At 44.0% G+C, this 235,697-nt stretch overlaps 2 protein-coding genes across 10 annotated transcripts; one reads left to right on the top strand and one right to left on the bottom strand.

Moving 5' to 3' along the window:
• Positions 1-12,718: 12,718 nt before the first annotated feature.
• Positions 12,719-184,919, top strand: LOC117762735 (serine/threonine-protein kinase BRSK2). Of its 9 annotated transcripts, XM_034587300.1 has the most exons (21): positions 12,719-12,869; positions 12,942-13,154; positions 111,861-111,955; positions 130,402-130,487; positions 133,990-134,130; positions 146,552-146,668; positions 151,313-151,346; positions 151,474-151,542; positions 154,119-154,265; positions 159,742-159,773; positions 162,177-162,341; positions 163,489-163,586; positions 164,063-164,213; positions 164,912-164,977; positions 171,441-171,501; positions 173,540-174,308; positions 174,419-174,467; positions 175,520-175,643; positions 176,749-176,929; positions 178,099-178,188; positions 183,380-184,919. In XM_034587300.1, exons 2-21 carry the CDS (start codon positions 13,061-13,063, stop codon positions 183,598-183,600), a joined length of 2,790 nt encoding a protein of 929 aa, XP_034443191.1. In that variant the 5' UTR covers positions 12,719-12,869; positions 12,942-13,060; the 3' UTR covers positions 183,601-184,919. The 9 variants fall into 9 exon arrangements, with proteins under 9 accessions (XP_034443191.1, XP_034443195.1, XP_034443193.1 ...); XM_034587304.1 differs by having other exon boundaries at positions 12,720-13,154; positions 174,101-174,308; positions 183,428-184,919; XM_034587302.1 differs by having other exon boundaries at positions 12,720-13,154; positions 174,101-174,308.
• A 1,617-nt stretch (positions 184,920-186,536) lies between these two features.
• abtb2b (ankyrin repeat and BTB (POZ) domain containing 2b) lies at positions 186,537-230,676 on the bottom strand. The gene is made up of 17 exons (XM_034587298.1): positions 229,282-230,676; positions 202,534-202,683; positions 199,462-199,672; positions 192,956-193,108; positions 192,329-192,494; positions 192,083-192,172; positions 191,843-191,944; positions 191,487-191,583; positions 190,754-190,889; positions 189,983-190,275; positions 189,710-189,891; positions 189,513-189,618; positions 189,037-189,139; positions 188,863-188,950; positions 188,643-188,711; positions 187,986-188,099; positions 186,537-187,784 (listed from the first exon to the last, which is right to left on the bottom strand). The coding sequence occupies exons 1-17, from the start codon at positions 230,171-230,173 to the stop codon at positions 187,551-187,553; spliced, it is 3,186 nt and encodes a 1,061-aa protein (XP_034443189.1). The 5' UTR covers positions 230,174-230,676; the 3' UTR covers positions 186,537-187,550.
• Between the last annotated feature and the right edge of the window lie 5,021 nt (positions 230,677-235,697).

The raw sequence follows: 235,697 nt of genomic DNA, 5'->3' as shown, positions 1-235,697 counted from the left end.
AATTGCAGCCACAGAAAACAATCCTTATAGTGTTATCATGTTTGCTCAAGGACCCTTCAGACCCTGCAGGCCAGATGTTGACTGACACAGAGGTTTGAATCCAGGTCGTCCAGTCGATGTACATTCGTCAACGAATATTGTCGCAGAGCAGAGGCAGAAGTGTGAATTGTGATGTCAGTCTGATGAGTGTGATTATTGTTTGAGACTTCACGGCAGAATAAAGACTAAATCCAAATGATGAGATTCACGTACATCCACAGAAATATGGGTCCATGCAAGTTAAACAAAAGAATATCATTATTAACTGATCAAACTATATGTATATGTATATGTATATGTTGTACATATGTATATGTATATCGATGTTCTCCTCCTCTAACCCGGTTGGTTTTGTTTATATAAATTTCTGTTTGCATGTCCATTTATTTACCACACTGGTGTAATAAATTAAACTCACCAGCAGGCGGTGCTATTATAAAGCCAGTAGAACAAGCATCAGGCAAACTCTCTTCTTCACTTGCAACATTGTCACATGGACCAAAATCCTAATTTACAGACTGTTGAGTAACATTAAATATACTACTGCTACTAATAATAATAATAGTATATAATAATATTGAATAATAAAACTGCTTTCCAAGATTAACACAAAACATGCCACAAAGATTACAAGAGGTGTAAATAATACAATATGTACATTAAAAAGATATACACATACATAAACAAACAATACAGGTTTGCATACATACATTCACATCAACACACATACAGTAAAACAGACAAAAACCACCAGCTCACACAACATAAGTAAAATATATCAGTCATTTCAGATGAGTAAAGCTGAAGAAGAATCGGTTTCTCTACAACATGTTTCACAGTTTGAGGTAGCGAGCTGCAAAATCCATCCTTTCTCCACATCACAACACTGCAGTGAATCAAAGCTACAGCAAAATGATCCACTCAGGCCACTTCTCCTCTCATGTCAGTCCCAACACTCCAGTTTAAACAACATCTAACACACGGGCTGTGGCTTGAAAAGTAATGAAAACATCAGTAAAATGTGTTAATGTGCCTCTGTGTGTGTGTGTGTGTGTGTGTGTGTGTGTGTGTGTGTGTGTGTGTGTGTGTGTGTGTGTGTGTGTGTGTGTGTGTGTGTGTGTGTGTGTGTGTGTGTGTGTGTGAGACTATATGACAGTATAAAACACTGCTGGAGACAGATGAAGCTGCATTAGATGTGTGTGACATCAAACTCCATCTCCTGTCGCTAAATGTCCTCAGTTTGCCTTCAGCGAAAACTTCTCCTCTCTTTGCAACTTCTGCTTGTCCTTGCTGCCGAATTAGTCGTCGTCCTCATCCTCTCTGTACCACTGCTTTCAACGGTCTCTGGAGTGTCTGCCAATTCAATCAGTGCAAGCCCCCCCCCCCCCTCCAGTGGAATAAAAAGAAGAAACACAAGCTTTTTGCTGTGATAGCTTCCCCCTCTCACACCACAGGGTCAGTTGCCAACATGCTGTTATTGCACAGGGCATTGGGACCGAGCTGCGGCTGCTGCAGGTGATATCCCACCTGTCTCTGTCTGCAGCATAATGGAGAGGAATCTAATCACCTCTCCTCCTCCTCCTCCTCCTCCTCCTCCTCCTCCTCCTCCTCCTCCTCTTCCTCCTCTTCCTCCTCCAGCCTCTTGTTTAGAAACACAACCGAGGAACAGGGCTACACATCAATCATAAATCGGATCCTCCAGGGAACGAGATCACTCCCACAACTGTTGTCAGAACAGCATCCAGCTCACTTTAACTCGGACACAGCCTGAACCCCCAAACCCACGGATCGTATCTCATTTCTGGTGTTTCCTCCCTAATTCGTCCTTCCTCTGTCCCTCAACATGAATCAGAAATCTTATTCCTCTTCCTCTTTCATCCCACAGTCACTTCCTTCACATCTTTCTCCCCCTTCCTCACTACCTGCTTCTTCTCTTTCCTTCCCCACCAGTTTCACTCCGTGCACACACCTTCTGCCTACAATTGATAACATCCCTGATGGAGCTCCTGTATTAGCCACCCACAGGCAGATTAACCAGAGCAATGATACAACAATCAGCAGCAATTATGCACTGATAAACCCAGGGAGAGCTCTGCTGGATATGGGGAAAAGGGTGGTGGTGGCGGTTGTTGAGTGATTGGATGTGTTTTGGTGCATGATTAAAGGTTGTGTGTCTGTGCATGCATTTGCTTGTGATTATACTTTGTTCTTTTTGCGCCTGCAGTCTTAATTCCTTCACAGGTCATATTATTATAATCAGATGAGAAATCAGTCCTTGTCTCCGGGTTCTTATCGGGCGCTAATTGAAGCTATGATCAGACAAGCTGTAGCCTCATCAGTTATTATTGAAAATACAAGCCCGAGTGCAGAAAACAACATCTGAATCAACAGAGGTTTGGAATCCATATGGCGCGTCCTCACTGTCCCCGTGTATCTGCCATGATTGAAGATTATTATCTCATCATTACAGTATATTAAAGCGCCTCGGTTACAATGTTGGCACTTGTTGGCTTTTGGACGTGGCTGCTCAAACAGCAGCCTGGCGTTGTTATGGAGCCGCTAAGCGATGATGAAAATGAGTAAAAAGGCCAGAGTTTCCAGCCTGCGGGCGCTCACACACCGGCCAAGTCTGATTTCAAGAGCAGCTGTGTGGGTTTAAACCACACACACACACACATGCTGCTTTTGCACACGCTAACATGTTTGCATGAACACAGAGAACACACAAGCAGGAGCTTCTTTTTAACGGCAGAGCAAAGACCCTGAAAGCTGTTTACTGCTGTGCGGCCTGGAAACCCACCAAACCTTCCATTCCAGATCTGCTTTGTACCAGAAAACTTGCCAAACAGTGTGTGTGTGTGTGTGTGTGTGTGTGTGTGTGTGTGTGTGTGTGTGTGTGTGTGTGTGTGTGTGTGTGTGGCTTCATCAGATTAGCCCCCCACACACCCCTCAGCTGGCTTTAGAAACAGTGATCCTACCCTATCAAATCAAAGTAGACCAATATACTTTGCGTATTTCATTTGGCTCTCTCAAGTTTCCTGCGCAGCGCAGCAGAATTTGATTAATTCTTGCAATTTCAGCATCAAAAAGCTGTGGTGTAATTTTGAAAACTGGCTCAGAGAAACTGTGTGGTTGTGTGTGTGTTTGTGTGTTTGTGTGAGTGTGTGTGTGTGTGTGAGTGTGTGTATGCCTCCTTCCTCTTTTCGAGTCCTCTTTTCACCTTAGTTTCACTGAACATATATACGTCCTCACCAACCTTGACGTATCTCATGCAAAGTTAATCCTGGGGCACAAAATGAAACAGCCATTTGCCATTTCTTGGAGCATGAAATTAAATACCTTTCCTTTGGCTGTCTCAGCTCTAATTATTTCACCGGATTTATGACAGTGCCACTATTATTTGCTTCGGGATAGTGTGTACACATGCATTGTGGCTGGTAGCCTCGCATTCTTTCACATGTCACCAGAGAAGCTCTGCGGAGCCTCCGTCTCTCAGTCCAGTGACCTTAACAGCGGTGACTGATATGGGAGGGGGAGATGTGCATGTGCATGTGCAGACATGGTCTTCTCAGAGCATGTGTGTGTGTGTGTGTGTGTGTGTGTGTGTGTGTGTGTGTGTGTGTGTGTGTGTGTGTGTGTGTGTGTGTGTGTGTGTGTGTGTGTGTGTGCATGGCGGCATGTGTTGGTGTGAATGAAGGGGTAAGGTTAATTGAAGTTGTTAGAGTGAAAATGATTCCCTCAGGGGGGACAGAGCAGGTGGAGGCGATGGGTGGGTTCAGCAGTGGGTGACAGAGAAGAGAGAGGGATGAGACGGAGGAGTAAAAGGGAAGAAGGGTGGGGGTCAAAGGGATTGCTCCTCAGCCCAATGCTCAGAGGCAGTGAAACATGAGGGCAGAGGAATCGAGTGATTCATCTGAAGGTCAGGTGTGTCCGTCCTTCTCGTCGTGCGACCCCTCACCCATTGCTGCCTCTCGTCGCTGATCCCTTTTGTCTTCCTCTGCTTTTTTCCCTCCTCTGCTAAATATGAACAAATTGACTCTTTAATTTACGCAATAACCTTTTCTAAACCAATCTGCGTGACCCTCTCCTCTCCCTTCCTCGCACATCGCTCTCTATCTCTCTATCTCTGGTTCAGTCTGGCTGTCCGTCCCCTCCTGTGGCCCCACTCCTCCCATACTATAGCCTTCATTTCACAGATGACAGGTTGGCTGACTGTGATCCAACAGATGCTGGGGCGGGAAGACCTCACCAACTGTTTTAACTCCATTCAGCTTCTATTGCTCTCCGGAGGAACCCCTGTGCCAGCTTGACATTTCAGAAAGGAGGAGAGTGGAGGAAAAAAAGTACGAGGGAATATAGGAGATGTATATATATATTCATTTATATATACATATATATATATATATATAAGTGTGTGTGTGCGTGTGTGACTGTGCGTGTTGGTTGAGGCAGGGGGCTGATGGGGAAAAAGGGTGACAGTCATTTCCCCCTGTGCCTGGCGTGAGGCCGAACCACTGGCTTCAATCAACTTAGACACGTGTGTGTGTGTGTGAGTGTACATGTGTGTGGTGTGTGTGTGTGAGAGAGAGAGTGTCCGGCATCAGCAGGGATGGTGATGTCGCTGGTAATGCATCTGCCACTGTCGCTTGCTCCTGCCACCCCTGCATCGCCCACGTCTGTCGCCTCCCTCTTATTCTCCATCTCTCTCTCTCTCTCTCTCTCTCTCTCTCTCTCTCTCTCTCTTTCTCTCTCTCTCTCTCTATCAGCACCCCACCTCCATCCTCCATCCTCAGTCTCCCTGACTCCGTCCCTCTGAGACAAAGACAAAAGCCACTGCAAGTTACAGTGTGACTTTGAAGCTACTCTGTTCTAACAAGGTGATGCTATGAAGTTGAATTACTGTTTGTGTCATCTGAGAAGTGTCCACAGCTCTCACCTGTTGTACATCTATAATCTCCCTAAATGTAACTGTACAAATACTTTCTTATAGAATATTAAAGAGTTTAACCTTGTTTCCTTGACATTATGCAGACAATCTATAATCATATTACTGTGACAACTACAATGCAGTCATTATATTTTATTGGCAATAGCAAAGATATACACTGACATTTTTTATGTTTAATTTAATGGATCATTTGAGTGCACAAAATAAATGCATAACATAAATGTATCTTAATTGTTCAGCAATCAGCAAGTCTCTATTTTGTTCTTCAAATAATCTTTAGGGAGTGATTATTATATTATTATATGACTCTTGACCTTGTTTACTACACAATGTACTGCTGAGTATGGATTGTTCTCACACTAGCTTGCACTGACTGATAAATCAAGAATTTTATATGACGTCTAATGAAAAAGGTTAAGTGTGTACGTATCAGGTGAAAGGAAAGCTACCACAGTTTCTCTATCACGTTTGGAAATCGGAGGTTGAGATGAGGAGGTATTCAGCTGCAACATGCAACTCCACCACTAGATGTCACTGAATTCTACACACTGACCCTTTAAAACAGGTTAAATGATAGGAGCAGCTCTCCAAAACAACATTTGAACTTTCTGACCAATAACTGGAATTCACATTGTGTGACTTGTATTTTTCTTGTATGTTTTGCTGTGGGATCCAGTGGCTGTGTGTTGCACTGCCAGGCTGAGTCATATACTGTAAACTCAAGGCTGTCCTTGCCTGTCAACAACATCCAGTTGCAGGGAAACACTTCTTATGGCAGAAATGTGTAGGCATCTGTTTACTAGACATATTTGTGACTTGTTGCAACCTTTTAATATACAGTCTATGGTTGCAACAGAAGACGAGAGGTTTACAGCTCTGGTTTGTGCTGCTGGTTCTTTTCTCCACCCTGACACAGACACTTTAGGTTTGACGAGTTCATCTCGTTGTTGGATTCATTGCATCTTTCGGTGTTATTATATTTCCGCTGCAGTCTCTACGCTGACTCGGTTTTTTGGAGAAAGTATGAAGCTGCGTTTAATTCACAACAGCATCTTTTAGCAAATTTCTTTGAGGACTGATGTGGCGGATACAATCGAGTAATGAGCAGCACTGGAAGACCTCACTGCAGGATGGAGCTGTGCTCAACTTTCATCTTCTTGATTTCTCTGTGGAGAATACTTTGCCTCTCAGCAATTATAAGACTGTTTCAATACCACCAAGAACATTTCCTTGTATGTTACATATCTTCTGATGTAACTCCTTCACCAAATGGATATATTCTTGAAAGTAAAAATAGAGTGAGCGACCAGATATTCCCCACAAGCTGGACACAGATATGAACATAGTGAACATAAGGAGTATGATTAAGATGATGGTAAAATGTTAGTCAGTGTGGCTTGGGAAATGGATCGTGCACTACAATGTGTGTGATACATGATGTGCCATATGTTTTTTTCTTTCAGCTTAACCCTTAAGATTGTGTAGCTACAGTACACATAGAGATTGTTCTAAAGGCTTGAGCGGGTGACATTGCCAGAAGCAGATTTTGAAATTGGCTAGAGAGGAAAGCTTGCTTTGTGTGTGTGTGTGTGTGTGTGTGTGTGTGTGTGTGTGTGTGTGTGTGTGTGTGTGTGTGTGTGTGTGTGTGTGTGTCTGTGTGTGTGTGTGTGTGTGTGTGTGTGTGTGTGTGTGTGTGTGTGTGTGTGTGTGTGAGTCATTTTCAAGGGCACTCAGGCAGTGTACAACAGGGAAAGGTCACCTGTGTAGTCAGCCCCACAAGCAACTGCTCTTAATAGTGAGTAAATGGGTATTGGCAAATACTTCAAGCTTTTTAAATTGCTGTTCTCTTGTCTGGTCGGGAATCTAAAGGATGCATGTGAGGTCTATAGGAACAAGGCTGCAGGTTAAATGGTGAGAGTGTGAATTAATGATTATATTTAGTTGCTGAAGTTGCATGGGTAGGATAAGAACTTCTGCAGAATAAGCCTGGGAAAAAAAAGCCATGTTGAAAATACATAGTACATATTGCAAAAGATGCTGAATGAAGTTATAACCATGGAGGAAGAGCAGTTATATTCTCATAAGTGTGTTTTATATCTCTAAACTCAAAGTGATGGTGAACGAACGACCGATGAATTTATCACAGCCAAATGTAGTAGTTTCAGTCCATCACCCCACGCTGCCATTAAACGTCCCTGTGATTAGTGAGGCGCGCGCAGTCAAACCAATTATCCGACGCTGTTGTCAACCCTCCACTTGATTACCAACAGTTTGCTTCTTATACTGCAATTATGTTCTTTGCGATGGCAAAAAAGCCATGATTAAAGAGGAAATGCTTTGCTTCGTGTGCACTTGTTTGTAAGTGTTTAGGCATCTGCGTAAATGAATGTTTGGATGGAAATGAACAATTATGTTATTGGTTGTGTTCTTATCCTCACCACATTAGTCGCAGCTCCACTGTCCACCTCTCTCTCTCTCTCTCTCTCTCTCTCTCTCTCTCTCTCTCTCTCTCTGTGTTAAGAGGTTAAATGTAAATGTCATTTTCAGGGCTTGTTGAAAAGATTTTTTTTCTGTGAAGAACAGGGAAACTATTTACCATCCCAAGACTAACAACAGGAGAAATCCACCTTAACTCTACAGCATATTTATCTGCTAATAGAGACGTTCAGGACTCGGAGGCTGCAGCTCCACAGAGAAGAAATACAAGCAAACTGGGTCAGATGACTGTGGTTGTGATTCCATGATGTCAGTGGAAACACATGTCTCTCTTGCTCTGCTGAGATCTTATCTAATGGAATTTAGATAAGATGTATTGTTGTGATTCCAGTGTATCCACATCCTTTTACTGGGGCATTAGGAAGGTCCCCTGTGATGAGGTAAAGGTTGTGGGAGTGACAGAATGTGGGTTTTTTTAACCAGCAGGGGGCAGTGGAGCTGCAGCTGTCTATCTATCTATCTGTGTGTGTGTGTGTGTGTGTGTGTGTGTGTGTGTGTGTGTGTGTGTGTGTGTGTGTGTGTGTGTGTGTGTGTGTGTGTGTGTGTGTGTGTGTGTGTGTGTGTGTGTGAGTGTGTGTGTGTGTGTGTGTGTGCTTGCATGTGTGTGTGTGTGTGTGTGTGTGTGTGTGTGTGTGTGTGAGTGTATTCCCTCTGGTGAGAATTCCCTCCACAGCCTCACTCACGGGCATGTTAGTGTACCACCAGCACACTGTAGTGACATTTTTGAAATGAACACCAGCTGACTGCTGATCACGGTGCATGAACAAGCTGTATGGTGGAACATATGTGTATGTGTGTTTGAGTGGGTCTGTGATCCCACTAATTTGCATACAGAAGTGGCGAGGGCTCGAGTGTTCCACGCTCCAAAGTCCTCGTGCAGACTCGGAGACGTGCACAAGTGTCCTCCAGTGTCCGGATAATTATGAGGCTTCATCTCCATGTACATGTGACTTTAAGTCCCATCCCTGCTCTGTGCATATAAAAACCCGTCTCGTGTTACACCCACAGTTACGTCTCTGTTAAGAGTACGGATTTAATTACCTTTTCAGTTTGGGATGCAGCTTTTATTTCTTTGGGAATTGCTCAGCACACAAATACTTGCATTCACTCACTGTTGCAAGCACAAAAACCTATATGTGAAGGACGGAAATGGGAGCCACGATATGTGTTACATGTTGACAGAAGCCTGTCACCTGAATCCTCTTGTTTCCCTTGGGTGTGCCTCTCTTGACACCCCACGTCTCTTGTGTGCGTTATGGGAGTGTGAGCTATCTATGTTGTGAGAAACAGCATCTCCTGAACATTATATGAGCAGATTCTTTCTCTGTTTCATCACTGATGCCTTTCTCTTCTCTTTTAAGTTTTGCTGCTCATTAGTTTGCATGTTGCACTCAAGTCAAAAACGCCAAAAATCACTCTCATATTGGCCAGAGGTCTGATCGCGCCGAAATCCACCTTCACTGCCCTTGCGTTCACTCCCCTGCTCTCTAGTTCTCTAAATGTTTGCAGATGAACACTAATAGTCTCCTCTGTATGTGGATGACACACTAATTAATCAAGCACACCATGCTGGCCAAACCAGAAACAGGCCAACAGCCTCCAGTCCGCAGCTAGCTGGCAGTAATCAGTTTGTACAACCCTGAAGGGCTGTGAGTTCACATGTACGCGTTTTTGTGTGTGTTGCTGTTGTTCCTGGGTGGAAACACTGTCCTACTACAAGAGTGTGAATTTGTGTGAGTGCCAGTGTGCGGTTGGGTGTGTGTGTGTGTGTGCACATATTTAGTGTAAGGTAGTGTGTTAACAGCCCCCCAGTTGAATGGGTCGGACTGTGCTACAAAGCTATTCATTATATGGTGCTATGGTGGAGATATTATGCAGTCCGGGCTCCCTTTAATGTCCAGAGGTTATTGGACTCCAGCCACACATTAAATACATTTCACTTTCTGATGCACTGCTCCCTCTATCTCTCCCTACCTCTGTTTCTCTCCCCTCTGCCTCACCTCATCTCTCATCACATCTCTCTCAAAGCAAACAGATCTGATGAAAGATAAACTTTCCATTAAAGACATCTGGGTTGTGTACACCCTATTCCAATGACATGATTGAATTTCAAACATTACAGGATTGTTTGGTTTGATCAGTTGTTTGGGGAAGAGAGTATTAATATGCAAATCCTGTGGAGTGTTACAGCCTGCGATTGCGGCGGATTGCTGTTTAGCCTGTGGTAAATTTGTGTTATCTACAGTAACACAACACTTTGATGAAAGTGAGACGCCGTTTTGAATTTTGCTCGTCCTGTTGCAGCTCGGTGGCTCCGTGGGGTTGAATTCGCACATTCACATGTTCACACAGGCTCAAGCACAAACTGAGACCACTCCTCATTAATTTCTTTGCAGGCAGCAGGGAGAGAGGGATGCAGACGGTGAGGAAGCAGGGGAAGGATTGATGGGACGCAGGGTGGCACGGGCAAGGTGATTAAAAACCGGAGCTACAGATGTTTCTGGAACACTTCAAAGTGACGCGCCTGCCACTGCCAGAGCTGGGCATGATGCATTATTGAGATGGTGCCCACCTGGCACGGCGCTGACATCACATGCCCGGTCCACCTGGCACCACGCGGTCACGTGGGCGACACTTGGGGTCACGCCTCCCTCCTGCTCACACCCAGCTCCCAGCGTGATGAAGGGCAGCAGGGGAAACAACACACATGCTCAACACAGACCTCAAAGACACCAAACTGGGGCATGTGCCGGTTTGTAAACTTCATGAATGGAAAGTGAGCAGGGAGGAAATGTTCTCATGAAGGATCGCAATGCATTTCCTTTATTACTTTGCTATACCGAGCTGCTAGGTGTAAATATTTCTCTCCTACGTAAAGGATCTATGCCTTAAATAGAATTTCACTTCCCCACTTGGCTTGTAAGTGCCTGTTTAAATTTACAACACGGCACATTTGTGTAATGTTTAAGCAATATTGTGTTTTGTCTTGCGCACCGAGGGAAGATGAATGTAAACTAGATGATGCACTAAAGCAAATTAATTTCTTATGAAATAAATTATTGAAATGCAATGACGATAATTGTGTGGTGTGCGTATTATTGGACAGATTACCATAAAAGCTGAATGTTTTTGGTTTTAGTGCAGCTTAGGGTGTGATGCAATTCTTTCTGCTTAATATCTCAGCATCCCCCCCCCCCCCCCCCCCCGCCCTTTAAACTTGCAAGGAATATTTAGAGGTCACAAAGTGTGTTTGTAAGTGTGCACGAATAAGTGTGTGTGTTTCTCCTGCATGTGTCCCCTGACACCTGTACTTTTTCAGGGTGCGAGGGAACAGACAGAGGCCAGAGCCACAGTCACAGGTCTCAGACCAGTGGGGTGTGAAATGAATCAGAAGGCCAAACACACTCTCCCCCTGCTACACACACGCCATACAGTGTGTGTGTGTGTGTGTGTGTGTGTGTGTGTGTGTGTGTGTGTGTGTGTGTGTGTGTGTGTGTGTGTGTGTGTGTGTGTGTGTGTGTGTGTGTGTGTGTGTGTGTGTGTGTGTGTGTGTGTGTGTGTGTGTGTGTGTGTCGGAGAAGGGTAAGACAGGAGAGTACCGAGAAAGGACGAAGTGAAAAAGAAATAAGAGCGGGCAGAGACAATAATCGCCTACACTGTGGTTCCTGACCGCAGTAACAGCACCTCAGTAAATAAAGTCTGTATAAATATTTATGAACGCTGTAACACTTTCTGGTGAGAGATGGTGTTTGGAGTAATGGTGTTTTAGCTTCAATGGTTCAGTTTATGTATGGAGTTTTACACTGGAAGGCTGTTTTCACATGGAGAAAGTTTCTCTGTGCTCACTTTAAATCTGAGTTTAAGGCACAAGAGGAGCTGCTGATATCACAAGTTTGGAAGCCGATCACGGTCCAGTATGCAGCTGGATTGGGCAATGGAGTGGTGGGCCAGCTGGCCGAGCAGAGCAGACCAGGGGTGCGTTCAGAAAGTCCAAATAATCTCCTTTCCTAACCACTATTCCCTGACCCTGATGGAATATCTCACAAGATCAAGGAAAGATGTGAAGGAGAAGCTGGAAGGAGTTAGGAAAGGAAAACCACAGTGCAGAATAATTTTTTGTGTGCATTCCATAATCGGGGGAATGAGACAACTCAGAAGAAATCAGGAGCTCAGATAAATGTAAATGTTTACATCAGGGTTAACCCTGTGTATCGTGTCAGGAGAATAAAACAGCTGTTCATTTTATTTTATATTTAGGTGGCTGTGTCCAGGTGCAACTACGATGTTGGGTCATTTTAAACGTTGCTGCCACCATGAATTGTGGGATGATTCTCATTTCCTTTCGTAAAGGGTGGTGATGTTTTCAAATGCGAAAGGAAATGAAGTAAGAAAGCATTGACGCTCCTTTCCTTAACCTCTAGAGAATTCAAACAGCTCTTATTATGAAGTCCGCTGAAATACTCTTGGGTCATTTTACTTGGTTAAGGAGCAAAAACTGAGGTTTTCAGACAGAGGCTGAAAAGAGGAGCTGCAGCAGTGGACACTATGGGGAAACGTTAGCACATGTCACATCAAATCAAATTGTATTTGTACAGCCCATATTCACATATTACAATTTATCTCATATAGTACTTAACAAGGTGTGACATCCTCTGTCCTTAAGCCTCAACAAGAGTAAAGAAAAACTACCAAAAAATACACTATTAACGGGGAAAAAACGAAGACACCTCAGAGAGCCACGTGTGAGGATCCCTCTCCCAGGACGGACAGAAGTGCGATAGATGCCTCATGTAACCGAACACATCAGCAAAATAACAGTATTTACAACATTGATCAGAATAAACAGTTTGTAACATAATGGAAAAATGTGTCAAAGTATTTTTGGACATAAGAAAATGTCTGATAGAGTTGAAGGGAGCAGCCATGACAAATGAATTGGGCAGTTATTGTCAGTAATGTCATGTAAAACTTTTAGAGTAATGACCCAAATAAAAATGACAAACCCGAATATGAGCATAATATGTCTCCTTTAATTGCAATGACACACTGTTTATATTTGTCCTACAAGCTAAACTCTCTCTTGGGAATAATAAAGATAACAAAGACGTAAACTGTTAAACCCCCCCACCTGCAACAAGGCTGCACGAGGGGCTGTCCGGCCCTCTGATTGGCTGTTCTCCTCTGTCCATCACCCCCCCCCCCCCACCTCCACCTCCCCTGACGGCTCGGCAGCACCTCCCACAGACGCACAGCGGCGGCGCAGCTTCCACCGACGATGATATTCCAGGCACTTGCGGCTCGTCTGCAGCGGTAGGAGCGAAAGGAGGCGAGAAACGAGAGAGGAGCTCACCTCCTCAAGCTGCGAGTGAGGCAGGGACGAAAAGAAAAAAGAGAGAGAGACAGAGAGAGGAGAAAGAGAAGAAGGCTGTGGAGTAACAACCAAAGAAAGACAAGAAAGAGAGAGAGAGAGAGAGAGAGACAGAGACAGAGAGAGAGAGAGAGAGAGAAGACGGCAGCGGCTCGGAGGAGGAGTGTTTAATTGTCTGCGCTAAAGTGTTTTTTACGCACAGATTCGACATGTCATCGTCCGGCAAAGACAACAGCGGTGCCCAACACGCCAATTACGTGGGACCTTACCGTTTGGAGAAGACGCTGGGGAAGGGACAGACAGGTGAGTTGGGACAGATCCCCGCATGCACCTTTTTTATTTTTTATTTTAAAATTTTGAATTGCGTGATTTATCTTTTGTGGGAGCCAGTTGTGGCTTGTTGGGGTGTCTGCAGGTGGAAGAGAACTCACTGCCATGACACCTGCACCTGTCCACGGATAGGGTTTTGGGGGGGGGATTTAGGTGATGTTGGCTGTGCGTCGGCGTTGGATTGTGTGTCTTTTTGTGTGTGTGTGTGTGTGTGTGTGTGTGTGTGTGTTTGTGTTTGCTCCAGCGTGGAGAACGTCCGGCAACACAAACGATGACAGTGTGATGTCCTGTAAAAATGAACTTTTTTTTTTTTGGTGCCCCGGCTGCCTGGTTCTGTGCGTGTGCTCGTGCGTAAATCTGTGCGTCCTGTGATTGGAGCACAACGCCGTTAATCCCGATTTGCCTGATACATTGATCTATTCTTAGTCCGCAGGCAGGCAGGCAGGGAAAGGGAGCAGGGAGGCAGGCGTTTTCTCCTACAGGCTCCGACTGCAATACGTGGGTTTCCTCCAGTATAGAGTAGAGGGTCCCACCTTGACAGATTACACCAGGAGCAGGGGAGTGGGAGCCTCACTGCTCTATATTCATGCACCCGAGGGGATGCAATTGCCGGGCTTCGTTGAACAAGGAGCACATGCTTCATCTCAGCACAAGCAGCGGTGACACTGCAGTTTGTTAAAGTTGCACATGAGCCATTCATGATACATAAGGTGGTGTTTCATTCCATTGGCTGGTTTGTGCAGGAGCAGCCCATGCACTGTTGTCAGCGTTGCACAGTGAGAATCCTCTGTGGTCAAGTACATGCAGCCAGTGGAGCCATGTGAGAGAGGCAGGCACAGCCCAGTGTGTAGGCAGAGATGGCAGGAGAGATGCTTTGGAAGCTCACCGCCCTTACAGAGAGAGAGAGAAAGAGACTTTTCCTCTCCTCTTCCTGCACGGTCTGTTGAGATTGTCCTCCCATCTGCTGTCGAAAAAAAAACGGCTACAAAAGGTGTAACTTCCCCATAATATACCTGGTCCAGCTGGTCATGCCGAGCAGCCGTGTGTTCCTGTAAATGTTTGTGCACATGCTTTCTTGAAATAGCCTCCCTGGTCACTTCATTCACCCGGCCAGTCCCCACTGGTCATTAACTAGAGTCTTGTTCTCTTTGCTCATTCTCTACAGATGTTAAAGCGCGTTTCCCACCAGAAATTGAATGCCAGTGCATGTTCCATCCATGGGCATTGAGTTCAGTGTCCCATGTCTGCAGTGTGATGACTGTAGGATGATCTAACATTAAGAATTCATGCTGAAAGCTTTGTTCCCTTTTGGTTTTTGGAGCAGATTAACAAAAAAAATGTAGTATTTATTTAGCCAGACTCCCTTTCTCCTACAGCTCGCATTTAATCGTTTGTGTTTACAGGAGGATCCTTCGCTCACAGGCAGACGTTCAGATGGCTCTCAGGAGTGTCTAATGGTTGTTTATGGTGGTGTAGAGCTGGCAGTATGGTCTGCTGGGTACAGGCGTTTAATGACGTGGTGTCGCTGAGATCATCCGTGGCTCAGGATGTATTTATCTCAGTGTTGAGGCATTTTTCTTGCTACCCTGAGATGTCAGACACACGGACGGAAGCTACGGGTCCACATGGCTCATAACTTGTGTCCTTGGCCCTCATATGCCAGGTAATTTAATCAGGAGAAGTTTAACTGAGTTACAGGTGGACGGAAGAGCATATTATCATAATAGCACATTCATTTCGGCCTGGTTTTCATGTTTTAAATGTGCAGTGACAGCGGTGCCCTGAATTACGAGTGTATGCGTGTTGAGTAGAAAAGAAATCCCCTGGTTACTGGCGTCTGTGTAGCTGAGTCATGCCAAACCTATTCAGATTAATGACAGTGCATAATATCCCATTTGCCCATTAACCATTCGTTAATCTGTCAGATCTCAGTCCCAGGAAAGGGGTTGGTTTGGCAACTCCCATCCCAGTCGTGAGTGGCAGCCGGGCTCGTCCAGTGGGCTAAGTCCCTCGTGTACTTTCCCAGGCTGTGGTTGGCTGGTATTATTAGATGGGAGAAAGCGGAAGGCCTCTGGTTGATCTGGCTGTCCTGTTCAGTAGAGTGGTGCTGTTCCATGTTCATTAAGTGATTAGGCCGTGTCCTGACACACACACACACACACACACACGCACACACGCGGCCACCACAGTGGTTCTGGTTTGGCTTCCTGATTTAATCCCCTACACAGCCAAAGTCCCCTCGGCTCTCACTCACGCACTCACGTGGCCCAAAGGTAGAATGGGCTGGCCCACACCAGCTTAGCAACTTAGCACCTCCAAGCTACGGTTCAAGTAGAGTTGCACAGGCTGCATGGCACAGGCCACAGTTTTCCTACAACCACCACACGTGCATAGTTTAAACAGAAGGATGTAGCACATTATCACCTCCTCCAATAAGGAGGTTATGTTGTCATGTGCCTTAGTTTGTCTGTTAGATAGCAGCTAGCAAAAATGACTCAACCGATTTCCATGAAATTTCATGGGGATGTGGGGGACCACCCATGGGAGAACCCATTAAATGTTGGTGCAGATCTGGATCAAGGGGCAGATCCAGGAAATATTTTCCCCCTTTCTTTAACATGAGGTGATAAGGGTGTTTGTCAAAAATGATTTCTCAGACAAGAATTCATGGTTTATGGGCCTGATATGTTCAATACTGAGCTAGTTCATTTAAATGTGGTTTCATAAGAGAACTCTTGGGGCTTGGCGGAGATCTGCACTCTGAGTGCTATCCTAGTTAAATGTAACACTCTTACTCAGAATACAAGTGTATGGTTTATTCTATGTACAGTATATTCTGGACTTGCCTGTCAGTCTTCGACACCCCCATATTTCTCTCCACTTGCTTTCCTTCAGCTTTATTGCTTTCTCGCCGGTTTCCTCGGACTGTGTGAGCAATCCCGTCTTTGTCAGCTGTGCATTGGGGCTTGATGGGGTCTATAGATACGGAGTGTCGGCATGGCTGGCTACTGATTGCGGCTGAAGCCACAGAAGCATGGCAGCCAGTTATGGTGCATGGCAGAACCTGGCCGGGGCATTGTGCTCATGAGATGCTTCATGGAGGTCCCTTGTGTCTATACCTGAGTTTTAGCATTTCCGTCACCTTGTACTGTCATTTTGAAAATTGTCAATCAGCACCTTTTCCTATCAGACACTGAGTTGCGCTGCCTGTTGGGCTGTATAATGTTCTGTATTTGCCTCTAATCAATGTCACGGTGCTACAGTAAGTGAGGTAACATTTGTCTTTATCAGCAGCAGGGCTCCGAGTATCAGACTCTTTTGAGTTTCAGAATCTCGAAGCTTTGTTTGACAAAGCTGAAGATTGTGGATTTGTGTTTTCACCAGTGCACCGACTTAAGACTGAATCGCTACTCTGTTCCACTAATGCTTCGGAAAACACTGCCATGCTTCGCCTTTACTTTGTTCCTGTAGGCTGTTTATTAGCGGAATAGAGGCCTATTGTCTGGAAGAGATTGGCTGTTAATCCAGTGTAAGTCCCTGTTTTCTGCGAGACTTGGATATTGACAGGCGAACAGTTGGAGGTTGATATGTTGGCTCCTTGATTCTTTGATTGATGTTTAGAGTGAAATCATCTGTGCTTCGGGGCCTTTATATTGACTGTTCATCTGACAAAAAGCTGCCTGTGATTTCACGTCTTTGCTCGCTCTTTCTCTATTTAGTTCTCCCTGTTTCTGGAGAGTTCTTGTTCTCGTGCTCCCCAGGCTTACAAGGCATTTCAGCCAGAATCCTGCTATTCTCTGTGTTTCCATGTCAGCGAAGGGCCGGCCAGATTGTACCTCTCAGCGTGTGTTCCTCTGATGCAACATGAGGTTGTGTTTGTTTCCGTGTTTTAGGGCTTTAAAGAAAATCTCCCGTTTTGTCTTTCTTTTCATTTACACATGCGCAAATTAACTTCACCATTCCGCGAGTCTGGTAAATTGCACGTTAACGTAAAACCGTTAATTTGATGTTGATTGATAGCCGGTGAGCTGGGGACGGTTGATTCGGATCAATGGTCACTCCCAAAGATTTCCTGTCTGGTGGAGGAGATCCATACTGTTTCACAGCACATGATATTCCTGATGATGACAAGTGAAGAGGGAATGCTCAGTCGATGCTGTCAATGAAAAACCACTTGGCAAATCCACAGAAACTAAATGATTGTGTGCGTGTGGCTTGTGAATGGACCAGGTGCTCAAACTCTGGGTCACCCCTAGTCTGTGTGCTATTAAAATAATCCTCAAACTACTGTCGAGCTCAAACGCAGGTGTCCATCTCCCATGTTGCCATCTTCGACCTAAAATTGGTGTTATGGGTTACGGTGATTGACCCCCGGGTTAAATGGGCCCATTCTGACATTCAGGTCAGAGGAGCCCAGACCCAATGGCTGTGCAGTGTTGCTCCCAGCTGTGTAGCAGCCCGTGTTAGCAGGCTGGATGAGAGCTGGAGAGCAGGAAGCCAAGGCCTGCATGGTCTCAGCTGTTGGACTGTGGCAAACGCCCAAGCCCCTCTCCCTCAGCCCTGACATGTATCCTGAATTGTGGGAGGCTGGTGTGCAAGTGTGTCTGTGTGTCAGCTGATAAGTAATGTCTATTTGTGTGCTTGTGTGGATATATACCATCTCAAATGTGTGTCTAGGCTCAGGCTACATCCATACTACTACTTTGAGAATGAAAAAAATCATTGTCCACATGAGTGTTTTGGCTGTGTATCATTTTTATTTCCCGTCCTTATTAACGCACTTGAAAATGCATATCAAGTGAATGCTCACGCACAGGAAGACATGGGCGTGCTGGTGTACACAGGAAACATGTGGCTGTTAGTTACACAATTGTCGTAGATTGCTCGATTATTAGCTTGTCTCTTACGCATGAAGCAGTTGTAGCTGTAAAATGCAGAATTTAACTACACAACAGCTTTTAGCAACAGACAACAGACTCTGCAATGCTTGTAATTGATTATCTATTTTGCGTTCTACGTTGGTAGCTATGGCTTATGCCGGTTGTTTACTTTTCCGGAAGGGGGTCATGTGATAGGAGCTTGACGAATCAGCGAAGGCTATGTTGTGACTGAAAAGACCCTATCGGCAAACATTTGTCTACGTCATCATTTCTGGACATCACCGTTTCTGCCCATCCAGAGTCAAATGCTGCACCAGAGTTTTCAAACAGGGTCAGCAGCGTTTCCCAACTTCTCGATTTTAGCGTCTCTCCAGAGTAGTGTGTAGCAGAGGTAATGCATTTTCAAATGCAAACCTTATAGTGTGGATGTAGCCTCTGTTGCATCAGTGGTAATTTCTTGGCCTGAAACCATCTCTTGAGCAAACTGAGCCGAGACTTGGCCTGCAGTCTTTCCACCTGTCTGTGACTTTGGCTGAGGTTATATAATAATGATGATGGTCTCTGTCATTTACTGAACTTCTCCCCTCATCCACCTCGCTCCATCTCCCACCTTCCTCCGTCCCCCTTCCGTCCCCCTTCCCCTGGCGAAGTCAAGATTCACACAGGGACTCAGCCATGTGGTAAATCAGACAAGACCTCTGTGGAATTGCATCGATTGGGAGGAATGTATGTAGCCAATGATTTTCAGAGATTAACGATGAGGAGAGAGGTGAAGAACTGGAGAGGGGGAGGAGAGAGACGGATGAAGTCAAGGAGAACAAGGAGGAGCGGAGGAAGAAGGGAAAAAACAACCCTTGAACCAAGACGGCATGAAGTGGTCGTGAATGTTCGGACTGCGGCGGAGGTTATTAATTAAGGAAAAGTATTGATCACTCTCTTCATTATACACCTCCTCCTCCTCCCTGGTTTTTATCTCCATTGCTGACCTCGAGAAGAGGAGAGGGTTCAATCCTTAGATGGAAGGTCGGTGAATATGCAAACGGCTGCTGGAACAGTCTCCGTGGGCAATCACGAGTGAGTGTGTCTATTTATGTGCGTGTTGTTTGGGACAGGCCCCATTACATCCTATTTGGGTTTTATCCGAACTCGGCGCATCCACCGTCACCGTGTCTCTGCCATGTTATACAGCGTGGAGAATCAGGTTAGAGCAACATGGTTTTATGGTCCATTTTCCCCCAGTTATACCAAGACACAGTACACACACATCCATGCACACACAAACACGGTCTCTCTCTCTCTCTCTCCCCCCCCCCCCCCAGCTCAGTCTGTCCGTGTCTTCCTGTGTTTCTCTGAGGTCGCCGGCCCCGCTCGGCTGCCGGGTTTCACGTAATGTGTTATCGCCTCGTGCCATTTAGAATTTCACGGCGCTGGTTTCCCCGCGGAGAGAGAAACTCCGAAACACACCATTTCTCTTTTCACCGGTGCATCAAATTGTTACATTTATATACGACTTCACACTGTTTTCTTCAATAAAAAAAATAAATGTGGCGGGGTTTTTTTTTCGCCTCTAGACATCTCTGTAACCACCAGCCCGAGTCCCTGTGCACTTCTGATGCTGCTGCTCAGTCGTTTAAGTCAGTCGCAAAAGTCTCTTTCTCAACATGGCGAATTTAGGACGTACAGTGTATCTAACATCTTCGCACATGTCTGTGATGGAGGGAGCATATTTCTCTCTCTCCTCTCTCACCCAGCTCAGATTAACTCTTGCTGAGACGCCTGTCTGGCTCTGACTGTGAGAACGCCCGTTTGGTTGCCAAGGTTGGTTGTCTGGTTGTCATGGTTTCCTTGCTTCTTGCTGGTTCCCAGTCTGCTCTTATGAAGAAAGAAAGGGGGATACTCTCTCTCATGGTCATCTTACTTACTCTCTCTTGCTCGCTCACTCACTCTCTCTCTGCTGCTCTCATTGCTCTGCCCCTCTCGCTCTCTCTCAAGCCTTTAAGTGGCTGCAATCTGAAGTTAGCATCACAACAGGCAGCAGAATCCTCTGTTGCCTCTCCATGCGTGCCTCCAAGTTTGTCCCTATCCGACTTATTTCTCTCCGTCTGCATTGTCTCTAGATGTGACCGTGGAAATGAGTATGTGAATGACTGTGTGTTTTCACAGGTATGCCGCATGTGTGCATGCTTGTGCTCGGACATACGGCCGTGGATCAGACAGGCTCGCCTTGCTCTGTGCTCTTGTGCTGTGTTCCCATTTAAATCTGGGAGATTAGCACATGTGGGGAGCCTCGGCTTTAGTTGCTGTCAGCTCAGTTTGCCTTGGCAGGCTGTCCTCAGATCAGGGGGTGAAGCTCTGCACTCATCCCGCCATTGCTGTGTGTCCTGCTGAACCTTATCCATTAGCAAATAGGTGGGTGGGCCAGTGACCTTGAATTTGGTACAGTTCTCTAACTGCTGCGGCAAACTTCTACAATTCACACGTCTGTCATAGCTCTGCTTTATATAATGTTATCTTTCCGTTTTTCTCATTACAAAATCATCTACAGGCCCCAAAGAAGTATTACATCTTATTAATATGGTACATACCCTGTTGTGTTGGCTAAACCTTCCGATATAATATGCCTGCTTGACCCATAGGAATGTTCTTGTTTCAGCTTGTAATATATATGGATTTGCTGACCTTAACTGAAATTGATTATTCATAAATAGTTCCTCTGAATATAATCAGAAAAAAGTTCACTGAATCAGTTTTAACTAAGTAAGTCAAGTTTAAATATAATTAATTTATATAAAATATGAAAGCTAAAACTTGTATCAAAGTAAAGAACTTGCTTATATTTACATATTAATCCAAACTTGTGATGTGTTGCTATTGAGGAAATATCAGTTTGCTTGAAAAGTTAAACCCATTGAAGTCGTGTTTCCAGTGTGAACACAGGGACTGAATGAATATTAAATGACACGATCCCAGACCTGCTGGCATCTCCCCTCTGACTGTTTTCCAAGGAAAAGTACATGAATGAAAACGTGCGCTCATTTACTGCGTGCAGCCCGTCCCAGGGGGCAGCGACGGGGTAATTGGGATGCATTCAGAGTTTTTGCTGCCACTCTGTTGTCAGCTCTTTAGGCTATGAAGCATGATGTCGCCCATGCCTGAAACACCTGAGATGTGGCCTGGCATGTGAAGCGAAGCAGACGGGCCTCACTGAGATTAGGTTAGATGAGCATGACTGGTCACAAACCAACAACCTGCGCTGGCCGCTCGTCTCCGTGGCTCTGACTTCTGACACTTGGCCGGACTAAAGAGAACTAGCATCAAGGAGTGTGTTATTCATGGAGAAGGTGCGGAGGGCAGGCTCGGTTTGCTGTTCTGATAACGTTGTTGCCAGTTTATGATAACCTCCACCCCCCCCCTCCACCCGGATCGCTGGTATTACTGCATCAGTGGTCCGGCCAAGACGAACTGTTTCTTCTTTTCTTTTTTCCTGTGTTGCCACTGCATCAGAGAATGGTTTGGTGCTTTGAGTCGGCTGCCAGGTCAAATCCACTGTCGTGACTATGTTTCGGGGATGAAATCAGATCACATGCAGGCAGATGTCAAACTCGATGCGGCAAGTCCAGTTTGAGTCTTTGTGTTTTTGCCTTTCCTCCGAATCTCGAGCCTTGTAGCGCTGTTTTGTTTTATCAAAGTTTTCCAGCATAAAACTTTTCATACGGCTATCACCCTCTCTTATTGGGATTTTGCCATTATAGACGGATGGTGAACCAATCAGCATTCAGCTCTGTATCATGGCGTAACCTCTCGTAAAATAGTGTCAGGCGATACGCTCTGAATAACTTTAAACATCAGAAGATCGAGTGCTATATTCATAATGTATTCTGCATCACCAATAAATTTCCATTTTACTGCTTTTTGCTGTCCGTACATCCTCGTGAACCAATTAGGAAATTGGTGAGAAGTTTAATAAAACTTACAATGTAAGACTCATTATTTGTTTTGGAGTGATACATAGATACTTTGCTTCTTCCTTTATTGGTCTAAAAATCCTACAGCTCTAAGGTCAGAAGCTTTAGTGAAGTTCTAACGAAAGAGTTATCAGTCAAATTACTTTTATGTGCAGAGATTGTCAAATAGTACATTTGACCACTTCCTTTCTAACGGCGTTTTGTTATTGGGTCGTCTGTGAGTCCATCGCACTTTCACAAACACGATTTGTGAGAAATGCTGTGAGGGATTTTAGAAATCTGAGAAAATATGCTCAATAACTTTTATTGAATTAAGTCTTCACCACCTGTAGTAGAGTCTGGAAAGACATGGATTAAAACTCCAGGTGACCAGTGCAGGTAGATGACCTTTAATTCTAGTTTCTATCTCTGTCTCTCTCGTTATGGCTTCCTCTTTTTTTACACTCTCTTCTGTCTAATGGAACAGTTGATGGAGTGATTAAGGGAAAGAGCAATGCAGTAGAGGCGGGTTTCATCTCTTTATCCCGGAATGTCGTTTTTTGTATTTTTATTCATAACTAAAAGCTGCTTATTCCTGAGGCGGATGTTGCTGATGTTGCGGCTGCTTTTTGTAGTTTTGCTGTGTGTGTGTGTGTGTGTGTGTGTGTGTGTGTGTGTGTGTGTGTGTGTGTGTGTGTGTGTGTGTGTGTGTGTGTGTGTGTGTGTGTGTGTGTGTGTGTGTGTGTGTGTGTGTGTGTGTGTGTGTGTGTGTGTGTGTGTGTGTGTGTGTGTGCGTGTGTGTGTGTGTGTGTGTGTGCGTGTGTGTGTGTGTGTGTGTGTGTGTGCACGCGTGTGTTTGTCTGAGTGCAAGTGTTTTAGTGTGCGCTGCATGCTCCAGCGTCTGAGAGCTGTAACTCTTTGGACCACAGATGAACATGAGAGAGACGGAGAGGAGGGAGGCCGGGCTCACAAAAGGAGACAGTTTCTGAGTGAGAAACGGAGTCACAGCAGTAAAGCATCTCTCAGGGTCAGTGCCTCCATTGTCATTCAAATCAGGCAACCACACACAAACAGGAATGTGCTGTGTGCGGCACAGGAGTGGACGACTTCTGGTTTCTACAGGAATCCCAGCTCTCGCTCCGACTGGAGCAGATTTCTGACGTCACCACAGGAGGAGATGCAGCCACAGCAGGACAGATTGCTCTCAGTGCGAAGCCTGAGGACTCACAAACACAAACACACACACACACATACACACACACTTCCCAGTGCCTTTAGGACATTTTGGAAGCTTGTTCCCCTGCTCTTCGATCTTGTCCTCTGTTTAACCTCACAAAAGTTTACCTGCCAGTGCCGACACTTTTTGCAAAGTATTTCATACGCTCTGCATATAGAGAACTGTATTCATGTGGTTGATGACTTGCAGTGGCCTCGGTGCTTTGATGTGAGGAGTCAGTAGCCATAGCAACACAGGGACACAGCTTTAAGTGCCAGATCACATGTTGAGGGTACCAGAGTGCGGCTGTGCTTCAGTACCTTGTTATTTTGGTTGATCAGCTGTGTTTGCTGTCCTCGTCCTAGTTTTTGATTTATTATGGTTTGTGTAATGAGAGCATGAATGGGAGCCAGCAGTGTCCACGTCCATTTATCTGCGTCTCTGCACACATGCGCCACTGTGGCTTTCATTGCTACGTGTGGCACCGCATGACTCAAGTGAGTGTGTTATTAGGATCATTATGGGGCTAGCGTTTCTCTTTGTGTAATGTTCTCTCTACCTGTTTGCTTTGGCGGACACGTCGCAGCTTCCTCTGGGTTTACATCAAGTTAGGACTATCACTGTTTGCTTTAAGTGCGCTAAGAAGATGTTACAATGATTCCTCTCTCTGGTACATTTAGACGACATCGCTCGAGCAAACAGTTATGAGTCTTTGATTGGCTGATAAACGAGGTTGTGCCGCACTTCACTTTGACCCAGTTCAGACCTGGTATTTACATCCATCCCGGGTGGAAAAAATTGGACGGCTCTAAGTACAGGTGTGAACGCACCCAAGCTGCATCACTCTGACCACATTGAGAGGTTTGCTAGGATGCATGGTCCCACATTCTTTTTACTGTGGGAACTCGAATGTGTCCTGGGCCACGTTCAGGGGCCGATATCCTCTGATGTCAGATTTTTACCCTTTTCATTGTTTCTCATACACTTATTTATTTACCACCACAAAGAGACGTCTGCAAAGTGTCTACAAACAACATAATTGGCCCTTTGCAAATGACGTACGTGTATATTGTCATATAGGGGAAATCAGATCCGATCACAAAGGGTCACAGGTCACATTTTAACGCCAGGTGTGAACTGAGGTGTATGTAGAGCTGTTCACATGTGATCCAATCTCTCGAGGGAGGACAGATGTTAATACAAGATGTGAGCAGGGCCTCATTTATGTAACAAAAAAACCCCAACAGCAGCTTGACTACATTGCTTAACACACACCTAATCTCAGAAAGAGTTTATTATGGTTGACTTATTAGACTCACTGCAACCTGCTCCCTCTTTTCTATTTCTGTATCCATTATCCCTCTTTTCCTGCGTGTCTTGCCGCCGCCTTCTTTCTTGACCCTTCCTCCTCCTGCTCCCTCGTTTCCCCGCCTGGCGCCTAATGGAGGTATTCCCCCCCGCAGCCTCCAGACCCCGCACCGCCATTCTGCTCAGGTGGGGCTCATTTCATGCAGGATGATTAGATCCCACTGGCAGCAATTCAGGGTTGGATAAGCCCGAGTGTTGCGGGCCGACACAATAGCAGCCGGAATTCAATTAAATCTTTACATATAATCACCCTTGCAGTATATACCTGCCAGTCGGACATGCCACACACAGTATGCATGCACACACTCTCATTTTCATATACACACATATACATTTGTATAGATACATAATTAGGTATTTATTTACTTACAATGCAGCAGATATAATGAGCACGTATAGCTCATGAATTTTAATATTATGAGTTTCCCCCTTCCCCCTTTACTCTTCTTATTCACCACATTTCTCATCTTTCCGACTGTTATGGGAAAAAATGACCAAATACTTGCAGCATAAAAAAATAAAATTGCACATTACACACACAACCATTTGTGTGTGTAATGTGTATAAGTGGGCTAATTCAATGTGAAAGCAGCCCATCATAGTATATCTAATGGAAGAGGCATATCCTGTGTTGATTTTAATGGGCCAGCGCTGGTAATTGCTTGTGAAGACTGATCTGAGCAGAATGTATCATCGTACCTCGAGTTACAAACTGCAGGGGAAGATGGCAATAGTAATTGGACATTGAAATAAGACGAGTGCGTGTGTGTAATTCTCGATTTGCTCCTCACATTTAAAATTAGTGTTTGAAGTATCACAACACTGTGGTTGCCAAGATTGGAGGATGTGGGGCATTTGTCATCATCAAGCAGTGACAAGGAACTCCGTAATGAGAAGTTTTGTATAAAATGCTTTGAATGAAATAATTTGTTTCCAAAAGCTGCACATGACATAAGAAACTCTAGTACAGGCAAAGACTTGTGGTTCTTTGTGTATATATGATGTTTTAGTTATTTGCCGGTTGGAATCCGGCGACCTAAACATCACTGCACGTGCCTAGTTAACATTGCACTGAACTCTGAGGGCAACACACTCTCTTACATGGCTCCGACAGCAGGTGACGTAAAGTAGCTACCTGAAACTCAACAAAATGTCGATCAAAAGGTTCCGACACTTGGTCATAGAGCAAATATTTGCTTCTGTTTAAAGGGATCGACACGACAAACTTAATGAACCATGTGCTGACACACGGATACATTTGAAAGTAAAGGAATGTTACGTGTTTGATTCCTTGCGTGACCCCCACATTGAGCACATCGGCCGGCAGTGAGGCCATCGCTGGCCAACGGTGCTGGGGAGACAATTGGAGTTAGACTACTTTATTACTGTATTAAGCACTGAAACTGTTATTTATAGTAAAATTATTGGAGTCAGGTTAGATTTTCAAATGCATTTTTTTGTGCATTTGTTTAAAGTAAAACGTTTCGGTTCTGGCACCGTTTAAGCATCTGTAGCGCTTTAAAAGAATTGATTTAGCACCGGTATTGGGGTAAAAAATACGAAACCCAACCCTGTACTCCATTGCTCGTTTCGTACAAGTAAAAATAAAATAAAGACCTTAAAAAGTTTAGTCAAATCAAAGCGATGCACCATTCTCCGAGCTGGACATGGGGGAAAATGTGGTGTTTTTCTCTCGTGTTTCCGACGCCCCTAAGCTTGTGATTGTGTCTGAACGACTCGGGCTGATTAGGCTTGCATGGGATCTGAATTTATTACTCTTGTCTTCGCCGGTGTCATTATACCTCAACCTCTTATATTCACTTCTTAATGAGCCTTTATTAAATATTCAAACCATTACCTGGAGGACTCCTCTTCGTGTGCACGCACGGTTTTATATCCTCGCGTTCCTCGGGGTGTGTATCAGCACTTTTTGAGGTCTCGTAGCGCTGACAGCCAGACAAAAGACAGACAGCCACAGGAATACATTTACACGCACCTGGAGACAGACATAATTTGAGTCGGCGTAATGATTTGTTATTCCAGAATTTACCGTCCCGGCTGATGAAGAGTCCGGGCTAGATCAGGCTCATTAGGCCCCAGAGAGATGTGCTTGTTTGCTGCATGTGTTAGCCTCACTCTGGGCCTCGTCTCCTTATTTCATCCCCGCTCTCACTCTTTCTTTCGCAGTCTCTCTCCCTGAGTGCAGCACTAAATCACCCGGACCCTTTAATTAAAAGACACATTCTCTCTCCTCTAAACACACTATAAACAGGCAGAGCCGCGCATTGGACACAAATGCACTAAACTCCTCCTCCCTCGCAAACACTTGCAGTGAACTCTATATCAAACGAGTGCAACAAAAGGAGGGTTGAACTTTTGGGCACGTCACCTGGCTCCTCATGCCCTTAATTCTCCCACTTGTTCAGAAGAGGCTGTTAATATCCCCGCTGTCTTGTTTGACTTTAGCAAAAGACCCTCCGTCCCGCCCTTGTCCCGTTCTGAAGTTCCTTTTTTAATGAAGTGCTCCAGTTCCCTGTGAATTACACCGAAGCGGTTTCTATGTCACGTATGAGGAGTCCCATGTACGAGGGCACGGAGGTGAGAGATGAGGCCCTCTCCTGGGGCCCCGGGATGTGTGTTCAGACTACGGAGGGATTCATTAAGCAAGTCCCAGGACTCGCATCAGGCCTGTTCCGGTTCACGCGGAGGCTCTCAGCCTGACGCCGCCCCCTTGCCTTTACATGCGCCTCGCACATGTGCCGATCTCTAACTACCTCACGGAGAGGCTAAGCGTGATTGGTGGAGAGGGGGAGAAGGGTCCTCTGTCTTTCCGGTCGTATACAAGCCGTCCTGCATAAAGCGATTACTGGGCTCCCTTTGGGCACTTTCCCGGTTTAATGGCTGAAGTAAAGGAATGGTGCTCATTTCAGAAACTGCTCGTAGGCAGCGTGTGTTTTTAATGTAATTTCAATGTGTCTAAAAAGTATTTTAACATTTGAAAAGAAGGGATGGTTATAATTTTGTCTGTGTGTGTGTGCAGACACGCGGCCATACGGTCGCCATTCGCTCAAACACAGACGTTGAATTGCACCTTCGGCTACTTTGCAGCCCTCTGAAAAATTCACATTTAATTTACAGCGCAAGCACATGCATGCAGATTCTTACTGTGTGTGTTCATTAGTGGCAGATTATTCAGAGTTGGGGATGTGATAAACTGGATGGAGCTGCTTTGGCTCTGATGCTGTTTAATAATCACCCTCCGATGAGCCAAACACAGGCTGCTCACTTATGACTCCAACGTTGCAGTGGGAGAACATTACACATGAATATGTACATACCACTTATTTTCCACATCTCTGTGAGAGCGCACGTGTGCACGGGGGTATCAGTGTTGGTCTGTGTGAGTGATTAATCTCTGAGGCCAGAGGTCGAGGGGGTCAGAGTGGAGATGCCTGTGGAGCTAATGACACTGATAGGGGTTGGTTGGGCTCAACCTTCATCATATTCTCCTCCTCAACACGTTGTCCCCCTCAGGAAATCAGTAACCTTATCACTGATGGGGGGCAGATGGGTAGAAACCAGAGGACCTGCTCCATGTGATATGGATCCTATAGTAAGCAGCTCTTCTTCATCTATTCTCTGTCTCCAGGTTAATGGCCTTCTCTGAGGAACGTAATACTGTGACTGCATGAATTTCTTCATTATTTGTTTTCTTATGCTATTAAATCATGATGATGTCTCTAAAAACAAGTTCCTTTGCAGCTTTGCAGTGGATCTGTTCAGTGTATTTTATTATGCAGCTGCACTGTGCCCCTTTTTAACTAGGAACTGGCACTGTTGGTTATTAAAACAGTCAAACGTGTTGCTATACGAAAACGCATCAAGTAATGGATCTCCTAATTTAGCTGTGCAGTATGTTTAAATGCGCCTTGAAGCCTCTAATGCCTATTCACCATAATATCTGCATTAACCATGCTTTCATAGCGAATTCATTATATCATATTTTTGTCCTTTTGCATTGCTTTTATCAACCCCCCTGAATAAAAAAAATAGCCTCTAGTTGTATGTGACAACACCCGACAATAGGAAAGGGTGAAGTGTTGCGTTTGCATTATGTGACAAACGCAGTCTGTTAAAGTTCTTCCAATGTGCGAGTGATTATTCCAATTATGATAACACAAATAGTGGCCTGTGTTTATCTCAGTTCAGCCTGTGAAAACAAGTTAATTAAGTCAAACCACATCGGCGTAAAAGATGTTATTTTATTCTGACATGTAATAGCTTTTAAATTGTTTGACTCCTCACATTTTTCCAATCAAAAATTTGCAAATCTTATTAAAATCACTGGGTGCCTTGCTCTATAGGGGTTCCCCCCCGAATTCCCAGGTCCTGCAGTAAAATCAAATCCTCAGAGAGAGAGAGAGAGAGAGAGAGAGAGAGAGAGAGAGAGAGAGAGAGAGAGAGAGAGAGAGAGAGAGAGAGAGAGAGAGAGAGAGAGAGAGAGAGAGAGAGAGAGAGAGAGACAGAGAGAGAGAGAGAGAGAGAGAGAGAGAGAGAGAGAGAGAGAGAGAGAGAGAGAGAGAGAGAGAGAGAGAGAGAGAGAGAGAGAGAGCTAACTAAGAGCTGAGGTCTTTTTAATCGTTTTTCACCAAACCCAATCTTTTTCAAAGCTTTTTTTTTTCCTCTCCCCATCAGCTTCTTCCTCTCCCCTCACTGCTCTCCTTCCTTTTTCCTTCTGCCTGTACATCTCTCTCTCTCTCTCTCTCTCTCTCTCTCTCTCTCTCTCTCTCTCCGTGCCTTTCAGCCTCCCCCTTGTATTTTGCTCTTCCTCCATCACTCTGTATTACCCCCTTTTCAGTCTAATGGGATCCCCGGTGAGCATGTCTCTCTCTTGCTCTCGCTCTCGCTCTCGACTGTATCCTCACTTATCGTGGTGAAGTTAATGAAATGGAGTACAAGAATGACCCCTTCCTTTCATTGCTCCCTCCTCACCTAAGTATCTTCATCCTGCCGAGCCCAACCCTGTCTCGTTTTAAATAGCCTATAGCTTCACTCCTTGTGTCCTTGTTGTTCCTTGCGTCTTTGAATTTCTACCTTTTTCTTGTGGTTTATGCCTCAAAATGCTGCTTCGACAGATTATTGTAACTCCCCTCTCTCGTGTCTCTGCATGCAATCAACACGGCTATAAAAGCATTTCTTCCCCATCATTGTTATTGTTATCTCCCACAATCCGTTTGAAATTCCTGTTCTGCAGTCTTACCTCACACCGAAATGAAAAGGCCTGGACACAAATAATGTTATGTGCTCAGTAAGCAGAATCACCACCTGCCTGCATGCACTCCCCCGGCTTTCTCTAATGATTTATTTTCTCTCTCAGGCATTATTAGACTTTTATCAGTGACCCCACGAGTCTTTTTTGTGTAGGTTTTAATGTGCGGTGGGAGAAGTCTGTATATATGTTTGTGTGTTTGTGTTGCTGTGTATATGGTGTGTGTGTATGCACCAGCGCTCGTATCTCAACCCTCTACATGTCAGAAATGTCACAAATGGTGTTTCCCACGCAAATTGCTTTGTTGGTATGATGCTGTCACCGTGTATATGTGTGTGTTTGTTAGTTTGCAGCATGTGGCTGGTCTGTCACCATAATGCACTAAGCTGCCTGCAGCTTGGCTCATGGGTTAGTCAATAAGGAAAATACATTTGTGCTGGTGAGAAATGATCCATCACAAAGCCACTTTACTGATGCTGGATATTGTCACACACACACACACACACACACACACACACACACACACACACACACACACACACACACACACACACACACACACACACACACACACACACACACACACACACACACACACACACACACACACACACACACACACACACACACCCCATGCGCTGAGCGTGTGAGTTCAGACAGCAAGTCAGCATCTCACAGCGAGTGGTTCCAATCAAGACAGTGATGCTGAAGTCAGACCCCCCTCTGCGTTTACCCAGCCACCCTCCTATAACCTCACCACACATGGAAACACACACCCGTACACACATGAGCAACACTTTATATCCATTCACAACATTCTGCACCCGAACACACGGCAAAGCTGTTTTTGAGTTGCTTTCTGCAGGAGCACATGCTGGTGGGAGAGTGGGAGTGCCAGTTATTTTTAAACCCTTTGTGTCCGTGTTACTGCACCTGTTTGCTTCAACACCTGTTTGCCCTCATTGAGGGACACCATCACACTCGCACATATAGTCACCATGGTAACCAACATGCCAAACATCTGTATGGGTAATTGCAGAAGCTTGCTAACAATGTATTTTTTTTCCGCTACAACACTTTCAATGTCCTTCTTTCGTCTCTTTATACTTTTCCTTGATTTTCCCATCATGCACTTCTCATCTCATTCCAGTAATGGCATCCCCCCCCCCCAACAGCTGTGATCAGAGAGAGAGAGAGAGAGAGAGAGGCAGAGATAAGTAGAGCTCTAGAAGAGAGATAGGTGAGGCTGCCGTTCCTGACTTTGATGGTGCACCTCATCCACTGCAGCATTTCCCCAGGCCTTTCCAAACTCCAGGTCACATTAGACGCGAGGGATTGCTTCTACTTACGGGAAATATTATGTCATCAAAGAGCCGTGAGGGAATGGTGCCGATTTCATAGAAATTCAGAGAAGATCAAAGTCTGTGGCTGCAACTAATGATTATTTTTATTATCAGTTATTTAGTCGGTTGTTTCAAATTAGTGATAAATCATTTGTATGACAGGAAACTGTGAAAAATGGCCACCCACAGTTTTCCAGAGCCCAAGGGGGACGTCTTCAAATAGCTTGTTTTTCCAGGGCCAACAATCCATAATCCAGAGGATATTATTGAGAAAAGCAGCAAATTTTCACATGAGTTTGTGGAAATGGCCCAAAAATGATCTTGGTAAATGAGTTGAAGTATTAAATCAACCTATCATCAAATGGCAATTAATCATTCTTCTGTTAATGGAGCAGTTGTTTCAGCACCATTAGACTCCATCGTGTCATCACAGGGGTCAGGTGGGATGAAAGTGCAGATTATTCTGTGACAACATGGGGATGAAAATATGGGTTATTTCTTTAGATTTGACGATTTTAGGAAAAAAGTAAAAAGAAAGGTCTGGAAAATGAGTAAGGTCACGATTGAGGAAATGCCAGCATGGATAGATAGATGGATGGATAGATAACCCATGAGAGTAAAAGAGATGGAGGCTAGCTACAAGGATTAAATCTCACTGTGGCCCGGCCCTGTGAGATTACCAACTTGCCCACTCGAGTGCTATGAAAACGCAGGCAGATTAAGAACGCACGCGCGCACGCACACCCATGCGCACGCACACCCATGCGCACGCACACCCATGCGCATGCACATAAACACAAACAATGTAGTGGATTAGGCCTCGCTGCTATAACCAAGGGCCAGAGCGAAGCAGATGGCTGCCCTTGTTACGCAACGCTACTGAGAATCATTCCAGTTTCAACGCACACTTAAAGGTCCACTGTGTGAGAATCTGCACGATTGTTAAATAATATTCATAATTATGTTTTTATCAGTGTCGAAATCAGAAGAAACTAAGAATCGTTGGTCATCTAGAGAGGTTTATGTCACCAGAAGTCCAGCATCCTATACATGCAACTGTGCAGCTAGATGCCACTAAATCCTAAACACTGAACCTTTACACACATACTGAAGTTCACATTATCTATTACTGGATGTAGCGATTCTGCCGTTCAGTTCTGAGTCATGTGCAAGGGAAAAGAGGATGAGCAGAGAGAGAGAGAGATGAAATGGAAATGGAGAAAGTAGTCCGTCAGACGGAGTGTCAGGTAGTGGGTGGGCAGTGGCTCAGTGCCGGGAGGTTTGGAGAAGTGCCAGATAAGCATGCTCAAACGCACACGCAAAAAAAAAAAGCCCTCTCCCAGCAGGGGGCCGGGGCGAGCCAAGGTGACCCGACGAGGTGACGGGAGGTCACCGTGCCAACAGGGCTGACTGATGACGCCATGGCAATCTATGTCAGATGGCGAGAGGGGAGAGACCAAGGGTTTGTGTGTGTGTGATGGGAGGGTGGCAGGACCTGAGTGTGCCGAGGAGTCAGATGGAGTCAGGCCCTCAGAGTCCACACTGACAAGCTGACATTGAGAAAGTCTGTGTGGTACAATATGGGGCGGTTGTAGGGCAAGAAACCCATTAACTGTGGTTGGTCGTTGTGCTGCTCTGAGACAGACGCACACGCATACACCAGGTTTTCTATTGTAAAGGAATACACCTGGGATATTTACTTATACATAAAATCTATTCTATAATAATAATAATAATATGATGCCAGGTTTATTGTAGTACATTTGCATATTATCTAAACAATTGTGTGCATATGAAATAAATGGCTTATAAACTGTAACTAATGCATTTTAGCAAGCTTTTTATCAAGGGGTCAAAATGCAATATTTAAAAAAATATTAACTAGTTTAAAAAAAACAAATGCAACAAATCAAATGTCATGTTGGAGGAAGAGGATATTTCTTTTCTTTTTAAATGGTTTAAAAATCTATAATTTTCTGTCCTTGACATTTCAGAGACATAACAATATCAAAGCTCTCCTCCACTTTAAAACACATATTCTCTCTTTAATAACTCACTAATGACTCTGAGCTCTGCGCCGACTCGTCATTGCAGATGGCCGCGGTGGGAGACATCAGAGGAAACCATTTGTCAACCTCGGCCTCCGTGGTCATTTGCCATGAATCATCTGTATCTTTTTCTCTGCCCACTTTAGCCTGTCTATATTTGAAACAATGATTCATTCAGTCAGGTCTCTGTCCGTCTCACTGAGATTCTTTATCTCAGTCTCTCCCCTCGCTCTCCCGTGTTTGTTTCTTTATTAGTGGCCATAGCGTTGTGGCAAGGGGGCTCATAAACTCGTCCCCGCCTCAGTCCCCATGTCCCTGGGTCCCTCAAGGATGAGACTGCAGACGACACAGGAAACTAATTACCCAAAATGATTCACTGGTTTCCATTACACATTACAAACGCGGGCAGATTGACAGCCGGGTGATCTAACCAACTCCTCTGGGCCTGCATGACACCACACTCATTTGTATATTCACACAAACACAAAGGAGATCAAGCGTCTATGAGCTCAGATTCACGTCAGGTTCGCTGCTATTGCCAAAATCTGTCATTTTCCCACACAAAGTAGTCACTTGCTTGTCATTCTGCTCCATCACGGGGATATAGACGATGTTTGTGCTGCATTTGAACGATAATACAAACTTATTATGCCCCTTTTAAAATCTACTTTACGTTTGTTGCACTTAGGCTAGGATTTCACTCTCAGGGAGGGGGGGGTGGTTTACTTGTAAGTGCAGCGTTTTAATCTGCAGAGCAGCGTCAAGAGGTGTGAGTGGAAATTCAACCATGCCGAGACACAGTGAAGGATCCCAAGTAAAAAAAAAACAAGATATGGGGGGGATAAAGAAGGCTTAGAAAGAATTAATGTCAAAAGAAACCAGGAAGTTGTGTTTGAATGTGACCCAGAAAGTTAGAGGCATATGGATTTTTTTTTTTTAACTCTGTGCTAGCGAACTATTAAAAGCTCATTCGAGAGTGTAGCGTTTATGGTGAGTGTTGGCATGAACAAATTCTTTATACATATGATATTATTATTATTACAGTCTGTTCCCCGATATTTTGTATCTACATCTATATTTCCAATTCTCAGAAATCTCTATCTGTATGTGGAACGCATATCTCGAAAATCTTCCATCTTATCGGCTTCACACTGGACATTTTGAGGGCCAAAGGAAATGCAGTGTCAAATTTGGTGCGATTTTGGAGTCCCACAACGGGGCTCTATTTCCCGAGGCTCAATTACTGCAGGTCACTTTCATAGTTTGAGAAAGAAAAGCTGCAACCAGCATTAAAACAGGCCAAGCAAACAGCACATTCACAGACGGACGGGTTTAGAATGGGCGCTGCACTCCTGATAGCTAATACGGTTTAGGTGATAAGAATCCTGTAAACAAGTAGGCCGTATGGAGAAATTTGCCATCAGAAGTGTTTCATGGAACAAAGAAGTGACTGATGTTTCACTATGTGACCATTAAAGCAACAAAGGTTACTCCTCGGTCGGCTCACATTCTCTGGCTCGTCTCAGCGTGACGTTTCTCCCGGGAAACAAGCATTCAGCAGCCACTGTTTCTTGCACTCTGGCTGACTCTCGGTCTGCTATTAGATTTAGCTTTTTATTTCATCTCTTATTTATACGTACATATTTGCAAACGCATACATATTCAAGCTGTAGCTGGGGAGGATCCAGACTCTCTTCACTCACTGTGGAGAGAGAAGAGGGGGGTGGCGGCGTGGAACCTCAGGCAGTGAGGTGAGAGTGGACAACCTGCAATATGGATGACACACCTATGGACACATGCAATGCGCACACACACACACACACTGTACGTGCACACTTGTAGAGTGTAGCATCCATTCAGTTTACTGTCATCACTCTCCAGATCACGTACTGCCAGAGCATGTTCACGCACATAAAGACACACGCTCTCTGGATGTTACCTACCCTTTCAACCTCTTGCTGCTTCCGTGTTTCTATTTCCTCTTCCACCTCCCATGATACTGGTGAATCCCTGACATGACAGAGCCCCCCTCGCATTCGGCCCCCCCATGGCTGCCTGTCAGCAGGGAGACAATGGGGGCCGGGGCACATTTGCCTTTCTAAAGAGGCACTGCCGCCTCAGCCTTCCTCCCTCGTCTTCCTCTTCGCTCCATCTTTCCCCCCTTGCTTTCTGTCAGCTGTGATAACTCATTAATGTCACAGACGTGTGTGTGTGTGTGTGTGTGTGTGTGTGTGTGTGTGTGTGTGTGTGTGTGTGTGTGTGTGTGTGTGTGTGTGTGTGTGTGTGTGTGTGTGTGTGTGTGTGTGTGTGTGTGTGTGTGTGTGTGTGTGTTCCTGGGCGTGTTACAGTGTAAGAGAACCATTGCACTTTGTGAACGGGTTAAACAAAGGGACTGAAGTGAGGTAAAAGCCAACGCTGCTCCTTCATGTGACCAAACTCATCAATGTGCACGTGTGCCAGATAACATAGTAAAAGGTCAGACATGGCAACAAGCAAGTACCCGCAGATATTTTTTTCATATTAACAGCATGTGTGACACTGAGGAAGGTAGAACAAAAAAAAAACGTGTGTAAGTGGACTTTTACTATTGATTTAAAAAAAAATATATGAAAGAAATGTGGAAATCAGCTCATTCGCTGTGTGGCCAATAATTAGATTAGATAATTGATACCACTGTTATGCATGTAAGCTAAGTATGCAGCTAAGGAGGCCAGTAGCCAGGCTCGCTGTTTCCACCTGTTTCCACCTGTTTCCACCTGTTTCCTCCTGTTTCCTCCTGTTTCCTCCTGTTTCCACCTGTTTCCTCCTGTTTCCACCTGTTTTCTCCTGTTTTCTCCTGTTCCCACCTGTTTTCTCCTGTTCCCATCTGTTCCCACCTGTTTCAAGTATCTGTGCTAAACTAATCTAACCAGCTTCTGGCAGCACTGTCATATTTACCCAGTGATATTGATCTCCTCATCTGAGTCTTAGCAAAGACATTAAGAAAGTGGAGTTCCCTGAATGACGGACTATTCCTTTAACATGAGAACTTTACTACAAACAAGTGGAGGCTGGTTACTTGGAAAAATTGGAAGTTTTTCTTCATGAATCACAAATGAGTCTGTTACTATATATACCAACAGTATATATTTGTGTGTGTGTGTGAATTGGAAAATTAACGAGAGAAGGCAAGAGAGAAAACTAAAAGTTAAAAAAGATTAAAACAAATTATTCAAAGCATCACTCTGACTGTTAAATCTGTTCTATCTGACCTTTTGTGTGTTAACAACAGTTTCTTAAGGATGGATGCTGCTCCTCATAGGGACTCATGCAAACTGACTTCGGCTCCACTAGTGTTTTACCTTCCACATCTTCAAGTACACGAGGGTCTGTTGGGGTTGACGCAAATTTAGCCTTTAGAGTGTGTGCGTACGTCTTCGTGTGGACGTCTTTGTACCATCTCATTTGTTCTATGCTATGGGGGAACCAACTGTGAATGCACACAGTGGAAAGTATTATAATGAGAACAATTACGTGTCCATGGTGTCTGCAGAGGTCCTCATGCATGTCCACAAGGGAGTATCAGACCTTAGGCTGGGTTTAGTGTGTGTGCCCCAGGCACTTCTTCCTGTGTGCTCCCCGGGTGCAACTCAAACTCAACTAACATGTCACACACACACACACACACACACACACACACACACACACACACACACACACACACACACACACACACACACACACACACACAGTTCTACAAGTACACCAAGGAATTGACATACACATGCATACGGAATACATGCGTATGAACACACATCCATAATGCAAAGACAATACACACACACACACACACGCAGGCAGGCAGGCACATACACAGACAGACAGGCAGGCACAGTATGGCCTCAGGCTCTGAGGATCAGTGAGGTGCTTAGGAAGGCTGAGGTAAGGGTGAAGAGAGGGTGAATACAACACAGTGCTGCAGTGTATCATCTCAGGTCATGGCTCCAAACACTAAACTCACCACAGTAGATTAGTGATCTAACCTTAGCATCAGCTGAGCTGAAAATGATTTAGTATATCGAGTCTAAAATGTTCCTGCAAATGATCCAACATATCAAATACGTCTTTGTAATTCTGTCTCACGGCTACTAATTGCTGCAGCATCCTTTTAATGCACATGAACTGATGATGTTTTTCCATCATTAGATTTCAGTTTCATGGAGGTGAATCCTCCTGTTGCAGATTTGTTTTCATGGCCTAGATAAGGGACGGCCAGAAGGTTGGGGGAGCGTTGTGTGTGTGTGTGTGTGTGTGTGTGTGTGTGTGTGTGTGTGTGTGTGTGTGTGTGTGTGTGTGTGTGTGTGTGTGTGTGTGTGTGTGTGTGTGTGTGTGTGTGTGTGTGTGTGTGTGTGTGTGTGTGTGTGTGTGTGTGTGGCCAAACTGAGTCCCAGTGAAGTTGAGTCCTGTCAAGCCCGTAGCACCACATTCAGACAGGGCTTGACCGAGCGTTTAAACGCTGCTCTAGGATTTCCCGCTAGTAAGGGCTGAGTGGAAGTGTCAGTCAGTCAGATGTGTGTGTGCTCACAGTGTGTGTGCAGAATTGGCAGAATCGAGGGGTGTTGGCAGTTCAAAAAGGCTGGAAGGAAAAGCTGTTGGCATCGGAGAGCAAGAGAGAGTTTGGGATTGATTGAAATCTCGAGGTCAAATGTAGGACAGTTGAATGCAGGGAAAAGGTAGCAACAAATACTGAAGGAGAAAACTTTTGAAGGATTATTTAGGCCGAAAAGAGAGACGTCCGTTTCGACGTCCTTTACGATGGCAAAGTTGTTAAGCAATGCATCCACTAGAGGGCAGTGCAGAGGCAATAGTTTCTGACAACGGGTTGTAAATAGCAGTGGTCTGTGAGAAATATATTGCGACATGTTGAAATTTCTTCCTTGTGCCCCATGGTCATCTCTCTCGAATTATTGGCTACACTGCCCCCTTATGATTTCCGATGGCACTGCTCTATTTTCGCCAAAGTACGGATAGAAAGCTCTGTCCGTTATTCTGCATACGTATTTAACGTTGAGGATAAATTTGCCTTTATTTGTTTATTAGAGATATGTTTATCTGTCAGAGCCACCATAACTTTCACAAGCTCCGTTTATTCATACCAACAATGAGCATTTGTGCGACTGCCAGACTGACAACAAGCCCGCCGGCGGTGTAGATGATAATGACAATGAGCAGCACATTAGTTTGTTCTGATTTGAACTGAGCATGGACTTGCCCCCTCTCAATCTCTAAACCTGAGGAGTAATTTAAACCTGGCATTTCAGTGGCAGCATTTGTCAGCGACAGCCTGGTCTTTTTCTCACCAAAAAGTCAATTGGATTTGTGTACAATTTTTTTTTTTCCTGTATTAAAAACCTGAAACAAACTCCAGGGAAAGCCCAGCATCAATTGCAGGCGGGATTCCTGTTGATAATTCACCAAATCGTTGTTCTCGTTAAGCATCTGTCGGCTAAAAACAGATTTATCGCAGATTTGTGTTATTATACTTAGATTGACGTTATTTCTAGTACATTAAATTCCTCATATTGGGAGGAAAGCCCTCGAACCCACTCCGGGACCCCTGGGAGGTTTTGGCCCCATTTTGCAAAACCACTGCTTGAAATGTGAAACCACACACACAGAGCATACATACATGCACACAGACACACTTGTGCAGTCGGAATCAGGTGATGCTTGGTGTCCACTGCAAAGCAATAGACCTGAGAGAATGGTATTAAAAATCTCAAGAGAGGATGCCAGTGAGCTGACAGAGGGATGATGGGATGAGAGGACACGGAGTGATTGGGAGGGGTGATGTTGCTATGCATGTGGTGGTGCGCAGGGCAGGTGGTTGGTGACTGGCAACATGACCTGTGTGTGTGTGTGTGTGTGTGTGTGTGTGTGTGTGTGTGTGTGTGTGTGTGTGTGTGTGTGTGTGTGTGTGTGTGTGTGTGTGTGTGTGTGTGTGTGTGTGTGTGTGTGTGTGTGTGTGTGTGTGTGTGTGTGTGTGTGTGAGATGTGAGATGTGAGATCAGCTCGATCTCTCTGGACAATCCGCTCGTGTGTGTGTGTGGGGCTTTGTGATTTCGAGGAAACGCGTGCTATGTTTGTGCCGAGTGCCGTGTGCCTCCCTGTTCTTGAAGTCCCATTAAAGCAGGAGACGGGTGGGGGAGGTGGGTGGACTTGTCACTTCAGAGGGGTGGCTGTGGAGATTGAGGGGCGGGGGGGGGGAGTTGACTGTGTGAGTCGGCCCTGAGCGAGCTGAGGCCTTGGGAACATCAGCTGTCCACCGCCACAAAGGAACTGTTTGGTGCGTTTGTGTGAGCGGTGACCATTTTAATGAGTTCAAGCATAGAAATATTTATTTGTTGTCGTTTGTGTGTGTGTGTGTTTTTTAAGTGACTTTTTCTTTTTAAATTAGATTAGGCTGCCACTGCAAGATTTAAATGATAATGGATCCATTGACCCTGAGAAATGCTGCAGTGTGTGGATTTGCAAGTGTGCGGTTTTGTGACCGTGTTGGGAGGGAAACAGCCAGAGAACTCACTGTGTGTATGTATGTATGTATGTGTGTGTTTGTTTGTGTGTGTGTGTGTGTGTGTGTGTGCGCTTTGTCCTCCTCCCCCTGTTGAACTGGACCGAGTGAGGCGATGGGAGTTTAGCTTTGTATAGATCTGTTTATTTTGGTGAAATTTGTTTTCCTGTTTTGAATGTGTGCAGATTTAAGAATAGACACACACACACACACTTGGCTTTTATTGGATCAGACAAAGCGCACAGTCAACCAGCTGGCTGCACGACAGCCGTATTATTAATGAAACACTTATCTATCCAAACATATAAAGAGGCGTTTGGAAACAGCATATTTGACTTTATCCCTGTGTGTGTGTTTCTGCCGCTGCTGGTGTGTGTCTGTGTGGAGTCACACAGTCCTACAGTCCAAGGTCAAAGTGTTTTTCTTCTCTCTTCTTCTTCAGTCTTTCTGTCAATCTACCCATTTCTCTGGTTCACCTCCTCTCTCCTTCTCATCCCTCATTTGGCCTTTTTTCCTTCCTCTGTTTCCCTGTGTATGTTTCTCTCTGTACCGTTTCCCATATGCTTCTGGCCACCTCTCTTTGGACGTTCCCTCTCTTTCCCTCTCGCTCTTTGTTTTTCGTCCCCCACTCTCTAGCTCTCTCTTTTTCTGCCAACCAACCCCCCCCCCCCCCCCCTCCTCTATTGTCCTTGTTAATCTGGCCTTTTCTCCGGCTGTGCCCTCACGTCCAAATGATGCATTAATCCAGGTTATCCCAACCCTATTGTATATGCTGTATACACCCTGTTCAATACACACACACACACACACACATGCGCACAAACTGTACGCACATGCTCACAAAGGCCCCCCCCCGCCCCCCCCCCATGTTGTCACCTCACGCAGGCTCTGACAGACAAACAATAGCCCGCTGATGCTCCCGACGTTATTGAATGTAATCTCAGATCCTTAAACACCAGACGTCACTGACAATAAATGAAGCCATCATTTCAGTTCTCAGTGGCATGTAACCACCGGGATGAATTCATAGACTGTTCCTCACGTGATTTATTGCTCTGGACGTGAGTCTCACTGACCCGCGACCTGTGTTTTACTCAATGCATATATCTGGCTGTTATCACGCTGACACACTCATTGTCTACAGGCTGCTTTGAGCCTGTTTATTACGTTTGCGTCCTGTGATCAGCTTCCAAAGGAACCTGTGTCCTACTCGGTGCAGCCTCCTCCACTTGGATTATAAATGTCTGCTGTGATAAACCTTGATAAAGGTCATAAACATCAGAGAATCCAGGCTCTCTGTGTTTTTTAGTTTTTTTTTTGATCAATCATAAATTCCACTCTCTCTAATATTTCCTTTTAGTCTCCGGGGTATTAAGAAATGTATTTAACTTATACAATTTGCAGCAGTGATTAATTTCCCGAGGTAGATCTGAGACGGTGGGTGTTAGAGAGAGAGTGTGTGTGTGTGTGCGTACAAGACAGAGTGTCCTTGAACAGGCTTATTGCTGCAGCTGGAACATCATACGCTCTCCAACCGTTCTCTCTCTCTTCTACACACTCACACACCTCTACTCACTCACTCACACACACACCACCCCTTCATTACAGCCCAGCCTTTTCCCAACCCCATTCTCCCTCTTTTCTCCCATTTTTTTTTTACCCAGTTTAGCCAATGATGGGGAGGGCGTGAGACGGAGAGCGGCGGTGAAAGAGGGCCACTAAAGAGGCTGGCATTTTTACAGGAAGACATAAATAAGAGTCGCATGCATACCACAAGTTTATCCTCATCCCCTTCTCTCTCTCTCTCTCTCTCTCTCTCACTCACTCACTCACTCACTCACTCACACACACACACACACAGCAGAAATGGAGGAATAAAGAACCAGACAGGGCACGAGCTCAAGTTGTGGTGACGTTAAGACGCTAAGCGTTGTTTCATCTGGGGAAAGACAAATATTTTGATTGTTATATTTCCCACCATAAAAAACGAGAGGGAAATAATTTTCTCATTAACTTGGTTACGACCCAAAAAAATGTATTTTTAATTTAGCTCCATCTTGCTCTTACTCCAAATCTCAACTATTAGATATTACTTTTCAAACAGTTTTCAACACTAATGCTGTAATTAACACCTGCATATAGGGCCCATTTTATTCTGGATGCCCTCACACAGGCTCAGTCTCGGTAATAAGCATGAAATAGAATGAGCAGATTTGTTATTTTACGATGTTTCTTCATTGTTACATTCAGGTTTTATTTGCTCTTTGCCTCCAATTTCTTCCTGTTTTCTCTCTTTTTCCTGACTCTTCATCCCTTTAAGAGCCCGAGGCTGCATAACCACTGTTCTCATCCTCTCTCACTGATTCTCTTTATCACATACTCACACACACACACACTTCCTCCAGGCCGTTTTGAATTGCAGCCGCCGGTCAGTCCTTATGAAACTGTGTGAAATAATTTCTCAACTTTATCCCCTTTTACGATCGGTGCATAGATTTATTATTCGGCCCAGTCTGACCTGAGAGCTTAAGCAAGTCTTCGTAAATCTTTTTATATCCTTCATTTCTGCAGTCGGCTCAGGGTTCCTCCCTCTATCTCTCTACCTTCTTTTTTTTTTAATTTCTCGACGTCAAGATTTTATTAAGCGATATTATTATTGTTAAGTAATTATGAAGTGACTTTCAACACAAGCTGTTCCACCTGTCTCGGCAGGACGGCCGCCGCTCCTCCAGTGTGCGTGTCTAACTGCCACGATTTCGCCGTGCTCCAGTGTTGCGTGCACGCCGCGGTGAATTTCTCTATTCCTCTCGAGATATTCCTGTGATTCCATTTTGCGAGCGAATCATTTCATGGGTGTCACTACAAGTTGTGTTTTCTGCTTGAGCAAAGATATTGAAAAATCATCCACTACATCCATTTGTGGATTATTGTCCAATCTGTTTGATGTCAGTCTCCATTTCAGTTTCTCTCCGGTGCCGGCTCCTTCCTCTCTCTCCCTTCTCTCCCTCTCATGCGACACACTCTCCACTTTTTGCTGTTATTATCTCGACCCTGCATACCTTAACACCTCCCTCACTTCATTAGCTGTTCACATGGAGGAGAACATCCCTTTTTATTCACGCCTCAACGGAGGGATAAACCAAAGTGATAAAAGGAACGAGGAGGGGTCACGGCCCATGCATCCTACGCTGAAGGAAACTTGAAGGCTAATAACTGTATATTCTCAGAGGCTCTGCAGAGGCACAGTTTTAGATGAGGGCTGGCCCCCGCCTGGTTGAACGGAGGGTATGAGGGTGAACAGGAAGGGGAAAGCCCTCTCAGAGCTCGGGTTGGCTTTGAGGAGCGGGCGGCTTTACTCGGAGTCTCTCAGCCTGGTGGGTTTCCCCGTCTCTCCTTCCAACCTTTTTGTTCTCTATCTCTTTGCGAGGGCCACATAGCAAGTGGAAATATTTTAGAGTAAGACACAGCTATTTCTGCTTTGGCTATGCCTAAAAATCAATAAGAATATTCCTGAAAAAGCTGCGCCTGTGTCCCCGAGCAGCTCCTTAACCCTCTGTACCCAGAATCGGTCTTATCAGCTTCTCCCAGCTGGGCCTATGAGCATCAGAGTGGAGTGTATAGTGTAAAGCTTTAAAAAAAAAAAAGCTTGAGACTCTGAGTGAGTGTGGGTGCACAGGTTTTTATTTTTACGCAGCATATGTGTTTTTATATGTGCAGTATATCTACGTGTTTTTTACTGTATGCGCCCGGTCGTAAACATGTCAGCGGTGCTCAGTAATCGAAGGCGATGATCTTCTCCAGCTGCTGCAGCTGTCAGAGTCCCACATACCTTGTTTCCTGACCATGATGCATTGGGTCCGAAGCGTGCGTTCTCCTGACTGCTCAGAGCGAAGGTTGGGGAAGGTCAATTTGTCACAGATGAACACTGGATGTTCAGTGGAGCCCCACTCGAGAGGCTTGGTTAAAGGTTTTAACCTCAATGCTTCTCTCTCGCTTCCCCCCTAAATGAAATGCTTTGTTTCTGTCTTTTATGTCGTTCCCTGCAAAATGGATTTTAAATGTCTCTCAAAGAGAAATTACAGAAATAGACAAAAATCCAGCGGGACATCTTATACCCGTGGCGGCATATACATTACAGGCACAATTATGAAAAAGAAGGGGAAAAAAAAGAGCGAGAGTTTTGCTCAGTGTTCCACTAAACAGGCCTTCAAGTGGGAAATGACTGTGATTTCAACAGAGGTTCCAGAAACACAGCACAGCCAATCCCGATGAGGATGAAGTGCTCCTTTGATCATTACTTAAGAGGCAAAAAGACCTTCTCTCCGTTTTAATTTCTGCCCGTCTTACCTGGGACCGCAGGCTAAAGCGCAGCCAGGGAGGCAGCAGAAGAAAAGGCTGCGCACTTTGAAGTTATTAAAATGAGCGGAGGAACAGACGGAAAATACCAGAGAGAGCTAAGTAAAGAACTTGTTGAGCTGCTGGAGAGGTTCACCCAAACTGTCAGCGTCAGCTCTCTGTCTCCGAGGTACTTTTTTCAGATTTGAAAGAGAGAATATTAGGTGGATGTTGGCTTTGTGACGCTCAGTAAATACATTTTAAATGTATTTTCCCCCTCCGGGTGTGTCAGGTGCTTATCCGTAAACAGTTGTGCCCAATGTCAGAGCAGCGTATCTGCGGCGGCCATACATTGCCTCTAATGGGACATGTCTGCTTGTGTTAACCTGTTTGCTAACTCAATATGTATGGTTTATTCAACAGTGAAGTGAGAGGCTGTCAGAATGCATTGATTCTTTGCATGAGAAGTCCCGCAGCAGCCATCCCCCTGGAAGGCGTGTTGTGCGGCTCCTAGCCCTTTAGAGAGCGGCTGATTTCCTGACAGGGTCAGACTGGTGTCATCTGCGAGCGGTGAGGGCCTGACACCAGTAATAAGTGTAGAGAAGGCCCCTGAATGGAGCCATGGGCATTGACAACGCTCAGGCTGTCAGGCTGTGGCGGAGTTCTGGAAGCTTCTAGAGCGGCGTCCTCAGAGGAAAAAGAAGGGGAGTGTCTTCGCGAGAGGACGACGCCAGGGTCAGCGCGAGTCAGACGCAAGCGAGGCCTGAGAGTACATGAAGAACATGAGAGGAGGGAGACGCGGAGAAGACGGGACGGACTGACCTCCATCTGTCCAACAGAGCAGAATATTCTTTATAGTCAAAATAACAGCGTTGGGTTTGTTCATTAAGTCGGTGGCATTTCTGTGAATATAGATTGGACTTAAGATGAGCTTATATCGTGGCGGGCAAAGATGTGAGCGCTGTGCACAGGTGGCACACAGAGAGGTGTCTTATTCTTTTATGTGCAGATGGACCTCATGCAATTTTGAGCAGGGGACATGAATGATACAATTACCATATCCCTGGGTGCAGGCCAAAACCTATTTCCCACCTTAATCCAGGAAATGCCATTTTCTTTTTTACGAGCACTGGCAGACTTTCTCTCTTTCACCAGGAATGAAAGCAAAGTGGACGACAAAGGTATTCAAAACTAAAAATTGAATAAAATATGTCTTTTCTTTATGTATGTAATAAAAATAAAAAAAACGTGAAAAATAAAATCTCTCTTTTAGACCACCGTTAGGAACAGAGAAATAGTTTGTTTACTCAAACGCAACAGCTTTCACACGTGCACAGTGTTTAGTGCTCGCTGGAAGACTTCACTGGCTGATTCCCTGTGAAGCGTGGCTTATTGTGAGAACTAGATCTGTGAGAAGTGTCCTCACATTATTCTACTCCCTGCTTAATATTTGGTTTGTGTATGAAAGGGCAGTTATAGTGTCCTATTAGGAGTTGGACTCGTGCACAAATGTGTGTTTACAAAGATGTAGACATCACACAGACACACACAGTTTTTTAATAACCGTCTTGCAGCAGAATAGCCACTTTTCTACGTGCAGCTCTTCCAACAGTTTATTGTGATTTAGCGATTCCATTACAAATGTTGACTGGCCGACATAATGAAATGGTGACACATTTCTGTTTAACCATATCGCCGTTTATTTCTAAGCTGCGCTGACAGGAGCACAACACACAGCTTATAATATGGGGGCATCAGCAAAATGTTCTTGGCTCATGTGCAATTTACATGGTTAATATGCCGAAATGCAAAAAATCTGCACACGGAATCTGTGATGGTGTGTGCACACATGTGGTTGTGTGTGGTTACACAAATGCAAGCAGTATTGCTGTGGAACATTAATTAGCCCTGATCGTTTCCCATTTCATCCACAGATAAATGTTCCCTGGTCAAAAACCGTGATCAGAGTTCACTCATTTAAACTTATAACAAAACTTATAAACTCCTCTGTCTCTCTCTCTCACTCTTCTCTGTCTCTGTCTCTCTTTCTCAGCTTGTAGATGTTTTAGCCATTATCCCCGCGCTAATTTACACAGAAGGAAGAAGTGAGCAGAGAGAGTTAAGGAGGAGAACGCGGAGCGCCGGTGCTCCCTCTCCTCGAGTCTGTTCCCCCCCCCCTAATACCTAAACGTTTACTGCGGCTTGTTCATGCAACGCCAGCTTGGGAAGCCGAGGAGGTTTTAGGATGAAATATAGCAAATTAAGTACGCTCATAATCTCCCTTCCCGAGTAAAATGATGGAACATTAAATGATGGCTCGTGGAGGTTTTTTGCGACGTCAACATTTGTCGTGGTTAAGTGGCGCAGGTGTGCCCTGATTGGGACGTGTTCCAACAGGCAGACGATCGCTTGTTTCAAGTGTCTCTAATCAGAGACACAATTTATTGCCATTCACACACACAATCATACAGTACATCTATGGGCAATACCTTTTTTTCTATTGGGGGCAGTTCAGGGTTCGGTATCTTGCCCAAGGACACTTCGGCATGCAGATGGTCAAGACTGGGATCGAATCGCCGACCTTCTGGTCACCCCCAGCCACCCATTATTGATATCCTATAATGGCTAATATACGTCAGAATTATAATTTATTTCCCAGTTTTCTATTTTTAATCTTTAACAGGTACATTTATAATGGTGATAAAATGTAGCTATTTTGGGATGTTGGACGTCAACAGCCTGTTATCATTTGTTCCCCCTAATGATGGACAGAAAGTAGGCCACTGTGCTCCTATAGGCTGGATGTCGTTGTCACATTGAGCAATACACACACACACACACACACACACACACACACACACACACACACACACACACACACACACACACACACACACACACACACACACATACTGCTGTCCCAGTCATTCTTAAGGTCACGGTCATCCCATCCTCCTCTGTTTGTCCCCATTTATCCCGTGTATAATGGGAAGTGCTGACTGGTTTAGGACATACATACATTTTACCCGCCCACCCCCCCACCCCCACCCCCAACCCAATGCCCATACAGGCTTTTGCAAACGTGGCTACATGCAGGCTTTTGTGCTCAAAGGTGTGTTTGTATGTATTAACTATACTATTCAAATTTTTTTCCACATAGCTTATGTCAACACCAAGCATTGTTCACAAGGTTATTTCATTCCTTCTGTTTTTTTTTTTTTATACCAACCATTGTCCCATGAAAGCAGGTCTGAGGGAGAGGTCAGTGTAGACGGTAGATGCTCTTGAGTTCTGCCTCCTCCTTCCTCCTTTCTTTATTAGCTCTGTGTAGCTGTTTTAAGACGCCCCCCCCCCCCCCCCCCCCCCACCCCCCCGGGAGCACAGAAATAAATTAAAAATAGGTAGGGGCAAAGTCGGTCAGACACACTCATATTTATTGTTCTTTCTTGGAGTGATTGTGTCTCGCCCTCTCTCGTGTGTGTGTGTGTGTGTGTGTGTGTGTGTGTGTGTGTGTGTGTGTGTGTGTGTGTGTGGCAAATACAGGGTTAACGACTCCCAAAGCCTGGGGTCTATAGCTGCCGTAACCCTGTCAGTTAGTGAGGCCAGGTAATTACCTTAGAATGACAGGTCTGGAGGGCAGAGTGCGTGTGTGTGTGTGTGTGTGTGTCTGTGCACGTGTGTGTGGGGGTTATTTGTGGGGCTGGGGAGAGATAGAAGATGTATGGAGAGCGGCAGCATTTCTTATCCCATTCAATTAGACGGGATATATTGACATGTGCAGAGGACCACCTGCTTGCGTATGCAAAGCACACAGCGAGGGGCTTCGCTTGACAGCTACACCCAAATGCACCCCTCCCCTAAGATCAGCACATATTGTTAGTGGGTAGACATTATTTTCCACTAAACAGCCTCCCCTCTCCTCTCCTCTTCTTCTTGTCTCCTCGACCTCCCCTCTCCTCTCCTCTATTTTTCGTCTCCTTGTCCTCTCCTCATTCCTCCCCTCTTTTCTTCTCTTCTCCTCGACCTCTTCTCATTCCTCCCCTTTCCTCTCCTTCTTTATTTTTCGTCTCCTAGTCCTCTCCTCATTCCTCCCCTTTCCTCTCCTCTTCTCTATTTTTCGTCTCCTAGTCCTCTCCTCATTCCTCCCCTCTCCACTCCTCTTCTTCTCTTCTCCTCAACCTCTCCTCATTCCTCCCCTCTCCTCTCGTCTCCTCATCTTCTCCTCTTCTTCTCTTCTCTTCTCCTCGACCTCTCCTCATTTCCTCCCCTCTCGTCTCCTCGTCCTCTCATCCTCTCCTCTCCTCTGTTATTTCTAAATGGAGTCTCAACACTCCACTGATTTATTGAATCATGTCCGTAGTTACATACTGTTCACCTCCCCCCTGTATTGTACATTTCTCGCACTCTCAGGTATTTATCGCTGCACTACTGTTTGTCAATTGACAATCGTTTCGTACGTTGGGTTACTTTTTCTTTTTGTGTGTTTCTGTTTTTCAGCGTGTTTGCATTTATCTCAGGCTCTTGCAAGATAAACACAGGCTTTCATAATAGCATTTATTGTAACAGAGAGTCAACGGGACAGAAGACAAAGAGTTTTGTTGCCATGCTTGTGCTAATGATCGCAGACATTCCTTTACAACATCTCCACTTATTCCTCCCCATTTGTTTCTCCTCCTCGCAACACTTATCCATTTTCTTCCCCTTTCCTGGCGTCTTCTGTCCATTTCTTGTGTGTGTGTGTGTGTGTGTGTGTGTGTGTGTGTGTGTGTGTGTGTGTGTGTGTGTGTGTGTGTGTGTGTGTGTGTGTGTGTGTGTGTGTGTGTGTGTGTGTGTGTGTGTGTGTGTGTGTGTGTGTTTATTGGGTGGGTGTACACCCCAGCATGTTCCTTGTATTGCGTTTGTGTCCCTGGAGATTTAAGCTACTCAGCTGCCGTCATGGTTTCAGCACTGAGGAAGGATTTATCCAAGTATGTGTTCAAAACGACGCCTCCAGCACAGCACATTACAACACCTTAATCCACAGTGGGTTATACAGAGGTTATACAGAGGAGGAGAGGGAGATGAGAGAGAGATTGAGGAGAGAAAGGAGGAATAAAGGTGCTGGAACAGAAGCAAGAAGCAGGAGGGAAAAGTAGGAGAAAAGGTTCGAAGATTAGAAAAGAAAACGAGAAGAATGAGTACAAAAGTTAAAAGTGGATTACAGGTTGTGTATGGATGTAGTTATCAGAGGCTCTATAAATGGATTTTAGTAGCATTACTGCAGTTGAGCCACTCCAGAGGAAAAGTGGAGGGTTTAGTGTGTTATTGTTGCAGAACTCGATGCAGTTTGGCAGAAAGAATCTTGCATGAATATTTGTCTGGTTTAGTATCATTAGAGCAGATTTCCACAACGATGACTCCAATAATTCGCCACATTTCATCATCATATTCAGCACAGGTTTAAAAGGGTCGGGGCTCAATCATCTGACCCGTTTCGCAGCAGAGTGCTTGTCTCTGCACACGCATGTTCTCGTGTGTAGTTCATTTTGACAAACTGCGGGCTGCGAACACCATGTTGTAGCCACGGATGTCGAGCCACATGACATCATGTTGGAAGCGAAAATTAATCCTTTGACCTTTATTCACAAAATAAAAGCAGCAGATAACATTGTCGAGCATCTTACGCCTGCTGCACACGATGAGGATTTTCACATCGTTTAAAAAGGTGGCAGATTTAACCGGTTTTTAACCTTTTAATAGTGAGAACGCACACATTGGACGATCCAGCGGAGACGCAGGACCACACACTTGGTTTTTAAAGGAACGTTTGCGGAGCTGTGATTCCAGAGACCTGGAAACTCACAGAAACCTGGGGATCAAAGGTGACTTCAGAATAATAGTCGTAGTCACCTGGTTGCGCTTACTACCTCCGTAGAGTACGTCATATTTCATCTGTGTTTGTTTGATCGTGAGCAGGATTACGCTAAAACTACTGAACGGTTTAGCCACGAAAGTTGGTGGAAGGATGTGGTATGGGTCATTAAAAATCAAATATTAGGCTAAACACGGCTAAACAAATGTCTTTGGAATGCTTTTGTACAACAGTTGCCCCAAATGCAGCTCTTTCTGAAAACATATCGTACCACATATATTTTTTATAGTGGATATTAGGGGAGAGGCTTCCAGCAAAGTGGAAGCTGAGAAACAAAAGCAGAATATTTATAGGGGGAGAGTGGATTTAGAGGAGAGGTCAGGTCAGATCAATGTGTAGTGATAAGGAGAAGCAGAGCTTTGAAAACTTCTGCGTCTGCCCTCTACCAACCCTCAGGCCCGATCCTATTCTGTCTTTGCTCTCAGTCCTGTGTTTAGTCCTGTCTTAGTCCAAATGTTGACTTTGGGAGATCTTGCAAAAACGTCAGATTATATTCAATCAGGTCAAGGATACAAAATTGTATATTGCAAAATTGTCTTAAATGAGGGTTGAGAGCGAGCTGGTATTCCACCTCAACCTTGCTTTCCCTTCCTGCTGCCCCATCCCCCAGCCCTCTCTCCTCTCCCCTCTCTCCTCTCCCCTCTCACCTCTCCCCTCTCTCCTCTCCCCCTCTTCATCCTATCTTCTTTTCTGCCTGTTGACTTCCTAAGAAAGATATCGCTCCTGACCACACATCAGGCTTTAATCTCATTCAGGCGCCCCTTTCTTCACAGCGCCCTCGGAGTCGGCCCTCACTGGTCTGGAGCAGTTGCTGTAACTTTTGAAATTCCCCCACTATGGGCTTGAACTTTTTTTGAGCTCGGATTGTGTGTTGGTGCAATACCTTTGGTCCCATGTTCACAATAAGGGAAACTAATTTAAAGGGCTTCCAAGTGTAATCTTTTAAGCTACACCTCTACTACATAATACCTCTGCAGTGATTGCCTGTGAGGGGCCATTTAAGACGTTTGTTTCTGGGACTTAGACATTTCATAATCACTCCATGATCTCATTTCATGGGCTTAGGCTGCTTTCATTCAGTGGGGCTCCGGCAGGGAGGGGCAGCGGATTTAATATTAATGTTTAGCATGGACCACACGACGGGTCTTAAATATATTGGAATGGAAATCCTCCAAATTGATTTCATTGTAAGTAATAGGTCACTACTGCACGTAGCACTGGCTGGAATCAATATCACAAGGATAATGTTTAGTATATGTATGTGCAGCCAATACCAATATTGGGGAGAACACATTTTCCTTATACTATTAGTTAAACCATTAACTTTATTATAATTAAATATGAATAAAAAAGAAAACACAAACACAACCTAATATAACAAATTAATATGTATTAAATCAGACAAAATGCACATATAAAACTGTCAGTTTTCACTTTCACTGTTTGCTTAGAATGATTAATGTTGACTGGTATGAACATGGTATGGTAGCATAATGTTTTCTTTAAATGTTTGTAGTGGCTTTATCAAAATTGAATTGGAACAGTTGCTTTGATATTTAAATTGTTGTGTCTCTTAAGGTCTTTGAAGCAGCCATTTTGGATCATTAAACCAATTGTTGAGCATTTTGGGAAAATAACCTTGTTTGCTTTTTCTGCTGAGCCCTATAGACGCAAATATGATTCTCGAGACTGTACAGGAAACATGGGCAGCTGATGGGCAGTTTAAGTTGATTTAAGACTATGGCTGGGCAGTAAAGCAATATCTAATTATTGTGATATGCATTTCATTTATAGCAATATAACAAAAGTCCAATATATACAAATATAATGCATATTATGTATTGTGCAAACACATTGAGGAGTCATAACACAAAATGAGTTTCTGTTCAACAAGTGTTTGCTCACTCTGGAGCAAAAATCTGTCTTTATACTTTACCGAATATTTATTATGTTACTATCTGTTTACCCTCACTTCCAATATTTAAGCTAAGCATAGCTAACCCGTTTCAGGCTGTTGCCATAAATTTACTGGATAGAGAGTGAGACTGTTCTCACTAAGTGGAATCCCCCAAAATCAAAAAACTATTCCTTCAAGTTTCTTCCCTAAAAGTTACAGAAAATCTCTTCCTGTCGTCTGCAGAGCTGTGATACGTTTGTCATCATCTGCCGTCAACGACTCTAAATGTAAAGATTTCGACTCCCACGCGATTCACTGAGGGGGATGTTTAAACTAACGGCTGTCAGTGGGGGGGGGGGGGAGGAGGTTTAACATAGCTCGGCGGCAAAATGAGTCACACAGCATCCTGAGGTAGAAATGTGGGACCGGAGCTGAGGCAGAGGGAGAAAATGAAAAGGGGGTTTTATTTTAGGAAAGAAAAAGAGAGTGAGAGAGAGAGGGGGGGATCTAATTCAGAGCTATTCTCCTCCTTCTCACTCACTGCAGCTTCCCCAGACAGATTACTGGGTTTTGAAGGCGCCCTCTGCAGAGGCAGATTTTTAAAATGGGGGCCATTGGATGGGATTGAGAGAGGGGGGTTGGGGTGGAGAGGATATAACTCAGAGAGGGAGATTAGTATTGCCACGGTGTGTGTGTGCGTGTGCGTGTGTGTATGAGAGAGAGATAGTGACAGAATGAGTAGTTTGGAGTCTTTATCGCTGTATGTTTGTGTACTGTATGTGCAGGTATTTATTCACGGTGATAAACGTTTGAAAGGTGTGACAGCGCAGTCTCAGCCCCGCACCTCCGTCTTCCTCTCCTCCTGCCTCCCTCTTCACTTCCCCTGCCGTGACATGGAAAAGTTATAATCCACTCAGACGTGTTCTGATGTTTTTTGCTCTCTGTTGAGTGTTGGCACTCACCCACGCACTCCCTCTCTCTCTCTCTCCCTCTCTCTCTCTAAATCCCTCACTCTCGTCTATTTCCACCGTCCCCCGAGATGGAAACAGAAAGAGAGAGAGAGAGAGAGAGCTGCTGTATGGTATATGCCGTCTGTGTGGCAGCCATTATGTGGATCTGCTGTTTGTTTACTTGTTTGTTTGTGTATCTAGTGAAGACAGCATGACAATGTGCGTCTGTGTGTTGATTTGTTGCTGGTATACACATCCATCTGATTACATGTACTTTGTCAGATGGTGAGTAATTATTGTATCTCTAGCGTGTTTTATGATCGTGTGTGTGTGTGTGTGTGTGTGTGTGTGTGTGTGTGTGTGTGTGTGTGTGTGTGTGTGTGTGTGTGTGTGTGTGTGTGTGTGTGTGTGTGTGTGTGTGTGTGTGTGTGTGTGTGTGTGTGTGTGTGTGTGTGTGTGTGTGTGTGTGGCGGTCCACAGTGGGGGGCTCCTTGTTCTCTGCAGGCCAGGTGTCTCTCCTCTCCTCTCTGGGCCCTGCAGGCTGTTTGATCTCAGGTCGGACTGTGGAAGAGTTTGTCATGTGTTTGGTGATTCCTGCTCAGTTAAATCCAAAAAGTATGAAAAGACCAACAATACACTCACTGGTTTCACTTTGGAATCGAGAGATGCCGCACCATCAGCATACGTTGTTCAATTAATTAACAGTTGTATCATAAGGTTGGTTGAATGTAGAGTTTGGTATCACACCTCAATCCGTTTTCTTTTTATATCAACCACACTCTGTCTGTAGCTCACTGAACTGTTGAGTGCAGACACTGAATTGTAAAGTCAGTTTTGTTCGATTTGTTATCTCTTACAAATGAATATTTCAAGGGTAATGATGGGCAATATTCCCTTTCACATATTTCAATCATTTAAACACCAAAATCACAATCTACAATTTGAATGTTGATCTTTCTTTCTAAATTCTGAAATGTATTTTCCAGAATATCCAAACTCAAACTAGCCTGCAGACTTTTTTCTTTATTCTTTGTTGCATATCGTCTTTAATCTCCTGTGTCTCCAACTATTGATTATTTTAAGGTCTTGTGTGGCAACAACTTGTTTTAATGATTTTGAGAACTGAACCTTTTTCTTTAGGAATTTGTTTTTTTCTCTTAAAGGAAGGTATTGTTATTATTATTAACATTAGTGTTTACAAATTTCAAATGATTCCCAGCCTTAGTTTAATGATATGCACTACAGTGATGATGTTCATGTCTTTAGCGAATAGACGATGAACATGTGGGGGATTCTGGAGGTTTTTGTGAAGCACATCATCAGTAAAAATCTAAAATATTGAGGCGACCACGAGCTTGGTTGTGTCGCTGCTCCGCATACGGAGGCTTGAGTCTGCAACAGCCATCGATTCCAACCTGCGGTTTGCTGCTGCCTTTTGCCATTTCATACTTTCACTGACCTGACGATAAAGCTGAATTTCAAAAATATGTTTTAATGAGCATTGACTGTGTGCTTGTGTACCACCATGACTAAGTTTACATTAATGTATGCACGTATAGTTCATATAGTCTCAATAGGAGGCTCTCTCACTGTGAGGTGTTTGTCCCAGATGAGTTTATTTCAGATGTGTTTTCATGTTTTCATGTTGTTGTGTCTCTTGTGTCCTTGTATCTTCTTCACCACAAAGTTAGATTCAACACCGAGTCACACAGGAAGTCAGACGTGTGGTGTTGCTGCTGACGTCACATATCTGTGTCACGTCTCAAATGTTTTCCTTTCATGGCAGCGAGATGTACGACTACCAATGAGTGGATTAGCAGATTCAGGTCACACTTTACATTGCCGTCATGTTCTGCTCTGCTCTGTTCTTGTTGGCTATCCATTCATTGCTGCAGAATAAAATCAAAACACCAACGTCTGTTTCACTGAGCCATACCTCCCAGGCGTGAGAGTACCCACAATGCAACACCCAGCATTGCTAATCCTATTGGCTGGTGACGAATCACCGACATTCTGCAGTGTATGCGTCACAGCCGAGCAGAGTTCCAGAACGAGGCGAGGCTAAATGCTTAACTACACCGTAAGCTTGTCAGATATGAATGAGCTGGAGGACACGGAATGGAGCCGGTCTTAGATTAGTGGCTTTTGTTAGTGTGTGCGGTTATGTGTGTGTATATCTGCAGTACGTTAGCATCAGGAGCCGTGTGGGCGTCGTCTGAGGGGAGAACCTCCTCGCTCCTGCACTGACGTTGAATTAGCAGAGCTTATGAAACGATTTCATGTTAATACAGCCAAGTACAGTTCCTTAATCTACTGTGATTCCCTCTGTAGCATGGCCTTAATGCTTAAGAGTACCCTGATTACTCCTCTGTGCTATACATTTACTTTTACTCCCCTCTGAGGGAAGAGCAGGAGACACAAAGCTGGACTGACCCATGGAGAAGCAAAGTTAGAGAGACACTGGACAACAACACAGGAGAGCGGATGTTTTACATACAGAAAGGCAAACTTAAATTGACCCCAAAATCATTTGTACTCATGATTTGACTTTTGGTTCACAAATCATCGAGGCATTTTGATTCCCATTCAAGAACAAACACAGAAACTATGCCACTACACACACGCTCACAAAGCATAAATTAGCTCCATTGACTTGGTAACATGGGCAAGGTGGAGGTGTGGGGGGGGTATAGAACAAGAAAACAAGGGGCATAGGGGAAGGAGGGGGGTTCAGGGCCCAGGATTTAATTTCCGCTTTGCACTGCGAGATAAGTCAAGCTTAATGAGCTGACAGAGAGCGATGGAGGGAGCAGGGCCGCTATGAGAGCTGGGGCGCAGAGAACAGGGAGGCAAAGAGGAGGAGAGACGAAGGGCAAGGAGAGAGGAGGAGGAGGAGGTGAAGAAGGGAGGGGATTGTGGAAAGAAGGGTTATCCTGCAGATCCTGTCAGGTCAGACGCATGAAGAGCAACAGAGGGAGTGTGTGCCCTGGGATACTTTAGTGTGGAGGTGTGCGTTTGCAGAGAACTTTCCTTGCATCAAAAATGTATAGATGCCCAGAGTCACAAAATGATTTCAGCATTGTGTGTGTGTGTGTGTGTGTGTGTGTGTGTGTGTGTGTGTGTGTGTGTGTGTGTGTGTGTGTGTGTGTGTGTGTGTGTGTGTGTGTGTGTGTGTGTGTGTGTGTGTGTGTGTGTGTGGAGACTATGAGCCCTTCTGATTCCTGCAGTGCTGACAGTAGATTTAGTCCTTTTGCTTGCAACCATATTTACGGTGTGTCTGTGTGTGTGTTGTCTGTACTTATAAAGTTCAATTTTTCACTTCATAGAGTTCTGCTTATTCGATTAATTGAAATCATATACAAGTATAATATTGAAGTTAAGGTTTTATGGTGTGGATGTGTTTTGTGTGAATGAAGTGAAATGAAGCAACTGTCCGTGGTTCTCCAGTTTTAGTTTTTACTCGGCTGGCTGATCCAACAATTCTGGCCTGGGCTAGTTTTTCCTCTTCTGAGATTATAACTTACCTGTATTAAAAAAATAAAGAAATATATAACAGCAGTGGTTTTGGAGGGTGGAAGTTTAACAGATATGACACAGCCAGGTAGAGATTGGAGAGGTCGACTGCAGCAGGGAGTGAGGGAATAGTTTCAGCTTGAAAGCGGGTGAAAGGTGACTCATGGAGACTTAGAGGAGCTGTCCCGGTGCTGTTTGCATAAGCCGACGCTGGGAGCTCTCCGCAGTGCTGAAGGAAGCATGACGCCTCCCCTCGCCTCCACTTCACAGCTCTTCCCTTTCTTTTTAAGACAATCCCAGAGCCGTATTGACGTCGCCTCACATTATTGCAAGGTGCCAATAAATCCTCCCTTTATTAGACCTCGTGTATTGATCCCTTTTTCTCCTTCTCCTCAGATCTCTAACTCTCTCTCTGCCCATTGCTGCTTAATCCCTGCTATGTTTTTTTTTTTTCCCCCTCATTCTTCATTCGGAGGGAAATGTCAAGCTCTATCTCTGTCGCGATTCTGTGAACTCTGTAGCGTGAGGGGGGGGGGGGAGAGGCTGAGGGAGCAAGGAAGGGGGTACCATGACCCCTCCCTCTCAGGGGCTTAAAATGAGAGATTTGCCTAAATGCCAGCGAGGCCTTGATGGTGGCACAGATAAAATTGAGGCAAAGGGAATGATATTTACATTTTCACTATGGCCTCATCACTGTCAGACAGGAGATGCAGCTAATTGTCGGGCCAGCAAGGTCCAGAGTTTGCTTTTTATTGCTGTGTTTCTGTACGACTGTATACATTTGTGAATAAACGTTTTCCTTTGTGTTACTTGACACTGATAGGATGTTGCATGCACACAGGCGCGTATCTGAAAATGCTAAACAGGTGGGAGATAAGCTTGAGTGATTTGTTGTATATTGGTGTCTGCATACACGTGTGAGTGTGTGTGCGCACCTGTGTTCCCCTGAGATTCGAGAAGGTGTGGTTGTGATGTTAATCTGGCTGTCACGCTAAGAAAGAGTCCTGCAGGGAAAAGCCTGTTGTGTCTGGAGTTCTCCACAGGACACCCCTTCACAAACATACAAAACACACACACACACACACACACACACACACACACACACACACACACACACACACACACACACACAGACACACACACACACACACACACACACACAAGCACTTTAAATCCAGTCATTTAGTAGTTTTCTTTGTTTTCCCATTTTCTCAGTGAGCCTGTGAGCTGAGCTGATGGATGAGATTGATGCCTTGGTATTGAACGTTAAACTGAGTTTCAGGGGTTAGGGTTAGTCTGTGTCTGTCTGGTCTATGTGCACCTTGGATTTCACCTGCCCATATACAGTGATTTAGTTATTTAGGACTTGTTGATTGGTTAGATGATAGAGTATCTGACGTCTACGTGTTGTGAATTCAGGTGTTGTATTTGGTAAGCCTTTTGAAGTTTATAGAAAAAAGCAGTCTTTCCATTTGAATGGGGAATATGAATGAATCAATGTATTTATTCAATAAATGTTTTAAATTCTCAGCTGTCCCAAAAATCAACCCAAAATAATGAGCCATGCAGTACGTTCATATATGAAATGATTGTGTTGAATAACATATATGAATAAGAAGAAAAGGAAAGTGATAAAAAGAGGAGGAGCAGAAAAAGTGGGGAAGCACCACATCATGTTATGAAGTGCAGGGGGAGTAACAGCTTCTTTCACCACCTATTCTAACACGTCCCACGGCTATACTGTATGTGATTTCACACTGTGCACATCTGTACACACACACACACGGAACCCAGAAGGACTTTTGTCAAATCTTCACCTCTGTTTACACTTACACATCAATAGATTCTTCTTCATGATCCGGCATGCACAGTCTGCACGCGCACACACACACACACACACACACACACACACACACACACACACACACACACTGGGCCTCGGGGGTGTAATCTGTCTTCTGTTATCCATTAGTGCAGGTGGACGGAGCAAAGTGGAGACACAGGAAACGGCAAATGAGAGAGAGAGGAAGTCAGAGAGAGATACAGTTTGTTGTCGGTAGCTGCAGGACAGAGACGTGTGACACAGAAAGACGATATCAGTGCGTCTGAGATAAATTTGTCCCCTCAGGTGACCTGGTCTCAGACTTTCGGACCACTGTATGCATGTATGCAGCATGTGCAGTATCTTAAGCATGTTTGTCTTTTTGTATTTATTTTTCCTGCCAGGCGAGTGGTAACGGGCAGAGCGGCCTCGGGCTGCACAGGCCAGTGAACCCTCGGCATTTGCATTACTAGACGTCCACTTGTATCTCCTCTACAGCTGTCAGGGTTACGCTGTAGAGGGTAGACATTGGCATTTCTGACTGTCTAGTTAGCCTTTACCTCGTGTGCATCCCCCCCCCCCCCCCCCCCACACACACACACACACACACACACACACACACACACACATGGTAGGTACATGGTTTTCAAGAGAAGACTTCCTGCTTTGTTTTAGCTGGGGATGTGGGAGATATGCATCTTTCAGTTTGGACAGAGAAATACCAGGAGAACGTTTACATTTGCTTTTAAAGAGTCAAAATAACAACATAAGCTATGACGGGGCTGACGTCATCATTTTTACAGTTTTGACTGACTGCTTGAGTGTCGGGACCGATTTGGGCTCAAAACCATCTTTGTGAGGACATATTTGCCGGCACAGGCTTTTTGAGAGTTAAGAGTTATAGGCATTAGTTGTGATGGTTAAGGTTGTGGGTCAGTTTCACAAATGATGATTAATTCCAAATATACATGGGTAAAAATTATTATCCTTTAAGATTCTAATGATGGTATTTTTCCATTGTTTTCAGCTTTCATCTTTTTTATGAATTTATATATATATAGAGAGAGATTTAGGGGAAATCCAAGTGTATTCAGCCCATTGTTTTTACACCTACTTTAAAACCTGTCTTGTTGTGTTATTGTCCCACACGGATTCTCCTTGAGTGACAAACAAGCTCCCCGAGCAGAGTGAAAGTCACTTTAAATGAAAATATAATACAATCTACATCAAAAGTAGTCAGAGTATACAAACTCCACAGAAGGAAGTCTAAAATAATCCAACTGTGAAATGTAATCCGCAACAGAAGCTGCAAAAAAAATGTAAAAATCAAAGTCTCTCGTCGATGAAAAAATATCTCTACAACAGGATCAATCTCACCGGTTGGTTGGACTCATCCTCCGATGATTTCCCTGTGTGCTTAGTCCTGTATCTCCAGTAAACAAAGGAGGACAGGCAGACACTTACACCACTATAGGGATAAACACATACAGGAGAGAATGTTCTGTTAGATTGATGGTAGTTACCGTCTGTTTTCGACAGTGCTACGAGGTGAATCTGAAGCTCCCTTACCATCAAATCTTAAATGTTGTATAGTTGTATTGATGGTGCATTTGGAATATTACTTAAAATCAAATCTGGTTTGGTTCTTTATTTGTGGATAATATAAATGCGATCTGAAGGCATCACTGTGCGATTTAGGGACTTCTGGGTGTTTTCTTTCTAACATTTTACAAATCAAATGATTAGTCCAGACAGTTTAAGAAGGACTCATTTCCAGGATTGTCTTTCCTTGTCTCTTTTCCTCCACAGACGAGCTCATGCACCGACAAATACCACCTCGCACTCAGTTCACGCTGAAGGTGCTGCTCTACGTGTCATGAGGGAATCCTGGGTGTTAACTCGAGGCTCATAGAGCAGCTGGGTCTCCTCTGTATGGCACGGACACACAGAAACAGATATGTTGTTATATGTTACTTGTTGTAATGGTTGTAGCCACAGCAAGTCTCACGGGATTCAGCAGCAGCACCAAGTAAACCTGATATAATGTGATGGCTGACCTTCTCAACAGTTAGAGCAGTTTACGTACATGTTCGTCCACATGCAGTGAAAATGACCCCAGTCCCCAAATAGCTGCACGGCCACGTTTAATTTCTCTCACGCACTGGTTTGTAAAAACGAGTCGAACGTGCTATTGATGTCACGTAAAGGTCACTGTAGCGTCTTAAAAGGAGTTTTCAGACACTATTAAAAAATTAAATAAAAAAGAAGTTGTCTGTATTACTGCAGGTTCCAACTCCGCACTTTCTGTGAACTTCACCGTTCTCCCCCTCCTCCTCCTCCTCCTCCTCCTCCTCCTCCAGCAGCCGCGGCCCCCAGCCCCTGCTCTGTGCCAGATGGTGCAGCCCATCACTGTTAACAGGCAGAGATGGGGAGAAGGAGAGAATAGTGAGACAGGGGATAGCCAGGCGGCCAGTCCATGTATTATTAATTGTGAGTAATAGAGGCTTGTATGGTTGTATACATTATTGAGGCCAGGTCCTTCCGAGGGCAGTTTAGCTGAAGTGGCGCTTGGCTTAATGGATTGGGACAGCGTCAGGCAGCGAGCACATTTTACCAAGTGCTGAGGGTAAAGTTAACAACACGCTGAGTGTAAATCTGAAACTTTTAAGTGAATTCACCCCAGTGTTGTGCGAGTGTGTGGGGAAACAGAAACAAAGTTTGAAGATACATCCCTGACTACGGTTAGAAATGAGAAATGTTATATATTTAGATAACTTCAAAGATATCAATGAATGGGATGACTAATAAAAATAGATTACACCTTAGGATTGTTGCCTTATTGCTGTCTGATTTTAGAATATCCACATAAAAGAAATTGACATTTTATGAATTATTGTGCCAATTTGATTAGGATACCAATATATCAGCCAATATATCAAATAAAACTAGATGATTCCAAAGATGACATTAGCAAACCCTTATGACAGAGAAAAAAGTAATTGTATTTTAACATAGACTTTATTGTAGATAACCATGAATACAAGAAAAACCCAAATACAACCTATGAATTAAGAAAATCTTTTTTTTTTTACATCAAATTCAAAGCCAGTTGCACATCTTCTCTGCATGATTGACTCTGTTAAATAAAAGTGTTCATATCATCGTGAAACATAAACGCAGATACCGAAATGTCTGTGAAAGTCTCATATTGGCTAAATCTATTGAAACAGTCTATATCATCCTATAATGATATTTATGCCCCTGGGTATAATTAGTAATTCATTAAATCTAGTGCAGATTAGAACTGATGCCATTATTCCTGTATTATGCAACATGCATTGGAAAAAGGTAAACAAAGATAAGGAATCTGACCCGGCGCTAAATGCCAACAAGTGTCGTTTGATCAACATTCAAAAGGCGCCGTTTGATTCCCGACACTCTCTGAACCTCAGTCCAAGCACATTTGTGTCATCTCTCTCTCGGCCTTATTCATATTCTCCACCACTGTGTGTGTTTGTGTGCGCTCTCAGAATAACATATGAAGTATCTGGAGGCTGGACGCACTCTTTGCATGGGACTTAGTGCACCGTAAAGATAAGTCACATTTACAGTCCGGCGTGATCCGTCTTCCATTAATAGCGAGTGGTGGTTATATTACTGAAGATATCTGCCTACCTTTCACCGCACAGATCTAATCTGATATTGGTATTGTTTTGTGGCCTGCATTAGCATGCGGTGTCCGCTTTCCCCCTGCCTCACGTGCAGGTGTATGAAAACATGACACTGATAGAGAATCTGATACGAGGGCTGTTGAGAATTTGTTTTCTTGTACTTTGCCTGTATTGACTGACTACTCAAGCTCACGTGCGCGCACACACACACACACACACACACACACACACACACACACACACACACACACACACACACACACACACACACACACACACACACACACACACACACACACACACTGGCTGTGCATGCCAGAGACGTGCGCTCGGAGGAGGAGGAGGAGTGTCGGGTGATCCTCTCAGCTCGGTGGCAGGTCTTGTCATTGGAAAGAACAGTATCACTCTGCATTTACATTGATCCTTATTAGGCCTGGAGATTAAACACTCTGGAGGCTCGAGCTAGCTACTGTAATGCTGCAGCGCTTTCTAGTATGTACCACTCAATACACAGGCCGAACCACACACACACACACACACACACACACACACACACACACACACACACACACACACACACACACACACACACCCTCGGTCACTCAACACTCTCGCAGTCATGCTTCAGCGTTAATCTAGGACAGCCACCAGGAGACATTTCTCTGCCTGAACCCTTTTTTTTCCTGCGGATTTTTCTAATTCGCACTTTCACAGCAAGTTTTTCTTCTGATATATTTGAGAATGTGCAGAAATTGCTGCACACACAATTCAGTTTTTAATAATAATTCTTTCTTTTTTTTTATCCGCACAAGTTGCCGGTAGAATTTAATGTTTTTAATCAAAGCATCAGGTGCTTTTTCTTATCTAATTTTAAAACAGAAGATAGTTTTAATTCCTTAACTTTCTTTTATTCCTATAAGCACCTGCGCGACCAATCACGAGCCTCCTTCGTTTCACTGAGTGGAGCGAGGTGAGTGCAGCTGGGTGTGTGATGGGATGGATGGAGGTCTCCAGGGTAACAGGACAGGTCACGCGGCTTTGTCATGTTGTACAGTTTCCAATTATATTATGGGCTGTTTGTTTCCTAACCCTGTGATGCGCTGTCACCCTGGCAACTAGCCAGCAACGGCAACATCCAGAGCACCTTTTTGTGTGTGTGTGTTTGTTGGTACTTGTGCTCGAGTGTGAGTCGCACAGAAGGACCAACACGAGCGCAAAGAAAAGTGAAGGTGGAGAAAGGAAACAAATACGCAGCCTCAAGCGCAAACATTTTTTTTAACCTCACAATTTCCACATCCTTTAAAATTCCTATGCACTCTGCAACGTAAGTGGCTTTTAAGCGAGATGTCTTGCAATTGACAATTTTCTTTTTTTAACGACAGCCATCCAAACCTGCCTTTGAGCATATATATACCCACATCAGCCCAAATCATATTGTCTGTAATATCCTACTGATTATGGATGGAGTTGCCTGTGCTGTTTCAGCAGGGGAGACATTTACACTCTGCAGATATAATGTGCATTTAAATCTGGATGGGACTAACGTTAAGTGTTATCACCCTCTGCACAACTTTTCTCCAAGGGTTTACATTGTCTTCTGCATAGGAAACCACTTACACTTTCATCACAGGGTCATGGACTGAACGAAGGAGGGAGGCTGACAGAGAAAGAGAGCGAGCGAATATCATTTGCTTTGTGTCTGAACGCTTTGTATCCTGCAGAGAGCGCAGAGATGGGGATCAGGGTGTGTTTCTGGTCTGACATGAGCCGCAGAGCACCAGATAGGTGGAGGGAGAGTGCGAGTCACGGACAGGGGAGCAAGGCCGGGGGGAGAGCGTACGGGAGATACAGATCAGGACCTGGAAGCTGCAGTGCTCTCGTGTCCTGTCATAGATGAGAGGCGAGGTGATAAGGACGAAGAGGAAAGGAGAGGGAGAGGATGCATGGAAGTGGAGGGGCCGAGGAAAGGGCATTTGGCTACTTGTTCTCGAGTGGAGCGGCGGGTGAAGGGATCAGTGTGGGAGAAAAAAATGTCAGTCACTACAGTTTATAATGGAAAAGGAGAGAAAGTTCAGCAGGAACACATTCGGTTCAAATGCTCAAATGTTTTTCTGCATCAAGCAACTCCCAAATGTTCCTCTGTAGCTATTTCAGAGCAATGTAAATGTGAAAGCAGCGTGAAAACACCAACACATGCACGCCTCGTTGGCTACTAGTCTGTGCGGAAACTGAAATGACTTATTCTATATATCTAGCACATATACAGAATGTATTAAATGTAATTTCCCTGTTTTTCATTACGTGTATGTATGTTTAAAAGTATAGATGTTCCGTACAGAGTCCTAGTGCATCACTTGATGTGTGTATCTGAAGTGTGCGTGACATCTGACATCATTACACCTCTCCATAGTGGGAAATCAGTCGTGCTGTCACCCAGTATTGCAAGACGCCTGCTCGGTGTTTGATTTGACAATGATGTTGCTTCCATCCGTCCATTGATCCATCCGTCCGTCCATCCTGTAGATACAGCAGATAGGGTTTTGATGCATAAAGAAAATATAACAATGAATAATGGGATGAATATCAAACTTAATCAGAAAGAACTCCTTTTTTTATTGTATCATAACTATTTCATATTCGTAATTCAAGCACATCAATCAGAAAATTAATAAATACACCAAATGGTGGGATTGTTAGAAAACCTAAAGTATATAGATAATAAAACAAAATATAACGTGTATTTCCCATTGCATCTATAAGTACATGAATGTTCTGTAGGGGGAGAGAAATATGGAAGAGAGGGAGACAGAGAGGGAGAGAAAATGTGAAAGAGAGAGAGGCTCTCGTTCTCCGAAGTAAAGGCCCAGAACTGGGACCAGGTTGTGTAAAAACTTTCAGGTTTTTCCACCAGAGCTGAATTTCAGTTTCTCCAGCCTCAGGCAGCCCAATAAGTCTCTGACCCGATGAGTGTAGGTGGACAAAAAAGGAGGTTTCCAATTGGGCAGGTTGATCGGTCCAGCCAGGAAAGTGGAAAAATTAGACAATACATTTGAATATCATCATGTTGCTGTAAAATGCTAAACCAATTACTTCCTTGTAATAAAAGGACTCCAGTATGTTCACTGCCACATGTTTTACCTCTAATACACACGGAAACCACCAGGTTATAAAACTGATTAAAGTGCAGCCTCTTTACTTTGTTTCTATAAAACCCTTTTTACTTCCTTCAAGAATAAATCAAGCTGCCTTAATAGCCTGCTGTCCATTATTTGGACATTTGGCTATTAAGGTTATGGGGTTGGTGATACAGTTCGGCTGTACTGTATAATAGAACACATCTCTTGCTGCGTTCATGAAATAGACCTCACACTTAATTTCTTATACAGGGGCAAATGGAATTGGGTAAATAAGCTTCTTAAGAAACGAATGAGACCATTTTAAAGAGCAGGAGAGACGTTTATTCTGTTTATACGAGTAACTCTTCCAAATTAGTCCATCACTTATCCCACAAAACCGTAAAAAACACAATTTGATTTTACAGTTTAAACTGGACAAGGGGTTGTTAAGTATTGTGCTGGAGAAGGGGAAGATGGGTGCGTCGGGCTATAGCTGCATTCCTTCTGTCTCCAGTCTTTATGCTAAGCTAAGCTAACCAGCGGCTGGGTGCAGATGTGAGATTGGTATTGAGATGACAAAATATTTCCCAAAATGGTCAACTATGACTTTAAACCATCAACACCCCCTGATGGATCACATTGATGAACTGTAGCTCTGCAGGTACATGTCTAAAACGAGAGGGGAGCGAGGAATGACAAATGCCAGAAACAACAACAACGGCTCTCTCTGATTGGTTAACATTGCTAGTCTGCACCACATCACCAGCATTTACAGACACTGGTTTACCTAATATAACTTGACCACAGCGTTCTTCTGTGGTATTTGACGGATCGTTGCCTTTATTTCCCCGGCCTGCTCGCGTTTGTAGTCGATTTTGTGTTCTCGTCTGGATGGAGATTCACACAAAGGTCATGAGGATGGAGATTTAGGGGGGAAAAATAACAGTCCAAAAAATCCCCAGTTTAGTGTAGACGAGGGCTTTATATTACAACCTCACCGACCATATATATATCTCTAAATCTGTGACTCTAATGTGTTTTAGTTCTTTTAATCCATATTTACAAAATTCAAGTATTACCATGCATGACCAAATTTAAAAAACAAACATTTTAGCGCACGAGCTGTGAACAATGCTGTTTTTTGCTTGCACACAGACACTCACATGAATAATCAGCATCGCCGGGTATCGCCCTGACTCCTCAGTGCTGTTATTCTCAGCCTGTTGCCCAGGAGACCGGCGGCATGTTGCTGCAGGTAGCTGCAGAGGTGGGAGTTGATGCCTTCCTGCCTCCCGTCGGAGCTTCAGTTCTGAAGATCACATGCCGACATCAAACAAAGGGATTTGTCCACAGGCACAGTCACAGACTCACACAAAAAAAATACATACCACACTGTACAGTAGGTCATCCTCTCTCTCTCTCTCTCTGCTGGTCGTCCCTCGCTGCTACTCGAGTCCGACTCATCTTCTCCATTGTTTTGTTCTGGAGTACATCCTTTTTTTTTCTCTACCTGTTGGCATCCCTCATCTTTTTTTATTTCATCTCCTCCTCGCTCTCCGTCTCTCCTCTCTGTGATTATGTTACTAAGCAGAAGTCTCCTCTCACAATGTTCATTGGTGGAGCTCCCGTTTGGCTGCTGTTACATAACGGCTCCCCTTCTCATCGCATCGCTGACTTACTCGGATCGTGAGATAAACACCAGTTAAGTGGAAGCAAAGAAAACAAAAAAAACTAACCCTCACCCGTCTTATCCCCTCACATCTCCTCTGCTAAAGAGTCAACCTGTTGCTGGGAGAGGGGCAGCAGATCAAAAAGAAGGAAAAAAGAGATGCAAATACACTCGCTCGGAGTTGAGACTCATCAAAAGAATTTGCTGAGCACTGAGTGGATGTCGGAGTTCATTTGAGCGTGCCCCCCCCCCCCCTTCTTTATTCCTCAGTTGCATAAATATGTATTTGATGTGGACGACTGGAGAGAGTAAGTTCACAGAGAGGGAGGAAACACAATTTTCTCTTCTTTGACCGGCACTGGACTGTCACAAGGACCGCTGGAGCATCACAAGGCTGTTCTGTGGAGGGGATGGCTGCTAAGAACAGGGGGCTGTGATCCGGACGGTTTCGTAGGTTTTCGGTTTCGAAGATGTTCAAAAGATGTGAATCGTCCGTCAGGTTGTGATCTGGTTCTGGTGCTCAGACAGAGGGGGAGCGAGAGAAGCGAGGGAAGGAATGAGATTGTTTGGGTGCAGTTTGTATGTTTATGTCTACAACTTTAACTATAAAGTCAGACATGAGCTCCTGAACATGGGCGACTTGGGGTTAGCACTGTCTGGTTCGAATCCTGGTTCCACCGAGTCCCATGTGGGTTTGGATGTTCTCCCCGTGTCAGCGCAGGTTTTCTCTGGGTACTCCAGCTTCCTCCCACAGTCCAAAAACATGCAGAGCGGAGTTAGGATAATTTGAGCCTCTGCATTGATCATAGGAAGCCGCCCCCCCCCCCCCCCCCCCCCCCGCCCAGTTGGCCTTTCACGTATGATTGGAGATTGTTTGGGTCAGTTCACAACAACAAGAAAATGTCCTTTGAGGGTTGGTGCATGCAGGAAGCAGGACATCTTCATCAGCATCCTGTATGTTTACCTCTTTACATTTCTGATGTGCGTGTTTTCGTGTTAGAAATGTCATCTACACGTCCTATCGCTCGCTGTGAATTTTTCCGAAGATTTTTTTATTACTGTGCTCTCAAATGTGCTCACTCTGACATTTTGCCATCAGGGGGCCTGACAAGTGACAGGCGCTCACATACAGCCCCTCTGGAAAATGTCCAGAGTTCATTGCGTGTGTCTGAAAAGCAGCGTATCTCTCTTTGTGTTGACGTGTGTGTGCATCAGGTGTGTCTTCTGAAAAGAGAAGGGCAATAACGTTGAAAGCTTCTGGCTCTGAACAAAGAAGCCTGGAGACTGGATGTATAAGTCACATCAAACAGGCCGCGGCTTCAAAGCAGACATATAGGTTCAAACAACCTAAAAAGCAGGACAACCAAAACATTAATACAACTATGCTGTTTGAACACCGCTGTTATGGCGATACCTGGCTTTAGATGAATGCATTTGTTATGTACTGGCATTTAAGATCAGAGATTTGGATTTATTTACACATCGGCACGATTTCATCCTAAATGTTTCACCCAGCGTCTTTACTTTATCCATATTGTTTGATCTCCTGCGCGAATGGAGCTTTTGCCTCAATCACAGCCTCCTCTCACCCGCGACCCTGCTCTTACCAATCCGCCGTGTGTCCTCCCCTGTGCCGCGGAAGACGCCGTACATCCTCCTCCCGCCTCCTGCATTTCCTCCCTTTTTCCCGTCTTTGCAGGAGCCTTTGAAAAATAATAGGTGTGCACTGGGAGCACTATTGATTTGGTCTTGTCGTGCTCGGGGAAAAAGTGAGCTTTATTTGGTCCAAAATAAAGACCAAAGAAGAGGATAAAAATGGGCCATGTTTTTAAAAGGCCTTTCACATCCAATTTATGTCTGTTTCTTTTCCCTTTCTACTTTTTTGTCTACTTGTCCATTTATGCCTGTTTTTCTCCCACTTTGTTCTGTCCATCCTCCCGTCTTGCTTCTTTTTGTTTCTGTAGTTTCTGCATCTCTCTCTGTACCCGCTGACCAGTTTTATATGTTCGTTTACTCTTCGTGCCTCTCTATCAGAGCCGCAGCTGTCTTTCTACTGTTTTTCTTTATATGTCAGGCAGCAGGTAATGCCCAGCTTTGACCACACGCGCCCACACATACTCCTGTGCCTTCGTGACCTGAACCTTCGTGTCCTCGCTGATTCTCCTCCCGGGTGTTCGCAAATCTTGGCCATCATTCTTGCTTCATGATGTGCTCCAGGCAGAGTAGCGCAGCCTCCCAGAAATACGCTTGCGTGCCGCACCTACGGTATAAACACACACGTATGCACAGACTGAGGAGAACAGACGTGCACGCTCGCTGCGCACAAACACTGCTGCGGTGTCGGTGAATGAGAAGTAGCTGTGTGTTGTGCGCCCGAGGCACTCCTCCTAGCTACTGATGTAAGTTCGAGCCAAGTGGCTGCTCTTTCATGTTGCTGAGACTGTGTGACCACCGATGCTAAATGTTTGCATGAGGGATGAATGCATGCTCAGGGGGGAAGACAAATGGATAAATAAATTGATATGTAGCCTGATGAATAAATGAAGATGTGGCACCTACACATAAAGTGCGTCAGGGAAACCAAACGGAAGGTCTCTGCATCAAGATACATCCATCTACTAATTCCAGAAATCTTTGTCTGTTTGTGGCTCCGACATCTCAAGAACTGTTCATCTCATCGACTTCACACCTGTGCAAAGTCCAACTTGGTGGAATTTAAACATGTGATACGTTCAATTTGAACAAACTTTGAATAAACGGGTGACCAGTGGTCTATAGCAGCAGCGGCTAGGAGTGTCGGTCACAACAGCATGTTTACGTCAATGTGTGCTTTCATGACAATGGCAACGACAACTGATTGTCCAGTTCAGGGTTCTGTGTACGGAGTTGAGCTTGAACTTTGAACAGCCGTGTGTGCAGCAGCTGTGGTGCAGCTTCATGGTTCTGTGGACTGAGTCCTGCAGACTTTCTTTATTTGCTGTGGCTCAATCACTGCAGGTCACTTTTACAGTTTCAGAGAGAAAATTGCAGCCAGCATCACTTCAAGCAATTAGTTCATCCCGAACAGGCAGGTTTAGAACAGGCTCTGCTCTAATTGAATTGAAGTGAGTGAACCTGAAGTTTGGGACAGATCCCCAACTCACATTACTGACTGTGGTTACAACATATTGACCCGTGTTCAGTCTGTAAATAGGCTACATATCAAAGTAGTCTACGGCTGAAACAATTCTTTTATCAGTTTTTTTAACAGATCATTAATCCAAAGTTGAACAGTTTCACCGGTTCTAGGTTGTTAAACACATGTTACAATTCTTCCTTAAAATGTGTAAAAACAACTTGACCCTTGTTATATATTTTGTTGACTAGTGTTCTTACATTATCCCAAAAATGTTCTCACTATGTTAAAACCCAGAGAACTCCACAATTTTATTCAAGGTAATGGGCTATTCATTTAGGTTTGGCTTTTTTTGTGCCACATCCACTTTACAGTGGGATTTTTCCATCTCTGCTCTAATCTCCAGGGCAAACGCTGCTTTACAAAGTCATCAAACTAGGTCTTTTGTTTTGATTGAGAGAAGGGTCCATATTGTATGTTTATTTAAATGTGGGCAATATTCATTATTTGCATTTAATTAAAAAAACTGATGAATCTGTATCGAGATGTGTATATAAGGTCATGACCTCCACTAGAATTTATACGATAAACTATTCTGCTCACATGAAAGTAGAGGTCACCAAACAGCCTTCTTTCATCCTTGAATATTAATAAAACAATTTGTCTGTTCTGTAGTGCGATGTGTCAGTGCTGCATTGTTGCGGAGTTGTGTTGTTGGTGTTGGGACAAGCTTCACTCAGTAGCTGTGGGGAAAGACGGCAGATGTGTGAGCGGGAGATTCTTTTGTCTTGTGATCTATAATGTGAGGCTACAATAAAGTGCCTGCGTGCCAGACAGTCGATAATGTGCTGGATGTGCTCTGCTTGTAGATTTGACTTCATTCTTATTCACATTTGCATGCACGTTCCCAGGCCCGCTCCAACACGACAGCACGAAAACATATTGTTTGGCGGAATGAATGAGAATATGAAAGAGGACGCGTTGTTCAAGAGGCTGCTCTTTGTGAAGAATTTCCTCCTGCTCTATAAGCAGCCACCAGCGTCATCGCTCTGATTAAGTTGCATAAGAGAAAAGAGAAAATTTGGCCTCATTTACTTCCCCTGGGAGGGAAAGAAGTGTGGAGCTGGGGAGCGGGTGAGGGAGGGGGGGGGACACAAAACAAGGTGTCCTTGTGATCACATTGCAGCACTTTGAAAGTGTTTGTCATTTGATTGCTCAGAGGTAGACAAGCTCTTAGAGCACATGGGAAGAAATGGTTAGGACGATGGAGGAAAAGGGAGGGGGCTGGAAACAGAGCTCTATAAATAGTGTGTGTGTGACTGTGTGTGTGTGTGTGTGTGTGTGGGACTATGTGACTGTGTGTGTGTGTGTGTGTGTGTGTGTGTGGTCGGTCCCTGCAGCTTCATTCAGGCAACTTTGACTGTAGACTTCCGATTATGCAGAAGGGAATTAACCTGTAGCGTCACCCCAGGCTGCAGCAGCTTATACCTTTATGCATATATTTGTCTTTGTGTGTGTGTGTGTTTGTTGGTAAAACAGTCATGTTCAACCTCTACATGCCAACACTAAGTTTGTGACCAAAACAAGATTATTTCTATTCCCTCTCCCACCTAGTTCCATCGCACAGAACTGAAAAATAACCTATTCCAAATCTACCTTAAATGTGTTTTTGTCCCATGGGGACAGTGCGCACGGTGCAACTTGTCTGCGTCTCTGCTGGTGCTGTTTTCTCCCGCCTGTGCAGCTACGTGGGGGGGGGGGGGGAGAAGCCCGGGCCTGTCATCGTTTCCCAGAAGACACCAGCAGGTTGGCTGTCATGGAGGCTGCTTACATCTACATGATGATGTGCACTCAGCAGAGATTTGACAAAGGGGGGGTCGACCTGAGGAGGGTGATTCCTGAGCTGCACCAAACAGAGTTGGATGAGTACGAGAGCGGTTGTGGCACGTGCACTGTTTTAAACAACACGATTCCTTCAGGTTGGATTGGTTCAATCTAATCAGGGAGCACAGAAGATGGTGAATGAATGGAGGTGTGTGAATCTTAATCTTATGTGTCATCTGTTGTTGTTTGAAGATGAGGTGTCTGTCTTCAGAGCACATTTCTTGGTGTTTTAACTTTCTTTTGTAGTCATCACTGTTTTTTCTGGCTCTTCTTCTGCCCGTCTGTCATCGCCTCAGGAAAAATAAAAAGCATGACTCACCTTACGGGGGTTTTAAAAGGCTAATGCACCAGTTTTACACATAAAGTTCAGTTATAGTTCTGTCTTTAAAACATTTCTCATGCGGCTGGACTGGACAAATTAACTTAGTTCCTCCTCTGATGTAAAGTGAGGTGTGGAGGTTGAAATACAATCTAAGGGAAAGGGTTGAGCTGTTTTTTTAAAATTCAGCTTGTTTCTGTCTCAGGATTCTGTTGAATCACTGCATTTTCTTGCATTGATTTTCTATCTCTGCACAGTTTTAATTTTTTCAATAGTTGCAACAACTCCTATTGTTTTTAATGTGCTATATAAATAAATACATAGTCTGACTTAATGACGATTGAATCCCATTTCATTAACTTCAATTTATTGTACTTTTTTATTGTTATTACAGTTTTTAAATTTTTATTAGCTTTGTCTTGACTATTGGCTCATTTGTGAAGTACTGTGAACTGCACTAACTGTATGAAAGGTGCTACACAAATAAAGTTTAATTGTTTTATTGACTAGAGAAGTTAGACCCAAGCTCTGAGCTAAAAGTCGGGAAATCCTGGCCTCTCCTGTATTGATATTGTGCTACTCTAATGGGCCTCTGTTCTATATTATATTGCTGGAATAGTCCTTTAAGTTTAGATATGTTGCTTTATTCACATTGCTTGTATTGTATTCAGAATATAAGAGGCAGGTTGTTGCTTTTACCAATCAGGCTGCAAAGGTATATAAGTTAGTGGTGGAGATGGTGTAAGAACCTGGTGAAGCAGAGAAGGCCGGCTGCCTTCAGTTACTCATATCCATAGGATTTCAAACTACCCATATCTGCAAATTAAACTCTGCAATCTATGTGCACTGAATGTCCAGAATTGAGCTGAAAACATTTTGTCTGAGTAAAAAAGTGCAATCCTCGTCCTTCACTGGTTAAAAGGCTCCGAGGGGTGGTTTCTCTCCTTCCAAGGAGTCTGGCTGGAATCCAGGCGCACCAGAGGTAGACATGAGCGAGGCATTTAAAGACTTATACACACATGAGCACACTATGTATAGACACCAGGGGGGGTTTTATACTGAAAGAGAGACAGTGTACAGTGTGTGAGGAGCCAGTTCTCTCTTTGAAAACTTTGACATTTATGGACATCAATCCCCAGAGGACTTGGCTCATCCACTGCTTAAATACCACCACGGAGAAGCCGAGATGGAGAGTCAGCTCGTTGTCTTAATGAGGTGATGATGGAGGCCGGCATGATGAGAGGAATTCCAAGTTGAATATGGAGTCGCAAATGAGAGAGCCGGCGCGTTGCGTGCTTTTGCCGGATTGCGATGCAGTACCACAGAATTTTTACGCCGTTGCTTTGATCAAGAAACGAATGACTATGCGTTGCTTTTCTCTCCCTCCGTCCTTCTATCCTTCCTTCATATTTAATTCCCGTCTCTCTCTCTCTCTCCTTCGCTCTACTCTCGTTCTCCCCCGTTTCCGAGGGAAGCCAGTGCAGAGACGTTGGAGGAGGAAAGACGGGAACGGGGGAAAGACAGAAGATGGGGAGTGAAAGAGAAGAAGTGGGATGACCGAGGAGTAACGGATGAGTGACAGGAGAGATGGTGGGGGGAGGAACAGATGGAGAGATCGATGAATGAAGGGAGAGAAAGGGTCTTGCTTATATAAATGTTTGAATTTTAAAGGTGCTGCTGAGGATGTGCTGCACCACACTCTCTCCCCCCACACCCCCACCCCCACCCCTGCTCCATCTCTTAGCCAATCATCACACCACACTGCTGTATTTGGGTCATAGCATCGTGTTGCTGCTGTCTCCACTGGCAGATGCATTGTGCTGTAATCTCCGAAAAATAGGCTGGGAGGAGGAGAAGAGTGAGAGAAAGTGGGAGAAGAGAAGGGGTAGTGACAGAGGAGAGGAGCTTTCTCGCTGAAAAAAAAAAAAAGGAAAACCCTCAACCAATTCGTTTTGTGATTTTCTTCCATCTTTGCCTCCCTTCCTCTCTTTCTGTCACCTCTACCTCTGTCCTTATTTTCCGTTTATGCATCCTGCAGCAGCCGCATGCACGAAGGTCATTCCCACGTCAGCGCTCCTCTCGCTGCTTTTATCCAGCAGCCGAAATCACACTGTGCCCAAGTCATCAATGAAATTGTCTCCAAAACTCTCGCGCTTAAAGTGGATCTGAAAATCGCTTGTGTTTAAGGAGAATGTCTGAGGCAACGATTTTCCTCCTGCTCAAAAGCCCCGCTGATTTTTAATGGATGGTCCGTGGGGGGACAGAATAAAGGGGGAGAGAGAAAGAGTAAGTGTGGGCGAGAGAGCGAGATGGGTTGATGAGAGAGAAACAAACAAATAGTTCACTTCTGCAGTACAGTGCTTAAAACACCTGAGGAGCACAGAGGGAATCATTTGCTGGAGGGATGACACCGGTTGAGATTGAGTCATTTTAACATTGATTTCTATTCTTTCTACTCAATTTAAAGTGTTGGACTCCCATCTCACCGTCACTCTGCCTCTCCACAGGCTCCTTCACCTCCACGTGCTGTTTTGTCAAAGGGAAGACTAATGGATTTCCACCTCATGCACATCTGTTGTCCCTGAACTCTTTCGTGTTATAATCAATCTCTTATGACAAAGAAATGTAATTGAGGCTTGATATTTTACAGTTACACCATAAACTTAATTATAATGATAGAAAAAAAGAATACAAACAAATATATAGAGCCTGAATTTAGGAAATATAAATCAGTTTAAAATATCGCAGCGAGTGTAGGAACAAGACGGAGCAGCAGCAGTGAGCTGTTAGATAAAGTGCTGCAGGCGACAGGCTGCACACCTCTGACTTCTCAGCCATGTAACCAACTCCTCTCACTGCTGTGTGCAGCATTAAATCAGATCCCGGTTGCTCAAGGAATGATGGAAAAGGCCAATTACTGTCTGACTTCTTTATTAAAATGGTAATATTTAGTTTGGCTGCCTCCAGAAACCTGTGACCTGTCGTAATAAACCATGTTGCTGTTACAACCGGTTACTGCAGGTGTTACCAAATCGACTGAACTCCTCTAGATTGCCTCTTTAAGCATGTACCTAAATATGTCAGTGGCGTTTGAGGACTGATGTGCAGGGAAATTACGAAAGCACAGTTTTCTGGAGTGCAAAGTAAATCTGTCTTCAAGGCACAACCTCCTCATTTCGTGTCGACTGGTCGAGGTCGTTCTGAGTTACAATGTTCTGCGTCACGTTCAATCTCCTCCCTGTTGGTTTGTGTTGCCTTCATGCAGTTCCCAGGATGCATCTGTGCCATCACTGCCATGTGGAAGAACATGAGAGAGCAACAAGACATGATCAACATAATATGAAAGGGTTGACATATTTCTATCATCACATAATACTCTGTATATCATCATATTGCAGATTGAAACTAACTTCCTTTGGAAAAGAGTTAGTTAGTTAGTTAGTTAATTAGTTCTTCATCCAACCAATGTGTTGAGGCACAAGTCCTTCAAGGTGTTTTAGAGATTATGAGATTAATAATTGAATAGTTCAACATTTTGGATAATATGCTTGAATTAAACAAAAGGATTGTTAATGATAGTGTAAACAAACAAGGTAAAAATATGCTAATTAGCTTCATATTTACCACAGTAGTGAAGGTGATATCAATGTTCTCATCTAACTCTGAGCATGAAAGAGAAAAAGCTGTTTCCCATTTCCCCAAATGTTGCTATAAAGGCTGTTAATGAGGTGCAAAATGGCCTTTTATTAATTAACTATAAAAAATCCTCCATAACTTCTTTTAAGTACGGATTCCTTCTTTCCATTTCCTAAGAAAGTTTGAGTGTCGCTCTTTACTCGTCCTTGATCCCAGCTTGGCCTCATCAGCACATCCACCATTGAGTCAGTGAATCATTCAGTGTTCGACCTCCAGAGAAGTCTCAGTATTTTGTGTCTGATATTCTGATGGCGTGAAGGCAGAGCTGCTGGAGGAGCCTTTTACAGGTGGCAATAGATTATTGTAGCGAAGCCCATTACATCCTTGAGTCCCCACTGCTAAATATTTCAAATTAACAAAAGGACGGGAAGTTAGACGGCAGATATTAGATTTTGCATCTGCTCAGTTTACACCAGATAACCGTCTTGATTAACAACACCAGACACATGCCACTGAAAACCCAGAATGCATTGCTCTGCGTCACCTGCTGCTGCAGCCTAACCGTCTGCGACCCAGACGACGTTAATCAACCGCTCGGACACAAGCGAAGACTTCCCCAAAGTTTTGTTTATCAGGACAGTCTGCTGGTGTTTGAATTCTCATGAATATGAATGAGGTTATGAGTCACACAGAGTTCACAGTGTGTCTTTTTGTGTGTGTGTGCGTCACGTCGAATGCGAGTGTCTGTCTTCTTGAAGGTGACGTGTGTTGAGCTAAAAAACAACGTTTCCCTGAAGGCTCCTTCATGCAGTTTATTACACGTCAGTACCGCAACAACTGCCGTCTCTGCCTCTTCCTTCCATTTATTCCTCTTTTTCTCCCCCTCCGTCTCCCTCTTTTCACCTGTTTGTGCTGTTCCCTCACTCGCAGCCCTCGACACTCTCTCTCTCTCTCTCTCTCTCTCTCTCTCTCTCTCTCTCTCTCTCTCTCTCTCTGTCTGTGGTGATTTCCTCTTCTCCACGTCCTCCCTCGCTGTCGGCTTTGCTCTCTCTCTCTCACTCTCTGGCAGTAGGTGTGGGATGTGGGGACCACTCGGCGGCTTTCCCCGCATCATTGCTATCTGGTGGCAACGATAATGATGGCAGGAACGAGGGATGGAGGAACAGAGGGGCGGAGAGATGGAGTGCTCCGCCACAGCAGCTACCAGTGACTGCATTAAGCAGTCCTCATGCGCCGCGAAGGGTCTGACGAGGGACATTGTCATCTGCCCTCTGTTGCTCTGCGCTCGCTCCTACACACGTCCACAGAGATGAATGAGAGTTTTTTCGATGTGATTTTGTTCACTTGTGGGATAAATTACCTGTAGCATGCTGCACACATGATGATGATGATGATGATGATGATGTGTGTGGGTGTAGGCTTGTGCACATCGAAATGGCCGTGCATCGCCACATGTGAAAACTCACCATGGTTGTTTGTCTCCTCATGGAGACCCAGTGCACACAAATGCCTCCTCTGACTCTCTTGCTGCTACTTTACCTTCGATTCTGAGGTGAAAGGACTTTTTCAGACTTCAAACCGCTTATTAGTAAGAAAGCTCATGGAGCACTGATCAGTTTTATTGCAGGTTTGTCCATGAAATAGATGCCAATTCATTCCAGCTTCGAGATATAGGCTACTAGTGCAGTGCCCGTTCATACGCATTCGTACGCACAAGTGTGAAGCCGATAAGATGAACGGTTCTCGAGGATTTTGAGCCGACAGACGACGAACAGGCAGAGATTTCTGCGATTATTCGATTATTACCTCCACTAAGGAGGTTTTGTTGTCAGCCTTGTCCTGTTTGTCAGCAGTATAACTCAAAAACTACATAATGGATTTCCATGAAATATAATGGCAGGATGGGACACGGGCCAAGACAGAACCCGTTAAACTTTGGGTCGGAGATATTCGTCACTTTCTTTAGCTTTGTGAGGCGTTTTTTGACATTTCCACCGACTTCCCAGAGAATAAATCATGGCTCTTGATGAAAACAAATCTGCCATTTTTAGGGGGACTGATATTTATGAGTGTGTGCATGTTGGTGCCGGTTGATTGAATTTAAGGTTCGCCCTCTACTGAGTGCTTTTTGACTTTGCCATTATTTTCACAACCTTTTCCTCTTGTGATTGTTCTCGGTGCAGATGCGGCTTCTCTCACTAAATGTTACAGAGATACTGTGAGAGAAGATGCTTGACCCCATTTCCCCCACTTGACTGGCACATGTTGCACCCCCCCGTGGGTGATGGAGGAGAAGAGTTAGACGGGTTAGTTATTTCTCTCCCTGTGCAGAAATAGGTGTCGTATTTTTAGCAGAGGCTTTAAAGGTTGCTGAAAACCTTCTCCTCTTGCGGGGATCTCATTTGTAACTGTGATCTTTAATTTATTTATTTTTTAAATTAGAATTCTCTATTTTCTTACAAGCTCGTTCCCAATCTCCTTTCCGCCCCCTCTCTCCTTTGTCGTCTTGGCAGTCATGACTTTGGCGCTGCAGGATCAAATTATACACCCCGATGGTCTGTGTGGATGTGATTGTGTGTCCTTTCCCATTTAGTTTTGCCTCGCTGACAGGGGAAAGCAGGGGAAGCAACAGAAGAAAACAGTGTCACACAAAGTTGGCCGACAATGTCCTGGGTGTTATGTTTGTTGTCACCACAGCGCCGGAAATACATTTGAATTAGTCAGCTTTTATTTAGTCACATTTGTCTGTGTTGCTCTGCGGCTGTTTGTTGTTTTCCTTCAGACCGTGAAGAGGTTGTTTTTTTTGGGGGGGGGATGTTGAAGCAGTAACATTACACGACTGAAGAAGAGAAAAACAAGATCAGAATCGTTAATTAAGTCCACTTCGGTCGAGGATGAGCAGCTCGCGTCTGCATTCCTCATTGTGTGAAATTTACTTCCATTATTTAATAATTGATGGGAGGAGGTTTTCTCCCGTCCTCCCTCTTCCTCCGTCTGAGTCTCTCGATGCCCCATTAGCTGAGCTCTTGCCTCCTCCTCTCTTTCTCCACTTTGGCCCATAGCATACGTACATGCACACATCCCGAATATGTGCAACAGGTTTAACTGGCCTCTAAATACCCTGCCGTCTCCACATTTTTCCGATTCTCTTTGAAGGGATATGTTTTATATGTTATGGCAGTCTGTGCTCAAGTCTGCTGTGGCGTAAATATCTGATGTTTTTTCCCCTCTCGTCTCGTTGCATCTCCTCCTCCCGCCTCTCCTCCATCTCCTCGTCATGTTCAACACTCTGCAGATCCTCGCCTCATCTCTCTAACCTCCTGCCAGGTAAACCCATTGACCCCAGCATCCATTGTCTCCATCCTACTTGGAAAACCGGTCCTCTTACTGGCTGACCTGGCTTTTGCGCCGACCGTGTGGATGCATTTATTGAGCTGAGAGGTTGCTGCGGAGCTCTGGTCTGTCGCTTGACCTAGCTTTATTTTAGGACAGCCTCACATTTGTGTGTGTGTGTGTGTGTGTGTGTGTGTGTGTGTGTGTGTGTGTGTGTGTGTGTGTGTGTGTGTGTGTGTGTGTGTGTGTGTGTGTGTGTGTGTGTGTGTGTGTGTGTGTGTGTGTGTGTGTGTGTGTGTAGTCATGCATGTCTTCTTCCTCTTTGAGTATTCCTGTGTACGAGTGTGACAGTGCTGTTTTCCAATATATTCTCTTTTTCCTGTTGCCTTTACATTTGACTCAGGCTTCCACTCACCGATGTTCAGTGTTTTAATCGTGGGCAGGAGGACTCGATGGAGGTCCACACTGTGGTCAGAGCTTCCAAAGAGCCTTTTAAAGTCTGTACAGCAGCCGAACGGGGGAATCAACCCTCATTTTCCAAACTAAATTGGGCTGCAAACCCAACAGTGCTCTCTCATACCCTCTCATTCTCTTTACATCCCCACTCTTTACTTTCTATCTCTCTCTCTCCTCTAATATGCTGACCCTTCCAGCCTCTCGTCCTCACATCCCCTGGCTATGTTGAATGGGGCTCATTATTGAGGCCTTTAGACCGAGTCTGTTGAAAACTCTGTGAAGCAGCTAGCTGGCTTGTTGTGGCTTGGCTTTTCTGTGTTGCCGACTTGGAAGCCGGGGGAACAGTCCTCTCTCTCTCTCTCTCTCTCTCTCTCTCTCTCTCTCTCTCTCTCTCTCTCTCTCTCTCGTCCTGGGAGGGTAAAGCTCAGACACAGCTGCTTTGCAGTCGGGCACAATAAGCACAGTTCACGGAATGATGGTCGTTGAAAAGAGAGGAGAAACAAAGGGAGTGCATGAGAGAACGATGGGGAGGGATGGCAAATAAATATGACTGTAGAAGTGTAAGATTTTTGAAAGAGGGATTCTGCAGCATTCTGCAGTCTAACACACACACACACACACTGCACAGATCATTAGTGTCACCAGCTGTTGCTGTATCAGTCGTCACTTTTCAATGTAACTTTAACAAGAAACAAAAAAAAAGGGGAAACGCAAAAAAACAAGAAAAGGAATGAATCTGTAATTTGTCACTGTGGTGTCAGTGTTGTCACTTATGATCACACAGTGAGTAATGAGGGTGATTGTTGGGCTGTTTGCTCAATGACAACAGGGCCTGTATGGATAACATCTGCCTGATGGCGCCGTGTTCTCAAAGTACAAAAATAAACAGAAGCGAAAATTAGTTAAGATAAATGAAGGTAACATAGTGTACATGCTTAACAACACACACACACACACACACACACACACACACACACACACACACACACACACACACACACACTCTCACGTCAGCTGTTTGTATGGTATAGAACTGTAGGTGTTATGTTTCCTCTAGAGGCATACATGTGTTTCCTCGAGCTCAACATTAGAGCCGTGTGAAAAACACGAGGTGTGTTACCTCGCTGCTCTCTGCGTCACGTCAGTAACTCTGTAGCCTCTGTGTTACTGTATTGTTTGATGGCACAGTGGATAGAAAAATCCATAACTATATTTTCACTCTTATTTTTGTGTCAGCAGGGGGTAAGGAGGGTGGGCTGGAAGAGAGAAACATGTCTGATTGTGTGGGGAAGTTTTCATCCTGGGAGTGAATTGAAAAGGCTCCATACAGCAGCAACTGATTCCTGTCAAGTGTTGAGTTTTCTTTAACAGTAAAAGCTCAATTTGTAAACTTTTTAAGGTTAAGTATTAACATTTGATTTTTAACCAGTGTTGTTGACTCCTACAGGAAAATACAACACATTCAAAGCTGCCACTGCAGGGTGCCACTGTGTTGGTCTCAGTTTTCTCATGAATCGTGTTTTCTCTGAACTTGCAGCATTTCAACTCTGAAGAGGAAAAGTGTTACCACTACTCGTGCCATTTGTATTTGTCATTTAAAACCTGTGTGGGGAACATGCTGCTTTGTAACTGTAAACTCACACAAAACATTATAAATATCGCTTATCCTTGAAAAGGTTGGAGGGGGGAGCTGGTATTTGGCGGGGGGGGGGAGTACACCCTGGACAGTGCGTCACTGATCCACTGTCTTTAGACTGTGGGAGGAAGCCAGAGAACCTAGAGAGAACCCATGCAGAGAACATGCAGACTCCATATGAGAAGGCACAGGTCGAACCCAGGATTCAAATCAAGAACCCTCTCTCTCTCTCTCTCTCTCTCTCTCTCTCTCTCTCTCTCTCTCTCTCTCTCTCTTTCTCTCTCTCTCTCTCTCTCTCTCTCTCTCTCTCTCTCTCCATGTCCTATCAATAAACGTCCAAAAGTATCCAAAGGAATTCAGTTAAAAGCTCTTTAAGTTTTAGACCTCTTGAGACGCTATGCAGCTGTTTTTCTGTCATGCACACACATGAGGACTCACGTGCACAGTTCACAGTCCTATTAATAGTTAAAGCAAATACATGAATGTGAGAGCTCAGCCAAAAAATGTGTGTGTGTGTGTGTGGGTGTGTGTGCTCTGAGAGCAATCCTCCAAGCTGAGGGTTAATGCCAGCAAAGAGAGGTCTATTTCTCTATTAGCAAGGGGCAGGACTGCCTTTGGAGACAGCAGTTACCCTTTGTATGTGTATTTGTGTGTGTGTGTGTAGGGGGCATTAATGCTGTTATGAGGGCAGGGGGCAATCTAAAGAATGATGTGCTGATTAGTCCCTCCTCTAGAGATGGAGCTGGAATCACACTGGGTCCTCACTAATCTAATTTCCTTCTCTCGCTCTCTCTCTCTCTACACACACACACACGCTCCACTACATTGTCTGCAGAAAGTACACAAACTTTTTTTTTCCACCATTGTGAGTGGGTTTTTTGCACCAGTTTGTTTTTCTGCCTCCAGCACTTTGTGGAGTTTCACACATTTCCTGGTTGTGTGTTGGTTTGTGTGAAAGCGTGGAGGTCTGACAATCCCTCTGTCTGCTCCAGTGAACTCCTGCGGGTGGTTTTCGTCCTGAACCACAACATCAGCACCAGCTCATCAGACTGGTGGCTGACCAGTTGCCACATGGACACTGTTTGTTTACCACATCTTCACAGATATGGAGGAAGTCAAGGAGACAGCTCTGTGGGAATAATGCAGTTTTAATAGTTTTATATCTTTTTACTACCCTCTCTGTTGTCCTTATTGTCACTTAGTTTGAATTCTATATCCTCTTCATTATATTAGATTTATTAGTTAAATCATGAGTAACTACAAACTAGAGCTTTATTTATTCTAATGGAAAACTGCAGTTTTTGTAACCTTTTCCATGGTTCAGTGCAATATCTACTGAAGTATCAAGAAAGTAGGGATGATACTGCATCTTTCTTCTTGATGTATCAACTGGATTTCATACCACATTTCACACTTTGACTGGGGAGGATGATTTTACTTAATCTTCGAGCCACTGGGTGACATGCGTGGGGTGCAGATCATGATGGTCACACTTTGATACTGGTTCCTTTGACACATAGCACACAACAAAAATCACTACTTTTATTTATTTTTTTGCAGTTTCGACATTGAAAGATTAAACCTATTTACCTCAACGTTGGTTAAACTTCATTTCTGTGTTTCAGCACCTTTGGCATTGTTGTGGAATCAAACCTTAACGTTACCAGACAACAGCTGTATCACAAATTCAGTAAACAACCATGTACAAACGGGCTGATGTTTCTGCTTGTTAAACATTATGTACTCCAGGCCCAGTTAAAGTGTCTTTCTCGGTAATCTGGGACGAGGACACTCTGGTGGTGGAGTCTCTGTAAAGTATGAAGGACTTGAACACTGAGAGGAAGATGACTGAGGTCCTTTCTTGTTGAACGGTGCTCTAACGTTTATTCCATACACACTCAAGTGTTTCCTGAAATCCATTGTGTTGCCAGTCTGTGGCTTTTTTGCAAATATTGATCTCTCAGACATTTTAAAACCTGCCATTTGACGCACACTAAAGTCAATGCTCTCAAAGTTTAACGACGCATGAGCCCCGTCTCTGACCATAATGTAGCTGCCAATCGTTGGCATTATTAGATGTTGGTACAAGAATGCAGCGTGCTTATTGGCTCACTGACATTTGTACACCTTATCACCTATAAATAAGCCTAAATGTGGCTCCTACAGGAATTACAAGGCATTTTTCAGTACTCCATGTCTCAAATTTGGTCGGCCATTTTTAAGGTTTAGCCCTTCAGCAATGAATCCTGGGATAGGCTGGCCCAGGAAGGATCCACCCGGTGGAGCCTCCGTCGCTCGGGGTTGGAAGAACACATTTGTCGGACGCATTTTGAGGCGCCTTGGAATTGGGACGGTCTTGTGGCGCCGCTGTGACGCAATCGGTCTCCGAATGCAGGCGATGAAGGATGTGACCCGTGAATGGAGACACAGCTCGTGTGTCCACCAGCAACACACACTCATTAATGACACAAGTAGAAATGTAATTAAAGTCTTGGCTTTGTGTCACTTCTGTTTCAGTTGCACTGCAGGTTGTGAAGCCGGGTGACGCTGTACTGGATTATACATTACATCAATAATGTATATAGGGATATGATTGTCCTCTTGTGTTATTAGATTGTCCTCACACAAAGCACACATGATTAAACAGAGGATTTGTTGAGATACTGATTTGGGTTTGCGTTGTGTTTGCATGGCTTAGAGAGAGTCTGCCTTCGTGCCTCGTCAGTGTATACAGTCATTTGCATCCCCCCCCCCAGCCCCCCCTCCCTGTGTATACATAATTCCGCTCATTGATTTCTGGCTGGACTATTTGTCACCCACTTACTCAAGTCAAATTAGAAAGCACTGTTCGTCGTAGCCTCAATTCAATCGATTAGAAGGCAGGGGGGGCACTCCCAAACTAAACGTAATGAATATAATGCTTAGTGGGGGAAAAAGCCTTCATGGATTGTGTGCGTTTGTGTGGAATTAATGGGAAATTTCCAGCTTGACAAAGCATGAGTTATCCGGTCTGCATGTGGATGGAAGGGAGCCGCGGCGCAGGGCTGGTAGGTGTAATTTACATTAGTGCGAGTCACTGCTCCCGAACCCCCCCACCCCACCCCCCCATCACACACACAAGCCAGAAACACACACCAAGCCCCTCGAGATTTACTTATTTATTTTAAAATGGCAAACAATTTAACTGAAATAATGCTTAAATATACACTATAGCTTTCTATCATTGATTAAAAAGACAAGAAATTCCATTTCTCGCTTACCTGCTCATTTGTCTAAAATGCTGGATACTTCGCCTGAAAAACAAATGAAAGCCTTCTTCAATTAGAGAGATTAGAGAGATTGACTGAGAACTGTGCTGGCTCAGTGACTCTGGTTGTGTGTGTGTGTTTGTTTGTGTGTGTGTGTGTGTGTGTTTGTGAAAAGGTGAAATGAGCTCCATGAGCTCCTGTGTTGTCACTCGTCTCCCTCATGCTGCACGGTTTCCTTATTCACCCTGCGATCTTTCACAAGGAGCAGGAAAGCTGACATAGCGGGAGAAGTGCAAACAAATTACTTTTCAGCTGTGCATGCTTATAGTTAATATGCAGCCGCCACACACACACACACACTGCTCTTTCTAAAGGACAGTGAAAAGCAGTGTTAATGAGAACCTTCCGTGGAGTCGCTCTCCAGAGAAGTTGCCAAACACAAGTCCCGTAGCCCCCTTCACCAGCCCCTCCCTCCCCAAAACACGCACACAAACCCATTACTGCCAATTAGTCCAGCTCTCAGAGTCCTAATGGAACCTGTCAGACACACACACACACACACTCACATGCAGTCATTCACACACTGCTACTGTATGACTGAGAAACTAGAGGCCTAATTTTAGATGAGGGCTCTAACTGAAGAGCAGGCGTTGTGGCACTGTGATGAAAATCCAGATTATAATGTAGATATAGTTTTGGGGTATAGCGATGAGGCAGCTGGGTATCGACAGAAAAAAGTGCTTGTGTTGTGCAAATCTCCTGCTTTTAAATGTTATTTTACAGACGGAAAACTGCAGCCAGTGCATATGCATTGAGTTTATTTTGTGAGGCTCTCTCCGTTTTCTGCCTAGGTCGATAGATTTTGCACCGGATAAGTCAAGAAATCTTCACCCCCCTGTGCAGTGTGAGCATGAAGCCGCCCGATGGTGAAACACTGAAATGCCTATTGCATTCGCTATAGTTGAGTTTCCGTGGAGACGTGTCATTTTCTGCTCATCTCAAATACAAGACTTACTTCCAAAGATTTGTCTCCGTGAGGTTACATGGATGTCAGCTCCTCTAATCGAGTTTGCGAACAACTTGTCTCAGCCCGAAAAAAAAAGGACAGAAACTCGTTTTGCAGAAGAACGCATCGAGCGTGAAGCCAGAGAATAAACAGTGAAGATAATGTTGCCTGTACAAATCAATTCTGCATTATGGCCATCAAGCGTTAAGCCTGACTCTAAGCAGGGAGCATCACACATCCACTGAGTTCGGGGGAATAATTCTGTGTTTAGAGATGTTGCTATCGCGTTATCCATAAAAACTAATCATGCACACTTTCTCTCCTCTGAGGGAAAACATAAACGAGGGATTGACGGAATAGGAGAAGGTGGAGGAGAAAGCGAATTAGATGCAGAGGAGGGTGGAGAGGGAGCGAGAAAAAAACCTGTATGTTTGAGCTCAAAGAAATGAGCTCAAATAAGAAGAAGAAAGGGTTGAAGATGGAAGAGTATTGTGCCTCAGCAGAGAAGGTGCGTGAGGTCATAGAAAAATGATTAGTGAGAAGGGATTGTCGTGGTTTTTATATCGCGTGTGTGTGTGTTCGCGTGTGGTCCAGACACAAATCTCTGCATTGTCTTCATGTGACCTCGACTCCTTTTATATGCAAGTGTCACCTGATAACAGCTTTGATAAATGCAGCGAGGAAGTGATGAGAGAGGCCGAACTGAACTGATGCAGAGCAAGTCTCAGTCATAATTTTCTGTGCTAACTTGTAGGTAAATGCACAAAATTCAAGTGGTACGGATCATGCTGTAAAAAATATAAAGAGAAAGAGAAGAATCAAATTAAATGAAATAGTTTTAAAGCTGCAATTGATGTCAGTATTCATCAATATAAAACATATAATTGTTTTAAATCAAATCAAAAGGACAAATCCTCATTTGAGAAGCTTGAACCCACATTTTCAAAATTGGTCCTTGATAAATAACGACAAATAATCACGTTTCAATTTGTCATTAATTCAATCAATTTAGAGATTATTCAACTATGTTTCAGTACTAGTATTGTTTTTTGACATGAGACAAAGGAAAGGTAGGAGGAAGATGCACATACTACCTGGTGGGTACAGATGGAGAGGGGACACAAGAAGTGGGAGGGAGTTGCTTTTTTGTGTCTGGGATTGATTCATACACCGCTCCTATATAAGACCGCTCCTACCTTTAAAGTCCCTGCATGTATGTGTGAGAGTGAGTGTATGTGTGAGAGTGTGTGTGTGTGTGTGTGTGTGTGTGTGTGTGTGTGTGTGTGTTGTGTTCGGCTGGCCAGGGAATCCCGAGTCCCTGCGGTGTTCTTCTCAGTTCGGTGGGATGCACCTGAGCCCCACTCTCAGCAAATCAGACGCTTGTGATTCAGATCAGGTGGCTCATCTCAGGTGGAACAGCAGTAGAGCTGGACACACACACACACACACACACACACATACGCACACTCACAGCTATTATTGGACTTCGTGTACCAGCACACATCTGGCCCTCACTTTTCACACATTTACTGTGATAGTTGTTGTCTAGAAACAAATGAATTTGGAGTTTTTAATGATCCACATGTTTTTTCTCCTCTCTGCAGTGGTTGTGTATGTAATGTATGTACATCTAAAAGCCTGCAGCATATGGGTTTCGGTTGTGTTTTCCCTTTTTTCCCTGTTTTGCATGCGAGGGGGTCTGGTCAGGTCAGAGCGAACAGCCTGTCTGATTGTATGGACTGGACAAGTGCCAGCCTCTGACCTCCCCTGTGACAGCACACTGTAGCACGCGATGCACAGCACATGGCTCAGAGGAAGCCGGGACCATCAGGTTGGTCCGAGAGAGGGGAGGGGATGAGGTGATCGAAGGTGATTGGTGGGGACAAGGAGAAAAGCAAGACAGAAAGGAGAAAGAGGAGAAAACAGGCACATGGAAACAAGGACGGAGGAAGTGAAGGGCAGGATGAGAAAGGAGGCTTTCAGAAATCAAAGCACGCAACAGTTTCTGTTTCAAGGAACCGAAGGAGCTTCATTACAGTGTCAAGGGTGGCCGCATGTTGTTTCAATGGAGAGAGACAAACAAAGAGAAATTGATGGGGAATAAGAACCGTTTTCCACTCCGGTGCTTTCATTATTCTCTGCTCGGCTTCCTGATTCACTCCTCTTAGTGTTCTGCTGCTGTTGTTATATGTAAGACTGGTAATCAAAGGTAACATGAGATACTTGTCTCAAGTGCATACACCTGCTCAGATTCAAACTGGACATGCCGCAGCTCTGTGACCTCCCTCCATGAAACTGTGTTTGTGGAGAATTCAGTGTTTCTATACCTCTGCGCTGGAGACAAGAGAGTTACAGTATATTTCCAAAACAAGCACAGAACCGGCCTGCTTAAAGGTTCAGTGTGTAGAATTTAGAGACATCTAGTGGTGAAGTTGCATGTTGCAGCTGAAGACCCCTCACCTCATGCTTCCCTTCCAAACATGAAAGAGAACCTGTGGTAGCTTCAGTTGTCATAAAAACTCAAAAGGTGTTTAGTTTGTCCAGTTTGGGCTACAGTAAAAAACATGGTGGCCTCTGCAGAGAGAACCCACTCCTGATGTAAATATAAAGTATTTAAATATAAAGGGCCCATTCGAGGGTAAAGAAAACAACTATTGGTACAATTTAGATGAAACACTCTAGTGAAAACATCACCAGGATTTGACCTTTAACTGTAATTCATGACTGCTTATGACGTACGTCCCATAATGTCGCCACACATGAGCTGACTTTATGCACTGTATCATCAGTGGTCAGGAACCAGCTGCAGAGCGATGCTTGTTTTACGCAGATGGATTAGAGTATGACGTCCGAGGCCAGGGTCGGATTAATCTCTAAAGATACAAGACTCATTTAGATTATAGTCTAACATGAACACATATACACACACACATCAAAACGCACGCTCTGCTATTACAAGCTCACACGCATGCATTTCATAGACACTTTAACATTCCGGCCGTGGCTCCGCTGTGCGTCTGTGCGTCTTTTCAGTCCGATCCTCCCACCCTCAGCATGTGGCTCCTTTGGTTTTCTCCTCTGTTCTGTCCCTCTCTTCTTTCTTTCTCCTTCCCCACTGTTCTATCAGTGAATGCCTCTCTTCTCTTAATTAGTAGTGGTGTTATTTTCCTCTTCTTCCCCTGGCCAGCGCCCCTAATATTGCAATTAGCTCCTGCAGGAAGCTTTCAACCAGCGCCTTTGTTCTTCTGTGTGCGCCGTACAGCGGCCCACGTTCCTGCACCGCTCCGCTGAATATTATATGTATGTGATGCAGAGATCCATTTTAACAGAGGAGAGAGGCGTAATCAAAGCTGGCCTCATTTTACTCAGCCAGAATCATAACACACATCATTCTTGTCGAGGAGGATGAATGATTCTCTTTTCTCTCTGCTGGGAAGGTTTTTTTTGGGTATTTTCTGCCTCTCTTTTTCTGTTTTGCCTCTGCCACTCATCCTCTCAGTCATCTTCCTTCCACAGTTCTCCCACTCACCTTCCCTCCGCCACTCGTTCAATCCCTCGCTCATCTCCCCTCTGCTTCACCATGGTGTCTGTCAGAGCCCCCTCTCCAGCCTGCCCTTGGGGACAGATAGGAAAGGTCGTAAAAAACCAATTGAATTTAACGGTGTGACACTACACGGTTAACCTACGAGTGGACCGGTGTTGTACTATGGTCCTGAGCGTGACAGCTCAAGAGGCTGCTGGTTGTTTGGGTCGTAAACCCTCTGACAGGATCGCTCTCGCTGCCTGGCTTTCAAGACAAGCCCCCTCAACGGCAAAAGGTTTTATAGGAAAGGTAATTGTATATTACTTAAAACAGCTTTTAAGGGGGACTTGGCTGACCTTCGTATTAGAGGATATCAGTCAAGTGTGGCTTTGTGTCACATTTAAAATATCAGTACTTCAAAGGTACTACACGTGTTTTATCTGTGGCCTTGAAAAAGTTGATTGTGATAAAAGTTATTCTGTAGTTTGAACTATTGTTTTTTTGGTGAATACACTGATCTACCAATCAAGGCCTCTCATGTCTTCAGAATGAGTTAAATTAACGGTGACTGAGTTTCCTGACGTGGCTCCAGGTCATGGAACGATTTCTTTCTGGTACTTGTTTTTATTTTATTCAAATACATATATTGAAATGCATTTTGTAACCCTAGTTTTGAAAGGGTTCATTAATCGTTTCTGTCGGCTGTAAAACAATGGGACTCAGTAAGTGGAGTCAGATCTGGCAGTGTTACAACATGACTCAAATTACATGATGTTGACGTCACAGCCATCAAGCGATCGTACAGACTTTGATGTAATTGATTGTAATGTTAGCCAAACTATGATGTGAATTCTGTATGCATTCATGTTGGTTTTCTAGACTGGATGTGTCATATTGTGTATGCACGCAGTTTCAACAGCAATGAGAGGCTCTGCGCTGACTGTGGCTGTTGTCTGACTGTGAATGATGTTGATGAGCACAGAATCAAGATCTTTACTGTCATCACAGTCAGGTACAATGAAAGTCACTTCTTCGACGCCCCAAAACAGCTGTTGTAACTGTCCTGTTTTTAGAGCGGTGAAGAATAAGTGATTTCTGGTAGTCTAGCATTGGCCAGAGCTCGCTAACCTGTCAGCAATGTGGAAATATTTCACCCTGGAAAGTGTCACAAGTAAAACGACAACATGACCCGTTTGTAGGACTTCAGTTTCGAGGGGTGGCAGACGTGTATTCAATTGCAACATTGGAAATAGGCCATAGAACAATGATAACAATCGTCTCTTAGTTAGTCGTATACAGCTTTTACAATGTGTTATAGGTATAAGTTGTTGGTTGTTTTTTTAAATGCACAAAGTCCAGGTATTGGAATCGGGAAGGGAACAGTGGTTTCGGAACATCTGTAGACAAAACAACAAAAGTAAGACTGAAGTTCTCAGGATGCAGTGATGTTCCATCGTACTGTAAAGTTATTGTAAAGCCCAGGGATGCGAAGCGGTTCTGGTCTCCACCGTGTGTATGTTTGCAAACATGCGTACAAGCATGATAACTTAACATCTGCCTTTCAGTATCAACATCTGATTCCCCTTCTCTCTCCCCACTGCTGAGACAACTTTTCAAAAGATGCTTCTCTGCCGGATAAAACTTTCTCCCTGTGATCATGGGGACAGAGATGGAGGGATAGGGGAATGTTTGGCGGGGGGGAGGGTGGAGTGAAAGAGTGTCACACTGTGCAGAGCGAGGTGGGGGGAAAGAGCAAGGGGGAAAATCTCTTACATGAAATAAAAATTAATAAAAAAAGAAAAAGACAGCAACATCTGTGCGGGAACTTCAAACGCCCTTTGAAAGGCAAAATGTGATTCCGTTCGGGATTTTCTGGCTTGGTAAACAGCCGGGTCTTTATTTTGGGAGAGAGAGAGAGAGAGAGAGAGAGAGAGAGAGAGAGAGAGAGAGCGAGTATGAGGCCTCAAACTGCTGAGAGTGAAGTCCAATGATTGGCAGAGATGTAATACAGTGTAATTCCACACTAAAGCCAGATGACTCACTTTCGTGAGGCTGGTGTGTGTGTGTTGTTTTAATCACTTCGTCAACATTTGTGACTTGATGGGATCTAGTCGGCCATGAATTGGAGGATAAAGAAATGACTTGACACTATTCTCTTCTGTCGATTGTGCCTCGTCACTAACCTTGGTTCTTTTTTCTCTCTTTCCTGCCTCTCCCTGGGTGAATGGAACCACGACACCTCATCTCAATGTTACTTGTCTCACAGGTAAGACACGCCAACTTTAAATGAGTCACCTCCTACTGAAAAATCCCCTCCAAACAGAACACAGACTGACTTTGTCCCCATGTGTAGTTAAACCTCAGTCAATTCGGGTGCTTTGACTACAGCTTTTGTAAACAGCAGCAGCATAGTATAGAGCAGTGGTCACCAACCTTTTCGAGCCCAAGAGCACTTTTTAATTCCAAACGTAAGCCGAGAGCTACCACCCTGATATCTTCCAAAAACCCCACTTAGGAGGGTCATATTTATTATTTTTTGCAATTTCTGTCAAAGGCTGAATGTACAAGAAATAAATATAAACAAAGAAAGGCAGTTGTGCAACTTTTTCTATTCAATGACAATATTCAAATTAATATCAATTCATATTTACAATGCAAAATATGTAGCTTCTCAGTTCCACATCATGTTCTGCAGAGGAGCTGCTACTGCAGCACAATGTTGTTACATATAGGCTTTGATTTGAATATGGCCACAAATATGATTATTGCCCTGTATGAAAGAAGTCCCTTGTACTCAAATAAATACCAGTACTACACAGTATGAAGCCGTGCATCTTTCTGCTCCCGCAAATATTTCACAATAAAAAAACCTTTTTAAACAAGGGAATGGATATCATTAACAAACTCTGGAGTGCTTTTATTTTGAAAAGGCTTACAGAAAGTGTTGCAACCATTTGTTTGTGACATAAATTCATCAGATAAACATAAAAACTCAGGTGAAAGATCATCTTCTCTGTTTATTCTGCTGTGAACCAAAATCTGTCTTTATCTGTCTATGACACAAATGTATTTACAACACTTTCCGAACACGTTTCAAAGTAAAAGCACTCCAGCGTTTCACTTTCTGAATCCACTCATTTGTTCCAACGGGGCTTTGATTATTATCGACAGACCGAAAGATGCGCATCTTCAGACCGTAGAGTCCTGACATCTAGTCTCGTACATAATCTGACTTGTATTGAAGGAAATGCAGGAGATAAACCAGCAGCTCAGACGCCAGTAGCGGACACACAGCCAGTGAGTCCAGAGAGTTGGGGGATCGACAGTGAAGACTGGCAGATCGACGGGTTGGCGACCACTGCTCCACATTGTGCCACTTTGCCGTCGCAACAGTTGCCCCGCAAATGAGACACACACATTTTTCTTTCACTGTCGTAAAAAATAACTCTTCCTCCCAATCATTATGAAAATAGTATGTTTTCTTTCGCTTTTCTGCCATGTTTTCTTTAGTTTGGGGGGTAAAACCCACATCTAGCTCGCCATCGTTGCTGCTCCCGCTAGCTTGTCTCTGCATAGAGTGAGATGGCGATTTGACTTTTTTTTTATTTCAAATTTCAGTTTTTCTTTTTTTTCTTCATTTAAATTTTTCTTTTTCTTTTTTTAATTTAGAGCATGCCTTGCGGGCGACTTGCGGGGTCCCTGCGGGCGACCAGGTGCCCACGGGCACCGTGTTGGCTACCTCTGGTATAGAGTGTGGGTTACAGAGTTAAGGTGGCTCCTGTGTGTTTTTCTACACAAGGACAGAGGCAGTGAGAGACTCGTGGAGAAGCCCCGTGTGATTCAGCCTGTACGACTTGCAGTAATTGAAAGCGAACGGATATATTTAAAAGACTTTTTCCATTTATAAAGGGAAGTAATGAGATGTCAGTGCTGATGGTGCAAAGTGTGGTCAGATCATTTTATTTCTCCTGAATTGTTTCTTTATGTAAGCGCTTTATGGCGAGATATACACATCGGATCGTTGAAGGGTATTTTCACACCCGAAAGTCTGAACCAAGGTTCATGTCTTTGTTACATTTGATCAGGTTGGTTTTGGTTTAACATTGTAAATGAAGGAGTGGACTAAAGGCCTTTGTATGACGTATTTACATCCTGTTATCATCGCCTACGTAGACAGCGTCTACCAGTACTTGACTTGGTTTGTAGACGGGCGTGTGTCCGATGTCGGCGTGTCAGAGGTGTAGTCTCTCCACCTCCTGCAATTGGTCCGAAAGTCCAAACTATCCCCCAGAAAATGTTTTCACTCTGTAAATGAAGCAAACCATGGTTCAGTTTGATCCAGATCTCCATCTCTTTTGGGCGAACTTAGTTTTTTTTGGTCCGTTGGTCTGAACCTTGAGTTTGAGTTTCACACCCGCCGGACTAAACTTAAAAGTCTGAAGGTCCGGACCGAAAAAGGGTAGCTGTGAAATCGCCCTTTAGATGTAGGAAGCTGCTGGTTTACCTGGTGTCACAGTCTTCTCTGCCTCACAGGAGTGGTGTGAAATAGTAACACGTTGCATTAATAATTCATTGTAGAAACGTTCTTCACTCTAATCAAGTAACACTCTATCTCAAAGATTCCGGGTTGTGTAACATTTCCTGAACTTGGCTTTTGAGCTGTGAAGTTTTTATGCAGTAGCTTCTATCATGATCATGATGAGGTGCATTTCTCTCTTTATGTCTCATGACTCCTGTTAGCTTCTTTATTATTTCTCTCATTTCTTCTCTACATATGTTTCCTCTCTTAGTTGTGTCACCCCTCTCCCTTCTGTGTCATTCTTCCCTGGGTGTTTCTCCGTTCTCTTCATTGGCTAAGCTATAGCTGTTGGAGTGTGCGTGTGTGTGATGGAGTGGAGCGGGGGGGCTCTGCAGTGAGGTGATGGTATGTGAAATCACTGACATTACTGACGGAGGGGTGGGGGAGCTGGTGGTGCCGTCCCCCCCGCTACACCGCTGTCCTCTAATCAACAGGGCCACCATCCGTGTTCCACATTCCTCCTCACCTCCATCTCCCTTGCTCGCTCTGTCCAACTGTCTCCCCATCAGCCCTTCGTTTCTGCCCCCCCTCCTCCTCCTCTTCATCATCACCCTCTTTTCTCCCCTCCTCCCACCTTTGCTCCTCTCCTAGCAACAACAGCGCTGTCCTCTCAAGAGTGTCAGCATCCCTGTGCGTGTACGGATCATTTGCTCTCTGTAGCTTATGTGTCTGTTGTGTATTTGATGTCTATGTTTATTATTTTTCAGCCTCTACAATCAGGAACACGTATTGTGTATTTTCTCTCTCAATTCTTTTATTGTTGTTGCTTATTTCTGCACCTCCAATCTCCTTATATACCTTTTCTTTCTGACTGTCTAATTCTGATGGCCGTTTGTCTTTTTCTGTGCGTCTCTGCAGTAAAACCACACAGTGACTAGACAGGGTTGCAGTGCCTGCAAAAAGAGAGAAAGACAGAATGGGGTTGAGATTGAAAGGAATGGGAAAGAAGGGCAGAGAGAGAGAGAGAGAGAGAAACAACCAGATAGAGAGAGCAGTTGAAAGGCATCAAATACAAACAAAGTTACACGGCAAATGTAAAGGAGGCCTCTGGCAGAGATGCAGGAGAGTTGGGAGGAGTGAAAACGAGGGAGAGAAAATAGAAGGGTTGGGGGGTGAGGCAAAAGGGAGCCCCCAACTGGCTGGAGCTGGTAACACCCCATCTCCTCCAAATATTGATTTGCACTTCTCCTTCACCTTCTCTTTCTCATTCTTTTACTCAATGTGACCTCTCTCTCCCCAGACTAGGAGAGTCATGAGGCTATAGGTTAACGGATGATATGATCATGCAGATTAGTGGTTGGATTAATTTCCCTGATGGCTCAGGCTGCCTGAGTAAATGTATATGCTTTTGGGACAGATTGTATTCCACTCATAGAACTCCTCAGACAATAATCTCCTCTCTCTGTCCTCTTCCTCCTCCTCCTCTTTCTCCTCCTCCTCTCTCTCTGTTCTCCATCTCTCTTTTCTTCCTGTCCCTCCCTATCTGCACTTGTGCGCTGCACCAAGCCAGAGTTGTAAGGCTATTTGCGTCATCAGCTCTGGGCAGGTTGGTTTGTGTGTGTGTGTGTGTGGGTCTATGGCCTATGCACTGCTGCAGTAATGGGAAATCCACACACCAGTCAGAGCATGACTGTATATTGGCAAAGTTCAACACACACACACACACACGTAGGATGGAATTGACAACGTGTATGCAAATCCAAGAGCACATCCTTAAGTAAACACAAGTGCGCACACACCCACGCACATATCTCGCCTTTTCCTTTAACCTCGGGTGTGGACCACCCATTAGCGTCCGACATAAACCACTTCTACGTCCGCCTTGTCTCCATAGCAATGCCATAGCAACCCCCGCTGACCCAGCCAGCCACTCGCAGAGCCTTTGATGTGAACTCAACCCGCCCCTCTCAAACCTTCTCCATCAGTCATCAGTGGCGGAGGGGATTGTCCGTCAACGCCCCTGACAACTTGATTGGCATTTGTTGCTCAGACATGCACGGCGAGCACATCTCTTCCAAATGAGATGGGCCTGTGACGGACGAGCGACGGAATGCAGAGATTGGTTTTACTCGTACTCGAGTCTTTCCCCATCACGAGCGTGAAACTGAGGAGGGCTCTTGCCATTGAAGGATAAGTGAAGAGGTGTTTGAGAGGTCCTCAGTCAAATCTGTGATTCTGTCTCGAAGTGATGTGGCACGTTCCAAACCGCCTCGCATGTGTCCATCAGGCTGCAACATGCATCATTGCATTGCGGCAGCTTCATTCAGAGCCGTTAAGTCAGGACACACATCCCTGTCCAGTGATGTACAACATGTAATAAGCATGTCAGGGATACCGCCCATGTCTGCAAGGCTCCTTTGACAGCTTCATGAGCATTAACATGATATATAAAAGCCAGCATCAGCTCCTGCAAACATGACTAATGCTTCAGCACTCTCTGCACTGACATTAGGCATTGATGACTGTGTGTGTGTGTGTGTGTGTGTGTGTGTGTGTGTGTGTGTGTGTGTGTGTGTGTGTGTGTGTGTGTGTGTGTGTGTGTGTGTGTGTGTGTGTGTGTGTGTGTGTGTGTGAGAGATCACTTACTGGTACAAATTGACTCTGTGACTGCGCTCTGAGCGATTACTGTCCTTATGTCCAGCAGTAAAGAGCTCTTGTATTATTGACAATACACGCGTAACACACTTCATTCATACAAACACACACACACGCATCTGATGGCTGTGTGAAGCGCCACAGATGGGGGGGGGGGTGCTGCGTTGATCAATATGTCGTCAGTTGCTCCGTCTGTATCATTATCATTTTAATGACTGCAGTATTTTCACTGCCGCTGGCCTCAGAGATGAACAAGACGGCGAACAGAGGTCTGGAAAAGTTCACCGCCCGCTGCTGTCGGCAAGGGGGGGGGGGGGGGGCGCAGTCAGGTGTCACGTCGTGGCCGGTGACATTTTGAAAACGCCAAACAGCTAATGAAGACAATTACAGAGTTTATAGATTAATTCTATAGTTGAACAAAAGGGCTCATTTTTAAATAGTTTATTGAATCTTTCCTCTCTCGGCTCTTCTCACGTTTAATCTGTTCTTAGGTTATCAATGACGAAGTGATACCAGTACTAATGGAATTAATGGGTGACTGTTAGTGGGAAGTGTCAGGCAAGTAACTGAAAATTAGCAATTAGTTACAGGTACTGGTTACTTATTTCAACTGTTTCATGCTAATTACAACATAAAAAACAAGTAGTAACTAGAAAAAGTAACTTTTGAGTTACTTTTAAATGTCTACTTAAATTCTTCATCATACACCTGTCTATGTCAGTTTAGTGTTGTAAGAGCTAAAGCTGATTGATTGAATGATTGATAGATTGATTCACTCATTTGCAGCACTGTTATGTTGGGAGAATTAGTTACACTACTTTTAACTGCCAGAAGCAGTTAGTTACACATTACTATGGGCCAAAAATGACTTATGATGATCTGTTATTAATCAGTATTGCTAAATGGTTTTCTATTTGTAGCACATGTTCAGCATTATACTGGAAATCTGTTTATTCATCAATGGATTAATAGTGTTGTTTTAAAATAAAGTCACATAACAAATCACATAAAGTCTAAATGGTAGATGAAAAGCTCAATGGATGAAGCCACATAGTCTTGTTTCCTGTTTCTTATAACGGTTCTGTTTAGCTGTAGGTTTGTCATGATGGAGAGAGGGAGACAGGCGAAAGGAAGAGGGACAGTGCATGCTATAGAGAGTGTGTGTCTCTCTGTGTGTGTGTGTGTGTGTGTGTGTGTGTGTGTGTGTGTGTGTACTCAGGCTCTCTGCATGTATCTTCTCCTGCGGTCCTGCATGTGGTGACAGGCTGACATCAGAGTAAAAGCCCCCTGAAGTCGTGTTGAACAGATGTCTCTCTGCTCTCTGTTTCCCATGGTGGAAAACACAGACCTGACACTTTGTCGTCTCTCTCTCTCTCTCGCTCGCTCCTCTTTGTCTTCCTCTCCCGCTGACTGTTGACTCTACTCTTCTATTAACATTAGCTGTTCTTTCTTCAGTCACTATACGTTCCCTTTATCTCTTATTGCTTTTCGCTGTAAAGGCACAATTTACCCTTTGCTTCGTCAGACATCTCGCTCTCAGATCAGTCTTGTGCAGTAAAAAGGCCAGGTGAAATGGACTCCCAGAGAGTAGTGCCCTTGGTGTTCTGCTTTGTGTACTTCCCTTTTAGTGCTTCCCTGCACGTCTGTGTGTGAATGTGTGTCCAGTTTGTGTGTGTCTGCGCTTTTTTGTACAAGGCAATGTTCCAAGCCCTGTGACGTGAGCCTTGTCTCTGAGAAAGCAGGCAATCTGGGCCTTGGCTTTTCTCCAGAGCCGCTTTCATTTCCATTCAGCGGTGGGATGTTACTCACTGGAACTCACATGTGCACTGCGCAAGCACGGGCACACACGCACCCACACCCACACACTTGCAGGAACACAGAATCACTGATAAATACAGACAAGCTGAAGAGCAGGGTCAGAGCTCAGCTTTCTTTAGAATGGGAATTTGGGATCTTGTTTTCTGGAATTAGATATTTTCCCACAAACTTTTGAAGCCTATATCTATATAAATGTAGTCATGCAAACACACACACGCACATTCTTTTACACATGCATGAACACACACACACACAAGCGTGCACTCAAACCGCAGCAGCTATGGTAGGAGTGCATGATGCAACAGCAGAGCCATCGCTCCTTATGTCTCCGGGGAACAATCGGTTTGGGGGTGGGTTGGAAGAAAAAGAGAGAAATGTATCAGGCAATAGCAAAAACAAGGGGAGACTGAGCGAGGAGGAAGAGTGACTGATTGACTGTGGATAGGGAATAGGGGACAAAGTGAAAATGATAGAGGGACTCAAGCTCGAGGGGGGGGGGGAATATAGAGAGAGAGGGAGAGATCGAGCTCCGAGTGGCTAATAGAAATTCCCTTGTTGCCTCATTGAGATGCAACGGTGGCTTGGGTAATGAGCAAGCTGCCACTGACGCATTGATTTAGCCAGAAGACTCTCTCAAATTATCCCCACTCCACGAGAGAGAGAGAGAGAGATGTCAACAGCTCCACCAATGGCCACCGGGGTAATTACCGACGCATCCACCCACCGCGACACCTCCCTCAACTCGCCTGGCTTTTCATTCTCACACACGGCACGCTGTCTCCACCCCCTTCCCGCCTTCCTGCGCAGCCCCTCCCTCTGGGACGTCGCATGCACGGCCCAATATATTAGGTTGCATAAGCAAGGATCGCTTGAGGAGGCAAATATCGAGTGGCTTCAGCTGGAGTTCTTTGTGAATCCATGCTTTTACTGGAAGGAAAACTGGAGATGGTAGAAGTGCAGGTATATTAGCAATGAAAAAAAACAGATACGTTTCCTTGCACATCTCTCAAGTATGAAAGTATGAAAACAAGAGTGTGACTGGAGGATTAATTCTATCTACAAATTATTTTATCAATGTATGGCCTGCAGAATGTGCGTTTAACATGGATTATGCATAGATGTAAAAATAGAGAAAACAGGAAACTGTTCCAAATGACTCATCGCAACACATGCACTGGTTATGACTCTGAAAAACAGCATCGGTAAGATCATACATTATTGTATCTTAGTTTTTCTCGAGGCGCGATGGCGCAGTGATTCAGCGCCCCAGGTTTCACCCACTCTCCCTGATGTCGAGCATTAATCAGAGAAGTGTCTTTGCAAATATTATTTTAAAATGCTTATATTGTCCCGCAGGTCCTCTAATGATTTGATCTATTGATGTCCCTTAAATCTTGGAATAAATCAAAATGCTTTTAATCTCACTTGTGGGTTTTCAGTGGTGTTAATGGTAAAGTGGGCAAATCTAGGGCTAAATTAATGCAACAGCTCAAATCATGTCCTAGGCATTTTTATCACCCAGGAGAATGAAGTGAATTACAGTGACGCGCTGGACAGCAGCTGCCTGTGCTCCACCATCTGCATGAGATAATAGTTTTCACTCCTCTTGTGCAGGTCTGCCTCCCAACATGGATGTTTTGGTGGGATAGTTCTTGTGCATCACATCAACAGGAGATGGGGGGGAAAAACATCCCATGCTGCACTGCAAGTCAGTTGTCTGACACACACAAAGGCGTCTGTCTTGTCTTCATCGTGTCTGCGCCTGGAGGTGTTTCCGTTCGCACCAAACACTAATGGTGAAGCGTTGACACTTTGACCTTTCTCCCGCGCGGTGTATGTTTTACACACGTACAGAAGAAAGACTCAACAAAGACATCGCACAGAGGAGGAAAAGCCCGGAGAGGAAACCACTAGCGAGCATTTTTGAACCTTTTGACTTTTGATCAGGAAAAGTGTGCGTGTGTGTGTGTGTATCACTGTCACACACCAGGAGGTGGCCCCCTGCCTTGAACACACACTCACACACACTCTCACTCAATAGGAGATTGTTCTGTCCCAGATCCACACACTGTAGGTTTAAATTGGAACAACCTTGTGCATATTGACCGTAATTGTGGGGCTTGTGCTCACCTTGCACAATCCTTCCTGCTGTTATTCAATGATTTATAAAACAACACAGCAGGACAAGCAATTGTATGAATCCAATTTTGGATTACCATCTCTAGAAACTGTTGCAGTATCAGATCTAAACAAGACTGTCTGGAATGGGCTGTTTGCTGTGGCCTGTGGTTATGGTTGTAGACAGAGATTAAATTATTAGCCAGATAAAGAATAAAAGGACACAGTAGTTTGTCTTTTGGCCATTTTTGGGTTTGATGCATTTTCCTTCAGCCGTGTGAAGCAAAGTTTCCACCGCTGAGTGGGTGTTTCCAGTTTTTCTTGCGAAACCGCAGGACTCATTTTCAGTCTACGTGCTCAAGCCCTCATCTCCCCTGCCTGCCCCAAAGTGGGAACACAGCACCCTCATTGCCAATTAAACTCCAATCAGCAGACGAAGATGGAGTGAGACATCGAATTACATCCAATATCCTCTCCCATACTCAAGCCTGTCTTTGCCAGCCACAAATTAGCTTACAAATTAAGGCTCTGAAGATGGGCGAAGTGGAGTTGCCAGATAAGAACCCAACAACATCCTGCCGGCGTTTTGATGCGTTGCTCCCGTCTTGGATCCAACCTCCTGCCTCGTCTTGATGTGCGGAGGGAGTTGATTTGAGTTATTTGTGGTTGAGCTTCTGTTTCAATCTCCATTCGGGAGAGCGCGGGTTATTAAGACGAGCTGATGAGAACTTGTCACGCCAAAGTTGGTTCCAGCTTCATGTTTGTTAATGAAAGCGTTGTATGGAAAACCCAAACACTCTTAATTAATGAAATAACTCAAGCTGAATTATAGATGAGGAACCTTTTGATTAATTGCTTCTTCATCTCCTGTCTCCTCTGCAGCCCACACAATTGGCTGAGTGCTCCGTGTGCCAGTGATTGTGTGTTTCTGGCATGTTCGAGGGCACGCATTTGAGTGCACATGTGTGTAAGAAATACAGAGGGAAGGCACTGCCGCCGCCGCCGCCAGAATGTCTCTCGGTGGTTACAGTGAGGTTTTGTAATATTATCCAGTCAGATGTTTAATTATTCATACTTTTATATGGGGGTTATCTAACACATGACATGCAGACAGAGTGCAGCGCTTTGAATGGTGTCGAGGGGCTCCGCTCGCTGTGAAGCCTTATCACAGAGTCATCACCGAGGCACCAATACTTAGCTCATCATTTCGCCTCTTCATTTGACTCCTTGTCTCCCCAGAGGAGTGTGTCAGTACATGTGTGTGTACAAGTATGTATATTTATACTGTAGTTGACTGTGTACACGTGCACACACTCGTGCATGTGTTTGTCCCGTCTGCTGCAGTTGCTGCATTGGCCCTGGTGTGGCTAATTAAAAGAAGCCTGCTTGCATTATTCATGAGGCTGTAATTATACATTCCTTTTGCCGATCCCCAGTCAAGGGCATTAAAAATAGATCTGAGTATCCATGCTCCGCCCTCCTAGGCCCCACTTTCTCTCTGTGTTTTGACTTTCCCAGAATCTATCTCTCTCTGTATATATGTATTGGCATTTTTATCCTTATCCCACTGTCACTGGCCTAATTGTCATGGCCTTCTTCTTTTATTTGCTTTTTTTTTTTTCTCATCTCCCCCCGTATCTCTCTGCCTCGTCTTCACTCATGTTTGCTCTGATGTTCCCATTCGGGATTGGGGCAGAACATTCCTCTGACAGTGTCACACTCATTCGGCTCTGGGGCCTGACCTCCAGTCACATCGGGCCAGAATTCGGAGAGGGATATTTAGAATCTGTGGTGACATCTCAGCAGAAAGATTCAGGGGAGAAATCACAGCCTCTGATCAACTTAATGGAGAGAGCGACTCCCCAACAAGAGCTAAAAGTTTCTACCCCAAAAAAGTTCTCCCGACTTTTGCTTTCATTCGGACGTGTTTAATCACAGAATCTTGAGCAAACTGAATACAGCATTTTGTCAGGAAGTGTGATGGTTTCAGTAAACATAAACTCCAGTGTGGATATCTGGCAAACAAGAGAATATTTAGTATACCTGCCATATGTTTCCAGCTCAAAGTCATCAACATCCAAGAACTTTTTGCACAGTCAAACAAATGACAGCCTGAACTCTTTGAGCTAGTTTCTGCTGCGTTAGTTACTCCTGGCAATGAGACTTGTTTGCCTTGCTGGCAGAAAAGAGTGTGTGAAGCCGGTGTCTTCCACCGTGCAGGTGATGGGCTTCTGAGGACATATCCGTGCATACATCTCCATACTGATTCAGCAAGGGGTGGGAAGTTTGTAAGATCTGCCAATCAGAGAGCTTGTTAGGTAACTAAGTGGATCACTCAGTCATCGCTGCCTCTGGGCGATCGGTGCAGTCGCTCTCAAACTAGTTTCAGAATTTGACAAAATAGATTGCTGCCTGGAAACTGCCGAGAACTTCATCGCCTTGCACTCCATTTCCCTCTGTTGGTGTTTGTGTATGATTCAAAGATGCATTCTGGGAAATATCCTCAGTGATGGTCCGGAGGTCATCGGTTGTTTCTGGTCTTTCAAGATCGCACACCCCCTCATTCAGGCCACCCAGTCTGGGTTGATCAGACCACAGCTTGTGTCCCAGCAGCACTGGCCCATGGAGCATCCTAAACCAGTCATCTGGAGGTTCTTTCTGCAGCCTCCATCGTGAACTTGATGACCTGGTTAAAATAACAAACATGTTGCTGGTACGTTGTAACAACTGTAACCCATTAACTTGATGGCAGGTCTAAATTAAACTTGTCAGTTTGTGTGCTCTCATTAAACTCCTGCCCTGTCAGTGATAGCCTGAGAGGGAAGAACCAGCGCTCTGTAACACCACTGTACAACCAGTACTGTACTGAGTGTTTCTGCAGCTCTCACAGAAAGAGGCTTCTCACTGTTTGGATTCATGTCACTGTCAGGGATGGCATTTTCCAAACTGAATATTTATTCACATCATGTTAATAAATGAAGCTCTCAGACTTAATATTTTTGAACCATGACCTTCGGCATTTGAGAGAAGATGGTGAGGTTAACTTGTCTACAGCTGTTTTATTTCAATCTCTCAGATATATACGATTAGAAGTGATGTGAATGAAGTGGAGTCAGACTCTGCATTGGCAAACACACAATGTTAAAAGACTTGGATTTGTCTTTATAAATCTTTATCAGGACATTACTCTTAATCAATAAGAAAAAAGTAATGAATTCACACTGTCAGCCTGCAGCCTCATTGCATTGGTATCCAAAAAATTAGCAAAACTTGTCCACCACCCCCCTCTTCAACACCATGATCCTGGATTTGGCAGGTGTGAGGCTCAGTCTACAACTCAATCTTACAACAAGGCAGCTTCATTTTACTATAGTTGTCGAAATTTACTTGACTTTCCAAATCCATGTACCCACTCACCATATACCAAACACCCCAAATCAAACATGCACACTCAAAACACATAAGAAAACACATAAGAAAAACTGATGGCACACATTTCTCCTGGATGGACTGTACAGCGTTGTGTATGTCTGTGTTCCCACTGAATTATCAGTTACAGAGGTAATCAAAAATAAACTGAGTTCCCACACATTTAATCTTCAACTGAGCAGTGTCGGATATTATGGAAATCCACTGTTTAAAAACGCTGATAGTGTATCTGTATCTGAGAATGCTAGGACCTGTGCACCGGGTCAAGCATCTGCGCTAAGTAAATTGGCTCCCGGCTGTTTTCATGCATAGATTGAGCTTTCAGATGGAGAGACATTGATCATATCTGAACCGGAGCTAATGGTGTAAATCTATATTATTCAAGAATAATAATGGAGAGCACACTCCCTCACTCCATTAAGTCAAAGCACTCGCAATCACGGTGAGAATAAAAGACTGTTTTAATGAACTTAGAAATGCCCTTTAGCTGCAACTCCTGAATCGTTGACATCTCCAGGGTGCTCTGGAAAGGGGGGGGGGGGCACACAGAAAACACAACTTCCATTTCTGTATTCAGTAAAGATGCCTGTTTAGTGCAGGGAGTTGGCTTTATAACGCAGGTTTCTGTATGCATGCGTCAGTGTGCCTCCCTCCTCGCTCCAGCACTCCAGGGCTAAACTGCTCTTCCTGCTTTTGAAGCTGTTCTGTTGGTCTGGGCCTCTGTTGTTACTGATGTTGTTGCCGCTGCTTTTGGCTGGTAGGGTTTAGAGGGTTGCAGGGGAATTCAGGCTGGGTAGACGAACGTCATGCATGGCTGAGCGGAAATGCAAAAAAACAGGAGGAGAAAGAGAGAGCGATTCCGTGAATGAAAAGGGCAGAAAGAAGCTGCAGGAGGAGAGAAACAGACAGAGAGAGTGCATTCATGGAGTAACGAGTGAGCATTGTCTGATTTTCGACATGTTGTCTCCCTCCTGCACAGTATGACTCAACAGCTTTCTGCTGGCATTTTCCATCTCTCTCTTTTTTTTTTAAGATGGATGAGAGGATGAATAGAGAGGAGGGGAAATAGCTCCGACTGACTGGGTGGAGAAGGAATGAAGGCAAAACTTGGCAGAAAGTGAGAAACGAGGGAGAAACAAGCACACAGAGAAACTGGAGAACTAAATAGAACGGAGGGAAAGTAGAAACTGATTGGAAATTTAATATTTTGTGGCAGGGATTCAGAGTCTCACAAGCTTCATATACAGTGGTGGGATGTAACAAAGTACATTTACCTTGTGTACATACGTATTTCTTGTATCTGTACTTTACTTATACATACTTTTTTAGTACTTTTATATGTTATATGTTTAGCTTGATTTTTAGTTTTTATCAAAATGAGTCATAATGATGTAGTAGATGGTTGTATTAGGGATTATGTTACACTCTGCAAATACTTTTACCTGTAATACTAAATAATAAAAGTATAAATGAAAGGACAAAACTGTGCTGAAGTAAAAGTAAAAATACCATGTTAACTTCTCTACCTTATTAAGTAAGTACTTGCTTTTGGATATACTTGGTTTGACAATTTGGTCAAACCAATTACAACTAAACAAAATCAAATCCACACATTTGTTATTAACTACATATGAATCTTCTCATTTATTTTGTTTTCCTTTTCCTATAATACATTTATACTGAGTTTCTGTCTCTGCCATCCTGCTTTGGTAAATACATAGTTCACATATTAACAGTACAAATACTATTTGATACAACAACAATAGATGTGCCAGAGGGATTCACTATATTATTTTTCTACAAATGCAAATGTACCTCAGTGTACGAGGGTATTAATTAGTGCACTTTACTACCACTGCAAAGTGTAATATAGATTATAAAGTAGAGCTTCAAGGAAAACATGGGTTTCTGTTCCAGTCACCACCCACAGATATGTTTGATGACACATTACTGTTTGATGAGATTACAGGAAATCTGTGTTTGTCGTATGCACAGCAAACAAAACCGAAAGGCAGCCTAATTTCTTTTGATTGTTTTACATTTGTCATTATTAAATCTGTCTGTATGTGCTTGTTTGTACTTAATGAGTAACAGGCAGAGACAGCACACAGCTCCGTGGTGGTTGATGGTAGGTCTTCGGCTCTGCCCTCTCACCCTGCTGGAGAGGATTCCCACGCCCTGCTGCAGGGGCCCTCCATGTGGCCACAGGAAGTTGTTGGAGTTAGCACTGGTAGCACATTGTGTTTCCTCTCGGAGGCTGATCTCAGAACAGAGCTGCAGCTCCCACGTAGAGCATCCAGGGTTAGAGAGCATAAGCGGAAAGCAGCTCACAGATCTGTGCCTAAGGGCAAAGAGCTTCTCGAAGCCAGCGCCTCAGGGGGAGAAAGCTAAGCCAACGTAAGCTACTACCATCTGCTGGCATTGGCTTAGGGCTTCTGAGAGATCAAGTTTGAAAGTGAGAGAGGTGGAGCAAGTGGAGGCATCTCCTTCTCATCCTTTGCTCTCCTCTCCGAGTAGTCGCTTCCACATGGAAATTACGTAAAGATCTTTACCGCATTGATGCCAGTGCTGCAAGGAGGATAAAGCTTGAAAACATGGAACATGTGTGTGGCTATAGCATGGTGGAGATGGTTAAGTGCCTCTGCTATAGGCTTGAACACAAGCAGGGGCTTCCTGTCTTCTCTCCTCTTTGCTCTCCTTCGTTCCCCCCCGTGTCTCAGATCGATGGCAGGGGAAATCAGCCGCACATTCAGGGTCAATCTCTTCTCCTACCTGCTCCTGCCTGGATGTCCCAGCTCTGCCCGATGATACAACCAAGACTGATCAGCTTGTTTCGTTAGCTGGAACAGAAAGGCCTCTCACAGGTTAACACTGGAGGAGGAAAGGGTTGTCTCGTGGTTTCCTGGCTGCTATGCAAGGCTTAACCAACCCCAAGGGAAAGACAGGTCATAAACATACAAACCAAGGCCCAGTGGCAACTCTCATTATGCGTCAAAGGGTCAAAATATACTTTTGTACACACGGCTCTCACTCTCATTCAGACAGCCCTGCTGAAAATCATGTCTTTTCCCAAACTTATGGTTATGACACATGTTCAGAAAGTTCACCTAGATGCTGCCATGATGAATGAACCCTCTGACAAATGTTAGAGATGTTTTCATAACAGATGTCAGCAAGTTCAGTTGTGATATGATGAAACACAATCACTTGAAGAGACAGTGAAGTGAGACAAAAAGCTCATTACCGAATCAGCGCTGGCACATGGATCAGTGATGCAGAGCAAGAGACGCACTGCCACAATGTTCTTTAGTTTCTAGGAATTTCACATTTTCAGTGAAATAACTTATTCCAGAAATCTGTCTGTCTGTATGTGGAATGCATATCTCAAGAAATCGCTCATCTTATCGCCTACACATTTGGCATTGGGTACTTTTAAGGGCCTAAGAAAGTGCAGTGTTGGATTTAGTGCGATTAGGACATACTATACGTTCAGTATTAATAAACTTTGACATGAATTAAACTGAACAGGCAACATTTGCTGCATTTATTTAGTCTCCAGATTCGCCCACACATATGGCCCATATATGGCATTTCTGCTCTGCTTGCAGAAGCACAGGGCTGAGACAAGTGTAAACCCGCCCCTCCTTACGTGCTCGGAACTGGTCATAACCGTCCGACAGTTGCTTGCTCATCAAGTTGAGCTTTGAGACTTTGGAGACGGAGACAGTGGCTGATGTTCCCTTTCTTCGATTGGTCACTTTTAACACTCTAGTCCCTCAGCCTTAACTTGCCATGGCTTAATTATTGCTTGCCAAGCAAACAGCCCATTCCCAATAGGCAGGCTTAGAACGGGCTGTGCGCTATTGTTTTTAATTAATGATGAGTTAGTCGTTATTTCTTTTCCTTCTTTTTTCTTTTTCTTACACTGACTCTTGATTCCTCACCCTTAGTTCTCTTGTGTTCGTCTCATAAATGGCAGACTCCATCGACACGCAATCAGTTCGGCTTTTATTCACATTTCCATTCATCCCTGACTTGTAGAAGCCAGCGGGGTGATGATTGAAAACCATGACTCGCAGCAATCCAGCAGATTCCAGCACTGTGCAGAGAAACACTCTGACGCTCGCTGAGCCGTTGACCCAAGTCCTCATCCCGTGTCTTTCTCCAGCAATCCCTCCACATTACATCATTAATCACAGGCGCATGAGAAGCGAGGTCTGCAGCGCTCGGGGTCAGTTCATGGTGGCCCCTCCACTCCATAAGTCCACAGCCAGTGACATTATTCTGAGATTGTTGTGAAGGCGAGAGCTTTTGACGCTATTGATTGGGGAGGAGGGCGAAGTAGAGGAGAGATCAATGCACTTGCTCATTCACTGGTGTGGCAAACTCAGGTCAGCTGCACAGCCTGTTTTTGTCCATGTGTGTGTGTGTAAAACCTCAATGCAACTGCAAGTAATCAAGTTAAAATGAAATGCACTCACACACACACGACCGTGCACACACACTGGGAAACCCTGGCCGTGATCCTCTCTGTATTCCCCGCTTGAGACTCTGACCCTTTGTGCTCTCAGTCAAAGCCTTATGTTTGAAGCTATGTTCAAAGACGGCCTATCTTACTCGGCCCAGTCAGATCCAGATGAATCCCCGGGCATCTCCTGTACACCCTTCCCTCCAGCCTCACCGCTCCGGGTTTAGCTCGGTGTATTCACACAGAGCTGGAAGTGTTTCCTCCAGGGTATCGTCGCAGACAGGTAGAAGGGGCACAAGGAGTTTAGGGCACTCGCCCTCATTACAGGACATTAGTGAGTAGGAGGTTGAGTGGTTAATTTTAGGTCATAGAGGAGCTGATGTTAATTAGATGTTACAACCTACTTGAGACAAGCAAAGTCATAACTACTGTGAGAAAATCTTATGTCGTTAATTGCATGAATTTCTTGTTGGAATATAATGTTGGGGAGTATATAACCATGAGGATATTTGTGGGTTGAGTTTATTTGTAGTGAATTCGATTTAAACCAAAAGCCAAAAAACACATATTCCCTCATAGTCTGATTTGTTTTATTTACTTCGTCTTTCCTCTGTCCTCCGTTGAAAATAGTTTGAGTGTGTATTTTTTGGTCTTTTTGCAGTACATTCTGGTTTGGTAAATATGACTCTATAGTCCCTAGTGCACACTTAGATTATGTGCAAATAGTGTGTTGACAAAGAGCTTTATGGATTTCTGTACACTAACACCCAAACACTGTAAAGTGAGCAAGCTTGTTTTAGGCTCTATTAGTTGGAAATATCTCTGTTCCTGATTTGGACATAAAACACAACCATTTTGGAGAGTTATATAAATCTGTAGACTAGATATTAATCTACAGACTTTGGTGACTGACTTTACTTACTTTAGCACCATGGTGATGTTTTTCACCTCAAGTGAAACGCAGTGTTCAAGATTCAGTTTTTATCATATCATGCCAGCAAAGTTTTATTTGTCCAAATATTATGTATGGCCTCACAATATACAATATATAAAGATGGACAACATAATGAGACTCCAAAAGTGAAGCCAAACTGCATTGATCGCCCCCTAGTGGCTGGCTGCAGTATAGCCCTTAAACCCTGCCTCCTCCATGTTATGGATGGGACATGGACCAAAACAAAAAAGTAAAAATACACGTCAGATAAATCGTTTTCTTTAATTTTTAGTAGTTCTTTCACGAGTTCACATCTCTCGTATGTTTTCATTACTCATTTGATGCTATAAAACTCAACTGAAACTGACTCAGGATTGGACGAGTGTGCGTTTGTATCTGTGATATTTTGGCTTGATTTCTAGATAGTAAAGGGAAGTGGAGATGGGTCGTCCATCTTTATATATCCGTCCATCTGTGGGCTTTACGCTGTGTTTAATACTAATGGGAAAATGTTAGCATGCTGAATTGAGATGGTGAGGTACCTTAAGCCCCATAGAGCTGCTGGCATGGCTGTACTCTCCTAATTGTGTTACCATTTATTGCTCACAAAGTATATATTTCGGGTTTGAGTTATTAAATATGTGTATTTTTTAAAAGTTTGCACCAGGTAGCCTCACATGTAAGTCCTTCTGACACCATGGCAATTTGAAGGACATGATATTCCTCGCGTTGGCATGAAATTGGTGAGGAAAATTAATTCAGTGTTGATTTTGGATTCCTAATTTGGGAAATAACATTTGCCTCCATCTGTTTCCCCACCCGTGACAGAATTCGACACCTAAATGATGACAATATGCTCCAAAAAGGGCAAAAATATACAGTACATTAATCTGGACCAATGAGCCAGTGTTATCTGCCACATATTGTGATTCAAGCTTTTAAGCTGTATGCTGCTCCATGACCATTTGTTCTGCTTTATTAGTTCCCATGTTGTTTGAAGTCATGAAAGACGCTGGTGTGCCATGTATGGAACTCACTTGTATAAGTGGTTGTAACAACATAATGTTCCGTGTTTGGCTCCGGCTAATGTGCCCTCTGCTCACACAAACACAGGCTTTGGCAGAAGATGGATAGTTAGGCAAATAATCCAGTTAACTTTTCATGTGTTTGCAGGCAGATAGTTTCTCTTTAATGTGTTTATCATGACTTATGAGCTTCTCTATAGCAGCCATTAACATATGATTACCATCACAGGGCTAATGGGTTTGTCTGTTGTTCCCCCTCCTGCTCAACTGCCTCGACTCCTCTTCCGAATCTCTTTAAATCTTTTTTTCTTTCTCCTATTTTAGCATTCGCTTTCTTTCAATCTCCCTCTCCCAGCTCCTCTCCTCCGTGTGTCTCCACTCTCGGCCCCCGCGGCCCCTCCACTCCCAAGCTAGAGCCTCCCTCCCACACAATGCTCTCCATTATTGCTTAATTATCTGTGGCCTGTCGTTTGACTAATGCGCTATCCCTGACTTTCAATCTCTTTCCCGTTATCCCTTCATCTTTCACACGCTCGTCCCTACGTACTCCGTCTCCATCTCCCTCCTACGTCTCCCCCTCACCTTCTTGACACCCTGAACACTTGGTTCTCCCTTCCACCGCCTCCCTGAAGCCAATTGACGCTCCGCTGCTGCTTCATAAAGAAATCAAACTCTGATGGAGATGGTGGGAGAGCGAGTTTCGAAGCCCACACATGTCTGGTTCGTGTCAGCCGGCCAGTTTGCTGCAAGACATCACTTCTCTCCATTGACGTGTTTCTTATCGTAACTGCACTATTTTTGTCACGGGCACATCATAGTGACACTTAACTTAATTCCACCATCTTCATCTCTGCCACCGCGAGAGTGGCAAGCATCCACATGATTCCACATCAGTGTTTCTATAAATTCTCCGTCACGGCCGTTAGAGAGTTCCACTGCTGCAGTTTGGTTTAAAAATCCTGAAATCACCTTCCACGTCTCCACATCCCTGCTGCACCGCCGGGCAGTTGGGGAAATCAGTAATGGCACGGCAGCGTTTGATTGTGCAGAGGTGTGTGTTTGTTTGAGTTTGTATAGTCCATGTGATGCAAACATATTTCCAACGTGTCTGCCCGCCTGTGGTCCCCGGCGGAAAATGGATTGGCGCTGTCATCATGGCTCCCCTGTATTAAATATGTACAAGCACTCCACTTTGTTCCACTGTAGCTGCACACTCATCGAGGCGTCCCCGCCTGTTTGTGGCCGAACTAAAGATACCTGGGGATGTTTGCTGAGGCAAATCAGCGGAGATGTTGTTTTGTGGGTTTGTGGCAAATCGAGTACGAGTTTTGATTGAAGGTGTGTTTTGGAATCCCAAAAGAACCAACAGGCATAGTGTATCAAACGCTTTAAATCGGGTGTCAGTGTGTTTGCGAGTGAAGAGTAATACTTTCTGCTGTGCTGTTGAAATGTGACAACCTAATATATTCTTGGTGCGACGCTGCATCACTCCTGTTGTTTTTTTGAGCCGTGGTCAGTAACAAGCTCCATCCGGGGGGGGGGGGGGGGCTGACCTCTGGCTCTGCGGTGCCTCCGTTTGTCACGGCTACCTTTTTATTGTCTGTTTTAGCTCGCTCAACACGACTGCATTACAGCAGTTTAATGCATTATAGGAGTCAATAGCACAAATGGCCCACTCACTTACTGCCTTTATGACTGAAACAAACCCCAGAGGGCAGTTTATTTAAGGAGGTGTCTCGACTTCAGAAGTCATTATCAGCATTCTGTACATGAGGTCACAAAGCGTCTTACATCATTCTGGTCAATGCACATTAGCGCTTAGCCCAAAAGCACAAGACTTAAATTTTCTTTACACATCACTTTAATGCGACAGTTGCTTTTAAAATGTCCCGACATAATGTACTCCCATTCTGTGCGGTGCATAAATATCATCTGCTTCCTGTGTGTCATATAAACACATATCATCTTGCTGTTAGTCCCACAGAAGTGCCGACATCTAAACAATGTTCGACCTGTTTAACCTAATAAAGTGCGTGTTTCCTGTTTGTTTTGCAGGCTTGGTCAAGCTCGGAATCCACTGTGTAACATGCCAGAAAGTCGCCATAAAGATTGTTAACCGGGAGAAACTCAGCGAGTCAGTACTAATGAAGGTAAGTTCACCGCTCTCAGTTCTTTCAATAGTAGTTGCTGAAGATTTTGATTTTCACCCGGGAAGTTATGTTTTTGTTTTTTTGTCGATGGGATTAGGCAAAAACTACTAAATAGATTCCCACAAAAATAGGTGGAAGGATGGAAAATGGGCCAAGAAAGAACCTACTAAATTTTTGCTAAAATCTGGACAAAGGGGCAGATCCAGGAATTTGTTATTACTTTCTTTAAAATTGCGTTTTAATCTTTGACATTTTCACTGATTTCCCAGGTAATAATTCATGAATTTTGATGAAGTTAATCAGGTACGTTTAGGGAATTGATATCTGGGAGTGTGAGCTTGATTGAACATAAGGGGGCTGTTTGGCCTTAGCAGAGGTATGTGCTCTACTGAGTGCCATTATAGTTTTTTAACCAAAATGTAGCAGTGTGTGCTGTTGGTGCAGTGGTACACACACACACACACACACACACACACACACACACACACACACACTGACCCTTTTGAAGTCTGGCTGGGGACCTTCATTCCTCTTCCTCTCCCCAGAATCCTAATAAGCAGTAACCCAGCTGAATGAAGCCACACTAAAAATCTGCCTAATATGGCTGAGCAGCGATGTCCCTGAAAGAGCCACCTCTGTGACACATGAAATATGAGCTGCTACCATGGAGCATTTCAAATATCAAAATTAGAAGCAGTGGACCTCTAGAGAGTCTAAATTTCAATACAAATCAATGGTTGATCTTGCAGAAAAATTATGAATTATCCGTATGAAGAGTGAAATCACTGGCTGAGGTAGTTAACAGTGGGTTTTTGAAGCAACTGATTTCATCCTCTTTCAAACTGAAGGAGTCAGCTGTTTGGCTCCCCCGCCAGGAGTCAGAGCCTCTGAGAAATCCTGGGGTAAGACAACAATAAAGCAGGTTTCAGCAGCTGCAATTACCAAAGCCTCTCTCCAAAACGCTTCAAAATCTTCTGGGAGGAAAGAAAAAAATCCTCTTTGTAATTTATCCAGTTACCCACATAGCTTCTTTTTGAAGGATCCAACGATTTCTTCGCATTACACCCCAGGACACCTGCTGGGCACCCCCCCTCAGTGCCCACTCAAAATATTCACGCTGCAAAAATTGGCCCTTGTGTTGATGGAATAGTTGCAAAGAAAACCAAAATGAGGACAAGAACCTGAAAATTGTCTTTCGCAGGACGCATGCAGAGAGGAGCGCCCGCTGTAATTGTTTGCTTATGAGCAGGAGAGCAGGAAGCTGGTGGGTTTGCTCGGAGCGCAGGTTATCAGCAAATGGAAGAATCATCCGCTTTGCATCACTTTTGCGGCAACGTCATTAGACTCGGGATGAAAAGCGCTCCGTGCTCCGGTATTGCTGTTTGATAAACAGTCAGTAGTAATCAGCTTCTTGCCGTGTCAGTGCCGCCGACTCTTTTTCACTCATTGCCGTCTTGCTCCAGAAGTCTTCCACTTTCTATCTCTTGCTCACTCCAACATGCCTGTGTAATAGTTTCATGAGGGACAGGGAGGTCATCACCGTTGCCTCTGCGCTGACAGAAGTATTATTAGCTGTAGCGGGAGAAGTTGCTGGAGTGTTAGCAGAGAGGAATGTAGCAGGATAATGTCCCGGCCCAGGTGTCTCTGTCCTGCTGAGGAAAATGACGGCAACTGATGCCGAACACTGACAGGTCCAAGGCTTTTGCTGAAGCGGCAGTTCAGAGCCAATTACTGAACTCAGCCGTTGTCACTCTTCTCTCAACTGCTCGGCTCTGGTGTGTGTTAGTGCGCGTGTCCGTAACTTCAGGTGTGTGTTCACGTTTGTGCCGGCAAGGAATGAATTATGCAGGAGCCAGGGGGCGACTGGGCTTCCTCTGACGGAGACAGTTTTAAATATGTGTCTCGTAGGTTTGAGACTGAAATCTAAAAGCAGTCACCATTATTTCACATTTAATTAAATCTTTGATGGCAACAGCCCAGTTTCTCCCTCTGTCGTGGATGAGATCATTTTAGTAATCAATCAAATGCACAAATTAGTGCGTTTGTTTGTCTGTCTGTTGTGGTGTCTGTGATCATATGTGTGTTTGTGTTGTTTGTTATTTATTCTTGGAACCCGTTGGCTATCGTGTAATGATGAATTAGCCTCTTAGCGGCAACGGCCAATATTTTGGGTCCTCCAGTGTAGACAGCAGTTATGCGGTCAAAAACTCTTCCTATAGCTGTACACTGTTTACTGCCTGACGAGTCAACACAAGTCGACACAAAAACTCAACACAAAATCTAAACAGCGATACTTTTGTTGGTGTTTTAGGTCCAGACGACATTTTGGCTCATAAAAACTATATGTACATTTTTGCAGATAAATTAATAAGACGTTAGCCGATGCATTGTGGTCAATATGTTCTCCCTCTGTTGCTCAGAAGGCTTCCAGCCCCAAAATCCCTCTTCTACAGATCCTGCAAATTCACATTGAGAATCTGTCTATAATGATTATTTGCCCCCCTTATATTAACAATAGGAAAATTCAGATTCAGGCGTTGGGGATCTAATTAATACAGTACAGTGTAAACATGCAGTGTTGTCTTTGCATCAGCATTTCTGTGTGTATGTGTGTGTGTATTGATTTGTTCACTGCCCTCTGACACAAAGCAGTCTGCTGTTTCCATTGTAACTCAAAGCTTCTACCTACTGGATAAACAGTGAACTGTTGGTGAGGTCACTTGTAAAGTTCCCTCTGGTTCTGGGACACACCGGTACCGGTGTCACGCATCAGATTACAAATCCACTCCCCTATTCGCAGGACTCCTACTTCGGCTGGACAGGGTTTTTTTGTCAGTCTCAAATCCAGCAGTCACTTTTCCGTATTCCCTCTGTGTTGCACGGCACAGTCTTGCGTGTCTGGTCTCGGAGCTGCCTGTGTGGCTGTCAGACTGTCAGGGTGATCGGGCTGCTCTCTGCTGCAGAGTGCAGGCTCACACTGTGAAATGTCACCTTTTAATATGCTAATGTCTGGGGTCCCAATGGTGCCATTAGGGGAGAATCTGACTCCCCTGGACAGGTGAGTGAGTGTGTGTGTGTGCGGCACCGCTGACGACACACATTTATGCATACGTGCACACATATGCGCGCGCTCACAAAAGTTGAAAAGAATGCATCTACATGTGTCACACAGACACATTTTCATATGCATGTGCACAAAGTCATCCTCCATGACACACGTCATCCCTCAACGTCTGTCCTTCCCCTGCCCGGCCTTGGGAGTCACAGGGTCTGCGGAGATGAGGAGACAGGTTGAATTAATTGTCTCCACTCACTGTGTGTTGAACTTTATAAAGCTAATGTTGAACTCTTCAGTCCACAGGCCCACCGGCTATGACACTGTAGAACCAGAAAGACATTGAATTGTCTCGGATAATGAATTTGTCTGTGAACTTCGTGTCAGTTTGGAACCAGGGTAAAAAGTCCCGACTACTTTAAAGAGCAGCTGCAGCCCAGTGTGTTTTTTTTCCCCTTCACATCTAAGCAGAAAATCTAACAGCGGAGTTAACTGAATAGTAATAAGAGGCTCCATCAGTGGGAAGTGGCTGCCTGTCATGTATTCAGACAATGAGAGAGAAGCAGACAGCGAGAGAATACACAATATGTGCACATGTGACAGTATTTCAGCAGAGTGAAGTGTTGTGATCCGATACAAAGTAAAGCTCAGACCCGTGTCTGTGAGCGTGTGTGTGTCCCGAGGGAGTCGTTAATGTCTCTGAAACTCGGCCAGACCCTTCTCGCTCTCCCGCTGCCATGTCCCCATGGCGTCCGGGCCGTAGAGTTGAGAGAGACAGAGGCTACATGGTGGCAGAGCACCTGACCACTGTGACCGATAGAAAACTAAACTAAAATGTTGACGCTGCACAGACTAAGTGGACACAGCCTGGCAACAGAAATCCCCGTAACAGGCTGAACAGGCTATACCAAGGGAGGCCAGGCTGTGTTCATGTAGTCTGTGCAATGTCAACATCATAAAGAGACAGAATCATAGTTTCTACTATACTGTGAGTTATATGGATTTGAGAGAGATTTTCTTTGGGGAAAAAATAAACAATATATATCCTGAGTTTATCCAGCTCCACGAAACTGCCTTATCCATGTGGGGATAACAGTCAGCGTGTTGTTGACTCAAAGAAACATGCTTTGTGTTTGATGTTTCTGAGTCATTACACATGTCAACATTTTCTTTTTATTATATTATATTTGATGTTATGGTTGACATTTGAACATTATTGTATCGTTGTTGCCAATAATCTGTCATGGTAAATACATTTTTTGTACAGCTTTCCAAATATAGACCGAAACTGAAACATATTTCGAAACCTGATGCCAGTGAAGCTCTTTTGAATTTGGGCTTGTGAGGGTAGAAGGGTGAAGCGGAGCACAGCTCGGGAGAGAGAGAGGTGGTCATGCTGTTAGACGCCCTGCTGAGATGAGATAAAACAGATGCCGTCGCAGGAACAACACGTCCCCACAAACATTTCTTATCAGCAGAGGTTGTTTTTTTTAGCTATTAATATGGCATCCACACCATATGGTATTGCCAAATAGTAGTCGTGTTAGGAACTGTGAAATTTATATGATGATTGATGATTTGGAGGTTTGATGAAAGGTCAGAGTGGCCACAGAACATCTGTCTGGCAGAGATTATGGGTCTTCTACAATGTCACAACGACGTGACGACTCTGTATTTGTTGGTCTGATGAACAATTCTGAGAAATAAAACTTGCTCTACAAGCCAGAAATGATTGAGAAACTCTAATCTGGTGGAGAAAGTGATTTGAAAGATAACTGGAAGGACATTTGGATAACTTGGGCATGGATAGTGCCTTATCTCACCATGTTAAAGAAACTGACGATCCCCAATCTGCCAGTTTATCTGTTTCTGATTCAATATGTAATTGGTTCTCCTTTGGGTCATGTCCCATCCCCATCCATCCATCCCCTCCACACAACTTCATGAAAATCACTTCAGTATAGGTTTTAAGTATTCCCGCTGACAGACGGATATAATGAAAATACTTATCTTAGCTGGAGGTAACAATGTTTCAGATTCAGTCGTGATCATAAAAACTAAATTAGTTCTGTTCGGGAATTTAAATATGTTTTGTCAACAATACCTTAAATTTCTCATATTTTAATGTCGCATTAACGACTGTGAAGGTTTAATTGAAAGCTAATTTAGATTTAAATCAAGAACTGTTTAGTTAAAGAAAACAGCAGGTTCAATCAGATTCTCTCTGTTAGTTTTCCTAATTGGGAAACATTTGTTTTAATTTTATCACTTAATTCAAAGTGCGATTGTAATACTTGAGGAAAGGTACGTGAAATAACAGATGTTTCTCTGCAAAACTTCCATGAATGTATTGTTTTTGACAGTTTCAGTCAGTAGCTGAGGTTCAATTCATCGACAGCAGGATGAGATGTTTTGCTTTTTCCATCACAAACTACAGGGTCTCATCCTTTGACATTTAGTCACTTTGTTGATTTGATTTGTTGATCTAGCGACTTCGTGTGATGTTGATTTGACTGCCCGGGTTAAACAAACACTATATTTCCACTGTGAGGAGAGAGAGCTCTGTACAATCCCACTATGCATTAAAAAAGCATGAGTCTATTATTGCAAGCCCTCCGAGCATTGTGTGACACGCGTGCTCATATGGCAGCAACGTGGTGGAGAAAATAGACGTCGAGCAGAACCTTGCTTTTGCAGGATGGTCTGACGAGCTTCCCCCGAGAGCAGACGATGCACTGTACCAAATTTCATACCACATTACCTATCATTATGCTGAGTGGAGCAACTTTTCTAATCCGCAGTTTAGTCTCGGGGTGAGTTGAATTGTTGCCGGCCGCCAGCGCTCACCACTAGCAGAAGGAGAGGGGTATCTTTAGCATGCAGCAGTTGGTAGTTGCTGGAGATGCCTGCTCTGCTTCTCCCTCTGAGCCAGTGAGCTGGTGGTGGCTGCTGCTGTTGGGATAAGGACGACTAATTAGCCAGAGCGACTCGCTCACCTCCTGAAGCAGCACAACTTCAAAGCCACTCTACTGTCCCCAAGCCCGGAGAGAGAGAGGAAGAGAGGAAGAGAGGGAGAGAGGGAGAGGGAGAGAGGGAGAGGAAGGGGAAGGATGGTTAACATGAAGTGAGGATACTCTGAGCGGACGTCTTATAAAGTACGTCGCTGTGCTGGATTTTTATGGGTGTTTCAGTGCAGTGAGGTTAATTGTGGTTTACCGACTCTGTCCTTGATGTCAGTCATAAGATTTTAGATGAGAAATTGAAACACTGCGCTAAGGACACGGCATCACGAGAGCTGAGAACAGCAAGGTGGCGCCACAGTTGCATTATACCCAAGATGGCCGTAAAATTTGAGCGCAAGGATAATGATCAAAACTGTTCTCTCGTGCGAAATAACAAGATCATTAGTATTTGAATTTGTGATTTTCTGTCTGGAAATGGGGATATTATGCCTTCTCTATGGATCAATGCGACTGTGTAACGTGTGTAATCTGGACGGTCTTTAACATGCGGCAAATCCTTGTTTTGCATGACACAGTTGCATCCAAACTTTGAATGCAGAGCATCTAAAATAATGATTTAGGACTAAAGAGGCAGAGAAATGCAAGCAATAAAGATTGAGTACACACCAACTGACAGACATTGTGGGGGCGGGCGGGTGAGGAGCAGAATGCCATGGCCACAGATGAATCACACAAGGTCTAATCTTGTTATCCCGACACCTCGGCGGCAGCACTGTAGCTTTCTTTCCCCGCCATCTCTACTCTTCCCTCCTAATGATTATAGATTGGCCATTCTCACCTATTTCGGCTGTGTCGCGAGTGGGTTGGATATAGAAATGCCTCCAACACACACAAGTCCTCTTTAACTTTCTGCTGTGTGTGTGTGTGTGGTTGTATGTGTTTCTTACTCTTCGTGTGCACGTGTATGTGCTGTGAGTGCAGACAACCCTTTAAAATAAATGGGTTTCATATGTTGTGCCCCCTGCGCGTTGATCCATCAGCTTTGTTTGCTGCCGAGCCTGAAGCCAGGGGTTACGACACAGTTATATCTTAACAGGCTGACTGAACAGAAAGACCAAAACCACCAACTCTGTTTCCCTGCTGCACGGCTTCTTCTTCTTTCACTTATTTCTGCCTGTTGATGTATGTCTGTCTTCAAATGCTGCGTCAATCTAGATTTTTGACATCGAACAAGAACTCAGGAAGTGAATTCCTTCGTTTGGGTTTCGATCAAATATAGTAAACTCTCTGCATATGAAGAGAATAGTCACGTTACAGAACAAAACTGCTAAGCTACACATACACGTTTGTACTTCCTATCTTAGTGAGGACACTCATTCCCTAGCCCCTTACCTTAATCTTAACCATCCAAACTACAAGTAAATGGCTAACCCTAACCGTAAAACCAAGTCTTAACCCTCAAACAGCCCATTGGAAAAAGTGAGGACCGGTCAAAATGTCCTCACTTTCCAAAAATGTCCTCACTAGGGTCTATGCTTATAATGGTCCTCACAAATATATAAATACAGGAACACACACACATTAGATAGATAGATAGATTCCTTTATCTTTACTGCAGTATTATGAAATTAGTAGCAACCCACAGGTGCATTCCCACATAACAGCTTTAATAATTAAAAGAGTACAAACTGTATAAATTAAACTATATAAATAAAAATGAATGCAAATATAGTATTTAGTGCAAGTACATAATTGAAAAACTGTGTGACAAACACATAAGACAATTAAATACGAGCATGAACATTTCACTTTAGGAAACAACATTATAGGGACATGATCGACAGCTTATTTAGACTAACCAGTCATTCATCATGTGTTTATAAATGATGTCATGAAACAAAATGGCATTATTACAATATAGAAGTAGCAGTGCTTGATTGGGGTGTATACAGCTCGCACAGTGTATGTGTTTCATGGTTGCATCATTTCTTGGTCCCTTCTTCCCTCTCTGAGAATTCTGTAGGAACCTAAATAATAGTATGGATTTCTCTGAACCTGTGAGGCCTCACAGAGCTTTCTCTCTGTTATCACTCAATATGACGGTCACTCAGCTTTCCACATCCTAATTTGGTTTCCAATCGCCACTCTCAGATCAATGTATGTCCGCTGTTTTTCTCCACTCTTTATTGAGTGGCAACGGGGCTCAGGTGAAATGGAAATGGAGGAATAGATTTAACCTACAGGATGTATTTTTTTTATTTTTTAAGAAACCTCCAGTCACGTTGAGTTTTACTCTGCAGGCACCGAGCGTTGAGTTTTACACAGTGTCTGAGTGGTAGTTTGTAGATCTAACACATCCTGGAGAGACGCGTAAAACCCTTCTCATCTGCTCGCTGTGGTGACAAAGCTCAAAAGAACCACACACACCGGGTGCCGCCTGACTGATTACACCTCTCACATGTCTTCTCGAGATAAAACAGAGATGGTGTGCAGACAAAATAATGAAATGGAGGATAGCAGAAGGCAGGGATCCCCCATTGAGCGCGACAGGAGACAGACAGACGTCTAAACCGATGGCGTTTGTTTCTCCTCTTCAAAGACACCAGTCGCTGGGTTGTCAGAGAGATGAGGACTCTTTGTTTGCTTTTTTTTATATTTGTTGCTGCTTTGGTGTTTATTTTTTATTTTTTGCTTTGTCTTTGTGAGCAAAGGACACATTTAATCCAATTCTGCTCCCATTAAGTGGAGTGATGCTTTCCTGGGGAGATCAGCAGAATTTCCCTTCAAAGTTCAGTTTTCCTTTTTTTTATGCCAGTATTTTTTTCTTTTGTTTTGCTCTGGGATTTCTTACCTCTTTATATATTACGAGTGAACCCCACTGAAGTGTATTTTGTGTGTTTCCTCCCAGCCACCGGGTATTGAGATCCTCTTTTATCCATCTTGCCTGAGATGGGACCGATAATTGAATAGTTATGTCACGTTCCCTTGAGAAGGAAAATGCATGAACGCCTCAATTTTTACCTCCAGATTTGTCTGTCATCTTATATCACGCTGCTTCTACTTAAAAACGCAAACTTCCAGTGCCCTGCGTCTCAGCATCCTGCCTGTCAGAACGTTTAATACATTATGTCTTTGAGAGTGATTTTGTTGTACATTGGCCTGCAGCAATAAACATGCAAGTTAGCATTGGATAAATAAAGAAAGTAAACACTAAAAGTTGTCCTGTTCAGTCTTAAGTCTGTTCTGTACTGTGTGTGTGTGGCTCTATAGCTTTTTTGAACTATAGTAGATGGACGATGAAGTATATCACAGTTTGTGACAACTGTCATCTCACCGGCCACAGTGATGCTGTGATATGTGTGTTCATACGACCCTGTTATTGTAACTGACGTGTGTGTGTGTGTCTGCGTGTATGTGTGTGCGCATTTTCTTGCTGTAGGTCGGTGTGCAAGTCACGCATATAAATGACAGCATGAAAGACAGCTTCATGACCATTGTTTCAGAGTCAAAAAAAGTGCACATGCATGCACACACACATACACGCACGCGCACACACACTCTCAAGGTTCTGTCTGACCTCTCGCTGCAGGATTTAGTCTGTAATAGTCTCACATCGGACAGGCAGGGTTGTTGGGTGAATCACAGCTTGTGGACAAGCGTGTCACAGAGAGCACTGCCACCCACACACACACACACACACACACACAGATTTTACTCCTCAGACACCTGATAATAAAACAGAAAAATGTCCATCATTTATCAGCTGTAGTGTACACGCCCACGCGTCATGCACTGATCCCACAGTTCAAAATGTTTTTACCGTAACAAGAAAAACAATCTTGTGAAAAACATTTTGTATGCGTCTGATCATTCTGTTGCTGTGAATACAAACGACAGCATTTCACAGTAATTAGCAACTTTTTCCTGAGAACTTAATGTATTAACAAAAGTAATAATTACAAAGTCACTTCCCTGCGAGTAGTGACAGTGAATATGATTAATACTGTTCTGCCTCAAGGAAAGACAGTTCTACCCTGTAATTGGTAGAGCATGTACTCATAGAACCATAGTTACATCCATGTCACTCCTCTGTGTTCGACATATTTATTTATGTCTTCATTACTCGCCTCCAAGATGCTCAAACATTATGCACAGGCTACATTCACAATTGGGGATAAATTGAGTAAATACTCAGGGGAACGAGCTCGGTCTCTGTAAAGCTCATGATTTCAGACAGATCCTGTTGTATGTATTTTTGGCTTTTGCAGTGGATGTGCAGAGGCAAGACACTTAACTTCATCAGGTTTTTCATCTGCATGCCTGCGAGGGCTGTTTCCTAATGACTCTGTTGTGCTTCCACAATCATCTAGATCATGCTCTCTCCCTGCTCCTACCCTCACTCACTTTATGTATGTGCATGCATGTGGTTTTTTGCCCACAAAGCACAAACATGCATGTACATACATTCAGGCGCTCTAAATTTTTGCATGTGCATTTTCCATTCTTAGGCTCAGTAAATATTTATATGCAGCACCAACCAACAGAGCACAAGCCTGAGCCTTTGTGTGTGTCAAGACTCGGTGTAAAGACCTAATTAACAAGTGCGGAAGCCAAAACAACTCCCTGATTACACGATTAGAGCGATTCTGAACTTATTAACAAAGTTTGAGGCTGATTTGAGTTGTTTTTAAATCGACCGGTCGTACCTGCTGACACGTTGTCTTTCCAGTATTGACTCCTCTGCCGGGCCGACTCTGGTCCGGACTCACGTGTCAATGAATAAGTCATGTATTTATACGTGGAGATAATTAGCGGAGGAAGTGAATCACAATTAGCTCAGTGTTGGAGTTCGCCTGAATAACTGCACTAAGTAGTTTTCATTATTCACTCATTACTTTGTTTAAGTAGTTTTCACTTTACTTCTGTTGTATTTCACTGTCAGGTCACGTTTCATTTCTCTTTATAAATAATCTTGTTATCTAACTTCTCTACTAATGTATGTGCACTTCACATAATGAATCATGTTTTAGTGTTTTTCAATGTACATTACATTTTTTTGTAACTATTTAGTTAATATCTGAGTTTAGAAGGAGTAAAATGCCCACCTCAGTTTTTTCACTGATTGCTAACTAGACTGAGACATTTTATTAAGCCAAATTTAAATCACAAGATTGGCTGCAGGTATATTTTTTGCAAGATGGGTATCAAATGTCATTTAATACAGTTTTCCTCTGATTCCTGCGAGGATCCAATTTTATCCTCCTGTTCTGCACAAATTCCATCTATCAGACATGCAAATATAGGCTACTGTAGGTTATTCAATTTACACTTTGTTTTAGCAGATACAGATGACCTTCAGATCTAATCATCAAACTCCGTTCTGTGCGCGCTCTCTCTCTATCAGAGAAACAGTTCATTAATCCACTTTTCATACAAACCAAGGTCACCTTTCCAACCCTCTCGTATGAAATGTCCCTCACGTATCGGAGTGGACGAGCTGACAAAAAGACACTTTGGACGAGAGACACAAAAACATGGCGATCAAAGGGATCCTGCAAGTCGCTGATAAATCGCTCATCCCGCAGATTCTCCCGCAGCCCGTCCCACTCCATCCCACCTATCAGTCCGTGCAGGAGGTTTGAGGAGGTGCATGATTATACCCTTTGACCTCCGGGTGCGGAGGGCGTCTGCCATTAGACTCTATTACGACCAAGGTCATGCAGGGACATGTCAGTTAGTGTGAAATGATGTGACCTGCCTCTGATCTAAGTGGCATCCTGATGGATATGTCAGCAGCACCGGCACACATCGTAGACACGATTAAAGAGATAAAATGCAGGAAACGGAGAATAAATGAGGGATAGGAGGAGGAGGAGGAGGAGAATCGGTCTTAGGTAGAAAGGGGGTAATGAGGAAGATTTGGAATGGTGGGAGATGGATAAAGGATAAGAACTAGCGAGCTATCAGAGACTGTGTCCTGATCGATTTACATGTCTCTGGCATTGATCAGACTCCCCCGCGTATAGGGAAATTACCTCCTCTTCACAAAAGACAGTGATACAGTGATTATCAGAGACACATGCTGCGCTGACCGTCTCCATGTGTTTTCGCACGCAGGCACATGCATTTGTGTGTTTTGTAAGTAACACAACCACATAATGTGCATTCGCTCCTCTCACAAAATACTGTTAAATCCATGGCCTCAAGTCTGCCCCCGTCAATTTCTAAACCAATTCGGGATAAGCAGGTTTTTCAAAGCCCACATGTTATCTTGACTGATGTCCTCCTAGAGTGTAACAAGCAGGCTGCATGTGTGTGTTTGCCCTTGAAACTAATGTCCTACCCTTATGGCTGCAAAGACTGACATGTACAGCCAAGAAAGGGCCTTATCATTAACATGCATGTACAAACACACACACACAGATGCATACACACATGCATGGGGTACACACCAGCTTGGCTTCCCCTCTGCTCCTGGCAGGAAAGCGATTGTGCCCTACTGGCTCTCTGACCGACATATGGATGAATGGAGGCGGTTCATGGCTTGCCGTGATCAGTGCCGCGTGTGTGTACAGTGTGTGTGCATCATGCATTAATGTGTCCACATGTCACAAGTATGAATGGATGACGAGCTGACTGGTTTTGTCCGTGAGCCAGTGGCCAAGCTGTGCCGTCTCCTCCCCGTCTGCTCACTGACAGTTGGACCCGCATTCTCTGCAGCCATTACCCCATCCGTACTCGTCTTCTCCCTCGCACATATGTTATCTTATCTATTTATCTAGCACGTCTCGCTCCATGCATTTCAATGAGAAGCTTTTCTGAAATAGTTTTATTCTTTTGCAGAAGTTAGAATTAATTAAATGAGATACAATTGAAAGTAACATTCGGAGAAGATGAAGTTTCTGTCGCAGAAAAAGCTAAATTAATCATCTTCTGTTGCACTGTTGCACTAAATGAGAAAAGAGTGAATCTCAATGAAAGTTCAGCCAGTCAGATATTGATTATTGAAGAATAAGATTAGAGCGTCTGGTTGAAATCATTTGTGAAATATTTTGACTGTACCTCCGCCAAGGCCCAACGGTCCCTTTATGAAACCACATTTAATTTCACTAGATCCAGATTTATTTGGATCTGCATCAAATTGCACACATTTATAAATATCAGTAACCTGAACAGGTATGATTTCAACATTTTCATTGATTTCTCAGAGAATAATTCTTGGATCTTGATAGAAAAAACAACCCAATCCCACAATGTTTAAGAAAGTGATTTAAAAAAAAATCCTCGATCTGCAAATTTATTCGTATCCAGTCCAAAATTGAATGGGTTCTTTTTTTCGTGAAAATCTGTCTGTAGTTTTCGTGTAATCCTGCTAACTATCAAACCCTGATGAAAACATAACATCCTTGGCAGATTTAAAAAGAAATGACCTGGAGGATATCTCTCTATGATCTGATAAATAAACAAGTTATTAAGCCAGTGTTTTTACACAAAATATTCATTATATAACCCAACAAATTAAATTCTTATATTTCTGGAAATAACTCAATAAAATTGTGTGAATCATTGTAAAATTTTGCAAGCAAACCCACTGAGGTTAGTTTCTTATTGTGTTGTCGCCCCGCACACAGAGGCTGGAGTCCTCCTGCAGTGGCTGCAAGTTTGGGTCCAAGTCTGGCCCTTTGCTGCATCTTCCCCCATTCCGACACTGTCTTATCATTAAAGGCAAAATATCCCAAAATATTTATAAATGAGAAATGTTTAGTGTTTCCTTGATTGTCACATGTTTCTGCTCATCTCATTACTTCCCCGTTGACATACATCTTATAATTTCCCCCCGTGTTGTTTTAATTAAGAACAAAAGAGGTTGCGAGACTCAGGGGGCCGAGCTGGCACCGCCACAGTGTGCTCTCTCTCTCTGTCGCCCGTTTCTCTTTTACTCTTCTCCATTGCAGGGAATTACATGGCTTATGCTTCATCCCTCTTGCATCCCTCCCTCTTCAGTCACCCTTCATCGGCCCCTCTTTTGTTTTTCTATCCATCCAGCAGCTCGTGCATGCACTGTAGCTCCCATGTTAGCATAGTCACCCGCGTTTCGTTTTTTTTTTCTTTTTGCGCTGACACACATGACTGCCCTGTTGACTTTGATCCTCAGATCTCGGTATCAAGAGACCATTCACTCACTCGCCTCAGGGAGGTGACAGCAATGTCTGTGATTTCCTTCTGTGTGCAAGAGAGAGAAAGCGCAAGATGCAATAAGTGGAGAGTGAGAGATGACAGACCCCGTGATCCAATATTTTCCCCTCTGAGATTTTAGGCTGGTTTCTCTGTTCAGTCGCTGTGTGACATGTGTGACATGAATCTAACCTTGTTGTGTCTTTGTTGTTGCCTCGGCTGTCTCTGATCCCCTGTTCTCTATCACTGGATTTTGCAGCCACGCTGATGAAACTATTGATGTTGCCACTCTTTTGTTTGCTCGTCCATTCAGCCATTCAGATCCAGAGGTGTAATTTAAAGAATCAATAGCAGGCTGATGGAACTATGCTAAAGCCGTTCTCATCCTCTGAATCTGGGACAACACATATGTGAGCACCGTCGAGCGCTTTCCCCTCATTTGTCCACAAGGCAGGCCTCCTCTCTTGCATCGCTTTCTATTACAACGCACCATCTGCACCTGCAAATTACAACATAATTACAAGTAATAAATCACATGGCATGTTTTTCAAACACAGCAACATGAAAATTAAAGTCCAGGGTGAACAAAATTGTGCTTGTGTTTTTAATTTTAGTAAAGGGAACCACTTCAGTTCCCTGGTGCCTGATTTAAAAAATATATATATTTTGCTTACAACCATCTTAGTCAAAACTTTAACAGGAATCCCGGAGTTCCGACGTATTGATGTATCCAGCGTGGCAGGATATGACACTGAAAGGAAACCCTGTGGGTCGAAGCTTTGCCAATCAGCCCGTCTAGTAACCGGCATCTGACATCTTCTGCTAATGATGTCCACTCCACAGTGATAACCACCATACATTACAAGACAAATTATCTCCCAGTCAAATAGCCAATTTGGATTAGTGTCATCCTCGAGCTCGTGTTCGACCTCTGGTTTTCTGATTAGGTGTCTTTTTTCCCCACTATTCCTGTCGCAGGCTTCCCCTGTTTAGTTATCGAGAAATCGAGCAAATTGGCTGTAAATTGAACAACAGAACACGAGACGAACACCAGTAACAAGAAGGACAAAAGGGTGGACGTGTGTGTGCTCATCTGACCACCCGTCCATCTGTCCATGTGAGTGTGTGAGTGTCTCCGTGAACGGTGCCCAGGCGCCTGCTAATGTAGGCCTAATGAAGTGCCACGGAGAGATGGCGACCGGACAGAACTGTCCACACTCACAGATGTGAAACTTAATGAGAGAGTGAGGAGCGATGTCCAGGAGCCAGGCCAAGAGAGACCATGGCCACCTGGTATTTATACGAGCATGAAGGTGTTAGCGGTGTGAGTGTGTTTGAGGCTTTGATAAGAGGTGAAACAGGTAGTCAGTGTTGCCATTGATGAGGTGTACCAATATTTTTCCAGACCATTTCTTTGGGACTTATGATTGTCAGGTAATTAATGCAACTGTGGATCAGTATATAATGCTGGAAAGAGCAAGGGTTGCCGCACAGATTTACATCAGCGTGTTAATCAACAGCTAATCTTGCAATAAGCAGGCGGTTGTACGGTTAAGTCTTCACTTAAAGCCTCATTTCTCTTATTTCAATTAAGCAAAAGGAGGCGCTTGAAGGGAGCTTAGGAAGCCAGCTGCTGCCTCTGTAGCGTTTCCGACAGCTCATCTCCTCCTGAGTCTTTGGGAGCATTAGTCTCTCTGCAGGGAGCCGGGCTGCCGGCTAGCTAGCTACAACCACCAAGGGCTCATTCTTAACAACACACCTTAGCCTCAGGTGAGAAAGTGGCCCGGTGTAGCGCAGCTGATAGCGCTCATTAGTCTCCAGATTAGCCCTGATTAGCCTAGCCCTTACTCCCACTGATACGCCATGCTAATGCTAATTATGCATCTACCACTTTACCCTTTTCAGACAAGCTGTGGGGCCGAGGTCCATTAGCTTTTTTATTCTCCCATGAGTTTTTCTTGGCTGCTGCTTCAACACGAGTTGCACTGCATAGAGTTTTTCTCTTGGAAGTGACTTTCAAGAGGTTTTAATGATGCACATTGTGTTTGTTAAAGTGTAGACGTGTTGCTGTTTAGACAGAATATAATGATAAAGTTTACCGGACAACAATACTGTGCAGACAGAGATCACCAATGCAAGCTGCTGTGAAATGAAAAACAATGTGTTGAACATAATTACGGAAGGCTGCTCGGGTGGTTAGTTCAAAACATGAGCCAGGTCTCAATTTGGAGGCTGCGTCCTTCGTCGGCTGCATTCGTCGACCGATTGTGTCACAGCAGCGCGACGAGACTGTCCCAATTCGAAGGCTCCTCCAAATGCATCCTTTCACCCTCAAGCAACGGAGGCTCCCATGATTCATTGCGCTTCAGTGACAAACTGTTTTTCAAAGAGGTAAAAAGCAAGGTGAAAATGTCAGGAGGGTTTATTTTTAAATATAAGTACTAAACTGAACAGTTAATGGCACACATGTTTTCAACATTTTTAATCAAACGAAGAAAGTTTTCGTCCATAGCTTTGTTGCTCAGTGACGGCTGTTACGACAGGACAAGCTGGTGATGCAATAGGAAAACCAGACCCATCCGACGTTAGCTGCGTAGCCTGGGACTGGCTCCAGCTCCTCCTGTGACTGTCAAAGAATAGACAGTATAGAAAATGGGTGAATGGATAATTAAGGAGGAGAAACCTGATTTCACACTCAGTGAAGCAAATAGTTCTGAGGGAGTTTAAGAAAAGTCATAGTTTGCTCTGCCTTCATTCCACATGAGTGTCCATAGTTGTGATGAGTGTGACATTAAAGCAATGCGAAGGCTGTCACAGACAAGTGACACAGCGAAATTGACTTTGATGGGATTGAGATGAGGCAGAGGAGCCTTTAACTCACACTGTCCTCTCATCTCCATCATTGTCAGTGGATGTGAGACAGACAGAGGGTGGGGGAGAAGGTCGGACGGTAAATCTGGAGGAGACGGATGAGCAGATAACCGCAAATAGCACATGAGCCGAGCACAGGGGGAGCTGGAGATAAGTTGTGGCTTCTATTGGAGTTAGGTGCCATGCTGATTTCCAGTGGCAGCTGTGCATGCTGACTACATGTTCCTGAGATGCTGACACAAATCCAAACTGATCAGCTCAATTTTGGTGAAATTCAGCTCTCACCTGTCTCGCAGTACGCTGTGCTTGTCTCTCAGCAGCTCTGTAAGCAGAATAAAAGACCTTGTGTGTCTGGACAGGGTGTTGTCTTTATTTGTACACACAACTGCAGAAAAACGGACAAGGTATAGGAAAAAACCCCTCCTTTTGGAGACATTGATGTACCCGAGTGGACATTTTGACCCTGATTCCCCCACAGCCTGTAATCTAACTGGACAGTAATGTTCAAATGTGGCATGTCTGACTCTGACAGATTATTCTGCTTTTTGTTTGTTATCTAACCGAGCTGATTAACGCTCACCCCGAGCAAACCTTGGGATTATGAAATGCTATTGCTTAGTAATAGCAGGGTTTGTTTTTTTGTGAGTGAGGAGAGCACAGTTTTTGAAAGGTGAGAAAAAAACACAACCTGTTTTCCTTCAGTTTGTGAAGCAAACTACATTTTCCACTCGAGATAGCAGTGCTTGCCAGCTGTCAAGGCTTATCTCCGTCCTCTCTGCCAGTAGAAAGTGCCAGTCAGCTCCTTTGCATTGGTTAACTTCCTCCTTTTGAGCTCGCGCTGGGTGTGGAAAGGGTTATTACAGATTGCTGCATCTCCGATTTGTTTCTTGAACTGTGATTTTCCCAAGTAACCTCAGAAAAAACGTTTGGCAAAAACTCATCTCTGGCTGTTTCTGGGTTTATCACACTGGTGTTTCACTTCTTGCAACATCGAGAGGAAGGTTGTAGTTTAAATTCTCATTTATTTCGCCTTTACGAAACGTGTGAAAAGGAGATACGTCCGTTTCAAACCATGTAACCATCACTGCCCACAGTGAAGTAACACATATATGCTTCTCAAAAATGTCCACCATTGTTGAAATTTCTTCCCCGTGTTTTATTTTCGTCTCAGTTGAACTATTGGTTACACTGCCCCCCATGATTTCTGGTGCTACTGCGATTTTTCCGTATATCTGTAAGCTGAATGCAGGAAACGGACAAAAGGCTCCATCTGTTTCCTCACACGTGTCGAACCTTGAGCATAAATGATTATCAGAACCTAACTGTTCATGTCATGCTAATCAAATCTCTGTTTTTTGTCTTTCTTTTCTTTCCCTTTACAGGTCGAGCGAGAAATAGCTATTCTGAAGCTCATAGAACACCCACACGTTTTAAAGCTACACGACGTCTACGAAAATAAAAAGTACTTGTAAGTATCACCAGTGGATTGTGAAAATACTGCACACACTGATGTTTGTATATAAACAAGTGCTCCTCTGGATGTCAGAAAATCCCACAGATCATTCTGTTGGACCAAGAAGCAGTTTTGATTGGTGGATAATGATTGCAGGGCTACAGTGATAGCCTTAGAGGGGCGGATGCTTCATTAGTACGGGCATGAAGCATTTAATTTGGTCATGCACGCTAGGGGACTGCTAATAGGGAGAGGAACTCTCCGCAATGTAAACACCATGACACGCTTATCAGAGGCAACACCATTGCATTCAGAAACATTAGCCCTGGAGAGTGGCAGCCACATTAGTCTGCTGCAGCTGCTGAACACACAAACACAAACAAACACACACACACACGCTCACATAAATCTATTAGCCAACTTTCACAGTGGTGACTGACAACCCCATCAGTAGTTTATTGTAGCCCTCTTGAGCTGCAGAACACAGTTTGTCAACTAAATTCAATTAGTTGTCATGTTGAGTTTACAGCCCGAATGCGATTGAGCATGCAGCGCCGCACATCTCATCCTTTAAGATGATAGGAAAAGCAGAATATTCTGATTCACTGTATGATTGGATTATCAAAATCACATTTTGTGCCCATTGCTTCCTCACTTTTGACAGCTGGTCACCAGCAGCGTCACAGAAGACACATTGCTCTGCATTAACATGCGACTCGGGGTTCGCACTTCGCGTCGCTGATGTAATTTTTCCCTTACTATTGTTTAGATTCCTACTCGCATCTCTTTTAGTTGAAAGCCGATAATTGATAGGCAAGCAGCACGTTTGGTGCCGGCTGTCCCGGAGCTTTTAAGATTTATTATGCTGTCGGCAAAGATCCCACCACAAGCTGTTTAAACTGAAGTGGTGTGTGTGTGTGCACAAGAGGTGAGGGAGGGAAGTGGAAAGAGTTTGATACATAACCCGGCAATATTTTATTTATGGATATTTCATTGCTTGAAATTAATGAATGGTCGTATCATGTTGATATAGCCTGTGCTGAGAGTGATGAATGATCGCTGGCAAAAAAAAAAAACACACCTCAACAGTCTTATAGTGCATAATGCATGTGAACACAATACACATGTGCTGTTTGATTTCAAATTTGTGCTGCAGTAGCAAAATAATAAATAGTAAATCATGCAACATGAGTTATTTTAAAGACCTGTTCTTATAGCAAAGCTGCCATTAAGACACATTAAGGCCAACTGCAGCATCCATTGCATTATTGTATGTATGGACGTTTGCCATTATGGAGCTAATAGAAAATAATACAGGTCAAAATGTACATACTCTGATCCACATTTTGGTCCAGTTCTTAAATGTGACTTTTTATTGCAAACAGACACCAAGCTTAGATACAGCTTTTAGAAAGCTCCCCTTCAGAGAAATATCATGCAATAATATCCTGTAATAACTGTTGTAACGTGCTGATTATTACTCTCCATGACAAGTATATTGCTAGTAATCGTTCAAGTAATCTCCATAGGTACATTATCAGTTAATTTAAAATGTTAACATCACATTAAATCACAGAAGAAACTTAAAACTTAGTTGAATTGTTTTCAAAATTTTCATATTGTGGTCATGTTATATAAAATAGTTTTATTTCTAAATGCATTCAGGTAGGGTGATGGTTTTATAAAAGCATTAAGTGGAATTCATTTCCTTGCGTATGTTGTTTTTATACCTGACAAAGCCACTGAGGTTCTTTGGTTTTAAGGGTTTAGAGTTGTTTAGTGAACACATGCTCTTTGGTCATGTACAGTTTGCAACACTATAGTATAATCAATAAAATCAAAGAGGTGGGTGCACACACACGAATACCCACAGCAGGGAGAGGGAGCGAGAGAGAGGAAAGAGTATTTCACCGCCTGTCCGAGATTCAATTTGTCCTAGTGAAGATAGAGGGAGTTTTCAGCGTACGATATACGAGCAAGCCGGGCGCGGAGCAGGGGCCGGGCACCGCTGGCTGTCAGCCCACAGACGCAGCTTCAGGCCTGGGTCAGCAGGGATTCATCTCCTTCCTGTCCCTTTGGAGCCCCAGAGCATCATGGCTGTTCAGTCAGGTTGACAAACTGCGCCCGCTACGAGCCCAGACACACAGCCTGATGAGTGGCCGTATGAAATGTGATGGCAAGGAGGATGTGTTGGTGTGTATTCATGTTTTTAAAGGTTAAAATAGAAAAAAACACAGAACTACTGTATAGACCAATCATCCACAACATTAAATTCAGTTACCGGAGACATATTATGCTTTTTCAGTTTTTCCCTTTTCCCTTTCGTGTGTGCTAGTGTGTTAAAGCTCCTTTCCACAATGGAAAACAAAGCTCCTGAAGCTCCTCAGACTTCTCGTCAGTAATCCGACCGATTCTCCTGCACCTTTGTGACGTCACATGACATCACTATGTCCCCACATTTGTTTAATGCATGCATAGCATAGCCTGGCCTACCCTCTCTGCTCGCACTTTAAATGCTAAATGCACTTTACAGTACAGTTTTTTGCCGTACAACCAGTCACACACACACACGGTGCATCTATGGACAGCACTTTTTTCTATGAGGGGCAATTTGGGGTTCAGTATCTTGCCCAAGGACACCTCGGCATGCAGATGGGGAATCGAACCGCCGACCTTCTGGTTAGAGGATGACCGCTCTACCCCCCTCAGCTGCAACGCGCAAGCAGAGAACGAAGGGGGTCTTTAATCTGCAGCAATGGACAGTATGAGGAAAGTGATGTGTTTTCTGAACATTAGAGAACTTAAAACATTTAAATTAATAACACAAAATAACATTATAAACCTGAATATGAGCAGAATATGTCTCCTTGAATGTTGTGGCTGATCGGTATATAAGGAACTGGATTTTTCAATATCTTTCCTTCTGCCTCTCTTTTATTCTTTCCCCTTCACTTCACACTTGTCTGAGAGCAGTGTGCGCCATCTTTTTTTGTAGTGTAATACAACTTTATCATCGCTCTGATGCCTCCCATAGGAGGTCAGGGTGTTCAATATCACAGCCCTCCACACACAGAGTGTATTGTAATACACTGTCGGCAGGCTTCACTCTCTGACTGTGGGGACAGCTTACAGATGACAAAATAAAAAAATAGTCAACATGATACGACTTTGGAGAGATCAGATCATTGATCCCGGGTGCTTTGACTGCGTGTAATGGCTACGAGGGAACAATTTTTCCCTCGTTGCTCCAGCTCTTACAGACGTCTGAGGTCGGAGCCTCTTTTTCTTCTTTTCTGCGGGAGGCTTCAGACGGCTCTGTGGAGAGCACGAGTTGTTTGTTCTTGTCTCCACGAGAAGAATCTTTCTTTTTCTATGCGTGCATGGGAGTTTATTGTCTACTGCAATTCCACTTGTTTCATCTTTCATTCCTCCACTTGCTCCCTCGCCCCCCCCCCCCCCCCCCCCCCCCTGTCTCCCCGTCCCTCCGTCCCCCCCTCTCCCCCTCTCTGTCTCTCAGGTACCTTGTGCTAGAACATGTGTCTGGCGGGGAGCTGTTTGACTACTTGGTGAAGAAAGGCAGGTTAACGCCGAAAGAGGCCAGGAAATTCTTCAGACAGATCATGTCTGCGCTGGATTTCTGCCACAGTCATTCCATATGGTAAGTCATGTGACACACGTGTTGAAATGTTTGCCCCAGCTGCCACGACTCTGGATGTCAAGGGTTGGGGTGGGCTGATGAAAGTGCGCTGATCCCTGGGAAATCCCAAGTATCTTTGACTGATGAGATTTGTCACTTAAAATAAATAGAAATTTGACAAAGATACATTCATATATAGGTTTCACCATACATTAATAAAAGTGCTTATAAGTATATAAAGTATATAAAACGACCAAATATTAATCTATCTACATGCAGTAATACACTGTACACGGTATAAGAAGTGTACTGTGTCTCCATTTGCACATTTATCAATATAGTACAGTACACAGACGTTCAGGTAATAATAGTAATAATACACTTCATTTATATAGCACATTTCTTAACAATGTTACAAAGTACTTCACAAGAAGAACAAATGTCACCCGACACGTTGATAAAATGGGAATTAAACATGTGAACAGACAAAGTAGAACCCTAACGTACCCTAACACTGGTTCATTGTACAGTTATAGAGAACAGTAAACACCGTAGTTTATATAATATTGTGAGTAGTTAGAGGTACAAGCATAAAAGCCACATTCATTATGTGCGATCCATAAAAACATTACGTACAGTTCAAAGGGGCCAATAAACAACCGTACCCAGGAGGTGTAACAAACTCAATTTGGTCGTCATACAACATTGAACAAATAATGAGTTTCCAAATAATGAATTCTGAAATGATAGAGGTTCTTCCTGAAGTGAATCAACAATCTAAATTTCAATCAGTTTATTCATAGCCTCAGAATGCTGTTTGGGTTTCAAACCAATGAGTCAAAATAGGAATTACAAAACTTAGGGTTTGCTTGTTACAAAACTGTTTGTTTGTTTTCTTTCTTCTTAAGGTTTGATGTATCAGATATGTTGCTCAGGTATCTCTGAGCAGAAGTTAGTACAGTTGTGCTCTACTCTTTGTTGAGTCCCTGTATTTGTTGAGCTCAGCATTCATGTTTCTAATGTGACACATTTTGTTTGTCTTCAGGGATCATTTACCCATTTACCAGCTCATAGACTAGAGGCAATCATATATAGAAGTCAAACATGTCAGTGGGGAGTGATTTTTAGCACTCATCTGTGTGTTGCTTGGCTATATACAGGACTGTCTCAGAAAATTAGAATATTGTGATAAAGTTCTTTATTTTCTGTAATGTAATTAAAAAAACAAAAATGTCATGCATTCTGGATTCATTACAAATCAACTGAAATATTGCAAGCCTTTTATTCTTTTAATATTGCTGATTATGGCTTACAGCTTAAGAAAACTCAAAAATCCTATCTCAAAAAATTAGAATATTTCCTCAGACCAAGTAAAAAAAAGATTTATAACAGCAAAACAAAATCAAACATTTGAAAATGTCCATTAATGCACTCAGTACTTGGTTGGGAATCCTTTTGCACGGATTACTGCATCAATGCGGCGTGGCATGGAGGCAATCAGCCTGTGGCATTGCTTAGGGTTTATGGATGCCCAGGATGCTTCAATAGCGGCCTTTAGCTCATTTGCATTGTTGGGTCTGGTGTCTTTCAGCTTCTTCTTCATAATACCCCACAAATTCTCTATGGGGTTCAGGTCAGGGGAATTGGCAGGCCAATCGAGGACAGTAATGCCATGGTCAGTACACCAGTTACTGGTGGTTTTGGCACTGTGGGCAGGTGCCAGATCATGCTGGAAAATGAAATCCTCATCTCCATAGAGCTTTTCAGCAGACGGAAGCATGTAGTGCTCTAAAATCTCTTGGTACACAGCTGCATTTACTCTGGACTTGATGAAACACAGTGGACCAACACCAGCAGCTGACATGGCTCCCCAAACCATCACTGACTGTGGGAACTTCACACTGGATTTCAAGCAACTTGGATTTTGCTCCTCTCCAGCCTTTCTCCAGACTCTGGCGCCTTGACTTCCAAATGAAATACAACACTTGCTTTCGTCTGAAAAGAGGACTTTGGACCACTCTGCAACTGTCCAGTGCTTCTTTTCCATAGCCCAAGTCAGACGCTTCTTCCGTTGTCTTGAGTTCAGAAGTGGCTTGACCATGGGAATACGGCTATTGTAGCCCATTTCCCGGACACGTCTGTGAACAGTGGCTTTTGATACCTGGACTCCAGCTTCAGTCCACTGTCTTTGAAGCTCCCCCAAATTCTGGAAGCGACCCTTCTTCACAATGCTGTTAAGGCTGCGGTCATCTCTCTTGGTTGTGCAGCGTTTCCTGCCACATTTCCCCCTTCCAACAGACTTTTTGTGGATGTGCTTTGAAACTGCACTCTGTGAACAGCTTGCTCTTTAAGAAATTTCTTTTTGTGTCTTACCCTCCTGATGGAGGGTGTCAATGATGGTCCTCTGGACAGCAGTCAGATCAGCAGTCTTCCCCATACTTGTGATTTAGTTTACTGAACCAAGCTGAGTGTTTTTCAAGGCTCAGGAAACCCTTGCAGGTGTTTCGAGTTAATTAGACGATTCAAGTGATTAGTTGAATACCCTACTAGTATACTTTTTCATGATATTCTAATATTTAGAGATAGGATATTTGAGTTTTCTTAAGCTGTAAGCCATAATCAGCAATATTAAAAGAATAAAAGGCTTGCAATATTTCAGTTGATTTGTAATGAATCCAGAATGCATGACATTTTTGTTTTTTTAATTGCATTACAGAAAATAAAGAACTTTATCACAATATTCTAATTTTCTGAGACAGTCCTGTATATATGTTTGTGTGTGTGTGTGTGTGTGTGAATGTTTAGTGTATTTACTGTGCATCCATTTGTATATAGCAGAGAGTGAGATTTCTCTCCTCTTCTTCAGAGCGTCCCTTTGCCGTACAGCAGAATGAGTTCTTCATCACAAAATTATTCTCCTGCAACTTTGCAGAAAAGTGGAGGAAAAAAGACCTGTCAGCTTTGACCCTCAGTGGATAAGTGGTATAGGTAATGGAAGGATGCATTTAGCTAATCAGTAATACATGACAGGAAGAAATAACAATACTATGTAAAAGGAGAAGCAGCACCCACAATAATATGTAGAGTACATAGGAATCATATGAAAACCTCTTAACATGCTGCAGCAAATGAGACACTCTCAGTACTATTCAAATGGCAAGAGAGATTTTTCTATATCTTCACAAGGCAAAATTACTGTTCACACTCTACTCGTGTTATTAAATGTAACACACATAGTTTTTTTGTATTTCTAGGTTTCTTTTTTCCTCTGATGGTTACACAGTACTGGCTACATTTGATGCAGTCTTTTACTCTGGATGTGATTTCTAACTCTATTTTCATATTCAGTCGCTTGCTGTTATGTTTGCTGTACCCTCCTGTAACCTGCCTTCACCTGAAACGTGATATGCCAATCCCCATTGTAACAATAACCTAAGTCGTTCAGAGTGTAGATATGTTTATTACATTATAATTCTAATGACATTTTTTTTCATTAGAGGTTTTCAGGCATTTACAATTTTCCTATCAGATGAAACTCCAAAGTGCAGCAACAGTAGAGACTGCCGAGAGTGAAGAGCGGATCAAGGGTGCAGCACATTATTAGTTTGTTTGCTTGCTGCTCACTCTGCTATAACATTCACAGGCAGGGGCATCAAATTACAGACATTAACATATCATCATAAAACTCATCATAAAAGCCATGGTCAGGCCATGGTCGTTGTCTTCTCATCGACACAATGACTTGTAGCCAGCCAGTCGACTCATGATGGGAATTTATGTGCTCCCATCATAACTTCTTTGCCAAGGCTAATGTGGCAGAAAACGCTGGAGAGGGAGAGAGGATTTTTATTTTTACTCTCCAGTGCACAGTCGAGTATACTTGAAAGTTTTCGGAAACCTTTTCCCGCTGTCGACGGAGGGGAAAGCAATCCTGTGAAAAAGCAGTCATGGTGTAATACTCCTCACGCTAAATGCCTGGCAGATAGATTTGCATAATTCTGCACGGGCAATTAAAAGGAACAAATTAAACTGATTCGTCATGGGAAGATTAGGTACGGTTGAGTTTCTGCGATTTGATCAGTTTTGTATTCTTGTACAGTATAGTTTCTGCTTTTAATAATACAGCCGTGTGGGAGCTCTTATGCACAGTATGAGCTACCAACTCCTCGTGTCCAAATTACTTTGCATTTCACTGATTATCGGAGGATGATGATTTGCTTGCGCTCAATTGATTGTTTGAACCGTTAAGTGGGTAGTTGATGAACTCAGGGAGAATTAAAAGCACTGTAGATCATTCTTGTATCACTGGAAATAGAAAGAAACGCCCCTCTATGGGAATGGAAGTTAGGAGTCTTTTATCAATCTGAGTAAATAAGTGAGAACAGATTAGACCAATTAGGAGAAAGCATCTGGGACTGACATTAAGTGTATGCACATGCACTACATTGACTATCGCAGCTCTTTTTGTCGTCAGATTCACAAGCAGATTTATCAAACCCCCTCATGTTTTATTTTGTTGCCATCTCTCTGTCTTCGCGGATAAAATCCTCTCAGTAACACGCTTAGAAAATGATGCCCTGTAAATTTATGGTGAGGAGGATTATTTAGGAGTGTTGCCGCATCCTCTCGCCCTCCTCCCGACGTTAATTAGGGGCAAACAGACAGCCGCAGCGCTGCTCACGTCCCCTTCATTCTCCATTAATGAGATCTCAGCATCCCCTCAATAAAAAGTGTTTCTGCAATCATTTCTTCCATTTCTTCTTGTCTGCGCGGGGGGACCTGCACAGGCCATTAGAGGTGCCCCCTTTTCTCTGTGACTCATCGTTCAGAGGAACACGTGCTCCTCAGCTCTGCTTTTCTGCACAACGCCCGCTTTCGGGTTTTACCACAAGCTTCCCTCCTCAGCCCCCTGTCCCCAAATATCTTGTTCTGAGCCGTGTGGATGAATGAAAGAATGTAGAGGAAAAGGGCTGTTTATCACTCACAAGTTCTTGCTGCCTGATTCGCAACACCTTCAAATTTTGGGTTTTTATGGACGTGGAGGGAGAGAAAGGGATGATGTGACGCACACAAGGAAGATGAGAGAAAAGTAGGTGGGGTATCGAGCAGGGAACGGAATAATCAGTTTATTTAAACTTAGATCCCGACAACAGCTTAGTGAACACTCTCCAGAGAAGTCAATGTCGTCTGCGGCAGAGACACTTGATTAAGCGAGAAGAGTAAAGTGTGTTTTCCTTGAACTCTTATTCCTTTTACCCAGGCACGCTTGTGCATCAACTTGCTGATAAGAGTTTAAGATTGCACAAGAAAAGATAAACAGGATATCATTTGATTTGATGTCATCTTTTTTAACCTGTGTTTCTGACAGGATTCAATTTGAGGGGGACACAAACTTCAATAGATAATATTGTTTATAAGATGCTTCACCGCAAATCTTTTAATTGTGAAGTACTCTGCAAGCACAGCTTGAATGAAATATGATTTTACACACTTTAAATAGTGGGAAAATAAGAATATTTATATGTGGAAGTCAGTTTTGATATTGTGATGGGAGGCCTCATAAATCATTTTTGCTGCATTTTTACTCCAGTTAAACTAATATAGAAAGCACCTACAGGGCTTTATTCCCCGTGATAAACCAAGTGTACCATGTTATCCTCATGCGAGCGATGAAGATGCGTCCTATTGATTTTTTTTCAGTGTTTCCAAATCCACGGTGAGATTATATCCATGATTCAACCTGAGGTGAACGAGAAGGGTTGACACCGAACACACCCCCTGTGTCATTTTGTCCACCCACTCCGCATCACACCACTTTGTCTACGTGGAGATCTGCCTGTCTTAAACTACACCGTATACCTTTCTCATGTGCATGAACAATCCCACAGCCATTCACACACACACACACACACACACACACACGCCCTCAGAACACACACAGAAGCATAATTATCTATGAGGGATGTCACCTCCACTCCAACGCGCTCTGTCCGCTTTCTCACCCCTTGTATGTTTGTTTAGTAATGACTTAGGTCTTTCTCCTCGTAACCATCTATACGTGTGTGTGTGTTTAAGACAATGTGACTGTGTGGGTGTGAGATAAAGATTGTCAGGTAAAGTAACTCCATCCATTCCACTAAGTTCAGGCATACATTGCTTGTGTACTTTGGAGGAGAACGCTGCCACTAGACCTTCATCGTACGTGCTCCCACACACATTCACACAGTCACACATCGTCCCATCGCTGACACTGATGTGCGCAAAACTGCACGTGCACAAACAAACACCTGGTCCAGACGTCACATTAAACCCACACAGTGGCATAATAATGGGCATCATCCATATCCACCTTTCTCTCTGTCTCCCACACTCACTCTGTCATCACCTGCTTTAGTCTCTTCCTGGGGCTCAGAGAGTCACATGCATCCGTCTGTGCCATCGCTGCTTTATAGCTCCACAGAGGGAAATAAAGAAAGCCACAGGTCCTTTTAATTAAACAGAATTTATCTCTCTTGTAAGATGTCATCAATATGCTTGAATGTTCAATCATGGCATATATACAGTAATGTTTTTATTGACATTGACATTTTATTTGCAATATGTTTTGGGGTTTTGCTTCCTTCCATCTCGTTTTTGTGAGCATGATATTTCAAGAAAGCCTTGAGGGAATTTATTTAAATTTGCTACAAATGTTAAATTGGATCTGAAAATGAACTGATTTGATTTTAATGGTCAAAGCTCAGGGTGGCATCACAAAATGTGTTTTTTGGCTTTTTGAACAAGATGTCTCAAGTCTGCCTCAAGGGAATTTCTTCAAATGTGGAGGTCAAAGGTCACAGTGACCTCATGAGTATAGAATCATTGTATTTAGACTTAATATATATATATATATATATATATATTTAGTTTTTACGTATTCTTCGAGTTTCTTCAAATAAAATGTCCTATATAGATAAGATTGCCATTGCTAATATATAAACCAACATCTTACTCTGCTTATGCTCATTTACGATTTGTGAATTAACGGAGTAAAGAAGCCAGATATTTGAAATACTATGTAAGAATCACAGAAACGTTCTTGTGCTTGGCAAAGGTGGGAAAGTTGGTGTTTTCATTTAAAATATGAGACGAAGGTCGGTTGAAACAGACGGCAATGAATCCCTCACTGGGCATGAAGCATGGGCCTAATTTGTCACCTAAGCTCTTATGAGGAGATGAGAAACAGCGGCAGATATGTGTGAAATGACATAACTTTCCTTAAATGAATACATGAAACAAACAAAGGGCATATTTCCTTCACATTCTCTACTTGACTTTCCACCGTTTGAGGCCTGGCTAGCTCTCCGGTAACCACGTCATTTTATTTCCTCTACTGCCACAGTTGTAATGGCAACAGACGGAGAATTGGCATCACTGGCTGTTTATCTTTGTGCATCCAACTCCCAATGTTAGCATAATGTTATTAGATGCGATTCCAGTGACAATTTGCATCGCATTTGAATGAGAATCTACTGTTTCTGTTTAACTTCCGCACCCGATTCTAATCATGTAGTCCATGTTGGCTTATTTGTCACCTACCATGTATGCCTGTCCCTCTTATCACCAGCAGCTCGTGCCCTTGTGGCTCGTTGTGGCTGCGTGTTTGTTGACATCCTAAGGAGAGTTTTACTAGATGATATTCTGTCTGCCTCCCTGTAGAAAGCCTGTACTTATAGCCTATCATCATTACGGCTGATGGTCGCTAACAACACCGAATGGCAAAATCATTTTTTTCTCTGTCTCCTCGTCGTCATGTTTTTTCTCTTGATAGTTTTCTCCTCCAGTTAAAGCAGTGAAGTGTAAGCATGTGAGAGGAGGAGGTGAGAGAGGCTGTTGGGAGGAGAATGGAGGAGTGGAAATGGGAAGGGGTAAAATGGGTATGGAAATGGAGGAGGAGGATGGAGTAGGCTGTTTGCTGTGAGGGGAAGTGTATTGAAAGAAAGTTGGGAAAAGGGAAGCAAATAGGGAAGTAAAATGGTGAAGAGAAGATTAAGAGGGGAACTAAGCCAACAGTATGACCTCACATACAGTCATATGTGGAAAAATAAGAAGTAAAATGACCAGAGATGAGATGCTATTAAGACTATTGGTCTCTCTTATCCTGAAAAGGGCACAGACAAATTTTGCACAACCTTGCACAACCACGGCACCATGTGTAGACGCCTGACGTGCTTTGGGTTTTTAATATCTACGCCGCCCCTTCACTCCGATGGTTCTCTGACAGCTTATCTGTTTATGCCGTCTTGTGGCTCTGCTGCTCGTCCTATCGTCACCCAGTCGAACTCCTCTGGATTAGGAGCAAACGCTGGGTTGCACACACAGATTTGTCACAACAAAGCAAATAGTTTGTTTATTGCAGATCGAGCCATCATTGTAATCCCACTTTTTTTTAGTCACTGCATTACATGCGACAACGCGTTGCTGTGTTGCTCAAAACCCCAGAGGAAGAGATAGAAAGGCCCCAGGTGACACAGGGACTGATCTTGAATGAGCCGCCACTAGAGAGGAAAATCTTTAAAAATCATCAGGAAAAATTGTTTCTTCACAATTTCAATCCAGTTACAATGTGTTATTATTGCTGCAAGGGGGCACTTGTTGTACTCGAGTTATCCAAGTGAACTTTTCAAAATCATGACAAGAATGTAAGAACATATCAGACCAACAGTTACATCGTGTCTCCAAGAAAACAGCACGTAAGCGTGCCCTGTGGGATGTTCTTATAAAAAGTTAAAAAAGTATCGTACATATTTTATCATATATTACTCACCAAAAGTTACTGTGTGTATCTTTGAAGTCCAAAAACATATTGTGGATTTCCATTTCCATTAAACATTTAAAAAAGATGCTTGCTGTCTCCTCTTCACTTTATTCTTCACTCAAGATTACGAACTGTGACTAATACAATTAGGACAGTATGGACTTGTGTTCTACAATTACCAGTTATCATTTTCTTGTTATCAACAAAATAAAATAATCTGAGTGAAGTTTACTGACAAGTAGGTTTTAAACATACAAGAAACTTACTTTGATGTTACGTAGAAAAGTAGAGTGAAAGATAAAGCAAATTAAGAAGCAGGTACGGTACTTCACGGAGACAGATAGAGACAGAAACCTCTAAAGTACAAGAGCAATAAATGAAAAGTTACACAATAAGATACAAATAAAAAATGAAAATGAATCTTTCTCCCTTGCAAAGGGGATGAAAAGAATTCTTTAAATCACGTTTAAAGACTTTTATCTTGACGTCAAACGAATGACAATTCACATGTTGTACGTTGCTACTTTAAAGATAAAGAGACAGAAACTCAACAGAATAATATTACAGCAAAATTATGATCTCTTATTCACCAATAACTTGCTTTGTACAAAAAAAAGTACTTAAACAGACCAATTTCATTACACAGCAAAATAAAGTGAAAAAAGACAACTTTATCTTTCTTGTCCCTAATTGCTATTAAAACTAAATGAACCCTGTTGGCTAATAAACGATTGTGCCTAACACATTCGAAGTCAGCAGTCAGAATGTTGCGCTCTTTTGCTAACGTGATAGAATATTAGCCTAAAGCATTTTTAGTGGATGTGCTTGGTCTTTCTCTAATTGGGTCAACAGAAGCCTGAAAAGTTAAAAAGGAAAGATAGGAGGAGGAGGATGACACAGAGGTGCGCCGCTGGCTAAATGGCTGATTTTCAACTGGCAGTGACGGTTAAAAACTCCACTTACAGTAATGGTAACGGAATGGTTTCAGTACTTCATGAAAATGGAAAAAAAACAGGCGCTGTTTTCAGTCCATGTTAATATTCCAAAAATACATTCGAGCCATTAGTATTAGTTTCAAGTGCTCTGGCCAATTAGAGCCGCATGACATAAGCATGTTGTTAAACACGGTGTAAGTCACTATGTGTCACCAGTTTATTTTCCTCGGGCTGGGGAATTTAGTTCCAAACCCGCTCATCACCATAAACATGTCTGGGATATTATAGGGATGCGAGCCCCAAGAGGACGGACCCAGTGCAACCTTCGATAAAACACAACATATCCGCGTGCTACGTGCAAATGATCACAGGCAATTAAGAGCTCGGTGTGAGATTGCAAGAATCATGTTTAACAGCCCCACTGGGGTGTAAACCTCACTCAGACAGCACACAGACACACACACACATGTGCCCTGTAAATTAAACTGAGCAGCGTCGTAAGAGCTTAGCGAGCCCTGTGCCACACATCAGCGTAGATGCGTAATAAATATCAATATCTGCTTCCGTTTATTGGTATGTGGATGACTATAATAATCATTATAGTGGCCCTCCATTGGTATTTGTTGTTTTTATTTTTCTACTTTATTACTCCTTTTTCCCCCTGTCTACATTTAACTACACTTTCCTGTGTTCCATATGGACCGACATGTACAGTGTGCTGCTTCCTGTCCTGCAGAAACAAACTTTGCAAGCACTATATTTTGGAAAAGGCATATCCTCCGAGATCTGCATGCAGCCAAGTTGTGACACACAGCTCCCCCCCAATTCTAGGAAGAGAAAAACTGCGGCTATTCAACCTCAACGCAGCCGTTGACTTCGCTTAACAGCTTCCGCTCCCGCATGACATATTAGATATCCCCACCGCAAGGCCTGCTGCGTGTGCAAGATTACAGTGGCAAAGTGCAGCCTAATGTGTCAGAGAGGCAGTTTAATGTCCCATTATAGATACCAGGGTCCTGACAAACTGTAAAGCATCCAGATGCAATTTGTCCCCTTGATGCTGTTGGTAGATAAATATCCTGCTGCCCTCTCTCTCTCTCTTTTTGTGCATGGGTCTCTTGAGATTGGGCTCCCTGTGTTTTACATGTGATTGGCCTGTGATAACACAATGTGTGTGCCATGTCTTTTTGATAGTGATTTATTGTGCATTTTTTGCATCTGAGGCTACAGTTTGAGGCGTGTACTTAGATATTTATGATTCTGTTGAGAGTGTTGCTCTCTGATTGGGATCTGGGAAGATCAGGGTGTTACCTCTGTAATGGTTTTAATAGCTAATCATGTTTGAACGCTGCCTGAAACACCGGCTGCAGTCTTGGCTGATGTCACACCAAATTATTGAATGTTCTCCAGGCTCTGCTTTCTGCTTCCTGTGTTGAAATAAAAGTTGCAAGTTGACCTTCTGTCCCATTTAAACTCCAGCCACAAGTGATTTTTGACTTTCAGCAGTGTTGCCGGGAGACACATTATTTTTTAAAACCTCTATCAGGCGTTTTGACAAAGAACTCTAAACGGAACAGAGGCAGGATTATACGCACACGCACTTTGGAGATGCCCAGAAGAAGAGTCTCACACCGGTGGCCCATGAGCGGATCAGTGAATGTTTGTTCCTTCCTCATGTGCTTTGACAGTATTATTCAAAAGACTCGGGCGTCCAGCGTCTCAGCCAAATGATGGTTGTGTGAACTGATAAAGGCTTTAGCCCGGGGAGAACTGTTTTAGATGCTATCTGTGTTTTGTTTCAATTATAGCTGGGATCACAGACACTGCCAGTGACCAGCTGACAGCTAATCCCTCAGGACAGGAAACGAGTTGCACAGCAGCTGATGTCGGAGGAGGTTAAACGTCCCTTCTTCTTCACAGGCAGACACATCCAGCTGTTGTTCCTCCGTCCTTTTGTTTCGTTCGTCTACGTGTACGGTTATAGAAAAGACAGATATAGTAGAAGTCAGCGTATGTGTGTGATGTCCGTGTTGCCTCCCTCAGCCTTGATAGGCACAGCAAGAGCCGCCCCCCCCGCCCCGGGAAGAGATGTTTAATATGCGATAAAGTGCGAAAACAACTTCGCTTTTGAACAGTCACTCGTCAAAATTGAGATTTTAACCTCCGACACAGCAACAGCATGTGGGATATGAGAAGTGGTGCACGTTAAGGAGGGAGATGGCGTCCGCTGGATGTTTTACCCCTCGCTGTGTTTCGTGGTAATGAATGGCAGCTAATGACCCCCACCTCTGCTGCTGGCTCCCCTTGACGCCCCGTGCTCCGCCGCTGTGCTGGTGGCTGTCTGGGAGATGAGAGGAGAGGGATGAGGGGGTGAAGAGGTAGGGAGAGGGGAAGGGAGAAGGAAGGAAGGACACACCAGGGGGCTGTCACACCTCGTACAAGCCCCAGCGCTGAGGTGGGAGTTTCAGCATGGACGGATCAAACGGAGAGGTGTTGCAGAGAGGAAGGGGGGGGCGTCAGTAACACGTTAAGATGCTGTGTTGTTCACAGTTGCGTTGCACGGATGTGGGTACGATCCAGAGCCACAGGTGCTTGGTAGACCTTGAAGCCCGCCTTTCACTTCTCCTCATTTCCAACCAGTTGCCATAACTATGATGTGTTATTTCATGCTTCATTAACTGCTTTATGTTTCTGTCTCATGATCTTTCAGCCACAGGGATCTGAAGCCAGAGAACCTGTTGCTAGATGAAAAGAACAACATCAGGATAGCAGACTTTGGCATGGCCTCCCTTCAGGTCGGAGACAGTCTGCTGGAAACCAGCTGTGGGTAAGTAATATGCAAAGCACTGTAACGCAAACCTTGTCTAGTGCAACGTCTGCCTCACATCCTCATACACAAAAAGATGTCAGCCCTAAACATGCCTGAGTGAATTATTCAATGAGCAATCAACGAAAAAGGCCTCATATTGTTAAAGAAAGTGAAAAGAAAATCCTGGATTTGCCCCCTAATCATCAATAAATCGATAAATTTATTATTTCCCGACCCATACCGCGTCCTTCCAGCAGGTTTTGTGCGTAATCCTACTCACTAACAAACAATCAAATGCAGATGAAAACCTGACCTCTATTGGCGGAGGAAATGAGCAGGTGGGGTTTCTGGTAGATGCAGCAGAGACGGACAGAGAGGAAAAGAAGAAGAAGAAGAAGAAGAAGAAGAGGAGGAGTGGATCTATCGAGCCCTCCGCAAGGTGCTGTGTTCTCGAAGCCTCTGTTATCGTGCAGTGTTGATCTCCTGAGGAGAGGCAGTCTCACAGATTGTGCTGTCTGGCTGTGAGCAGGGGCCAGGGCCATGGCCGCACATTACGGCTCTCCATCTCCTCATATCAGGCTCTGGGTTTTATGATCTGGCAGTCACGACTACGCCAGGCCCATCAATCCCACAACGACTGCAATGAATTCCGCTCGCAGGAAAAGTCACTTTCAAAGTCTTTCGTATATGGTCATTCATGTTGTGGGAGTGTTTTCTTTTATTTATTTAACCCTGAAGTGTAGTGAGCGGCGTACAGTGTCGCGTTCGTCAATAAAAGCAGCTCATTTGATCATAGTTTACTTTTGGTACTTTTAGTACTGGGTTCATAAAGTTTGTGACGACATGGATTAACAAGAGGTTTTTACTGCAGCACAGAAATTTCAAACTTCAGTGTGAATTCAATATGAAGGCATGTAATAATAATAATAATAATAGGTATACATCAAGCAAATTGACATAGTTTTTATTATTGATTATTACCTTCTGCCAAGGAGGCATTGTGACATTTTTGCATAATTTCTAAGGGAATAATTCATGGATCTTGATTTTAAAAAGCAAATTTAGGGGACTGATATTAATGAGCTCCAAATAAAAATCTGGAACTAGCAGATTTACAGTAAAAGTGGTGTCATATGGGGACAAACAGGGCTTCAAACCTGTAATGATGGCACTAAGTCAAACCAAAGTGTGAGGGCCCTTTGCATATTGTATTCTCTTGCAGGTTGGTGGTGCTCTGGGAGAATCTTTGCTCTGTGGTTATACATGACACTGTTCACAGGGCCGAGGGTTATATTGGGCCCCGTGACATCTGTCCCCAGCTCAGACCTGATTCTGTCCAGATTATACCTCCAAATCAGCTCCAGCTGAAATTACACACACTCGCATACACGCAATTCACCCAACACGCATGCGCACATGGAGCTGGCGAGGCTTAGCTCATCCCTGACCCCCCCGAGACCCTTTGTCCCCTGCCTGTTGGGTCGTCTCTGTGGCTGTCGCTGTCTGTCTCGGACACCCTCACTCATGCGTTCAATTCAATTCAGTTTTATTTCACCAAATGACAGCATATCTTCAGGCGTTTTACATGCACGACTGCTCATTTAACCATTCAAACACATAAGCAAACAGTTGAAACTGCATCATTTTTTCCGAACAGTCGCACAGAGCCTTGACTCATGACTCATCTGTGGAGATCAGGCCGAACTGAGAGCAGCTTGCAAAGCTATTTGCAAGTAAAATGTGCACAACTGAGTCATTCTGCAGCCGGGATGACCACACTGAAGTGTTTCCTGTTTCCTAGAAAGGCCACATAATGCGGCAGCTCTCACTTCGCTTTTTGCATCTGTACCTATATCTGATAGCATTCTGCTTCTGAGTGTTTGTGCTAAAGGATCCCGGGGCAGTGCATTTGCTCAGTCCCCTGCGTCCATTTACAAAGTGCTAAAGGCACTTGTTGCAGGTGGGAACACAGCGTTGTCTTTCACAGATGCAAGCACTGACACACACCACACACACACACACACACACACACACACCACACATGCTATGCACACACACTCCCACACACAACCAAGTAGTTCTGTTTTCTTTCCACTCAGCTCCATATCCACTTCTGCTTGCGTCAGAGTCTCACAGGAATGTGGAAGCTCTGTGTGCATTTGTGTGTCATGACCTAATACATGTAGACGTGCCATACACTGCGTGTGTGTGTGTGTGTGTGGCTATTGATTATTCATGCTCTTCTGACTGTCCCATCTCTAAGTGTAGATATGACACTTTTTAATTAAATGCATTTATCTGGCCCCCTCTCACTATGCAGCAGTCTGACAGAAATGTATTCCATTTGCCACGGGTAATGGAGCTGAGTGAAGCTGAGACTCGCCTCAGGTGGAGTAGGGGGAGCCCCGGAGCACATACATAAATACATGCAGACACACAGATCTATAGATGAGCAGAGGCATTGACAGGCACATACAAATGTGGATGCAGTGACGCAGGCACACAACCGACTTCTCCGTCTCCTTCTGGCCGCACGAGCCCATCAGCGGCGAGTTCATCATCGCTCGCTGTTTAGTTCCGTTACACTGATTGATGGAAGGAAATTATCTTGTGTGCAGAGAGTAGCTACACAAATCTGGCTCAACAAGATGGATTTTCATGAAGATGAGCAGCAGGAGCTCGTATCTATTGACTCCACGATACGCTTCTTGCAAACTCTTTGCTTTGGAGGGCCTGTTTGAACTGGTAGTCCAGAGATTTCTTGGATATAGCGCTGACACTAACACTGATAAGGTCTTCCAGTATAAAGACAGCCTTTTTGTGCGTCTGTATCATTTTTGTCTCTATGCTTTCTTTTTAGTTTTTTCTTCACTCTCAATAGAGAAAGTTTATATCTCATTGGTGTTGGGGTGAGAGAGAGTAACTGAGCTTATAGCAATCAGCAAGAAAAGACTATTATGGTCAGAGAGAAGGGGCTCTTTTTATATCATAGTCTATCATTTTAAATCATGGTGTGAGCAGCAAGGGATTTTGTGTCATTGCATGGGCTTACATATGAGACCAGTATTTTAATGGTATCACCTAAGAAACATTTAAATGAGCTTTATTTGCAAGTTTAAAGTCTGAAACTGTAAAAGTGACCTGCAGTTGTTGAGCAGCGGAGTAATGACCGGCTGCAGGACGGCCGTCTGATCGACAATGTCCCTTACGTTGATTAGTCCCAGCCGCCGATGATACAGAGCACAAGTTTATTCCAATTTTATTAATAGTGAACGTACAGCATGTCCAAATTGCACCAAACTCAACATCGTACTTCCTCTGGCCTTTAACAATACACATGCCAAGTGTGACGGCCATCAGATGAATGGTTCCCAAGATATGCGAGCCACATACAGACAAACAGATATCTGGAATTATTAAATGGACAGATGTTTTCCTATTTAAAATTTTCTGTATATTGCATGTGACTGTCATTTTGAAATAGGAATTTGACAAATTAGAATTCAGCTCAAAGCAGAAAGGTGCGATGCTCGTGCTCCAGTCTTCACTCTCACCCTGTGTTTGCCACCCGAAGCTTCTGCAAATAATGAGTCTATATTCACGCTGGCTCCAGCTCTGGCTCGTGGCTCTCATGAGGCATAACTAGTGCAAATCACAGGCTTGTTGTTTTTATTTATTTATTTTTCAGTCCTGCTCATCTGCATAATGCGCTATGACACTTGCAATCAGGAAGGACGTATTTGCATAGGCTCGCATTTGAACTTCCCCCTGTTGACACGGTGGCAGCGATTGTTATCGGCCAGTATTTTGACAGCCTCGGGAAGCCAAGCCGTCAGAGTTGGTATTCATGAATGCCCAGGACAGCAGCCGGGCTAATGGGCGCCATGTTTACAGAGTTCAGATAGTCTCTCATTACTGTATAACCAAATACTCTGCTGTTAAATAAGACGAAGCAGGAGAAGGGAGGTGGAAGACACATCACCGGGGGTAAGAGGTTTGGGGAGACAGGTGCATGGTTTTGTTTTCTCTCTGCTGTCACATGAGAGGCAAAGAGACGTACAGAAAGAAAATGCAGTCTAATTTATTTGATTATAAATTGATGCAAAGCTCTTATCGCCCTATCTGATGATGAGAGATACTGAATTTGGAAAATGCGACAACATCAGAGCAAAAGGGAAAGTTCCACCGCGCACATTAAAGAATAACACTCCGCACTCATCCAAAGCCATTGGCTTACGGAGCAGCCATTGTGAGGGAGCTCCATAAATCTTCATACGATATTGATGTGTCAATCTAGTCATTGGGTTTACTGTCAGCCCATCCAGGTGCTGTAAAGATTAGTGGGTCTGTTCGCTGTCTGCTGTGAGAGGATGCCCTTGAGTGAGCAAGCAGGAGGACATCCAAACACCCTCAGGATATCTAAACTCCCCAAGCACATCTTGATCTATGTTTGCCGGAGACATTTATTATCCGCCTATATTGTTCTTCTCACATTAACATACAGCGTGGGACTGTTTAATGTTTGCTGTGTCAGGATTGTATAACCCTGTTTCACTTTGCAGTACATGGATAAGACCTCAGATAACCCAGATATGTTTCTTTCTTTGAGTTTTTTTTCCTTAAATCATTCACTGTTTGCTCTTTCCTGTGTTTTCCCCACAGATCTCCACACTACGCCTGCCCAGAGGTCATCAGGGTAAATCATTTTTTACACATTTTTTAGATTGTTTCTGCTCCACTTGCTACTTTTTTCATATCCCTCCATGTTATTTTATTTAACTCTAACACTCTGTCCGAACCCGCCAACACTCTCTTGTCCTCAGGGAGAGAAGTATGACGGGAGGAAAGCAGACGTCTGGAGCTGTGGGGTCATTCTATTTGCCCTGTTGGTGGTGAGTGTCCGCTTGTTCCTCACTAACTGAAAGTGATTATGCCGGCGTTCGGTTTAAAGGTCTACAGTGGAATGTGGCATAGTCAGATTTTTACCATGAAGTGTTCCCAGCCCTTTGTAAATGTGTGTTTAGCCTTTATAATGTGGCTCAGAAGGTCGGCGGTTCGATCCCAGTCTCCTCCATTCAGTGTGCTGAAGTGTCCTCGGGTGTCAGCTCCTGCCGACTGTGCCACTAGTGTGTGATTGATATGTGATAGAGAAAGTGCTGCACATACATGCACTGTAAGAATGGTAATGAACTGTAAAGCTCTTTGAGCTTATCTAGTCATCAAGACTAGAAAAGCTCTATATAATTACAGACAATTTAATATTAACACCAGCTGTACTGAATCAATGGAGGAAAGTAGGTGCACTTAAAAAGCAAAAGTTAGAAAAACTCATAAATTCAAGGCAACTTACTCCAATCAATTATTTTATTTTTTAACTAAAACTCTTTTCATAATTTTTTCTTAAAGGATTACAAAAACTTCTAATTTTGAGTTCAACATACTAAGAACTTTGTACCAACTTTTAGCATTTGTCCTATACTGCCATCCAGTTTCTGGGTTTCCTCATTAGCTGTCTACTCGTAATTCATAAAGCATGTGAATTGATGGAGCCGGGGATCAAACTACAGACTACCGTTATCTGATAGTCGTCATCACATATATGGAATTACCCAATAAAGTTGTTACCATACAAAATGTTGTGCCAAGGTCGCCTCAACAAGACAAAACAAAACTCAGGAGGTTGTGTCAACAAACTGCATGCCCCATCAACTAATTGGTTAATTGATCATAACTTAATTCAAGCAATTGGATCAACCAACAGTATGCTTCATCATTAAATCAAATTTACTTGGTGTTTACATAACTTAACCTTGTCAAAGCAACAAGATGACTCATTGAAGTTAAGTTGAGTCAACAAATTGTTTATAGTGTACTTCACTGTAAAGATTTAACATGTAGTCATACAAAAACTGTTCTGTAGACACTCTGGCAAAACACCCCTTGAAAACTGGTGGTAGACTAAACTCAACTTTAAGGGAGCTCCAGACTTTCCAAACCAACTTTACACAAGAAACCTAATAAAGTCAGTGGAAGCTAATACTTTAAGTTTATGATGCCATTACACACTTTTTTCAACCTTTTTAATGATTTTATTTAAGTGAACAATTTCAAGTTTCTACAGTCTGACAGGACAGTCGTGGTTTTGTACACTGTCTGTTGACTCGAGGTTGACCTCAGTTCAATAAGAAGAAGGTGGGTGTGTTCTTGAAGCCACCACAGACCCTCAAGCGTAAACTGAGGGCTCAGGGATTTCAGTCCAACATCTTGAACATTTAGAGGGTCTTACCTGAAAGATGTTGCAGAGGCGCCCTCGAGCTGTATAATAATACGCAACAGAAGATCAGAGAATGGAATCATCTCTTTATTCATTATCCTGTATCCACACACAGCGACGTATCCGTAATCAGGTCTATTCTCCAGCTACATTATGGCTGTGGTTTTCCAGCCGTGCAGCCCCGGAGCTTTGTCTCATCAACAGCAGCTGTACTGTAGTTCCAACACACTCCGGCCCCATGAATAATTCATCCAGCCAAACTGAAACAAGAGAGCACAAAATGAATACCAACGCTGACAGGGCAGCTCTCGGCCACAGGCCTTGTGTATTTGTATTTGTTTTTGCCTCTTTCTCCCTCTCTCCATCTCTTTCCATCCTATATGTGTTTACTTTAGTTAAGGACAGTTCTCCCGTGTTGCATGAACCTGATATTTTTTCCCGTCGTCTCCTGCCGTGGCCGCACTTCTCTCGCTCCAAACAAAAAGTTTTTCCGCCGTCAGTGTTTGACTGCTGATGAATATTGTCTTACTCCTGTTTTGTCCCGCTGTTTGGCTGCTAGACAACCATTTGTCTGATTGTGGGAGGCACGAATACTCCCCATCAGTTAGACTGCGCTCAGATCATCCGTTACACAAGCCGACCGTCTTTTTTCTCCTCTCTCTGCCTCTCTTCATTTCTCAGATTATCTTTCCGTCTTTCCTCTGTCTCTCCCCCCTCCATCTTGTCTTCTGGTGGGGGCTTTATCATTCATCAAACAGCCACATCTGTGAGGTGTCAGCTCGCTCTGATGAATGACTCAGATGAGAGAATGCTAAATGAACGAGGTAAATGAGAAAGCTGGGTAATTATTAGAAAAAGCCCCACTTTCAGTTTACCGCTGTTTATTATTTATTTTGCCGGCTGAGGGCAGAACGCTCTAATTGGAGAGTTGAACAAGTCGAGAATTCCTCTTCTTTAACTCGTGCAGGATTAAGACTCAAAATGTGGTTTTGTTTCTTCCAGAGAGCCTTGTTAGTAATTCATATTCTTTTCTTTTCTCCCCTCAAACGAGTGAAGTCTTATTTTCTGCTGTGATGCCGTACACTCTTACCTTTATACTTTGTTGGGTTTTTTTTGTTCCTACACCTGCAGTACATCTTCACCGTTTCCAATTTCTTTTCCCTTTTCTCTCTGTTCTTGCCCTCGTCTCTCCAGGGTGCCCTGCCGTTTGATGATGACAACCTGAGGAATCTTCTGGAGAAGGTGAAGTTGGGAGTGTTTCACATGCCACACTTCATTCCGCCAGACTGTCAGAACCTGCTCCGCGGCATGATTGAAGTGGATGCTACCAAAAGACTAACGGTCAGTGCAAGAGACTGGACCATTACCACTATGTTCATGTACGGACGTGTGCTTTTGGTTTCGGGCTGATTTTCGATGTTTTAAAATGATAAAAACAGTTTTCAGGCAAGGCCCTGTGTGTGTGTGTGTGTGTGTGTGTGTGTGTGTGTGTGTGTGTGTGTGTGTGTGTGTGTGTGTGTGTGTGTGTGTGTGTGTGTGTGTGTGTGTGTGTGTGTGTGTGTACTCTTGTACAGCTATCTTTGTGAGGACCAGTTTTAGTCTATGACCAATAGAGTGAGGACATTTTGGGAAAGTGAGGACCTTTTGGCCGGTCCTCACTTTGTTTTGGGGGTTAAGACTTGGTTTTAGGGTTAGAATTAGGTTAAGGGTTAGGGTTAGGCATTTAGTTTTGATGGTTAGGGGCTAGGGAAGGCATTATGCCAGTGTCCTCACTAAGACAACTGTACAAACGTGTGTGTGTATATATGTGTGTGTGTACTCGCTTTTGTTTCCTCTTTCGGAGATTTTTCTGTACAAACACTGACCTTGTGAGGACGAGTAGACCTCATGGGGACTAAAACTCAGTCCTAATGGGTGAAAACATAATTTCTGAGGTCCTGGTTAAGGTCAGGGCTAAGATGTGGATTGTGGTTAGGTAAAGGTTTTGGCATGAATTGGTTAATGTTAGAGATACAGTTTTGGTTTGGCTGTCCACACGTATGGAAGTAAATGCAAGCTCCTAATAAGGATAGCTTCGCAAACCTGTGTGTGTGTGTGTGTGTGTGTGTGTGTGTGTGTGTGTGTGTGTGTGTGTGTGTGTGTGTGTGTGTGTGTGTGTGTGTGTGTGTGTGTGTGTGTGTGTGTGTGTGTGTGTGTGTGTGTGTGTACATGTAATGAGGCCTGAATTCTATCTGTACTCCATATTTTGTATTCATAGTCCAGAACCAGCCGGCTTTATTAAAAATGTTGTAGAAGCAGCAAAACACATTTAGATGTTATTTCAGACAATATTCAGAACCCAGACATGTCAGGTTTAGGTTAACAGAGGAAAATCATTATTTTGAAAATTCACAGCAAGCTGGGGAAACTTGCAATGCTTGAAGCTGAGAGCAAGATGCCATAGATACACTTTCAAACTAAAGTGGCTAATACCAAGTCGACACCGGGGGAAAGCCAACCACTGTCGTTTTGTCTGTTTCTCTCTCCCCTCCCTTGTTTTCCTCATCCTCAATTCCGTTCGGGTTCCTCCTCAAGTACGGGGTGTGAATTCAGCAGAGGACTGTTGTTTGTGTACTCTCCCTCTGCACTCATCACAATGCCAGGCCCCTTCTGCACAGCAACTGATCACCTTGGCAAGGTGGCTGCAGAACTCAGAGATGTGAAGGGCAGAGAGTCAGGATAGGGAGAGAGAGAGATGGAAATGTAAATAATGAAAGTGCAGCCATAGAGCTCAGAAGTACAGACTTCACAGTAAGAGGGAGCTGCCCTTTGTTCTTGTCCTGCTTTTCACATTCAAACAATGCACATGGATACAGACACGCTTGTAAGTTAGTGTAGCTGCACACACAAAAACTAGATAAAAGATATTGCAGGCATACTGTGTGCACACACCTCTCCAGGTATCTTTGTAGATCAATGCATTTAACAAATTTATGGTCATGGACTGACAAATGTCTTTCCACTTCCTGTAAGTGGAAGCTGCTGCTCCATTCCTTACAGCTTAGCTTATCTTTCACAGACTCTGCTCAGACTTGGTATTAACATCCGTCCTGAGAGATCCGATCACAAGTGTACCACGTTTAGTTTGTCTGTTCACACCCGGGAATAAAATGTGACCAGTTGTGATCGGATTCCTCAGGATGGATGTTAATACCAGATCTGGACAGGGTCACGGTGTGAATGATTTAAACTTATATGAATTTGAAAGACCCAACTGCAAGCTTGTTAGAAAGCTACAAAGGAAGAGATGCAGCGGCACTAACAACCTAAAGGTAAAGCCTGTGTTGAAACATCAGCCAAAGACCCCACCTCTTTGGTATGCTGTATGTACACTATATGCCTTCTTTTTTTTCTGTGCTCTCTGCCTGACGAGGACAGGTCACCCTGAGATCCCCTAGATATGTCCACCAGCCTCCAGCGCTGTCCTCCACAAAGCGCTACACACAGTCAGAGCTGCTGGGAGAGAATATGCTACCTGTCTGCCCCTCTCTCTCAGGCACGAGCGCCGCAAACAGAGCTGTGGGGATGTGCTCTAACCTTAAAGAAAGTCAAATAGCCCCGTTACATTGAGCATTGTTGGAGTTTAGCGGTGATCGCCCAGTCCTGGATGAAGTACATTAAAGGGCGTCGTAGAAGAACATGTTCTTTTGCTCTGGATTATTTATAATGATGTTGACAGTAGCTCACTGAATAAAATCAATAGGGTAATCAAACCATAACTACTCGCTGTATTTCAGTATGTCTATTGTCACCGTCTGTCAATTAGATTTTGTTTGTAGATGCACACACACACAAAGCCGAGGCCCCCGCAGAGTCAGAGTGGGAGGGCATGTACCCGGGTTTAAGGGGCTTAGCTGCGTAAAAGCCTTTCTCCTCATTTCCTGTCTGTGTAGTCGGGGCCCCGGAGGCGCCCGGAACAACCACCTCAACAGTCATCTCATCTCCGCCATTGAAATCAACACAGACACCCTGGAAAGATCTTCTTCCTCGTGATCCCAGGCTAATGAAGAGGATTGGCCAGCTTATTATATTAAAGAGCGGCTCATCACAGACAGATGATACCCCCACAGGCACGGCACAGATAAATTACCAAGGTTGCTGGAATGAAAATATAGGAAGTGTGTGTGTGTGTGTGTGTGTGTGTGTTTTGTGTGTGTGTCAAATAAAATTGACCTCATTCACACGTAACTGCGGTTAATTTGGACAAATGGAATGAAACTCTTAGTTTCCATCATCGTGACCCTCCAGACTTCCATTTAATAATCTTGTTGCGTAGCGTCTCTGGATCGCTTTACTTTTTTCCCCCTGATGTGCAGGCACTTCAGTGATCCCTCTGCCACAGCTCGCTCACTGTCGCTGCCTCACAACCATGACCACGAAGGTAGAGAGCGGTAGTTACAGAAAGTGAGGTTTCAAATTATTTAAAGGCTCGAAGCTCTTTAGACAATTTTAGGTTTGCATGAAAAACAAACAATTAATTCTTCTTTTAAGCCAAGTTATGCAGAGAGTCAGAGGTTGCAGAAACTCCAGTTACTGTTCGGCTACTTTTCTTTAGCAGGACTTCCTCTGGTGTTACCTTTTTCATTTCTATGATTGGGTTTAGTTACTGTCTTTTTTATGTGATATAACTATTGACATTAGGCTATATCCATGTTATTATTTTTGGATTTCGCATTAATATAACCAATTCAAGTACTTAGATGTTGGAACATTTCCCCCGTTGTCCCACCCACTCTCATGTGTCTCCCTTTACCTAAACAAACAGCAGCACAGTATGAATGAGACACAAACACAGAATTAGATTTATGCCTCACCCAGATAAATACATACATGTACAGACACTCGTACGCACTCCTCGCCGATCTCCTGCCGCAGCAACTTTCCCGTCTGCCTGAGTGAAAGCAGCCAGAATTGCTACTGTCACATTTAGAGACTGATTGATGTGATACTGCATTTCAAACCACATCACTTTCAAGCCTGCCTGTGATATCGGTCTCTTGCCTCCAGGCCTTCAATAAAAGTCAGAGAGAGTAGGTCACCCACCGGCCTGTATCTGACAGTCAGGGTGTCTCTGTCAATACCGTGACCTCTGTGGAAGCAGACAGGATTCACCTACACTCAGTAGCCCGCCCGTCTCTCGCAACTGTACCAACTTCACACGGAGGCATTTATCAGCGCTAAAGCGTAGAGGTCGATCCTCCGGGACGGCGAACGCGCCGAGGCGTTGCCGTCGACACACACTCAAGAACTGTGCCCTCTAAATAAGTGACGATAATTAGAGCTGCTATGTGCATCTCGTGTGGTTCCACAGCAACAGCAGGAGCAAATTAAAAAGTCCCAGCAGTGACATTGATCCTGTTTTCCTCTGTGGGCAGTTAAAGCACTGCGGAGTCATTCTAATAGACATCTTCCCTCGTTGCTTGCTGTTTCTGTCTCTTTCTGTTTTTCCCTTCTTGGGGGAAAAGGACCATGTCGACAGGGTTGGTGACTATTATAGATAGGTCGTGAAATTCTGCACCAATCAGGCACCGGTTCCTACACGGCTGGTTCCTGGTGAACCGAAACACGACGCAGATTTCAGTGCCTCATTTATACCTGAGCTTTGAGCTGAAATAGATGCCCTGCTTACAGGCGACATAAACATCACCGCATGTGCCTATTTAACGTTACATTTAACTCTGGTGCAACACACTCTGGCAGCAGAAACTGAAACTGTTATTTAGTGTTAAATTCTTGTAGTTGCTTTAAGTTTTATAAATAATGTGATTTTGTCGCGTAAAATTGTAATTTTGCAAGTTTTGCACTTGTATATTTAAATGTAAGTATACTTCAAACTGTTAACATATATGTGTAACAGTTATGTTCAATTTTTAACCTCAAATTTTTGCCTTAGCAAAAAAAAAAAAAGGCATTCCTATCATTGCCAGTATCTGTCCTGGCACCTGTACCATTTCAAAAGTATTGATTTAGCCTTGGAATCAGAAAAAAATCCACATGATGCCTACAGTAACCCTATGGTGACAAAGTGTGGTGATAAGAGGAGTCGGTGTGTTTGTGAGAGTAATACTAATAGTAAGGGATATATTGGGCAACTTTGGGCTTTCCCACACAAAAGATGACCAGTATGAAGGAAACACGTGTTATCTTTGGTCATGGCTCCAAAGTGGGGGATCCTGTGTTGCACTGTTAGAAAGTTCCAAAGACGGCTGTTGTCATAGACCAAAAATGTATGATGGTGTCCCAGCTACGACCTGTGTCTACCAACCAGCCAATAGAAATGCTGCATGAAATGGCGCACCACAACACTGTTAACCACTCCAGCTCATAAAGTCTGTCACCAGCTCTATTAGATTCATGTTGCACAGTGTTGCTCGCAATAAACTTCTAACCCTGCTGAAATCTCACAGTCTGCCGGCGCCTTAATAGTCGTGGAGAGTGAGAATGGGAGATTCCCTTTAGACCAGAGGGCTCGGCAGGGTCAACAGCGTGTGTGTGTGTGTGTGTGGGGGGGGGGATAATATCCTCTGTATATAACTCGGTGCTATCTCACTCAGTTTTTTCCCCAGTAATATCTTTCCCCATTGGCAGTATTAATATTTGAAGAGATCATTATTTACCTCCACTTTTCAATCTGGCTGTATTGTCCTGTTGCCTAAGCTCGAGGTCTTTGTGAAGCCGTGATGCACTGAGAGTTTCCACACACAGACTTTCTGAAGACGATGGAATGATTCACATAAAGTTTGTGGACTGACTGTGTGTTTTCTCCTTTCTTTTACAGTTAGAACAGATCCAGAAGCACACATGGTACATGTAAGTATTTTTCCTTTCTTTTTACACCCTTCCCTTCTTCTCCTCCTCCTCCTCTTCCTCCCGTAGCCCGTTCTGCAGGACTTACAGACCTGAGGGGAGCCACCTCATGATAAACGACTTTCAGCTCCGGCGCTGTACACGAGAGTACCTTTGAGGGGGGCATGACTCCACTCTCGGGGATGTGGGGGTAAATTGGTAGTGCATGAAAGAGGACGTGCCACATATGGTAGGCTGAGCAGGGAGCAGGGGAGGAGGAGGAGAGAACGAGCAGGGATGAAGGGGAGAGGGTGAACCCACCTAACCTCAGTGTTCCCACCATTTAACTTTCATAACATAGCGTGCCCCCCCTTTTACAGCCAACATAAATCTTCTGAGGAAATTTGTAGCGCATGTCATTGTATTTGATGTCCGAATCCATTCATGTGTAGTTTTTTTTTATATCCTCCCCCTAATTATCCCATTATCACCATTCAGAAGTTGCAGCGGACCCATTTAAAAGTCCTTTAAAGACAAGATTTTAAAGGCTTTTCTATTTTTTCATCCCCCTCTTTCCCAAAAGAAAAACCATGAATCATGGAGGCTGGAGTTTGTGAGTCCTGGAAGGAACGGAGTTATGGTTTCTGTCTTGTGCTGAACGATCATGCAAACAGGCAGCGAGACTGATAAAAGAAACAAGAGCAGACAGGAAGAGATGAGCTTGGAGAGAAGAGTAATGTTGTGTAACTGAGGAAGATGCCCGACTCTCTCTCTCTCTCTCTCTCTCTCTCTCTCTCTCTCTCTCTCTCTCTCTCTCTCTCTCTCTCTCTCTCTCTCTCTCTGTCTGGCTGAATGAATGAACGCATAAATTAATTAATGAATGAAAGAATGGGGATTTATTTGTTTCTTTGTGAGACAAATGCGGCTGCAGCTATTTCCCAGAAGCAACTAGTTAGCAGTTTGTGGCATTGAAACATGAGCGTCTGTCTATTCAGATCACACAAAACACAACTCAGATTGAGTCGTCCACTCCTATTGTTTGATTACTTTGTGTATTTCCTTTTTTCAGAAAAATACATGAGTTGCTAATACAATATCAATATTACAGTAATTACATAGTAATGTGATAGAGACGTAAACATATCGACATAATGCGAATACTATCGGAATACTCCAAACAGATTAATTAATTTATGGTTTATTTTGAGTATAATCTCATTCAGGTTAATGTGCTGTTTAGGTTTTTTTAATCAGACTATTGGCTTAATCTGATTCATTTCAGAATATTGGTGTCCATGTAAACGTAGCAGCTGAACAGAGCAGAGCTTTGTCTTCACCAGGTTCTCTCATCATGAGCAGAGGACACACAAACACTTAGTGACCAGTTAATTAGGAAGCTACAACTAATACAATCTAATAAAAGAGTTCTGCAATAAATTCACCTTCATTAACATTATATATTTTGTTGAAGTTGCTGATTTACCTTTGCAGTCGTGTTGGTGGCTGTGGTTTGTTGTGAGGTTGGATTGTTATTGTAGGTCCAACACTTTCTATAAAACTTTGAACAAAACCGACCTCATAACTTTAATTACTGCAGGATTTATCACAGCACTGTTGCAAATAGGCTGCATTGTTTTAGAAAGGTGGACTAAATAAACTGGCATCTGAATCATGTGTTTACAGGAGTGACACTGAGGTCTTGTTTTTACTTTCGGTTTTATATACCTGCAGTGAAACAGGGATTGGAGGTTTTACATTTTACTGGGCTTACTGGAGGACGAAAAATAGATTCAGGCAAAGAAGGCTGAGGCAAACCTGTGTGTATATATCACACTGTGTATATTGTTTAAAAGAGTGTGTGTATATTGATAAAAATCTAAGATGCATATGCTGTTTCAAACAGAAAAGGTTTGCGTTGTCTGCTCCATAAACACAGGAATGCAAAAGAAATAAATAATTACATGACTATAATGTTGTCTATGAGTGTCTGGGGGGAAAAAAGAGAATGATGCACGAAAGTTAAATATGTTTAACAAGCCAAGAGAAAGGAGAGAGAACTCAAAACTTAACTGCAATGACTCAGTCGTCTGTTTTCATCTTTCGTGAGCGTGATGACCTCATCCCCTGAAGTTAACATGCAAAATGACTAAACCTGGGGAAAGTACGTGACTGTGAATGTTTTATTTTTATAATCTCAAACCGGGTCATAATGAGGTAATCTGTTGCCTCAGATGACCGAGAGGCAAACAAGCACAGGAATAGTTCACATAGCGTCATTTATATGTAGAGTAAAATCCATAATGCTGGCATAAGGTAGATGAAAGCATTAACCTGTTTATATTTAATGATGTACAGTACCAGAGACTTGCTGACGGATGACGAGTTGACGAGTGACCTTATTTGCCTTGTAATCTTTTGCATTGCCAGAGGGGGGAAGAACGAACCAGAGCCAGAGCAGCCCGTGCCCAGGAAGGTGACGATCCGCAGTCTGCCCTCCGCAGACGATATCGACCCCGACGTCCTGGACAGCATGCACTCCCTGGGCTGCTTCAGGGACAAAAACAAACTACTGAAAGACCTGCTGTCAGACGAGTGAGTGAAGGCCGGAGCAAAACGGAGGGGTTGGGCAAAAGAAAGAGGTTTGATGGAGAAGAACAGACAGTAGCTATGAAGCAGAAAGGGAAAAATACTGAAGTTTGTCTTGTTCAAATAGGGGGAAAAAGAATAAAAGCAGCTGGAGACGGGGAGGAGAGGACAGGGTTGTGCTGTGGTTATATGAAAGGAGAGAATGGGACTTCAATGGAAGGATGGCTGTGTGATGTCCATGTTGGCCTTGGTGATTTTTTTTTTTTTACCCGGAATCCTATGAGGCCGTCATTGGAGATGTCTGAAGCCGAGGATCTTAGCTGTTATCACACAGCGCTTACAGCACTCGCTCCTGGAAACATTCCCCCGAACCGATCCATGCTCCCAGGTCACATTTACACATGTTTGTGACTTTTCATTTACGCTCAGGATCTTTTTTCTACACTTTAATAATCTCCCCTCCCTCTATTATATATTTTTCCTGCTTCTTGCTTTTAACACAAAACGAGCATCAGTGTATAACTTCCCCCATCTCTTCCGTTTTCCCCTCCTTTCTCCTGGGAGCATCCCATAATAGTGCTGGACTGGAGGAAAATCTGCTGTCTCTATCTCCCCGCCCTTGGTTCATTTTAGCTGAAGTTGCAGGTCCTTGTCTCTTTGCCTCCTACTGCTTTCCAATCTGTCTTTATTATGGAGGGCCAATCCCTGGGCCTTTTGCATAGCGAGCTCTGGCCTAGAGGCTAAATATATTAGGCTTTTCTGATTTACTGCGAGAGAAGAGGATGAACTCGTAATGTTTGGGTACTTTGCGTAAACTTCCCAGCAGCTGCAGCATATGGAGATGGGGCATATCCTAAAACATATATGCAAAATATAATATGGCAGCTTAATGATCTGTAAAACCAAACTTTTGTTTTAACGATGGAAGCAATTTAGTTGCACAGTTTCACAAAGAACCCGGAAATTAAAAGACATTTATCAAAGTGAGGCTTTCTGCAGTTTAACCGTCTTGGTTTTTTTAAGCATGTGCAAACCTTGCTGGTGCTCACACTGTACATGATCTATAAATCGGACTGTATGCATGGTTGTGTATGTATTATCTCAGTAATTTCCAGATCTCTCAACAATAATTTTATTGCCTCCCCCTTCGCAGAGACAACCAAGAAAAGATGATCTACTTCCTGTTATTGGACCGTAAGGAGAGATATCCAAGCCAGGAGGATCAGAACCTCCCCCCTCGTAATGAGATCGGTGAGGATTCAGCAAAAAGTATAAATGCAGAATGTGACAAGTGTGTCAAATATCAATTTTGCTCATTGACCGCATGCAGACCAGCAATAAAAAAAGGTTTTCAGAAGCTACAGAAGCTGAACTATGACTTCTGCCGGAGTGAGTTTCTAATAAGAGCTTTGCAAGAGGAAGAGTAATATGTGCAAGTGTGTGTGTGTGTGTGTCTGTGCTTGTGTGCTGTGAGATACCGACATTTTGATGAATAGACTCCCTCTTCAGTGAATGTGATACAGTCAATACACTGGCCATTAGTTCAAGGTCTGGGAGGAAACCATTACTTATTCACTATTAGTTAAAATGTCAACATGATCAGCAGCGAGCATCACTCAAACACTCACATATCTGCACACAGGGCACAGAACTGTAGAAATGTGCACGTTAACTCGCCGGCTGCATGGCGTTCATTCTGCCCGTCCGTCCCTCTGTGTTCCCCACAGATCCTCCACGGAAGCGAGTCGACTCCCCCATGTTGAACCGTCACGGGAAGAGGAGACCGGAGAGGAAGTCCATGGAGGTCCTCAGTGTCACAGACGGAGGCTCGCCTGTGCCGGCCAGGAGGGCCATCGACATGACACAGCACGGACAACGGTATGAATGGAGGTGAAAAAAAGAACAAAGAAAACTCTATTAAATGTTTAAGCTAGAAGAGCTCTCTGAGTGCGTGTACCTCCACCAAGGCGAACGCACTGTCGCCAGTTCAAAGCAGTGTTTCCCTTTAATCAGCCATTTTCTAATTTGTCCTGCCAAAGTTTACTTGTCGTAATAATACATCAGATCTCTAACTATCTAGCACAGTTGTTGCATTGCACAGTTGTTTGCAGCTGTATTTGCAGGGCTATTCGTCCATAAAGGACCCCGCTACGGCCATAGATTGAATTCATTTTGTGAGAAACGCTGCAGAGAAAGTGGAACACCCATTTGTTTGGCTCCAGATCTAAATTGAATTGGGTTCTTTCCTGACCAACACAGAATCCTTGGCTTCCACCGCGTTTCCTCATAATCCGTCCAGTAGTTTTTGCATAATCCTGCTAATTGACAAAGTGAAAACACAACCACCTTGGTGGAGGTAATCGTCAAACAGAGACACACACACTGTAGCCCTGTGTGTGTTTATGTACTGTGTGTGTTTTTGTACTGTGTGTGTGTGTGTGTGGGGGGGGCTTTCAGCCCAGTGGTGTTTCAGGAGGTCTGACAGCGAGTCTGGCTCTGGTGTCAGCCGGCTCCATTGTGGACAAGCACAGACAGAGACTGACTCTGTGCTCGCTTTGTCTCCTGTCTCACTGTAGTAAATCAGTGTACAGTAAAAGCTTGGATATTCCTGACGCCCGTACAAAATGCAGCCAAGACGAAAGGTATTCACTTGTCACTCACTTCCTATGCTTTCCGCCTCCTCCTGCTCCCTGTCTCACCCTCATGCAAGGAGACGTGCGTGGCAGGAGAAAGATGCAGCAGAGCTTTCCTTCACTTTCTTTTAAGCGGTGATGAATGTACGTGCGGCATGCGGCAGCTTCGCGGGTCTTTTCTAATAAGCTATAACTCATCTGAAAAATAAACGTAAGAGCTGCTCTGTCCTCCATGAGTCAACAGTTTTAGGTTAGCACTTCCTAAAGTTTGACTTAACTCACTTTAATTAACTTAATTTTCAAATTGAGGGAGCCAGCACATTTGCAATTCAGACCCTCTTCTCCGGTGTTAGCTCAATTATCTATTTTTTTTCCTACTGTGCATGCATTGATAATCAGTTTCTCCCATACTGTGTCCCACTTTCTCCAGATGCAGAGCGCGTCTCCGTTTGCTCCCTTTTAAAAATGTTAAAGTCAAGCTGGTACCACATTCCGACGAGGCGCAGTGGACTGATTTAAAAAATCTGTTTCCTCATCTTATTTCAACAGCCGATATATCATCACGTTTCTGCTCAGAGGCAGTGACATTTCTGACAGCAGGGAAGATTGAATCTGAGGGGGTAATAACCTGATCTGCCTAATGATAGGCAGATTGGCAGAGTGCTGCAGAAAGCTTTCAGACGTATAGGGCCTGAATGCAGAAGCACTGAATGTGTATGTATATGGATAAAAAAAATATAGTTATAATGTTGAATATTCATCCACATGTCAGATGCATGAGAGCCTCTTCACCCAGTTCGGTCACAACACTTACACTTAATTCTTTCTGTCCTCTGGTGCATCTGAATTTCATTTTGAGATTAATCTTCCTGTGTTTCATCGCCGCTGCTGGAAATCCTTCATCCCTTCCGGCGATCCGGAGTCTTATCTCTTCTATACTTAAAGGTTGCGTTGGTTTAGAAGCTGCTTTCCTCTGCCCTTCGCTCTGAATTCCCACACAGGCCAGTTTGCTATGATTTTATCCAGCATTAATAATAACTCTTTAACACCAGAGCCCAGCACGGGTCCATTTTGGCAAACCTGGGAACCCGCTAAGCTCCGCACCGACACATAATTATCTACAAGTCAAATCCAGACCCATTGATATGTCCCGACGCGCCACCTGTGATTAAACACTCTTTAAACACAGTCACTCAAGTAAACTGGGTTCCGGCCTTCTTGTCCTCCAGTTTTGTGGAAAAGAATCTGTGTGCCACCTGCTCCTGCAGCTGTCAATACGTTACGGCACTTTTTACAAGCAGCGAAGTTCCTGAGAACGTATTCATCACCGGCAATTTCTGTCCCATTTTAATGTACAAGCCACGTCGCTGTCGGTAGTGACAGATATCTAAGAGTAAGTGAGGGAGTCAAAAGCGGCGTCGTAGGCTTTCACAATAAAACTAATCGTTTCATTTTCTGATTTCTCCGTAAAAATAATGTATAGTTAAGTTCTCGCCTGCTGCGCGCACGTTTAGTTCCCCCTACCTGTGAATTTGTATGAATGTAAAACCGTTTCACAGTGGGTTACCAGTCAATAGCTGAGTGGATTACATCATAAAGGGCGGTGGAACCAGTGGTTTGAACCTTTTATTATGAGTAGCTTTCCCATATAAATCTCAGTAAGAGGGGAACGAGGTTAGTGTCTGAATCCCACATACATCAGCAGCCGCAGTCATTAAAAAAGCTCCGCTGCATCTTTCTTCAGTGCGACTTTAAATCAGTGTATTGTTCATATTCCTCCACCCAAATCTCTCTCCTCCATCCCCCTCTTCATCATCTCTCTCTCTCTCTCCCATGGTCCCTTGTGTGCAGCTGACCTTCAGTCCCAAACACCCCCCCCCCCTTCCGTTATTATGGAATTTCTATGCTAATGTACAAATGCTGCTAGTTTCTCTCTGTCTGGCTTCCCCGCAGGAGCTGTGTTGGGTCGGGGTGGTGGTGGTGGTGGTGGGGGGGGAGTCTTGTGCCGCGGCCCCTCCGCCTCCAAATCAAATCAAATCTCTATTTCTCTCTCTCTCGCTATATGTCCCCACACCGCTGCATGTCTCCAGCTGATCAGTGGAGGGAGAGAGAGAAAAACTGCTGAAGTTTGTGTGAATCTGGATTTTTGTTGTGTTTTTTCCAACTTTCTCTGGCTTTTATCCCGTCCTTGTGTGCACTTTGTTTGATCATGTGCCGGCTCGTGGGTGTGTGCGCGGACGATGGTGTTGGCCGAACAGTGTCCAAAGATTTGACTGACTCTTTTCTCTGAACCTAACCTTATCTTTCCCCGACAGCGAACTTAAGTCGACAGCACAGAAGATTCGCAGAAACTTCAGATCAGAGGGCGTCAGAGAGAGAGAGACTTTGAAACGTGTTTTGACAGGATACATTTCCACCGGCGTAAATGGTGGAAAATAGAGGGAGAGAGAGAGCGGGGGGTTGGGGGAGAGAAATGTTTTTTATCTAAAATTACACAACGAAAACGCCTGATTCTCGACCCTTTATCAAGCATTTTGCCTCGTGCATATCTCATGTAGGCGTTTACAATCTGAGCCGCTGCCCGGGCTACATTTCCATACATGTGATTGGTGATTTGAGATTAATCCCCCAGCAGCACAGAGATATACACACACACGAGGACATTCTACCATTAATGCCCATTTCTTTCTTTATACACCCAAAAGAAAGTTAAAAAGACATTTAAAGCTAAACCCAAAGCACAAGAAATCCCACTGATTTAATTTCAAATCTTAACAACATGCCAGGAGAAATGAAAGGGGGTTAATGATATGTAAATGAAATATGGAAAAGTGCTGCAGTGTGAAGAAGAGAATATCAATTGATTTTTTTTTTTTTTTTTTTTCCTCCGCTCATGTTGCCTCATGCAGTGTGAATGTGTCGGGTTAGTCGGGGGCTGTCTTAATAAGTTAAGCTCTCATGCTAATTATTGACTCTAATTCATTTAAGAGGCTCAGATGACCACAAATAAAGCCGATTGAACGCTGATCTCCGCGCCACAAACTGCAGGGGTCTCACTACATATAGACATTTTGAGGAGCTGAGGTGTGAATGTTAATGCACCCAGTCCTCGGGGGAGGTGTCAAGACTCAGGAAAGGAAACAAATTTAAACAGAGTTTTGATTTATTTGAATATCAGCCCCGTGCAGCGGAAACTCCGTCGGTGGGACAAAGTCAATACAGAGGAGGGAGAAAGGGAGAAATGAAACTTTGTCCGTCTGCTTTAAACCAGGACGTGCATTGTGCCCGGGCTTCGGCGGTGTTATTCATTTGCCTTTTGACTCCTGGCACCATCCATTTCGCTGTGCTTCTTTTTTCGTTTTATTTCAGTCCATGCCCTCATCCCAGAACCACTTGTACTTGTTCCACTCCCCACAGCCGAGCATTAGACCCCCACAGGTGCTCTGGGTGGGTGTCTGACATGAGGACATGGGGCCTCATGGCAATGTTAGCTTAAGGACTAATGGACGGTAGAAAGACTAGTGTGGGTGACCACACACATACGCCATCATACACCAATTCAGGTACAAGTACACACATAATTTTCTCAGTTTCCTCTTGTAGTTTCTAGCAGTGTGGATAGTTTGGGTTTCATTTCTTCAGGTTTTGAAATATTCCTTTGTGAGATGCAGCAAATTTTATTTTTTTGTTGTAGCTCGGATCCATTTCTTTCATAAAAGCTGCATCATTACAATTAAAACATATATTAACAAGTAAAGCTTAGTTTATTCAAAGTAAGAAAAGTATTAAAAGCAAAATGTAACGGCCCCTTTCCCATTCCCCAATTCTACTCACTAGCAAATGCAGATGAAAACATCCTAAAAAGGAATACTTAAATTTAAGTACATAGAAATAGTACTTGAGTGCAGTGTTTTCGTAAATGCATTAGTAATTTATCTTTCTAGTAATTATGTCCCAGTTACTCTGGATGATCCACAGATCACAAGGTCGAGAGATTTCTGAGGAACTATGAGGGTCGTCTCTCTGACAACTGTTGACAGGGTTTTAAACAGAGTGACATTGAATCTGTGAAGTTGCAATTATTTTATTATTATTACGTATGTAGTAATTTTTAAATTACATTCACCTCTTTTAACTAAAGGTGAACTTATCCTTTAAAAACAAACACACACACACACACACACCCACATAGATCTTATTGGATTTGTTTGTTTCTATACAACAGATAATAAACAATTCCTTAGATGAAGCCGTTCACTATAAATACAACGTTCATCGTTAATAATTCATCGCCTCTCCGACGCCCGTTACTTCACAGCATAACCATCTGAAACACGAGTTGAGAGACCTGCTTTCTCCAACACTAACAGATGCAGAGGGACACTAACAATATGCTCCTAATGGCCTGAGGATGCTGCCTTTTGGCGACGTTTAGATGAAGTGCAATTTGGCGACGTGCGGACGGGTGCTGTATGTGAGCAACAGCGGGGGCACGTCTCAGTGGGCCGACGGCCTTAAATGTAAATGATAGCAACTGTCTGGTCAGCTGCTCCACGAAACGAGAAATCATAGCCAACGTAGTCTTCACAGCGCCCACTCATGTGCATGAGTGTGTGCAATAAATACACTCACAGAAGGGGCAGTGGGAGAGTTACGGAAATAGCCTCGGAGTGGGTGTTTCTATATTTTCCTTTCTCTCGTGGCAGCTGTAACTGTTGCTTGTGTGCCGGTGCCGCTCAGGAGGAAGACTCCTCTTCTCTTATCAGTTCCTTCCTGAGGCACAGCTATCATTTAATGGCTGCTGGACTTTTTGGTGTCCATGCATGCAGGGGCCTCGGTGTTCCCGTGGGACTGCTCCAGATTCAGGAATGAGCATCCGTCTCCATTACTCCATCCGTCCCTCCCGTCCTCCATTCTTTAAAACCCTTCCCTCATTCCTCCATCACTCTAAACTCCCTCATTCTCCCCTCGCGTTTGTCCACGAGGTCGTAGCCGTAGTGTTCGTCTCTTCATCTTTTCTGACGAGAGACAATAGATCCGAGGGGCTCGGCCGCATGTTCACAAACGCGTCAGTGCTGGAACAGAGGGGAGAAAAGAAGGGGTGAGACGGAGGGGGGGTTAATATTAGATTGAGTGACAATAAGGAACAGTGTTGTGACAGTGAGCAGCTGGCGTTTCCCAGTGTTGACAGCCACTGTTGTTGTGTGTTTGTGTGCGTGCGCGCTTGATGGAGACAGATTGTCCTGTGATTGTTCATTTCTGAGCACGGCTCTGCTCATAGGGGTTATTGACGGCATCTGCGGGGGAGACAGGAAAAAAAACGTGACAAATGGTACTCAACCAAATGTCCCACTTCATTCCACCACCACCACCCCCCCTCAAGATATTTTCTACTGATCCAGTGCGGAGGCCTGGAACGTCAACAGAGGGTGGAAAGGTAATTTGAAGCCTATAGATTCACACGAGAAGCTGCCGTCAAATCATCCATCCGTCATCTACGCCCCTCTATCCTTTGAGGGTGGGTGGGGTTCTGGAGCAAACCTGATGTCGGGTGAGAGGCGGGGTACACCCTGGACAGGTCGTCAGCTCCTCACAGGGCCAACATTTACCTCTTTCACACCAGAATTTGTGGATCTACGCAGGGTAGACACGGGTAAACCCACAAAAAAAGGGAATTACCTCCTTGCCAGTCTTGCCTCTCCGTCCCCCCCCCCCGTGCGTCATGTTCAATGTCACGGACACACTGAAAGCTGAGCAGCTCTCTCCCTTTGCTGTCTTTTCAAATTAGCGTGTTCACCTGGGTGTCGTGTTTCTATCAGTGTCGATCAGAGCCGAGTAAAAACCTTCTGCTGCCGGGGTCATTTGAACCGGGACTGAATCCAGATTGTATCTATTCCAATTTTTAAAAAACAGATGTTTTGTGGGGTTTTTGACGAGTGGGGTTATACACAGAGACAAACAAGCATCTAGGCTCACATTCACATCTATGGTTAAATCAGAGTCTTCAGAAGACAATCTGCATGTCTGTGGACAATGTGAGGAAGTTGTAGTACTGGTGACATGACATGCAAAACCCACATAGAAAGACCCAACAAGGATTCGAACCTGGAACTTTCTTGCGATGAGGAAACACTGCACCACCGTGCCACCCTGCAGTCAAATAAGCATATTTTAAACTGAAGTTAGAGCTTAATTGGTTTCAGACTAATTGCTCGGAGTCAATACTACCAATCCTAGTGATGTGTCACGTGCTGTTGTGACGTTGTAGCGCTCCCACCCTCTTTCTGTGAAACGGCTCTGTAACAACCTGTGTGCTTTGTATGACGGCACCATATGCTGTAGCGCTTTCTAACCATGTCCAACATGTAACCTCCGAGCTCTCACCTCCGCCTGTGTGTTACACAAACATGTCACAGGGTAACATGTGTTGATTCTGCGCCTTTTCCCGTGTTCTTGCGTGCTTGTGCCACAGGTCGCGGTCTATTAGCGGCGCCTCCTCCGGCCTCTCCACCAGCCCCCTCAGCAGCCCACGGGTAAGTCACAATCCCGAGTGCACTTTCAAACACGCAGCATACAACACACACCTAGAGTATGTGGGGATAACACCCATCAAAATACTGTTGATCCCATGTTAAAGAGGGTCACCACAGCCTCAACCTCAGTTCTGACCCTTATAGCAGTGCACACATTATCATGACATCTCTCTGCAGTGTTATTCTACTGGTCCACTTTATTATCAGTCTGAGATATGGTATATTTTTTCTGCTCCTTAAAGAGATAGTTCACCGAAAATTCATTCATTATCTACTCACCACTATGCAGATGGAGGGTGGGTGAAGTGTTTGAGTCCACAAAACACTTCTGGAGTTTCAGGGGTAAACAGTGTTGCATCCAAATCCAGTACAATTGAAGTATACTCCATACTGCTCCTGTGGTGTCATCCAAGTGTCCGTGAGCCCCGACATTCAAATTCGACACGGTGAACTATCCCTTCTGTCTTAATCCAAAGTTCAGATCTAACTTTGCACTGTGAGGAAGCAGGGACACTGATAATCTCCTCACGTTTTGTGTAGGATCAGGTTTTTACACAAATCATCACTGTGTCTATACAGTTTGGATCTTTGTATTAACTCAATGTCAAAATAAGGACGCTGGAAGTCAGCGTGCTGCAAGGCAAAAAAGGTCTTGACCTTCTATGTAAAGTGCCTTGAGATAATGTATATAATGATTTGGCACTATACGAGTAAAACAAAATTGAATAAAAATGAATAAAATAAAATGAATATATAAACTTTTATAGAATTTTCTAGGGGAACATTTTGAGAGAAGCAGCATTAGACGTTAGCCTGATGAAGAATAAACCTGCGTTCTGTGTGTGGACTGTTCATAGCAGAGTATGGTACAATGCTGCTTTGACTGTCTGCTGTAGAGTAAAATGTTAAAGTTAAAAACTATTAACACATCACACTTGCTTCACTGCTTTTACTGTGACGTCAGTGCATTGAGCTTCTCAGCAGCTCCACCTCCTCGCTGACTCCGTGTACAAAGCCCTGATGGAAACGCACAATGTCGACGTGACAGCAAAGCAAACTTTCCTCCTTAATCCTCTTCTCTCTCCTCTTCCTCTCTGCTGATTATCCTCCTCTCTGTTTTCTGTGGCCTGAGCTCTGTGGAAATCCAGCTCAGAGGCTGCTCCAGGAAAAAAAAAAATCCCACTTTCCTTTTCTCTCCTCTGAGCCTAAACTTTTTTCCAGCCGACTAACCTGAGAAGGCTCGAGATGAGCCGGGATCCCTGAGTCGAGCTCCTCGCGCCACACAGGTTCTGTCAGGCTGATCTGAAAGGGAAATTGATTTCGCAGACCGGCCCAAAGCCCCCGGATTGTGCTCGCAGCAAGAGGCTCTGTGTGGGCTTATTTTCTCCAGATTTGTGTCTGGAAGAAGGGGAAGGTGTCCAAGGGAAACAGTTTATCAGCGCGCCGTGTGGGGCTGCAATTTCACCATTAACAATCAAACAGACGAACAAACCTGTCCGTAAACACCGGATTTCACAGCAGCGACGCCGTAATGGAGTTCCCCCCGTTTTAGTGAGACAGCCCAATTTGTCCTCACAGCTGGTCCCGTGTCTCTCACACCTGTGTCTGTTTGCAATAGCGGAGCTCTGCATGTTTTATTCAAGTCAAATCCACCTTTTAAACACCTTTTGTATGAACTGTTTTCAGAATGTGTGCATTGCTTGAAGTTTTTGTCGTGCCCATTTAATTTGTCTTTTGACACGAGTCACTCAAATAGACTAACTGCATGTTTTTCTTTCTTGTCCTTCTGTTCTTTTCTTTTTTTGTTTGCCTCCATCCCTCCCGTGTATGTTCACTTCTCACCTGCCTCTTTATTCTTTTGCTCCTGCCTGTGACTTTGTTTGCTCCGCCGCGCTTGTTTTCTTTCCTTATCTATGTGTTTGTGGGCTTTGCATGTGTCCCCGTGTGCTTTCTCTTTGTTTTCTTTTCCTCCTCCACCTGTTCTGGCTTCCGGCTGTGTTGTGCCGTGTGTCCTCGCGCTGTGTCCTCCAACATCCAGCCTGTCAGAAAGTTTTGTGTGCCGCCTCAGTCCGCAGACATGTCCCAGTCCCCCAACACCAGCCCCTGCCCGTCTCCAGAACCCGTCCCCAATCGCACGGGCCCGTGTGTCTCCACCCCCAACTCGCTCTCTCCGAACAATGAGCTCCTGCCGGCGGCGCTCAACAAGACGCAGACGCTCCCCGCCAAACCCAAAGTCGCCCCGAAGCCCCTCCAAGCCACGAGATCCAACCCGCTCCCCGAAACCTTCCCAGATCCAGCATCCGCGGCCAAATCGGAGCCCTCCTCTCCCTGCCTGCTCCCGTCACAGCCGCCCTCTGCCTCTGTGCCCCCCACCCCGACTTCCCCATCCTCCCCGTTTTGCCCATTCACCATCACCAATGCTCCCATCCCGAACAGCCCACACGTACGGCGCTCACATTTTGCCGCCGGCCCCCAGCTCTCTGTGCCCTTTAGCCCAGTGGTGCCCCTGTCGCCCATCCGGCTGCATCACTTTCACCCCGTGGCACCGGCTTCTTCTTCCTTCACTGACCACCCACCCAAATCTATCCCCCTCATACAGGTTACCCCCCACCCCTCCCCTCGAGGCAGCCCCCTCCCCACCCCAAAGGGCACCCCGGTGCACACTCCCAAGGACAGCCCAGCCGGGACCCCCAACCCGACGCCGCCCCCCAGCCCTTCCATCGGAGGCATGCCGTGGAGGACGCGCCTCAACTCCATCAAGAACAGCTTCCTGGGCTCACCACGCTTCCACCGCAGGAAACTCCAAGGTTCGGACTTTCACGCCAAATACTGACTCATCTAATCTCATCAGTCTTAAGATCTGCTTGTTTTCTGCTGTTCATTAACCTCTGTCTGAACTTTGACCCTGCGAATACAGTTCCCACACAAGAGGAGATGTCCAGCCTCACACCAGAGTCTTCCCCAGAGTGAGTACATGCTGGGACTTTTTGATTTTAACTATGCATAACGTGTCAGACCCGCACTCTCTGCCCCAGACAGGCTTGCTCTTGATAGCGTGATGTTTTGGAAAGTATCACATCCATGACCGTTTGATTTTTTGAACCCCCGCTGCTGAGTTCCCTGTCATGACCCCAGGTCTGGTCTGGGTTGGAGAAGCGGCACCGTGGCAGCGGGTTGTGGGTTGGTTATCAAGGAGGGAAGGAAGGCAGCCTGTGTGATGTTGCTGAGCTCCCAGGGGCCGGATAACTCAAAGTTGGCCTAGATATGCCCGTTTGATTGGCTGACTGCCTGGCTCGGCCATTTCCACCTGGCTGGAAAGAACATCCTGGCTTCAAGGTGTTGGAGAGTTGGTTGGAAAAGACCTTCTCTTCGCTGTGGCTGGTCTGCACAGACACATGTACACATGCACCTGCTGTAGACACCTTCTTACAGCAGCACAACATCTCTGCAGACAATCTAATATTACACAAGCCTCTATTAAGGTTTAAATAAGTGTTTATTCAAGTTTAGCTTTTATGGAGTGGTCTCTCTTTGGGCCTGTCCCAATTCCTCTCCCTTGGTCCTACCCCTAGATATGAAGTTCCCCTTGATGGGTAGTGTCCCCCTCCAAACAACTAACATTATTATATCAACAACCAAAATTTTAATAGTGACACATCTGACAACTGCAGGACAGACGGGACACATTGATCTATTGTTCAATACACAGTTAGTCAGCATGTTTACATCAGTTATTTCAATGTAACTTCTGCCCCGCAATGAACCCTAACCCTAACCCATATATGGGACAAGGGAGTGAATACAGCGATTCAATTTAATTTTCAGTTGCTACTGGAGTAAAATAAGATTTTCTGCTGGATTAAAACAAGATATTCATGTTTATTTTGCAAGATTTCATTCGAGCATTTATGAGCATTCTACCCGCAGTGGTCGTCATGTTGATTCGCTGCACAAGGAAAAATCCAATGTGCAATGCAGAGATGCAGCCGACAATCAATGTCCATTCTTTTCTTCACAGACTTGCCAAAAAATCCTGGTTTGGTAACTTCATCAACCTGGAAAAAGAGGAGCAGATCTTCATCGTGATCAAGGACAAGCCTCTCAGCTCCATCAAGGCAGACATCGTTCAGGCCTTTCTCTCGGTACACGTCACTTTATTGCTTAATTATTTTTCTCTTTTTCTGCCTCCAAATCCCCTCTCTCATCTGCCCCTGTGTCCTGTAATCTTCTCTCTATATTTGTTGGTGTGTGCATTTTGCAGTATAACCTGTGTGTATCTTCCGTGTGGGGCAGGATGTTGCCTTTTTTCTAACAGCAGCGCTGATTGGCTGCACTACGCGGCGAGTGTTCGCTAACATGATTCCGATTTATGTAGCAATTCAGTAAACTGCTTGTGTTCAGCGCTTCTATTTTCCCTCTGACTGCAGACTCACTTAAGGTCAATGGAAAAATCAACAGAGAGCATTGATCATTAGCATATAGATGCTTTGCCCCCAGTATCATGCATTGAGTGTGTTTAGATGTGTAAGCGCCCGACATTGCGAAAATAGCATTAGATTTTATCTGTGTTTATAACTGTGGATTTTGCAAATACGTGAGGCAACGTGAGGCATTTCTCGGCGGAATCTGTGTCAACAAACATCCAGCGCCGGTCGTTGATATTCAGTGTACATAATTGAACAGAGCCCGTCCTCACCCCGGTTAGATTTAACAAAGTCTAAGTAAATGCAAACTCGGGTCAATGTCAAATCCGTTTCCCCCCCCCCCACCCCGTCCCTGGAGGGAGCTATTTTCTCCCGCGGGTTGTGCTCGCTGGGTTTTTTTTTCCGGACAGCAGATTGTCACCTGAATCAGTGGAATTACACCTCTCAGCACACTCACATTAATGGAATGTCACCTCCTCTCCAGCACTATGGTCCAAATGTGACAATTTCGGCGCTCACCTGTTCACCGAGCATACAAATTCAGTTTAGGTGGCAGAGTGCAATGTTGTTGGATGACTCAAGATTACATTAGCTTAAGTCTCCCTGGCACGCATGGCTACTCCCCGAGGCATTAATCTCCTCAGAGCTTCAACTGGGGCTCGTGGTATGTGGACGGTATTTTAATGAGGGTTTATTCAGCTCGTCATTTGCAAGGTGCGGGAGGAAAATTAAACATGTGCGATCCCATTACCCACCTATTTTTTTTTTTTTTAACTACCAATTCTTATCTCCATCTATCTCTGTGTGTGTTTTCTCCTCCCAGATCCCCAGCCTAAGCCACAGCGTGATCTCTCAGACCAGCTTTCGAGCGGAGTACAAGTCCACGGCCGGCCCCACAGTCTTCCAGAAGCCGGTCAAGTTTCAGGTGGACATCACCTACACGGAGAGCACGGCCGCCACCAAGGAGAACGGCATCTACTCCGTCACCTTCACCCTGCTCTCAGGTCAGGACGCTCACACACACACACACACAGGGATTATCCATCGAGTCATTTTCTGCATCCTGCGTGCGTTTGGGAAAATTCATATCGAACAGGTCAACAGTTTATCAGAGGGATTATAAAACCTATTTATATTTGTATTTACACTTGCAAACTGTGCACAGACAGTAGTGAGAATCTATGCACACACAAAAACAAGGCAGTATGGTTGTTTTTTTTATTTAAGCTGGATGCCTTTAATTTTCTATAGACTATAAAATAGTTTATAGTGCTGCGAGACAACACAACGCAGGGAACAGTTACATCTTACGTAACCTTGAATATTTGAAATTCAGCCTCTCTGAAAAGTGCGGAGAACACCCGTCACACTTCAAACTAACAAATTTGCACCACGGAAAAAAACTTGTTTGTATCCAGCCAACAAATAAACCAGAGGTGCTGTTTCCAGAAGCGGCTGCTGTCAAACGTGCTGCCAAAAAAAAGAATGGCTGCCTAAGGATTTTTCAAAGTTCCTGCAATCCTAAATACTTGATAAGATTTTCCCCCCTCAAACCTCCCTGAGCGGAACAAGATGAGGTCTGGCTGTGCAAGATTACAAACGTTGCAATCACGCATGCATGCTTAGTCTTGTCGAAGCATGTGCATGCTCTATTTCACTCTCTCTGCACACACACAGTCTCACACAAACAGACACACACACACTCTGTCGGGGGCACATTTGACCTGATTGGGGTGTAACACTGGTTGTTTTGAGCTAACTGGTTCTTCCATGTCACTGAACATGTACTGTACACAACAGGTCGACTGCAGGAGCTCACAGCAGCTCCACTTTCTGCCCTCCATTTATCATCTCAGGCTTTCTGCAGTTTTTCCAGCTCAGAACAGGCATTTGTGTGTGTGTGTGTGTGTGTGTGTGTGTGTGTGTGTGTGTGTGTGTGTGTGTGTGTGTGTGTGTGTGTGTGTGTGTGTGTGTGTGTGTGTGTGTGTGTGTGTGTGTGTGTGTGTGTGTGTGTGTGTGTGTGTGTGTGTGTGTGTGTCCCCTTTATTTCTTCTTCTCTTGATTATTCCATCTCTGCTGCCTCTGTGTGATGCTGCTGATTGTCCCATGTTCTATGATGATGTTGTTGCGTCATGTTGTGTTTCCTTCCTGTGTTTGTGTTTCCTGCGTTCAGGACCCAGCCGGCGCTTCAAGCGAGTAGTGGAGACGATTCAGAGCCAGTTGTTAAGCACACATGACCAGCCTGGGGTCCAGCAGCTGTCTGGTGAGTAGAAACTTCTTTCTCCCCGAAAAATCAAATTCAGAATCTTCACCAAAACCTTTCACCTTTACCACCCCCCCACCGCCTCATCTGTTCATCCCACCCCCCCACCCCTGACAAGAGCACTTTCACTGCTGACGCCGAGCTAAATCCTGCCCTTCCTCTTGCCACCCCACCGTGCCTGAAACCCCCGATGCCACTCGTCCTCGCTCCTGTGCATGCCAGCGCCTCGCCGCCTTGAAAAGGGTCGGGAGCTGCTCTCGAGCGCCGACTCGCGGGTCAGATGTTGTCTCGACGCCCTGGCGGTGCAGATTAGAGAAGAGGGGTTGTGTATGAGCCGTTACGCATTCTGTTACTCCCACTTCCAAGAGTGATCGTCGAAGCTTGTCACCATGGCAACACCAGTGCACCTCAACGCGCTCCCACAATGCACTGCACCGCACAGCGATACCACACCTGACACGCTCTCTCTCTCTCTCTCTCTCTCTCTCTCTCTCTCTCTCTCTCTCTCTCTCTCTCTCTCTCTCCCCTGCTGTTTCTCTCCTCATCCACTGGCTCCTTCAAATTCACGATGTTGATGGAAAACATTTGTGTGATAAACTCCGTGAGAGTGAACTTCATGGAATTATTAGATCGTCCCCTCCTGTCTTCTTCGTCTTTCCATTGAGTTGATGCATAAACCCGTTCTTCCAATTTCACATAAGAAGAGAAAAAGGAATCACACTCCTCCCTGTCTCCTTCTCTGCATGTTCGTCCATCACTGCTCCGTTTGTGTCCCTCAGTCGTCATTCTCTTGACAACAGCTCCATCTGCTGGTCAGTCAAGGAAACACTCAGCCTTAAAAACAGGAGATTGGATGGAAATCCCACTTGTGCTGCTGTATGTTTGTGTCTTTTTCCTCTTAAAAACATTTTCCAGTTCCATGTCGAATACAAGTTATAAAACTAATACGTAGCCATCATTGAGCTCTAGTGTTGTGTTATTACATAACTTATAACTGTGAGCTGTGTGTTTGCTCTATCGTTTTATTCCCGTTTGCAGGATTTGATGATTTGAAAACCTCTCAAACAATTTCCAGGCGGGTTATGACCCAAAAATGAACCCATTGAATTTAGGTGAGGATCCGCATCAGGGAGCGGATTCAGTTATTTTTGTTTTACTCTCTTTATCATTGTAAAAGAGGAAACATAGAGAAAGAAGGGTTGATGTGGAAATAGCTCAAGGTCTTTTTCAACCGTGCAACACTTTGACCATGCCGGACATCTTCTTTTTGGCTCCTTCAGTCTACATTTCTGTGGAAAAGCGGTTACTTTTTGTTAAGTGCCATTTAGTATGAAGTTGTTTTATTTTCTTCCTTTTTTTTGTTCATTACCATTGATCTTTGTTTTTTATATGTATTATACAGTACTTGTCTTGTTAGATAGTACAGATTATCAAGGAAGTAGCTAGTATGAGTACCTCTAGTCTATATAGTTTTGTAAATAATGAGCAGAAAAAAACTGAAGATGGATGTGAAGTAAAAATTGTATCTCTTATCCTGACAGATTTTTCAGAAGAAATAAAATAAAAATAAAAAGCATGAGAATGATGCAGGGGTGGCACAGAAAAGAAGTGGACCGTATATCCTGTGTGCTGATAAATTAACTTGTGCTTGATTTCTTCTATTTCTTAGACTTCTCTGTTACCGACAAAGCAGAACTCAATGGTGTCGATTGTTACCATTGAACCAAATATCAAAATGCCATGCCCCTCCATATGGTGCGGGACACTCAAATGAACAAACATTCATCCATTAAATTCATCCGTTTCTCAGCATTTTCAATAATTTATGGATCTTGGGAAAAAAATCTGACAGAGTGCCTTTCTAGTTATATAATATGATATATAGTATAATTATATTATACATAAGGGTAAAATGACAAAAATACTACATTAGATTAGGTTTGAGTGACTGCTGCTTGTTTTCTGTGCAGTACAAATGACATGAGAGTAAAATTCTCTCTTTAACATTAACACATGAGAAGATACTGACCATATCAAGCAAGATCAGTCTAAATTAACTTCATGTCTTCACACTATCAGAGTATCAAACGAGAATCTTGTAAATCAGGTTAAAATGTTCTTGAAATCTTGAAACATTGTTTAATTTAATTTCCTCCGCCCTCCTTTATCTCTTCTGACCTCCTCACACACCTTTAGTGCTTCCTGGCCACAGGCCCTTTGAATATGAGGCCACTGTGTGTAATTAAGAATAGTAACGGCTTTGCATACCAATGTGTGTCAAACAAAAGGCTTCATCAAGTCCTGGTCATTATGTTCCCTAATCACCTTTTAACAGCGGTAGACCTGGGACTTCAGCTTAGGCAGACAACACGAGGGCGGAGCGATACCAGGAATGTGGAGGAGCAGATGTGTAGAAGGAAGAACCGCAGAGGAAGATGGTGTCTCTGTTTTATTTACTTTCACGAGCATTCTGCCATTCTTGAAAATGTGAAGATGACGTTGAAGTGAAGACGAAATGTAGAATTTTTCACATATTAGAAAGACACAAGAAACGTTAGGGGGAACTTGGCTGCGACTATTTTCCAGCTGGATAATGAAACAGTCAAAATCAGTGGCACATACTCACACACACATAATCTTTTGCTTCTGTCTCAGTGAGGACACTCGTTGGTGTAATTCATTCCCAAATCCCTTCGCCTAATCTTAACCATCACACCTAAATGCCTAACCCCAACGCTAATGCTTACCCTAAGGGTGAGAGTTACCCGAACCTAAATCTATTCATAACACTAACCTAAAACTTAAATAAGCCCTTAACCAGAATTAATTCTAAAACTAACCTGAACTACTTCTAACCCTAAACTAAAACTAATTGAAATTCTAACTCTAACTCCAACCCAAACTTGAAACCACCTCTACCCACTGAGGATACCATATTTTAACCCAAACCTAAAACTAATTCTAACCCTAAAAGAAAATGTGAGGAGCAGCCAAAATGTCTTCATTTCGTAGGCTCTATTCTCAAAGTACTCACAAAGATATAAGTTCAAGTGCACACAGTAAACAAATTATGGTCCCTACAACATGAGTAATAGTTGGACACACACACACACACACACACACACACACACACACACACACACACACACACACGTTACAACATAAACACATTCTCTCATGTCCTCACTCCGGTGGTTCATTCATTCATGGTTCATTCATGTTGTCAGGCAACACAAACCAGCCACAAAACAGATTCCGGTCTCCAACAGCTTTTTATTAAGTGCTGATACACCGACCAGTCCAGTGTGTGTGTGTGTGTGTGTTTTGTCATCTGTGCAGAAACCCTGCCTGTTGTTGTCACTGTTCATTTGTCGGCCCACAGGACTCTATTGTACAAATGCATCCCAGAGATGTGCTGCGTCTGCACCATTAACAAAAAAGAACATAGACCTTCTATTTGCTCCATTTCTTATGTTTGGTGTCCTCAGCACCCAGTTTACCTGCAGTGAGACCATTAAGGCCCTGCAGGAGGAATCAGTGTGTTTAGCTTCACGCATACTGCCACACACACACACACACATACAAACTGTGTGCTTAAAGCAGATAGGGAGTAATAATGTATGATGTACGATTAAGTGTTTATGACTCTTCGACTCTATTGTTTTTAAATCTCCTGAGTTGGACTCTCTCTCTCTCTCTTCAAAGAGGAGCACAGTAAAGATGGAGCCTCTCGGAGTGTGTGATGTCTTCGGTCAGGTTTTATAGCGTGAAGCTCTGAACCCCGGTGGAGACACATGTTGATCAAAGAGCGTCTCTTTGCTCCGGGCAGATTTAAGTCCAAACATCTCTGCTTCACTTGGCACAAAGGCCGTGAGACGGACGGCCTCGCTGAGGTTGGAGTTGCCCTTCGGTGTTTTAATGACATCTGCAAAACTCTATGAATGATTAGGTTTGACAAAAGGAGAGGAGACACTGTTTCTCATCCTTCAAGGACCTCTTTGTGTTGATGCTCCAAGGTTTCTCATTGTCCTCCCTCCATCATCTGGATCATCAAGTTTTGATCTATTTTGTTTTTGTATATAGAGGAGGGTGATGATGTCGTGCTGATGCAGATGCCTTTCATCACTCACTATGATCTTTGATCTATATATAGGGCTATAGTGCTTTACTGGATAATGTAATTCCCAACAGTTTCCTGGCTGTTGTTATTGTTTCTCTGTCTTTTTCTGGGCTTCAGTAGCTTTAGCAAATCAATAGATGATACAGAACGTCAACACACTTTCAATAAAAACACAATAAAACAGGTGAAGCTCGTTGGAATATGCTTTAAAGGATAAGTGTCTTTAAAGATGAGATTCTTTGTTGTTCCTTCGTGCGTAAACAGTCAGTCCAGACGTCCGGTTTCAGCTCGTGGTCGAGCACAATGTTATATTTCCTGTTGATGAAGGTGGGGTTAGAAGGTTGCAGCCTTCCTTTGTATTTGATGTGTTAGGGCCCGGTCACACACACTTTAATAATAATCATAATAATAATAATAATACATATTTCACATATTTCCGCTCACTTCCAATCTGTGAGAGCGAGGAGGCGATTAAAACACTTCCAACCTTGACAAAGAACCTGTGGATCCTTCAGTTGTTGTTAAAACTCAAAAGGTGTTTAGTTTGTCCAGTCTGGGCTACTGTAAAAAACATGGCCGCCTCTGTAGAGAGGTCCCGCTCCTGATGTAAATATAAAGTATTTAAATACAAAGGGACCATTCCAGGGTAAATAAAACAACAATTCGTACAATTTAGATGAAACACGCCAGTGAAAACATAACTAGGATTATTTTATCATTTTATCCCTTTCACCTAAATCTTAATAGATACACTCCATACACTATAACTTCCAGTTTGAGGTGGAATGGCTGCTTGTGTGCTTCCATCATTTCTGCTGTAACATGTGAACATGTGCACGTCTTATCGGAGCTCAGACATCACACAGGCTCATCACGGCTGCTCCAGCAGGTCTCCTCCTCGCTGCGTCTGCTGCTCCTCCTCCTCCTCGCCTCCGCTTGCTGTGTCTGTACCTGTAGCCAGCGTCTCTATCCTGTGAACCCCCCTGTTCATTAGTTTGTTCTCTCTCTTCTCTCCTCTTTCCCCCCTCTTTTTGTTTTTTCTCCCCCTTCTCTTCCCGTCTGTGTACCTAGGCAGCCCATTGAGTAACTTCTTTGACGTAATTAAACAACTTTTTTCAGACGAGAAGAACGGACAGGGGCCCTACGGCTCCGGCACGCCCTCCAAGCGCTGCCCCTCGCCCATGCACGCCCGGAGGCACGAGCACGAGCATAATGACACCAAGTGCCCGGCGGCGGGCCGAGACAGGTCCAAGTTGTCGATGGCGTCTCTGGGGACACAAGAGGAGTCTTAAACTGCGACACTGTGTAGATGGGCCAGTGCTAAAAACCCATCCCAGTATAAGCCAGCGACAAAGAGAGGATATCTGTATATAGCTAGATGTATATAATCATTTATGGACCTTTTTTGTATAAAATAACTTTATATAGACAGAAATATATTAAGAGAAAGTGATATTTTACAAGCAGCATTCTGCACCTACACCTCAAACACACTCCTTCCATTCACTTTTTCATTACGCCTCAGTGTCCACCACCACCACCACCACCACCACCACCACCACCACCATCCTCATCCACCTCCCCTCCACCCCAACAATCTAACCGCCTGTGGCCCTCGCTCTGTGTGTTTTGCTCCCTTGCTGCTAACCTGTGTGATGACCTGACTTGTTTCTGACACCAGGAATTATCCAGAAAACCTATTAAGTCCCTGCTCCTCCTGCTCCTCCTACTCCTCCTGCTCCGTCCACCCTCCCTCGACCACCTCTCCAACTCCCGACCCCACCCCGAGCGCGCCGCGAGAGACGGAGGACTGCTTTTAGAGGTACGCTCAGAAGTGGGGGGGGGCGGGTGTTACCATGGAGACAGTCCCTTCATGCAGACTTCTACCTTCATCCTCCTCCGTGCCCCTCGTCTACACCTCTGCCAGACGTCATTAGAAGTAGCTGAAAATACCTTTAGTGTTCCCCCTCCCCTCCCCATCTTGGAAACACAGTAACACACACATGCAGCACAACTCATCGCACAAACACCCTGATGAATCATGAACTCACACACGCTCGCCCTCGCCGACCCAGACGCCGCCTTTCCTCTTTACGAGCTCAAGGAGCATTGAGTGATTTGGAAAACAAGCATTTTACATACACACATAAAAACAAAACATTCACACGCACAGAAAACTCTGGGATGTATCAACAAGAACATGAAGAACAACAACAACAACAACAATAACAACAATAACAAAAAGAAGACTTGCAGAGAAACTGATTCAGAGGAGGAGAGAAGGGGTGGGGTGGGGGGGGGGTTGTGGAAAAGCCCAAACAGCCGACGCGGACGCTTGCTGGATTGTATTTGTTTGCTTTTTAATGTACATTCTTTGTGAAGAACTGGGTTTAAATCACTAACAGACTTTATTAGACTTATATTGCTGCGAACGGACTGGAATTGTGATTTCAGAGAGGAGCCGGGTGAGAGCGGGGGGGAGAGGATATGATAGTATATGGTCTGGGGGGTGGGGGGGGTGGGAAGTGGGTGGGTATGTGGTTATTTAAAATGAATGATCTATTCTGTTGTACAGACTGATATCATTTCTTATGTAAAAAAAACAAAAAAACAATGAAATGTCTAGTTGTGACACTATGTTTAGTTACCATGGCGACGGGTTGGTAAACCTGCCACATTCTGTCATTTTAAATTCTTCTGTGTATTTCTTTTTTGTTAAACGATCATTTCTGTCTTTGCTTGATTGACCTGATTTGTCATCGGAACATTCCTGTTATCTGCAGCACTTTTGTCTTTTGGTTTCTCTGGTTTTCCATTCACACCTCTCTCTTATAGTCTTACTTACCAGCAGTAGGAGTAGAGGAACAAAAAATGGTGACATGATAAATGCAACTGTGGATATTTTTGTATTTTTCTTTTTTTTTTTTGTCCTTATTTATTCACGTTTGTTCAATCTCGCCGTCTGATTTCCTAATTTATTGTTACTTGGCTATTTATATGAACAAAGCTGTTAGGTCAGTTGAATGTTATTTATTACCCTCTTGTGTGTTCGTAAAAATGGGGCAACATTTGAAGAAAAGACGGACTTTTCTTTTCTTTTCTTTTTCTTTTTGGTCGGACTTTTAAACAGAATTTACGTGAACACGTCACAAATTCTCCTTTCCCTCAAACTCCCTGCGGAGGGAAAGAGAACTTGTGTGGAACTCTTAGGGGGAAAAAAATGATTAACCAGTTATTTAAGAATGTAGACGTAGCCTCTTTTTGGAGAGGGAATATGCTCTTCTATCGATATTTGTCAAGTTTCATATTATTGTACGTGTTGGCCAGGCCTGAGAAGCGCACCACAGATCCCAACGTGCTTCTTCTCCTCGTTGTAAATAGACAGACAAACGAACCTTGGGGGTGATTGTCTTCTCGACCATGCTGGGGATTCCTGCTCTATGCTTTTAGCTTGTATTGCTGTGTGCATGTCGAACACGAGCTTTTCTTTGCATGGCTTTAGTGTTAATGTTCCATGCCAAACTCACTCCTTCTCTCAGCCTTCATCGATTCTCCACAAAAACTAACCTTTTAATGTTTTGAATTTCCCGCCCTCTGTCCCTTTCTCTCTGCTTTTTCTTTTGGCCTTCTCTTCTTTTTCTTTCTTTTTTTATCGTCCCCCTCGCTCCTGCTGATCTCTCCCTTCCTCCTCCTCCTCCTCTTTATCTCGTGCACAACGTTTTTAAAACCAATGCTTCCTTTTACTCTGAAACTCTCTGGAAGGCTCAAAGGTCGGGGCTCTCTCTACCTGGTGGGTAGCAGAGGCACAGGGAGTGGATATCAGTATCCTACAAACACAAAGCAATACCCTATTGTTCACCCTCCTTTCTGTTTTCTACAATGGGAAGCTAGCAGCACTGAGGACATCCAATGATTCGGAGGCCCCCGAGCGGCCTTCTGACAGAGCAGGAACAAAACTGACTGATGTAATCCCCATATAACACAACTGTGAGCATCTTCAATGCTGAAACAAATAAACTCATTCAGTTACTGTGTCTTAGTTTTCTTTTTTTGAACTTGTGTAGGTAAATATTCTCAGTGTTTGTGTATTGAATTGCGTGCACGTGTAATGACTTCCATGTTGTAGGTTTGTGCTATTTCACATCCGATGTTCCCCTCGTTTCAGACGAGTCTTCACCAGTTCACACGACCACAGAGGATTGAAATCATTTGCACCAGTGAGAATGAGCAGATTTGTTCACCAGGTTTATTACAATAATCAGCGTTACAACAGATCCTGTGTCGTCCAAACCCCACGTTGGATTCTGCTGCTGTACCTGTGTAGAAGCATTAAACCTCAGCATAGATATATAAGCTTAATCAAAAAGGGTTAGTGTACCTGGAAAAAACCTCAGCTACACAAAAGCTACTTTTTTTTAAAACAATAATATTAATAATTAGCTTGGATTACAAACAAAATAAAAAGGGAACACCCCCGTTAAATACTCTCACATCTTTTTTTTTTTTCTCATTTAAATAGAAAATGTCCATCCCACTCTTCAGTAAGTGTTTCTCTGGCTGTACTTTCAAAACAAAACTGAAAATTAAACCGGTTTTACGAAAAGTACTTTTGTTTCTCCAGAGTTTACGTCGATGCAGGAGGTCCTGGCCTCCGTCCCCCCCGCTCTGCATAGTTAGATGAAATAGGACAAAGCCAAAAGTCCAGCATGGCTGTCTCACATGATTCTTTAGGAGATGCTTCAGTCTATAAACACGTCACTTGGCTTCTGTCAGAACCAAGAGAGCCACTGATCCCAATCCTCCAAGGCAGAGGTGTATTTTGCCAGTTTTGTCCATTAGAGGGCAGCAGTGTTTCACGATCCAGAGGAGCCACCTGTTGTTTCCATCTGTTGATTCTCCGTTGAAGCTTCCGGAGCCGAGGAGAAAACCATCACATCTTCCAGTTCACTTCTTCATAAACATGCTGTACAATAAATGTCAACATGGAGCGATGGCACCAAACACGATTTGTCCACAGAGCAACATGGAACTGCTGCCAAACATTTCACTGGAGCGTGTCCCGGCGGTGTGGAAGCTGCTTGTTGCTCAGGCCAGGATCAGATGTTACTAGGAAAACATCTGTACTTCAACCATGGGGACATCTCTCCACAGATCTGATCCTGGACCAGTGATATAATGAAACTTCCGCTCCGATGCTGCCACATTCTCTGTCCTCTTGTCCCCTGCGTGCATCGTGTTCTCCTCAGACTCGGGAGGTGACGCAGAGAGAGCGCAGACGTTGAGCCAGCGTGGCCTCCAGCTCCTCCAGAGGTGAGTCTCCCCGGCTGTGAACCAGCGTAGAAGTGGGGTGGTTCCCCTGTCGGGCCCCCGGGGGCCCCAGCAGCAGGCTCCGGAAGCTCTCTCTCTCCAGCAGAGCAGGCATCTGCTGCAAGAAGTAACCTTCACAGAACGAGCTCAACTCCAGCGAACCATAGACCTGGAAAAAGAGAAGAAGACAACTATCATTTCCTGCACCAGAGACTTGCATTCAGTTGCATTTGAACTAATACTATAATATGTCTCCTGTGATTTACCGTAGTTACAGAGGCTTATATTGATCCTGGTCCCTCTAGATAATAAAGTTTTATATTCAGATTTGCACAGGTCACATAGCAGTAGAATAAAATGTGTGTGTTACCTTTGCTGTCTTGTAGATGCCGACTGCGTTATCCAGGTTGATGTGACGAGAGCAGATGAGTTCACAGTGTCTTTGTAACGCCCCCAGGTGGAACAGACTCGCCATCGACAACAGCTGCAGAAGAAAACATAAATATCAACACTGTCATACGAACTTCAGTAACACACACAAAGGACAATTACTTTTTTACTTTGCAGCATTTTGTACGTTGTTATGACATTGTAAACATTTTGCTCATCATCATTGTTAAGAGACAAATTAAAAGTACTTTTAGGTAATAGATCTTTGTAATTGGAATCTCAGGTAAAATTACATTTGTTTACAGTTCCAGTAAAGTTTAACTGTTAATTTACAAGAAAATATTTTTTTAAGGGGAAATTGTATTCCCCTTAAAAAAACACTTTACTACAATATGAAAGCACAGCATCAACGTAATTTGAACTGGTCTCTCTGAACAGTAGACTGCAGAAATAAATTGCATGTGAAGGGGCCAGAGTGGATAATTATTATTTTGTGTATAGTGTACACACAGCTTTCATGTTCCAATTCATTAGATTACAATCGAAAACACACACTTTGTTGTGCCAACAACTTCACAAAGATTCAGTATCGCACAGCTACACAGAGAGATGGTGTGTTTGTGTAAAGTGATCTCACCTCCAGCAAGTCGGGCACATTAGTCCTCAGTGACTCAGTTCCTCCACAGTACAGGTACGACATCATCATCTGCAGATAAGTCACAGGTCTCATTTAGCAGATACTTTATTTTTCATACAGTATGAAAGCATGTCTCAGTTTTTTACATCAACTTTGATTAATTACATCATAAATGAGGAAATAAGGTCAAACATCAGAAGATAGAAAGCAGATTTGTTACCTGGAAAATGTTGTACTTGATGTCACCGATCTCAACCTCCTTGTTGGGGCTTCCGTCTGATCCAGAAGACGCCAGCAGAGACCTAAATCTAAAAGAAATAAAACATCTTTGTCAAAAAAAAAGAAAACACACCACCTAGGTAGTAACGTCTCTTCTGGTGTGAACTGGCCTCACCTGTCAGAAGCAGTGACCAGCAGCACCTTGTGGCCGTAGAACGGTTTCCCCTCCACCACAAACGTCACATCTGACATCTCCGGGTTATTCAGGAAGTGAGGGTCTGCAGACAACCACATCAGCACCTCCTTACAACTCAGTTCACTTTCAACACAGTTTTCTTAGTTCCAGTTTTTCCACTGCAAGGATTTGCTGCCTGTATTTGTCTTGTGTGTTAGTAAACTGACTAATTTGCAATTTGATGACATCACTTGGCTTCAGGACATTTTGGTGGGTATTAGTCAGCATAATTTTCTAATATTTTCTCAGCTAAGAGTTTAATCTATTAATCAGGAAAACAATCAGCAGATTAGTCAATAATGAAAAGACTTAGTTGTAACCCTTTAACCGTCGGAGAACGTCAACATAAAGCCAAGTACAGTCTTCTGCTCTGAAACACTGAGTCTGTTCATACGCAGGAATCCTAGTTTCCTCACCCAACTGAGCTGAAAGAGTCGCCTTCATCTCGGGGACGGAGGGAAGCGGTGCTGGGCCAAAACAGTGACTAAAAATAGACGCTAGCTGCTGGATAATGGCATCATTCTGGAAGAAAATGAACAAGGAGAAGGGGATTATATTAAATAAAGGCAATTTATTACTATTATATGGTTGATGATAATGAGTGAGTTTGTACCTTGGTGGTACGCAGGATATTGAACATGAGGGGCAGGCCCACGGTGACCAGCTCCTCACAGTAGTCCTCTTCTCTGATGGTGGTGGTGAACTCTCTGAGGAGGGAGAGGGTGACCCCGGCCCTCGACTGCTGCTGGGCACAACGCAGAGATTCCAGCCACACGTGGAGTTTCCATGGTACGCCTGGTTAGAAAGAGGGGGTTTGTTTCTCTAGCTCCAAAGTAAGCATGATTTGAAAAGTAAGCTCATCCTCTTCCTGCTGTCTAATAGTTACCCATAGCTCGTAGCTCCATGGTGACGTCCAGGTAGCCGTGCTCGGCGCTGTAGTAGCTGGCCTCTTGCAGAGCCTTCATCCTGGCCTTGCAGAGCCTGGGGATGCCCACCTCTGGCAGAGCCCCCGGGCCAGAAGAGGAAGAAGAGGAAGAAGGTGTAGGGAGCGGCGAGAGTTTGAGGAAAGGGCAGATCCCGGCCTCCTCACCCTCCACCCCCTCAGCCAAGATCTCCTCCAGAGACAGGACGTCCTCTTTGACTTGCTGCGGCTGAGTCAGTAGCTTTCTCAGCACGTTCCTGACAAGATAAATGGGAGGAAGAAAGAGGGAGGAAGGAAAAGCACAAAGAAAAAAAGTGTGAAAACATGAATAAATGTCTTAACTTCAAGGCGTACGTTTATTTCTGTGACCCGGTGACCTCCACTTTGATTATATAATCCGTCACCCTCGCTGTGGAATGTGAAGCGTTGAGTCTACATTGAGTTCACGGTGAACAGGTGGAGAGGTTTACACTAACAACTGGTGTTTGCAGACAGATGGACTCTGAGCTGAGGGAGACCCTGAACTCCCTTTTCAAAGTCTGATACTCTCACAGATTTTCATTACACCGCACGATAAAAGGAATGAATCTCTCCCCGGAACTAAAAATGTGAACTCAAGGGTCAAGTATGATGCAGAGCTGACATAAAGCAGTGTGCAGTTATGAGGCCAGACACACTTTGTCAGCAGCTGTGCTCCGCGTAATGTTTACAGGTCAGGGGACGAGGGATAAATACCTGTGTCCGTGTGCGGCGGCGTGACTGAAGCAGTTCATGTCTTCATAGAGCGAGGACGTGAGGGCATTTCCGTCGTGGGTCTTCGATAAGGGGTCGGCGCCCCGGGCCAGAAGCAAACTCACCATCTCGTAGTTGCCTGGGAAACAAATAAACAGTTAATTACACACAGACACATTCAAATACAGTGTGACGTTTTTAGTGGTACATTTACTGCCGCGGCGATTACATTTTACCGCAGGGATCAAAGGTTTGTTGTCGTTTACTTTGCATTTTCAAACAAACAGATGCATTCATATTAGGCTCTGTTTACATGCTGTCGGTGCTGTGTACAGCCTGTGTCTCTATTACTCAAACCGTGTGGTTTAGAATGGTCCCACAGAGGAATGCTGCCCGGAGGCTTGTAACGGAACCACAGGCAGCTCACTGTGACTTCATGTGCCCTCTCATTTCCTCATTCCTGTCATTCACAGCTCAATCACACGTTTATCTCGGTGATCTTTGGAGAACTAACACACTACTTGTCATTGATCATCGTCTATTAGTTGTTTTGCTGAATGTTACGACAAAGCCTTTTCTTGATCCCCCCTAAGGACTTGTAGCCTGTTTAATTTAGCGTTAACTAGCAATTTAGCCACTAGAAATCCGATCAGAACACCGACCAAATGTAAGTCAGATAATCCTCCCACATCAGCTGTGCCTTGTGTTGAGCGTATGTGCATATGTGTTCGCCCACCTGCTGCGGAGGCCAGCTGCAGCGGCGTGTCGGCTGTGCTCTCCTGGCCGTTGCGGACCGCGGCCCCCTCCACGTTGGCCCCTGCATCCAAAAGGAGCTGCGGAGACACACCACATCTGTTACATTAAGCAATGTTTGACATCCTGTAACTTATTCACGGCCTGACCTCCGACCTCACATTTGTCAATCCACTTAGCATCGTATCCACAAGTTGGCTCACGACAATGTAACTGCAGTTATTGCACATATGTAGTAACAGGTCATTTCCCCTTGAATAAAATTACGACACACAGGACAAATGTCAAAAGAAGAATTTCTAAACAAGCTACATCTGGTTGGTTTTAAACGTTTCCAACCTGCACAACGGAGATGTGTCCATGCAGCACTGCGAAGGTGAGGGCGGCCCAGCGTCGACTGTCAGGATGCACAGAGGGGTGCTTTGGGGAGCAAGGAGGAACCTGCAGGCACAAGACAAATCAGTGTTACGCACCAAGACCATACTCACGAGAAAAGGGTATCTGTGGAAGTAAGTATAATGTGGTGCATATAAAATAAATATTTCCATGTGTTGGAATTGTTTAAGTATGTATATATACCGCCACATCGAGGTTGGCCCCAGCATCGATCAACATCTGGACCAAGGCCTCATCTCCAGCTGCACACGCATACATCAGTGGAGTCATTCCCTGAGTCATGAGTGAAAGAGAGCAATGAGTAGATCAAAAGGGAGAAATATATTTATGTACTGATTTAAATATTACTTCTGGATGAGATTTCCAATGTATTCTGCTGCAATACTCCACTCAGCACATGTCCTACATAAAGAGATAGATGATCAGTACCTGGTCGTCCATGCTGTTGACCCCGTCTGGCCCCAGCAGGTCGATGGCTTGGCCTATGAGGTCCGTGCGCCCACAGTTGAGCATCCGAAAGCCCAGGTCTAGGTGGAACTTGTCTGTGGCAGCTTTGGAGTCCAGACGTTTGAAGGAGCTGAAGCAACACTCTGGCCTGATGGAGACAAAAGACACAGAGAGAGTAAGGAAATGAATGACCAGCTAATTCGTTTCAACCTTGTGGCTCATGCATTTTATATATTTACATCTAATGCTGTTTAGAAATGAGAGTACACTTCATGAAAAGGTTAATGAGCCACATTACAGCGAGTGAACGCTCATTCATCAACCATATGCAGACGGTAATTATGCATTAGTGAGAACCAATAACATTACGAGCCAATAGTTCATGAGACAAAGGAAACACATCTGGAAGCTCAACCCTGTCTGAGCTATTACTTTTTGTTTCTGCTCAACTAATGAGATTGACCTCATAAACACACACAGCTGACATGAGACTGGAGTCGAGAAAACTAAAATAAGGGATTGTCTGAAGACTTTGGTATTTGTGTGTGTCGTTTTAGATTGTCGTGTCACAGTATGTGGGTGGGTGTGTGTGTGTGTGTTCTCATTTACTTCAGCTGTCTTGGTTCACAGTCCAGTCCCGGCAGGAGGAGACGTGCGGTCTGTCTGACATCGTCACTGTCCACCAGCAGACTCTTGCGATGCTCAGCGTGAACAATGGCCACTCTCATCCACTCCATCAGAGGCGGCAGCAGCAGGAACGGCCTGTGAAGAAGAGCGATGAATAATTAAACTTCTATCTATGTGTTTGGTTAAAAAAAAAAAAATGAAACCCATACAGGGTAGCAGATTGTACTCAACTGTAATTTACATTGTCCATTTACTTTGTTACTGTACTTAAGTACATTTTTCATGTATCTGTACTTTTAATCCACTACAAATACCAGCAAATATCTGTACTTTCTACTACACTTCATTTTTACGATGCATCACAAAGTAATCAATGATGAGAGAGGATTCGGCTCACTGATCCAACCATAGCATTGCATTAAGGAATAGGCTCATCTAAGCAAATACTTTCACATTTAGTACTTAAAAGAAAGTGCCTCCTTTGACTCAAGTAGTGGTACTTTTGCTTGAGAATAGTTTTGTCTAGTTATTTGTACTAACTAAAATGTCAAAGTACTTCCTCCAGCACTGGGAGTACACAGCCACTCCTCAGCTCTCAGCTGTTGTATTGGCCCTAATAAGGCTCGGCACCGGGTGCAAGACGATGATTCAGTTATGTTGAGAGGGAACTCATAAACTATCTCAACCGGATGACTTATGGGTGTCTGGCAGAACTTCTCCTCACACTGACCAGTGCACAATGAGTCACCTTTAAAACACACCCAGACTCACACACAGACGTATATAAAACACTGCACACATGCAAGTGCACACACAGATAACAGCTGTATCCACATAATGACTAATGAGTGTTTATATATGTCGGTTGCCAGGTTGTGGTGTAAAACATCAGCTTTCTTTGCCTGTAAGCCATGACTGAAGATGAGAGCAATAGCTGTGGCTCAATTATCCTGTTGTGGTTTGATAAACATGAAAAATACTGCAGTCATTTTTGAATAGTGGGTCTGTTTTTAAACCAGTTCCAACAGAATGTACAAGCTGAGGGAGCTGAACTGAGGTGCAGCAACCTGGCATTTATAGAGACGGTTTCTGAGATGCAGGCTGGAAAAAACAAATCAAGAAAAGAGAACCAGCTGCAAGAAAAAATAACTGAAATGACTGACATGGTTGACCTGAGCGCTGAGGGAACTACAAGATATGTGATTATCGTGGGGGAACAGAACACAAGGTCTCCATTTGTGAAGGTGGTATTCTGAAAGTTATCAACATTATTTAATTGCTCTGTTTTTTCTTTCTGTCTTCATTGTCCTCCTCTCACACCTTTTCTTCTAAACCCCTGGTGATATGGTCGTCTGCAACGCCACGTCTAGCCGGTTATCTGGTATTAATCCCTTCTCGTCTGTGCCTTTCTTTCACCATATGTGCATAGAATGAGTCTGTGAACAATGACACATTATTGTGAGATTCACTGTTGTTTCCTACTGATGCTATAAAGCCTCAGTCAGAGTGAGATGATTGTTTGAACACTGGCTGTGTTATCACGAGCTAACAAGCAGACCTTCTCCTGCTGTGATGTTATTCTTAGCTGAGGCTTCACCTTTGTACTGAGGAGATGCAAACACTCCAGTGCATGAACACACACACACACACACACACACACACACACACACACACACACACACACACACACACACACACACACACACACACACACACACACACACACACACACACACACACACACACACACACACACACACACACACACACACACACACACACGGGCACAAGCATGAGCTGTATACTGACAGATAGTACAGTAGTAAATAGTAAATGGCTCTCCCAGGGAGAGCCATTTATTCTCCTCTGGTTTCCTATAGAACTGCTCTCTCATTCATCAGTGCTCTGTTAGTGATGTGTAATGTGTATCTCCTCTGTTTTATCTTTTGAATGGTGAATGTTAGACTGTTTAAAACTTTAATGTAACTGATACTGGGACATTGTGAATTGACCGAAACCAGTAACAGGTCTGATAGCAGTGCATTTAAAAAATATAAATAATTTATAGAAGTGAAGATTGTTATCATTGTTGTATAGCCTGACTAAGATTAAAAACCTTTGGAAAACAAATACAGAGAATGTATGTCAAAACTTCTTGTATTATCTAGTTTGACAGTCAGATTTTTTTTAATTGCAATTTTATCGACAATGTAGATGAAACTAATGCACATTTGAGACTTGATTGATTTGTCAATGCCCCACCCAGTGTTTTCTGTAGTATATAGGTCGCATTTCAAATGCTGGTATCGGTATCGGAGCATTTCTAAATGTAAAAAGTGCCTGTTAAATATAAACAAAGTTTTTCTGACTGATCTTAGTTAATGGAATTAAATGAAGGTTAAAAGAAGGTTGTTGAGTTGGACTGGGGTTAGCGAAGCAGAATATGTACAAGAAATACAAGAGTAACAAGAGTACAAGAAAATTGTACTCTCTTGATTCTTGTTGTTATACCCTCATGGTTGAATGCACTTATTGTAAGTCCCTTTGGATAAAAGCGTCAGCTAAATGAAATGTAATAATGTAAAGTAATATGTTGATGAATAAAACCTGTGTTTCATATTTTTATTATTATCGTCATTCCGTATTAGCTGTATTAAATAATTGACTTAAAATAAAAAAAAATTTGGACTTTCATGAAGCTGCTGTCCACTGTTCTCTATCTATTGTGTCTTCTTGTTATCCTGTCAGATGTTGCTTCAGTGCTTCAGTCATTGATCAGTCAGGATGAGAGGTCCTGCTGTCATCCGTCACTCAGGAGTGACAGTCAACAAGCAGACAAGAGGATAATGAGCTGAAGGAGGAGGAGGGAGGAGTGAGAGGGAATGAATAAATAGCGCTGATGACTGCATACAAGGAGGGTTTGAGTGTGTGAGCTGGGAGAACGGGGGGGGGGTGGCAGGTTTTGGCAGATTGTGGATAGTGCTGCAGGCGTTGACTGATAAGAAAGCCATGTTTCTGAGGAGAGGAGGAGCAGTGGGTTTGGGGATCAGAGTTTATGGCCTCCACTCAACACAAACTGGGCTGTGTGTGTCTGTTCACTCATGTGTGCAGATCTCTCGGTCCGTCCTCCTGAATGCCACGAGGCATCCACCCTGCCACTTTACTGCACGCTTGCTTCCAGGCGTGCACGCAGCACGGGCGCTAATTCAAAGGGGCTTCAGTCAACCGTGTCCTGGTTTTAACACTTAACACATTGATCCGCTAGAGATTTTTTTCTGTCCTTCACTTTATATTTATCTTAGTGTGTGTGTGTCTGTGTGTGTGTGTGTGTGTGTGTGTGTGTGTGTGTGTGTGTGTGTGTGTGTGTGTGTGTGTGTGTGTGTGTGTGTGTGTGTGTGTGTGTGTGTGTGTGTGTGTGTGTGGGCCAGTGGCTCTCAGCAGATGGAGCATGTCTGTGCCATCTCTTACGCAGCTCTGGCCCCAACCCCACAATTCATCTTTCCTTCACACTGACCAGTGGAAAATGAGTCACCTTTAAACAGATACACACAAACGTGAATTTGTATGTATAAGTAACACTGCCCAGAACTCCTCACTTCTCCTAATTACACACAGTTGCCAGCTCCTTCCCTGCATTTCACCCACTTCCCCTCACACACCCCCCATCTGACCCCTGTTTCTGGGTTATACCCTCAGCCTGAAACACAAACCTCTACTTCGTCGAAGAGCGAGTGCAACATCAAAGCCGAGACGCTTGTAACCACTGTAACCAGATAGCACTTTCGGCTAGCCCACTGACCCGACATGCTATGGCTACACACCAGTAACAGCAGGATGTAAACGCACACAGACATATAAGCACCCTCCGCTTGCCGCCACCTGGCCGGTCATAAAGTAACAGTCAGCTCGAGTTGTGGTCAGGTGTGTTTGAACTCTCTTTAAACTGTAACCTGTCCAAAACATGAAAAGCAAAGGCTACGCTCCCCTGAAGGCCACGTCACACCCACTACACTGACCCCATATGTTCTGTGTGTCCTTTTCCTGAAACCAGTGTTGAGTTTAGTCTGTAAGTAACTTCAATCCGGTCTTTTAAAGCAGACCCCATCATGAGCTGCACAAGGGTCAACGCTAACCGCCGATACAGAGTTAGATCATTATCATAAAGGCTCTGTGTAACAATATCTGGTGTGTCTGTGGTTGGAAGTAACCACCGCTGGCTACTTCTTATCAGAGCAACACATCTATCCATTAGTGCCGACTTCCATCGGCTGGAGGAGAGAGTGGGGTTGGGGTGGTCTGTATAGACGGGGGTGTGGAAGTAATCCCCTTTAGTGCCCAGACTAGTGAGCTTACTGTTAAAATAAATTGTTTAATGACTTTAAACATTAATAATACAAATTGTATACAATGTGGCTTAAAGATTGGAGTACAAAAATAAGCAGACACACACATTGGAAGCTGCCCTCCCACACTTCACCCAGTCTAATACTCCAATTCAAGATCATCACTCACGACTAAGTAGGAGCTTAAAAGGATCATAACAAAAAAGGCGTCTCTCTCTCAGTCTCAAGGATTCTGCAACAACACTCTCACCACCAGACTCGCTGTAATGTTTGATGATGTGGCCCACACAGATCTGGAGGTTTTGGGTTTCCACCAAAAGATTTTTATAAAGCTTTCAATAGAGGGCGAGCCGATGGGGAGGCCCCGTCGAAGGAGAGAGGTCCGTATCATTACAAGGCACTCAAACTGTAATCACTGCCAGGTCCGCACTGCTCTCCTCCACCACCTGAGTCCGTCCCGCGTGCTAACAACTCGCAGACACAGTGTGGCATGTAGCGATGCTGAGGCAGGAAGGCACATCAGCAGATCTCCAGAAAGAAAACCAGCACGTTGCAGATGTTCCAAGGTATACAGTCTAACAGGATGCTAAATCATTTCATGCTGCACACATAAACCAGGGCTGATATGTACCCAAGATTAAAAACATCTGAGGACTTGGAAGGAACAGCCACTAAGGGGGAGAAGAGGGGTGTGTATTTGCTGTTCGTTTCCCTTTGATGCTAATGAGGAGCCCACCTTTCCTCACTCACACTGTGTCGGTTCATTATTAAAGGTATAAGAGCCAGCTGGCTATGTGTGTGTGTGGGTGAGTGTGCGTGTGTGTGTGTGAGTGTGTGAGGAGGTGTTAGGTACTTCCAATAGTAGAAGATGCAGATTTGTTTGATTTAATCTGAAAACTTTCATGTGACGATAATCTACTCACTGCTGCCACACCCTCATTTTAACTGAACAATCACAAACACGTGGATTTCTAGAAGGTTGAAACTGAGCGGAAAAACACAAACAACATTCAATCTAATTACCACTGCAAACTTGAGTGGTAGCTGCATTCTATTTATATGCATGAGTGCTACCTTTAGACGGGCCTCCATCCATCAGTTTAAAAGGTGTAATTAACCTTTACACATACCAGAACACTTCCTACTGACATTATAACATAAAGTTACTCTCGGATACACACACACACACACACACACACACACACACACACGCACACGCACAAAGTTTTTTCTGAGACCTTAACTTTGATGTATGTGCAGCCTTTACTCACATACAATCACACGCTCAAATTGAAGCTAATAATCTTTCCATTACTGACTGCAGATGACCTCTCAGATTTATAAAAGGTGTATTTGTATTTAAATTGTGATGAGCACATATGTGAGCACATATGTCGTACAACCCAATATTTTAATACGTTTTATCACTTAATTTAAGAAGAAAAAGCCACAAAACGTTTTCACAACATGAAACATAACTGCCTAAGACTTATCTTAAGCCAAAGCTGAGCTGAGAAAAATAATCAGAATGTTCAAAGTGTATAAAATGATCTGGTATATTGACGCTACGTAAGTCGATCCAAATATTTCCAACCACTTGTCTTGGGAATGAAATAAGAACAATAATTATCTTAATTGTTTTACACAGGTAACCCAAGGAGGATCTGAGGAGTCCCTAACAGAATTACAGACCATTAGCACCTCTTTAAGTCTCTTGAACCACCAGTCTTCAGTCTAATTCACACTCTAAAGGGTGCAACTTACCCTTCTGTCAGGCTGACATTAGCACCTGGAAGCTGCTGCTAACCTGTAATTTACCTACAGAAAATTAACACTTCTATGAATAGAGGGACAGGGGATCAGAGATTGGCTGAGAAGGAAAGGTGGTCTGCAAAAAAGCTCCTTAGAACCTAGTTGTTAATTTATGAAGTAGGGTTTTGTGTATTTGAGCAAAATCTAATCATTGCTACTTACAGATGCAGTTAGGAAAACAAAACAATGCTTAGAATTTAAGAGAGAAGAAGGAAGAACACACCAAATCACATTTTCATAGGATGGATACTGAACACATCACTACATCAGAGCAGTGTATCAGCCTGTGATACACTTTGCAGAGCATTTATAAGCATCAAGCATGACTCCCACCTCTCTTTGCTAAGTGCCATGCGTGGGGGATCTAGGTTGGGATTCTCCATGGACTCCATTTGTGGGCAGCGCAGGAAGTAGTAAAGGGTGTGGAGGGCATCAGGCGACCAGGACACAGGCTGCTGGGGACGGGTGTGGCGAGCTGGACTCAGCCCCGGGCGCACGGAGCTCAGACGCTGCATGTGGTGCATTGCACGGGAAACCAAGTCACCTGGAAAAAGATGGTTCAGATATTAGATATTTGGTACCACAAACAACTTAAACATGCTTGTTTCATTTGCTCAATGCAATGACCCAGTGCAAGAGGTCAGAAGATCCCTTGGGGGGGTTGTGATGAGTATTCAGGGCCTAAACAAATACCAAATTGTACATTTAAAAAACTACAACTATAACATGAGATCTCAGTCGTCAGTGAAAACCCTGCGGGCCTCCAATTTGTCCGGATTTTCCCTTTTCCTAAACCACTTAAATTCAACCTTCCATTATTCATTCCTCTCCTTCAGTGTCTCCAGTGGTATTTGCCATTAGTATTGCCGTTATCAGTAAGCACAGCCAGACGGCCAGTCTAAATAGCCATTTATCTTCAATCACTTTAGGAGTTAATGGGCTAACAAACAGTTGATTACAGACTCTAATGAAGTGTTCAGCCGTTTCTGTGCCAATGCTTTTGAGTCACTGCACGCGGCCTGGAAAGGTGAGATGGTCGCATTCTAAAAAGAAGGAAAACAAGAAGTAGTTGATGTTTGTCTTGAAAACACTGCTGTGGACGCACAATGTGAGATTTATTTAATTTAGATAACTGAACATGTGGCAGATTCTTATAGTTAAAAAGTCTTAAAGACATTAACATGTGCAGTATTAATGTGTATAAACTGTTTAACTGAGACGCACAACTCAAAACAGAGGAAGTCTGAACTGAATGGATCTTCACAGGGATGTGGAGGAAGGGCAGCGAGAGGCAGCACAGAGGAGGAAGGCCAGGTTGATCGTGTAATGATCATTTAGTATAATTACCCCTGGGTTAATTTCTAACCAGATTATTGTGAGTAGGAGGCTGCACAGAGGCCAGTGCTGGTAATTTTAGCAGAGCGAGTGTGTATGTGTGTGTCTATATTGAGGAGTTTAAAGTACTTCAAGGGGGGGGGGCTTAGATTGGAGTTGCCTTCCCAAAACACACCCCACTTAAAGCTGAAGGGCCTCCTTTGTGTTAACCACCACCAGCAGTCCCTCCAGGGGGTCTCCTTAGAATTCCTGCCCTGGATGGAGAGCCTCTCCCTGGCTTTCCAGCCCATATTGTGCCCTCTGGCGAAACTGAGCTCCGAGGGTCAGAAGGATATGAAATACTAGATTACATCTTACACTGGATTCCCTGTGAAAGCCAGGAAATATCAATTAACTGTGAAATGACTGCTTTTAGAATATATGTTGACAAAATGTGCCTCTCAAGTCAAAGATACTAGATAATGAGATGTTTTCGAAAGCAAATCCAGCTAAAAAGGTCGTGCCCATGTTTTATCTGTATACTCCCTGACCCAAAATCTCTAATTTGCTTTACAGGCTTTAGCACAAAGCTCTTTTATCTGTGTTAGTGAAATCCAGATTGTTAATATTTCCCTAAGTTAAGTGGATGGTCACCCACTGAGTTTCCCATGGCTGGTGGAAGACCACTGCAGAGCTGAAAATGAAACATTCATGCATGAAGATAACTTTCAGTGCAAGTCTATTGGTTGTACTATATTCCAATAACAATTTTGAAAATTCCGCTTACTGGTCCAGTATCCCAGAATCCATCATGTTTATGTATTCTGTGTGTTCGTGTGTCTGGCCAAGTCCAGTCTGGAGATCCAGGAGAACCGGGCAACTTAGCACAGATGCTCCTGTGTCCGCCTGGTCTCTTGGGCTCAGATCAGAGTGCCAACCCCTCTGTGTTTTTGTTGTGTGCATGCATATCGGTGAACACACGCCTGTGTGTGCGGTTATAGCCGTGAATGAGTTTGGAGGATGCCAGTCCGGTCCAAAACAGCCCAGCTTCACACCACCAGAGAGATGTGGCACAAAGAGAGCAGTGAGCAAGAGGGAGAAAGAGTGTGTCTGTTTTAGAGTGTGTGTGTACACTTTCTTAATGCCCTGCTAACGACGGTGGGGCATGAACGTGGCCTTGTGCTGCAGGAACAAATGGCAGAGTGTTAGCTCATTTGAAGGAGGAAACGTATCCACGCTCTAACCAACACTAATCTCCATCCCTCCTCCTCTCACCTTGACCTGGCAACCTCACTCTTCACCTCCATACCTTTCCATAATTTCCCCAGAGTGCCAAGTCACACACACACACACACCTAAACCCTGTTTTACCAACTACTACTGTACTGCATCCTGAAACTATATATCATACCGTTCCAACTGTATCCCTCCAACTTCTACTCCTGTCCTTTTTTCACTTTTCAGTGAAGTTAGTCCAGCTCTCCATCATCTGCCAACTCAATCACTGTGTGTGTGTGTGTGTGTGTGTGTGTGTGTGTGTGTGTGTGTGTGTGTGTGTGTGTGTGTGTGTGTGTGTGTGTGAACCACTTGTTTACCAACCCAAGTCGAGCATAATGAACATTAAAAAACTCCTTTCCACGATTAGATCCATATACACTATAAAAAACACACCAATGTGTCCATATACAACGTTAAATAAATCCACTTTAAGTGTAATCCTGCTGCCAAACAGACACAAACACTTTGTTCCCCAGTGCTTCATGTGCAGTTAAACTCTTCCATCGCTTATGTTTAAAAGAGACAGCTTTCACAACAAGGCACAAGATGGGATTCAGCACAAGACAGAAAGTGGTATAAAAAACTGATATTCTATCATCTCTGCTTGACACTCGGCTGTCTGAAACAACAGTGGTTTTGACAGATTTTAAAAATGTCTGATTACTTATCTGTAATGACAAGAATAGTTTTGTAGTTTCACTGTTGTTTCTTTCTGGTTGCTAAAACAAATGTAATAGATTATACATCTAATGTGAAAACCCTGCTAACACACTGTATCTACAGGGCCACACACACACACTGTCCTGTACTCACTCAGTTCGGAGATGCTGCCCACACAGGTAGCAAGCAGGGACTGTTCCAGCGTCCTCAGCTCCAGTTGGGCATAGGCATCCTCCCTGCTGTCCACAGACGTCTGCTGGTTCTCCGTGTACGGACTGAAATGGGCCGGAAGAGACAAAACACCTGGAAAGACAAAAACAGCAAGAGGATATTATTATGATTAATGTGAGGCCACGGAAGAAAATAAACCAAAAAACCTCTGTTCACACTGCTCCTATGCGAGTCCCAAAACAATTACAGTGGTGATATTTACAGAGTGTATTTATAATCCTGGTAACACATAATCAACAGCGCTGAGGGCAAGTAAACACACAAGGGAACGTGAGCCGTGCTCAATGCATTCAGGAAAATAAACAGAGCACACAGTGACATGAGGCTAATACAAACAAATACTGCATCCGACTCCAGTGGAGGCCTCAGCGGAAGAATACAGAGACAGAGGAAAACCAAGTTAAGAATTAATTGTTACCATGGACACGTTGCTTTAAAAACATAATACAGTATTATACAACATGAACAACACGTACACATTACTTGCTTGATGCTACATGTCATGTCTGTAGGTATTTTACATAATAAACTTGTACAACTAGTAGTAAAAGGTTAATTTCTAGGGTACCGTCAATCAACAGAGTTCTGAAGGGGTCAAAGACCAACAGCAGCCTCAGACTCCAACTACTGTGACCTTTTATTTACACTAATCCACCCACGGATAAAGAAGCAAACAGATCTGGTTATGAAAGGATTGGATTTAAGTTCTGACAAGTTGGAAAGATGTAGTGCGTGAAACACTGACTGTAAAGACTTACAAATTAAGTATGAGTTTGAAGGAGGTAAAAGGAGAATCCTCTTATAGTTGTACTTGTTATCATCCTTCTTTAAAGACATTTTATCAAAAAGGGACAAGAATCCAGAATATACTGGAAATAATACAAAGTAAATAACTTTCAGCAGGATGAAATCACTGAGGTGCTACAGCCACTGTCATGACTTGATGGTATAACTAGGGTCTAAGACATGTGTGGTATTTCCTCTTCAAATGGACCCTCTGGAGATTCATCCAGCAATCACAGTTTTAAAACACAAGTCAAAGTCTAATGAATTTGAAAACAAAGTCACATCTAGGGAAAATCACTTCTCTGCAAAAATATATTCAGATATCAGGCAAATTACAAGTTTGCACTTTTATTCTCCACGACAGCCAGTTGTCAGACTAATTGCAGACAAGGAGATAACATCACTCTTACATAAAACAAACACGTTCTCCTGTTCTTTCACCGCTGTGCCCTCCTGTGATCGCTGTTTTCCAGCTGAGATGGATATAAGTTGTGAAAGGGGAGAACAGAGTGTTTTTCTGCCTTTTAGTGCATCTCTGCTGGATCTTTATTAGCTTTGTCTGGAGCAATATGTAATTGTTTAAGAACCGGCATGTACTGTTCACTAGCGTGCATCTATAGTTGGTAAAGGCGAACACGATTAGCTGCTCTAAGGTCAACCTTTACTTCACAAATGAGAGAGGATGGATGTGGAAATTAATAGAGAACTAGAAAGTCATTGCAGGTCTGTGACTTACTTACAAAGCCTGAGGAAAAAGGCCTCCTCATCTCATAGTCTCCCAAAAGGGAAAAGATGGACTAGCATCCATAAAATGACATTCCCATGTGCTTCCAGTGAAAGCTGCCCTCTAATTGGAATCTGCGGGATGTTGAAAAAGAAGAAACCCTCTGCATATAAAAAAAATCCCATCAACCTATTCTGAAATCACCATGACACAAGAGGAGAAGGGGAAGGGGGAACAAACTGGCTGACTGAATATATACGAGAGCAAAGGACAGATTATTTCAAAGCTACTAAGGTTACCAATAAATCCTTTCACAGAATATACTTGTCTTGCCTCCAGACATTTATCTGCATTATAAATTGTCTGCGATACGGCTCCATGTGCTCACAGTAGACATGTAACTGTGCCTAAAGCTGGAACTTGCCCAGACCTTGACTACCTTTAAATTCAGGTTTAAAACATTTATGACCCCCACTGCTTTCGACTGAACATTAAACCTCCACATTAATCATTCACCTGACGCTTATATCGCGACCTACTTCGGATTTCTTTTGAGGTCTAACTTTCTTTTTATGAAATGTTAGTCATTTCAATTTATATTTTCTTCACGATGTGTCTCTGAATGTATTAATGCAATATGTAAAGCTCTTTATCCAGGTTTTTTTATCTCCATTTTATACAGACAGTTTAATAACCTCGAGCCAAGGATAGATAATACAACCGCACAAAGCTAATCTATGAAACATGTACAGTATAGAATTGCATGTGCTGGATGTAAACATCATGAAGTCAGTACGTATCAAACTGCTTTATAAAGACAGTTAGAGGAAAACATCAGACCAGAGAACGTTTTTTCAAGGGAGAGGTTCAGGACACTTGATATGTTTGGTTCCTAAAAACAAAGACAGAGAGAGAAAGTCACTTCAGTCTGGAGCGGGGCTTCATAAATGAAAACCATATTGATATATTTAATGATACAGGCAGGGTTATGCTACCGAAGGGAAACCGCTCTCATACCCCCCCAAAAAAAAAGCGTATCTCTCTCCCTCTCCTGCTCTGCTCCATGCGATTTGTATAATATGTGCTGACTCCCCGCTGCCTGCACAATGGAAACGGCTGCCTCTAGCACAGACTACAACTGTGACAAAGAACACGTCAGATGGGCAAACTGTACACAAACAAGCTTCAGCATATCCCCTCACACAGCCAAAAACAAAACAGTGCTCTCATGTCAGTGCATATCAAAATTGTTGGTATTTCTTTGATGTGTCTCTTCAGGTATTTTAGTAATTATGATGATGGTTTTGCTTAACATAAATGCGGCGTGTGGAGATTTTTTCATAACATTGTGAGAATCCCCCCCCCCCCTCTCATCATTACCTTCATAAGGCCTTGGGTCGTCCTTGCACAGACAAGATAAAGCAAAGTATTTAATGGTGACGGCCGCATACTTGAAACACCTCTTATTGTGTTAACTTTCTCATGCTCTGCAAACGCTCCTGAGCTGCCTCACCGTGTTAACACCACCGTGGTTTATAGGCCACCGTAACTGCTGCGGCCTCCATGACGAGCTGGTAGGTGTTCATGTACGTGACGAGTGACGTGAATAGCTCATTCAGAAATGGCTCGATTCCAATTTATTGTCGGAGGAGACTCGTGCCTCCCGAGGTGTAGGAGCCATTCTCAGACATTCTGTCTCATTAGTGCGGATAAGGCTGTGTGAGAAAACACCAACGTGTCGGCAGGTGTGTTCATGAGCATGTGTGTGGAAAGAGAGCTAAATTAACTCCCTGTAGTGTGATTCACCAAGAAGGGCCTTTAAAAAAAGGGTTCATAATGGTAACCTAAAAATAGACAGAAACCAGTGTAATGAACCAGTTTAAATCGGTTCAGAAAACATTCAGCAACTGTTAAAGCACTGCTCTCCTGTTATGTTTCTTGTATGACAGTTGAAAACAATTTGGGAGGAATCAAAACAGCAGGCACTTAACCAGCTCAGGGAGAACGTTACCTTTTATCCAGGCACTGATTTGACGTCTCCTGAAGTTCCTGTTGTTACTTCTCTAATCTTTGGTCTATACTTAGCGCGCTTAAAATATGCACGTCTTGAGCAGAAGCTAAATCTTTCTTTTTAAGCTTTTCAATCGATATTCTCTCGCAGCTGTGGCAGATATTCACACACCACCACACTCTCAGTAGTTCCCACAGTCCCACCCCATGGCTTGCTTCACCGCCGAACCCCAGCCTGCGTCATTTGGGCCTGATGTCGGTCTGCAAGCCAACCAGGGACCGTCTCCCAGCACCACCACCACCCACACCGCGAATATCACGAGCACCAACAGCTCCAGCACTAAACGCATCATTTCTCTCTGGCAATGAGAGAGGCCGAGGATAAGAGAGAGGAGGAGATGAGAGTATAAGTTAAGAGGAGTGGGACTGAGGGATGTAGGGCTTTAGTGGAATACGAATGAGTCATGTGGAGAAGGGATACGGCTGAGGGGGGGCTGGGGAGAAAGGCAGGAATATCTGAGACTTCGAAGAGGGTGAGGCAAGGGAATCCAATTGGCACGAGGGATTCTTTCTTTTGCGGCCACCATGGCTCCCTTTCTGAGGTTGACCCTGCAAATGTCATGTGGGAATCCCAGCTACAAATCACAGCTGAAACCACAAATCCCGGGGCAGTCCCCAGCCCATCCAAACTATCTATCTAAACCATTACGCAGCTCCTCCTAGGTCAGCAGAGCCATCACTCACAACGATGGTGGAAATGCTGTCAAAACAAGGTCAAAGGAATCCAACTGCTACTTTTTTGGCAAATTTGACTTCAATTTTTTACTTGCAACCGAATCCTTTATGTAACTACAGAATGTAAAAAATCTGCTAATCACCCCCGCCAAGGAGGTTAAGTTTTTGTCTGTGTTTGTTTGTCTGATAGTTACGCAAGATTACGCATATTCCACTGGATAGATGAAACTGGGATACAGTATGGTTCAGGGAAGAACCCATTCAATTTCAAAGATTTTGTTTTTTCACTTTCTTTAACCTTGTGAGATAGGGTATTTTTTGATAATTTCCCAGGGAATAATTAATTTATCTTGATGGAAAAACATCAAGGTTATTTGCGCAACTAATATCTATGAGTGTGTGCAATTTAGTGTGGCTTTATAAAATTTAAGAGGATTGTTGGACCTTGACGGAGGTATGCACGCTACTGAGTGCCATTCTAGTTTAGACCTTAACATTTTCTGCCTGTGTTGTCATTTTCTTTCACAGCTTTTGGTTTTATTTGTGTTCCCACCAACTCAGCCCTGACATGAGGACATTCTTGAACCAGATTTGGTCTGTGCGCGCAGATTTGTTTTGTCTACCGTAAAGAGAGTGTGAAAGACAGAAGGACATGATCAGCTTTGTGGCTGCTGCATTGAGTGAAAAACTCAAAACACACACACACAACAACACCTGCCTTGGCTCCTTTAACAGCCTCTTCATTCATTACAGACTGGACGGATCAGAGACTCAGGGAAAGGGATGCTTCAAAGCCACTTCCCCTACCCAGAAACGATCTCTCATTCTGGGCCAGGAGCTTATATGCTTGTCCCTGAGTGGAGGCTGGAGGGTCTACAGTCACACAATACTGCAGTGTTTGACAGGGCTGTCATTGGGTGTGTATCACCCCCACATTCTCCTGATCTCCTCTGTCCTTCAGAGAGCATGCCTCTAGTACAACAAAAGACACACACATGCTCCTGCTCCATTTCATGTCAGTGGAATCCAAAGGCCAGATGTGATCCTTCACTCACCGGCCTGGCCTCTGGTTTTCCACCCTTGAAAGGCTTGAAAACACCTGTTTTTCACACATCCAGCTTCACCCACACACCCCACATTCTCCTCCCTGCTTTCAAGAGACTGAATGCCACAATGTTGGAGGGATAAAGCACGATTTTAGAAAGGGTAACAGTGAAATTCATTAATACATTTAATTTACATCAATAAATGTATGGTGTTGGCTTTGTTCAGCAATGCCAACAGCTGGGTTTCAGCATACAGGGTTAAAAATATCCATGTGTTTGCCTGCTCTGGGGGACCCTCCTTACGATCCTTCTCTAAACAGAGTTTGAGAGTGAAAGAGGCGCATTTAGAAGCTTAAAGTGGTCTATAAGTATTTTGGCTAAAAATAATCATCTATTTGACAAGTTATCATTCAGCGACATGCCACAACATCAAAACGAGTAGCTGGTTTTGATGTTGTTGCTGATAGGTGTATAAGCATGTCTTTCAAGATACAAACTACCCATGTTGAGTTGGTGGGCGGACAGAGAAGCATTCATAAGCCTTACAAGTACATTTTTAGTTTGGACTGAATCGACCATTCACTTGAATATTTGTGGCCAACTTGAGGCGTGATTTAAAAGGCATCAAAAAGTCACTGATCTCTCTCACACGTGCCTGTCAGAGCCTGATAAATCACAGTCTGTCATAGACAAGTGAAGTGGGCTCTGGTCGCTGTCCCCTGACACCTCTGGTGACCCCCTGGCTGCAGTGGCTCACGGGTCAGTAGTAGCGCTGAGCTGGGGCTAAAAGAGGAAGTGACCTTATCAGCTGTGTAAAAGGGGGCTTTCCTAAGTCACTGAGTAAGAACACCCACACACATCATTAATCCCACTGGGACACACGCTCAGTGTAGATGGGAAAAGAGGAAAGTTTCTATATTTGGTCAACATGAATGAATCTCAAGTAGAACACTTAAAAGCTGTTGCCCCTCAGGCTACATCCACACGATTACGTTCAAGTTTTAAAACCCATCACTGCTGCTGCGTTTACTCCTGGCGTCCACACTGCTTAGAGGTTTTTGAGCACCGAAAACTGAGACGTTTCTGAGCACCTAAAAATGAGAAGTTTGGAAACTCTGCGGCTGTGTTGTTGTGTGGGCGGTCAAAAAACACCTGGATTCAAACTAGACTACCAGCAGTAAATGCAAAACATTGTAACACTTATCGTGAGTAAGACTTCCAGTTAATTGTTGAGCCAAGATAATTAATCCTTCTTTTCATCATTGTCTTTTCTCTCTCGTAGTATTTCCTGTAATTAAGCAACCAAATGCAGAGTAGACTATTTGCTTCCTGTTTACACGGACACGCACATGCCTGGTGTATGTGAATGGTCGTCTGATGTCCATTTTCCGGTGTGATAGTATGGACAGGGATGATTAACAATACTGTGCTTAAACACTCATGTGGATTGAGGACATTTTAGTTTCAAATGGTTTTTGAAAATGTAAACATTGTAGTAAGAATGTAGCCTCAGGCTGTTGCTGGTTGGCTTGTTTAGACGTTTTCTAGGAAACAGAAAGAGGGCTAAAACTAAGATTTCAAACTTTGGATCCTAGTTCCTGCCCACAGGCTGGAAGTAAGATTCTTGTATCTGTGGGCCGTTAGAAGTCTGCCAGGAAGCCCAGTGTGCAAAACCACAAAGATTAGATCTGAATCACCACACGGGATACGCTGGATCCTCCGAGAGAGAGAGAGAGAGAGAGAGAGAGAGAGAGAGAGAGAGAGAGAGAGAGAGAGAGAGAGAGAGCAGAGTGTGTTCACGAACTCTGAAATGAAAGTTTTACAACGTCCTGCGAACCATAAGATATAGAAAGCTGTTCGTACAACCATGGGCTACGAGCTATTTCCTATCCCTCATATGGAAAATTCGGCCAATGGACGATATATAATCTAGTACCACATAAAATGCTCCTGAGTAAATCTGAGGTGCTTGAGCTCGTGCAAATACTACGCATTAAGTTTTAACAGTGCAAAAATAAGTGTGGTGCTGTAAATGTGGTCTGCAATAAACATACCCCTCCACACACACTCACATTGTCACAGGCCACTTTGGGGGACATTACATAGATTTACCCCCTCGAACCACAACCACTACTTCCCTAACCCAGTCTGAAAATGGTCCTCAAAGGGAGCCTATGAAGGACGCACTCACACACACGCATTAGGAGTGGTAGAACTCGATGGGCCTGGCTTTGGTTGCCCGCAGCCTTGAAAAATATTGCCATTAGCTCCTCTATACAACCAACCTTAATCCTAAACATGACTTCAGCTCTCTCCCCCCTTTTCCATTCCTCTTTCTCTCTCTCTCTAATCATGTTTTATACTTTACATTCCAGGCCAACTGTGGTGCCTGTGGCTATCTCGTCTCATTCAACATTCCCCGTTTCCATATGTTGCGCCACTTCACAGAGTGCAGCAAAGCGACAGTATAGCTCCATTATTAGACAGGTTTTACTGGCTTATTGTACATATATATATATATACGCGCGCTGAAAATACACAGTATGGAGGTTTTGGTTTGTTTTCTCTAATGACGTAGGACAATGGAAATGACACACGCCGGAATAACGCATCCATACAAACATCTAACCTCAAACCCACCCGCTCATAATTGAATCCACTTTTACTATTGAGATGATGTCAGCATCCAAAACACTGCTGGGTGTTTGATAGATGACACCACAGTCAGAAAAGCAAAAATAGTGCTGGCTCTACATACATTTTGTTTTAGAGAACAATTCTCAAAGAGTGGCTGGAGCAGATCAGTCATTTTAAACAGTTGACCTCCCTTTTTACGAACAAGCTGCCCTCTATTCAGCTCTCTGACAAATAACTCTATGGGCAGCAGCCTGGGCAAAGGAGTACAAAGTGTGTGCGTGTTTTTGTGTGTCTACATGATTGTGTGTTTGCACTAATTGCTCTCTCGCTCTGGATATGGGTGATCGGCTCATTTTCTCTCAGCTGGACCGTCTAGGGAGTGAAAACAGAAAGCCAGTCAGTTCGGGTAGCAGACAACACGCTCATTGAGCTGAGGCCTGAACCTGAACTCTGCAGCGTTGCCTCAGAGGGACATGCACCCACCCACCCACCCACCCACCCACACACACACACACACACACACACACACACACACACACACACACACACACACACACACACACACACACACACACACACACACACACACACACACACACACACACACACACACACACACACACACACACACACACACACACACACACACACTTAAGTTTCACCGGCCAGTTGCCTGTGTGGATCTCTCACATGTTTAAGTGAACAAGCTGCATGACAACACATCCGAATGGAGTGTGTGCAGTGATGGATGTTTGAAACCACTTACCACCAAATAAACAACAACTCTGGACATTTGTTAGTAATCAGATGTTAAGTCGCTTCACTGTGAAATTAAACAGTTTCAGCCTTGTAAGATTAAACACTTTGATTCTTAATTAATTTCAAATGGGAGGTTAATTAACAACACAAACTAAGAGAAGCACAAATTTTACAAGTACGTGACTCAACCACGTTAACGACACACGACTTCCTGACATGGATCATCAGCTTATTGATTGTTTTAATTTGTTTTATGCTCACTCATTAGTTTTGTCATTGATAAAAAAAAAAAAATCACACTATGGCACTTAAATAAATAAATAAATCACATTAAGTCTGAAATAACCTGAACATTAGACACTTTTGTGTCACACGAAGATGCAAGTGGCACAGTTTCTTTATCACCTCCACCCCTGCCTGGATAAAATCCATAAAAAGAACCTTGTGACTCATCGTTATTTATTAAACTGAGCCTCTCCTCTCCCCCCTTCTTCAATTACACACTAAAATGAGCATTCGCACACGAGCGCAGACATTAATTAACACATTTATGAGAGTGTGATGCTGCATCCCTTTCCCACCAGCGTCATTCACAGGTACTTCTCTTTTAGAAGCTCAAGGATGCAAATGAACAGAGGCAAATCCTTCCCTGTTCAGAAATAAACCAAACGGCTCCAGCGCGGTTCTCACAGTCCTACAAGCGGTTTTGATGGAGGGGTTTAGGAGCTTGACGTTTCAAAGAACTGAACCAAATTCCCCCTTGTAAATCTAAAGCAGCTTTCTGCTGATTAACATTCCGCGTTGGGCTGGGTAGACAGCAATATTATGGCATGGAACAGAGTGAGTCAAATTGGAGGAGGAAAAAAAAATAACAAAGGGTGGGGGGGATGGTGGATGGATTATGATGAGGACTGCTGCTCACAGCAAAGTGGAAAAGACGCTCAGGAAAAGGGAGGAAAACCACTTTCTGGGCAGCCACTGATCGTTGTTCGCTCACACACAGATACAAGTGTGTTGTACATTATGACTGTGCGTCTGTAATGAAAGGTGTGGCCAATACTTGCATCAGCTAGGGAGTGGTCGAAGAAGTACTCTGATCTTCTCTCAAGTTAGTAGCAATAACTTAATTGGAACAGTCCTGCGTGCTAAATTATTGTTAAAAGGTAGAATTGGTGATCCTAGAAAAGCTAGCAAGAGCATGGTACAGTAAAAAATGCAACTGACACATCCCACCCACCCAGGTTGTCGTCAAACCTACGACAACCTCGCTAACTTCTGCTATCATCAGAAGTCGAGTTATATTCTGACATTTAAGAAAAATGTAGCATTGTTTTTGTTCATGCAAATATGTTTGAGTAGCATTTTAATGTTGAAGTTGGGGAAGGTGGAGCTGTGTAATGTGCAATTTTATCTTCTGAAGTTGATGAGTGAGGTAAAAAATATATGCTAACATAAAATGGAACCACTCAAGTTAAGTTTAAGCACTTAGTGAACTTTAAGTAAAGCACTAAACTACTTTCTATAACTGGCAACACACATTTTAGTTTAAGTGACAGAAAGCTGCACAGTCAGCTCAATAAACAATGGACGTTGCATTTTCTTTTATAGACCTACTGCTATTTAAGTAAAGCATTGTTGCATTAACGTTCTTACAACCATGTTCCAATTAAAGTAGCATTAAAGAAACAACAACAACCCACAGACTCATTCCGTCCACTATAACCTGTCATGGTGAAGATAAACAGTGAGGATGAGTGTGTTTTATATTTCATTGCACCTCAGCAGTATTTCACAGCAGTGGACATGATGGAGCAGAGCTTTGTTTAAAACGTCCATAGTCCTTTTGTCTGCGGTAATGAGTGGGGCTGGTCCGTTTAAAACCGCCGGCCTCTACTGTTGTCCGTGCCCATTGTTGACAACAACTGTCACTGTGAAAGACAGAGGAGAGGTGATATTTCTCTGCTGGGAGTGGGGACGCATAGCTGTCATAACATCGGGCGGCTGAATTGGAGAGCACTTCATACAATTAGTGAGGAAATCAATGCCAGCGATGTGTATAAATCAGCAGACCACCCAAAGTCAGACACACATGTTGACGTTGTGACAAATGTGCCCGGTGCAGTTTGACCACACACATATTGGCACGGAATGAAATAATGGTATGCCCCGAGCACTGAGGTGTCATCAAATCCACAAATCACGCAGCCATGTGTCAGTCTCTGAGATGGCAGCTCTGAATATCCTGTGTGTCTGTGACCTGGGTGTGTTAGGGACCTGAAGGGCGTGTCGAGATGTCCACCTCTTTACCAGGAGGCAGTAAACTACCTTTAACCAGACCAGTCACCTCACTCAACCGGCTGTATGGCCCATCTGACACCCGAGGGGGTTAACAGCTCACCCCTGACCCTCACACACAGCATATTCCTACCCCTAACACACACACACACACACACACACACACACACACTCACACACAGAGGGAGTGTCCACACCTCAAAAGAGGCCTATGGAAAGGGACCATCCTCTTATGCAGTTATGTCACCTCTTGACCCCTCAACTCTTCACACCCACAATGCAACACTTACACACACAAAGTCACACACTCACATTCATGCCAGCCTCATCTATGTCCATGTGGTGGTCAGCACTATGACACACACTAAGAGTGAAACAAAGCCTCATTGTGTCCATGTCATCATTAGACAACACACGCTCCCCTACAGTACAATAGCTGTGGACCAGGGGGGGGGTCAACATCTCCCAAAGGCGTCACCAAAAATGAAAGTAAAACAATGATAACCAAATAGAAAATAAACCAAATTATTCTTTCCCATTATTTTACCACTTTTTACGAACTATTATTGTTTCTGTTCTCAAAATTCTGGGAAAGTAAAATTAAACTGCTCACAACTGACAGACTCAAAAGTATGCAAACTTTAATAAGGGGTTTAAAGAAGCCAGACTTGTTTCATAATCATGTCACACACACACACACACACACACACACACACACACACACACACACACACACACACACACACACACACACACACACACACACACACACACACACACACACACACACACACACACAGGAGGATGTTGGAGTGAGGGTTAGAGAACCATGTTGTCTTTGTGAGGTCAGACTGATAAAACTATCAGTCTCCCCTCTTTCCTCTTCCTATGGAAAAGATGACTGTGCTTATGTGACTGATTCTAAACTTGATTGCACAATTTTGCTGGAGAGGGAGCAAAGAAATAAGTACAGCAAAAGTTTTACACTTCAAACAGGAAAAGTCAACTTAAGACCTTGTATCCGCTTGTGAATGTGTGTGAGATCGTGAGTGTTCTTGCTTATATCATTTCAGTTTATTTTGGCAAACTCCGAATATTTAAAATAGAGGAATGTAATTTCTCTGGCTCAGTGGACAAATTTCAGAGCGTATGCTTTACCTCAGGCTGACTGTTAGCTGGCTGTATCTTATGGAAATCCATTATAACTTTCCAAAGTTCAGCAGGGAACGAATTTCAGAGTAAGGTCATAGCTGTGACCTCATACAGGTACGGATCATCCTGAGTCAGCATTACTATCGTCTCGTCTTCAAACACAATGTTGTGACTATGATACGAAACAAAACTCACATCCGTGGTGTGATGAGCCTTTGCTGCTTCTTCTCTCCAGGGGGGCAAACATTCCTCAGACCAAGCATGGCAGCAACACAAATAAAGTTGTGGGAGGTGAGTGTGTGTGTGTGTGTGTGTGTACGCACAGTGAGTGAGGTGTTTGTTGCTGTATGTGTTCCCAGCTGTTGCCTTTGCAGGTGCTACAGGAAAGCTTGACTCAGTGTGTGTCATTGAAATACTTAATAAGGTCATCTCAACACCTTCAGACAGGTTTCATCTCCGCAGTCTGTTTTAATGTGTCTGTTCGTGTGCGATTGTGTGTCTGTGAGCGTGTGTGTGTGTTTTGCAGATCGTGAGAGGCTACTGTTCCATTGGTCTCTGTGGACCACCCACAGAAGCCCTCTCCTCTAACCAGCAGATGGAAAAAGAAAGGCGAGGATCACAGACAAGGAGAGATATCACCTCAAGAGAGACTGTTGCCTTCCTCCCTCTCCGCTTCCTCCCATCCCGTCATATTTCTTCAGAGTATAAAACCAGAGCACTTTAACAAACAGCACTCGAAGAAGTACAAGCAGTGTCAATGCCAAGGGCCATTTGGCTTTTAACTGCTTGGGAAGCCGGGCAGTTAGTGTGTGTGTGTGTGTGTGTGTGTGTGTGTGTGTGTGTGTGTGTGTGTGTGTGTGTGTGTGTGTGTGTGTGTGTGTGTGTGTGTGTGTGTGTGTGTGTGTGTGTGTGTGTGTGTGTGTGTGTGTGTGTGTGTGTGTGTGTGTGTGTGTGTGTGAATGCATTTCTATCAGAGAAGACCTTGTCAATACGCTTCAACAGACGTTCCCACGATTCTTCCCAAAGCCACAATGGCTAAATAATAGCCGACAGACCCTAACTGCTTCCTAACACACAAACACACAGAAACTCACACCCTGGCCCACACACACATATACATCTTGGACCTGCCACATTGTATATTACCCTTTACGCCCCTTTTAATAGAAATTAATAAAACCGTGCTCAGCAGGAAACAACCAATAAATCGTCATGCCCAACACATGCTCCTGGAGAGACTGAACAAAATCAGGGGGGAATATGGAAAAGTTTACAGATTGTTGTACGGTCGAGCAACTCAGAGTCGTACTATGTGCTGAATGTCAGGCTCTGACCACTGTGGTTATTGTTAGTAAATCATGACGAGTGAGAGGTGCTAGCCACATCCTGACCACACACATTAAAACACACAAACTCCTCAACCCGACTGCCCAGCTGAGACCCTCTAAAGGAGTGGTGTGGGTGTGTGAGTGCTTTAAAGGAATGTTTGTGTGGAACAGATTGGGGGAGATGACTATTCTTACACACACACACACACACACACACACACACACACACACACACACACACACACACACACACACACACACACACACACACACACACACACACACACACACACACACACACACACACACACACACACACACACACAGCCCCTGTACAAACAGTGAACTGAGTGACAAATCTGTTTTCATTCTCCTTTTCCCACTGTTGGGTCTGTCTGGGTGATGGTATGTGTGCAGGTCCTGCTGGTCCTCATCATCTACCCCCCTCCAGCACTTGTACCGCGTTGTGACAGGTTCTCACTCGACAAAATCTCTATTTTCCGCACAATCCTTCTCCTTTTTTATTCTCGCTCCAACTTTTTAGTTATTCTACTTCCTGCCACATTCCAAGATAAACAACCTCTGCTTTGCCCGCTTGGGAAACCCCATGACCACGAATGGCTAGACAGACAGAAGAGGCTCGTGGGATATTTCATTCAACTACTAGCCAAGTGTTCAGCGTTGGGGTTTGGACTACCCAAAGCCTTAAGCTATGAAAACACTGACACATGCTCACACACACGCGACACACACACACACACACGCGACACACACACACACACACACACACACACACACACACACACACACACACACACACACACACACACACACACACACACACACACACACACACACACACACACACACACACACACACACACACACACACACACACACGCACACACACACAAACTACCCTGGGACAACTTCCATTATCCAGTTTCAGCCTGTGAAGTCTCAGAGGTAATTGCAGAAACTACAGGGTGATAATTAGCTACGTTTTGCCACTTGGGAGAAACATAACACACACCATAATGAAGACAAGAAGAAGCTGGGGAGAGTTCGTGTAAAGAGACACATCTGCATGGAGACACTTAAAAGAAGAAGAAGAAGACCTCCTGCTGAAAACCCGACTGAGCCCATCAGCCACCCTCTCACAATTTGATACCCAGAGATTACTGCACATATTAAAAAACAAGCCTCCTGCTGGCTGTGTATGTGTGTGTGTTGATGCCTTCCCCAGCCGTTGACTCTGAGCTACAGGTTCCCAGGCGTTTGACTAGAACAGCAGCCCTGCTTAGGAAGTCTCTGGCTGACCCTCAGGCCAGATGAGCCTTGGCAGGATATTCAACCAGCGACCGCTGAACGACAGAAACTAGAAGCGACAGAAGGAAAGTGAAAGTTTGGAAGATAGAAGACGGAGGGGAGGGGAAGGTTTTCTCTGATTCGATTATCAGATTGTGGTGACGCATAAACCATTCATGCACTGGACAAAGATAGCCTAAATGAAGAGCCATATAGAGTGTTGGATTGAGAGCTGAATGCAGAAATGCACAAGCCAGGGTATGAATAGTGCTTCACCTCACTGTGCTAGCCAGCTAACTGCTGACCTCACCACTCTCTAGCTACCAACACAAGTTGGTCGGGGGGTAATTATGGCCTTCAGAGCAGAAGTGCACTCGAGCCAAGAACCACTAGGCAGGTTCATTTCTTGCTCTATGATTTTTTCCCTCTCTGTGCGTGTCATTGTCACTCACTGCTGCCTTTTATTTTCCACTTTGCTCTCCTCCTTGTATCTCTCAGCAGGAAGCCAGTTAAATACATTAAACCTAATTTGGGACCTATGGGACTCTTAATAGCCACATATTAAACATTTTTAAAACACATCAATAACACTCATCTCCTCTCCTCTGCTGGAAAAGCTGTTAACTTAACAACACAGGGTGCACTGCCTTGTAAAACCTCATTGTACTTTAACTAAAACTGTTTTAGATCAGGGCCTCTATCTCCTCTCTATCCATCTGCGGGAAATAATTCATATGCATAGACATAAAAACATCTGTCTTTCACCTCCTCAGTGTCTCACACACACACACACACTTTTAAAATATTATGTTATTAGTATCCTCGTGTTCCTCTCTGCAAGAGATGATGATGGCATTTCAAGACATGTGTGCGGAACACAGGGAGCAGTAGAGTGAGAATATATAAAGAAAAGGGGGAGGAAGGGCAGGAGAGAGAGAAAGATGGAGCTCTTGGGAGGTTTCCACAGGGTCAAGACAAGAAGAGGGGCCCCCGCTAAAGTTTGTCTCCCCCAGCATGAGGCTGGAGATGATAGCTATCCAACCATGACAAGAAGGATGACAACAATCTGTTTCCCTCTGCTCTTTCACACACAGCAGATAGACAACCCAATGAGTTTAAGCAACACAGCTTGTCACACCTGCATCCACAGATAGAGTAAATTCCTTTCCATCTTTGTCTGCCTGCTTGCTACTTATCAGTCTGCGTCTCTATCTTAAGTGACTTTTGATTTTCTTGGAGTTTGTATGCAAGCGCTGTGTGTTATCTTTGTCTATTCAGACTCAGAGACTGGGCCACAATGTTATCAGAGTCACAGAGATGCATCAAGACATCTCCTCCCAACGTCTTAACTCGTTCCATTGTTCCTTCAGAAATCTGATTGGCTGTGCTTTGGATCCTGTCTGCAGACTGTTTGACAAAACAAAATATTTTCGGCGTACCGAAAGAAAAAAAACGTAGTCAAAATGTTTGTATGAAACCACCTCGATGAATAAAAGCTGCTCTCGCTCCATAGTTTGGTTGGGACTCAGCTGAGCTGCAGGGTGGGTGTTGCAGTATTTATGACTTGTTGACCCCTGGGCTGACTCCCTCCCCCTCTTTCACCTTAACCTCCTGACTCATCTGCCCCTTGCAGCCCTGTCATGCAAACACACACCCTGTCTTAGCATCTGACTGGATTGCTGAAAGGCTCCTTCTGTGGACCGAGGACCTCTGTGCTCAAAGCATCCTGAGAGGAGAATACATTTCCAATACTGATATCTCGGCCAATACATATATATATATATAATTACAAATAACTATGAATAAAACTAAAATACAACCAAATATATAAATATATCAGCAAACATAAACATAGATACTGATATGTATGTGAAAGGCTCGTATCAGCAAATTTGAATCGGCCAAACTATAAATTAGTCAGACTCTGTAAGCATGGAATTATTGGCTCATTTATTTAACAGAAAGGTGCGTTGACCTCTCCATCTTCACAGATTCCTCCCTTGTGGACCTCCATCAGAGTCAACACTTGGCTGGGGCTTACATTAGACTTTATATATTTGTTTAACTACTGTCGGGCTGCCTTTGAGAGCACCTTTACAGCGCCTTTTAACAGAGGCCCCATAAGGCCAGAGCACTGACACGTTGACACGTGTATGTACAATATGTGCACTATATGGACTGTGCCTGATGTTAAACACATGGAAAATAGTGAGAATGCTTTTTCAATAGAGTCAAAATTAGTCACACTTGCGTCTATAGGGCCAGACGGGGGGATCAAACGTCTAACCCTAACATGTTTAATGATCCCACTGGGTTTACATAGAATTAAACAGGATCCAGTTTGATGATCTGATGAAAACATTGGCATTGTGACTGTTTTAGAGGCTGTGTTTCGCTCTTTGAGGTGGAGAAGAGGGGAAAGCATTGAGGGGTGCGCCTCGTTTAATCCGCGCTCTGTTTAACTGCTGTCTGACTGACTTCCTCTGCAGTCTCCACACACCACCAACAAGAAGTCACTCAAGATATTAATAGCGCAATGCATATTCTCACAGTGTGTGCTGACAAACACAAAGCGCAATGCTGAATTAATCACCCTGAAACAAGGAAAAATATGTCTTCAGAGGTTTTTAGTTTGACACAAGCTGAAACAAAGGAAATTCCAATTTTCTGGACACGCTCAAAGAAGGCGTCCTTTTATCAGGGTGAAATTCCACCGCATACCACCCTACTCCCTCCTCTAACTTCCCCCTCCACCCCTATTATGCTCAGTAGGCAAATGATCTCAACGTTTAAGAGGAAACTTGGCTGCAATCACCGGAGTGTAATATGTCCAAGCGCTGTCTGTGACCCTGCAGTGACACACAGATGGCCAACACAACACAGATAGACCGCCAGAGAAAGAAGCCAGACGAGAGAGCCATAGCAGATGTGGTTAAATAGACAAGACCCTTCCAATTTCCGGACATCCAGATACATCTTTACAATACAAATTCAAACAAATACAGTAACTATGTATACATGGGCACTGCAGGCATGCAGAGGCAAAGTGAGACCATAGCCAAAGAAATATATCCTCTACAGACGCACAGTAACAAAGTGTCAGGTCAGAGATATATTATTGCACCAGCCAATTCGCGTGGGCAGTCAAGTCGTACAAGTTTCCACACAAACACAACATAGACACAAATCCAGACACAGTCCTCAGCATTTTGAAAGGGAACGCAAAGACATGGTTATTATGTGTAATAAGGAGTTTGCAATGGAAATACAGACCCACCTTAGGGTGTTCCAGCTCTGTCTGCATCCCTTACCCATTATCTAAACCTCCATTCACCTTTAAGCACATCTAACCCTTTAAATAACAGTGTGTGACAGGGATTCACAAAGTCACACCTCCACCTCATCAAATATGCTGTGAAAAAAATATACATCTTCTTTTAGTTACCTATGGGCTCCAAGATGTTTATTTTGGTTCCAGGATACGGTCCACATGTGGTGCATGTGGTGGATGTGCTCTGCAGATCTTATCAACTGAGACAAGTTACGGCTGAGGGTGTCTTGCCTGACAGTGTCTGTTTTCCTGTGCCCACATGTGTTCTCCATATGGCCCCGCTCTGAACGTCCTTCTTCCCCCCACTAACCACAAGGGACTTCCTTACTGTACATGGTTTTGGTCTAAATATGCTGTGTGCGGAACTGTGGCTCTTTCAATCACCACATGTCTATCTGAATGACCTTGACCCAACAGGTGATGTTTTTTTGCAGGGTTGCAAATGGTTACGTTTTGGAAAATAAAATTGATATGATCGTTGTGTGTTATGAAAGCTAAGACGCTAGAAGCAGAAAAAGAGATAGAGTACAGAGAGAGCACACAAAGTTCTGAGAGAGAGGACCAAAGCCAGAGATTGTAGAGTGGTCTGAGAATAACCAACAAGAAAAGATGAAAAAGTAGACGGTCAAAAGGACATTGGAGGGTTTGATGGAGACTGATGTGTCCTGTGATGTAGGCAAAAAGAGATCGAGCCACTGAGCCTCTGTGTTTACTTACGGGTCGTTGCTGACAAAGCTGCAGGCTCGACAAACAAACAAAAACATTCCAGTTTCTGATGGGGGAGAGGCGGGAGAGGCAGGTGGTGAGAGGGAGAAGAAAATAGAGAGGTAATGAGCATTATCATTGCTCAACAAAGCATAGAAAACTAATGGGAACATAATCCCTCTCCATCTGTCACTGGAAGAAAGAAAGTGTAAATCACCCTGAGCCTTCTCCTCTACTTCTCCTTGGGTTAAACATAATCTCTGTAAACCGATTCTACATGTGAATAAGCAGAATCTGTATGCGAGGGACATGATTTTGGGGCTAGCAGCCTTCTGGTTGCCATTTTGGTTGCCAATCATGTTTGAGTCGGCTTTGGTAAACAGTCCGTGTGGAGAGCAAACGAGTCGTCAGGAACTGAAACACCTACAAAAAGTATCGAGAAACATTTGACTGATAAAAGAAACTAGTCATTTAGTAACCTGTGTAGGAAGAGTCTTTGCCAGGATATCCACTTCCACCGGAAGCCCCAAAATATTGGCCGTTGCCCCAAGAGACAAATTAGTCATCAGATGAAAGCCGATGGGCCCAGAGATTGAGTCAAACTGGATTAGACACCCACTCATCACACTGACTGGATGTCAGTGTCAACTGTCACTCAACCCTCAATCAAGCACGCTGACAGGAAAAGCGATTGTGCACTCACACACATTGCAGACCTTCTTCAGATCAGAGAGATGGCAGAGATGACAGGATATCAAATTTAAAAGGAAGCAGAAGAAATGTCAAAGGCTGTAGTGGCCTATTTATGACTGAAATGCAACATACACACACCCGCACCAGTTAACCATCATGGTGGGCACTTCGCCGACTGAACCTGGTGCTCACCAACAAATCAAGTCATTGAAGCTGCTGCTACTTTTCCATTCTCCCTCTTGCACTTTTTTCGATATCTCTTTCTTGCTCTCTCTATCCAAGCCTCCCTCTGGAAAATTGGCCAGCTGTTTGGGGTGTTGGAGAAACTGCTTCCAAACATCATGAAAGCCGTAAACCGTTGCTCAACCTGTTGAAGATGGCCTGTGAGGCAGTTCCTGAATTTAAGGAGCCGTTTAACTTTGTGAAGAACTGACGTTGCTCCTGCAGACATATTTCTATTTAAAGAGGACTTTTGGCTCTCAAACCAAACTCAGAGGCAGTGAAGAGTGAAGAGGCAGTAACGCGAGCCCTTAACAGAGCGTCTCTGTCTCCTGACAGTGTTTGCGTACTCCACCCTCTGTACACTCACTGCCTAGTCATGCAAGACTGAAGTTAAAGCATCTTCTTCTCTTTGTCTCCACTGTCACAGTATGTGTTTACTTACATGTGTGTTTGCATACAAGGGTAGTGTAACAATAGATTTCCGTGGGGTGTGTCAAGTTGTTGGGCAGTTGCTGCCATGCAAGTGAAAGTAAGAGCGATGGTTAAAATGCCAAATGGAAAAATCCCACATCTTCCCCGTGCCTATATTTATTATGACAAATAATTGTCGTAAATTGTGTATATCAATACCATTGGATGTTTTTATGCCTGAAAAAAGTAACAGAGAACGGAGTCGTGTCTGTGACAGTGTGTCTACAGACAAGTGTGTTTGCTTTTCCAGTGCAATATAGCTGAGCTTTGCCATTCAAACTCCACACACTGCAGCTCTGAGTCCATCGGACAAAGAGGTCACTGACGGCGTCACAAGAAGCTCCCTCTTACGGCCCGTTTACAAAAACAACAGGAAAAAAAAATCATTACTTTCCAGGCTTAGCTCAGGAACATCCAAAAAGAAGCAGTGTCCCTTTTTTCAGTGGTGGCAAAGAGAAATGATCCCAACCCTTCCTTCCTTTGGCACGCACACACAAAGACACACACTCAGAGATTTGGTTGTGGTCAACCTGGATACATAGATCAACATAGCTTGAGAGGATCCGTGGGACTGCAGCTTCAGCACTCCCTCAAATTATTTCTAAAAAACTCCATCCAGCCAAGTCAGTATGAATCCAACCGATTTCAAGAGTATCCAACCCCTGGTCGGGCGAATCTGTTTCCATTTAAACTAAACACTACCTGATCCACCCCCCTCTGTGCTCCCTCTCCTCACCCCCTACCCCCTGAAGCCTGCCCATCTCATCTGTATGTGTGTGATTCAATATTACAGCCAAATCACCCACAGAACTATTATACATCGACTGTAGGGAATGGATTTAGTTTAGCTGGAGAGCACACGCAGAGAAACCGATGCATGGCAGCTCATGCTTATTAACAAGTGGAACTGTGATGGTTGGCATTGACTTTTCCAGGGGTGAGGAGCAGGGGAAATTATGATTTTTTTTTTCTGTGGGGTTTGGTGGTTTAACACAGACTGAGAAGGTTGTTTAACGTTTACTCATATTAAAGCAAGGCAGAATTGATCTGCACTGCCACAGACAAAACCAAATTAAAAGTCTGAATGGAGCTCTGTGTCTTTTTCTAGGCAACCACAGTCTCTAACACTCAATCAAGCAATTTAAGTTAAATAACTGAGTGAGAGTGTGGTGTAGCTACAAGTTGGATAGTGTTGTAGTAGCAATATCAGATCTCTTCCAGTGACTGACTGACTGTTTTGGGTCTGGGGTGGTCAAAAGTCTTTACTGTAACAAAGACGTCTTTCATGCAGATTTCTTTTAAAGTCACACTTACAGTAAACATTGTACTAAATAAAGGTCAGATACATTGTCAGAGAGACAATATCTAAAAATGTGTATCCTCCTTCTGATTCATTAGGCATATTTACGAAACAAACTTTTTTACTTTCACTTGCATATTTATTTCCAACCATGGATCTTTAGTTAGTTAAGAACACTTGCACAAGCCATGTTGGTGTCATATCATACTCTCACTCCATCACTTTGTCAAAGCAATTAAGGATGATAACATAATTTCTTGCACGCCTGAGCCTTAAGGTGTTGAGTCATTATGTTGCCCAAATTTGCAACCTGACTTTCTTTCCCTTTTGGCTGGTGTTGCTATAGCTACTGATTAAGTGAGCTGGAGATGGACAAAAAAAAGACACATGGCACCTATGGCAACCAAGGCCAACATGATCCACAGAATAATCTGCAGTGATGGCCTATGTCTGAACTTTCTGGCAATCATCCTCAATCTGAGCCAGCTCTGGCCCTTTCAGTGCCCTAAGCGAGATTAGGATTTGATTTAGAGTTGGGTTTAGCAATCTGGCCTTCCAGCTAACACAACATACTTCCCTGGGTTTCGTGAATACCAGAAAGTGGAACAGCTGCCCAGGTCCAAATTGCATGTGTGTGCATGTCTTTCATCCATTTTTCAGTTCCACCTTAATACAGGGAAAATTTGATCTGTGTGTATAAGTAAATTAATGATGTGATACAGACAATATCTATATCACTGTGAGACCAACTGTTTCCTGTACATCGGCCACATCCACTGGCTGTATGACAAAAATGGCAACGCTTTCTCCGATTCCTCAAATCTTGCTGATTTTACTGCTGAGAAACAACTCCCTTCACTACCGCTGACCTCTCCCTTTTGACCTCCAACCCTTTCCCAAAAATATTTTAGACTCCATCACAGGTGCACATGGGAGTGTGGTCTCTAAACCAGACTTCACATTGGAATGATTTGATCCTTTCAACAAAACCATTCCTACCATCCAGGCAATGCACTGAGCCGTCCGGTCCAAGATTCCAGCCATCTTCCAGCCAGTCTTCCTGCTTCCCTCATTAGCTGCCCAGCAACCTAACGTGCACGACAGATTCCCTCGAGAACCATAGCCAGGCCTCTGTGGTAATGCATGTGACACACTAGCTGCACTTTTTCCTAATTTAAACAAGCCCAAATAAGCAGTCTATAGTTTTCTCTGGACCGAATAAAGACTTGAGCACTCCTCCTCAGGAATGTGATTAGAAAGACTAAATCAAGATGCAATGGCATGAAAGCTTTAAAGTGTGCTGCTGCTATTTCTGTGTCTCTATTTGTGTCCAATGCCTTTTTTTCTCCCTTGAGTATCTGCCATCCCCATCTTTATTTGCTTCCTCTCTATCAGCGCTTTACTGTAAACAGTGTTAAGAAGCATGACTCATGCTGCTGTAATGCAATAGGACGAGCGTGGCAGGACATCAAAATAATGACGGCGAAGAGTCAAAGAGGAGAGGAGCAAGTGGCGACAGGCTACACACAGGGGAGTGTACGATCTGTCAAGAAGCTTATGTGACTTTGTTAATTAATTCATTACACGAACTTAAAAGAACTGTGTTGAAGCATGTGAAGTAAATTGGATCCCGAGGCCAAAGAATAGCCAGAGAAATCATTTGTGGTGTTATATCTGCGAGGGCATTACTCACGCTTTTCCCAAGAAGAGGCTTTATACCCACCCGTTTAAGCACCCACAAAAGAGCACATTTAAGCATGTGCACGCCAGCTCTCTAATGGGCCAGTGTTTTCACAGCTGGGACTGGACAAGAAACCAGTGCAAATGCTGAGATGGATCATCAGTGTCTTTGTCTGTGTGTGTGTGTAGCCTGAGGTGGCGCATTCATCATAGAACACTCTCACCCCAACATAAATTGTAGTGGTTTGTGAAGGATTAACCCTTATTATCCAGCTATATGACTTATGGTCTTAACTCTTTGCACACTGACCTGCTGACAGTGCTCACAAGGTTAACCTAAATTCACGTGTACAGTTATTCAGGCCATACACAGGCTTGTTGTCAAAGCCTGGGCAAACACGCCGCTTGCCAAACACGCAAGCAATCGCACAAGGATGAACTTTAAGTCTGTTTCACCATAATGTCCTGATATGTTTCCCAAAAGTGTATTTGATGGTGCTCCAGATTTGTGGAGCAGGGAGTGTATTTTCAGAGTGCTGGTTTCCCCATCTGTGTGACCACAGTGCTGGGCCGCTTTCCCTGCATCTTTCTGCCCACTGTTCCCACGCCTCTTTCTGGGCTAAATACATATTTAGGGAAATTCTGCGCAGCAAATCATATGCCCCGTTCTCTCAGGGCACCCAAAACCCATTACTCACAGCCTCTTCCCTACCTTTATAGACCTGAGGCAGAAAGAACTGAACTTTGTTTTTTGTTAGACCGAAACCAAATCTAAGTTTATCTATGTGTGTAAATGTTGCTAAACACAATTGCTCTCTTTCAACTTTACTCTGCTTTGGGTTCCTACAGTTAATTGTTCACATTCAAGGCCTAAAGTAGCGTTTTGCAACCACAGTCTTCCACTTCTGGCCACTGCAAAGCTTGAATGGAGCGAAGTCAGAGTAAAAAACACTACTCTACTGTCAACAAGAATCAAGGACTAGTGACCCTTAGCAAGTCTAACGACTGGACAACTGTTCTAGGTTGAGTTTGAAACAGATATAGATGCAACAAAGTCTGAGAACATTTCTAAAGTTTTACAAAAACTCAGACGGGGATGCCTTTTAACAAACGTTGTGCATCAGACATCTGTGTGCCAGTCACCAAGATCAATGATTTCATATCCACTTCCACTGTCCATTAGTACAGCAACTACTCTGCACTTTAAAATGCCCCATAGTACCGTAAATACAAATTACACCAGGAAGTGCTCGCTCCAGCTATATCCTTGAAAAGAGAAATGAATGACGAATGGATTCTTCTGTATAGTGGTACTATGCAGCGAGTTCAGTCAGTGCCGTGGAGCCATTTGAACACATGTAAAGCAGACTGAATAGGTTTCAGGGACTGTGTGTGTGTGTGTGTGTGAACGTGCTCGTACCACTGTGTGCATGAGTAATGAATAAGATCCTGGCACATCACAACCAAGTTCCTCTAATGCACTCCCAGTAGACCAGAAGAAATAAACAGATAAAGATGAAGTGGACATATACGCAACAGCAAAGAGAGAGAGAGAGAAAGAGAGAGAGTGCCAAGAGTGAGAGTCAGCAAGAGAGGGCAGGAGGAGAGGAAGGAGGGAGTTTTCAGAATTGTTATTGGAGCCGTAGAAGTCATTTCTGACTTAAAGAGTTCCAGATGTGGGCCAGCCTCTGAGAAAAGAAAGAATTGGAGAAAAGGAGAAAAATCAAGAGGGTAAGGAGGGAGGGGTATTTATCAGACCGTGCCCAACCATTTGATCGGTAGTATCTACCCCCCCCCCCTTTCTGAGTCTGGCTTGAGGACAGAAAATGAATCTTTGCGTTTGTGTGCACTGATGGTTGTGGTGGGAAAGGGGACTTCAGTGGGAGCGGTGCGGGGGGGCTGAAAGCCAGGTTTAGGGTGTGGGGTGTCAGGTGGTAAGGTGGTAGAGGGGCATGTGGCTTGCAAGGCCCAGTCGTGGGTCTATAAAAAGCGAGGGTGGTCAGTATAATAGTCTGTTGTTATTACACTCACGGGTCTTTCTCAAAACCAATGACTGAACTCACCAAAATAGGCAAGTCCAAACCCAACCAAAGGACATCTGGTAAAATGCTGGGACAAAAGCTGCTCTTTAACTTATTTAGCAATAAAACAGTTCCAACGCAGGCATATGGCAGCATAACAGAGGAGTTCAATGCACTGCACTCTTTTTAGCACTTGTAAGTTTGAATTATGATGAAACCAGTGGTTGCTGCACAGAATAAGAAATGCAACAGAGAGCGAGTGCGTGCATGGTATGTGTGCGAGTGCTGCCGGACCTGAGGCCTTTAAGAAAGTCTTCTTCACACTGAGAGGTGCTCCTGCATGACCACATCTTAACTCAGATCAATCGTGAGCCTAATTTTTAAAACCCTGTGATAATGGCCCCTTTCTGTTCTCCCTTCCTCTCTCTGTGTGCTGTGTAAAAAGTGCATGTCCATGGGCGTGTGCGCTTGTGTGCCCAGCTTCTCCAGCATTTGTCTTCACTCCCTCTGCATTGGGCTAAGCTGCACGATCACACAACAAAAGGCCATTGTGCTCCAGCTCAAATCTCTGCTCCAGGGAGCTGGTAGTGGGCCACAAACAAAGGCTGGTTACATTGTCCCAACACAAGCTCATGAATCAGTTCCACACTGGACTGCCAAAACAGCCATGGAAAGAGCGCTACGAGTGTATTAGGGGTTTTGAGGCAAGGGGAAAGTTAATTGAGGACGGACGTGAGGGTGGAGGAAACAAATGGACAGGGAGCAGGATGCACATCTGGAGCTGGAGGAGAAGGGAGGGGGACAGATGCAAGATTTGTGGAGACGGTGCTGCATGGCTGAGAAGGGATTTGTCCAAAAGGAGAAGAGGAGGAGAGCAGGATGAGGAAATGGAAGAAAGGATAAGGATTTGGAAGGAGTGCAGCCAGCACAGCAGGAGGAAGAGAGGTGAAGTCAGCGTAAACAGAGAGCTGTGTCAACAGACAAGCCTCCTGCGCCTGGGCTCCGAAAGGCTCAGTGCAAGCCCAAATCACAACAGCAGAGCAAAGGGTGACATTTCAGGACTCAGCTGTGCAACTGGCTGATGAGAGTGAAGCAGTTAAAATCTAATTTGGCAGCTGGACACAGGATCCAGCAGAGGACCCGGGGCAGAGAGAGAAGACTTTCTTTGTTCACATGAGATGCCTCCGTGCTCTTATTTTCCTATTCTGACAGGTTGGATTAGCAAGGACTCCATCAAGCTTTTTAAAAAAGGCACAAAACGCTGCTATTGTATCCAACAGCGGGCCACACACTTCACCTTTTCCACACACGTGGGCTGTGAGGAAGTGGAAAGTGGTGGCCAGCACTTTGGAAGGAGAGTGTGAGAGGAATATAAAAAAAGTTATGAGATCAATTACTCAGCAAAATAAAGTCTCAGCACATTTTTCTGTTCTCAGGGCAGTGGAAGGGAATAGAAAGTATATTTACCGTTGGCGTTCTTCCCGCAGATCAGGTGCTCGTAGAGCTGCAGGACCCCCCACAGCTCCGCGTCATTGTTCACCACCACCTCCAGAGCCTCTGCGCTCACCGGGGCGCAACCCGACCACGCGTCCGGCCCCGGGTGACTCCTCTCGGCTGACAGCACCCGAGCCCCTGCCTCCTCCACCAGAGCCTCCATGCATGCGGTCAGACATATAGCCGCGTACTCGTGGATGCGCACGGAAATGCGGGTGTCCACCATCCAGCGGAAGAAGCGTCCCACGGAGAAGGAGAGGCCGCACCGGGCTGACTTGCCCTTCCTCAGCAGCTCCCCGGCGCTCATGCTGTACATGGAGATCGCCTTGACCGTAGCGGAGACGCACTGGTCGGCCAGGGCCCAGCTGAGCACCAGCCTCATGGCGCTCTGCACCTCGAAGCGGGTGCAGCGGCAGTGCATGACGCTGAGCCGCTGCGCCTCCCTGGAGATGCGGATCAGAGCCCTGCGGAGGAGACCGGACAGCCTCCGCACGGCCTCCGGGGAGAACACCGGTACGTGTCCCCCCTTGACGCTCCCACTCGCGGCCACTTTGCGCAGTATCTTGGCCACATCTTCCTCGGTCCAGGGGAACTCCTCCAGCTCAGGTAAGCGCGGGCACTTGGAGAAGATGTCCTCCGGGTCCTCGGGCAGCACCGTGTTGACCGTGTCCCAGCTGTTGTTCCTGCTGTTCATGGAGCCGGAGTAGTACCACCAGTTGCCCCGGTGTGGGGCCGTCATGAACGCCTGGGAGTTGGACTTGGAGGAGGACAGGCTGAGGGACCTGCAGGAGTCCCCCGCGCCGTAGCCCGAGTCCAGGGTCAGGTCCTCCAGGGTTTTCATGTGGACGTTGCTCAAACCGGACATTGTGGCGAAGTGTCTTTTTCCCGCGAGGTGCAGCTGAGGAGCGATGAACTGGAAGTCCGTCAAACAGGAGCCGAAACTCCCCGCCGAGCTGGATGAACTGGTTACGCGACGCACTTGTCAGACATGCTGCTGAACGGAGCCGAGAGCGGGGCAGCGAAACGAAACAAACACACAAGCCCCGGATACGTTGTTCAAATTCAAACCGATGAATACGGTTGTTAACAAACTTGGAAGCGGGGAAAGTGCACGTCGCACCGGGCTCACCTTTCCTCCTCCGGGCGGCAGCGCAGGGGATTTAAAACTTTTCCTCCGGTGTCCTCGCTCTGTGGAAACACGACGAAATGTCTCCCTCCGCTCTTTAAACACAGTCACACCCGAGTTCCTCTATTAAAACAAGTCCCGTTTATCCGCTCCACGCACCCACACTGGTTGTTTTTCCCGACAGTATCCGTGGAGAAGCCCAGGTTCAGCTCATCTCTCCCCCGCTGCGGAGCCTCTGGTCCCGGGAGCAGCCCCTCGGCTACAGATGTGTGAGGGGAGGGGCCGCGGCTGACTGACAACACGGAAGCAGCGCAAACACCAATGAGGAGGCGGCTGAGGGTTTGCCACAGCCAATCAGGGCCCGGCCTGAGAACTTCTCCAAAATTGTTGGAGGGGGGGGGGCAAACTTTAGTTTTGTTTTGCTTCATATGATCATGAAATAATTTATCTACTCCCTCTATATAGACACATTTTAGTGCTGCTTTCTCATTCTGTCAGGTTTGAATTCACTTTCAACTTTTTTTAATTTAACCTCTTAAAGGTCTAATGTGTAAGATTTAGGTGAAAGGGATCTATTGGCTGAAGTTATAAAATAATCCTAGTTATGTGTTCACTAGTGTGTTTAATCGAAATTGTACGAATTGTTGTTTTCTGTACCCTAGAATGGGTACCTTTATATTTAAATCCTCTCTACAAAAGCCGCCATGTTTTTGAAAGTAGCCCGAACTGGACAAACTAAACACCTTTTCAGTATGACACCTGCAGCCTGGCTGGAAGACACAAAGCGAAAGTGCAAGAGAGGATTAAATAAAATGCTATGATCTGAATAAAAACACTTAAGGGCACTCAAAAGCCTGCATGAAAAAAACCTTTAACAATAAATAGATAAAATAAGAACATTTAAGAACAGTTGGAAACAGAAAACTAAAAATATACCCGCAGCAACACATCCACTCGCAATGTGCTTGAAGTAGTGTTGTAAAACCGACTCAAAGTGACACAGAGATGTTCAGAGTAGCAGCGAGTCGAGTGTATGTTGAGTACAATGGTACCATAAGCATTAGCAGTGTTCATTAGGGTGTCATTATGAGATTAAACTGGATTATTTGCATTGATATTGAAATATGAAGGAGTGCAAATGCAATATTCAATGTATTATACAAAGTATATAGTGCAGTATAACATTGAAGCGTACATGACATAGCATATAAAGCACAGAAATTTATTTACCAACTTAAAATATGACTTAATTGGTAAAACAAATATCCTGTTTTCTATTGTTTGTCCTCAGTTTCCATTCTTTAGCTTGTGAAGCACTTTGTGTAACATTTTGAAGGCGCGATAAAACAAATCTGTTATAACGTGTGACCTACAGCTCTGTGCTTGCTGTCATGTGAGTTAGGACATTTTCTACACACCCACTGACACAGCATTGTATTTGCAACCTCTGTGTTTCTTATTTTCATTTTCCCCCACACATCGAGATTCAATACGACAATTTATAATCTAATTATATTTATGAGTGTGGGGGGAAATTCTTCTGGTTTGTTGCAGGAACCAAAATGCACACCAAGCACTCTGCAATTATCTCCTCATGTTGACTCAGGGGGGACTTGGCTTTCTGCCGACACATTAGCTAATCTCTCACCTGCAGCCTGCAACTAAAATTGAATCTGTAAAGCCCTCGGTGATGGTGTAAGAGGTGGAGCAGTGTTTGCTTTGATTTGATGAGTCCCGGGGTTTTCACTGAATGTGCATTTTAAAAGCTTATTTGGGATCGCACTGAAGATTGAAGTGTTGTAATTGCGTGAGTAACGACACACACAATATACCGCTCTTTTTCTTCTCTCTTTTCATTTTCAACTTTGTGTATTCTCCTCCATGGGCTGCACCAAGTCAGGTCACCTGTTCTGCAGAGCTGGAAGCAAAAGAAAGTGGTTGCTCTTGCTCTCAGGACAAAACGTGAGCAAATCCTCTTACAACACGTCACGGTTTGGGTCATTGTGGTGAACTGTTTGTTGATCCTGGTAAGATGGTGCGACACGCTCGAGGTAAAACAAACCAAACATGTCGAAGAGGTCTGTGACTACCTGTTTCCCGTCAGTCTGCACTCACACAGACAGGTAGGGTGTGTCTAAATAGTCAAACAACCATTACATAATAGGTTTAGGCCAGAGCCCGTTTACCCAGCATGCCCGTGAGACTGGGACAGGTTGCGCAAGCGACACCTCTGGATGTTTTCCTGCACTTTCAAAGATCTGTACGTTACAGGAAAAACTGTACATGTGTGAACTTAAAGTGGAAAAAGTGACTCTCAAAACACATGAATCACTCAGTCAGGGGAACTGGGAACAGAGTTAACCTTTCAGTCCTGTCGACCTCCACTGTTAGGCAGTCAAATCCATTTTAAATGATTTCAGAAGACACACACACACACACACACACACACACACCCACACCGTCGTGTCTCCATGACTTCATAGGACATTACATTGACTTACATTGATTTCCTGCAGACTTTCTCTAACCTTGAATACAGTTACTACTTGCCAAAACCCAACAGTCACCCTAACCTAAATCTAACCTTAACCTAATCCTACACCTAAAACATCTTCACCTTAAAATTTAATGACTTACATTATGGGGACTTGCTTTTTGTCCACATATGGATGACAAGTCCCCACAACATGAGTAATACTTCGAACACACAGACACACAGGGAGTAGAGATCAGCAGGAGGTTTGCTCTTGCCTCATCCAGACCTCATGTAGCTTTTGCGTAGACCGGGTTAACCTCATGGTGTGTGTGTGTGTGTGTGTGTGTGTGTGTGTGTGTGCAAGCTCAGGGCCGGCTTCAGGCCAGCCCACCACCCTGAGCTAAAGTGACACACATGGGGGGGTCAACAGATCAAAACAAAACACTCTGCATTAGATTAGATGTTTTCTGAAAACACGTCAGCCCTGCTGGAGTTCAAACTGTTAGTTTCACAATGTTTGATTTTCTCTCTGCATTGGTCATGAAACAGAATGGATGTGATATTGGCTGATTTCAGTTATAATGTTGTCACTGGATATAATGATGTCAGCCTCAGAGAGCAACAGGTCTTCACATGCCCTCACGTTTATTAAGCATTTGTATCTCGTGATGTTAGAGCATTAGAGTCTGTTGAAATGTGGGCAAGATGCTTTTCAAGTGAAGAAATGTGTTGTGTTTCTTAATCTACAGCCTAACACGCGACATTTCCCGTCAAGGCAGATGTCACCAGGTTCTGCTCGAGGTCACTTCCTGTTATAGGGGAGTTTTTTATTATCTCTCCTGTCACCAAGTGCTTGCTCTTTGTGGGAACTGCTGGGTTTCACAATATCGGGGGGGTCTGGATGAGGTAATGCTTTAGCTATTATGTAAAGTACCTCAAGAGGATGTATGCTGTGATTTGGTACCATACAAATATGACTGAAGGGAGTTGAAAACATGAATAGAAACTGGCTCAGAATGGGTTTTAAAATTCACTTTCTGTTATTTAAGGCTGTATGAAGAATTCAATGGGCAGTAACAAACCCACTGAGCTTGATAAAACCCATTTGTGAGACAAAACAAAGGTCTATTGTCATCGGATATGATCTGAATTGAGATCCCTGACCCTGTTTGAGTGTTTGTTCACGTGTGTGAGCATTTAAACTTTACTAATTCATATTAGATCTTATATCTGACAGTGAATAATCCCACAACTACACTGAATCTGTATTTATCGTCTTAATTTCCATGTTTTATATGTCATTCATTTAACCACATGGGCTTTTGCAGGTACAGTACATGTGTGTGAGGGTGTAGCACCACCGTGTGGTCAGATAGGAGATTGACACGTGAGATCGACTAAACCTTCAAAATGAAAGCAAATCTGAAAGAAAAGATGTGGATGTAAGCATAAAACTTTATTTGCAAAAAACCGACAAATCAAAATAAAAGTACAATACATTCTTAAAACCTCTTTCTCTACAAAACAATTTCACAGAAATTACCTTGGAATGTATATTCCTATTTTTCATTTTTATTGTTTCTCATATATATAGTCTTATATTTACTGTGTTTCTTTTGTTCTTTAAATAATCCCATGTCAATGACGTACAGTAGAGACCGATTTCCTGTCGAGGCAAGGAGAGGGTCTTGGAGGGCATTTTTGACAATCACGTCGTCAATAAAAGATCACTGGCTCTCGTCCGTGTATTTGTCCAACCTTGATCCCTCCAGCCATTCCCCGTCAATGTAAGTACCGTGTTGTATAAACAGAGGCATTAGGAGCTCGGCCTTCAGCCAAACTAATGGGAGCAGGAGATGTCCTGCTGGACAGCAGCTGCCACCGAGTCTCCATCACACCTCCTGCTCCCTCAAGTAGTCATCAACACCAACTATGTCTATCTCACCAATGAGGACTTGAAACGACCACTCCTTCTTTCTTCTAAGGTTAATATTATAACATAAAGACTGACACATCTGTAATTCATGTAAGAAAACCACATTTCCTTCTTTTACAGAGTATCTCAAATTTACAGTGACATAAATAACATTATATTTCTGTCTGTCCCTGCCCTCTAATGTCATTAAAAAAAAAAAAACACGGCCGGCAGCCAAACCCTGATAAAGGCACACATTTGAGAAACAGCCATGCCACATCGTGTCCAACACATGAGCTGCTCTCCCACAAGCTTAAATGAGGAGTGTTGGTGTTTTTCAACAGCTAAGCATTCCCTTTCTCGTTAATATTCTTGTATGAGAGAAAGTTTTAAATCCCCCTCAAATCCAGTATTTGAAATGCAACACACGGAAACTGCTTAAAACCATAGACTGACAACTTTAAATCCAAAGTCAGAAAGTGTCCTCTGCCCTCCTGTTCCAGTTGACGATGAGGTGAGAGGTGTGGAGGGAATGGAGGACACGTCAGTAGAGTTTTTGAGAAATCCATTCACAGCGTTTTAGAACGGAAACAGCACCACGAATGTTACAGCATTCACACAAATGAAAACCCCCCCTTTTTTTTAAATAACTAACAGCAGAACAAAAATCAGTGAATAACCAAATGAATCAAGTCATAACCGGTAGCTATTAATCTGGTTGTAGTACGTAAAACTGATGTTACGCAACAGCAGCAGGGCTAAACGTAAATATTTCAGCAGATAAAATGACACAGATAAGCACGAAACTGAAAATGAATCAAAGACAAAAGACACAGAAGAGGAGAGAGAGAGGGACAGACAGAGACACAAAG

Source organism: Hippoglossus hippoglossus, chromosome 6 (genome assembly GCF_009819705.1).
Source record: "Hippoglossus hippoglossus isolate fHipHip1 chromosome 6, fHipHip1.pri, whole genome shotgun sequence".
NCBI lineage: Eukaryota > Metazoa > Chordata > Actinopteri > Pleuronectiformes > Pleuronectidae > Hippoglossus > Hippoglossus hippoglossus.
The sequence above is the reverse complement of the archived record's forward strand: the minus strand, read 5'-3'. Positions and strand labels throughout refer to the sequence as shown.

Coding starts and splice junctions, on each gene's coding strand:
- LOC117762735 (XM_034587300.1), top strand. CDS start 13,061: ATGTCATCGTCCGGCAAAGACAACAGCGGTGCCCAACACGCCAATTAC. Junction 13,155..111,860: donor GCTGGGGAAGGGACAGACAG/GTGAGTTGGGAC, acceptor TTTGTTTTGCAG/GCTTGGTCAAGCTCGGAATC. Junction 164,978..171,440: donor AAATGCAGCCAAGACGAAAG/GTATTCACTTGT, acceptor CTTGTGCCACAG/GTCGCGGTCTATTAGCGGCG.
- abtb2b (XM_034587298.1), bottom strand. CDS start 230,173: ATGTCCGGTTTGAGCAACGTCCACATGAAAACCCTGGAGGACCTGACC. Junction 199,673..202,533: donor GGGCAGCATCTCCGAACTGA/GTGAGTACAGGA, acceptor ATCTTTTTCCAG/GTGACTTGGTTTCCCGTGCA. Junction 189,140..189,512: donor GACTCTTTCAGCTCAGTTGG/GTGAGGAAACTA, acceptor GGTTGTCTGCAG/ACCCTCACTTCCTGAATAAC.